This window comes from Pteropus medius, unplaced genomic scaffold (assembly GCF_902729225.1).
Source record: "Pteropus medius unplaced genomic scaffold, Ma_sr-lr_union100, whole genome shotgun sequence".
NCBI classification, from domain to species: domain Eukaryota; kingdom Metazoa; phylum Chordata; class Mammalia; order Chiroptera; family Pteropodidae; genus Pteropus; species Pteropus medius.
The window spans coordinates 2,450,552-2,701,858 of NW_024354360.1; the positions used below are offsets into that span (position 1 = coordinate 2,450,552).

The window sequence follows — 251,307 nt, forward strand, 5'->3', positions numbered from 1 at the left end:
AAAATGAGGGTAGTGGTTTTGGACTTCAAAGGAAAGAAGGCAATTCAAATGGAGATGGAAAAATACATATCTGGTAAATAAATGTTTGTTGGGCCATCTCTAACAATGGGACACAGAGTGGACTTTGATCAAAGGGCCTCACTAGGTCCCTCTCTGACTATCACACCTAGTTCATATTAAACTATAATTATCTGTGATGATAAAGCCCTTCCTGGAGCAGGTCCTCTATCTAAATTTTTTCATGCAGTCAGAAGGAAAGTCAAAGCTCCTTCCTGAGTCTTTTTTTTTTTCTTACAAATAACCAACTTAAAATAATCAATATCCCAAAGAGGAATATTTTACATTGGTAAATTCTGCCCCTTTTAATATATATGTGTCTGTAGCTTTGGTAGCTCAAATGCAGGGTTTGAGTGTTATTTTTTACGAATGTTATTTATTGATTTGAAGGCGTGGGCAGTCAAAATGGTAGAGTAAATAAACGCTGTGCATGCTTCCTCCCATGACCGCATTAAAATTGCAACTAAATTATTGAATACTCAACCTAGAGAACCATCTGAAGTCTAGCTGAACAGAACTCCTATAACTTGAGATATAAAGGGGAGGGCACATCGAGACTGGTAGGAGAGGCGGAGATGCTAAATGGGCTCATCCCACATCCATGTGTGGAGGCTGAGTATTGGGAAGTACATTTCAGCTTCAGAGGTCCCCCGAGAGGAAGGAGGGTCCCCAGCCCCACACAGGGGCTCCCCAGCCCCGGGGGCCCAGTGCCAGGAAGAGAAATCCCCACAAAATCTGGCTATGAAAATCAGCAGGGATTCCGGCTGTCCAAGTGAAATGGAAGACTGCTAGAAACCCAGATGTTCCCTTAAAGACTGGCTCACTTGCAGAGACTCACTCTGAGCTCCAGCAGAGGGACAGTAGCTCAGGATGTGCCAGAGATGTAAAGGGAAAGATTGAGTTGTGTGTCTTCAAGGTGAGGGCTAGATGGACAGCCACCATTGTCCCCTTTGTTAAGCTCTCTTCCTGTGCAGCCTATAGGTGAGCACCATCTTGAGTGTGTTGAGCCCTCCCACAACATGGCCAAAAATGAATCTGCATTGGCCTGGTGAGATCTGCTTGCTTCAGCCCAGTAATTCCCTGAGAACCCAGCCCACCCAACTTGCAAACTACCAGGTGGCAATTTTGTTTCTGAGCAACCAGCTCAACTTTATGCTCAGCAGGAGGCTCCTTCAGCAGCAATCAATAAGTCTTGGCTTGCACACCTCAGGAGACATTTTTGGTAGCAAGCAACGAGCCCCCTAGCCCAAGCTGCAGTATTTCTTGAACAAATCTTAGGGATCTGCAGGCCCGAGATGTGCCTCGGCTTGAACTGAGGCTTTTGAAAGTGGCCAACGGCTCAGCACTGGCAACAAATTTGAATCTGCGCTAACCTGGGGAACACTTGCCTCATTCTGGTGACTCCCTGACACCCAACCTCCTTCATCCAACTCATGTACTGCCCAAGGCTCTATCAGTTGCTGAGTCTTTGAGGCAGCTGACAGTCAGCCTCAAGCCTGGGATGCCCTGTGCCTTTTGGTGAGCCTCCCTAGGTCTAGTACTTGTAGAAGCTGGCCTTCATTCACTGCATGGCCTCTCCCACATGCCTCCAGGTCCAGCACAGGCAGCAGATAACTTTGTAGCTCCTACCAGGTAGCCCCAAGCCAGTCACAGGCAACAGCTGAACTTGGTCTACACAGAAACCCCTCCCAAAAGGCTCAAGAACCAAAACACCTGGAGGCTGGTGTTAGACCTCAACAGGGAACCACCTGATTAGCCCCACAAGTAGTACACCCAAATGGTGATCTCAACAAGCAAAAAAGCCTACTGGGGTGAATCTCACTCCATAGGGTCAGCCCTCACACGGTAGCTCATACACTCTGGGCACAGTCAGTCCTCACAGCCCATCAGACTAAGAGTCAACTCTACTCACTGATGATGTGTCAACAGCAATCAAGGCTCAACTACAACAGGAGGGCACACACGACCCACCCCAAAGACACTCCTGGAGCATCTGGAGCGGGTGATCAAGGTGACTGTGCTACTGGGCCACACAGGACACCTACTACATAAGGCCACCCAGCAAACACTGGGAAGTGTAGCAAATCAACCTAATACATAGAAATGAACACAGATAGGCAGTCAAAATGAGAAAACAAAGAAAAATGTCCCAAATAAAAGAATAGGACAATCTGGAAGAAATGGATACATTCCTAGAAACATACAATTTCCCAAGACTGAGTTAAGAAGAAACAAAATCTGAACCAATCGACTACCACCAATGAAATCAAATCAGTAATCAAAAACCTCCCAAAAAACAAAAGTCCTGGACCAGATGGCTTCATAGGTGAATTTTACCAAACATTAAAAGAATCAACACCTGTTCTTTTCAAACTATTCCAAAAAAAATTTCAAGATGAAGGAAGTCTCCCTAATTCTTTTTCTGAGGCCACCGTTGCCTTGATTCCAAAACCACACAAAGGCATCACAAAAAAAGAAAACTAGGCCAGTGTCCCTTATGAACATCTTGTAAAAATCCTCACAAAATATTAGCAAACCAAATTCAGCACTACATTAAAAACATCATATACAATGATTAAGTGGGATTTATTCCTAGAATGCAAATTTGCTACAATATCCACAAATCAATTAATGTGATACATCACATTAACAAATTGAAAGATAAAAATCATACGATCATATCAATAGATGCAGAAAAAGCATTCGACAATTTTCAGCATCTTTGATAAAACCTCTCAGCAAAGAGGGAATATACCACAACATAATAAAGGCCATATATGACAAACCAAAAGCTAACATCATATTCAATAGGGAAAAGCTAAAAGCATTTTCTTTAAGATCAGGAATGAGAAGAGAATGTCCATTTTCACCACTTTTATTCAACATAGTATTGGAAGTCCTAGCTACAGCAATCAGACCAAAAAATAAAGAAAGCAAAGGTATCCAAATTGGAAAGGAAGAAGTAAAACTGTCATTATTTGCAGATGACATGATACTATATAGAGAGAACCCTAAAGATTCCACCAAAAAAAAAAAACTGTTAGAACTGATGAACAAATTCAATAAAGTAGCAGGATAAAAAATTATTATTCAGAAATTGGTTGCATTTTTATACACCAAAATTATCAGAAAGATAAATTAAGGAAACAATCCCATTTACAATATTGTTTTATTGCATTAAAAACAATAAAATACCCAGGAATAAATTTAACCAAAGAGATAAAAGACCTATTCTTGGAAAATTATACATCATTGAAGAAAGAAATTGAAGAAGATACAAATACATGGAAGCATATATCTTGCACATGGATAGGAATAATTAACATTATTAAAATGTCCATACTACCCAAAACAATTTATGGATTCAATGCAATCTTTATCAAAATACAAATGGCATTTTTCACAGAACTAGAACAAATAATCCTAAAATTTGTATGGAACCATAAAAGACCCTGAAAACCCACAATAATCTTTAGAAAGAAGAAGAAAATTGGAGGTATCACACTACCTGATATCAAACTATACTACAAGCCTATAGTAAGAAAAACAGCGTACTAGCATAAAAACTGACACAGATCAGTGGAACAGAATAGAGAATCCAAAAATAAATCCATGCCTTTATGGTCATTTATTTTATGACAAAGGAGGCAAGAATATACAATAGGGTACAGACAGTCTATTCAGTGTTGGGAAAACTGAACAGATACAGGCAAATAAATGAAACCGAACCACCTTCTTATACCATATACAAGAATAAACTCAAAATGGATTAAACACTTAAATGTAAGAACCGAAACCATAAAACTCTTAGAATACAGTAGACAGTAAACTCTGATATTGCTCTCGGTAATATTTTTCTGATATATCTTCTCAGGCAAGGGGAGAAAATAAACACATACATGGGACTACATCAAACTAAAGGTTTTACACAGCAAAGGAAATTATCAACAAATCTAAAAGACAACCTACTGAATGGGAGAAGATATTCGCTTATGATACATCTGATAAGGGGTTAATATCCAAATATAAAGAACGCATATAACTCAACAATAATAACAACAAAAACAATCTAATTAAAAAATGGGTAGAAGACCTGAATAGATATTTCTCCAAAAAAGAAATACAAATGGCCAATAGACATACAAAAAGATGTTCACGATAACTAATCATCAGAGAAGTGCAAATTAAAAACACGATCAGATGTCACCTCACACCTGTCAGAATGACTATCATAAATAAATCAAAAAACAACAAGTGCTGGAGAAGATATAGAGAAAAGGGAACCCTCATGCACTGTTGGTGGGATTGCAAATTGGTACAGTTCCTCAAAAAATTAAAAATAGAACCACTTTATGACCCAACTATTCTACTTCTGGGTATTTATCCAAAGAAAACCAAAATGCTAATTTGAAAAGATATATGCAACCCTATGTTTACTTTAGTGCTATTTACAATAGCCAAGACATGGAAGCAACCTAAATGCTTATCAATAGACCACTGCATAAAGAAGGTATGGTACATATATACAACGGACTATCATTTTGCTATAAAAAAATAAAATCTTACTATTTCCAACGACATAGATGGACCTAGAGGGTATTATGGTAAGTGAAATAAGTCAGAGAAAGACAAATGCTTTATGATTTCACTTATACGTATAATCTAAAGAACAAAGCAAATGAACAAACAAAACAGAAACAGAGTCATAGATACAGAGAACAAACTGGTGATTGCCAGATGGAAGGGGATTGGGGGGCTGGGTGAAAAAGGTGAAGAGATTAAGAAGTATAATTGAAGAGGCCGCTGGCATGCAGAGCGATAGCCAGCAACCTCTCCGCCCCTCCCGCAACACTCAATCCGGGGATCTCTCTGGCTTGCCTGCCTGCCATGGCCGACAAGGAAGCAGCCTTTGATGATACAATAGAAGAATGTGTGATCAACGAAGAGTACAAAATATGGAAAAAGAACATCCTTTTTCTTTACAATTCAGTGATGACCCATGCTCTGGAGTAGCTCAGCCTAACAGTGGCTTCCAGATGTGACCAGACCAGAAGGGAAAGATTTCAGCATTCATCAACTCGTCCTAAGGACACACACATCGGATGAGCAAAACCACCTTGTGGTAATCAGTGTGCAGCTCCCTAATGAATACGCTCAGTTTGATGCTTCACACTATGACAGTGAGAAAGGAGAATTTGGAGGTTTTGGCTCTGTTAGTGGAAAGACTGAGATAGAAATGAAGATCAACCATGAAGGAGAAGTAAACAGTGCACACTATATACCCCAGAACACTTGTATCATTGCAACGAAGACTCCATCCAGTGATGTTCTTGTTTTTGACTATACAAAACATCCTTCTAAACCAGATCCTTCTGGAGAGTGCAACCCAGACTTGCATCTCCATGGACATCAGAAGGAAGGCTATGGGCTTTCTTGGAAACCATATCTGAGTGGGCACTTACTTAGTGCTTCAGATGACCACACTATCTGCCTATGGGACACCATTGCTGTTCCAAAGGAAGGAAAAGTTGTGGATATGAAGACTATCTTTACAGGACATTCAGCAGCAGTAGAAGATGTTTCCTAGCATCCACTCCATGAGTCTCTGTTTGGGTCAATGGATGATGATCAGAAACTTATGGTCTAGGGGACCTGATTCAACAAAGCTACAGACTTATATTTAAATTTTCTTCAGGAATTTTCTAGTAACAAAGATCTAAAGTAGCCACCAGAAGGGGATTATTGTGTGTGGTTATTTTATTTTTCTTCTTATGCTATATCCCCAAGTTTTTCAAACTCATTTAAGTAAAGGCTAGAAGTAACTAAGGAATAGAGCCAAGTGAGGTAAGTGTCTGAGCCATGAAGTATGCGTACTGCAAGATGTCATTTTTATTCAGGAAATAAGGGAGATTCGAGTCATATAAATTCCTACTCTAAAATCTTCACACCTGACTTTCCAGGATGCGCATTTTCCTATGTAGACCAGTCTCCTCTCAGTTTCTTGAGTTACTTCAGAACTACGTGTTCCTCTTTCTCCATATATTTTTGCTTGTTATTGTATTTCTTGAGCTGTTTTCATATTACTTCTTTCCTTTCTGTGAAATGATTTTTTAAAAGAACTTGGGACCACCAAGTTGTAAAGATGTATGTTTTTACCTGACAGTCATATCACAGGTAGACAGTCCAGTTAAGTTGAGAAGAGTGAATTGATAGCTTGTTTTGTTTTTAAAATTAAATTAATTCTGGATAAGAGTTGCTTTTTTTTAGGAGTTACTCCTTGACCATTAGTTTGATACCATCTCTGTTTTGGGTGACCTGTTTCACCACCAGGCCTGTTACTCTCTGATTAACTGTGTAAGTGCTTATAATGGAATAAATTGCTTTTCAACATAAAAAGAAAAAAAGATACAATTGGTAGTTACAAAACTATCAAGTCATGGGGATATGAAACACAGCATAAGGAATATAGTCAATAATATCATAATAACCATGTATAGTGCCAGGAGTGTAGTAGACAATTCAGGGGGATCCTTTCATAAATTATGTAAACGTCTAACCACTATGCCATACACCTGAAACTAATGTAAAATAATATTGAATGTCAACTCCGAAACTGAAAACAAAAATTTTAAAAAGAATGTTACTTATCAGATATTAAATTCTGTTGTGAGTTCTTTCTTCCCTTGACTATCAGGCCCAGCCATGCTTCAGATTCACATACTAGCAGGCAAATCAGTTTCCATGTTCATAAAGGGGGTTTGGTAATTTAACCAGAGGAAGTGCACGCTTGGTCTGAACTCAAAGGCTGACACGAGAATGCACAGACCAGGGCTCTGGGCAGAGCTACAGGTCAAGCACAAGCAGTTCCCCTCCTTTGCTGATAAGACCATGATACCTGCTAGAAAAGGCAACAATTAATGCTCACCTTGCTTCTAACATTTTGTTTTGCTTTAAGATTTTCTTGCTTCTCTTTCTTGATGGAGGTGTTATCTGCCCTGAGGCAATCCTTCTGCAAAGCTTTCTGGTAATGAACTTTGATAGTTCAGTTAAATGATGTCATGATCCCATAAGAGCTTTCTGAGCACAAATGGATAGGCTCCAAGTATTGTGTTGTGAATCTTCACGTTGCTTTCAAATTCTCAGGTGACCTGCATTTCCTCATACATTCTTCCCACATTTCTGAAATATCATTGGCCAAAGACCTCTGGAGCTCCAGAAAGATTGGGCAGCTAGTACAGACCTTTGCAAATGTGACAGCTCTAAAGTAACATCAAGAGCGAGTTGAGGGTGTACCCACTGTGCCCAAGCACAGACAAGACCAAGGACAGCTGAATCTCAGAAAGACTCCACTTAGAACAAGAATAAGAACAACACAGAGAATGAGGCAAAACACTCTCAGAAACAATGAGATTATTTTTACATTATGTATGTGTTTTTCATGTTTGTTCCTTTTTATCTTTACTTACATATCAATTGGAATAAAAGAAACCTGTATCAGAAATGGGTTAAAACAGGTCAGAGAGACAAACAAGTCACTCCCCACTAGAATTCAACGAGGTAGAGAAAACAGTGTTAGCCTGTGAGCTTGGCATTGTGTCTTAAGATTTCACAAATATTTGCTGCCTGGACACATTTTGCTTGTTTGCAGGAAATCAGAGATCTGAGCAGGAAGGGTTTAGGGGATGGAGTATACTGGAATTTACACCAAGATGGATGAATGTGGATGGATGGATGGATGGATGGATGGATGGATGGATGGATGGATGGAATGATAGATAGATGGATGGATTGACATATGATAAAACATATATAGAAAAATATTAATTGCATAATCTAGGTGGTAAGGATATTGGTGGTCCCTGTACAATTCTTTCAACTTTCCTGCTTGTTTGAAATTTTCCATAATAAAATGTCAGACATAAAACCATGGCTGAATGTCCCTCATGGCTTGGTTCTTGACAGGTTCAAGGAGCTTGTTAAAAAGTACGGCTCCTGAGCAGCACGTGGCCTACATCTGAGTTTCTGGGAGTGACGCCTGACAGGCTACATTTTCAAAGCTCACCTGGATTTCTTGTGAAGCTGGGTTTGAAAACACCATGGAGGAGTCACCTTGGGAAAGTTCATCAAAATCTCTGCCTTTTGCCCATGAACTTGCAACAACTGCATCAGAACAGTGGCTGCAGGACTGACACTCAGATTAACAGGCTAGAATCCAGATCGCCAGCCTCCAGAGCAGTGGAAATACTCGCCACAGATATTTGATGGTGGAATCATGAAAGCAAACCCAAGGTAGCCAGGTAGCCACACTGGATCAGTCGCCTCGGCCTCTCAGGCCTCAGTTTCCTCACTTTATAGGGTTAATAGGAAGAGGCAAGCAGAGAACACAAGCCTGTGTGCTTCCACATCAACATATACTGATCCATTTATTCATACAACAAATATGTACTGACGGCATTGAAGGCTGCCCACCCCACAAGGCCCCACCTCTGTCATGATAAGTATATTTTAGGGAAAAGTAGACATGCATTCACACCCCTCTTTCGGGAGGAGGGGGCAGTGGTCGAGGACCCTCATGAAGACAGGGGCAGTAGGAAGGGGCATCCACTACTCCAATATTTAATGACTTAAAGCAAGGATGATTTACTTATGACACCAATGATTGCTTTATTATTCTCTCCTGGTTCTAGAGGTTGACTGCATTTAGCTAGGCCATTCTCATGAGATTGCAGCCACTTGGTGTCCACAGCTGAACTCATATCCAAGGCTCCCTCAAACACATGTCTGTGGTTGAAGCTGGCTGTCAGCGAGTCCTCTCCTGAGGCTACTCCCCAAGCACTGTGCATGACCTTGCCGTGTCGTCCTGGGTTCCTTAGAGCATGGCCACTCGACTGCAGGAGCAAGTATTCAGGAGACAAGAAATTAAAGCTACATTACCTTTATGTTCTCACCTGGGCAGCAGCAGAAGTCATTTCCAATGTTTCTATTTGTTTGCAGTCATTAAGGTCAATCCAGATTCAAGGGAATAGACAGACCCCAACACTTGAGGAATGTCAACATCATATTATAAATAGAGCATTGGGACAGGTGTGATGTGATGGCCATTCTTGGAACATACATTTCCCATATCCCCACCAGAGAGAGTGGTGGATCGGGTATCCCCAGAAGATGATTTGCTCAGTGTTGGAAGGATGAGGGGGTGTCTCCATGGAGAGAGAGCCACATGAGCCGGGCAGAGTAAGCAGACAACAGGTGTGACTAGGAAGTTACGGGGCCCCACACTGATGGAACCCAGAAGGCTGGGAGCAAAGAGGTAGAAGTGTGTCACCCATGAACACTTTGCTAACCTAGGAAGGCCATGCTCACTGCACTGAGCACTTGTGTGGCTGTGTTCATCTTCCCGGGGACATGGAGGACTAGCAATGCCCGTCTCTGTGAAAGTGTACTCAGCCTCCATCCTTACACTGCCCATGTGCAGCCACCGGCCACGTGTGGCTCTGAGCCTTGGAAAGTGGCTGCTCATGCTGGGATGTGCTCTGAAGGTAAAACTTGGAGGACTTAGTTGGAAAAGAAAGACTTTTTTATATTGATGGGATGATGAAATAATCATAGTTTGTATATATCAAGTATATTATTAAAATTAATTTCACTTTTTTTTTTTAACATGGCTATTAAAAACTATAACGTTTATACATGGCTCATGTTGTATTTCTGTTGGGCAGCACTGCTCCAGTCATCAGAACACCAAGCTGTCCCTTCCCTGGGAGTATGCCACACTAGTTCCCCTGCCTGGCATCCTCTCCCACTCCCAGTCACTGCCAACCCTGCTGCCTTCCAGAAGTCCTGCCAGTCTGCTTCCCAGAGCCCAACTCTAGTCCTGCCAAGTTTTGTCTTCAGATCAGCTTGCTCCTGTTTGGGGCCTGACATAACTTGCTCCCTAGATGTGATCCTTGCCTCTGGTTTATAATAAGAACATCGTTTAATCGACTCAGATGAAGTTACGAACTCTTTGCCACTGGCCTCTTTCTCAGAAAAACTCAGATTCTGTGGCAATGAATAACACAGCAACAATAAGTACATGTCTTCGACAGAGTCTCCTGCACTTGTAAACGCTGGTGATCAAAGCCCTGGGAAACGATAAAGTGGCCTCACACAGTGTTCCTTTCCCAACGCCTCAGAAAACAAGAGAAAAACAGCTCAGAGAGGGCATCATCATGGCAGAGTAAGCAGACAGGTTCCTGACACGCAATCGGTGCCCTGTTTCCCTGAAGACACTTGAACCCTCCAGCCTCTTTTTTTTCCCTCTCTCTAGAATTGAATGGGTGCAGGCCTGAGCCATCACTGCTCTTCAAAATAAGCTGACCCTTGGACACAGGTTTCAACTGCACAGATCCACTTACATGCGAATTTTTTTTCAGTAAATACATACTGTGCTATAAGTGTATTTTCTCATTTTTATGATTTTCTTAATAATATTTTCTTTTATCTAGCTTACTTTATTGTAAGAATATAGTATATAATACATATAACATAAAAAAATATGTGTCAATCAACTGTTATCAGTAAGGCTTCCAGTCAACAATAGGCTATTAGTAGTTAAGTCTTAAGCGGGGTCCAAAAGTTACACGCAGATTTCCCACTGCACGGAGGTCAGTGCCTCTAACCCCTGAGTTGTTCAAGAGTCAGCTGTACGTACACAATCTCTAATTGTATTTATTTTCTTGGACTGGTTTTTACCTAGAGGACAAACGTCTCTAGCACTGGTAGAAAGGGTTAGTTTTCTGATCCTTTTCTTGGTCTGCATTGTTAACTTAGCCCTCTAATTAACATTTACACTGACATTTCTCCAGCTAGCTCTCAGCCCAGAAATTATTTATTTTCAGAAAGCTCAAAAAGATATTCATTGGGCCTATTTTTTTCCTCCTAGTAAGGAATGCAGTAGAGGAGAAAGACAATTGGATGTCCTTAGTTCACTCAAAAATTTTAAGAATTTAAACCATCTCCACCAGGCATGGAAAATGCTCACTGTTGAGGAACACAGTAAGCAAGAAAAGATCTAACTACACAAAACATGTCCACAGAGGGGCCAACCAGGCTACATGACGCATACATATAGATACTCAAATATAAACTTGAACATAAATAGATATTCTGTTTAAATACTGCTAGCCAATTGATATATGTGGAAGTATGACCATCACTATTTGAAACTCAGCCATCTTCTTTTTGCTTCCAATAGGCAGTTCATGTGAAGCCATGTGAGCCAGGGAAGGCCATTAGTGGTGATATGGAAGCTGCCGGTGGTTTTTACAGAGAATACACCACACCCTTGCTAAGTGACTAGCATTATCTCATTCAGCCCCCACAACCCCTGGAAGATGGATGTTAAGACAATTATATAAGTGGAAGTGGGAAGACACAAACAGGCCACGTAACTTGCCCAAGATCGGTAGCAGAGCTGGCATCTAGACAGGGCGTCATCCACCTCTGAGCACATGCTCTGACCACTGGGAATACCTCCTCTTGAGGAAAACAGAAAATTATTCATTCATTCATGTTTGTTTTCTTTGCAAATATTCAGATTGGTCCTTGATATATATCTCAAGTACCAATCTGAATATTTTCAAAGATACACACACACACACACACACACACACACACACATTACAAGACACACACACACATACATATATATGTGTGTAGAGAGAGAGAGAGAGAGAGAGAGAAAGAGATCTCTCAAGGAAAATTGGATATTCTTGGCTCACTCAAAAATTTTATATATATAAACTGTGGAGCCACTTGTGGCTAATGTCTTGAAATTCAATTTCACCTGGTACCACCCAGGATTTACCCCAGCTGGAGCCCTCTCTGCATCGTCTCCTTTCAAATTCTGCACCACCCTGGAAGGTCCATGACTTAGTAAGAGAAGAAAGGTTCCTGACACGCAATCGGTGCCCTGTTTCCCTGAAGATACTCGAACCCTCCAGCCTCTTTTTTTTTTCCTCTCTCTAGAATTGAAGAGCTGCCTACTCCAGGGGAAAATTATTCATTGTGTGGACAGCAGTGGAGCACTGAGGTAAAAGAGGATTTTAAGAAAGCACAGACTAACTTTTTCTGCAGAGAATAACACCAAAGCTCCAAACTTTGAGTAAAAAAGTTAAACATCAGTAGTAAAGAACTTACTAATAAATGACAATTTTTGAAGATTCACTTTTTCTCAAACTCTGGGCTGAGCACATTTCATTTTCAGAACTCTACTTGGTAGAGACTACCATTTTTCCCTGTGTTATGCTGAGGAAATTAGAGTTTTCAGAGCTATCAAAGTCTTTCACGTTCTGGTCCACTCCCGTCGTCAGGGCTACACACATGCTCCCGAAACCTGCAGCATCACACAGCGGTCCAGGGGTGATGACATTCGTGCAACTGGAATCTGGAATGGCTCCACTGGCTCCAGCTCACAGGCAAAGACCCACTTACATCAACACGTATTCAATGCCTGAAATGTTTAGCACAAAGTGCAAAACCTTCAGCCTACTGAGAGTTATCTTAACACTATAAATTCCATACAAACCAAACTCATTTATGTTGTTTTCATAGTAAGTATCATGCATTTTCTCCTGCCTGCCACTGCTTTCCAAGGTGTCCTAACAAAGGACTCTGTCTGGAGAGGGCAGGAGAGCACGGACACCTCAAAACCCCCCACCTCAGAAAACCGAAGAGTCACTTCCAGGGTCGTGCAGAATTTGAAAGGAGACAATGCAGAGGGGGCTCCAGCTGGGGTAAATCCTGGGTGGTACCAGGCGAAATTGAATTTCAAAACATTAACTGAAGGAAAGGTCCATGACTTAGGGGTGGAGGGTGCTGGTAGAAGCATCTTACACTTGGCAGTATCTACATGGATAAGTCAAGAGGATTATCTGCTCTGAAGTAAGGTAGACTGAGTAAAGCACTGAGGACAGAGACTGACAAGAAAGAGGAAAGGCTTAGCAGACACTGGCACCTGCAGAGTCCTTCAGTCCTCCATCAGAAATGTGCATTTCCTGCACTAGCCCAGCGGACCAGGCCCTGGGACATGAGTCTTGAAGGGCTTTGTAGATGTGCTAAGAGTATGTCAATTCCTGGAACTCTGCTTCCATGGGAACTTTCCTTAAGCAAAGCATTCACCTTGAGGCTGGACACCAGGCATGGAAAGGACCCAGCATATCTTTGCTCAGTCCTGGGTAGCCCTGCATTAAACCTCTTGTGTCTTTGGGGACCCTTAAGGATATCTGCAGCAGGCATCTGGGGGAGATGGTGTGGAGAAGTGGTCCCCAACCTTTTTGGCACCAGTGACAGGTACTCCTATGAGAATCTAATGCATGATGATCTGAGGTGGAGCTGAGGCGGTGATGCTAAGCACTGGGGAATGGCTGCAAGTACCGATGAAGCTTGCTCACTTGCCTGCCACTTGCCTCCTGTTGTGCGGACTGGTTCCTAACAGGCCACAGAGGTTGGGACTCCTAGTGTAGAGGGAATAAAGTGGTGGGAGTACAGCACAGGGCTCAGAGCCACCTTCTTCACCAGCAGCAGACACTAGACTACAGCAAAAGCCACAGAAGAGAATTAAAGTCTAGAAAGTTTGTTTTGTGCATCCTAACATCTCATTCTATGCTTCAAACCAGTTACTAATTTCTTCTCAGAAGACAGGAGGCAGTAAAGAAGAGAGGTGAAACCCATGAGCTCAGCATTTTTAAAGAGAGTTGGCCAGCATTTTCCAAAGCGTATAAGAGAAAGATGCTAACGCTATTGTTTGTGGTGAGACTGAGATGAAGAGAGAGATGTGTAATCTATTAAGTAAGCTCACTCAGAGCATGATGGAGCTATGGGCCTGGCAATGTGCCCCTGGCACCCATGGTGAGAGGTAGTTTTCCTCCTACCCGTGGGCTGAGGAGGGTGGAGACGGGAGCTGAGACACAGACCCAAATGCAGCAGAGTCTAGAGAGCCAACAGCCACTGCTGGCACACATCCTAGGCCAGGCGGAGGAGGCACCACCTTCCAGAGCACGGCAAGAGCTTGCCTTTTCCCCAGACAGCCCTTTGTTGGGGCCTCCCTCTGCCACTTGCCACTATGACATTGGCCACATGTGGAAATGGAGTCTTACGTTCCCCTACCAACAGGAGAGGTGACATTCTTCCATGGTGCAGCCATCTGGAATCTGTCATAAGGCCTCAGACCCAAGACGAGAAGGCAAATTTTCAGACACTCTCATTTTCCTGCATCCATTTCTTCCTATTTGGTGGCTGAAACAAAGGAAGTTTAGTTTAGCCATTGCACAGAAGATCTCTAAAGGACCCAAGTATTCTTCTCACTCTTCAAAAGATCTGGGGATGCTCACACCAACTGCAGTGACTGGACACCCTCTTTCCTATAAAACAGGCCAGTCTAAGTGGTGCGTGAAGGAGGAGGGCTCCTGCATTGCAAAACCATGCAGAAAATAAGGCCCTTCATAGGAGAGGGGGATCAAGACCCACTCTACCCAAAGCTGGCAGCCCTTGCACGGGCTGTTGCTTCTAATTTAAATTCTCATTTCTTATTCTATTTTGAGATCCTCTCTGGGATTTCAGGAATGTTGAGACGTGCCAATTGTAAAGCCCTGAGTACAGAATGCTCACACTGGCTGAAGGCAGCGCACATGGAAACACATCACTCATCAGGACTCGCCTTCAGGCCTTGGAACCAAGCTCTGAAGGTCCAGGAGAGACCCACAAGATGGCTGAATGCCAACTAGTGAGACAGAGGCTTTGAGGCACCCTGTAACTCCATAATGCAAGGGAAAATTAGCCTTTAAATGAGGTTAAGTTCCTAGGGAATGATGGTAAATAGAGCAGGCAGTTCTTTAAGTAGAAATAAAGTGGGTTTGGTTGCCATAAAACTACAATACACAGCTTAGCTGGGAGAAGTGGATTCCATTTGGAAGAGAGAGTAAATTAGAATACAGGCTCAAAGAAGCTTGAGAGGGTCCTTTGGACTAGGAAAGAAGGGAAGCAGGAGGGAGAGAAGTGGGGAGACTGAGTGATCTAGTCAGCTAGCTGAAGGAGAAAAATGTCACCTTGAGATTTCACAGCATTCCGCGTTTGCCTCCCGCCCATCTCCCCAGGTCTCTCCCCCACACAACCTCTCGCAGCTCGGTTTAGCAAACATCAATAAGAAACAGTGTGAACTTAGTGCCCATCTACTTCTAAGATTTTTCACACATTTAAAGATATTTCACATATTTTTTTTCTACCATACTCCCTCCAATGAGGCTCTGTAGTATGTGTCTGCATTGTTTTTAACCTCTTCGCTTGTGCAAAGAACATTTCAAACTCGAAGGACTCTGCCAGGAATTTCTTAGTTTGATTTGGGGGAGGGGAGGGTAGAATCATCAAATGAAAACTGAATTGAGCAACAAAGAAAATGCCATTTTGTGTTTTATTGGCTTAAAAACAAACAATAAAGGCTGACTTGATATGTTGACAATGTTCCAGGTCAAAAACCAAACCAAAGAGAAGAGGCATGCATTAATTGAAGTCCCAGTGTTCTCCTGCTGTGTGCTGTGTGAGGCACCAGGCTGGTCATTCATGTGTCTAATATACTATTTGCTCTGCAGCTCTTGACAGGATGGAGATGAGGGAAGAACTTCCACATCCACTAAGCTCACCAGAACTCCCTCGGGCGAGGAGAAAGATAGTTTCACTTCCAAAGCTTTGCATGTTGATGAGAGTATGAGTCAGGAAGTGAATGGATTTAACTTGCTTGAAGATAAAGCTGCTAGAGATTTTCAAATTGGAGTCTGGTCTCCTTTATATATAAAAAGTCACTGATTTGTGTCTATTCAGAGCTCTGATTTTCCATGTTACTGGAGTTCCTTTTTTTTTCTTAGAAAATGCTAAATATTTAAAGGCTTAAAGTGGCCAGGAAATTCATATTTCACATTCAAGAATAATTTCATTCCATTCTAAAATTAGAAATAGAGAAAGTCGAGAGAATCACAACAAGTTGTTGAAATGAGTATGTTGGATCAAGTCTTTTTGTTTGTTTCAAATTCATTTTACTGATTCTCGATAATCCCTAAGGGGGGATGAATATTATTCCCCTCAATTGTAGTGATAACGCCAGGCCCCAGAGGTAGGATGACTTTCCCAGAATCCACCTCACCACAGTGGAGAAGGGGCTGGGCCTGGGACCCTCTGCCTCCATCTGAATGCAAGCTGCCATTCTGGGAATGTCAGTTGTGTGATTGATTTCATGCATTTGCTGTTGGAAGAAGCATTCAGGAAATGAGCCTCAGGCATATTTATTTTGTTGAAAAACTAAAAATGTCACATACACGGTATGGCCACCTACTTGGCACTGGAAACAACATAACATTGTTATTTTTCTGTGGAACCAGAATGTTAAATTTGATAGCTAAATAGTTTTTGGGTGTGTTTCAGAAAGAAACATCTATATTCGATGCTGAACAGCTCTCTAAAGGATCAACAAAAGCAGAATAATTTTCATTTTCTTGAAGGCACAGAATTTTGGCAAGGGCACTTAAAAAAAAAACTATTAATAGATCTTCATGCCCAAGATCCAAGTAATACACTGGTGTCCTGAGCAAATTGTAAATGGCTCCGCGCCTCGCCCACCCCTCTGCCCTACTGGGCCTCAGTTCACAGCCGAGAGTGGTTGCACTGGGTGTTGGCTTTATACATAGTATCCTTCACACTTTCCTCACTTAGCCATGAGTCTTGAAGTTCACTACAAGTGTATACGTATCATTTTCCTTAAGTGGATGGAATACAGTCTAGTTAACTTCACCTGTTATGAACATTTAGAATATTTTCAATCCAACAGCTAAAAAATCAACAAATTTGAATTTGCAATTTTCTGAAGCTGAGCATTTTTATGTTTATTATCCACCTGTATTTCATTGTCTATGAGTCACCTATTTATTTTACCCATTTGTCTATTACCCATTTGTCAATTTTTTGCATTGTTCTTACGGTTTATAGGCACACTTTGTATATTCTGGAAGCTGTTCTTTGTTTGCTAAATATTTTTTTTCCTGTTACTCGTCTTCTCCAAATGTTTCAGAACAGTTATTCTTCTGCACTTTCTTTTGCATGTAAACTTAAGACTCAGCTTGCCAATTCTAACTGAAAAAAGTCTATTTCATTTTGATTGTGATTAAAATAAATTTATATTATTTGGAAAGAATTAAAATCTTTATAATATTAAGAAATTTCTTTCAGAGGAATGATATGTCTCTATTTATTCAAAAGTTTTTATATTTTTTGTTAAGGTTTAACTGTAGATTTCTGATAGATAGCCTCTATTAGGTTGAGGAAATGTTTTCTCTATTAAGTTAATTAGGAAAGAGTATTGAATATTTTTTTTAATTTATATTCACTGAGAAAACATGATTTTTCTTTTTGTTCACTAAGGGGATAAATTTATCAATAGATTTTCTGATATCTTACATTCCAGGTGTAAAACCTAATTGTTCATGATATTTTACTTCTTAAATACACAATTAGAATTCATGGGGCTAATATTTTATTTAGGATTTTCACAATTAGATTCATAAGTGATATAAATCTGGGATTTTTTTCCTTGTACTATCTCTATCTAGCATGGGATAAAGATTATACTAACTTTATACAATGAGTTGGGCCATATGTCTTATTCTCCATTTACTGGAAAAATATACATAAGATGGGGATTTTTTTTTTCTTACAAGTTTGATAAAACCCTCATGTACCATCTGGGTCTGGGTGGTTTTTTTGGGGGGGAGAGGGGTTTTGTTTTTGTTTTTGTTTGGGTTTTTTTGCAGCAGAAGGGTATTTCATCCATTTAGGCTGCTATACCAAAGTACAACAAATGGGATGGCTTATAACCAACAGAAATTTATTTCTCAGATTTCTAGAAGCTGGAAGTCTGAGACCAGAGTGCATAATGGGCAGGTAGGGGGTGCATTCCAGACTGCAGTCTTCTTGTTGTGTCCTCTAATGAGAGAACGGGTGAGAAAATGTGTTAGAGAACTCCGAAGGGTCTCTTTTATAAGGAATCCCATTCATAAGGCCCCACCCTCATGACTCCAACACCTCTGAAAGGTGATACCTTCTAACAGCATCATACTGGGTGTTAGAATACCAACATGTGACTTTTGGGGGACACAAACATTCAAATCGCAGCAGTGGGTGCTTTCGAAAGGATGATTACCACAATAAGCTGGGTACTCTAATAGGCCATTTGCTCTTTCTGTTTCCATGATTTAAAGTGAATACTTACCAAACACTAGTTATGTTTGTTCCCAAATCTGTTCATGACAAGTGTACCTGTTGTAATAATTTTATTTAATTTAATATTATATAAGCCAATGGAATAAACACCAAATTTATTTTTATGAAGATAAAATTGAAGCTTTAGGAGAACTAAATAGAATTCAGTCACTAAGAATAATGGCTTCATTTAAATGTGCTAATACAACTGGAAATGATAGCAGAGTAGAAGGTGAGAATCACAAATATTTATTTTCTGGCTATTCAGAGTAGACCTGTAGACCTGCTAGAAATCTCAGGCTTACTCCAGAACTTCTAAGTCACACTGCATTTGATCAAGATTTCCCAAGAAATGCACAGACACATTAAAGTCTGAGAAGCACTAATATGGAAGGATTCCACAGCCATATTACATTAATTGTGTTTACACTTTTTCTCTGTATTTAAAAATCAAAATCAAAATTGGAAATTACTGATGGTGAATTATAGGTATGGTTTATGTAAGATAGATGATGGAGACATCCATTCAGCAAACACATTTTCAAAGAAAAAGTCTTGATCCAAAATGAAAAGATCAGTGAGTATATATGATTGCACGTTTTCAATTAAAGTAAAATGTTTGAGGTCTATAATGACTATTTTTTATGATTTCTCCCTTTAACACACTTTTTCACTTAACCAACTGACTGCAAGTCTGGACTGTTTTGTATAAGAGATTTTACTATAATTTCATTTATTTTTGCTTATCATTACTTTCATACAGCATCCCAAAAATGCTGTCATAGAGTTGTATTCAATTATAATGTTTTTCATAACAGCAGTTCTGGGCACTTTTCCATTTCTAAGGTTTTTATGTGTCTCGTTTTTGCTGTTTTGAGTTTTTTATTTGTTTGTTTTTACTTGTTCAGGGTAGCCAGAGATTTATTTAAATAATTTTTTGTTTTCAAAGCACACTTTCGTTTTGTTTTTTTGTTTGTTTATTTGTTTGGTTGGATTTTTTTACTAATATTTAGCTTAGTTTTATTATTTTCTTACTCCTGCTACCTTTGGATTTTTTTTTTCTGTCTCTTCTATTTTCTAAAGCCAGGATTGAAAGCTACAAAATTTCCTCTGACAATTGCTTTGTCCATGTTCTTCATAATGTGGTACTCTCATGGGTATTCATTTCTAAATCCATAACTTACAAATGTAGTTTTTATTTTCTTTTTATTTTAAAGAGTATTTTTAAATCTTGAAATAGAATTACTTTGCCACCCTTTTGATGTCAATGTCTTTTTTTCTGCATCCTGTTCAGAGAATATTGCCTTTATAATTGCTGCATTCTGGAATTTACCAAAATATTCTTTATGTTCTGCTTTAGCAACAATTTTTGTGAATCTTCCATTTGTGTATGAAATGAAGGCATGGTCTCTGTTGGCATAAAAGAAATAGGTCTGAGTGCATAGATTTATATACATCTTGTTAAAAAATAAGACAAGCTCAAAATGGAGTCACTTATGTTAAGCCCCACATCACCAAACAGTGACTTAATTATAGTATTAGCTCTCCCAAAAATGAAATCTTAAACCAGTCAATTAGGAACCACCTGATCAGCACTATTAAGTAATCTGCCTGATAGACCCCAGCCATTCTTCTAAGAAAGGTAAACCTTGCAATAACCAACCAGCTTTTTTTGCCCAATATAACTTTCTTGTTCCCATTCCCTTCTGGCTATAAAAATCTTTCATTTTGTACAGCTCCTTGGATCTCCTTTCTATCTGCTAGAATGAATGCTGCCCTATTTAAGTTGATCTTTGCTAAAATAAACTCTTAAAAATTTAATATGCCTCAGCTTATCATTTAACAATATGTAATCATGCCTGTTAACCATTCTATTCCAATCTTCTATATCCTTCTTATTTTTGTCTGCTGTGGAAGATACAGTAAACTCCTTACCCAGCCATTTCACTCCGCTTCTACTTCATCAGACACCCTGATTTTTTTTAAGGGTAGCAATATGCCCAGGCTAGGAGATGAGTCACAATTAAGTGTAGGCCAGCATTTCTCAACAGAGGCTTTGCTGACATCTTTACTCCTACTTGGGATGCTAGTATAAGAAGATAAGCTCTAAAGTTATGGCAGCCATCTTGTGACCATTAGGCATCTTTACTCATTTACAAGTTCATTTGCTCATCACTCTTTGTATTGTCTTCATATTTCTCTTGTATCTATTTTATTTTGCTGGTATATGTTTCTTTTTAAAGAATCTCTCATAGATAGTTTATAGGTAATAATTTTCTGAGTCTTTGGTGCCTAACAAAGTCTGTCATTCACTCCTGTTTCACATTTCATTGACCTTGGGCCTGAACTCTCCAAACCCTTCTGCCTTCACAGTATCTTCTACATTTGGTTTTGCTCCAGTTTTCTTTTTTAATAGGATCTGATCTTGTCTGCCTACATTCTGTCTTTCCAGAATTGTTCATAAGCTTTCCCACCCTTGTGACACTCTTTTATTTTGCTACATTATTAAGAATAGATTTAAAGAATATATTTAAATAGATTTTTTAAATTTTTTTTTATTTTGTCACGTTATGAGAATTGAAGCTGAAATGAAGGCTGATGTGTGATGTCAGTTGGTCATTGTAACTCTATATAAAAATTTTTAACAGAAAAATCTATAATTCATTCTTTAGAAAGTTATACTGGTCTTCAAATGAGTCTATTTAGGCTCAGGAATATACTGATGGTGCTTCTGTGTTGTTTTTGCCCTCTGCTATGTTTTACATTCTTTATTCTGTGGACTCTCTTCTGGTACCTTCTAAAATATACTCTTTCTTTTAAGCAGATTCTCAGCCTAAACAACCAGGTAATGTACGAATACATCACACCTGAGACCAGGCCAGGCATGGTGTCCAAAACTCTGCAACTTAGACTTGCATGGCAGTCCATTGAACAACCTCATCCCAATTTCCAGTCAAAATTTGATCTCACAAGTACATCCCAGGAAACTCTTGTTTAAAGCAGAGAATATCTGGAAAGTAAATGACAGAGCCATGGAGGGTCAGGCCCCACCTGGGCTCTAAGCAGAAAGTCACAGACCCCAGGGTCAGGCACCTGAAGCGGCCTCACTAAGTGGGTCGGAGCCCACATCCACCATCCTGGTATGACCCAGGGCACGCATTGAACCTCTCCTGATCATGTGTCCTTAACAGTGAGATGATGAAGTAATAGGGTCTACTTCATGGGACTGCTGTGGTGACTACATCTCAGACATAGTACTGAGAGTGTGATTATTGCCCATCCTCATGACCAACCTCACAAACCTCACAGCTCTCATTCTCAGCATTCTCCAGGAACACCGCGAGCATTCTTGTAAACATAATCTTAAAGTGCAGCTGTCCACAGATCTGCAGGATACAAGCACACACTCTTCACACTACAAAATGGCATGTGTTCATGCCTTACATGTACATGGGCTTGTGTATGTGTGTTTGTGTGTGTGCAGGATATATGCCTGTGTGCATGATTGTGTGTATATGAGAGTGTATCTGTGTTTTGGGGATAGGGCATGGCATAGAGCATCTCAGTACTAAATCCCAATCTAAGTCTCTCAAAGTTTCTCAGTTTACAAAAATCACTAAAACTCTTTGTCAAGCACAGCTATGCTGATGCTCATTCGCACTTCCAAAGGGATGTTCTAGCTGTCTTTACAGAGCTTACATTAGCATAAATATTACATTAGTTGGACTGTTTAGAATGTGCTTATCTCTCAAGAGACACTGCAACATGATCTTGAAACACTTAAGTCTGACATATGTATATCACATTTAAATAAAATACCAAGACAACTCAGTTATGTGACTGACAGCAAGGAATGGGAGGCACAGACTATCATTTCTTCTTGAAGAAAAAATTTATTTCTAAAATATTTATGGATTGGTTTCTGAAATTGCTTTGTAATCTATAGAGGAAATTGTCCTTTAAACATTTTCCATGATATTAATGTCTTTCTAAAGCCATAATCAACTTTCTCTCCATCAATTTTCCAAGTTGACTCTCCCCTAAGCTCTTCTCTCTCCTGAAATTATTCTACAACTCAATTATGACCTAATATTCAGTACTTTCTGTAATTGGAGAAACTACCCATAGAAAGTCAGATAGAAATTTGAGTATTACATTCATCATCTGTGTAGTGACACAGGCTTCCTCGGCAAAGCGGACATATTTTAATTGTAAATGCAACCCAGATCTTCATAAAAAGTAGGCAGGTGTGTATGAGATGCCATTGTCTTCTCAGTATTTTAATGAAATCATGTACCAGGTATGCAGATTTATACCTTAATGCCAATAGAAGGTTTCGTCTTAGTCGGTTGGAGATGTTGTAACAAGATACCACAAACTAAGTGGCTTAAAAAGAATGGACATTTATTTCTCACAATTCTGGAGAATAGAAGTCCAAGATCAGGCAGAGGTGGGGAGCAAGCTCTCTTGGGACTCTTATAAGGGGATTAATCCCATCATGGGGGCTTCACCCACATGACCTCATCTAATCCTAATCATTTCCCAATACTATCACACTGTGGGGCTAACGTTTCAACATGTGACTTTGGGGGAAAATAAACATTCAGCCCATAACAGTTTCCAAGGTATCTGTGTTGCAAAGAGCAGAATTCGGTCAAGGCTTCTGATTCTGTCTCCATTGTTTCCGTTGTATGATCTCAGAGTAAACTGTTCCTCTGCTTACAGCATTCTGACATCAAATGTGTGGGTTTTCCACACCAAGTAATTCTCCAGTTTTCTGTGGACACTAACTAGGTGTCCAGTCACTGAGCACAATTCTGACAGTAACTGTCCAGAGTTAATGCAGACCCCATGGGAATGATTTCCACTTAATTCTCTAGATAAGGGAAATTCACTCATTTGGTTGTACTACAACTAGTTTTCTTTAAACTCTTGGATCCAGAACAATCTTGGAAGATTAATATTTCTGTTTCTAACTTACTACTAATCTACAGTAACCAAGAGAACACAGTACTGGCATAAGGATAGACATATAGTTAAATGAAATAGATTGAGAGTACAGAAATATGGTCACATTTGTGGTCATTTGGTTTTCAATAAGGTGTCAAAGCAACTAAATGGGGGAAAGAATAGTCTTTTCAACAAATGGTTCTGGGACAACTGGATAGCCACATGCAAAAGAATGAAGTTGGATCCCTACTTCATATCATATACAAAAAATAATAAATAGATTATGGATATAACTGTAACAACTAAAAGCAAAAAATTCTTTGAAGAAAATATAGGAGTAAATCTTCATGTCCTTGGGTTAGGCAAAAGTTTGTTAGATATGACTCCAAAAGTACAAGTGACAAAATGGAATATAAATTGAACTTTATCGAATCAAAAACTTTTCTGCTGCAAACAATACCATCAAGAAAGTGAGCAAACAACTCGTAGAATAAGATATTATAATATATCTGAGATATATATATAAATATTTAATATATAAATATGTATGTATTTATATATCTGATAAGGGCCTTGTATTCAGAATATATAAACAACTCTTGTAACTTAACAATAAAAGACAAACAATTCCATTGTAAAAAGAGCAAAGGATTTAAGTAAACATTTCTCCATAGAAGATATACAAACAGCCAATAAGCACATGAAAAGATGCTCAACATCATTAGTTATTAGGGAAATACAACACCAAATCAAAATGAGATACCACTTCATACCCACTAGGATGGTTGTAATCAAAGAGACAGACAATAACAAGTGTTGGGGAGGACATGGAGAAGTTGGAACATTTAAATATTGCTTGGAAGAATGTGAAATGGTGCGGCAACTTTGGGAAATAATTTGGCAGTTCCTCAAAATGTTAAGTGTAGGGTACTATATGACCCAGCAATTCTGCTCCCAGATATCTACTCAAGAGAAATGAAAACGTATATGAACATGAAAACTTGTAAGCAAGTGTTCATGGCAGCATTTTCATAATAGCCAAAAAGTAGAAACAGTCCAAAGTTCCATCAACTGATAAATTAATAAATAAAATGTGATATATCCATTCAATGAGATATTTGGCTATAAAAAGGAATGAAGTACTAATACATTTAAAACATGGGATGAATCTTAAGGGTATTTGGCTAATAACAAAAGAGTATATGATTTCATTTACATGAAATGTCTGGAATAAGCAAATCTATAGAGGTAGAAACTAAATTAGTGGCTGCCTAGGGCTTAAGGTAGGAGGGATGAGAAATGTCTGCTAACGGAAAGGATAAGGGGTTTCTTTGGGGGAGGACAAAAAAGTTGTAAGATTAGATTGTGGTGATAGTTGCACAAGACAGTGACTATATTAAAAAAGGATAGATTGTACACTTTAAACGAATGATTAGTAATAGATCAATAAGCTTGTTTAAAAATAATAGGATAAATAATAAAGGAAAACAAATAAAGCAAAATTTAACTTTGAGGTGCAAATTCTTCAGAATGTTTCACATTTACTAGGTCTCTCAGGAGTCCCTGGACAGAAGTTTCCCCATGTGCCTCCTCTGCTTTCTCTTTCTGTGGACATATGCTCAGGCAGTGTGCCCCACTTTGCTATTTACTCTTCTAGGGATTTTCTTTTCTGTTGTCATCTTTATCTCGTTTCTGTTACTACCATGTTCTGAGTATGCCAAGGACTCTGGAGCTAAAAGTGGTGTTTTTCTGCTCAAGTCTAACTTCTGACTGGAAGAGTCTAATAAAAACCTTGTTAGAAATGCACAGAATGGGCTAAAACCAACCCTGCAAGAAAGGATCAGAAGGACGTCTCCTCTGAATAAAATAAAAAAAAAAAAAATGCACAGACTTCAGAACATGGATTTTAGTGACTCTGATTCAGTGGTTCAAAAGGCCTTTTTAGATTCCTACTTGCTTTAGGAGAATTAATTTTATTTCTAAGTGAATCCTGGGTAGATAAATCATTTACTGTCTGCTTAAACAATACTGGCTCATGGCCACATCTTTGAAGTTCTAAAGTTGCTTGTAAAGTTTAGATTTACTCCTTTTTCAGTACAGCAGTTCTGGACCCTGCCAGCACTTTTCCAGATGGATATCTCTGTTGCGTTCAATTGTCAACAGGTCCCAGCTATTTTTTTCAAGGAATAATTTCTTTATTCACGTATTTACTTTCTTTTTTTCCTTTTTTCTTTTCTTTTTTTTTTTTTTAAGATTATCAAGCACTGGAAAATCACCTGGGGATAGAACATCAACATATTAACAATAATTTTAAGTTTTCATTTCTGAAATTTTCTAGATTAAAATTTTTTTAATGAACTTTATTTATATGATAGAAAAATTATAAAAACAAAGCTATAGGCATGGCTCCTGAGGTCTACTTTAATTTTGATTTCTGTTTTGTGTAAATTTTGTTTCTGTACCACTCCTCCACAATTTTTAGGCCCTCATTTATTCCAGACCACTAGAGAACTTGAAGACATGAGCCAGAGCTTGGCAGAAAGTAAGACAAGTTAATCAGCAGGATAGCCACCCAGAGAGATCAGCAAGCCAGCAAGCATTGAAGTGAGCTCCTATTCAGACAGACAGAAACACATGCACAGAGTTAACAGGAACCAATGTTTTTGAGATGTTGATTAGACATGCGCAAGCTGACATGTTTGAAGAGTAAAAGAGAATATATATTCAAAGTGCTTTTACAACAATTCGGTGCCCTTATTAAAGTAACTAACAATGAGCCTCTGACCAGATGCATATTGTAGCTGCCTTGAAAGGTGCTAAGAAAATGCTCAGATTGGAACTTACTTTCTTCTGAAATACTCCTGAGCTGAGCTAATGACCATGGTTTCCATTCCTAGTGTCATATGGCCAGTTATTTTTCTGTTGACTGTCAATCCATTTCTATCCTCTGTGTTCTTCTCTGTGGCTAAGGGGATGGAGGTCTGTAAAGTCCGTGTCCTGGGCACCCTCCCAGCTAGCTTCCTGATGGGCCCTGGATGGGAGGTCAGAAGAAAAAGGAAGAAAAAGGCCCTTTTGTTCTGCTCCTGGAAAGATATCTGTGCTGAGTCAGATAGTTGTCCCCCAAAACTAATGTCAGCCCAAAACCATGAATGTGACCTTATTTGGAAATCCAGTCTTCTGGGATGTGATTAAGTAAGTTGAGGTCACACTGGATTACAGTGGGCCTTAAATCCAATAGTTATAGTCCTTATGTGAAGAGGGAAATTTAGACAGGGAAATGCCATGTGAAATGGTAGGCAGAGATTAAAGTGATACCAAGGAATATCATGGAGTACCGGCAACCCTCAGCTAGAGGAAGCTAGAAGTATCCTTTCCCAGAGCCTTCAGAGGGAGCACGGCCCTGCTGACACTTTGATTTCTGACTTCTGCCCTCCAAAACCGTGGGGGAAGAAATTGTTGTTTTAAGCCACACTGTTTGTTGTACTTCGTAATGGCAGCTTCAGGAAACTCACACAGCCTCTCATGGCAGCATTTTCACAACCAACACCCTAGCTGCAACTATAGGTAGCTGCACCCAGCAGCACTGGGGAGGTTTCAACAGCAGCTGCTGGAGTGCAGGCTCCTGGGCTCCTAAGCAGCGGTGATGGCAGCTCAGGACAGCCTTCAGCCATCAGTGATCAGGCAGTAGAGGTGTCCTGGTCTTCAAACACCCCACCTTACAGGTGAAAACTGAAGTTCAAACAGCTAAGCAGCCATTAAGAGCCCCCAGAGAGAAGAAATGCATGTAAAGTCAGTGCTCTTTCCACCTCACCTCTTAAAAGACTGAATACAAATGAGGGCTCGCTATGGACTGCAAACAGTCACTTACATCCCAGAAACTCCTGGTGTAGCTAAGAGGTTAGCATACACTTGTTATCATGCTGTTATCCAACAACTAATGCAGCATTTATTGACAAAAATTTTGCTGGATACTTGGGCCACACAGATTAATTGTTTCAGTTTTTGCATTTTAGATGCTCATGATTAATTTAGCTAGTAATTGCAGGTACTGTGCTAATCTCTCAAATCAAACCAGGTACAGATTAATGCTCTTCACTGAGAACTGGTAACTCTTACCTTGGAGCACACAGTAGGGTGGTGCTTCCTTATCCTCCCTGATAGGTGGCCCACATGACTGCCTCAGGTTACTGGCTGTGTCTCACTTGAGGCCAGAGCATATTGTCTTCAGAGTGACCCTCCATAGACTCTTTCCTTCTCCTTGGCGATGGCAGTATTTGAAGCAGTAACTGTCCCCTCAGTTTAGGTGACTGACTGCTACTGTGACAAAAGTCCCCTTTAGCCCATGGTGGACATGCAGCATGAGCAAGAAAGAAGTGTTTTCTGCCTGAAGCTGCTAAGACTTTGGAGCTACTTATCACTATAGCACAACCAGCATATCTGACTGACCCAACAAGTAAGATCAATATCTCCTTTTTAGAAGCTTATGATTCTGTAAAGGAAAATGTTTGTGCAAATAAGGGGTCAGTAAACACTGAGGTCACTAGCAGTCTGGTAGAGAGAATGAGATAGCAATGCAGGATCAGTCAGAAAACTTCTAGAGAAAGATCCCACTCAGTAGAGCTAAGGAGGTAGACACCACCTAGATAGAGGTGACGGAGACCAGAAAACAAGCATAGGCAGAACATTGTACTGCCTATGTTCTGCCAGAGACTGTCCACAGGGCTGGGGAAAGTTTCCTGGGGATCAGCATTTGAATTGAAAGTGAGGCAAAGGGAAAAAGACATTGTCTTTTAACTTAAATACCTCCACTGTCCAGCATGGCACCCATAACGTAGAAACTGTCCCCCAAAGTTTTGCTTGTTGAATGCATGGATGGAGTGATAGGCAAATTCAAGAGCAGAGAGACACATATAATGGATTGGGGCCAAGAAAGTTGTGTGGGTGTTCAGGAGAAGAATGAGCTTCTTCTGGAGACCTCTCAAGTCAGATTGTTCTTTAGTGTATTCTGCATACCCCACCTCCTGAAGTCAGAAGGTGATGCTCATCCTATTGATTCTTTCTTTCCCCGATCAGTTGGGGTTCTCCAGAGAAACACAATAAGAGATATATACATATACATAAGCACACACGCATAAAGACACACACAGAATCAATAGGAGATATGTACACATACCTACATACATCCATACACACACACTCATATACTTCAAGAAATTGGTTCACATGCTCATGGGGGCTGGCAAGTCTGAAATCTGTAGAGCTGGCTAGAAACTCAGGCAGGAGTTGATACTGCTGTCTTAAAACAGAATTTCTTCTTCTTTGGGAAATCTCCATTTGGAAGGCCTTCAATAGATTGGGTGAGGCCTACTCATACAATCAAAGGTCATCTCCTTTGCTTAAAGTCAGCTGGTCATAGATGTTAACCACATCTACTCAATACCTCCACAGCAGTACCTAGATAAGTTTTTGATTGAGTAGATGGGTACTAGAGCCCAGGCAACACAGAAAACTACCCATCACAAATATTTCTTATCCTGGCTCCCTTCCCTCCTCTCTATCCTGGCTCTTGACATTATCCTTGGATGGGACACCATGGTGCTGGTCAGGTCACCCAGGTACCAGTTGAGTCAGCTATCCAGTCCACAGTTACTGTTTCTTGGCTCCGCCCCCAACCATGAGGGAGCCTGTGGAATTGGCCTCACTTCCTTGTTCCTGGGCCTACCGCTCAATGGTTGCCTTCAGAAAATTATCGGTGCACATGTATTGGATTCGGGTGGTGACCTAAGATATCCCAGAATCTCTCACCTGATCATCCCCACAAGCCTAACTCACACTTCAGAAGCAAGGTTTCTGAAGCCAAAGCAACAATAAAAACAGTCCTAAATTCAATGACTTTATTCTTGAGCCAAATAAACCCCAAAAGGGGAACTCTTGGGATATGTCTAAGCTTATGCTATTATGAAATTGTATTTAAGCGAAATAATTATCTTTGAGATTCTTAGTTTGTGTATTTGCCTCAGGGGTGAGACTAACCAGTCATGTCTGAATTCTGAATCCATCACAGAGTAACTATTTCTGGCAAAGAATTCAGAATTGATTTTCAGGCCCTTGGTCATTTGGAGGGCTGGGACACAAGTCAGTAGATAAAATATCCTCTCATATTATAAGAACCAAAATATCCAGTATTAATATACACAGCCATATATGGCTATATCTATATATATCCACTCATCCATCCATCAATCTATCCATCTATCCGTCCGTCCGTCTGTCCGTCCGTCCATCCATCTATCCTTGCATAGACATTTCCTTCTGCTCCAGTGCTGTCCTTCTTGCTTGCCAATAAAAAAGGTCTTAATATTTTACTTGTCTGGCTTGACAAATAAAAATTGTCTTCTACTCAGCAATACAAATAAAATCCCACAACTGCACCAAGCCTTAAGGCAATCTCAAACTCAGAAATGGTGAGAGGTATCTGAAAGCCTCTGTCATTCTCTCCAGTCCTGACTTGTTTTGCTTGGCTGATGGGAAGACCAGGGCCCTAAATGACTTCCAGAAGATACCAATGGCTCATCTCTTTCAACTTTAGGGGCTTTGGCAGCACCTGACTGCTGTCACAGCCTGCCCTGCTTTTCAGAATAACCAGGAATGCAGATTCTTGAATAACAAATTTCCCCAGACCACAGAAAAGTGCAAAATAATGTTTCATTCCTGCAGCAAGTATATTGAGCGCCTGCTGTAGAGTGAGCATGTATTGGGCACTGAGGACATGATATTTGCCCTCCAACAATTTCTAGTCTACTGAATCAAATGTCTAATATGTTCTGATAAGTAAATGCTTTGGGGGTAAATGTGAGGGGCCCCTCACGCAGCATAGGAGTATGACTAAAGCCAGAGAGAACAGCTCAGGCAAAGTTCTGGAAGAAACACCAGCAATGTGCTTACAGGACTGAGGGAAGGATTGAGCATGGCCAGCCTGAGGGCAGAGGGGCAAGAGGGGTGAGGCCAATCAGCAGGGCAGCCAGGCCTGGCCAGGGTGCAGGGTTAGAACTGACCCCAAGGTGTCCGAAGTTTTAAGGGCAGCAGAATTAGTTTTGCATTTTATCCCCCTCATGTTTTATTGTTATATAATTTCAAGTATACAAAAACATTGAAAAATAGTACAGTAAATACCCAAAAACTATATGAACCTAGATTTGGCAGCTGCTCACATTTTCCTGCCTCTGTTTTTGTGAGCATTTGGTCGGGGCAGGGGTGGTGGTTGTTTTCTGAGTCACTTAGGAATGAGCAGCAAAAGTGATGACCACTTGCTCCTAAACACTAAGCATGCACCACAAAAATAAGGACCTTCTCCCACTTTATCATACCTAACAAAATGGACAATAATCCCTACTAACATTCAGTGCCCAGTCCACTATCCCAGGAATTTGAAAATTTGAAAAACTGCAATTTGAAAAATTCAGATTTTCCAAAATATCCCCAGAATGTCTTTTAGAGTTAAGGGATGAGGGTGCTTCCAGGATGCCATCTAAGTTCACCCATTGCATGTGGAAGTCAGGTCTCTGCAGACCCTCATAACCTAGAATCAAGCTGTTTTTCCTAATACAGCTTCCTGAAGAGTGCAGATTACTGGGACATTGAAGAATGTACCGCATTCTGTCCCACATTCTGGATTTGTCTGATTGCTTCCTTGTAATGCTATTTGGTTTGTTTCTTTATTTCTTCTATTTTTTATAAACTGAAACTTAATCTGAAGCTCTCATGAGATTCAATTAACCATTTTTATAGAGACCACTTCATAGATGACACCATGGCCGTTGGGTCATGTCACTTCAGGAGCAAACAATGCTAGTGCTCAATCTCTGTGACACTAAGTTAAACACATGGACAAGATGGAGCCCCAAGACCCCTGCACCATACAGGATCACAGCCCACTAAGTTACAATCAGGGGTGTGATTCTTTGGTACTGAGTGACTATCCGATTCACGTCACTTTCACAAATTCTAGCACCCACTGACAATCTTGATCAGATTTGCACTGGGGACAAGCATTCTGCAGTGTGGCAAAGGGACAAGACAGGAGGAAAGGTCGTTGGTGTGGTAGCTCTGGCATTTTCCACCTGAGATGTGATATTGGTCCAAGCTGGGGCAGGGTTGGCAAAGAAAAGGGAGGATGGTATTGAGGGACATGAAAAAGATAGAAACAACCAAATCTTGTGAGGATTTAATGGAGATAAAGGAGTCTAGATTTGGGTGTGGACAGCTTGATGGATGGCAGGCCTCCTTGCAGAGCTAGAGAACAAAAGAGTGGAAGCAGGATGGCCAGAAAGAGGTGGCTCTCAGCTCGGCCCCTGTGAGTCATCCGAGGGGAGTGTCTGAGGCTGCTGGATGAGAAAACCCTGAGAGTGCTCAGCTCACTGGCCAGGATCACCAGGCAGAGCTAGAAAGGGGACGACAACTCAAGAAGGAACCCAAGAGCCCAGCATTGCAGGAGTAAGAAATCAAGACTTACTCATTTCAGGTACCAGGAGGAGGACACCTGAGAGAGAAGAGCTTCTCGGGGATTGCAAAGCATTAAGACCATGTCCTTTTGAAATATGTAATTTGATACATGCGTGATAAGTATAATAATAAAGTAGAAAAATTTTAAAACAAAAATACTTAGCATTATGCAGTTTATTTTTAAATTTATTCTATATTGTTTATTTTAAATGTTAGTCACAACCCACAAACTAATTTCATGGCCCATGAATGGACCCCAATCCACATTTTGAAAAATACCACTGTTAGAGATCCCCAAATCATCAGTAAAGCTTGCCCCCACCCAAAAGTCTCCCATGAGCCTTGTCCTCTGTACAGGGAAATCAGCAGAAATAGGTGTATCCTCTTGCTGGGTCAGGTGGGTACAGGGAGGGAAGGTGCAGAAAGTGAGAGGCATTAAGACAGGGTGCCCACAGGGGTGGGAATGGTGACGGAAAAGGATGGATGTCCAGCTCTTCATGCTGTTGCACCTGAGATTGCCAGGTTGTCCTATTTCTCATTGACTAGTGTCCCCCGCAGTGCACCTGTGCTTTTCAGGAGCCCCCTGCCCCAGCATCCTCGAGAGCCTGTCCTTACTCCAAAGCCTAGAGAGCAGGGCCCTTCCATAGGAAAGAACCTGACTCCCTTCTCTCCCTTGGCCAGGCTCCAACCATGAGAGGCAGCAGCTTGCCCTAAACTCCTGATACAAAAAAGCAAAAGCAGGAGCTTGTGAGCTCCCTAACCCTGGGAAAGTCACCCTCTTGCCAAACATTTCATAGCTATGATGAAGGAATAACTGCTCTTTTGTAGGACAAAGAGATCTATCTGCTCTTCTGAATATTTTTTAAGCTCAACATTGTTTCATAAGAAAGTTTTGGGGAAATCAAAGAGCAGCATGTAATTTAGATGCTGGCTTGATCCTCCTTTCTTCCTTTCATGTTTGGGCTCTCTCAGTAAGGAATAATTGATCTAAGAGAAACTAAGAAGGACTTCCTGGAGGAGAGAACATTCGGGCTGAAATTTGAAGAATCGCCTTCAAATGGGGGAAGTGTTTCCAGCTTGAAGTAAACAAGAGCAGGTAGGAGGGTTCAGGGCTCCTTTGGAAATAATGAAGAATCCACAGCCACGAGTAGTGGGCCCTGGGAGGGTGGGAGGGTGGAAAGTTGAGCAAAGCTGGAACATACGGAGGCTGCAGCACCAACCTCGGACGCAGCCTCAGTCTGTGGGCTGTGAGTAGTCGTCAGGGGTATATTCCAAAGCGGGCAACATGATCCAGTTTGTTATAAAAACAAGCACACTGATGGCAGGATAGGTGAAGCCTGTGAAATAGTTTAGGTGAGAGTTAGGGGGCTTTCCCCATCCCAAGGACTGGAGTTCCCCTAGGTACCTGGATACAAACTCTCAGTCTCATAAAAGCTACCCCATAGAGACATTTTCATCAATATGATAGCCCAGACACCTGAATAGAAGAGCTGAACCAGAAGAAGGCAGAACACCAGGCAAGGTCCATCTGGTCTCCAGCAAAATACGATGTCAGAGTGGCCCCAATACCACCTCTGAGAGTAACTGTCACATAGTGCTTCTATTTTCCGTATCCAAATACAAAAATCACCACCTAGAGGGAGCTAGCAAAGAAGACCAGTGTCCTCACCGCAAAATCCTGTGCACTAAGGTGCCTTCACTAATCTAGCAGCATAGCACTAACAGGAAATCATTGAGCCCTTGAGCTTTCACTCCAGTAACTCATAGTAAATTATATACACCGCAGTCCTGTACAATTTGTGTTCCTAAAAGTAGATTTTGTTTCTTGTTTTAAATATGAGGATTAAAATCAGACACCACGGTGGAACTTCGCCATACCTGCTGTGGGCATGTGTCCCCAGAGATGTTCAGGGACCCTGCCCCGCTGCCCTTGTCCCTAACCCTATATCTTGTTAGGGCTGAACCCCTAACCCACCTAGAAGGCCAAGCCTGATCAGAGTCCTAAGCCTTAAAAAGTCCTGGCAGCATCTGTTGTTATGTTCCTGGAGTCCTGGGCAACCACGTAAGAGAGGGTTCAGCCAACTCCGGCTCCTGAGCCTGTTTCTGAAGAAAAGTGTTGATTGTAGCACACTGTGCCCATTGGTATACACATTGTCTGTGGCTGCTTCCTCATTGGAACAGTAGAGCTGAGTACTCATGACAGAGGCCATGTGGCCACAAAGCCTAAAATATTTACTATCCGGCCCTTTACAGAAAAGTTTGCCAACCTGTGACTTAAGAAGTCCATCTACCGGCTGGAGAGATCACAGGGAGGAACTCCGAGGCCACAGGAGAGAGGCCCAGCTGCCCCACATCTCAGTCTCAGCACCAGGTGATTCAGCCATGTGACTACCAACAGAGTGGTCCCAAGGGAGGCGGCAGAAGAACCATCTCCTCATCCAGCAGAGCTGGGGTAATAGAAGGGTGACTTGAAGTCACTACATTTGGGGTGATTCGTTATACAGCAAATCCCCCTCCTATTGGGCTGTGACTGTGAAGATGGAACAAGAAGGCAGACCACCACCAAGATCAGACACGAAACCACGGCAGAACTCAATCCTGAAGGTGCCCAATAGCAAACGTAACTGATGGCAGAGTTTTTCTGGAGAAATACCATAACTCATCATGAAACCAGCTATTAAACCGCACACTTCTGTTTCCTTCACCTCAGACGTCAACCTCACTCTCTTCAACAGTTTGACCACATTTTAGTTTGTGAGGTTTTGCCCTTTAAATGAATCTCATCATTACAAACATAGTGAGTACTGACATGGTCCCCCAGGGCAGGAACTTCTCCCTCTAACACAGAATGTCCACTGTGTGTTCTTTCAGATGCACCAGCTCCTTTCACCGAATATTAGAATATCTTCTTAAAGAAACAAGCCTGTCATGTCAAAAGATCTAGAGCCTTAAAGAATGAGGTACACTGTGAGTCCAACCATGGTTTCCATGGCTTGCTCTCATCCTAAGTCCATCGTTTACGCTTATTCTTTCGGAAAGTGAAAATCAAGACACATTTATTTATCACATCTCAGCTGCATTTTGAGAGGTTTCTTCCCCCTGGTAGTAGAAGGGTTTCTCACTAAAGACAAGTGGCCTAGTCGCTGTGGGTGGTGCAGGATACCCCCTGTAGAAGCCACCATCAGTGGGGCTGTCCACCAGGCGAGCAGGTCCCTTCCCTAGACAGAGGCCATAGGCAGAAGATCCCAAGATATCTATGCCCTAATGTTAGAACCTGTAAATGTTGCATCACGTGGCCAAAGAGACTCTGCAGAGGTGACTGATGCTATAGACTTGAAAAAGGAAACTAGCCTGGACTATCCAGCTGGGCCCAATCTCACTCATCACATGCACCCTTAAAAGCCGAGGCCACAAAAATATGGCAAAACATGGTTTCAGAGAAAGGAGTTGGTTTGGATATGTAAGGACAACACGAAGGGGTGGGCTACAGGCCCTCAGGAGCCCAGTCGGGCTCCAGCTGACCATGGCAATGGACAAGGAAGACCTGGGCTAAGTTGAAGACTCCAGAAGCACAGTCTCCCAAACGAGGCTTGGTCATCCCTTCAGCTGGGAAAGTGAAGTCCTGGTACCCCTTCCTCGAGCTGAGGAAAAGCTGCAGTGTCTGTAGCCTTCTCCTTTTCTTCCAAGAAAACGCACCACATTGTTGTGGCTCTGCAAGCACCATTGTTCTCAGAAAGCTGTCTCTAAGAAATGAGTTCTTCCTCCAAAGAGAAAAAAGTGCCTGCCTCCCTTTCACTGTGGCGTTACCTGCCATGTTCACCTGTTCGCCAATATGTTCCCTATTTTACAAATTTCCATCCTACACTGAGTCGGCATTTAGTCAGCAGAATGGTGGCCGCACCATTGCTTTAGGGAGTCAGCCCTTTTCCGTGGCCCAGGGATGTTGTTGCAGAGGCAAACAAGAGGGACTTTGGAATGACTCGGGTCCTGTCTCCAAACACACTAAAGGGGTCCAGCTCCCTCCACACTTATCAACCTGTTGTCTCTGTCTCTCCCACCCCTGTCTGCCCATACGCCCAGCTGCCTGGCGCTGCCCCTCCCAGCTCCCACCAGGGCACCTATGCTCACAGGGCTTCTCCCTTTCCCTGTCATCCCCATGGAGCCAGGAACAGACAAGAGATGGAGTGAAGACAGCGAGAGTCTCAGGAAGCACACTATCCCAGGGGAAGTTTCCTCTGTGACAGAGACACTCTGTCCCCTAACTTGCATGCACAAAGAGGCACCCTGGCTGCCGTTTTTCTGTCTTATGTCTATTCGCTCAGGCCTGCACTGAGATCCAAGCTGTACGTGCATTATTTCTAATCCTTACCATGGTCCATCAAGGGAAACTGAGGCAGGAGGGTAAAAGAGGGCCCTGGAGGGCACGCACCTGACTGGTGCAGTTAACACTGGGTTTTACTGTTTTAAAAACTCTATTATTTTACTTAATGATACATGCTCGTGAAAAAAAAAATCAATTCATGCAATAATTAAATAACAAAGTACTGACAAGTAAAATAATTACCGCCTGAAATTGTATCACCTTAGAATGCATCCAGTCCTTGTCTCCAACCAAGGGCTCAGGTTTGTTCTAATGCTGTTTGTATCAAAACACCTTTGCACTGCTCCAGGCTCCTAGAGCTCCAGCCAGGGAGCATTCGGGTAGCTGAGGGGCAGAAGCTCACCAACCCCTGAACCGCAGGCTGTGGTATTCGCCTGGTACTGTTGACTCCTGCGTTCCTGCTGGGGTGCATTTTAAGTTGTGAAGGACTGCTCTGCTCCATGGTGGCTGTCAAAGAAGGTCTGTTTGGTAGGTGCCCTGCAGGGCTGTACGCCTGCCGGCCAAGGTCAGGGCACCGGGCAGACTCAGCTCTGATTTCCAGCCGCCACCCTGCCCTTCCCACTGAGGGAGCCAGAGCAGGGAAGAAGGGCCACTTGTTGCTGTGAGGCCCAGGGACATAGCTGCAGGAGTGCTCATCAAGAGCCTGGAAGGAGGAAGCATGGACACCTGAAGGGCCTCAGACCTCCCTGAGGCCAAGGCTGAGTGCCAAAGTGTTGAATGAGAACTAGGAGAGAATGGACCCAGGCCTGCCTAGACTTGGCCTTCTCACCCAGACAGACCTTAAACGATGCCAGTGATGTGGGAACGCTGATTACCAGTTGTACAGCACCTGATGCTCAACAAGATCCCCAGCCTCAGGGGTTTGCCCACTATGGCCACTTAAGGACTTAGTGAGATGGGGCACTCCTCTCAGCACAAGCCCCTTCTGTCTGCAGCAGAGAGAAGGATCAGGCCTGGCAGCTGGAGCCCACGTTGGGTGGGTCAGTCAGATTTCTCATCGCACCTTCTAGAAGCTTCACTAGAAGTACAGAGAATGAAGGGAGGGAACAGTGGGCTGTAAGCAGGGTGACTTGAGAATATATTACTGATGACTCTACCAGGCCATTTACCACATGGGTTCAGGGTTGTGAAGTTCAGAACAAAAAAATTTCAGAGAAAATTCAGAGACTGAGGTCCTCGTCCTCCACTGCACACTCATACCACATGGGGACTCCTCAAATTTCCATGCCCAGGCTTCACCCCAGACATTACAGCAAAGCTCTAGAGCAGGGACTGGGCATCAGAATTTTAAAACCTCCCCGGGTGATTTTGAGATGCACTGAAGCTTAAGAAAAACTGAAGAGCAATGAGTTTCAAATGCTCCAAGCCTGTGCCTCACTTGGGATCTTGTTAAATGCAGATCCTGACCCAGGGGATCTGGGCAATGAGATGCTACTGCTGCTGGTCTGTGGACCACACTTTGAGTAGCAGAAAAATAGACTGATGTTTCTCTGTCTTGTCTTTTCCTTTTATTTTTAAACTCTGTGCCTCCCAATGATTAACATAAAAATCGCATATCTTCCTTTAATGTTACTTGAAAACTGCACAGGAAGTAAAATATTACACCAAAACCAAGTGTCAGTACGTGAGGATGGAGCCCTGCTTTGTTTCACATTGCATTTCTGTGGCCACCAGGGCGGTCCACCCACACCCACGATCTGGGAAGACAGCCTGGCGAATGAACACCACCAAGGTTCACACTGCTCCTGCGCCCAGCAGCGGGGTGGCCCTCAGCCCACACCCGTCACCAAATGAGAGAGCAGCCAGGTGACCTTGAAAGGTCTTTCCAATGTGACTGGGACTTTTGATCTTAAATCGTCTTTTAATCTTTTCCATCACGTGGCCAGAGATCCTTTGGCTTCCAAGAAAGGGCAGGCTTCTGGCGGTACTTTGCACCACAGGCCCCCAGGTCAGGGGACTTTCCTGACAAGGGCAGGTGCAGGTCTGCTGGGCTCGAAGACCATGCCAGAGAACACCGGCAGGACCAAGGGCCCAGGCCAGGTTCAGAAACTCAACTGTAAAGGGCCAGATGTTAAGTAGTTTAGCCTTTGTGGGCTTAAAGCTCTCTATGACTACTCAGCCCCACCACTAGAACATGGAAATAGCCAGAGACAATGTGTAACAAGTGGGCATGGCCATATCCCAATAAAACTTAATTCTCAAAAACCAGTGCTAGCCTGATTTGGTTTGTCAATCCCTGGACTAGCACAGTGCTTCTCAAACTCTAAGAGCTACAGATCACCCAGCAATCTTACCAAAATGAAGATTTTGAGCAAAGATGTGTGATTGCAGTGCTGTTCAGTAGAAATACAGTGTGAGTCACATGTGTAATGAACATTTACTGATGGCAGCAGGTTTTTTAAAAGTTAAAAGAAACAGGTAAAATTTATGTTCATAGGATATTTTATGTAACTTGATATACCAAAATATTCTTATTTCATCATGTGGCACTAGCCAAATTTCAGAGTCCAACAGCTATGTGTGGCCAGTGGCTGGGGGAATGGCTAGCAGAGTTACGTGTGAGGCCTGAGAGTGCATTTATAACAGGCTCCCAGGTGATGCTGATGCTACTGGTCCAGGGACCACACTTTGGAGCAAGGGCTTAGAGAGTATCTCCTTTTATCTGGGTAGATGAGATGGCTGTGTAGATTTTACATAATTTTTGCAGAATATTTGGCAAATTGTGTAGCTATCCTAACATGATATAAATGTTTGAAGTCATATCTTAGTGAACATGCAGCTCCAAGTTTATGATGCCGTCATTGCAGGTTATTATCAAAGTAATATTTCTTAAGTTCTCTCGTCTATTAGTTTTACAAAGAGCCAACAGATAAGAAGAGACCCTGTCTCCTCTGCATCACATAAAGAAGAAGATGGGTGTGGATAAAGAATGGCAGAACACAAGGATCATAACTGTCTGAGTGGCAGACCCTGTACTGTGCCCTTCACATTGTTTATTAGACAGAGTTTTCCAAAGAAACAGAACCCATAGGAGGTAGATAGATAAATGATAGATTAGATAGATGATAGATAGATAGATAGATTAGATAGATAGATAGATAGATAGATATAGATAGATAGATAGATAGACAGATGATAGATGAATGAATAGATAGATAGATGACATAGATGATAGACAGATAGATAGATAGATGATAGATAGATAGATAGATAGATAGATAGATAGATAGATAGACAGATGAGATGATAGACAGATAGATAGATAGATAGATAGATAGATAGATAGATAGATAGATAGATAGACAGACAATAGATAAACGATTAAGCGATTGGTATACATGACTATGGAGGCTGGGGAAGGGGATGCCCTCATTCTTCTGTCTGCAAACCGGAGACCCAGGCAAGCTAGTGGTGTAGTTCTAAAAACCAGAGGGCTGATGGTAAAAGTCCCAGTGTGAAGGCAGTAAATTTATGTCCAGCTCAATAGTCAAGCAGAGGAACAGAATTTCCCTTCCTCCACCTTTGTTCTATTCAGGCTGTCACCAGGTTGGACAAGGACCACCCACGTTGGGGAGGACAGTCTGCTTTACTCAGTCCACTGATTCGAATGTTAATCTCTTCTAGAAACATCCTCACAGACACATCCAGAATCATGTTTAGCAAGTATCTGGGTGCCCCTCAGCCCAGTCAAGTAGATACATAAAATTAACCATCGCTCATGGTTATCTCCATGAAGTTCACAGCTCAGTGAATGAGGACTATGATCGCATTTTATAGAGGAGAAACCCAATGTTCAACCTTAAGAAGCCACAGCAGGAAATCAGCAAAGCTGTGCCTGAGACCCAAGTCTGTCCATTTCCCAAGGCCCAGGTCACACTCAAGGAGAGGGATTCATGAGATATTTTTATATGTGAGCGCACTATGTTTATTTCAATAATTTTAATAGCCTATCTCCAGCTTGGCTATCCTCAGCATAGAAAACTCGTGATATCCCAGAGATCAAATTACATAAAATAAGCTGAGGTTTATTTTAAGAGTCTATTTAAAAATTATTTTTAAAGAAAATATTAAGGGATATAACCCTTCAGCAAAATGCATGAAAACTATAATCAGAAGAAAGAAAGATCCACCAGAGGCTGGTGCCCCCAAACAACTGGTGAGTCTTTCTAGATTATTTCGGCCAAGACCCTTGCTCTGAAGACTACAGTCATGGTGACTGTAGTACATTGCATTGTGTGTTCACCACCCAAAGCTACATTTTCGGATGCAATGTACATATGACATATTATTGAAACCCATTTGATTTTATTAACAAATGTCACCCCAATAATTTTAATTTAAAAAAATGAAAAAATAAAGACAACATATCAATCCCTCCATAGTCATGTGCTCAATGTCCATGGACAGCCTCCCTGATTTTCACTTGGGCATCTCAAATTTGCCCGTCCCAAATTAACTCTAGGAGCACCCTCTCCTGTACTCTTGGTCTCAACAAATGGTCCCCCACCCAATCAGTTTCTCAAATAAGAAGCCGTTGGCCATCCTGAATCTCATCCCGCCTCAAGTCTGTTCTTTCTGCTTCTTCCAGGTAGCCCCCTCTGCTTGCCTGTCCCATCCCAGCCATCCTGGCCATCCCTGATGGGCTGTCTGCTTCCATGCCTGTCCCCCCATCCAGTTCTCAGAGACTTTCTTACAAAGGGATCTAAGTCATGTCGCTCCCTTGTGAACTGCCTGTTCATCGAACCCAATAAAAACAAGCATCTCACCTCCTGTATCCCTCACTGACATCACCTAGCAATGTGCCCCTTGACCCCCAGTCACTTTGCTCCCTGGTCATGCTCCTGGCTTCACCTTTGCACACCTGTTAGCTGTCTCTTTGCCCAGCAAAGTCCCACTTACTGTTGGTCTTATATTCTCCTCCTCGGAGAGGCCTCCTCACCCACAACTTATCTCCGCACCACCCCCTACCTCCTTCACTGCTTTTGCTCCTATCCTTTACCACCTGTCTTACAATCTGTAATCACCTACTTATTAATATATGTCATTCCTTTCTGTCTCCTACTGGAACATTAGTGTCAGGTGCAGGGACCACAGTGTCTTGCCCAGCTCAATGTCCAGCCCCCAAAAAAAGGTGAGCACTCCGTGATTTGTGAGACAAATCAGGGTATCAGGATAGGAGTGAATGAATGAAAGACCCAAAGCAGCAAGCAACAGTGAAGAATGAATTCATTCCATCCCAATCAACCTGCAAAGACAATTATCCTGCTTTGAGAGTTAGCAAAACACTTGGCAAGGTTTTATTCACAGTGATTCTATATTAAAAACACATATCTGACAGTCTCTGGCACCAGCCAAAGTTCCCACCTGAGGCAAGAGAACTGGGAAATGCCCTGGTGAGCATCTGCACATTCCACCATGCCCACTAGTGAAGTCCCCTGTGCCAGCCTCGGTCCCCTGTGCCTTGAATCTAATGAATTCCCCCACATCTTCCTCAGGGGGCCTATCTCCAGGGCTGGGTCATGCTCTGCCCACTCTCATCTCACCACACTCTCCACTCAAACTCACCCCATGCCCCACTCTGCATCTGATGACCCCCAGTACACACGCCCATCTCTGAGCCTCTCAGATCCTTTCCCCCTTAAGTGCCCTTCATCTTCTCTATCTCTCCAAGATACATTCAAGTCTTTGCTCAGACACCCTTCAATGGTTGGGAGCAGGGCTGCACGAGGTTCCCAGAAGCAGGTCCTGAGATGAGGGTCCATGTAAGTGGTTCATGAAGAAGGGCTCTCAGGTAAGACTGTGATGGCAGGCAAAGCAGGACAGATGGAGAAGAACCAAACAAGGGTCATGTTATCTCAGGCCAGTGCCCCGGTGTCAGGAATGGAGGTGCAGACTTACAGCCTGACCCTCAGGGACCTGAGCAGAAGTGACACCTTGGAGTTTGTATTCAGCTTTAGAACTCCCACACGATGAGTGCATGGGTGGGAGAGGAGACAGCAAGTCCTAGACCCTTTCTGCACCCTGTGCCTCCTCCAATAAAATAGCTCCAGCAACCCAAGGAGAGCTTAAGGGCAGCTCAGGATCAGTGTAAGTTCAGCCCAGTCATCACACATGGAAAGTGCTGGCCATGAAAGCAAAAGCTCACAGAAGCCCAGAGTGGGGAGCAGAAACTGTAGCCAGACCCAAGGGGCCCTGGTTGGAGCCTCCGTAGTCAGGAGTCTCCCAAGACCCTCAGCACAGCAGGTTGTTGACCATTTGATTGGGGAGACCAGACAAAGCTCACCTGTGCTTTATTGTGCACTTGATCCTGCAATGAGCCAATGCCGTGCCTCCTCTGACTGTTAGTCAGATGCCAGGATCAGGTGGCTCATTTACTTCCATGAATGTCACTCTATGAGGCACCAACACCCAAGCCAAGCTGTGTGCCCATTTTGTCACTCTCTCTGATGTCATGCTCCAGTGACCCTGGCTTCTTATCTTCAAACATCTCTTTATCTCAGCAGAGGAAATCAAAAACTCTCCCTCAGGCAAAAGTTTCCATGGAAAATATCGAAGTCGTTTTGTGATGTCACGTAGGTGGGTGACATGTAATAAGTGAGATGCAGTTAGTGCTGGTGGCTGGGTTGCTCCTGCCCAGTTCTCCTGCTCCATGGGGAACAGATCCGAGGCAGAAAAGCCACTCTCTTCCCATGGCTCAGAGGGCCTGGAATGTCCCCGAAGCCGGCCAGTGGCACCATGCATCTTGTATCTGCCCCACACACCTTCATGTTCAGCAGGAATTGGGAAGACGCACCCACCAAAAAAACTCTTTTTAAGAAATTGGGTTTATTGGCATACTCTTAATTGTGCCAATAAATGGCTTTGGAGAAAGGAAAGGGGGAGGAAGACCCAACTCGTGGCGTTCGCTCATTTCTTTGGGGGTGAATATTTTCCTCTTGACTGATCTCAAGCCCCCACTTGGAAAACTCCTGAATGGTCAACCGTGGCTCTCAGGAGCACGAGGACAACAGTCTGTGTGGTAGAAAAGATCTGGGTCATCTACGTTACTGATTCGTTCACACCTCATTTGGGACAACTCGTGTTTCACACACATTTACTGGATGTTAAAGAATTCTTTGAGGTGGAGTTTCTCAGTACGAGAAACTGACTTCTTTCAAAAGTGAACTTCACTTACCAATCTGCCTGAAGAAATCATCTCGGAATAAGAAGTTAATGTCACCCGTCACCCTGCATGGCCTGCAACACATTCATTACTCTTAGGCATAAAGAACTGTTCTCTCTTCCCTCTGCCCCTTAATTAATTCTCCGTTAATGGTCATCTGGCTTCCTGGCCATAGAGGATTCAGCTCCATGTCTTAAAGACAGTATGGTTCAGGGAAGAGCATCAAAATGGTGTTTATGGAACACAGGCCAAGAGGAGAGATGCTCGTCTCTGTTGAGTCTAAGGGACAGCAGGGCACCACCTCTACCTGCTGGGCTCATAGGAGGGTGAAACAGACTGACATGAGAAGAAGCGCCACTCAGTGGTAGCTAGTGATTATCTACTGTTAGGTAGAAATAAAGGGAGATTCACAACTATTTATTACAAAAGTCACAGAATAAAAAATACCATCTGCTATGTATTGAGCACTTATTCTATGTGCTATAGGCTTTATATTTAACATTACATATTTGACACTCATAAAGATCCCTGCAAGAAAAGTTTTAAAGTCCCGTTTTATAAATGAGACCAGAGGCTCTGCAAGAGGACAAATCTGGCTAAGGCAGCTTAGACCAGAGCCGCTGCAGCCCATGGCCTGGTTTCTGCTCTGCCCACGAGGCTTCCACACCTCTTGCTGGCAGAGGAGAGGGGCCGAGAAGATGTTCTGATTTGAATCCAACATTTCTTCTGCTCTTGTTGTCTATCCCCTCTCCACCAAAAAACAAAACGGAAGGAAAAAAAATAAACAAAAAAGAAACAAACAAACAAAACACATCTTTCTCCTTCGAGATTCCTAGAGTTTAGCCGGGGGGCTGCCCAAGCTCACCAATGGACCTGGGAGCTCTCTGGTTTCTTCAGAACTCCCTCCCCTCTCACCTTCCTAGTGCTTGAGGAAAACAAACATGCAATTTGATCTCCCCACCTTCTCCTCACTTGCCTCTCTTGCTCTTCTGCTTGGCTCTGTGTCTCTCTCTGCAAGGGTGGTGACAGGGGCCTCCTTGGCCACTTCCTGGAGCTTGGGCTCACCACCCACAGCAGCCTGTGGCATTGAGCCTCTGCTTCTGGAAGCCATGAGGTATGAGGGCAGGATTTTCCATTCTGACTGAATCATCTCCATGTCCTTCCTTTCGTCTGAGAGACCCGGCAGTGCAAGTACATCTTGGGTGACTCCAAAAAACATCTCAGCCTATAAAAGGGGGAAGATACTTAAACAAATGGGCTCTACCAGGCAGGGGGCACCAGACTTCCAGCAAGTCCTCCTCCTCGAGGCTAAGTCCTTTGCCAAAGACCCATCAGACCAAGTCCTGTCTATTTCAGTTCTCATGCCAGGAGATGGCCTGTGCTAGAAGAGAGACTGAGGTTGAGTGCCCACTCGCTCTCATAATGTGTGATGACCACAGAAGAGAGAACAGGACACAACATGCCAGTGTTCAGAAGGGAGGGCAGAACCCACACTCTGAAACCACAGCCCTGTCTTAGGAGCAGGGCAGTATATTTAGCAAAGCAGGATGTTTGCGGGTAAATCAACATTTTGCTGTAAATAAAATTCTGCCAACTAGGGAGCTTAAGCTGAGCATTGCAGAAACTTATTTTGCCTGCATGTTGACCAGACAGTTATTTCCTTAAAACAAACTCAATACGATCCTTGTTTCAAAGATGCCGTTCACACTGAGAGTGTGGATGCCTTTTGGTGAGGGGTCTGGTCAGGGGCTCGTGTCAGAGCACAAAGAGCTTGGAGAATTTCCTTCCTGGGTAAATCAGAAGGCCGACTCTGTTCCTCCTCAGGTCTGCTCCTCTGGCCCACCTGGGCCCTGGCATCCTTGCCGAAGTCTTTTTGTGACAAGCTGCCACTCCAAACAGTTCTGTTAATAGGGGCTCACGAGTTCCTTAAATCAAGAGCTGCTGCAGACAGCTGACCCCACACTCTAGGACAGACCAGTGAATGACTGCATTTACTTCAAGGCTTGTTACATGTACAATAAATACACATCATATGTAGCTCCTTCCGTGTATCTCCAATCTTGCTTTTCTCCCACTTTTGGTTAACTGTATTTTGACTCATTCTGTCAGTCAACAAATATGTGTGATCAGGTGCTGGTCCCTCTGTGTAGAGACAACCCTGTGGAAAGATGGCACCACCTCTCAGAGGAGATCCTCGGTGGAGAGACAGTTGTGATGGGGAGGACATGTGACTATGTGTGAGGAAGGAAACATAGCCACACATTCACTGTTGCTCCCACCACTGAGAGAGGAGTACTGAGTCCACTTCCCTCTAATCTGGGCTGGTTTGTGTGACCCACTTGACCAGTAGAAATGCAATGTATGGTAGTTCTAAACTAGGCAAAAGAAAGCTTTGAGGCTTCTGCCTATGTCTCTTAGAACACTGGCTCTCAAGACACCCCTGCTTGGAACCCAGGCACAATGTCACGAGGATGCCCCAGTTCTGGAGAGAGGCCAGCTGTAGCTCAGTCAAAGCCCCATCCAAGCTTCCAGCCAGCAGCCAGAATCACCAGCCGGCAGCATGAGGCCACCATCTTGGATGGCTGCTCAGTTGAGCCTTCAGATGACTGTAGCCACAAATGACATCTATTGCATCTACATGGGAGACCCCAATTGAAAGCACCCAGCCAGGCCCTCCCCAAATTCCAGAACCGAAGCTTTGGAAGCAAAATAAAATGGTTATTTTAAGCCACTAAATTTGGCCTGCTTTTGTACTGCAACAGATGACCAAAGTACCATGGAAGCAAATATCATGGGCACCTCACTGGGAAGCCAGGAGGGAAAATTCCAGCGAGGCTTCCTCAATGAAGTAGTATCTCAAGTGCTGAGATGGGAGGGGTTTCTAAGGAAGAGAAAGCAGTACAAATGAAGGGCCAGAGATGAGAGGGGGTTCCATTTCTCTGGGGATGTGTAGTCCATGGGAGGAGAGAGAGGAAAGATGGTGAAGATAGTAGCAGAGATAAACTTATACCGGAGACACGCCAGCAAGCAGCCCTCAGAATCCCATGCTGAGCTGACCGAAACACATAATTGAAGGAGCCTTACCCGGTATCTCTAAGACAACAGAAGAAAGAGCTCAATGGCCTTGGAGTAGTCATGACTGACTTGCAGAAACGACGGGCATCTGCAGCAGCAGCTGATGACTAGTCACACAAGCCACTCTCTTGTGCTATGATCCTTAGATACATATAACTGGGAGTGGGGGTACATTGAATTCCCCTGAGAAGGGGCAATGAGGGTAGCTGGAGCACACAGGTCCCACTCCAGCAAACAAGACATGGTTCCTCAAGGACACATGCTGGTTAGGTGTCATGTTTGAAGCATAGATTCTAGAGAAGGTTCAGAGCCAAGAGGAAAACCAACTAGAATAAAAGTTCTCTCATATAAGACCAGAAATTCAGGCCTTGCAGAAGGAGCAGCACCACCACAGGGGAAGAAGTTCTAGGTTTCAGACCCGGCCAACAAAGGTGATACTTTTGGGTTTATAATCCATAAGAGCCACACTACACCACTTTGGGGCAGCTTGAAGCACCACTTCTCAAAATGAGTATCGACTTACCTGGGGATTGAACTGAAATGTAGATTCTGCCTCAGAAGGCCTGAGATATGGCCAGGGATTCTGTTCAGAAGCCATACTTGGAAGAGCAAGAAATTAGAGGAAGTCTCACAAGAAGGTAGTCCATTATGTACCTGAACACTAGTAACAGCTGAGAAAATGGAGGCCTTGTGTACAATTTAAAAACAAAAACAAAAAACTAGTATCACATTCATTATTCCACGAAATGGCAATAAAACTGGAAACAAATCTAATGGTTTATTACTGCAATTGTATCAGAGCTGTGTGTTAGTGTTCTAGTACTGCATAACAAATAACCATAAACTTAGCAGCTTCTGACAACACCCATTTATTATCCCTCAGCTCTGTGGGTCAGAAGTCAGGTGGGCTGGGAGTTTCTCTGCTGAGAGCCTCAGGAAGGGTAAAGTCAAGGCTATTATCTGGAGATGCTGGAAGAATCACTGTCAGGCTAATTCATTCCTTAAATCTGCAAGACTGAACTCCCTGCTTTCTTGCCGGCTGTCAGCAGGATTGCTCTCAGCAACTGGAAGCTATTCTCGGGTCCTTGTCCCTTGTCCTGCCATCTCAAAGCCAGCAACAGTGAGCATTTTTGCTAAAAATCAATCGACTACCTATGTGTGGGTCTCTATTATATCCTATTGACCTATATGTCATCCTTGCAACACTATCACTCTGCTGAGTACTGCAGCTTTGTGGGAAGTCTGGAACTCAAGTGGTGTTTGCCCTTTAATTTTTTAAAAATTGCTTTGAATATTCTAGGTCCTTTGTATTTTCAAGTAAATTTTAGCATTAGCTTCTCAATTCGTAAACAAAACTCTGCTAGAATTTTGATTACATTGACTCTATAGATCAATTTAAAGAGAACTGATGTTTTGGTACTCTTGAGTCTTCCGATCCAGAAATATGATATATCTCTCCACATATTCAGGTCATTTTAAATGTCTTTCTCAGCAATGCTTTGTAGTTTTCTGTGAACAGAACTTGTGCACCTTCTGTTAAATGTATTTTTAAGAATTTTATTTGATGTTCTAAATGAAATTTTTAATGTCATTTTCCAATTGTTTGCTGCTAGTATATACATACGCAATTAATTTTTATATACTAACCTGCATCCTGCAACTTATTCTAGTGGTTTTTCAGATTGCTTGAAATTTCCTACGTAAATCATTATGCCATGTTCAAATAGATAGTTTTACTTCTTCCCCACCAATTTATGCCTGTTACCTCTTTTTCTGATTTTACTTTCATATCTAAATTCTCATTGCATGTTGACTGCAAATAATGAGAGAGAATACTTCCTTATCTTGTTCTTGATCTTAGAAAGTATCGATATTTCAAGAGTATATACAGTATTGGGTTAACTCTAGGTTTTACACAGATGCTCTTTATCAGATGAAATCAATTTCTTTACTTAATTTGCTGGAGACAAAAAAAAACAATTGCACAATTATAATAAAAGATTTTAACATTCTTCTCTTAGTAATTTATTGATCAATTAGAAAAAATATCAGTAAACACATACAGGAGCTGAACATCATCATTTACCTTAACCTAATTCTTATTTATATATCATTATGTATTCTTTTAAGTACACATAGAAAATTGCATATAATGCAAGAGAAAAATTTAAAAGATCTGGCATGAAGCAGATTCTCTGACTGCAACAGAATTAAATTAGAAATCGATAATAATATTATAGCCAGGAAAACCTCCAAAGTTTGGAAATTAAACTACACACTTCTAAATAATGCATGTTTCAAAAAGGAAATCGCAAATAATTTAGAAACTATTTCAAACTGAATGATAATGAAAATACAACATCAAAATCTATGGGACACAGCTAACACAGTGGTTAGAGGGAAATTTACAACTTCAAATGCTTTAGAAAAGAGGAAATGTCTAAGATCAATGAGCAAAGTTTCCATCTCTAGAGGCTAAAAAAAAAAAAAATAGAGTAAACCCAATGTAAGTAGAAAAAAAGAGTAAAGACCACCTTAAACCAATGACTGTTTTAATCTCCGATGTAATTAAACTTCATTCTATGATGCCTTTTAATAGCTTCCCGCACTTGGTAATACAGTACCCCTGCTCCCAGCTGTAGTTTCACTTTCTGCAGTTTTAGTTACCCTCAGTCAATCATGGTCCAAAAATATTAAGTGGAAAATTCAGAAATAAACAATTCTTAACTTTTACAACGCATGCCATTCTGAGTAGCATGATGAAATCTTGCACCTTCCTGCTCTGTCCTGCTGGGAACATGAATCATCTCTTTGTCCAGAGTCTCTATACCGCATACACTACTTGCCCATTAGTCACTTAGTAGCTGTTGGTTATCATATTTATTATCATGGTATCACAGTGCTTGTGTTCAAGTCACCCTTATTTTATTTAATAATGGCCCCAAACTGCAAGCATTGTGATGCTGGATATGCCAGAGAGAAGCCGCCAAGTGCTTCCTTCAGGTGAAAAGGTATAGAAAAAAAAAAAGAAAACAAAAAACATAGTATATGTAGGGTTCTGTCCTATCTGTAGTTCAAGCGTCCACTGAATGTCTTGGAGCATATCCCCCAGAAAAGGGAGAACTACTATAAGTGATTTTTTTAAAGAAAAAAAAAGGTAACTCTGCGCAAAAAGAAAAAGCAAACACAGAAAAACAAATTATTGGTTTAGCAGAAATCCAAATATAGTAACGAGGACCTTGGAAAACTGTGAGTGTTATAAAGTGATTTGTAGAAGAAGAACGTTATAGAAAACTCCAAGAGGAAATGGGCCCACATTCCTTTTTACTGACATATAGTACAGAATTTTATAAAGGTGTGAATGTGAATTCTTTGAAGAAAGCACTGTAGTTTCTATTTTGGAAAATGTGCTTATTGTGGTTTCCACTATGTAGCTAAATGACCTTCCTGCTCAGAAGATATGTGATAGTGAAATGAGAGCTTCTTTAACTAGTTATGAAGAACCAGCGTGTTACCTAGAAAATCAGACTCAGTTCAACAAATGACTGTGACCATGTATGTGAACATCCTCAGGAGCCTCCACAGAACAACTTCATAGAAGCCCCAGAAAGAGACACACAGTACAGTTAGAGAAAACCAATTGAAAATTTGAGATTCCTGGTCTGACACAGGATTCTGCAGCTGACAGACAGCAGCGGTTGTTTATAAGAACAATAAAACATTTGTTCATATTTGAAATAGAAACGTATATAGAGAATCTGGGGTGTGAAAGTGCCAGCCTAAATTTTTTCTATGAACTGCTCATCCTGCTCCCTGACAAGATGATTGAAAGCAAAGAGTTTTTAAAACAATTTGACATTACTGCAACATCAAATCATGTGCCCATTTTTTAGTAATTTCTATTTATTAATTTCTACAAAAGTATTAGTCCAAGAGAGATTAGGCAAAAACTAAAACCACTGGTCCTTCATCAAAGATTGCATAGGACACACAGTTCTAGAACAAGAGCACACAAGTATAGTTCTGGGGGAATCGCAGGTAATTAGCCACTGATGAAGGTAGTTCATGGTGACATTTATGGTGTCAAACATCACAGTGGACGTTTAAATTCAACTTTAATAAATGCAAAGTTGTCCCTCTGCCCACCTTGTTCACACCCTCACTTTCCCTTGTGTTTTTTGAGAGAAAAAGAAGGGCTGGCATTTCAGTTCCTGTGCCTAGAAATGCCAGGTCCAGGTCCTAGAAATACCTGGGCAGTGGGACCTGCGTGTGGATCATTCCTGGAGTGATGACAAATGGTAGAAGGATTGTGGCAGATAACAAAGAGAGAGGAGATCCTGCAAGACCCAGGCTGGGGTGGTGTTTGTTTCAGAGTCAGAAGCTCCTCACATACCCTGGTGTCCTCAGCGAGATATTGAGAGCACAGAGGCCGGCTCTGCTCAGATCTTACAGGGGCGCTTAAAAAGCCTTTGTTTTTCTGAGTCAGCCCAAGCTTCACTTGAATGTGGCTTCTCATGCAGATGCAGACTGGAAATGGGGAAGTTCCTCCTTCTTGTGCAACCTCTACAGTGAGCGCGTGTGAGTCCCCAGTCCTAGGATCACTGGCCCATTGACAATCGGTTTAATTTCCGGTATCCCAGAGGTTTTATTTTGCAGAGTTAACAGAATGCAACCTCCTTACACTGCTCTGAGACACATGGACCCCACTTTCCCTCATATTTTCAAGGACAATAAAAATCTCAGTGAACTTCAACGTAAGATTTGATTTCCTGATAAACCCATCTTGTGGCTAGTCAAGCCTGACTGCGGAAGGTGTAATCGCTAGGAAACAAGCTATGTATTATTTCTGCGGTTTGGCAGGGAAATTTCCAAGCTGGATGGATTTGGGAAAGAGAGAACAGAACTCAGGTTATGAGAGGATCCAACTGAATACGAACGATTGCCAAGGAGGGGTCCTGAGCTCAGAGAGGCAATACATCAGGCGGCAGAGGCATAGGCAACCGCTGGGGCCTGGCTGGAAGACTGGACAGCACAGGCATGTGGCTACTTGGGCCTAGGCTCTGGCTACATGGCTTTGCCCACAGTGCCCCCCCCATTCCCGTCAGCTCTGAAATAACACCCTGGAAAGGAAAGCCAAATTATTCAGGGTGTGAAGCAGACACAGGTGTGCAGGAGCCAGCCGACATTGCTTGTGTCCATGGGGACCCACACTTGCAACGTGCCCTGCCTGACACGAGATATTCCTATTACCCTGTCCTTACCCCAGTGGGTCTCTTGGACCTATCACAGATCTCAGAGTGGTGAATGACCATTCCATGGGGCCATTTCAAAAGAAGCAGGGGAGTTCCTGCTGCTCCCCAGGGGAGGGGGCCAGATGGCAAGTCAATCCATAGCAGACATGGTCTGTGATGGAGTTATTGGGCACAGCCCAAGGTTTACTGTTGTCTGAGAGCAGTCTGGGGTTGTGCCAGAGCTACCTTGAAATCAACATTATTTATGCAAAGTTATGCAGACAAATGAGCCACTGACTGGAGGGGTCACTCGTAGTCTATGGGGTACATCAGAGCTCCCCCAGCTCTGTCTCTCACCTTGACTCCCCAACCCAAGCTGGCCCATGTACCAGGGATGATAGAACAAGCCTTTAGCAAGAGGGGTGCGGGGTTCAAGGGAGCTGCAGGGATGGAGAGAGACATCAATTCATTTATATGTGGTTCTCAAAGAACTTAGAAGGGGAAATCAATCACTACAGGTGGTCTCAAAATGAGAAGGTAGTGAGAAGGGCCAAAATAGAGGACAGAGGGCATGGTCTGGGTTCCCACAGCTTGCTGAGGAGTCAACGTGGACCAGTTTCCAATGGACCCGGAGTCAGGCTGGTGATGTTTATCCTCCCAATGTCAGTCCTATTCAGTTATTCTTTTCTATTCATACTGCCATCCCCAAGTTCACCATTGCTCCAAGTCCTGAACTTCACACAGCATCTGCCATTCTGCCCACTCTGCATGATTATGTGGGAACTATCCCCCATAACACTCAAGGTCAAATTGTCCCACCACCCTCTACTGTAGCCTGCCATGCATCTCTCACTTCAGCCACCCTTGGGTGTTTGGGACACCTGTGACTTGGTTCCATGTTCCGGGGGAAACCCTCAGTGTGTGTGGAATTCCTTTCCTTCCTAAGCCACATTGTCCGGCTATAGGTGCCAGGTGTTCACATGACCCCACCAGTGATCAACTGGCCAATAACAAATGCTACCCACTTGGCCACAGCCACGTGAGTCAGAGGTAAGTGCCAAGGGCATAGGAGAGCCACCAAAATCCTTTCCTGGTGTATTTCAACTAGCTGCTGAGAGCACATGGCCAGCCCTGTCCAACTCGCCAACTTATGTCCCAGACAAGTTTAGGAGACGGCACATGGAGGTCCAGTGCAGGCTCAGGGCTAGTCCCCAAAGGTCTCCAGGCCCCTACTGGCCCAGCTTGCTCTTCTGCCCTTGCCAAACTCAACAAGCTAAAACATGCCTGCTGCATGCATACAGACTCAAACAAGAGTATGATGAGCAGGTATGCAGCCACATGGACCTCACATTACTAGTACTTTGGAGCTTCTTGGAAGGAAGGAAGGCTGGGTGGGTATGCATCCAGGAGCTGGACAAACCCTCTGGCCTTCATTTTTCTACCTGAGTAGAGAAGGCTCAGGTGCCTTGAGGCACCATGGGACCATACTGCTCTGTGGGGGACAGGGGCATTGGGAGGGTAAGCCCAATGGCTACAGCTCCCCACTCCCACCATCCCTAAATGTCTTCTGTCACAGCCCCAAGCAGGGGAAAACATGAAGCTAGTGTGCAGCTTCACCCAGGAGCGGCCACCTTCTGCTGTGTGATCACGATCTCGGTTCTCACTTAATTTAGGATAAATTCTACGCAGCAGGGTTTTTAAAAAATTGTTTACTGATGTAACCCAAAAGCCTAAAAAATATAATGATTCCCAAACAAGTGCTCAGTAACTAGATTTTTAATAAATGATTTAATGCTTAATTATTTGGTTTGCAGGATGAATACTTCAAAAATATTACAATTGGAAACAATATTAAGGTTTCAAATTTAGAACTCTTCTTTACCTAAATGTGCTAATTTGGCAAATTACAGGTTTGAGTAAGTTGAGATTGTCTATACATGGCTTTTTTTTGTAAAAAAAAGGGATCAGCTATAAAACAAACTGTAAAGGGCAATGGATGTATTGGCATTGTTCGCATTGGTGCTTGCGTGTGGCACAAAATAATGAAGTCGTCACACAAATAATAATTACAGAAATGCAAATCAAAACAAGGACAGCTCATTTCTCAATTACTAGGCAGGCAGAGTGCAGCCAGTCGTGGCCACTCCCATCAGGAGGCGAAAAAGAGGCCCCTTACTGTCAGTGAGAAAGCAGGTTGGCAAGAATCTTGGCAAACAATTTGTCAGTACAGAAAATTAAACTGTGGGAGCCCTGCAGCAGTCAGTGTGGCAACAAAACCTCAGAACAACTGAACATACCCCAGGAAAGGCACAGCTACCAGGAATGGCAGCGCTGCAAGGACACGGACGTCACCGGCTGAGAAAGATGTTCATGGTTATTGTGAGGTGAAAAAGAGCAAGCTGCGAGCCTGTGTAGGCCGTATGATGCTATTGTTTGCAGGGAAAGTATATGTGAGTTCACAGGTACCTGTTTGAGTGTGTGCCCATGCATGTGTGCATGAGTGTGCATATGAGTGTGTGGAAATATGCACGTGTGAGTTTGTGTGTGTGTGAGTTTGTGTGTGTGTGTGCACGCGCACACGTGTCTGCTTTTATAAGAACAGGGACCAGTCAGGAACTATCCGATAACAATCACAATTAATGGTGCTAAGCATGACCTTGCGCTAGGCACTTAGCATATATTCATGCATTTAATCCTCATAAAAAACACCTTTCCTTAGAGTAAGAAGGTGTGGTGAGATTTCTCCTCCTCCTGAGGTGATATCAGTGGGCTTGATGGAGAAACAGCAGGTAACGACAGGAGTTATGCAATCGGGTGTACATTTCACATGAATTACAACACACCTGGAGACACTGATGAAATCCTGGGTGCCTACAGCTGTCAAACACAGTTTTGAAAAATGAAAGGATTACACCCAGCCTACACCCTGATTTTACAACCTATAATTAATTAAGGAAAGAAAGAGATATGTGTCTGGTTTCGTGACTTCAACTTTCCACCTGAAATATAAAGTTCTAAGATACCATTTGTCCTCTCCTCACAGTGCCTTTTCTTCTCTCTCTTCTCACTCTCTCTAACTTTCAGGATTTTTTATTTCTATTTTTGGTAGGGCTACCCAAATGAGGATGCAAATATATTCTGCATAATCGATCAAATATACTATGAATGTTCAAGTGCTACTATGGGTGTCACAGTCACAAACGTAAGCACAATGAACACAGACAGCTGCTCTGTTTTGCTCCCAAGCCAGGCACTAGTGTCAGAAGTGAAACCGGGAACAACTTCATGTCCACCCTTCCAGGTGCAAACTCTACATTTACTTAATTAATTAGAGAAGTCTAAGCTGTTCACCTCATGTGCTGAATCAATGTCAACTGCTTTTCCAGGAAACCTGGCTTCTTTGCTGGTGTAAGACAGGACTCGCGGGCTCAGGGAGGCTCATGCTATGCCCCCACAACCCTTCCCACTCTCTGGGTGCCAGCACTTTTTTGTCAACAGTTAGAATACTCATTGGTTTTAATTCTCATTGATTGAATACTCATTGATTGAAATACAAATACACCAAATACACGTTCATTCACTAAATCAATGGCTGATCTATGGCTGCACCATGACAATAATTTGGGTCCCACCCCCAGAGACCTTGGTTTAATTAAGCAGCCTGGGTGGGCTCAGGCAGGGGGAGTTTTAAAACCCTTCCCCAGGAGACTTTGATATGCAATCAGGGTTGAGAGCTTCCTCTTGAGGAACTCCTAGAGCAAACCCCTGTGCCAGGAAGCTGGCCTCCACACAGCCAGTTCCTCTGCCTGAGCCCTGGCACCTGCTTCCTTCAGGCAGCCATCTGGCCTGCCTGGCTTGGGGTAGTAGCCCAATGACTCCCTCCCACCCACAGCACTTGGTTTTAGGATGAACAGTTTCTTGTGTTAACAGCAGCCACCTTGGGCCCTCAGAGGAGCTGCCTGTATTCCAGGCAGTGCTGAGGAAGGGCGTGATAGGTGACACGTCTTCAGGGAATAAAAAGGACAAACTATCCTGCCCAGAAAATGAGGCCTCTGAACCTTTAAGAACTAGGATGCCCACAGGTCTGCAGTCCTATGATATCAACTGCACTCCAGCTGCCCTGGGACCATTGAATTCTCTGGATGGCACCCCTATGTCCAGATGGACCAGAGACACAGTGTGAGTTGTATTCCTGCAGCTGCACAATGAGGTAATCCTGCCTCGACCTCAAGGCGCACGACTGAGCAAAGTCACACATGCACACCTGTGGGATGGGGTGGGGTGGGGCAAGAGGCAGGTGTCTTCCTAGAATTGTAGTCCATACAATTGTAGTCCATACAATTCTAGGGGACCACTTCAGGGGAATCAGGGCCTTAAACAATTTGTAGTCCATACAATTCTAGGGGACCACTTCAGGGGAATCAGGGCCTTAAACAATTTGTAGTCCATACAATTCTAGGGGAACCACTTCAGGGGAATCAGGGCCTTAAACAATTTGGGGAGTTTGCAGAACTTAAGGGCAGCATTTGTCTTTCTTCAGGGTGCGGGGTGTGGGCTACAGGTCACTGTTTCTAAATTTCAAGAGACAGAGAGGTGCCCCAGATGTCTGGCCATGCCCTACCAGCACACACTGCACACCATGGCTTGGCATTCTTTAGCACCCCACATGCAAACTCCCTAGGACAGGGTGGACAGAAGGGACCACCACAAGTATTAGCTGAGGACCAAAGGGGGTCACAGCAATGCAGACAGCCACTGTATAGGGAATATTGACTGAGTGTGGCATGTGTTATGCTCTGTCCAGACAAGACCTCACTGAATCCCTGCCTTGGCGCATGAGGTTTAGAGTCTACTTTTCTTCTCCTTCGAAATGAGACAGGCCTGGCTGTCACCTTGACCACAGACTGTGGTAAAAATGACCATCTGAGACTTGTGCCTAGTCTTTAAAAGGGTCTGTGTATCTACTTTCTCTCAAGTACAGTCCAACCCCAATGCTGCCAGGAAGTCCCAGCTGGACACGCAATCAATCAGAGGTTTGAGGAGAGGCCCTGGAGACAAGAGGCAATGCTGGACATTCTGGCCTGTCAGCTCTTGGCTGAACGCAGCCACTGGAGTGACCCCAGCTGGTGACCTATCCAAATTTTGATCCACAGAACTACAAGAAAAGAAAAGTGATGTTGTTATAAGCACCAAATTTGGGGATGATTTGTTGTTACACAGCAATAACTGAACCACCACCCAGGCTCTTCTGTACTACCAAGGTCCACTGACCCCGAGTGGCCAAAGAAACAGACATGCACATTCCTTGAAGAGGCTTGCAAGGTGGCAGCATTCCCAGTGATGTTCCTGAAAGCCTCTCAGGTGGGCAAGACACAACAGCCCAGGGATGACCTTCAAAGGGCCTGGCTACCTCACTTTCAACATTAAAGTATAGAAAACAAACTTTGACTCTTACTAGGACTGGCTGACTCAAACAAACAAACAAACAAATAAACAAACAAAAACACCAAACTCCTTAAACTCTGGGATGGAAAGAGAAAAATCCCAAATGCCTTTATTTTAGATAAGTCATTTTTTAAATCCCACAACAAAAATCAAGCCCAAAAAAGGGATTCATAAAACTATTTAAAATATGGAATTATTTGCTCTCATAAATGTATACAATAACATAAGTTCCATGACGTCAGCCTGTGCCAACACCAAGGACCCTTTCTGAGATCTCAAAATCGCACGAACCCAAGCTCACTTTCTATTTTCCAGGATCCTAGACACACTCAAAGCTGCTTTCCCATCACACTCACCCCTAACGGACTGCAGGGTTAGGCACTGACTCTGTCATTAACCTTCTCCTAAGGATGGAGAACTGGACTCAGGAAAGGGGTCACATCATAGGTGGGCCTAGGTCTGGCTTCTCCGCTGCCAGACAGGGCCACTTGCTCAGTAAGCCAGGAGGAATGGGTTCCCTGTCTCTGTGCCTCAAGTCTGCCCCTGGCCCAGCACATTTGTTTATATTTTTTAATGCCTATGAAGTGTGTCTCCCCCCAAAAAGTCATTTCTTCTCTTTGGAGGTAGGGCTTTCTATTAGTAAGAGTTTAAAACGAATTTATTAGCAGTCTTACAACCCTGCCTCAGACAAATCAAACTTTAAGGAATAGTTTTATTGATGAAGGGAAAAATGAGAAAACACGGTTTCTGGCAGAGAAGGTGACGGGGAAGGGGATCAGTGTCAGTGTCCATCCATGTTGTGACAAATGGCAGGATATCACATCTTCTTTATCCAATCATCTCTCAATGGACACATAGGCTGCTTCCATATCATGGCTATTATAAACACTGCCTATATCTTTTCAAATTAGTGTTTCATTTTCTTCTGATAAGTATTCAGAAGTGCAATAATTGGATCATATGGTAGTTCTAGACTTAATTTTTTGAGGAATCTCCATACTGTTTTTCACAGTGGCTGCATTAATTTACATTCCCACCAATAATATTCAAGGGTTCCCTTTCTCCACAATCTCTCCAACACTTGTTTCTTGTCTTTTTGTTGATAGCCATTCTAACAGGTGTTAGGTAATATCTCATTATGGTTTTGATTTGCATTTTCCTAATAATTAGTAATGTCGAACATCTTTTCAAGTCCTTGTTGGCCATTTGTATGCCTTCTTTGGAAAACTATTCATTCAGATCCTCTGCCCATTTTTGGTGGGGTGGTTGTGTGTTTTGTTGTTGAGATGTTTGAGTTCTTTGTATATTTTTAGATATTAACTAGTTATTGTATGTAAGATTTGCAAAGACCTTTTCCTATTTTGGTTGGGTGACTTCTCATTTTGTAGATGGTTTCCTTTGGAGTGCAAAAGCTTTTTAGTTTGATATAATTCTATTTGCTTATTTTTGCTTTTGTTTCCCTTGCTATTGAAGTTGAATCCACAAAAACATCGATAAGATCAACGTCAAAGAGCTTACTATTTATGTTTTCTTCTATGTATTTTATGATTTCAGGTCCTACGTTCAAGTCTATAATTCATTTGAGTTAATTTTTGTGTATGATGTAAGTTAGTAGTCTAGTTTCATTCTTTTGCATGTGACTGTCTAGTTTTCCCAACACTCTTTATTGAAGAGACTGTCCTTTCTTCTAAATTCTTGGCTCCTTCACCATAAATTAGTTGTTCATATATATGCAGGTTTATTTCTGGGCTCTCGATTCTGTCCCATTGATTTGTGTGTCTGTTTCTCCACCAATACCATACTGTTTTGATTACCATAGCTTTGTAGAATAGTTTGGAATAAGGAGTGTGATAACTTCGGCTTTGGTTGTTTTTTTTATTCTCAGGATTGCTTTGGCTATTTTGAGTGTTTTAGGGTTCCATACAAATTTGGGGATTTTTTCATTCTATTTATGTCAAAAATGTTGTTGGGATTTTGATAGAGATTGTACTGCATCTGTAGATTGATTTAGGTAATATGGCCATTTTAACAATGGTAATTCTTCCAATCCATAAGCATGAAATATCTTTCCATTTCCTTGTGTCTCCTTCAATTTTCTTTAACAATGTCTTATAGTTTTCAGTGTACAGGTTTTTCACCTCCTTAATCAAATTTATTCTTGGGTATTAGATTCTTATTTTTGCAATTGTAAATGGGATTGTGTTCTTAATTTTTTTATTGTTAGCGTATAGAAATGCAACAGATTTTTGTATGTTGACTTTGTACCCTGCAACTTTACTGTATCTGTTTATTATTTCTAAGTTTTTTTTTGGTGGAGTATTTAGGGTTCCTTGCATATAAAATCATGTCATCCTCAAACAGTGACAGCTTTACTTCTTCTTTTTCAATTTAGATGCCTTTATTTCTTTTTTTACCTGATTTCTCTAGCTAGAACTTCCAATAATATGTTGAATAAAAGTGGCAAGAGTGGGCATCCTTGTCTTGTTCCTGATCTAAGAGGAAAAGTTTTCAATATTTCATCATTGAATATAACACTAGCTGTGGGTTTGCCATATATGGTGTTTATTATATTGAAGTGCTTTCCTTCAATGCCCATTTTATTGAAAGTTTTTATCATAAATGAATGTTGAATCTTGTCAAATGATTTTTCTGCACGCATTGAGATAATCATATGACTTTATTTAAAATATTTTTTATTTTTCAATTATAATTGGCATACAATATTATATTAGTTTTAGGTGTACGACATAGTGATTAGACATCTATAAAACTCATGAAGTGCTCACCCCAATAAAACTAGTACGCGTCTGACACCATACGTAATTATTACAATATTATTGACTAGATTCCTTATACTTTACATCCCCATGATTATTTTGTAACTACCTATTCGTACTTCTTAAGCCCTTCCCCCCCTTTTTTTAATTAAGTTTATTGGGGTAACATTGGTTAATACAATTATATAATTTTCAGGTGTACATTATAATTAAACATCTATATATTCTATTGTGTGTTTACCACCCAAAGTCCAGGTTCCTTCAGCTTCCATATATTTGATCCCTTTTACCCACTTCACCCTCCCCCTACTCCCCTATATTTGACCCCCTTTACCCCATCTTCCTCCCCACTCCTCCCCCATCCCCTACCCTCTGGTAACCACTAGTCTATATCCATGTCCATGAGGCTCTGTTTGTCCTGTTCATTTGTTGCTTTCAGGTTTATATCCCACATATAAGTGATATCATGTGATTTTCAACTTTTTCCATCTGGCTTATTTCACTTAGCATGATTATCTCAAGTTCCATCCATGTTGTCACAAATGGCTGTATTTCATCTCTTCTTATGGCGGAGTAATATTCCATTGTATATATGTACCACAGCTTCTTTAGCCAATCAACTATCATAGGACACTTCGATTGCTTTCATGTCCTGGCCACTGTGAATAATGCTGCTATGAACATTGATGTGCAAATATCTTTATGGATATGATTTTTTAAGTCTTTTGAATAAATACCCAGTAGAGGGATTGCTGGGTCATATGATAGTTCAATTCTTAGTTTTTTCAGGAACCTCCATACTATTTTCCACATTATGTTGAAGTACTGTACCAATTTGCAGTCCCACCAGCAGTGTACGAGGGTTCCTTTTTCTCTGCATCCTCTCCAGCATTTGTCATTACTTGTTCTGTTGATTATAGCCGTTCTAACAGGTGCAAGATGGTATCCCATTGTGGTTTTTATTTGCATTTCTCTAATAGCTAGCAATGTTGAGCATTTTTTCATATGTTTGTTGGCCATTTGTATATCCTCTGGGGAGAAATGTCTGTTCAGGTCCTCTGCCCATTTTTCAATTGGATCATTTGGATTTTTGTTGTTATTGAGAAGTATCAGTTCTTTGTATATTTTGGATATTAGGCCCTTATCAGAGGCCTTGCTTGCAAATACATTTTCCCATTGAGATGGTTGTCTCTTTACCTTGGTGACGGTTTCTTTTGCTGAGCAGAAGCTTTTTATTTTGATGTAGTCTCATTCATTTATTTTTGCTTTTATTTCCCTTGCCTTTGAAGTCAAATTCATAAAATCCTCTTTAAGTCCAAAGTCCTTGAATTTAGTCCTTATGTTTTCTTCTATGAATTTTATCGTTGCAGGTCTTATATTCAGGTCCTTAATTCATTTTGAGTTAATTTTGGTATGTGGTGATAGACAACAGTCTAGTTTCATTCTTTTGCAGGTGGCCTTCCAGTTTTCCCAGCACCATTTATTGAAGAGGCTTTCCTTTCTCCACTGTATGTTTTTGGCTTTTTTTGTTGAAAATTATTTTCTGTATAAATATGGGTTTACTTCTGGACTCTCGATTCTGTTCCACTGGTCCGTGTGTCTATTTTGCTGCCAATATCATGCTGTTTCGATTACCATCACTTTGTAATATAATTTGAAGTCAGGCAGAGTGATGCCTCCAGCCTCGTTCTTTTTTCTCAGGATAAGTCCTTCTCCTTTTTACCCACTCCTCCAACCCCGCTCCCATCTGGCAACCCTCAAAATGTCCTCTGTATCTATGAGTTTGTTTCTGTTTTGTTTATTTTGTTGTTTAGATTCCACATGTAAGTGAAATCACATGTCATTTGTCTTTCTCTGCCTGACTCACTCCACTCAACACAATACCCTCTAGGTTCATCCATATTGTTGCGACTGGCAAGATTTCATTTATTTATTTATTTGTTTGTTTATTTATTTTTTTACTTACTTACTTATTTACTTACTTACTTACTTACTTACTTACTTACTTACTTACTTATTTATATGGCTGAGTAATATCCCATTGTATATATGTACCACTTCTTCCTTATTCATTCACCCATTGAAGGACACCCAGGTTACCTCCATATTTTGGCTATTGTAAATAATGCTGCAAAGAACATATGGATGCACATGTATGTCCCTTCGAAGTAGCATTTTGGGTTTCTTCAGATAAATACCCGGAAATGGGATTACTGGGTCCTTCTTCGTCTCTTGTTATAGCTTTCATTTTAAAGTCTATTTTGTCTGGTATAAGTATTACTACCCTAGATTTTTTTTTATTACCATTTTCATGAACTATCTTTTTTCATACCTTTACTTTCAGTCTGTGTGTTTCTTTTGATCTGAAGTGAGCATCTTGGAGGCAGGATGTGCAAGAATTTTGTTTTCTTAACCACTCAGCTATCCTATCTTTTGATCGGAGCATTTAATTCTTTTTCCTTTGAAGCACTTGTTGATAGATATGTAGTTATTGCCATTTTATTATTCATATTTTTGATACATATTTTTTCTTCTTCTTAAAGAAATCCCTCCAACATTTCCTGTAATTAACTGGTTTGGTGATGATGAACTCCTTTAACCTTTTCTTGTCTTGGAAGCTCTTTGTCTGTCTTTTGATTCTAAATGATAACTTTGCTGGGTAGAGTAATCTTGGTTGTAGATTCTTGCTTTTCATCACTTTAAATATTTTGTGCCACGCCTTTCTGGCCTGAAAGTTTCTATTGAGAAATCTGCTGAGTTTTATGGGAACTCCCTTGTAGGCAACTAATTGCTTTTCTCTTGCTGCTATTAATTATGATGTGTGTCTTGGTGTGGGCCTCTTTGGGTTCATCTTGTTTGAGACTTCTGAACTTCCTAGGGTTGTATGTCTATTTCCATCACCACATTGGGGAAGTTTTCAGTCATTATTTCTTCAAATAGATTTTTAATTTATTGCTTTCTGTAGTCTCCTTCTGGTACCCCTATGATGCAAATGTTGTTATGTTTTGATGCTGTCCCAGAGACCCCGTAAATGATCCTCATTTTGGGAAGGATTCTTTTTTGTTGTTGTTGTTCTAATTGAGTGTCCTCCACTACCCCATCCTCTAAATCGCTGATTTGATCCTCTGCTTCTTCCAATCTGTTGATTCCCTCTAATGTGCTCTTCATCTCAGAAATTGTATTCTTCATTTCTGAATGTTTTCAATCTCTATTTTTATGTTTTCTATCACTTTGTTAAAGTTCTCACTGAGTTCATCTACTCTTCCTCTAAGTTCATTAAGCATCCTTATAACCAGTGCTTTGAATTCTGCATCTGGTAGATTGTTTCTATTTTCTTTAGTTCTTTTTCTGGAGCTTTGTTCTGTTCTTTCATTTGGGCCATGCTTCCTTGTCTCCCCATTTTGGCTGCCCCTCTATGTTTGTTTCTATGTATTAGGTAGGGTTCCAAAGTCTCCTGGTCTTAACAGAGTGGCTTTATGTAGTAGGTGTTCTGTGGGGCCCAGTGGCACAGTCTTCCCTGGTCACATGAGCAAGGTGCTCAAGGTATGTCCCTTGTATGGGTTGTGTGTGCCCTCCTATTGTAGTTGAGGCTTGGTTGATGTTTGCATGGCGATGGAAGAAATTGACCCTTGGGCTGATAGGTTGTGAGGATTGGCTGGTGAGGGGTTGACCCTATGCAGTAGGATTCACTTTAGCAGGGCTCTGGTGCCTGTCCAGTCTGCCCTTCAGGTGTGTATTCTTCTGATGCAGCTCTGGGTAATGCTCCAGCTCTGGCACCAGTCGAAGCGACCCACTGGGTATGCTGACCCCAAGGCATTCTGGGAGGGGTCCAGCTGCAGGCCACGTTCAGCCACAGCCTGTGCACTTCCAGGGCCACCTGGTAAGAGTCATCAAGCAATTAGCAGATGGCTGTCACCTGGTTAGGCTTATAGGTGCCAGAAGAGGCCAATCCAGGAATTGAGGCTGGCAGCCACTAGTGCCGGGCTTGGCGCTGCTCAGCAAGAGGTACAGGGCACACTGAAGCCAGATGCTGCTTCTTTGGGTTTTGTGAGCCTTTGAGAGATTTTATGAAAGTTCGCAGCAGGAGCCAAGACAGCCCGTTTGTATGGAATAAATCACTGGAAGTGACTTAGGTGGGTCCACAAGTTGGGAGAGGTGGAGTTTCAGGGAATATTCTGAGCGGAGCGTCCTGTGCTATCCAGCTCGATGGCAGCTCAGATACGGTAGTGCCTGTGTCCCCAGGCTCAACAAAGGAACAATAGATACTGCCAGCACCTCTATCCAGGAGAAAGCCACTTCTCCAGCATTCGCCCCGAAGCCCAAAAGCTCAGTATCTCCCTATATGTCCCTGGCACTCCTTGTGCAGCTGCCTCAGTGCTGGGGCTCAGAGTAAGTGAGTCCATCACCAACTAAGTCCAGGCCATTTAAGAGGAACATCTGCGACTCCCACAGCCCACCATCTCACTAAACCACATTCTCTGCTGATTTTCACAACCAGAGGTTATGGGGACTTATCTTCTGGCACTGGAATCCTGGGCTGGGGAGACCAGTGTAGATCTGGGAAGCCTTGCTCCTTCAGGCAGTGGGAAGGGGTCTCTGCAGCCAAGAAAACCCTCCTGATTCTCACCCACCAAACACATTAGTGGGACTGACCCATTTCATATTTCCGCCCCTCCTACCAGTTAAGAGATGACCTCTTATGTTTGTTACCAGTTGTAGGACTTCTGTTCAGCCAGACTTCAGGGGACTCCCAGTGACAACTGCTCTGTAGTTTCATTTAATTTTGGTGTGGTCATGAGATGAGGCTTGCACAGCATTTACCTTCTATGCCATCTTGACCGGTGATCCTTATATGACTTTCATTCTTCATTTTGTTAATATGGTTGTTACATTGATTGATTTGCAATTGCTGAGTTTTCCTTACACCCTTGGAATAAATCCCAGTTGATTGTGGTGTATGATCCTTTTAATGTATTGCTGTATTTGATTTGTTAATATTTTGTTGAGAATTTTTGCATCAATGTGCATCAGAGATGTTGACCTGCATTTTAATTTTTTGTGTTGTCCTTGTCTAGCTTTGGTATGAGGGTAAGACTGGCCTCATAAAATGAATTAGGAAGCACTCCCTCTTTTTTAATTTTTTTGGAAAAGATTGAGAAGGATAGGTATTAAATCTTTGAATATTAGGTAGAATTCACCAGTGAAACCATCTAAAAAAAGTTCTGGACTTTTGTTTTGGGGGAGGTTTTTGAATACTGATTTAATCTCCTCACCAGTGATCAGTCTATTCAGATTTTCTCTTTCTTCATAATTTAGTCTTGGAAGGTTGTATGATTCTAAGAATATATCCATTTCCTCTAGGTTTCTTAATTTGTTGGCATATAGCTGTTTATAGTAGTCTCCTATGATCCTTTGTATTTCTGTGGTATTCATTGTAACAGTCCCTTTTTCATTTCTGGTTTAGTTATTTGAGCCTTTTCTCTTTTTCTTTGAGTGAGTCTACCTGAGGCTTGTCAATTTTGTTTAACTTCTCAAAGAACCAGCTCTTAGTTTCATGGATATTTTTTATATTCTTTTTAGTCTCTATTTCATTCATTTCAGCTCTGATTTTTATTATTTATTTTTTTTCTACTGACTTTGGGCTTCTAGTTCCTTTAGGTGTAAAGTTTTGTTGATTGTTTGAGATTTTTCTTATTTCTTGAGGTAGTCCTGTATCACTATAAACTTTCCACTTAATACTGTTTTTGCTGCATTCAATAGATTTTGGTATGTCATTTTCATTTGTCTTCATTTTTTAAATTTTCTCTTGATTTTCTTATGGACTCAATCAGTAGTTGTTCTTAACATGTTGTTTAATCTCCATAGTTTTGATTTTTCAAACTTTTCTTAGTGTAGTGAGTTCTAGTTTCATACCATTGTAGTTGGAAAAGATACTTGATATGATTTCAATCTTTTTAAATTTGTTGAGACTTGTTGTGTCCCACATATGGTCAATTCTCAAATGTTCCATATGCAATTGAGGAGAATGTATATTGTGTTGCTTTTAGATGGAATGTTCTGTATATACCTATTAGGTTCTTCTAATATAATATTTAAGATCACTGTTTATTGACTTTCCGTCTCAATGATCTATCTACTGATGTAAGCAGAGTGTTGAAATCTCCTACTATTATGTGTTGCTGTCAATGTCTCCCTTTAGACCTGTTAATAGTTGCTTTAAATATTCTGTTACTTTTATGTCGCATGCATATATATTGATAGATGTTTTATCTTCTTCATATATATTGATACATGTTATTGGATTGTCCCCTTTACCATTATATAATATCCATATTTATCTTTTGTTACTTTTGACTTGAAATCTGTTTTGTCTGCTATAAGGAGGGCTACACCCACTTTATTGTTTATCGTGGCTACTATTTGCTTGGAGTATCATCTTCCATCCCTTTATTTTGAGCCTGTGTTTGTCTTCAGAACAGAGATGAATCTCCTGTAGACAGCATATATTTGGGTCTTGTTTTCCACTTTGTGTCTTTTGATTGGTGAGTTCATTCCATTTACATTTAGGGTAATTATTGACATATGAGGGTTTACTATTACTATCTTATCTTTTGTTTTTTGTTTGCTCCAAATTTCTAGTTTCTTTTCTCTTGTGTTTCTGTCTCACATTTTAGTTTGGTGGTTTCTATGATTTTTTTTCAGTTTCCTCTTTTTTTATGCTTTGTGTCTCTTCTCTAGATTTTTGTTTTGTGGTTACCATGTGGTTTGTATAAAACATCATAAATAAAAAATCCTTTTTTTTGCTAATAGTGTCTTATCTTTATTTGCCTATACTAGTTTCATCTTCTTCTTCCATTCTTTTTATGTTTTTGTTGTCACAAATTGTCCCCGTTTTATGTTGTAAATTCATTAACAAGTTGAAGTAGCTATAGTTATTTTTAATGTTTTGTCTTTTAACCCTTATGCTAAACTTTGGTGATTATACCTTATTCTGAAACAGCTTCGCAATTCTCTGATTCTGCCTATTAATCACATTACTTGAAGTTTTGTATACATTTGTTTTTTGTTTCAGGGAGAAGAGTTCCTTTCCACACTTCTTATAAGGTCAGTCCAGTATTGGTAAACGCCTTCAGCTTTTGTTTGTCAAGGAATGTCTTTCTTTCTCTTTCATAACTGAAGGATATCTTTGTAGGATAGAGTATTCTTGGCTGGTAGTTTTATCTTTTGATATTTTTAATATGTCATTCTACTCTCTTCTGGCTTACAGAGTTTCTTCTGAGGAATCTGCTACTTGCCTAATGGGGATATCTTTGTAGATTACTGTCTTTTTTTTTTTTTTCCTTGCTGCCTTTAAAATTCTTTAAAGGCTCTGACTTTTGACAGTTTTTATACATCTTGGAGAAGGTATTTTTGCATTGAGATAATTAGATGTTCTATTAGCTTAATAAATTTGTATTTCCAGTTCTTTCCCCAGGTTTGGGAAGTTCTCAGTTATTAGTTCTTTAAATAAACTCTCTGCTCTCTAAAGGACCCTTCTACCACAGAAAAGTCATGTCTGGGCTAAATCCCTCGTGGCTCCTCTGTCTTTCTCCCCTCAGCCTGGGAAGGGAGTGGAAGTAGTGAGAGTAGCCCAGAAACCCACTGAGGGCTGGGTAGCTCCCAGGAGGGGAGGTCTGATATTACCCTGAAATAGATGCACAATTAGAATTCCTAAACCTAGGTAGCAGTCTGATTGGGTGTAGAGAAGGGATTTCTAAGAATGCAACTGTATTCATCTTCTAGTGCAACACTCTGAGGGGCTTATAATAAAAAAAAGTCTCTACAGCACTCTTGTGGTTGTGGTGGTGGGGAAGAAATCATAGACCTCTTACCAGCAGTAGTTAATGTCTCCAAGACTTTATACTTACAGCCTCAAAGATGATACAAGAGGAAAAAAAATGTTCCTAGAAATTTTAGACTCAGTTAAGTCACCACTCCAGTCAAAGGCAATAGGCACATATTTCAAATGTGCCCAGATTCAAGAACTGTAAAAACTTTTAGGAAAACAAAAATAAAATAAAACTACCTAATCAATCAAAACATAGAAATGGAAAAGCCGTGCTATGAAAATAAATGATGAGATTGTATTAATGTAAATTCAGAACTAAAGCTGAGAATTATAGGAATTAGAATTACAGAAATGAAAGTGAATCTTTAAAACTGAAATGAAAACCAGTACGAAGTTACTGAAGCTTTCTGGTTTTTCAGGCTTTTCTTGACTCATTACAATAAAGTACATGTATCTTGTGGTGAGCAGAATACTGGCCCTCCCCCTAAAGATGTCTATGTCTTAACCCCTGGAATCTGTAAACATGTTATATTACGTGACAAAGGAGAATTAGGGTAGCAAGTGAAATTAAGGAACTTAAGATGAAATTAATGTTGCTAATGAGCTAACCTTAAAATAGGGTTGTTATCCTGAATGCCTGAGTATGTTCGTCGTGGTCATAGGGCCTAGCTGTAGGTGAGGACAGGAGAGATAAAAAGAACGTGAGAAGAACTCAACCTGTTCTCATAACTTACAAATGGAGGTGAGGATATGAGCCAGGGACTCAGGTGGCCTCCAGCATCTAGAAGGGCAATGAAAAGATTCTCCCTTGGAGCCTCAGGAAGAATCAAGCCCTACAAACACATAAGAGATCCATGTCAGCCTTCTGAACTACAGAACTGTAAGATAATAGACGTGTGCTGTTTAAAGCCACCAAGTTTGTGGCAATTTCTTACAGCAGTAATAGAAAACTCATATAATTATAGAAAAATTAGGAAAGGTATGTGTATTATACATATATTACATGAAAATAGATTATATCATGCCTACTGAGTTGTAACTGGCTTTTCTGATATCGCACAGAGTAAACATTTTCCCATGACAATCACACACACTTCTACCACGCGATTTCCAGTTGCTGCATCACATGTACGTACTTTGATGCATTGTTTGTTTTAGAGATTAACATTCTGTGTGCTCGTGAATATCCTTGATTACTTTCTCAGGATGAATTATTAGAATTTAAATTGCCTTGTCAAAGGACAGAAGTGTCTTTTTTTAATGCATGGATTTTGATATCTAACACCATTGCTACGACCCCTCCCATGGCCCTGGACCTTCCCCAACACAGGGTCATGAGCCTGTCTTCAAGACATTCTAGGGGACTCCGCAAAATGGTTTCTTCTGAGAGGTCCTCTTCCTGTGCCTCCTGTCTTCACTGCCAGACACTTTCTTCTGGGAATCACATCGCCAGGGACACAGCAGGATTAGCTGGGATGCAGAACTCTCTGGACACAGGCCCAAGAACAAGCCCGCCAAGACAGCCATTCTTCCGAGGGTTCAAAGACCATCAAGGCTTCGTTGGTCTGTTCCATTTAGTTCTTGAAGCACTGGCCTTTCTAAAACTCCATTTCTTTTAGAGACAATATATTTGGCACCTTGACTCGTTGATGGTATTTTCTCAAAGTATTTTAAATCTTTTTAAAACTCTTATTCTTTGATGTACTCTCAGTCAGAAGAAAGGGCTGTAAGAATTGTCACGAAGGTTCAGAGACACGTGCAGGAGTTCACCATGGTCTTTCTTAGTGTCACTCACTAAGCTGGGAGAGCACAGAGCACTCTTTAGTTTCCTCAGGAACCTAGAAACTTGGAATGGCAAGATCTAGTGACCTCTCCTTCTTAGAAAGTCTGTACACAAGGTGGAATTGGGAACAGATGTGCAAGCTTCCATCCCAGCTCAGCCTTTGAAAAAAGTCCTAGTGGTGAACCTAACCTCCTGCCCTGGCACACACACATTAAATTAATTCACTGACTAATGAGAACTTCTGATGGTTGAACAGTTTCCCGGAGTCTCCAACCTCTGTCTGTTGTCTAGGCCACTTTGATGGCTTCCTAGAGTCAGGCTAGTGGTCATTAGAGGCCCAGGCACACTGACTTAGCCCAGCCTTGCTCTTCTCCATGGCTTTAGCCCCTAGGCATCTTCCTCATCTTCCTTATTGTCCTCAGATATACCACAATCCCTATCCCAGGATGTCACTCTTCTCCTTGTCACATTTTGTGCGTGTGTGTGTGTGATGTATATGGTGTGGTGTCTGTATGTGCATGTATTGTGTGTGCAGGGTGTGGGGCATGTGTACATGCATGGTGTGTGATATGTGGTTTATGTATGATGTAATGTATGTGTATAGAGTGAGGGTGGTATATGGTATATGTGTGTGGTGTGTGTTTTGTTTATGTTGTGTGTGTGTGATGTGGTGTGTGTATGATGTGGTATGTTTGTGGTATGTGAAGGTATGTGATATATGTATTTTTGTTGTGTTTGTTTGGTGTATGTGATATATATAGTCTGTATGCATGTGTGGTGTGTATATGATGTGATATGAGTGTTGCATGCGTGTGTGTGAGATGGGATGTGTTTGTGTGAGTATGGGTGGTATGTGTGTTTGTGTGAGTATGGGTGGTATGTGTGTGGTGTGTGATATGTATGCAATGTGCGTGATGTTTTTTGTGTGCATGTGTGGTGTGTGGTGCGAAGGATATGTGTGTATGTGTTATATGTGACGCGTGTGTGAGATACATATATATGAAGTGAGGTGTGTGTATATGTGGTGTGTGTGTATATAAGGTGTCTGTATGTAAGGTTTGTGGTATCTGAGGTATGTGTGTGTGATGTATGTATTGAAGTGTGAGTGTGGTATGTGTAGTGTATGTGTGTGTGGTTTGTGATGTGTGCATATGTGTGAGATATGTGGTGTGTATGGTATGTGGGGTGTGCATGCATGTGTGTGTGTGTGTGTGTGAGGTGTGAGGGTGATATGTGTAGTGTTTGCGGTATGTGAGATGTGTGTGATATGTGAGGTGTGTGTATGTAAGTGTGGTGTGAGCATGTGTATGGGTGGTATGTATGAGGTGTGAGGAGTGACTGTATGTGTAACGTGTGTATATGTGAGGTATGAAATGTATATGTTGTATGTGAAGCGTATGTGTATATTTAGATGTGATGTGTGTGTGAAGTGTGTGGTGCGTGTGTACATGTGCATACCTGCGTGTGAGAGGGTGTGAAGTGGGAACTGGGTGCTGTTTCCATTGTTCTGAGAAAGCATGTGGTTAGGCTGAAGTCCAGAGAAGACTGAACAGAGGAAGTTTCTAAGCAGCAGACTGCAAATCCCACTGGCGAGCCCTATGGATGTGGGGCAAGCAGTGTAAAGAGCCATGAGGAGCTGGGGAGGCAGCTCGGCAAGCAGACTCTGGGACAGTGTTGGCAGGCTGGCCTGCGGGCACCTGCTCCCCTCTGCACCCTGGGCCAGGGCGTAGCCAGTGGGGTATGTTTGTGGTATGTGAAGGTATGTGGTATATGTATTGCAGACAAAGGTCAGAGCTCCATTCGAGCAGGCCAGACAGCACCAGGTACTTTGCAAAACACAGCACTCTTGCCACCACCTCTGCTACCCAGGTCACAGCAGGTATCAGACCTGACCCAGGCTGGACCTCATCCCACCCCATCTCCAAGCCCCCTATCTAGCTACATGGGATCTGGGCTGACTTCCAAGACCCTATGACCAGATCTGAGCCAACAGTGCTGTTGCTCCTGGGCTAAGCGCTGATCCAGATTCTCAGGCCAACTGCCCAGAGAGGCGACACAGTAAGCCCTAAGTAGGGGGCAGTCGCATCAGTTTGAGAGTCTCTAGAACAACAGATGGTAATTTGTTGACACTGAGAGATTTAAGGGGAGCAATTACAGTCCTACTGAAAAAGCTTTCTCTAAAATAGGAAAGCACACAGATTCCTCAACTCACAGAAATTGCTGACAGTTTTGTTTTCAACCCAGCAGGAGTAAAAAGAAGCTGACAACTTATTTTTGCAGGTTATGCTCATTCAAGTCTATTTTTAGATCTTTTTCCTAAGTAAGTGCACCAGAATAGCATTCGATTTGAAAATCACCATCTGTTCCAAGCAGTAAGCCCATCTCTCGGGCCTAGGGTGAGCTTGCCAGGCAGATCACGGCTGCCCCCACCGACAATAAAGGGCGTTTTCTGTGTCCACGTTGGTGTGGGTGTTTTCTGTGTCCACAGTGCTCCAGCAACAGTCACTGTCGGCATTTTAAATGTCTGTCAAACAACTATTAATGTGCTTTATTTATAAATTGAGCACCACCAAAAAAATGCCCTTAACTTTTAAAAGAAACTTCAAATAACCCCTTGTATTTAAATAGATTTCTTATAAAAAGGCCATCCAACCTTATCTTCATTATTAGATGAATAGTAACCCGTGGGAAAGGACCAAAGCAGAGCCCAATAAAGGCCCGTCCCTTCGGTTTCCGGGTTATGATAGCACCCCTTCCCTCCACAGCAGAGAGGGCCCCTCGGTAATGACTCACGCTCTTCTATGGAAATGCAGTTGGGGCGTGAAATACATCGTGACAGTGGGAATCTGACATGAGTAACAGGCTGCCAAGCACCTCCTAGACCTGGTATCTGCATATGGCCCCTGGGAGGGCCAGGTGACAGCAGGCGGACGCTGTCTGGCGTCCGTAGGCCTGACCCATCCCACAGGCTTGGCTCAGGTTATTTTTAGCCACCACTAAACTTAGTTCACTCCACCCTGTTGAATAACCTAGATTTAAATGCCATTTTTCTCCTACAGGTCAAAAGAACTCTGCAAGGAAGACTAGATGTAGGTAGTCAGTGACAGGCATTGCAGGTGTTATAATCAAGATAATAAACCCATCCCAGTGAGCTCCTCTGCAGCAGGGAAGGACCTGGAGGGGTTCAGGGAATCAGTGGCCACCATGTGGTGGCCTTCACTGTTTCTCAGAACTGCCCATGTGCCCAGCCCTGGAGTGGTATTTGTCTACAAAGAGATCCTGTGACCTGAATGGGTCACAGCAAGGAAGCTCCCTTGTTCTTCATTATTTCTGGCTTCTCTGAATGTTTTCCAAAATAATTACCAAAATAAAATCTCACACACACACACACACACACACACACACACACACACACACACACAATAGAAAGCCTAGAAACCAATACTAAAAAAAAAAATCTAAGTGAAGTTATGACACAGGGTTTTGTAACCCACTGTGGAGTTCATCTGAAACTTGAGCACAACAAGCCACCTCTTATCTGAGCCCTGTTCCAGGAAGCAGTTCTGCACTTTGTCCCCACCCTTTCCAGAGCCGCCCTACACGTAGGCAGCAGCCCGCAGCCTGGGGACCTGCTTCCTGTGCCTCTGCACAGCTTCAGGAGGGCCCCGAGGTCAGTGTTTCCCTACACTGGCATTCAGTGAAGCGGAGAATGGGGAGTGAGCAAGGATGAGGACCTTCCCAAAGAGAGCTCAATTTGCGAACGCTTCCCCTGAGCATGAAGCTCAGATGAGAATGTGCCAGGTTTTCCTTTGAAAGGGAAAGGAAGTCTCATCAGAGTGTGGCTGTAGCCTGAATTTCACACAGGCACCAGTCACCTCTCCATCAACACGTCCTGCCTGCAACTGCTGTCATGTGAAGCAATTTAGTACAAAGAGAACAGGGTATTGTGAAGTCTGCTCTTTGGAAAAAAGGGGTCAAGGGCTTTGGGAGAGGTAGTTGGACTTCCCCTCCTTCCTTTCCTTTTCTCATTTTTCTCTCAAGAACCTGTGGCTGTACTTAAGTTAACTGGTCTTACATCACTTCAAAGTGTCTCATTAAACATACAGGTATAATGTTATGTAAATTGTTCAGAAGAAAGAAAACCAATAGTCCCCACCTTTAGAACTTTTATTTAGGAAACAGATACTATTTAGGAAAAGTCCACAGGCAAGTGGTGGACATACAAAGAGGAAATGCGTTTTTTCGCTTTGTTTCTCTATTTTTTTTTTTTTTTATTCTCATCATCCACTTACCTCCCCTTTGGCAACCATCAGTTTGTTCTCTATATCTATCTGTTCTTTTCACTTGTTTTGTTTTTTTTTTTAGATTCCACATGTAAGTTAGATCATACAGTATTTGTCTTTCTCTGACTTATTTCACTTAGCATAAATTCCTCTAGGTTCATCATGTTGTCACAAATGGCAAGATTTCATTCTTTTTTATTGTTAAGTAACATTCCATGATATGTATGTATGTATCTATATCTACATATAGAAAGATGATAGATTAGATAGATGAGAGATAGATATAAATACAAACATATATACATACAAACCATAGACTCCTCTTTATTCATTCATCTATTGATGGATATCTGCATTGTTTCTATATCTTGGCTATTACTAGTAATGCTGTAATAGGAGTGCATATATCTCTTCAAATTAGTGTTTTTGTTTTCTTTGGAGAAGCACCCAGAAGTAGAATTGTTAGATCATATGGTAGTTCTATACTAATTTTTTGAGGAAGCTGCACACTATTTTCCACAGCGGCTGCACTGATTTATATTCCTACCAACAATGTATGAGGGCTCCCTTTTATCTACATCCTTACCAACACTTGTTGTTGATTGATTTATTGACAATAGCCATTCTAATAGGTGTGAGGTGATAACTCACTGTGGTTTTAATTTGCACTTCCCTGATGATTAGTGATGTTGAGCATCTTTTCATAAGTCTGTTTGCCATTTGTATGTCCAAGGAGGAGATGCTTTAAGGCAAAGGGGGCATCCTGGGGAAAACATAGCTTGTTGAGTCAAGGTTAACCCTCGGTGGCTGCTGTGATTTTCAAGCCAGAACAGCAGCCCTCCCTTTTGTTGAAGAGGTTCACCTCCTTCAACCGTAGTACCCACTTCCGTGCCACAGGGAAGACATGTGATCTAGCTAGGCCCAGCAGAGTCTTCTCCTGAAAGGTTTTGAGTTGTAGCTGTGAAGGAGAGCTCCCCTTCCTCCCTGGCAGTGAGGCAGGAAGCTAGAAGCTGCCATCAGTGAAGTCAGTCTATAGGACCAGGCCCAGAGGATGAAACCCATGCCAGAGAACATGTGACAAGAAATAGAGTGTTTCCTACAGCCCTGGGACACTGGCTCCAGTGCTCCCTGAGGATGCTACTCCGCTGTTCTCCCAGAGTTTGTGCTGAGAGTCATAAAACTCCCCATTGCCTAAGCTACTTTTGTTGATTTCCTGCCACTCACAACAAAGACTTGGTCCTAATACACCAAGAATTTCAGACTACACTCAACTGATAAGGTTTGAAAATCTTCAATAAAATAAAGAATTTTAGTTTACCTCTTTAGTCATGCGAAATCAGTAACAACCATCACAGTGACTCTCCATCATGCATGGGGATCTGAGACACATATCTCTATAGCTCAAAAATTGTTTAATACAAGCAACTGTCTATTATATACTTAGTTTACAAATGGAGAACTGTACAATAGATCTGACATTTTTCACAGCAAATTAGAATACATAAACGGAAAATAAAAGTATGGTAGAAGAGTGTTCAATCTCATGAAACTCTCACTCCTAAAAAGAACCCTAAATAGTTTTCTCGATATCACTCAGTGGCTTTAAAACAGTTGTTAATCATTCACACATTGAAAAGCCAAAACACATTTGGTTATTTCTGAAGCACATTTTTGAGCGCATATCTTAGCTCTGTTTGATTCTTCCATATTTCTGTGATGACAGTTATGTCACAAAGTTAATCATTCCCAGGATCCTTGCATGAAAACCTTGTTGTGCAAACAGCCATTAATCAGTGAGTGTAACATTGCATAATATGTTCTGCAGCACGTGTCAGGGGATCAGGGCCCATGGCTACACAATGCAGGCCAGGGTCTGTGCCTCACGTTGACCTGTTTTGAAGCAGAACTGGAAGCAAATGACGCATGGTTCCTGCCAACAGTCACTTATTGCCAATAATTAAGTTGGATGATATGGGGAACTAGAAATTTCAGTTCTTTCAGTTCCTTCACAGTCCTAAAAAGAAGACTCTTTGAAGTCCCTGGTTTCTGGCACAGTGTTGTAGCTGGCTCGGCTGTGTTACTCTTGATCATTATAAAAACGAGCCATTAAAACTGAAGTAAAATATTTTGCTCAAGTGGTTCCTGGCATTTGTATTAGAAACAATAGACATAGTCCCACAATAAGATTATTTTACACATAAGAAAAGAAAAAGAAAAGGTCAAAGACATTGGGAGCTAAAGACATACACATAATACATCAACTCTCAATTCATCATGTTTGATGTTCTTGAGCAATAATGTTAGCGAGAAACTATTACTTAACCTTGCCAGTATTATCCAAAGAGAACACTTGCGAAATACTCGAGACAAATATGCTGTAATTATTACATGAATAAAGAGCCTGTGTAGCATAAACTGTTTTTGTAACATCAACATAGACTCTAGTGGAGCAGACCAGTAATTAGCCAAGGTAACAACAATGGCCACTGTATCTGAGGCACCCTAACAGTTTACAGTGCCAGTGGAAGCGTGATGACTCCCAAGGAACTTCTTCCTGTTTTCAATGAAACAACCTTAACAGAAAAATGCTTCTGAAACTTAATCAAGGGTCAATCATACATGCCAGTAATCAACTAGAATATATCTGGTTCCCTACCATATATTAGAAAAAATAAGTCATCAAATTTCATCTTGATTCTTTTTATTTTACTTTTTCAGAAAAGGACTCTTTGATTGCATTACTAGCAAACTCTTATTGTACTTGAACTCCTATCCAAGATCTGAAAAGTTCAAATTAATAAACTGTTTTGTCATCATAGTCTTAATGTCCAACATTAAGTGGAACGTGAAGTTAACAGCATGGAAGAAAAGCTTATACTTTTCCTAAAACATAAAACACTTGTAAAAGCTAGGATTTCATTATTTAACTTGATTCTTACTATTTGAATTCTGTGTTTATGGATTGATTTACTTTGACTTATGGCTATTAGCTTAGCCACTGGAGGTCAAGTGAATACAAATCTTCTAAGTACTAAACCAACCTTATGACTAGACAGAGACAACCTGAGCTAGGATAGCAAATTTCCTTTTCTGGGTGCTGTCCTCAGAGAACATATTTAAAAAACACAGCGGTAAAGCCTATCCTTCTTCGACTACAAATAACCTTTACATTTAAGAAGTAAGGTATATCAAACATATGGAGATGTACTCATAATAAATATAACATTATTATTAATATTAATAATTAACAATTAATATATTTTTATGGTTATATTATTTTTCAATAACATCAGTTTTGATGTACCAGAAGTGGTAAAGCTATTCTGAATACCTTATTGATCAATAACATCCTATTGCATTACAATCAGCTAGGTGGGTAATCGCACTGGAAATAATGCAGTGAGAATCTCCAAAAATCTGCTCCTCTATATAAGCAATGAGAAATCTGCTCCTCTATATAAGCAATGAGAATATTGGCAATAATTGTCAAAATCAACTTTCACAGAACCTTGGAAACCAACCAAAAGCACGCGACAATCTGAGGAGCATTTATTTAAGAAAAACAGCTGAATCTCAATAAGAACATGGAGCTCTGTGACACTGTAAATCGCCATGTATCCAGCCTCCTTTTCCAGCTCCTTGTAGGGCTTGAAAACCAACCATCTCAGAGTCAGGATAGCTATGACCTAACTACCACTGCATCTGTACCTTCACCAAATCTCTATTCCCAGGAATTTGTCATTATCTAACCTGTCTGGCAGATCCCTGGAGAATCAATTAGTGGGAAAAACCCCCACTCACAGAGCTTGTCTTTATCTGACCTGACTTAGAGTTCTCTCACTGGGAACACCCTTTTCCACAGGGTATTATTGGAAAATATCCAGAGACAATCATTTAGCCTCACGGTTGCCTAAGGCAGTGATAACTGTTGGTGCAAACAAGAATGTGACCAAAAACTTACGAGGAGAAACTGGGGAATGAGATGTCCATAGGGAGCTATAAAAAGCTCTGACATATTTCAAAGTCTAGAAGGCAATGTGCATGTGCATGGTTGCATGCACACTTAGAAAAGATCTGAGAAGGCCCTAATGCTCACCTCTGGCTGACCTTGAGGCTCTGCACACGCATGCACACACACACACACACACACACACACACACACACACACTGCATCTACCACTGCATCTGTACCTTCACCAAATCTCTATTCCCAGGAATTTGTCATTATCTAACCTGTCTGGCAGATCCCTGGAGAATCAATTAGTGGGAAAAACCCACACAAAATGAAGACTAAGGCAAGGTTGTCAATTGCCTGACAAAGCATTGAAGGCATATCTCTAATATGCATGAAGAGCCCTCCAGCTTACAGGAGGAATTTAAGAAAATCTCAGTCCAATTATTAGCAGACCACTAAACTAACCAAGCAGTGACTACACACAATAAAGAATACAAAATTAGTTCAAGCAAGTCAATAAATAAACAAAGAGCAACAATAACAAACAGCAACCACAAATGTGGGTGAGGGGACACAAGAATCTGATTTTCAGAGTTGCCATATTATATTATTTAACATATCCATTATTCAGCAAAATGTTATAAGTAATGCAAAGAAACAAGAAAGTGTGACCCATACAAGGAAAAGTATCAACCAAGAGAAAATGTACCTAAAAAGGGCAAGACGTTGAACTTATTAAAAAGATTTTAAATATGTTCAAAGAACTAATGAAAAGTATGAGAACAATGTATCACCTAACAGGAAATATTAATAAAGAGAAATTGTGAAAAAGAACCAAAGAATAATTTTAAAGTTGAAAATATAACTGAAATAAAAATTCACTAGATGGTCTCAAGAGCAGATCTAAGATGTCGGAAGAATCAGTAAACTTGAAGATACAGCAACAGAAATCATCAAATCTGAAGAGTAAACAGAAAAAAGATCAAAGGAAAATGAACAGAGCCTCAGAGACCTGTGAGGTACTTTCGAGTATACTAACAAATGCATAATGGAAGTTCCAGAGGGAAAGGAAAGAAAGGGGTAGAAAGAATATTTAAAGAGATAATGGCCAAAAACTTCTCAAATTGGACAGAAGACATAGATCTACACATCCAAAAAGTGCCATGAAATCTAAGCAAGATCAACTCAAAGAGTTCCACACCAAGACATGTTATAGCCCAATTGACAAAAGCCAAAGCCAGAGGGTCTTGAAAGCAACAAGAGAGAAGTGACTTCAGAAGGGGTTGCCAATAAAATTAACAGCTAATTTCTCATCAGAACCAATACAGACCAGAAGGCAATAAGATGATATATTCAAAGTGCTGAAAGAAAAAGACTGTCAACCAAGAACTCTATGTCTAACAAAATTGTTCTTCAAAAATGAAGGACAAATTAAGACATTTTGAGATAAATGAAAACTGAGAGAATCTGTCACCAGCAGAACTTCCCTACAAGAAATACAGTAAAGGGAGTCCTGCAGGCTGAAATGACATTAAAGAGTAACTCAAATCCACATGAAAAGAATAAAGTGTACTGGAAAAGGTAACTACATATATAAAAGACAGTATAAGTGTATTTTTTATTTGTAACTTCTTTCCTCCAATCAGAATTAAAAGATAACTGCGTAAGCAATCATTATAAAGCTGTCTATGGACTTATAATGAATGAAGATTTAATTTATAAGACAATAATAGCACAGAGAAAGGGTAAGGTTATGAAGCTACATAGGATGCTTTTAATTCCTTCAGTAACAAATTATGACAAGACATGTTAAGTGTTGCCAATATTTTGTTAGAGTCTCAAGAGTCCAGGGTTTTTTACTGGAGGCCAGCCATGTAGTCATACCCTGCATGACCAATACCCAAATTCTATATTCCAAAAAGGACAGCAAGTGCTCAGCATAAACCATATTGTTTGTACAAATAGTTGAAGCATAACTCTTATCAGTTCTAGAAATGGTGGGAATCTCCCCAAATTCAAATTCTCAAATGCAGACCAAGAGCCAGCACTGCAATCAGTCTTTCCCAAGGACAACAGTTCAGACTTGCTGTGCTCTTTTCCACAAACTGTATATCAAAACGTACGGGATGCTATTAAAGTATGCGTACAGAGACATGGATAGCTGCATATGATCTCAAATTACAAAGATTTCAAATAAATAACCTAACATTCCATCCTAAGGATGTAGAAAAATTAGAGCAAACTAAACCCAAAGCAAGCAGAAGGAAGGATATAATACAAATTAGAATAGAAATGAAGTAGAGAACAGAAAAACAATAGAGAAAAATCAACAAAACAAAAAGTTGGCTGGAAAAAATCAACGAAATTGACAAACCTAGCTAGACTGACCTTGAAGAAAAAGAGAGAAGACGGGAATGAAAGAGGGGAACATTGCTACTGACCTTACAGAAATAAAAAGGATTATAAAGGAATACTATGAACGATTGTATGTGAACTAAAAGGACACAAACTAGAGAAACCAACTCAAGAAGAAATAGAAAATCTGTGTAGAGCTATAAGGACAGACTGAATTAGCAATCAAAACATATAACAGAGAAAAGTCCAGGTCCACATGATTTCACTGGTAAATTCTACCAAATGATCACAGTGGAGTTAGCACCAATCCTAAATGAACACTTTTTTAAAAAGAAGAGATGGAGGAACACTTCCTAAATCATTCTATGAAGTCAGTGTTACCCTAATATTCAAACCAGACAAGGATATCTCAAGAAAACTCAAAAACAATATTCCTTATAAACGCAGAACCAAAAATCCTGAACAAAATACTAGCAAACCACATCCAGTAACATTAAAAAAAAAAAAGTGTACACCACAACCAAGCAATTTATCACAGGAATGCAAGGTTGGTTTAATATTTGAAAATCAATCAATGTGATAACTATATTAATAGAGTAAAAAAACAACCACATGATCAAATCAATATCATTGGCATAAGGATAGAAAATGAAGTAGAATTGAAAGTTCAGAAATAAACACATTATGGTTAACTGATTTTTGACAAGGTTATCGAGACAATACAATGGAAGAAAGAATAGTCTTTTCAAAAAATGGTGCTGGAACAACTGGATATCAACATGAAAAAGAAGGAAGTTGGACCATACCTCACACAATGTATAAAAAGAAAAACAGATCAAAATTTTAAATGTAAAAGCAAAAATTATAAAACTCTTAGACAAACCCAAACCCATAAATTTCTATCACCTTAGATTACGCAATGGTTTCTTAGATATGACACCAAAAGCCCAATCAACAAAAGAAAAATAGATAAACTCGACTTCATCAAAATTTAAAACTTTTGTGCTTCAAAGAACACTATCAAAAAAGTGAAAAGATAACCCACAGGAGAAAAGATGTGCAAATCATGAATCCGATAAGGGATTTGTATCTGAATACAAATCCAGAATATATAAAGAACACTTATAACTCAATAATAAATGATAAATAATCCAATTAAAAATGGGCAAAGAGTTTGAACAGACATTTCTCCAACGAAGATATATAAATGGCCAACAAGCACTTGAGAAGATGTTCAACATCACTAGTCATTAGGGAAATACAAATCAAAACCACAACGAGATGCCACTTTACGCCCACTAGAATGGCTATAATCAAGAAGAGGGTCCATAACAGGTGTTGGTGAGGATGCAAAGTTGGAACCCTCATATATTGCTGGTGGGAATGTAAAATGCTGTGGCCACTTTAGAAACCAGTTCTACAGTTCCTTAAAAAAGTTGAATCCAAAGTTGTCATATGACTCAGTAATTCCACTTCTAGGTATATACCCAAGAAAAATGATAACATATATCCACACAAATACTTGTACACACGTTTATAGTAGCATTATTTATAATAGCCAAAACTAGAAGCAACCTAAGCATTCATCCACTGACGAATGGACAAAGTGATATGTACATACAGTGGAATATTTTTAGCCATAAAAAGGAGTGAGGTACTAATACATGCTATGCCATGAACTGAAACATGATGCTGAATGAAAAAAGCTATATATTATGTGATCCTGTTTATAAGAAATTTCTAAGGTAGGCACATCTAGAGACAGAAAGTAGATTAGTGGTTGTCAGGGATGGGGAGAGGGACAATAGGGAGTGACTGCCAATAAGTACAGGGCTTCTTTTCGGGGTGATGAAAATATTCTGGAATTAGATAGTGATCATGATTGTATACCCCTATGAATACACTAAAACTCTTGAATTGCGCACCTCAAAATGCATCCTGAAGGTACCATTTCCAGTTGCCAGCATGTTGGGAATCTCTGTTCTCAGTTTTGATGAATGGAAAGGTGAGGTTTTCTTACAGATGTGGCCTCCATTCTCCTTTGCTGAAGGTTACAGAGCAAGAGAGATAGTGCCTGGCTCAGGCAAAGACGTGGCTTCTTTTCCTGGTTCCTTGAACCATGACACTCCTTGCATTCACTTTCTAAGACTAGCTTATCCCTGAAGGAAATTGGATACAATTTAAAATGTCAAGTCTGTAGAGTTTTTCAGGAAATTCAACATACATTTTCATATCTACACATGCAAACATTTTTTAGTATGCATGTACTGTATGAGAGATCGTGTACCATACCTGAACTCTGGAGTACCAGGACAGTAAATGGTAAGGATAAACACAGTCAGTCTTTTTAGAAAAATGGCTTAACAATCACAAGTCACACATACAGCTCCACTAAGACCAGAGGTAAAGAAAGTGCCTTTTTATGTTATATGCAGACCAGTAGAGCTACTGATGGCTATTAAAAATAGATATACCAATCACGCCCCTCCAAGAATTAGAATTTCTTTTCACCAAGTCGGATGTAGGCTGGTATTTCCTCTCTTTTATGGCATGTCACACATTTCTCGTATTTTTAAAGTGCCCAAATTTTGACCACTTGTGAGCAAGTTCTAGGCTTCATAAAAAGCGTGTTCCAGAAAAGTGTTAATAGACACTTCAAAATAAATGTTAGTCAATAAAGGAGAGGCTACGAAGAATATGAACTTCTGTTGCTTGCCAAACCTCTCTTCACTTTCTGTAAACTACACAAAGGATTCATTCAACATGGTTTAGAGGTTGAAAGTGAAAGTGACTCAGACTATTCTCAAAAAGGTCAAGAAAGTGCACTTGCCTTGTTTTCAAATTCTTCTGAATCCTTTGCCTGTGAATATTACCACTAGAGAAATGTGGCCCCCGAACTGTAACTTGATGCCATGGTTTTATCTCACCTCTCATAAGTGTTCAGGTCCCGCCCTGTGAAATGGGTTCACGAGACTTGCCTTTAGAGGACATTGCACACGGCAATCTTCAAAATGCACTAAAGACTATACCTTGGCAGTGAGATGTGGGGCATGATCCATGCAGGAAGGCTGCTGTTTCTGCTCTGGCCATGGCAGGCCCACCACAGGGACCGAGTCCTCCAGCATCTCCTCTGTGACCAAGGAAGCAGCCAGGCAGCCATGTAAAACCAACAAGGTGATGAGAAAATGGGCTGCTTTTCTCAGGGCAATCCACCCACCCTGCCCTCAAAATCGTCACTGTAAACATGGCCCTCAGCCGTGATCATTTTTCTTAAAATATTATAAGAACTACTGCTTAAACTATAGATTAACCCAAGGGCCAAGATAGTAATGAACCAGGTCTGTTTTAGGTAGATATGTTTTCCGTGCCTCTTATGACCTGACCTGCAGTGAGCAGCATTTGCAGCAACGTGGTTGGCATCTACTCAGCCTGTGTTGCAGCTAAAGGGGTGCCATCTGTATGACTTCAGGGCCAGAGTGGCCAAGTTAGCAGATCTGTCCTCTGCCACCCCATGCATTCCTGCAGTCCTGGGGGAGTCTAAGCAGTGTCTCCTTTTGACTTCAGCCCTCATCTGTGTCTGGACAAATGCAGAGTGGCCAGCCTGAGTGCTGTGGTGGCACAGCCCTTGTGGCTTCCCCTGGCCTGTGGCAGCCTCAACAGTCCTGGTGCCACACTGCAGTTCTACTGAAGATCAGGTTTCTCTCAACTTCTCTTTCCAGGCTTCTGAACAGGCCCCGGAACTGATAGGTCTGAGACCCACTTCCTTGTTCCAAAAGGTCTCTTTTGAAACATTAAGCAAAACATCGCCACCACATCCACAGATGACTTCACTGATTATAAAGTCCTTAGCCTGGACATATCTGGTCTATCTGTGCAGTGATCAAGAACAACTACTGAATCCTTTACAGGTGAAGAAACGGGCTCGAAGACTGAGATACTTTGCTGAAGGTCTCACCAGCTGGTTTCAGAGCTGAAACTTGACCAGAGCTCCTGTGTGCTTTCCAGTGAATCTGTAACCACCTGAAACTGTGATGTTGAGAACTGAGTACAATACTGAGTCTGATCAGTGTAGACTAGAACAAGATGCCTGTCACACTTTCCCAGAAAAGTATGACTACTGAACCATGGCTCCTTAAACTCTTTCTCTGGGAGGTGGTTTAGGGGATGTAACGCAGGCTCCCGACTGCCAAGATTGGCTCTGCATACTTTGGCATGTAGCTCTGAAAACAGAACTCCTGCCACAGATCCAGCTCTTGTCTGAGTTTCCTAAACTATCAATTGACAAACCAATTTCCTAAGGTTTTTGAGTGCTGGATATGAATATGTAGGTGAAGTGCTCAGTTAGAGAAGGCGCTGAGCGGGCATTGCTGTTAACTGTCACACTGCCTGCCCCTGTCATCAGATCACTTGATATTCATACTTTCGGTATCTTTCCAAGTCACGAGAAAACTGTCAAACCCATCAGGACAAAGGCTGACACACACAGTGTCAACGGCCTGTGTGAATGTTGCTGGGCTGTTTACAGGCTGAAGAGTGATCACAGGGTAACGGCCCCAGGTTCACCTCCTGACTCCACCACCCACCTGAAATCAGGCCAAGCTCTGGCCTCCTGCTCTTGACCCCAGGATAATCAGTGTCTCTCCTTCTGGGATGCTGTGAAAAGTAAATACGACAGTGCATGTAAACACCTGTAGGCATTTAGGGCTTCATAAATGGTAATCATAATCATTATTAACAATACCCAGCCTTAATTCTCTCATCTTATTCACATTAATATCTTCAGTGATCTTGTGTTTCCTTGAATCAAAACATACCTCATAATAATGCTGCTTTCTGTACTTTAAGAAGGGATTGATGCATTGGTGGCTGAGCTCACTTTGCTGCTCCGAGGGAACTGTCAGCTTACCGAGGAAGGGCATCTTCCTACCTTTAAGCTGGCTCTGCACAGACAGGTCACGAGGGCTGGCCCTGGCCACACCAGAGGTGTCTCTCGGTCTGTTCTTGACATCTTTTTTTCTCCCCATCAAGTGCCCAGTTCTCTCAGGCTGCTCTGAGAATTAGCTGAAAAGCAAACACTGTACCATGTTGGTTGAAGATTAGGAGCTATCCTTCTAAGGGACAGCTGAATTTGGGGAGGTTCCCAAAGCAAAAGATGATGAAAATTCAAAAGAAAGCATTTGAAACAGTGGGTTTTTAGGGCCAGAGACCCACAGATATTTTGAGCAGAGTTCACTGCCCCTAACCCCCAGTCACAATCTTTAGCCTGTTTCATCTATGCAGAAAAATGGTTCTCATTTTACCAAAATATTACCAAGTCACTTTAAAATGCTTTTTTCCCTTTATGACACATATACGCAGTTGTTATTTAATAGTATAAGAAAATAATTTCTATTGTTCTGTAAATGCTGACATCCACACAGGTTACAATTTAACTCAGTGGGTAAATTAAGAAAGGCATGATTAAATAATAAAAACGTCCACTTGCCAGGAATTTCGGGACCAAATCAAAGCAATGTAGGGCCTATCATCACAAGAGGGGGTTAAGGTCCAGAAAGGAAAAGGGTTAATGGCCAACCAGCTACCAGTCTGGTCCGAATGGAATGACACCCACTACTCTAGTCCACATACACTCTTCTAAGCACTGTCAGAAAAGTAAAAGTTGGAGATGAGCCAATTTTTTGACACCTAGGAAAAAGAAAAAAAGGACTCAACTGACAGGAAAGCCAGATCATTTCTTATTGAAAACACAAATTTGAAATCATCCTTTAAATCACGAGTCACAGGAAATCTGAGTCTTATTTACCATGAATACAATTCTTCTTTTGTCTCAGAACCTCTTTAAGTTAGAGACCTCTTTTTTCTTTTAAAGGTGTGAAAAATTAACCAGCACTAAATTACTTCAAGGCTAGTAGGTCTCGTGCTCTGAGATAACTGCAATGTTTTTCCCCTGAATTTCAACTGTACTCGGTTCATCATCCTCCCTCTCAGTTTTAATTTAAATTGAAAGTTAGATACATCCACTGCCATTTCAGCTTGAAGGGGTTTTGGTGTAAGGATGTGCACTCTGTGAATGCAGGAGGAAAACAAAAGGGGATGCTCACCAGCCACCCCAGGAACTGGGCCCCTTCCTGCAAGGAGCAGGACTCTCCCTGCCTAGTACCCAGCTGCTGGAACTGGACCCCTTGCCAAGGCCACTCTGCTTAAGAGAAAACCAAGTGAAAGGCAAATGGCTATACAGACACTCTTTTCTTGCTACGTGTCTGTAGTATTTGAAGTCACTACAGGATGATGTCTTTGCTTTCAGGTACACTCCACTGACTTAATTAGAACATGTTAAGAAATTTAATGGCACTTGATCAACATCAGACTATGACTCCAAGTCGGGAGAGATGAGTCATTCAGCACACGCTTAATGTTTTTTCATTATAATTATTTCCTACTCAGTTAAAATGAGAGTGGCATTTGAACATGTCACAGAACAAAATGGCCCTGACGCCTTTAAAGGACTATGACAAGGACCAGCATTTTATTTGCAAATTATCCTGCGTGAAATGAACAGTGAAGTATACATACCACCAGATATAATCACCAGAGAGCTGAATTTGAATTTTAATAACCCCTTTCATATGACGATTGGCTGAACAGTCATCACAAATCTCCATAGAGTCAGCAGGGCAGGTGATAACATAGTGCTTGCCTGAGGACAGTCTCCTGGCAGAGTAGACATCAGCTAATGGCAAATCCATGTTCGCCTCTTTCAGGTTTTTAGAGTTAAATTTCCCAAATTCAAAAATAAGTTTCAGTGACTTAAAAAGTTTGAAAATCTACATACTTACCAAGAGCAAGGAAACCATAGTGCCGAATGTGGGAATGCACAGAACAGGCAGTTCCCCACATGCCAAATTAGACTCCACTGCAAGGAAGCACAGCTGCCATGTTTGGGGACACTGGGGCACTCCAGGGCCTGCAAATAATGAGGTGCACATCCCGGAAAAGTGGGGCTTCTCCAGCACTGCTGGACCCAGCCCCGGACACAGTCAGAAGGCAGACTGATGTGATAAAATGAATATAAAACAAAGGTGCTCAAGTTCATTAGAGAGCTCTCGTGTTCTCCACCCTGCCCACACTCAATTCTGCAGTTCACTATTCTCCACACACTTCACTCACATCTGCCCCAGGCAAGGCTGTATCAACTCTGACCTGCCCAAGGTTCCTCCATGTGTGAAAGCATGGAGTCTGTCAGAAGAGGATAAAAGGGTTGTTGTGGTCACCTCTTTATTAGCGAAATCAGAGGCAAGTAAGGGGAGTGGGAGCAGAGAGCAGGCTCCACTTCACTCTTAATCAGCAACCTCAACCCATTTCCGTGGGCCGACTCTGGCTGCACTGCTTCCTTTCTGGGTTAAGCCAGAGGGCCAGGCTACATGCTAGGAGCTCTTACAAAGACCATGGTTCCAGGCCTTTGGCCTCAGTCTCTTCCTGGATTAATATGCCACCATCCACACTATATGCTAAGACTGACCATGTAAAGAGGTCACTTGATAAAACCAGAATGGAAAGGTGGTTTCTTCTCAAATCAACATGCAATGCTTTACTCGATTCGAAAATGGGGTAAGAGAAAAATTCTCAAGTTTTCTTTTTACTAATTTTATTTATATTTGGTAAATTTCATTCAGAATCTGTCAATTCCTTTTTCAGTTTGAGATATATGTGTGTGCATGTGTATATAATTCCTTAGAAACTTTATTTGGTATAACTTCACATTTTTGGTATATAGAAATAATTTTATTTTTGTATTGCAGCACAGTAGACATACGATCAACATTATTTCCTAGGTTGTGCAATATATAAATTATTCACATTAAAAAATTAACAACAGAAAGCCTCATATGCAGGAAATATTTTTAAATGTCTACCTAATTTTGAATCTATGTTTTGACAGTATACATTACTAGCTTTACAAATCTGAGTGAATATGACAGGATACATGTTGGAACAAACTACACATAGGGTCAGACTCAAGATGATTTAATTCAATGTACAGCTAACTCACTCTTTACTTTGGTCACTGGGATTCCAGGTGCTGAGGCATACATGGATCTAAAAGATATTTCCAGAAGTACGTTTATTACACTGCCATTTTGAAGATTGCTGTCTCTTTTATTCCCCTTTATAGCGAGGGGACCTCTTCTCCTTAAAAGCCAGAAGACCTTCAAGTCTGTCTTTCGTGGAAATAGTCTAAGAGAAACAAAACATGTTATCTGTAAAAGCAACTGTAAAAGATTAACAACTTTTATCTAAGAAAACTGATTAGAATACAATCGAAAAATCTAAAATCTTTTAGTCATCTGAATAATTCTATGGCCCAATTTATCATTCTAATTCCAAAATGCTTTTTTTCCCCATTTCAAATATACTTTAAAAATTAACAGGTTTTATTTTTAAGACAATTTTAGGTTTATAAAAAGTTGAGCAAAAGTTCAGAGTTCCCACAGACATTCTCAAGACTCTCACCATTTCCCATAATATAAACATCTTGCATGAGTGTGGTACATCTGTTACATCTGATGAACCAATATCAATATATTAACTAAAGTCCCTAATTTACATTAGGGTTCACTGTTGTATATTTCATAAATTTTGACAAATATATAATGTCATGTATCTATCATTACAGTGTCATACAGAATAGTTTCACTGTCCTAAACATCCCTTATGCTCCACCTATTCGTCCCTGCCCTGCTCCTAGTGCCTCTTCCGGAATGTCATACAGTTGAAATCACAGAGTACACGGCCTTTTTAGATCGAAATCCTTCACTTAGCAATATATATTTAAGGTCTCTTCATGTTTTTTTTTGGTTTTTTGTTTTTTTTTGGTGGCAGGATAATTCATTTCCTTTTATTGTGGAATAGTACTCCACTGTATGACATACCAGAGTTAATGTAGTCACCTACTGAAGGATATCTGGGTTGCTTCAAAGTTCAGCAATTATGAATAAAGCTGTTATAAACACTGGTATGCAGGCTTTTGTGTGGACATAAGTCTTCAACTCATTTGGGTAAATACGTAATAGCATGTTTGCTGGAGCATGTGGTAAGACTGCATTTAGCTTTGTAAGAAATGGACAAATTGTGGTATCTTGTTTGTATTTGCATTTCTTAATGACATATGATGTGAAGCACCTTTCCTATGCTTATTTGCCATTTGTACAGCTACTCTGGTGAGGGGTTTTAATGGGTTATTTTCATATTGTTGAGTTTTAAAAAGTTCTTTGTGTGTTTTAGAAATGAGTGCTTCATCAGACATGTGTTTTGCAAAGATTTTTCCCCAGTTTGGAGCTTGTCTTTTCATTCTCTTCATAGTCTTTTGCAAAGTAGTTGTTCATTTTAATAAAGTCAAACATTAATATTTTTCTGTCGTAGATTATACTTCTGTTGGTACATCTAAAAAGTCATTGCCAAACCCAAGGTCTCCTAGATTTTCCATTATCTTCCAAAAGTTTCATAGTTTTTGTGAAGGGTGTAAGCTCTATGTCTAGATTTTTTTTTTTGTAGCTGAATGTCCAAATGCTTTATTACTATTTGTTTTCAAGATTATCTTTTTTCTGTTGAATTGCCTTTGCTCATTTGTCAAAGATGAGTTGACTATACTTGTATGAGTCTATTTCTGGGCTCCCTGGTCCCACTGATCTGTTTGTCTGTTCTTTTGCCAGCACCATACTGTCTTGATTACTGTAGCTTTAAAATTAGCTTGAAGTTGGGTAGTGTCAGTCCTCCGACTTTGTTCTTCAATCTTGTGTTGGCTAGCCTGGGTCTCTGAATTTTTCATATAAACTTTAGAAACAGTTTGCTGATATAAACATAGTAACTTGCTAAGATTTTTACTGGGATTCGCTAAATCTATAGATCAAATTGGGAAGAAGTGACAACTTAATATATTGAGTCTTACTATCCATAAACATGGGACATCTCCATTTATTCAGATCTTGACTTCTTTCATCAGTTTTGAAGTTTTCTTCCTATACATCTTATATATATTTTTAGATTTATACCTAAGTATTTTAATTCTTTTTGCACTAATATAAATGGCATTATGCTTTTAATTTAAAATTCCAATTCTTCATTGTTGGTATATAAACAACTGACTTTTGGATATTAACCTTGTATCATATAATCTTATTCAAATTGCTTATAAGTTTGTGTGAGTTTTTGTTATTGTTGATTCGCTGGGATTTTCTACATACAGTCATATCATCTATGAACAGTTTTATTCCCTCCTTCCCAATCTGTATACCTTTTATTTCTTTTTGTTGTATTATACTAGCTAGGACTTCTAGTAGATGTTGAAAGGGTGTGGGGTAAGAGGGGATATCCTTGTCTGGTTCCCGATCTTAAGTATGATGGGTTTTTTTGTAGAAGTTCTTACCAAGATGAGAAAGTACCTCTCTAATCATAGTCTGGGAGTTTTTAATCATAAATGGGTGCTGGATTTTGTCAAATGCTTTTTCTGCATCTCTTAATTGAATGATTTTTCCTTCTCAGCCTATTGATGTGGGAGATTACACTAATTGATTTTCAAGTGTTGAACCATTGACTATCTAGAAAAAAATCCTATTTGGTTGTGGCATATAATTCTTTTTATATATTCTTGGATTTGATTTGCTAATACTTTGTTGAATGTAATACTTTTACATCTATGTTCATGAGAGATAACAGACTGCAGTTTTCCTTTCTTGCAATTTCTTTGGTTTGGTATCAAGGCAATACTGGCCTCATAGAATGAGTTTTAGAAAGTATCCCTTCTGCTTCTATTTTCTGGAAAAGACTGTAGAGAACTGGTATAATTTCTTCTTAAATGTTTGGTAGAATTCACCAGTGAAACTACCTGGGCCTGGTGCTTCCTAGTCTGGAAATTTATTATTTATTAATTTCTTTAACAAACGTAGGACAATTCAGATACCTATTTCTCCTTGTGTGAATTTTAGTATATTGCTTCTTTCAAGAAATTTTTCCATTTTTATCTAAGTTGTCAAATTTGTGGGCAAAGAGTTGTTCATAGTATTCCTTTATTATTCTTTCAATGTCCATGGGATCAGTTAGTGATGGTCTTTCTTGCATTTCTGAGATTGGTAACTTTTTATCTTCTCTCTTTCACCTTGGCTAGCCTGGCTAAAAGTTTGTCAATATTACAGACCTTTACAAAGAACCAACTTTTGGTTTTGTTGACTTTTTCCTATTTTTTTTTTAATCTCCAATTTCATTGATTTCTACTCTAAAATTTATTATTTTCTTCTGCTTACTTTGAATTTAATTTGCTCTTTATAATTAAGTAGAAACTTATTATTTAGATATTTCTTTTCTAATATATGCATTCAATGTTATAAATTCTAAGATTGCTTTCAATGTATTCCCACAAGTTTTGATAAATTTCATTTTCATTTTTATTTAGTTCAAACATGTTTTTTAGTTCTTGAGACTTCTTTGACACATGTGTCATGTAGAAGTGAGTTGTTTAACTTTCATTAAAAAGATTAATAGGTGGGATTTTCCACCTTTCTTTCTGTTACTGATTTCTAATTTAATTCCACTGTGGTCTGACAGAATACTTCATATGATTTCTGTTCCTTTACACTTGATAAGGTGTGATTTAGGGCAAATATGCTTTTAAAATTTTTCTTCCGACTCTGAGGCTATTTGTGAGAAGTTTGTAATTTATTTCATTCATGGCATGTGCTCATCAATGACACATGGTGGTTTATATATACACACCAGGCAGAGTAACACTCTAGCTATCACTCCTAATTCATAACAAGGTTTAAATGTGAGCTGGTACAGTTTCTAACTCTCAGGAAAGGCAAAACAAATCCTTTTGCTACTTTAGGTGCCCTAAAACAAAGTTACAATTTTCAGAAAAATAGAAGGAAGGGGAGGAGGTAAAGGAAAGGGGAGTGAAAGGGACAGATGGATTATTTCTTCCTCTACAAAAAGCCCTACTAATTTGTGTACAAATAAATAAACAGTATAATTGAATTAGTAAACTTTCAGTGGGCAGGAGGGAAGGATGAGAAAGCCAGGAAAAGCACACGAGTCCCCAACACCTATGTTCCACAGCAGGCACATGCTCACTGCTGCCCTTTTCCGACCTCTCTACACTACAGCGAGGATTCAAGTCACACCTGCAAAGCAGTACACGAGCCAGAGAAATAGCAACAGCATGAACGACACTAATTTAATTATTCTAAGAGTTTTCTAAATTATGTAGACGAGAGTCACTAGTACGTGGAACAAAATTAATCATAAGAGCTGGTCACAGTCAAACAGCAGAAACAACAAATTTCAACCCATCTGGCATGATTCTGGAATAGGTATGAGTGCAGTCTTGGTCAGTGATATATAATTCATTTGACTTATACAGAAGATAAGCATATTTTTTAAGGGGTATCCTCTTTGAATGTGATTGTATTACATACCTGAGCATAACAAGCTTCTTCTATGGCTAACCCTGTTACTAAATCGACCTGAGGATAAAAACATATTTCATTTCAGCAGGAATTACTTTTTAAAATATAGTATACGCAATGTAAATTCAAATTTAATAACCCTATTCCAAAAGAACAGAATGTTTTGAAGTAATACAGCAAATCAGAAGACCAGCAGGAGAACTAGGCCACCTGGGTTCAAATTCTGACTCCACCATGTGGGAGTTGTGTAACCTTGGGTAAGTTATTCAACCACTCTGTGCCTCAGAGAGGCAGATCTGAACAAGGACCTAACGGCAGTACCTAGCAACTGAAGGTTCTGTGAGGATTAAATCAGTTAATCTAGGTGAAGACTCTATAAGGTATCTAAAATATACAGGCATATCTTGGAGATATTGTGGGTTTAGTTCCAGACTACTGCAATATCACATAAAAATCACAAATTTTTTGATTTTCCAGTGCATATAAAAGTTATGTTTATTCTGTACTGTAGTTTATTAAGTGTACAATAGGATTATGTCTAAAATAACAATGCACATACCTTAATTAAAAAACACTTTATTGCTAAAAAATGCTAACTATCATCTGGGCCTTCAGTGAGTGATAATCTTTTTGCTGGTAGAAGATCTTGCCTGGATGTTCATGAAAACACAGTATCTGCGAGGCACGATAAAGTGAAATACAATAAAATGAGGGGTGTGTGTGTGTGTGTGTGTGTGTGTGTGTGTGTGTGTGTATGTGTGTGTGTGGCCTGGTACATAGTAAGGATCATATAAAGTGTTTGCTAGTAAGTATTTTAATATTCTACAAAGATTTTAAAAACCAAATACTTTGTAAATGTTTAAAACTGCATTTATTGCTAACAAATTCAATCTTTTTATTGTTATGAAGCCCAGGATAATACAGTGGGCTTTGCATGTGCAAGGAATAAGCATCTTTCTTCAAAATTCCCATAATTTCACAAAAACATAAGTGCTGTAATTAAAAGCCCAATGTCACTGGCTACTTGCACTGCTTTCTTGCCCTGCCTATCCCTCCCTGGTCTGACGCTCCATTCCTTTGGAGCCACCTCCCTAAGGTAATCCCAGGACACCCTACAGACCTGCCTTGTTTTATGTGTGTCTCCCTGTAGAAAGCACATTGATTGAGAAGTTAAAGGTGGAGAGAGTCAGGAAGTTCTGTTCAGAATTTCTTTTAATAATATAATACTAGTATTGAGAATATACAGAAGGCCTTTTTCTTTTGGCTTTCTATGAACTACAAGCCAATAAATCTATTAACTCAGTGGCAAAACTAACAAGCATGTCATTAAGTTATAGGGCATCAGTGAAATTACCAAATTCTGTGACTATAATACCGAATTAACAATAGCTATAAGCAGAATGAAATCAATGATGTAGCTAAAAATAACCTCAGCAGCTTTCAGTCATGGTAGCATTGAAACGGCTATATTTAGACCATTAAAATATAATGTAGAGGTGTAAACATGGTTCATTTAAGTCTCCACTACCTACTCCAACAACCAACTCAAGCATTAAGGAACTTACCTCCATCCCTTGATTAATCGCTAATTTTGCCACTCGCAATGCAACAGGTCCCTAAAATTCAAATTAGAAAAAAGGGATTCTAATTATCATTTATGCAAATTACATTGTACATCTCAGCAAAATTCAGAAATTCCTATTGCTGGATCCATGGCATAGAAATAACAATGGTTATAAGATGCAGTTGATAGGAAACTTTTTTTTAAATTTTACAATTAAAGTTGACGTTCAATATTATTTTATATTAATTTCAAGTAGATGAGAAATTTCTTTCAGGGGCCTTGCAAAGTCTTAAAGAGCAATCGTAGCAACTCTATTGAATAAGCAAGTTAGGTAGATTCCACAGAACACTGGCACGGCAAACTGTATGCTTGGAGGTCAGCGGGTGGTGTGTGTCTAGCATGGGACTTCTGCAAATCTCCCTAGAAGTAGGAAAAAGAAAAGGAGACAAAGTGTTTGGCATGACACCACACCAGTCAGTAGTATGACAGGAGCTTGGGCTGGAGATGAGGCTGATGCTAGAGGTTAACATGGCATTCAAACATCATCGTCATCATGGGGTTTAACATCAGTGTTTCAGTTGCTGGCTCTGTCTTTCCTCCCTAGGCATCAATAACTAACCACGACGATGATGTATAGTAAAGACGTGTCCTCCGGGCAGTGTTCCCATATCACACAAAAGTTAAAAGTCCAAATAAGTCCTTTTGGATGTGTGAGGGTCATAGAGGAAGGAAGCGGGTGTTCTCTGAGAAGGAAAACATTACTTTTGTCTTAGAAAACCACAATCTTCCAGATGGAATTTAGTCATTTGTTCACATTCTAAATTCCTAAAAATTGTTTTTGTGTGACAATAGAATTCAAAGGTATATTTTAAAATGTCTTTTGAATTAAAATGCAAGGTAGGCTCTGGTAGGGTCTAGATAACAGGCACAGAAAAGGACTCCAATAAGTGAAAGATAAATGCATAACAGCATGAAAAATGCCATTTTCTCCTATCTAGCGCTTTTGATTACCAATTTTAACCTAAGTTCTCTTCCTAAGTCATATGCTTAAAAATGTTTTTCAGAAACCACAATCTTCCAAGGCTTAGACAAGTATCTTCGTTAGAATTCTTCCAAGTGTGATTTGCATGTCTGGAACACATACGAGTATCATTTTTTTAAGATAATCAATTCTTTTTTTTTTTTTTTTTAAACACAGTGCTCCACTCGGTGAGAACCTTTTCCATTCACTTTTGTCATCAGGTGACCCTTGTCTTGGTGCTAGTCAAATTCCATATTATACGGATCCCTAAGCCCTCTGTTACAATGTAGATGAAGATTTCAGGGTCTGGGACAGGCCTGGGATTCTGCTTGTCTAACAGGTGCCCAGGGGACACCCAGGCTGCTAGCCTGCAAACCATACTTTGGCCAGCAAGTTCAGAAAACTGGAAAAATAGAAAAATGAGAATACTCTCAGATATAATGCTTAATCAACTTCTCTTACAAAATATAAAACCAGTGCCTTCTTCCATATAAAACTTTTTTCTCAGACAGAAATATAGAAGTAACATATAATACAGAAATCACATAGAAATACTCATTTTATAGAAGCTTTTAAATTACTTGGAAGAGTAATTATTTAGTGACGAAGACTATAAAAATAAAGATTATTCCACTTCAAATTGTGTTTTAACTTTTGCATAGTTTCACAGTTACACACTTTCTGATGTCATTCAACATCTCCCTTGACCTGGAGAAAAATTAATTTTAGCAATTAACGTTCTCAGAGGCATGTCCTTCAGACAAAAGAGACAATAATGACAGCCTGGTTTACCACTGGATGGAATGAAGCTGGATGTAGACTGGAGGTGAGAAGGGGAGGCTCTCAGGCAGGGTGAGCTGTGGGCAGAGATGGCATTAACCTCACTAAGCATCACAGAAAAAAGAGCAAGTTTCCAGGAGTGAGAGAAGGAATCGGAACCACATGGATGCCAAGGAGCTAAGGAGCCTCCTGGGTGCAGCTCTGGGGCAGGGAGCTGAACACTCACGTCCAGAGTCAGGAGAGGCTATAAATATCAGAACTGGAATCATGCCATAATTTTGCTTAAATACACCCCTTTATTTCAACTGAGACATGTTGGTCACAAAGTTTTAAGCTAAAGGGAGTCATTAAACCAATATTTAAACTATTACTTCTGTATTATTTGGGGGAAATATTAATATCAAAGTTACCATGAAAGCCATTTTTTCCCCTAAAAGCAAAAAAAAAAAAAAAAATCTTTTCTATTTGTTCTCTCTCCATCAATTCAGAATTTAAGGCTCTGTGTTACCTTACATGGGAAATAAACTGCAGAAAGGCCCTGCCTGAAAGAGCTTATGGCTCATTGGTTAACTGAGAAAGACTGAAGTATCAACACCAGGCAGCATAGTTTCAGAAACCAACTCAACTGTGAGGCCCCACCTGACAGCTCTCGAGACAGGTGTGCCACAGCAGGCCTGACCTTTGACAACAAAGAACTCCAAGAACATCTTCTGAAACTGGATGCAAAACTAGATGCGCAACAAATATGGAGGGTATATGCCTCTTTGTAAAAAGGGAGTTCATGAGATTCTTGGGAGGATCTATGGCCCCAACACAGATGACGAATCCTGTTTGAGTTAAATGACTCCGCAAATGGTCAGAGGGGGTTAAAGGTTAAAACTCTACTAAGGATAAAAATAAAACACTAACTGTTTACATAGCAAAAATCCTTTAATCTATGATTTCAGAAGAAAGGAATATTTGAAAAATATACCAAAAAGAGTGTGAGGACAAAGAAATCCTAAAAACAGGACCCTCAGTGCACAGTTATTAATATCATACACGACAACTGTTGTCTATGAGTAAAAGTACAGTGAATTCCAGGTTTAAAAGTGTAATTGTAAGGAAGTACATTGTTCCCAAAGGAGTTAGAGTAATGCCTACATCATCGCAAAAACTAACACAGTAAGATGAACATATCTCAAGTTAACCTATCACAGTGAAAGCCCACTTTAGCATAAAGAATTCTTGCTCTCCTTACTTATTCATTTCACTGTTCTTCAGCTTGTGGGTGATCTAGTTTGACAGCCTATCCATTGCTATTCTTCTCAATATGTACGGCTCAGGTCAGAGATTCACTTGGTGAACTTAAGGTGCTAAGAAGTTCTGACACCTGACAAACATGCTTGTGATATTATAAACGTACAGCTATAGTATGGGCCTCAGACCATCATCAAATCTTAATTTTAATTCTGAAGGCTTTTAATACTAGGCTTTTCATCTAGTATACTATTTCTAGTTTTGCAACTACCATGTACTTTTCTACCTGAAAAGCAAGCCAAAGGCATCATGAATATGTCAGATGATTGCTGTTTTTGTCAATTTGCTATAGAAGTTGCCTAAAGAGAAAAATAGAAACGTAATTAGAAATACCTGAGGTAAAAACTCTCTCGCTAGGTCCAAGGCCTTTTTGTAGGCAGCATCGCCCTCCTGGTTCTGCTCTAAAACGTGGCTAATCAAGCCCACTGCTTTGGCTTCTTGGCCATCGAGCACACGTGCAGAGAAGATGAGCTCTTTGGCCAAGGACATCCCAATGGCGCGAGGCAGTCGTTGCGTTCCCCCTGCAGAATAGGAGAGAGAAAACGCAGGCAATAATTTGATTTAGTTTCAATATTTCAATATTTTATTTCTTCATTTATAAAAATAAACCAGGGCCAGAAGTTTATATGTCAAAATTAGTAACCTGAAAACTACTTCAAAAAAGAATCTAATTTTTTAATTAGTTTATAAAATTAATAATACCAAAAAGCACTTGAGAATCTTCTATCATTATTAAGTTATTCTGGCACTAATACTTTCAACATAGCTGAACTAAATCCACAATCTTTATATAAAGAATCGTAAGATGCACAGCAATGGGCAAGCAATACTGTCCCTTAGCCCATTTGCCAGAGAAATGACAGGTCTATCAAGCTTGGCACTTTTCTTTCAGTTTAGTTAAAACTTACCAAATTCTGAGAAATTAAACTCATGTGCTTTAAAAGAATCATTTATAACAAATGGCTTGTAAACTAACTTTAATTTAATAAAAATAAAAGTAGAGAATTGCTCATGAAAACAGGCTTAGTCCTGGTAATGTTTACTTTTTCGGTGTAATTACTAATCTTCTCGAGACACTGCTCCATTAGATCCATCTATATAGTCACTCCAATATCTTCTAGTGATGAGGCTGGGATTTCATTAAATAGAAAGCTGAACAAAAGCAGGTAAAATTCTCATTAGCAGCCTCAATTTCTACCAATGAGAATATGAAAATAGCTACAACATTAGGATTCCTATAAATTTTACCCTTAAAAAGGCTGCTGGGCTGCCCAGGCCACTGGTAGCCAGAGACAAGAGCGGCTGATTGCCAAATTTCAGAGGAAAAAAAAGACAAACTAATGGCTTGCCATCCAAAAGAAGTTCACTGTATTTTCTTTGGCTCACAAAGTTTACACCTTTTTTTCCCCTGTATTAGCTACTAACAACAATTAAAAGCTGGGTGGATGATTCCATACAAAAACCAATTTCTACCTGGAAGTTATCAGCAGCTGCCCCTTTAAGGCTCAATGCACTCTGGTTTGCCCATCTCTAACACTCTCTATTATAGTGCTGTTCCAACACTTTAGATAGAGAAGTTTTGCTTTACTTTAAACTTTAAAAGCAAAATTTTTTTCTTTTGCACATCTCAATCAAAAGTGGGAAAATGAAAAATGAATACCACAAATTTAAAGAAAGCATATTTTCCTTCAGTAATTAAGTATAATCCTACATGTTTCACCAACAAAGCATGCCCACATTAGAAGAACACAACTTCAGATGTTATTATTAAGCAACTATATAAAGAATCATGACCAGTATTTATAAAATATGGGTGATTAAAAAAGAAAAAGAAAAAAAATCCTCAATAAATGGGAAAAGGACTAATGATTTCAACAGGGATTGTTTTTGAACATAAATGAGTACTACTTCTATAAAACAGTTATTTCTTAAGTGTTTAAGACTGCCCAAGCAGTTAGAAATGGTGAGTTTATAAGTGTTTTACTCAATATAGCAGAAAGTACGAATTTGAAAAAATGAAGCACTGACAAATTTAAATCTAACTGTAAACAATGCTGTTGCTCAGTGCAGTAAAGATACATGTGGAAAACACAAGTTATTTATGGCATTTCCAATGGCAGCTGATTAGAACAAATATAAATAATACAACCCAGATAGCTATATTTACTCATGGAGCTGATGAGAATTTTCATAAGACTAAAGAACTTACGGATATAATGTTCACAATAAGCACAACATTAGGAAATTATTTTTTGTGTTCTGTGAAAGGTTTAATGTAGATTGATCAAAATTAATAAACGTGACCCTTATGGTCATTGTTAATGTTGCACTTTTTATTCAGCTGAAAACTCAATATTTTGCAAGTCCATGAAGCTTAAGCCCATTTATCATATCATTTCACTTACAGTATCATCTCCAGGAATGAAGATTTTGTAAAAATTTAACAAAAGAACAGTCATGAAACTAACACCATGAAACAGACCTACTCCCTTGAGCTGAACAATATATAACTCAATGCTTTGCTCAGTGAACTAAATGCTAGGGGACATGATGTGAGGGTGAGAGGTACTATGCTGAAGAGAGCTGTTTGTTCTGTTGAAAATAATGCATCACAGGATCCAAGAAAAAAAATCCTCAACTTGGCTCACCAATTAACACTGCAACCAAGACTTGGACTTTTTGGTTGACATCATAAGCCATCTACTTTAGGTACTTCATATAGTAGAATCATACAGTACTTGTCCATTTATTTCATCTAGCTTAATGTCTTCAAGGTTCATCCATATTGTATAGCATGTGTCAGGACTTTTTTATTTTTTAAAACTAAATAATATTATATTGTATGGATATACTATGTTTTGTTGTTCACTCATCTCTTGATGGACACTTGGGTTGCTTCCAACATCTGGCTATTAGAAATAATGCTGCTATAAATATGTGTGTACAATTTTTCGAGACCCTGCTTTCAATTCCTTGGGGTAAATACCCAGAAATGAAACTGCCGGATAATGTAATAATGTTTAATTTTTGGGGGAAACAGCTATACTGTTTTCCATAGCAGCTGCACCACTATACAGTCCAACCAAAAGGGCACAAGAATTCCAATTTCTCCATATTCTCACCAATATATATTTTTTAATAGTAGCCATCCTAATGGGTATAAAGTGGTATTTCATTTGTGGTTTTTGATTTGCATTTCCCTAACAACTCGTGATGATGTCATGTGCTTACTGGCCATTTCCATCATCTTTGAAGAAAAGTCTATTTAAGTCTTTTGTACATTTTTTAAAATTGGGTTTTGTTGTTGAGGTGTAGGAGTTCTTTATATATTCTGAATATAAATCCCTCATGAGATAAATGATCAGCAAATATTTTCCCCCATTTCATGGGTTGCCTTTTCACTCTGCTGATAGTGTCCGATGCATATAAGTTTTTAATTTTGATAAAATCCATTTATCCGCTTTTTCTTTTGTTTCCTGTGCTTTTGGTGTCATATCCAAGAAATCACTGCCAAACCCAATAGCACTAGTTTTCCCATTGTTTTCCTCGATAAGAATTTTGGAGTTTCCACTCTCACGTTAAGGCCTTTGATCCATTTGGAAGTAAGTTTCGTATACGGTATATGGTAAAGGTCCAACTTCATTCTTTTGCAAGTGGAAATCCAGTTTTAGCAATACCATTTTTTGAAAGGGCTATCTTAAATATTACACAAATACATAATTTAATTCTCTGATTCCTACTGAAATTTTATCATTAGGAAACCTGTTCGGTAAGAAATTACCTGGCCCACTTTCCTATGCTGCAATCAGTTTGCAGAAATCAAAGACGGATTATCTGAACTATATTTTTACATTTGTGCAATTGAAGATAACTGCCCCCTACCATTTCTAGGAATATAAAATTTGTAATTCAGTTTGTTTTTCTCAATTAATATTTAATATTATCAGTGTAAACAAAGAGCTGTACAAATGGAAGTAACTGAACTGCAGTGCAATATGACAATAAACTAAACATGATTAATGCGGAATCTCAGATTTCTACAGATATCTCAGGAATAGTTACCCTAAATAGAAACTTTTTATGCCAACATTCTGTTCCGATTTGGAAGTACTTGTACTTATGAACAGCTATTTTCTATTATGAAATTAAACAAAACACTACTGCTTGTTAGGAAGTCAAGGCTCAATGTAGTACACAACACCTTGTAACCTGAGAGAGAAGACGTGCCACTGAGACCTGACGTGTAAGGAAAGACATCAGATTTTAAGTCTAAATGCAAACAGGCATACTAGAGAGAATTTATTTCATCTTTTTATTAATTCTGAATATTAAATTCTAATCTTAGCTTAGAGTTAGGCAAAAAGAAGACAGAGTGTCATATCCCTGTTTATTTTCTTGTGCCATGCTTACTTCACTAGATTAAATAGCCTGCTCAGTTCTCATAGCCATTTGAGTTCAGCATCACTAAAGTGCCATCCCTCCTAGGGATTGATGAAATTAAACAGTGGAATTAAAAACAGGGTTGTCACAGTGGAAATAAAGTTGTTTCATTCTAACAGCAGCCCTACTGCATTCAAGATCACAGAGCTCTACAAGACTCTATTCAAACTCCACTGTCCATCCCAACAGCTTCCAGAACAGAGCCCTAACTCCCAGCTGGGCCTGCTCTGAGGCTCAGAGACTCTTCATAACTTGTCCCTAGTCATTAAGTTAGGTTGCAAAACCAGGCTTCAAACCCACCTCTGCCTGATTCTTATCCACTGTGTAATAAAAGCAAATTATGAAATGAATACATGGCTTGGCTTATTTTATAAAAAATGGTATGTGTGGTGTATACATAAGCAGGTACATAATATAAGCAAGTATATACATATATCAAATATGCCCAAACAGTTGTCTCTCTAAGGTTACCTGATAGGTAACCGTTTTTTGGTGTTTTTTTTTTCATTTTGCCTTGCTATATTTCCAAAATGTTCTGCATTGTGTAGGTAATAAGACACTGGAGCAGAAATAAAAGTGCTATAACATTCTGGAAGACCACAGAGAGACAAAGAGCCAGCCACTAAGTATAAGTATCACAGCCACTTCCTGCCTATGTTCCCAGGAAGCTTTTCAGGTTTCAGAAAGCTGAGGCTTCCCTGGGCTAGCTGTAGTACTCAAGGATCATGGTATCTGCAAGTAATACACTCCCAGGATATTCCCATAGGTAATCCGTGGTACTATGAAACCAAGGAGAAATGCAATGTAAGCTCAGAATTTCCACAACAGCTCATAAGGCCTCAGCTAAAAAACAAGTACCTCAACCGATCTTAGTGGCAGTAGATTTAGAGTACGTTTTGCTTACAAAATAACTATTCCTGAGTCACTTCATCACCTACCAGAAAAGGGCATTCTGTGGTGTTCCATGAATCTGCATGAGGGTACATCAGAGTAACAGGCAGAAAATGAGATCCAAAGCCGCATTAGTGTTATGGAAAAAAGGAAGCATCTTGGCCGCTAATCGTGCCCCTTCTAATGTGAGAATGCTAGGAAAAAGCCAGCTGATATTTAAGGCTTTTTGCCTTGGCTCTGTCAGCAAGAAGATTCTAATTCAATGGGTCTGAGGTGGGCCCTAAGGTTCTGCATTTCTAACAGGATCCAATACTCAGACGAAGAGACAGTGGGATCTACTAACACACTACTATAAAATGTGAGGTGGCAGGTGATTTGTTAATAAAGTAAAAGAATTTACATAACCAAATGAGCATTTGCCTTTTCAGAGTAGTCGTCACTACTTTGGAAGTCCTCTTTTGTGACTAATTTCCAAGATGACAACGCATTTGTTCACTCATTCAGCAGCTTCTTGTTTAGGCGCATGGATATAGCTATGAACTAAAAAAAGCCCCTGCCTCCTGGAGCTTACATTCCTGTGGGGAAGCCCACAATTAGCAAACAATACTGTCAGTAGGAGAGTAGAGTGTCGGGATAGACAGGACGGCCAGGAGGTGACACTGGAGCTAGGAGCACAGGGAGGCCAGAGTGGCTGGAGCTCAGGGCAGGGAGGTGCACGAGAGGCAGCAAGAGTAGCTTGAGAGGAGCAGGGACAGATCCTGTGGATCCCCTGGGCCTGGAAGGAAACAGAATTTACTTTGAGGGTGATAGGAAGCCATCGAGCATCTCAGAGCATCTTCTGAAAACACTGTTGTGAGAATGTCATTTGCCAGTGAAAATTTGGGTTTGAGGATAAGCTATGGTCATTGTGAGCCAAGAGCAGATGTTCACATTACTTATGGTAGGAAATCAACAGGCTCAGAAATTTCAAACAAGCTCCCAACAGCTTTTAATGTCTGTCATGTTTTGACTGCCCAACATCCACTGCCTCCATTAAAATTCTGGTCTTTCCTTTTGAGAACTCCCAACTTACATGCAGCCTGGGACAGTAGAAGATACCACCAATGGAGGCTGAGGAGACCAGATCACCTTTTCGACTCTGGCACAGCTGGGCAGGCATGCAAGTCAGGTCTGGCCTACTGAATATTATTTCTCAGGACTGGGAGTCATGAATGGGTGACCTTATAAGATGAAGACTTCTCAAGCTTACAGGCAATGCAGGGGCAATGATGTTCAAACCTGATGATTCTTGTATTACGAGTCCTGCCACCATGTAAACTGGCTAGATCCAGGGCTTCTAGGTTTCATTTTGTGCTCTCGGCATCATCGTCTAGCCACCTATTGCTTCTGGGAACCTTACAATAAATTTCCTTTCCATTTAGGGGTAGCCAGAGTCAATTTCTGTGGCATGCTTTCCCACATCATGAATGATACACATAACTAGTAGTTTTGTTTTGCTTTCTTTTGAAAACAGAGAAAGCTGAACAGGAACTTTTTTACTTTGTTCAATTACTAATTTATTGGTTAAGTGACCTAATATGTGCAAGGCACTGTCCCAGGTGCTGAACAAACAGTGGTGACCTAGAAAGACCATCCCTATTTTATGAAGCTTACATCTTAAAGGCAGAAAGAAAAGGGGCAATAAACAAGCACTTTGACAGGAAAGAATTGAGTGTTATGGAGAGAATTTTTTAAAAAGTTTCAAGATAATCACTAGATGGCTAATTTAGATTGGGTAGTGGTGGAGGACCTGTTGGATAAATGTGAGGCCCATGTCTGAATGCTAACAAGGCAGCCACAAGATCAGATAGAAGAACACCCAATGATGAGATCAGCTGTGCAAAGGCCCTAAGGAGGAGCCAAGTTCAGCATGTTCAAGGGAGAAGGAGGGGAGTGGTAAAAGTGAGGTTGGACAGGCGAGGTTTAGATCACACAGATGCCGCATAGGTTAACATCTCATTCGACCTATGACACAGACACTGGAGGGTTTTGAGTGGGAAGTAACATAAATTGATCTGCATATTAGAAGATCCTTTGTAAGCTTGGCAGAGAAGAGATTAAATATTATTAGATCAAATCAGAGTACCCAGTAGGAAGCTACTGCTCTTGTCCAAGTGCAATATGATGGCAGCTTGGACTGGGGAGAAAGGGAAATCAATCTAATGTCTCAATTTCTGGCTTAGGTGAATAAGTAGAAGGTGGTGCTATTTACTGACACTGGAGAGGCAGGTGATGACGGACATGCACCCTGGCCATGTTAAATATGAGATATCTTTTATGTATGTAAGTGGAGCAGTGAAGCATGTGATTGGATATGCAGTCTAATGTTTATTAATGATCACTGTTACATAGATGGGCATTCAAAGGCAGGGGCCTGGCTGAGATCACACAGGGAGACTGTTCACAGAGAAAAGAGCAGAATAGTAGTCAGCAAGACCCTGAGGAGTACCCGCTAAAGTGGAGTGAGATGGGATAAGTGCAGGAAGGTGGTGGTGTTCAGCTGTAGCTACTTTTGGACATCTACCCCACAACCATTTATGCCAGCCTTCTTCCAATACAGTTAAGTCTGCAGGGGTCTTCTCTTCTAGGAAAAATTTCCTCACTGAAATAAAGATACCCAGGAAAACGAGCTTTTTCCAGGATGCTATCATGTCTACATGTGACAGCTGCAGCAATGGCAGCCACCTTGTGACCATGATGGAAGCCAGCAAGGGCTGAATCCTCAAACTAAAGAAGGCACAATAGAAAGACATCACTAAGCTGCTGAAATTACCAATCCTGAAGTTGCCTTACTTTGTAACTTCCTGGGGTGTTACACAGTATTTTCTTATTGTTTAAGCTACCTGAAATAGGATTTCTTGTTATTTGTTCCAAAAATGTCTGGAAGTATAGATGGATTGAGGAAAAAGATTTGAACACATATTTTGGAGAGTGAAAGCAAACATACTGGGGAAATATGGTAGGATTTCTAGGCAGAATTAATTACACATTTGAGATTTGTTTTCATGAGATGAATTAGCATAGTTACCCTTTTTTTCCCCCCAATACCTTCTAACCATTTGGGGATGGGCACAGAATAGGCAAATAAGCTGGAATTTTCCTAGACAAGCAGAAGAAAAGGGAGAAGCCAAGTAACAGGAATAGTTATTTATTGAGCAGACATAAATAACCCTCTGTAAACTGTCCTAAGTACGTCTACATATTAATTAGCTCATTTAATCCTTACTATTCCCTTATGATATTGGTGTGAAGATAGTTAAGGTCATTTGTAAGGAAGTCATTATCACAAAGGACTATGAAATCTAAACTGGGTGGGTCTGAGAGGAGGGATGTGGCTTAGAGTGAAAGTATCCAGGGATCTGATGACTTAATTAGGTCCAAAGAGCACTGGAAGTTTATAATGTTGCAGAGTGAAGTGCAGGAAATCTATATTCAGAATGACGCCATTACTGATGATGTTGAAGTCTGGGTATAACTGTGGGGTACTAGGTTAAGATGTGAAGGAGGAAAAGACTTCTGTAGGTGCAATCAGAGAGAGCTGAAACTCAGTCCTGTGGACAGTAAGAGAGAACATACATCCAAGTGCTTATTACAGTTCCTGTTTTAAAACTTATTGAATAGAAAACATTAGGATATTGGGAATCTTTAATTCTAATGAGAAAAATAATACATTCTTAGCCAATCCAAAAGCTCTATCAATTTCTCCAAATGCCAATAAAATAGCTCGGAAAAAAGCTCTTAAAATTCTACGTAGCGGCCAATCAAGATTTCTACATAATATTTAGCATTTTAAACATCAATTACCTAATTCTTCAACAATTTATGAATTCATTAGGGAGTATGTTTGTGTGCAGAAAACGAATCTATCAAGTATGAATTATGTTTCCTTCTATGTGGCATTAAACATAATATAATGAAAATAAAGAATCTTAAAACTGTTCACTGATCAAATGAAAAGTTTGGTGGTGAGTGGGGAGAGCAGCAAGAGTCCTGATGAAGGGTGGAGGTCAGCAACAGTGTGCTGGTTTCTGAAGTAGGGAGCAGAACTACAAATACTCAAGGCTTGTTCATGTCCACATCTAATTCTCTTCTTGGCACTGAAATTCTAGAAGTAGGTAGCTTTGAACTATTATCTGAAGCTGTAGACAAACTAACAGGATGAAAAACTCAAAATGGGTGTTTTCTTTTGCTTGTCATCTACTGATAATACAAAAATTAGTTTGTAAATTAATTTTTAAATGGTTGAGTCTTTTCCTTTATTTACCAATTTTCAAAATAACAAGGTGGTTCGCTAGCATCATCCAAAGATGACCAGCATTTTTTTTTTTTGTTAAAAACCATCGTAAACTTACAGATTTTAACATAACTGATGCATCAGAATCCATGACAGTTATTATCTCTATTAATGCTCAAACTACCCCATCTTTGGCCAGTAAGAAAGTCCTTAGATTGGTTTTAGAGTCCTTCTGACATGACCTTAATAGTCTTTGATAATCTCTTATCTGGTATCACAAATGTTCTGTGCTCATCTTATACATCACTCTCCCAAACCTTGAATCAGCCACTTCTCCAGAACCTGGTTTCTTTCAGTGGAACTGTACTTTAAAATTTAACACTTCTGCTCGTATCAGGACCAGTTTACTCACAATAGCCATGATGCCATATGCATGTTCTGCATGTTCTTTGCAACAAATGATGAGCATCAAGGATGAGCATTAACAAACAAGCATAAAGATAGTTCTTTGGCAGTCAGTCAGTACTTCGCCACGTGATGCTACCAGATCTTCAACTTTTTCACTGCTCAATTTATTAAAGCCAGTCTCTTTAACAAGATCTACAGTTTCATTGCTTTAATTTAACCACTTCCTTGACACCTCAGAAGTCAATCACAAAATTCTGGAACCAGTTTTCTCAAGGCTGCATAAAGATCACAAATGGCTATCCTATAAAGCCAGAACCCAGGTTCGTTCTATGTTTTCTCCTTTGCTATCCTCAGCCCATATCTTCTATTCCCCAGGTCACCTCATAGTCCAAAAAGGTTGTTAAAGGCTTGCCATCATGTTTGCAGACCAGGTAGCAAGAAGAAGGAAAAGGGGAAAGGCAAGAGGGTGCTGTTTTCGGAACCACCGATTAAGTCCTAGCCCACAACTTCTGTTCCCACTGCATTGGTTAGAACTTGGACACATGTAGTTGTGGGGGATGGGAAAGGTCGTCTTCTTGCTGAGTGTTTTGCCATAGCATAGGGAACAAAACTGGAACTCCTATTACTATGGGAAAATGAAAACAGGTAAAACTTTTAATCATGTAACAACATCTTTCCATGTTTATGTATTATTTGGATAGAATTAAAATATATTTTAAATGTCATATTCTTATTCAAATTTTTCCATCATTTAATCTATTATTTTGAGAAGGATCAAGAACCCACCTCCCACCCCCTGCAAGATAACGGTGTTTTAGGATTACACCATTTAAAACAAATTTAAAGTAGCAACCTCTACATCAACAGCGGCTTAAACATAGCAACCTTGCTTTTGCCAGAGAAGGCAAAAAAGCAAATTCTGCAGTCCCCTCCTGTTCCTCTGATTCCCTGCTGCCTTGGAATTGGAGGCATACAGGCCTCCAATGCCATGGAAGGTACCAGCAGCAATCTGGGACTGCCACGTTTCTCCTTCCAGACCAAAGTCCTACACTTAAAGTCTAACATAAACCAAATACGAATGCTACTTTCCTTTCATTATATATACATGTATTAAAAAAAAAAACATAAAATAAGCTTTAGACATTTCATGATCAATTAAAAGTAACATGTAAATAACTGAACTTAACTTTATGGTTTTGAATTATAAATTATGTTTTCATAATATTTATGAGAGGAGATGTCAAGTTTTTTGGGTTTTTTTGGTTTCTTTCTTAGCTTTTATCTTTTCCCTTCTCTTATGACTTCAAGAAGAAGCCATACTAATAAAGGGGGACGTTTATAACAAATACTTTGTTAAAAGCACCACATAAAGGGCATCTGCTGATATAATTAGAACTGACCTTTGACTTCTACAAGTAAATAACCCAATAACCCCTTTGAATTACTTCTAAATCCCCTCTCATAAATAGAATGCCCCACTTAAGGTTATTTTTCCCTTGAATTGTGGTGAAAAAACTGCAGTAAAATTTTAGCTTTGGATTACAATGCCCATTGCAGCTGATTACTGTGGAAGTCTATCAGAGGGCTTTCAGCAAGCATTTTCTGGGTAGAGTTGGGCTAGATGTTTATAAAACTGACTTCCTCACGCGTTTATAATAAAACATCATGATCAAAGAGGAGTGCGCTATGTGAACAAACATGGCATGTTTACTGGTCTCTTAATAGGTCGTGTCACAACCATGCAAAAACCATAAAAATATCCTTCAATTTGTGACCAATGTTTAAAGTGTTATAATATTTTCTATTCCCTGAGGCTTTGTAGTATATTGTAAAGCAAGGAGAAAACACACACACACACACACACACACACAGAGCAGAGACAGAGACACAGAGAGAGACAAGAATAAGTGAGGAGAAAAAACTAACTGGCTAAACCCCAGCAACGACCACCTGAAATTTATGAGCTTGACCTCTATGCAGCTTACGTTAAAGGTGCATTCAGCAAAAGCTTTAAAACGTTTAAGAACTTAGGCAGGGGGAAGAAAGACTGGACATAAAAATTTTTTTGCCAGAGTGAATTAAGCTGACTGGAAAGAAATTAAAACCTTTGTGATACAGCTTTCATTAATATTTATTACAGAAAGCTTTCTTGACTATTATTCTATTCAATGTTAGAGAAACAGATATGTCAAAGTTTTATTCATTATAAACAAAATTATATTTATTTTAAAATGTTTACATGAACTTTTCACAACAAATATTTGAAGAACTATTATATCTTTTTTTAACTTTTGAAAAATATAGTTATATACCAGATGAAACACAAAATCTTACTTTCTAAAACTATTTTAAAGACTGCCATGGTGCACATCTGCCCATTTTGGGCCACCCAGCATCCACCACCAGCACTACAAGCTCCTCTGCCACACTGACTTGGTTGCTCCAATGGGTCACTAGAGGCTTCTCTGCCCAGAATCTCTCTCTCACTCTGCTACAGCCAAGGGTAGGCAAGTGACTTAAGCCATAAGTTCTCTCTTGCAATTTGGATCTTGAATGGAGCAATAAAAAAGGAAGGAAATGATTGAGTTCACCAATTCAAGGGAAGGCTTCCAGGCAAGCCTATCTAAAGTTGTGCTGTCAGACAGACCTTTCTGTGATGGTGGAAATGGTCTGTGTCCAAGTTGTCCAATATGAGAGTCACTAGCCACATGTGGCTGCCAAAAACTTGCTAATGTGGCTGAAGTTTTCATTTTAGTTCATTTGAATCAATTTAAATTTAAAGAGTACATGTGGTCAGCAGCCTCTGGTACTGGATGGTCTTAAGTCCAGAATTTCCTGTCCCGACAGCTTCCCATGAACTCTTTTTTGTTCACAATATTTATTTCTGTTACAAAACCAAAGAAACTTTGATAAGATCTACAGCTCATTTCAAAAGACAGAGCATTTTAGTCAGTGATGCAGCTGTGGTACATGGTCTGCACAACTTCCCCATAGCTCACCTGTCTGGCAGGAGGACGCTGCTTAGCACAAAGCAGGAAAAGGGGCTGCACAACCCTAGTGACAGACGTGTGTTCTGTAGTCTAGATAATCTCGATCATACCAAAATGAGAAGGGAGATATCCAGAAACCAAATGATTCATCTGTTCTTATAATACAGCTGCACTATATGCTAGAAAAGTGATTATCTGCAAACTGAGTCAAAACAGAGATCTTTCTTACACAATTGCATCCCAGGTTGGCTTGAAGTTAAATACAGTAATTGCCCAGAGAAAATAAATCTAATAGAAAGACGCGATCCAATGGACTCTTCTGTATTCTGATTTCCATCTAGTGGCATACATTTACAAATTACTATTACTGCCTTGTGATTACTTATAAAAATATATGTAATTATGGCATCAAATGAATATGAAGACATATACATATATGTATATTCATGACAGCCTTAAAGAAAGAAAATTTTTGATTAATTATGTTTAATATAGTGAAACTTATAATGTTTCATGTTGACCTTACTGGATAAATCATATAAATACTGAAGTGAGTTAACAAATTTAATAGCTTGATAGCTATAGATATCGAAAGATTCTACCTTGTTATGAGTTGCATTTGCCATTAAAATTTTTTAATTTTGCCATTAAAAAAATCTCTTAAGCATTGAAAACAATTATGTAATAATATCCACTAACCCAAATGAATGGTAAATAAGATACCACATAAACCATGTAGTCTGTCCTTTAGGAAGAAATTGTTTCATCATCTCTAATAATTAAATAAGAAGGGTTGTATTAGTTATTTAATGAGCATTGCAAGCCACCCCAAAACTCAGTGGCTTAAAACAACAAATATTTATTCTTTCAGTTTCTATGGGTCCAGAATCCAGGAGTGGTTTGTCTGGATCTTCTAGCTCTGGGTCTCTCATGACACCACAGTCCTCTGTTTCCAGCTCACTCATTTGGTTGTTGGCAGATCCTCTCAGTATCTCCCCACATGAGCCACCCTACTATGGGGTTGCCTCTTGACAGGGCAGGTGGCTCACCCCAAGGTGAGCAATTCAAAAGAAAGAAGACGGACACCATAGTCTTCTAATAACCTGAAGTGATTTCCATTACCTCTGCCATCTAATAGAAGTGAGTCAATATGATAGCCTTCACAAGGCGAGGGATCACAGCCTTGTAGAGGCTGCCTACTGCAAGGACTAAGGCTGATTAAGCAACACACAGCCTAAAGGTCACCTTTAATCTGTACACCTGTCCTTTACCAAAAAGCAGTTTTTTCCCCCAGATCACATTCAGAGACTATTTTCCAAAACTTCAAAATCATCTTTCATTATTTCAAAATCTAGAAGGAGATGAATAGAACATGTTAACTATTGATATTTTGAAAATAATACAGGAAAAAGAGTGGAAAGAATTTAATATGGAAGATGTTTCTTCTGAAAAGCTAATCCCATAAAAAACACAGGCTTTGCCAAACACAATCAGAAGTAGAGAAGGTAACACCAATACAACAACAGTGTTTCTATTCTTTCTAAAATGTTCATTTAACTGTATCAACAAAAAGAGGGGACAGGCTGACTGTATTTCATAAAAATTGGACCATGATGTTTTTATTAAATGAGGGGTCTAATAAAGGGGTTAATATATAAGTAAAAAATACTCAATATCCACATGTTTTCTCTCTAGATCACATAAACCATCTGGATATGTAAGAACACAATAAAAATGTATTATTAAAAACAATATAAATATTTGTTATTACCTAAGAATGACTCAACAATGGAGTGAACATGAAGATCTGAATATATTTTCTTTATAAAAAGCAGGTCACATTATAAAAATTTGAAGATTCTGGCACAGCAGCACCATGATTAATAAATAACAACCACCATTTATTGAGAATTTATTATGTACTGTGTAATTTAACACATCTTATAATTTTTGTAGGAATCCTATGAGGACACTACTATTATTATCCTTATTTAAAAAACCAGAAAGTCATAGGGTTAAAAAGTTGAAATAAGCAGCCCATGCCCACTATAAACCAGTGGGTGAATCAGGCATGTCTGATTCTACAGCCCACCTGCTTTTCCTAATGGCGAGCTACTTCGCCATAGAAGAGACCAGATGCATGGCTCCTTGAATAGTTATCCTTTAGTAAGGCAAAGGGTTGGCTGGAGTTAGCATAAGAATATAACTGGATAACTGGAACAAAAGGAAAGAGGAATTATTATCCACAGGGTCTGGTATCAGAGGTAGTGAACAATGACAGAAAGCTTCAACACAGTGGTCGATTCTCACTGGGAAGGTGGTGCTAGAGAAAAAGAATTACAACGCAAGGTCTACAAGACTTCCAGTCGAGAAGGTCAAGTAGGTAAACACTCTTCTTGCCTCCACCCAGACCACATCAAAATTACAATGAAATCACAGAACCACCTGAAGACTAGCTGAACAAAATTCCTGTAACTAAAGATATAAAGAAAAAGCCGTGTTGACACTAGTAGTAGGGGCAGACATGGGAAACTGGCTACTCCCATACCCATGCATGGCAATTAAGAATCAGGAGGGCTATCTCAGCTGCGGAGGTACCCCAAGTAGCAAGGAGTCCCGGACTCACACCGGGCTACCCAATCTGGAGGACAACTGCTGTGAAGAGGAGTTCCCATAACATCTGGCTGTGAACATCAGTGGGGACTCAGTACAGGTTAAACAAAGGGTTGCTATAGACCCAGGCATCCCCTTAAAAGGCCTGTCTACAAACTCACTCACTCACAAGCACTTACCCTAAGCTCCAGCAAAGGGAAAGCAGCTTGAAAGGTGCCAAGGACATATGGGGAGGAACTGGCTTCACAGTGAGGGCAGGAGGGGGAGCTCTCTCAGGAACTGAAATACTGGCAGGCACCATTGTTGTTCCTTTGATGAGCCCTCCCACCACACAGCCAGCAGGCACACATAGGCACCAAAATTGTGTCTCCATTAACAGAGCTCCAGTGTGGTAATTCCCTGAGATACTGCCCCACCCAACTTACACGCCCAGCTAGAAACTTTCAGTGGCTATTCCATAAAGGAGGCTAGCCTTGGCCTCTGCTATGGACTTTCCTAAAATCTCTTAAAGGTCCACAAACACCGAACAAGCAGTGTCTGGCCTTGGTGTGCCCTGCACCTCTTGGTAAGCAATGCCAGACCGTGCACTAGTGGCAGCTGGCCTCGTTTTGCAGCTTATCCTCTTGGGCGCCTCTAAGCCCAGCACAGGTGACAACCATCTGCAGATCACTTTGTAGCTCCTACTAGGTGGCCCTGGGCTGGACACAGGCAGTGGCTGATCTTGGCCTGCACTGGAGCCCCTCCCAAAAGGCAGCAGAAACACTGCATCTGGTGGCTGGCTTGAGACCACACCAGAGCACCACTCAACCAGCTCTACAAATGATACACCCAAAGGGTGAACTCGGCAGGCATGAGAGCCCACTAAAGTATATCCCACTCTATGGGGTCAGCTCCCACAGCACAGCACCTCTGCTGTAGTCATAACAATTCCTGACAGCCAGTCAGCCTGAGGGTCAATCCCTCCCACTGATATCATAATCAAGGCAACAACAGGAGGCTTCACAGAATCCACACGAGGGACACCCCTGAGCACCTGGCTCAGGTGAATAGGGAGACTGTGCCACTGGGCCCCACAAAAGACTTACTACATAAGGCTACTCTACCCATATCAGGAAACATAGCATCTCTACCTAATATACAGAAACAAAACAGAGAGGCAGCCAAAATGAGAAGACAAGGAAACATGTACCAAAGAACAGGACAAAACTCTGGAAAAAGAACTAAGCAAAATGGAGACAAGCAATCTATCAGATATAGAGTTTAAAACACTGGTTTTAAGGATGCTCAATGAACTCAGGGGAAGAATAAATGAACTTAGTAACAATTTACTCACAGAGATAGAAACCATAGAAAAGAACCACTAAGAAATGAAGAACAAAAAAAATGAAATGAAGAATAATTAGATAGAATGAATAGCAGATTAGACGGAGCAGAGAATCGATTGAATCAAGCATAAAAGCATTCGTATCATAAGAGTATCAGAAGATGAAGAGAGCGAGCAGGGGACTGAAAACCTATATGAATAAACAATAATGAAAAAATTCCAGGAAGTGCAGCAAGTTCAAAACAAGATAAACCCAAAGAGGCCCACACAAGACACATAATTAAGATGCCAAAGGTTAAAGACAAAGAGAGAATGTTACAAGCAGCAAGAAAAGCAGTTAGTTACCTACAAAGGATCTCCCATAAGACTGTCAGCTGATTTCTCAACAAAAACATTGCAGGCCAGAAGAGACTAGCACAAAGTTTTCAAAGTAATGAAAAGCTAGGACCTAAAACCAAGATTACTATACATAGGAAGGCTATCATTTAGAATCGAAGTAGAGAGTTTCCCAGACAAGAAAAAGCCAAAGGAGTTTATCACCACCAACCAGTACTACAAGAAATGTTAAAGAGACTAACTTAAAAAGAAGAAAATAATTAAAAATATGAATAAGAAAACATAGCAAAGAAAAAAAAAACTCTCACTGATAAAGGCAAACACATAATAAAAGCAGTGGATCAACTAACTATAAAGTTAGTACAAAGGTTAAAAGGCAGAACTAGGAAGACCATGTGTAATTACAATAGTAAATTAAGGTATACACAGTACACAAAAAAGAAGCAAAAAATAATGACAAAAAACAGAAACATAAAGGGGATGAGTAAAAATTGTAGTGATGTTGGGATATGTTTGAACTTAAACAACCATGAACTTAAAAAAGACTGCTATAAACAAAGCTTGGTATATATGAAGCATATGGTAACCAGAACCACAAATCCACAAGACATACACAAGAAGTAAAAAAAAAAGAAATCCAAACACAACACTACAGAAAGGAATTAACATACAAAAGAGAGCAAGAGGATAAAAAAAGAGTGAACTAAGAAAACAATCAGAAAACACTGAACTCCATATCTATCAATAATTACTTTAAATGCAAATGGATTAAATGCTCTAATCAAAAGACACAGGGAAGCTGAATGGGTAAGAAAATAAAACTCATACATATACTGCCTACAAGAGCCCCATTTCAGATCAAAAGACACACAGACTGAAAGTAATGGAAAAAGATATTTCATGAAAATACAAATTTAAAAAAAGCTGGGGTAGCAATACTTATATCAGACAAAATAGAATTTAAAACTAAGACTATAACAAAGGAAAGACCCAGCAATTGCACTTCTGGGTATTTATCCAAAGAAACCCAAAACACTAATTCAAAAAGACATATGCATCTCCATGTACACTGCAGCATTTCTACAATGTTAAAATAATTAAATGTTCATATGCAAAAAACTTAAGTTAGACCCTTACTTCATACCATATACTAAAATTAACTGAATGTAAGAGCAGAAACTATAAAACTTCTAGAAAAAAGCCTAGGAGAAAATCTTTATGATCCTGGGTTAGGCAAAAATTTATTAGTTATGCGATCAAAAGCACAATTCAAAACATGGGAAAAAACTTTCATTGGAATTTATCAAAATTGTAATGTTTGCTCTTCAAAAGATATTATTAAGAAAATGAAAACACAAGCTATGGATAGGAAGAAAGTAGCTGTGCATTGTGTATATGATAAAGGATTGTATTCAGAATTTATAAAAAACACTTATAATTCAGTGATAAGGAAAAACAACCCAATAAAGATTTGAATAGAATTTTTATCAAAGATTTGAATAGAAGCTTTACCAAAGATAATATATCCTAATAAAGGCTGGGAAAATACTCAACATCATTAATCATTAGGGAAATACACGTTAAAACTACAACAATATTCTATGGTATGTCTACTACAAGGATTGTGATTTTAAGAACAATATATAGTATAGATGTGGAAAACTGGGACCGTCACACACTGATGGTGAGAATGTGAAACGATGCATTGCGGCTCCTTTGCAAAACATTTTGTCAGCTTCTTAAAAGACTAAACATAAACTTACCGTGTACTAGGTCATTCCATTCCTAGATACTGACACTAAAGAAGTGAAAACGTGTGTCTACGCAAAGATTTGTACCTGAATTTCATAGCAGCATTACTCAAAATAGTGGCAAACTAGAAAAATCTAAATGTCCATTAACTGGTAAATGCATTAACAATGTGGTATTCAACAGAATACTCTCCAATAAGGAAAAGAACAGCCAATACATATAATAATATGAGTGAACCTCAAAAATATTATGCTAAATAAAAGCCAGCTACAAAAGACCATATATGATCTCATTTATATGAAATTTCTAGAAAAGGCATAAAAATACACAAAAATCAATGGAACAGAATAGGGAGCCCAGAAATAAACTCACACCTATATGGTCAATTAATCTAGCAGGAATATGCAATGAGCTGAAGAATGTCTCTTCAATAAATGGTACTGGGAATACTGAACAGATAAATGCAAACGAATGAAAATGGATCACTTTCTTACACCATATACAATAATAAACTCAAAATGGATTAAAGATTTAACTGTAAGACCCGAAACCATGAAACCTAGAAGAAAACAAGCACTAAACTCTGACATTGCTCTTCATAATATTTTTTGGATGTCTCCATGGGCAAGAGAAACAAAAGAAAAATAAACAAATGAAACTACATCAAACTAAAAAGTTTTGCAAAGCAAAAGAAATCATGGACAAAACAGACAATGTACTGAATGGGAGAAGATATTCACAATGGTATGTATATCTGATAAGGGGTTAATATCTAAAATATATAAGGAACTCATACAAATGAGAAGTTATAAAATAGTCCCAGGGATGTAAAATGCAGCATCGGGAATATAGACAACAATACTGTAATACTGGATACTAGACTAATTGGGAGGATCACTTCGCAAATTATAATAGTGTCTCACCACTATGCTGTATGCCTGAAACTGATACGGAATTGTAATTGCAAAATTAAAAAATTAAAGAATGAAATCAACACAAAGTCCGTCACAGGCATGCACATTTCTGCCATCCTTCCATTTCGGCAGCAGATCTTCCTTCCCCCTTACTCCGGGCTCTCTGATACTGACTCACTTCTACTGTATCCTATGGTTTTACTGTACTAGGGCTTGTGCTGTAGGAAAAGGCCGGAGGCATAAAAGATGTGGAGATGACCACAAGGCACAAACCTGAGAGGAGGAGGCCTGGGCCAGTGTGGACATGTCTCCACCATGACACTTTTTGAGGTCTCCTTTGTAGAATAACCCACTTTAAAAAAAAAATCCTTGAACAGAAAAATGAGCAAAATAAAACAGGCATAATATTTTGCAGTGGCTGAAACTACAAAGATTAATTTTATAAAAATATAAGCATTACTCATTATTGGGAGAACCACCAAACATTTTGTGAAATGACCAGATAGTAATTTCCTCCTTATCCGCAAGGATATGTTCCAAGACCTCCACTGGATGCCTGAAACTCTGGAAAGTACCAAATCCCATATATACTATGTTTCTCCTATACATGCACACTGATAATAAAGTTTAATTTGTAAATTAAGCACAATAAGAGATTAGTAAAAATAAAATAGAACAATTATAACAATATACGATAATAAAAGTTATGTGAATGTGGCATTAAGGAGTAAAATAAGGGTGACTTAAACACAAGCACTGCGATACCCTGACAGCAGATCTGACAAGTGAGATGACCATACTAAAGTGACTAAAAGGCAGGTAGCCTACACAGTGTTGACACCCTGGACAAAGGGATGATTCCCAACCAGAATGAGATGGAGCGGGACAGCACAAGATTTTATCAAGCTACTCAGTATTTATCTCTGGTATTTTCAGACCTCCCATGGTTGACTGCAGGTAACTGAAACTGCAAAAAGTGAAACCATCAGGGGGGACTAATGTATAAGAAGATTTTATTTAGGGAACTAGTTAACAGTGTTTCATAGCAGGAAAGGGGGAATAGACATTCTTTAGAAAATATCCAAGCAAGATGAAGGAACTCTAACTTATTGGAAACAATTTACTTTTGTAAGGTATATCCAACATCCAATTAATCTTTCATAATTCTAAGCCACATCACAAGAAAAATAGAAAACCTGTCAAAAACAAATAATCTTCTTCTCATGCCTGAAACAAAATTTAAACATATACTATAAAACAACTAAAATCTCTTTCTAAACCAGCAAAAAGTACTACCCACAACATATTATGACAACACACACATAGTTTCCCATATCTATTGCTTTTTCATGTTCAATGGGCCAATGTAAAAAAATTATCTGATATGTATTTTTAAAATGTTCACACTATAGTATTAATAGAATAGCAATTAAAATAACAAAACTTTCATAATGAAATACTGGAGAAAAACCCCAAGCATTGGCCATCTGTAGACTTCCTAGTTACTCTTGTTCCTAGTTACTAAACTTGCTCATAAAAAAAAATAGATAGTCCAGCTACAGATTTAATGAGCATGTTTTTATATATTTGTTAGTTTTATATTTAAAACTATAAGACACAGGTGAACATAAAATATATGTGAAATTAACTTATCTAAATGCTGACACTCTTTTGCTTCTCATACACATCTCACAACTAACTTCTTACACACACCACTGAGTGTGTGGGCAAATGACCAGGACAAGACCAGTTAGCCAATGTCCTTTACTCCTTCTCCCAGGGTCCTGCTGATCACATGGGAGGCTCCCAAGAGACAATCCCTATTCTCAACCTGTTCCATGGACACGACAGGTATTCATGACTGCCAACCTAACAAGAACAAGAACAATGGTTGTCACCATTAGTACACAAAACATGGCTTGGACTGACAAATCCAATGGATTGACGGAAGTGTTTCCCTGGAAAAATTAGATGCAAGTTTTAAGATTAAGCCACATTGTCAGTATTTTAAGTGGAAAACTCTTTAAACACTGAAAACATAATATGCACTGATTATAAATTTAAAATGTGTATTTCTGATTTTTCTAGAGTAGATATTTGGCTAGCTCACAGATAATTCCTAGACTCTCTTTTAAAAAGCAACAAAAATTAGTTGAAAACCCAATGGGGGAAGGAAGGAGAGGAGGGGATAAAAAGAGCAATGGGAAAGAGGAAGTGGCACAATTTTATAGCATATTCATTGAAAAGCAGAGGCCAGGGAATGTACAGGATAGGTTTCAAGTACGGGGCCAGCATGGTAGAACTCTGAACCACACATCTCACTCTCAGAAGCCTCATGGGGCAAGGATGGCCAATGGGCAAAACCTGGTATCAATCCTACCATGACCCCTTTCCCATGTGAAGAAAAGGAATGTGAAGGCAGGGGTGTAAAAACTGAAATACTCTGAGAGACAGGGACTCTCTTATCAGACTGTCCTATAGAATGTGGATTTAGCCATTTTGGTTTTTATCCGTTAAGAAAAAGCTAGAGAAAGAAGTTAAAAATTATCATGATCATATAATCACTAATCACCCTCAACATTTAGCAAAGATTTAATAGAAAGTAAGGCATAAGTGAAAATAAAGGAAACAAGATCACCAGGACCAGGATAACTGAGTAGAAAGAGGGTCTGACTGAGAGGTCTACAAAATATCACTTAATTGGAGCTGACACCTGCTGAGGTTAGCCAACGAAGACACCAAGTGACTTATAGGTATAACCTTGTTTAATCCTTCCAACCTTATCATTATCCTCCATGCACAAGAGGAAAACAGAGGCTCAAAGTCCGGGCTAGTAAACAGAGCCAGAATGCAAACCTGGACAGATGCTCCATCTGCTGTCTTTTGTTATCAGGGAGACACCATTGATCCCAAGCCTTGCCCCCAAAGACACATGCGTGCAAAAATGTGGATTTCACCCGTCCTTTTTATCTCAAGCTAACAATGAGTGCACACAGGGGCTGAAGAGGTTTGACGGGGACAGGAGCAGAGCCTGTGAACACCAGGAACCCACTGACCCTCCCATTCCTTTAGCCTCGTCATACTTTTATTCCCTTCTATGCAACCTGCTAGTACTTCCCACTGCCAGAACACTGCAGCCACATTCTTGCCAGGATCCTTAGCCTGAAACCTTCTTAATCTTGCCATTTCCTTAATCTTTCATTGCACCCAACTGGCAACTCTCATTTGTGCAATAAACCACCCTTTTATCTCCTCTGATTCTACATCTGGATAGTACAACGCTGCTGCAGGAAATCATGGAATCTATGAAATAGTACTATTCGGAATTCTTTCCCCAATGCCAAGGAACAATCCTGGTCAAGGGAAGCCCTGGTGGCCAGCTAACTCTCTCACTCTCTATACAGGTGGACCCACATGGCCCTACTCCTTTAACCCCTCTTAGCACATGAGTGTCTCTCATTTCTTATCTCCCAGTCACTCACTCACACACACACAGCAGAATTTCTCCCATCTCCTCCCCCCTCTCTTGGTCTCTTTGTCTAGCTCTCACACATGCACGTGTGCAATACCCAATTTCCAGCTTCCTTATCTCCACTGATCCTACCTGCTCCAGCCCCTTTCCTCGTCTCCCCACACCACTAGTTTCAGAAAGAAGCAGCACCCCCATCTTCAGTTTAAAAGCAATCCCTCTCTCTCTTCCAAGACTTAAGATCTTGAGTCACCATACTGTTATTATTCTCTCTGTATTACTGACCCCTCCTGCTTACTGGGTCTTCCTTTACCTGTAAGCATGCTCCCTTCACTTCCACAGACAAAAGATTCACTGAACACTGTTCTTCAGTTACAGGAAACCTGACAAACACTTAAAATACAATAGTACAAATCACCACTTCAAGAATGACTTTTGCTTGTCTACCTGAAAGCCACATCACACATTTCCATTTAAAAGAGAAGATTTCATAAAAAAATAACTTGTGTTTTATTATTTTGATTTTAGTAAATGATCTGTCATAACAAGACACGTGAAATACTTGAGGTTGAAAAAGCATCTATTTTAGGGAAATTAAAATATTGTCTATAAAATTGCTAGTGTTTTTTTTTAACCTTACATTTCTCAAATAATTCTGAAATGTCTTCCCTGGCACCCCAAAAGAAATATGAGTCATTTATGGATTAAAACCAAGAATGGTGTAACAAATTTTTCAATAATGGGTATCCAAGTAAACAGACTTTGGCCCTCCTGTCTGGCTGAGTCCAGGTGCCACACTCCTAAGTGACTCCAGGCAGGTGCAGTCATGTGATTGGGTCAGCCAATGGTACAGAAAGCAGGGGCTTCGCCAGCACCTGCAGGTCTCTGCTTACCCTGAGAACATGCCAAAACCAGTCAGTGGGGATATAGGCTGAGTTACCTTAGTTAACAAGGGGGTCCATTCTGGGCCAGCCAGTGGGATTGTGAGCGGGCCCAGCAGGTCCAGACTTGCCAGAGGGGCCCAGACTAACTCACTCATGCATAGGCACGTGTGCTAAATAAGGGTTACCGTTTTAAGCCATTGACTTTCAGAGTGGATTGTTACACAGCATTATTGTCACAACAGACAGCTGGAACACAGATAAAATCTCTCAGAGGGAACATCACTATAAATAAAAAGGGGCATGTCTGTATTTAATTCTTCCTGAAACATGTCCTGAGAATACAGAGAGCAAATTCACAGTAAGCAAGGGAGGTTTAGATCCACTTTATCAGAAGCCAACAGAGAAAACAGATGAAATTCTGGTGAGAACAAAGACAGAGGCCTAATACGCCCTGTTGCCAGCTTGTTATATGAAGTCCTAATGGGACGTAGCCATGATGAGCAGTTGGGAGAGAGACCACATGGCCAGCAAGGCCTGAGGATTTCAACATCTGGTCCTTTATATCCTTCTAAAATGCATCTATAAATTTAATTTTAAAAAACAAATTCAAAAGTCTAACAGGTTGAGTACAGTTTCAAGATAGGGATTAGATTATTTGGATCAGACAATTCTCCCACTGAAGACAGACAAACAAAAATGTTGGGTTTCAGGATTTTAAATAAAAAGATATCAAGTTAACAGCACTGGAGATCCAAAAAAACAAGAAGGAACTCTCAAGCCATATTAAGGATGAAGAACCTAGAATCACAAAAGCAAGAAGAATTTGGGAGCTGTAAGTCATGTATATTCCAGGATGACTTATAACTTGCGCTCCTATTCCAAGGTTCCAGAGTCACAGGAATGGAGAACAGAAGTCAGGGCCAAGCCTGATTAAGGCAGAACAGACCTACCTACTCAGCAGGTAGGACTTCAGAGGGCTCTGTTCCAAGGGGAAGGTAAACCAGACCTCCATCCTCAAAACCACAAATGACTGTGCAAAGGCTGGACTAGAGTTCTGTAAGAGAGAACTCTGGTGACTCGGAAAACTAAAGCCACAGTGGCTCTGTGACACAACTAAGGAAACAGTCAGTATCTCACAAACCATCATGTCAATCCCCTTTTTCCTGTTACCTCAGCCATTTAGCTGTTCTTTCAGCTGATTACACAAAAGTCTTTGGCAGATTATTTTTTTTCCTAGCAGTAACATAAAATAGCAATGTAAGAGATATACTAATATATATTTCATGGTCAAATATCTTTTAAGCCTTTGTTCATGATCATGAATTAAAATTTAAGGGTTCCTCAGAAGTTATAGTCTCCACTACCATCTTTCTTTAGAAAGAAGAAAAAACTGGGTTAATAAAAAGTTGTCTCCAGGCCGTGTGGAAGGGCAGAGAAGCTGTAAAGGGACTGGCCTCTACCTAAGAAAACTGGCAGTGCGTAGCCACCCCATCACAGGTGACCAAGGGCATCCTGTGAAATTCAACGTCCCCAATAACCTTCCCCACACGCTCCTCAGGACTCGCCCAACCCAGCCTGTCATGGTGTTCAGGTTTTTCTCAGTCCTCTGAAAAATTATTTTAATACCACGATCATATCAAACCATTCTGCAAAAGGCTATAAAAGGCCATTGCTATCACTTAGCAAACATTTACTACTTTTCAAAAATTCTTATTCTCTGCCAGGTCTGATGTAAGGATCAAGAATAAGAGGAGAACTTCACTCTCATCGTTTCTATACACAGATGCAGCTAAATCTCCTATACCCATGAAGCTGCAAGACATGTAACTTGCTACCTGAAGTCACATGTTTTCTACATTATTTGATTCTAAATCACTAATTAAAAACCTAAAAAAAAGTTTAGGGCATATTCATTATGTTTTCTTTTCTGTGGAAAAACAGTACCCATAACTTTAATTTCATTGAATAGGAGAAAATTTCAAGTTTCCATATCTAATGAATCACTGATATTCCTCTTGATGGCAGGCACCCCTGAGACAAGACTTCCAGCAGACTGTGGATTGCTGAGATGTGCTGCCTCACTACCCAAGAACTCTTTATCTTTCAACTCAGAAAGGGAAATAGATTTTGGTCTTAGAGGACTCCTAATAGCACACATCAACACATTCCTCTGGGTGTTGTGAAGGTAAATAAGTGACTAATAAAGAGAAAAAAATCACTCATGAACAAACTGACGAATTCCCCCAGTAAAGGGGGAAGCTGTGCGCCCATCAAGGTGTCTGCTATGGCCTAAGAGAAAGAGCACTGTCCCAGGAGCCCAGGGACCTGGGGTTATGGGGTCCCTGTAGGAATGCCACTTCATCTTTGGGAATCTCAGTTTCATCATCAATTAGGGGAGGAAGATGACAACCCTGCCATGCCAAATATTCTGTAGGATCAACTGCCTTGACTCCTGGCCAATCGCTTTAAGTGTGGCGACGGTACTCCAAGGCCCCGCAGTGAAAGGAAAGACCTCCCACAACTTGGGGTGCACCAACACACATCTAAGTGCTGGGCTCTTGGCCAAAACGTGAAACTGAATTCTTCCCTTCTAATTCCATCTCCAGTACAGAACTTTCTCCTCCTCTCATAGGTCCTTCCACAATGCAGAGGCTGCCAAGGTGTTGTGTTTCGGAAGTGTGAATACTCATAGGTTTTCTCATGTTCAGTCTTCACTACTTAAAAAGTAGTTGGGTTTCTGAGAAGAGTCACTGGAGAATGGGAAATACAAGTCAGTCACTGGCTGATCGTGTGTATTCACTACAAAAGTCAGCAGCTGTGGTTTCCACTGATATAAGCTCTCAATGAGCCTGTAAAAGAAAAAGGAAAAGGGAGCCAAATGTCGAGTGCAGGCCAGGAGAGAGAACTTTCCCTTTACTCCTGCTCATCCTCCACATTCTATTCCATTCCCTGACACTCCTACAGCTCATGTACATTCCATTAAGCAAATCTCGTAAATTCTTACATGAAGCGAGCAAAGAATAACTGACCCATGCTAAGTGCTGTGATTATGTAATTATAACATGTAAGGGGTTACATAAATATTTTCCCTCTTCCAGTTCCTTCAAAGTCCTCTCTGCCCTTAAATGGTTCTCAATGTCTAGCTGAACTACAGAAGCTGTTGAGGAAATCCATCAATCTACTAATCAATCTCTTTTCTTCTCCACCCCCGCCTCCACCCATCACTGCGCCGCCCCCCGACCCCGCTCTCTCAGGGGTGGTAGGAAACAGAAGTCTTTTTATTTTCACTCGCACATATGATCAAGGAACTGCTACATGATGGTGCCTTGGGGAAAAAAGGCACAAAAAGACAGCAGGGGACGTTTATCTAGTGCTTATTATGTACAAGGCCCTGTTCTAAGTACTTCATAAACTCATTTAATTCTCACGCCAACTCTTCGGGATGGTTCCAAACCCCCACTTTAGGCAGAGCTAGGTGTTCAGGCACAGGTATCACTACACTGCATTACTATCTTTTGTGCCTCTCTGAGCCACGAAGACTGTGTGGCTGTCCTCGCTGAATCTCAACTCCAACAGCTGCAGGAGCACAAAGGGAAGGGGATACTTGGGTTGCCAAGGAGGTTACATACTGGAAATAAGAAGCAAAAAAATTCTTGAAGTCAACACTATTAAGAGTAAGATACCACTGGATATGGATATAATACACGTTTTGACTAAATCGGAACAAAGGTATCATGAAACTCTAAAGGCAAAGAAATAAAGCCATTAAAATTGATCTTTTAATATGGAGGGAGCAAAACAATCTTTTAATTTTCACATTTTCACTACTAGATTATAATTTAATCATATGTGGTATAGATGAATGTTTAATGAAAATAGGCAAACTTTTTGTTTCTATATAAGCTGTTTGTACTAGTGTTTTTACTCTTCTTTTAAATCCAATGTATGATTTATAATTTTTAAAAGTAAACTACAGACTATTACTCTTCATAATTCATTATACAGTTCCCAAAACAAGGTCCGTTTATTGCTTGAAATGATTAAGTTTACGCAGATTCTACAATAGTCCTTCAACACAGATGAATAGAAAGTCTGAACCGAATAAAGATTTCAACCTCAGATTGCATGTAAGTGACTCCTTATTCAAGAGAAATTTGGAAACATTAATTTGGCAGTCACCATTCTCATGTTTAACAGAATGCACAGGTTAGGGCTCTCTAAACATTACAATATGAAGTGAGCAAACAACTGTCCAGATTTATCAATTATACTGATTTCAGATATCTATAGTTATCAATAAATCATGTCATATCCTAAAAACTAAACTCATGAATAATATCTTCCTCTAAATTATGTTAAATTTATAAACACATTCCACAGAATCTCTGAAAGCAGAAAATAAATTATGGGGTCTGAATAAAGACTCAAAAAAAGAGAAACTTGTGAGATAATTAACAGGAGGTGGCCCTGTATGCCTCATCACAACAGCCTCTTTGCCCAGTACAGGCATCTCCGCTGCAACTGAACCAGATTCCTATTAAGTATAGTGAGGAGCTGGCTTTCACAGATTTGTGGCTCTTCTGTTACCCCAAATGTTGTTGTCTGGAAAGCCAAGGAGGACTGTAAGGTAGCAGTAGCTTTGCAAACTGCTCATTGAAGCAGTTTCCTTATGCCTGCGCTCCGCTTCTCATGAATCTACACTAAGAATCACTTTTCACACTAATCCACCAGGTTATCTAAATATATCATTATGGATATCTTGTGGATAATTTTTCCATTCCTTAAAATAAGTATTAGACAAGTAATTCTCCTGCATATAAATCACATATTATGGTATTAAATATGGCAATAATTAAAAAAAAAACGATAACTATATAAGAAATTAGCAAAAGAAAGTCAAGCAAGCTAAGAGTGAAAAGAATTATACTTCAAATTAATTAAAATAGAAATAAAACTAATGTCCTTTTTGGCATACTTGAACATTCATATACAAACAAATTCATAGAAAAAATGTAACAAAATAAGCATAGATTATCTTGAGTGCTTGGACTTATATCAGAAACCAGATATAAGAAAAACTGCAAAAGTGTGAAGGTAACCTCTGGATGATGTGCACAAATTTATTGTTTAATTTCCTAGATTTTGTGGTTCGATGCTAAAACTAATAGGTATGGTAAGAGATATAAAAAAATGCTATGCTGGAAAGCTAGAAAAGTCTTCCTGAGGGAGGGGCAAGGGACTGTGCGGAGCTGGGGAGGAGGGAGAGGTCATCCACCTGTAATTATGTTCAAGGTCCTCCCAATAACAGAAGGGGTCTCAAATGGCTGAGACAGGGCACAGATATGGTATGAGAAGGGCAAAGCTGGGGAGCAAAATTCAAGTCTTCAATGTCAGGATGAGTTTACACTTTCTTCAGCAAGCAACGTTAGCTTGTTTTTTTAGAATAAAATTAATTTGGCAATCATCATATGAACATAAACATGTGGAAGAGAGGACATAATTCCAGAGACTAATTACAAAATACTAGATTAGCTCGGGTGGCAGGTATTGAGAGTCTGAACTATGGCAGTTGAAACAAAAATTAATTCTAACGTAATAAATGGCTAATCTAAAATAACAGATTGTCCAAGCATCTCTTTTCAGTTAATAAGGAAAGAACCGTCTATATTGGCAACCATTTAATAATGTGCTGTCAATGTATATGTTTACACTGTGAAGATCGTCTTCTTAGTACTACAGCACTTCTCTTAAACAACAATACTGAACGGTAGAGTGGGGCAATCAATACCTCTACTAGGATCAAATATCCTTAATCAACTATGTGACCCTGAGGAAGTTCTAATACTCAGTTTCCACATCTATAATATGGAAGAAATCTACTTCCTAGGCTTGATGGTGAAATAGGAGACAATGAGCATAATCAATTTCCCAGAACCTAGCATACAGCATAAACTCAAAGGTCAATTGGATCTTATGTTTACAGCATTTTTAAACTGTCACACAAAAGTTACAGTAAGGTTTAAATTTAGGTTTATAAAAGTTTCTATATTCCAAAGTTCCCATTTGGGTCACAGGTTTGGAATTTTAGACTTCTGACAGTCTTATAAATTCACTAAATGTATACACTAATATGTATACATTTCTCAGCATCAGAGCAAACTAATTGAATGTTGGCATGTTTTTAACCCTATAGTCAGTTAAAACCAACACAAGAAGTTTCATGTTCAAAAAAACCTGATAATCTATATCACTGATTCTATCTTTTGTTATGATTAAAAAAATATTAATACTTTCACTTTAAATTGTCCTGAAAGAGTAGTTTTTCCAAGATGGTATTATGACATATCGTGACATCATGTATTTCATCTAGTTTATAGTTTAATTGCTTTTAATTTGATGCCCAAATGTGTAATATGTGAGTGATGGCAGCACTACAAAAGAATGTAATTTTAAAGAAAAAAGCTTTGCACAGCTGCTTGTAATAAAATAACCAAACCTCACAGCAAGGGCTGATTAGATAAAGATAAATATAGTAACACATGCATAAGTCTGAAATAGATCTGAGAAAAACTGTTGCAGAGGACATTTCCATGACTGTCCTGACAAGCAATTTTTAATGAATAAATGTGCCTATGCATGTATATGCACATTTTTTATATAAAAGCTATTTATAATGCCCCTTTATAATTTCACAGAATCATAAAATTGATTTTTTTTATTTTAAACTATCGAATGCTAATTTGGTACACAGTAAAGCTATCATTTAGAAATGACCTTTATTATTTAAAATCAAAAGTATAATGTGAATTAACTTAGAAATGTCTTTTCTTTAATTTTTGAAAACAAGCTAGCTGCTCATGAATTAAAGAACTATAAATTACGCAGCTCTGTTCAGAAAATAGATAAAGGACAAGTTCTCAGTTCTGGCATTTTATCTTCTATTTCCAGGAATTAAGGACAATTACATTTAAATAATGTCATGTAAACATTTCAATTCAGTTTCATATGATTTTAGAAACAACAGACTGATCATTTGTAATAAATGGAAGTATTTGAAATTGCTTTTGGCTAGTCTATTAAATCAGTTACTGAGGCTTAAACTGTAAAACAAATATACATCTATCCAGATTGCAGCAACAAGCTTATGGTTGACAGAGCGGCATAAAATAACACTTCATAAAATTTGTCCTAAAATATCATTTGTTAAAACTATGACCAAGATTATTCTGAAATTCTGATGCTTCTTGTAATAAGATGACAAGTGGAGCTTCCATTGCGTCCCTCTTCACTTCTGTTGTTTGACCACATACGTGAGAGTCTATTTCTGGAATTTCTAATCTGTCTGTTCTCACACCAGTATCATTCTGTCTTGATGGTTTTAACTTTATAGTAAGTCTTGAAATCAGGCAGTGTAATTCAGCCAACTTTGTTCTTTGCATTTCCACGTAACCTTTAGAATCGCCTTGCTATTTTATATAAAAAATGCTGCTGGGATTTTAACTTAGATTGTACTGAATCCATAGATCAATTTGGAGAGAAATGACATATTCATAAAATTGCGTCTTCTGATATGTGAACATGTAGTCTCTCCGTTTAAGTCTTCTTTCATTTCTTTCCATCATGTTTGATAGTTTTGAGTGTATAGATCTTGCATGTATTGTTAAATTTATTCCTAAATATTTCGTTTTTAGATGTTACTGTAAAGAGCAATAATTTTTAAATTTCATTTTGTAATTGTTCACTGCTAGTATACAGAAGTATAAATGATTTTATATTCAGAGATTGTTCAATTCATTTAGTAGTTCTAACAGTATTTTTGGTAAACTCCTTAAGATTGTTTCTGAACATTACCATGGAACCTGTGAATTGAGAATGTTAATTCTTCTTTCCAATCTGTTTATTTCTTCTTGTATTAACTGCACTGGCTAGAACCTATAGTACAATGCTGAATAGAAGAGATGAGAATGGACATTCTTGCCTTGTTTCCATTTTAGGGAGAAAGGGTTCAGTTTTTCATCATTGGGTGGGTTCTGTAAGTAGTTTAGAAAGGTCTTTGGTCGGACTGAGGAAGTACTTCACTATTTTAATTTACTAAGAGTTCATTTTTTTTTTTTTAAATCATGAATGAATGTTGAATTCCATCCAATGCTTTTTCTGTAAATATTGAGATGTTCACACAATTTTTCTTTTATTCTGTTAATATGGTGAATTATATTGACTTACAAATGAGATAAATCCTGCTTAGTTTTGATATATTCTGATTACAAAAATGTTTATAAATGTTACTGATTGTTGACTGAGCACTGGTTCAATGGTACCTAGACCAGGCCTTATCACTTAATTAAATATACTGTTATACAATTTAATCAGGGTGGGTAAGTGTCAGAGCTAGAGTAAATATAACAAGGAAGTGGCAGAGTAGGGCTGGCAGAAGAACTTCAAGCTCCAAGCATGCAACACTACATCAGAGTTGCCCAAGAGCCAAAGTCATAATCCCCCACTCTCTCACCGCCACCCCCAGTATCTTGGCATTTCAGACACAAGCAAAATGCAGAAGAAAAAATACAGCCCTAGACTCCTGACTCATAGAGGTCAACCCCAAGAACACTATGGTCTTTCTTCCCAGCATTCACAGTGACGTTCCTGAATGGAACATCCATCAGGGGCTTCTGTAACAGGTCAGTTTACCTCCCGCACCCAGTTTATTTTTTATATATCATTGGGTACGATGTATTAAAATTTGGTTAATAATTTTTACATTTACTTTTGAGGGATAATTCTCTGTATATTTATTTCCATTTAATACCTTTGTTCGGTTTGGCAGTAAAGAAATAAGGGCCTCATGAAATGAGTTGGGATCTGTTCCCTCCTCCTCTATTTTCCGAAAACAACGTAGGTAGGATTGGTAATAGTCCTTAAATGGTTGATAAATTTCACCAGTGAAGCCATCTGGGCCTGGAGTTTTCTTTGTAGGAAAAAATAAACTTTTTTTAATTACAAATTCAATTTCTTAAAAAAGAATAAAGATATGTAGATTTTCTATTTCTAGTACATTTTGATAATTACATATCTTTCAAGTTGGTGTATTTCTTGGCATAAAGTTGTTCATAATAGCCTCTTATTATCCTTTAACGTCTGTAGGATTAGTAGTGATGGCCTTGCTTTTAATCCAGATATTGGTAATTTGTCTTTTTTTTTTTCTTTTTGATTTGTTTCTTGATGATTATTTTAGCTAGCAGGTGTTTTTCAAAGAATCGACTTTTGGTTTCACTGATTTTTCTCTATTGCTTGTGCACAGTCTTTTTCACTAATTTCCACTATTAAAAGTAGAGGTTTAGCTCACTGATTCTGTATCTTTCTTTTCCTAACTTAAGCTTTTAAAGCTCTAACTTCTAAGCATTGCTTTAGCTACATTCCACAAAAAAATTTAACATGCTGTTTTCATTTTCATTAGGTCCAAAATATTTTCTAATTTCTCTCGTGATTTCTTCTTTGACCCATGGATGTTACTGATTCTAATTTAATTCTGTTGGCGTCAAAAAATACAGTCTGTATTACTGCAATCTTTCTAACTTTACTGATATTTATTTTATGGTCCATCTTCTGTCTGTTTCAATGAATATTCTATGGACAACTTCAAAAGAATGTGAATTCCATTGCTATTGGGTGGATTGTTCTGAAAAATTCAATTAGGTCAAGTTACTTCATAGTGTAGTTGAAATTTTCTATATCCTCACTGATTTTCTTTCCATTTGCTCTATCAACTATTTACTCTCCAAGAAAAATAGGTTTCTTTCTTTCTCTTTTCAGTCCTGAGAATTTTTACTTCCTGTGTTTTGAAGTTCTGTTATTATAGTTGCATGCACATTTGGGATTGTTAAGTCTTCTTGGTGAATTCACTCTTTTGTTATTATAGAATGTCCCTCTTTATCACTACTAAGATTCCTTGTCCTGAAACCCAGTGTTCTGGTATTAACACAGCTATTCCAGCTTTCTTATCTATTGTAAGCATGATATATCATCTATTCTTTTAGTTATAACCTATCTGTATGTTTATAATTAAAGTGTGTCTCTTACAAACAGCATATAACTGAATCTTACTTTTTTAACCAGTCTGACAATCTGCTCTTTAATCACCTTGTATAGAACAATTTATGTTTAATTATCAATATGGTTAGGTTTAAATTCACCATCTTGACATTTGTTGACCTTTATTGTTTCTCTTTTCTTGTCTCTGTGATTGACTATTTTTTCAGTTTTCCATTCTATCTTCACTACTTGCTTATTAGCTGTATTTTTCTTTAGTGGTTAATCTAAAGCAGGCTTTCTCAAGTAGAGTTCTGTGAGAATAAAGCTAACAGGAAATTATATAAATGAGTATTTTAAAATCTATTAATGATAGTACATAGCTCTTAGATGTACAGAATGAAAGTTAATTATGTACAATAGATGTCTTAAGGCTTTAGGGCTTAATTTAGTATTTGCCAAATTTGGAAATTTTATCTGGCCTTATAGTTTTACCCTATGTAAGTATATTTGAGTATTCAGCAACAAACTCAACATAACCCCCGTGCCTCTGCTTTAAGTGTGTGTGTGTGTGAGCATGCGTGTGTACTGTGCATCAGGAGAGTAGGGTGGGAGGATTGATCTGTACTACAATTTTATAAACAGCCCTTAAATTGTACCCTGTTGTTGAAATCCTCTATCTAAATTGATAAACTCTAAAACAGCTACTGACTCTGAGCCCCTCCATGATTCTCCTAGAAAGACTACTTTCCCTTCTTTCAGAGGCACCCATGCAGTACACATCTAGGCTACAACCTGTCAACCTGTCTCATCTTCTATGTCCCAAAAAAGTTGTTGCTATCTCGTTTGTTAATAACTCCTCTCTCTTTGCTTTGGTACTTACTGGTTGATGACTATACCTTTTATTTTCCTTTTATAGTCTGTTTCATTTTGGTGAGACCTTAAAATGAGAAAATGACAAATGACAGTGCTCAGTGCCTAGTTTACCTTCTTGACCAGAAATCTTAAAGATTTTTAAGCTTCTAGTGGAAAGTTCATAATCACATACAGAGTAGAGAGAACAGCATAATGAAATGTCATGTACTGATGACTACCTTCCAAAAGTAATTTAAGCAAATAAAATTTAGTAATTTGTAGCCTCTACAATAATAAACTCTGTTAAGCAATGTTCTCTGTGACTGGCCTATATGGATAAGAATTACACAATATCTAGAAACCACTTTGTAAGAATAAGTGTGTCATATAATTTGATTTTGTAATCAGGTCAACAGTTCTCTGCAATATCCGTTACACAAAATTTCACAGAATTATTGCCCAAAAGGGGACACAGGCCCCACCGTCAATCCTCGTCTTGTGTACCCAAGAGTTGGGTGTATATGCTCCCATGTCTAGGAGCACGTGAAGTCCACCAATTAACTGAACAGGCAGGATCTCCTCCCTGCCTTTAATATCTTATTTATAGGTACCTTAAAAAGGATGTGTAATTTATTATAAATCTTGTACAGGCTAGATTGCAAACTTTGCATAAAATTGTAAAATAGAATGAGATTTTAAAGAACTAAGAGCACGTTATGTGGCAGACTGCTTGAGCATCCTGTGTGTATGTGTGTTCCGTTTTAGATGTGCTTTGATGGAAGTGTGAGAAGCACAAAACTAGTTAGGGAGCAAAATCATATCTCCAGTCCTTTGATAATCAGTCCAGATAGCAGAAAAGAAAGTGTTAGCTTAATCCACTGATGCATCTCTAAGACATAGATTTAGTAATGCTTGCAACAGAAAGGTACTCTAGTTTACAAATGTAAAACTCCATAGAATAACTAGCATTTATATGGTACTTTACAGTTCACAAACTGTTTTTAAAAGGTAGCAAATACAATAAACCTTACAACAGGTCTGCAATATAGATATTATCATTCTCATTTTAGAAATAAAGAAAAAGCTCCAGAGACCTATGTAACCTGCCATAATTTATAACCTGCCACACAATTAAATGAGTTGAACTCAGTCTCACAACCCAAAACTTCACAATGAGGATGAGGCCTGTCTTTCCCTTTGACTATTTACCTGCTCCCTTCTCGAAGTGTCTGGTTCTTGTTTAATAGCTATAATAGCCAAACAGAATAATCCAAGGTTCCCAGATGGACATTTTCAGTTACCTGCATTTTCCGATTCCTTTGGGTCTCACTTACTGTTGTCCTCCACAAGTGGAAAGCAGACATGAAGCTAGCGCATACCCTCCTCCCTTGGTGATGGCTGCAAATGAAGAGATTAGAACATTCAACCGCCAGGTCCCATCCTTGCTGTCAGTGGTTCAGGGAGCCTGGGTCCTGAATTGGTGATATTCACTTGTCTTTTCTCTGGTGTGCTGGGCATCTTAGGCAGGCAGGGCAGAGGGGTGATGAAGGGAAATCGTCTCCCCCTTCCTATTCAATTTTCCCTACTCTCTAAATGCTATCCTTCCCCTATGGCTACGACTACCTTTTCCAAACTAGTTCTTGGTTTGGCTGGTTCCAGCCCCTCCATCCAGATATCATATTCCTGCCCATAACCCCAACTCCTGGACTTACAGATCTGTCCTACTAACTCCCAGCTTCAGCTACATGCTGCTTTGATCTTCAAACATCAACTCCAGGTGACTCTGAGGATGCCCTCTGGAAAGGTAAAATGAAGACCAGACTAAAAACCCATTCCTCTCAACAACATTACCATTAAAATTTACTCACACAGAACAGTTTCATTTTATATGTGAAAGCAAAAAGTATGTCATCTAAATTTGGATTAAATTAGGCTTTAGCATTATCCCATGAGCCTCCTCATCCTATATAACATTTCTATGATAAGAACATCTTCTAGGTTAAACTCATTCCAACATAACTCACTCCTATATTGGGAAAGGCAAAAATTTAAAGTGTTTGCAAACCCTATGAATGTGCAAAGAACACACAAATGTACACTTACACTGAGAAAAATATGACACCTCATATACATATTTTTTAAACCCCAAGCTTCTATTTTTTATGCTAATATACCAGTGGCAATTTCACAGTCTTCTTTTAAAGCTGGGGTATCTACTTCTAGCACATGCATTGCTAAATCTATGTCTTTAGGGGTGAATCCATACATAATTGTGATGAGTGTAACTACATTCAAAGATATTGTGCATAATACATCTAAGCACAAAGAATAGAAAAGAAACATATATTTAATAGACAAGAATATAAAACAAGAGGCTGGTCGGAATACTCTCGCACCAGGTTTATTCTATTGAAGTGATACGATTCACATAATTAACCCTTTCAAAATGTCTGAGAAACTGTTCTGAACTCCCTCATAAGAGATGGATTAGCTACGGAAATGCTTAACTGTCCAGAAGGTGGAATGCAAAAAGATATAATAATGAGTCAGAGAGTGATCTAATACAAAAACCATGCAGTGACAGATCTAAATATAACTGCTCAAATTTTCCATTTCACTGGTTCATAATGATTGAAAATAATTATTTAATTTATTTTCAATACATGATTCTTCCAGTAATATTTTAATTTTAATGGGAAACAAAAGCCTTCAAAGATAAAAGTATATTTTATTCTATATGAGTTGTTTTAAAATGTAATGCTTCAAATTTAGTCATCTTATAATTCTAACCCTAAAACTCATTTTAAAATTACAAGAAGATAAATGAAGTACTTATTTTGCTTATTAAAAACAAACTAAATGATATAAAAATTCAGTTGAAGAAATACTTTATTTCGGCTTTTCTTTTACAACACATACCATCTAGTAACTAGCTTTAAACACTGAGGCACTGAGAAATATTTCTAAAATTTTATATACAATTCAGCAAACAAAAAAATACTCTCAAATCTCTATTGCCTGCTATCTAGACCTGTATAAACCATGTCTTCAAAAGCTAACTACGAAGAGAAAGTGACTGCCTAGAAGGGTCCACAGGGCAAGGACAAAGACTGTCTTTAGCAATGGAGTGTGAGTCTGCCACCAACTGTACAAGGCAGGAGGACACTTTGACTAAAATTAAAATTTCACTTTAGATTTGAAAAAAGATATGTTTCTTCAGCCAATTAAAGTTCTTATGAAAGTGATAAGCAACTAAAACTGGCTCTGATTAGCATAAGAAAAAGGAGGATTTCTAGAAGGCTCTCAGAGTCAAGAGAGGCTCTGGAAGTCAACAGGCAGACAGCAGGCAAGACCTGTCAGGGTCACGCTGTGGGAGCTCCACCAGGCTCCTGGACAGGTCTGTGGAAGAGTCCCCACCTGGGGGAGCTCGAGGTTCCATGGCCAAGGGAGGTGAGGGGGCTCTGGTTCCCTCCTTAGTGGGAACAGGCCCAGTGGTCTCCTCATGAAAACGGGTGTTTTCAGGTAGGGAATAGATGCTAGGGAGCCAAAAAGCAACAAATGTCTACTGTAGATCATCAACAGTCTAGCAACACTTTAATATTTTTTGGTGTGAGTAATTCAATGATGTTAAGCCATATTCAGTTATAGCTCTCAGAGGACTCAAAGTAGGGCAATAAAGGAATAAACACCTTCTGTTCAGGTTCTACCTAAAATTTTTGTTCAATTCAGACTGTCATCAATATAAATAAAGAATTGATCTCTGACAGACTCTGGTGTGACCTATCTGGTGCAATATGTGGTACAGTCAAATAAAACAACATAGTTATTCACCTAAGAAAATTACACTTGTACACAATCCAAATACATTTGCAAACTGGTTATTTATCACTTTGATACAGAGGTATGTCTCAACACTTTTTAAAAGACCTAAATTTTATAAAGATGTTCGAAAGGGTAGGTATATAAATCCTTATTAACAACATTTCAAAATACATCTTTAAGATAATATTATTTATAAGTCCCCCTCCTCCAAAAATCCAGTATTACAAAATGTGGAAATGTCACTTACATAGAGATACTCAAGATTTAACTGAAAGGACTTTTGTTTGTTTGCTGGAAATAATACAAAAATAAATCCGAACTTACCGTGGCATTATTCCAAACCCAATAATAAAATACTTTACAACAAATTAAATACAAAAGAGCCTGCTTCTAAGTGGGGGCTGCGGTATGTGCATTTGCTCAAGTAGACAATTAATGCGTGCAGCTGGTGTAACCTTCAGTAAGTTTCAATCAAAGCCTGACAGCTACCAGTTATATTTCACACAGGGTAATTATAGCAAATGGCTTCCAGGCTTAATGTTCTGCCATTTCTTTTTCTTTCTGGAATGTAATCAACAAGATATTAAGATTGCTTCTGCTTAGCTTTTCTTTAATCTTCACATTTATAAAAATAAATATTCAATCATAAGACATTTAGTGAAAAGTATAGGTAAGGAAAGATTTGTCATTTAGTTGAATTTTTCTTAAAATAATTACTTCAACAAATGATATATTTATAGCTTTTTCATAATGAAATACAAAATCTTCATTATGCTTCTTTTTATAATTCCTAGACTTTTCGTGTCTGAGTGTCAGTGTGAAACTCTTCTGTATATGTTCAATTAGCAAAAAAAAAAAAAAAATCACAGCAGCTCCCTGGAGGTCATGTTATTCTAAAACCTGATGCTCATACATGCACATTCTTTGTGAGTGCGACAACTAAAATAGACATTAGGATAATGAGCAGATGGTTCAGAGTTAAGAGATTGTGAGTAAATTTTTACACTAAAGTATTTAAAATGTTAACTCTTATATCCTAATATACTTTTTAAACTACATTCTACAACAATTGTATATGCCTTTAATCGCATTACACCTATACTAGGCTGAAGTGAATTTAGGCTGCTCTTTTAAAATGCTGCCTCTAATTATCTGCTTTCACTATCCTGGCCCAACCAGCACATCTTCAGAATCGAAGGAGTTCCGGAAGCTGTGAGTGCTCTGAGTGAGCCTTGCTCCCTCCTGGGCCTCTGAATTATCACAAAGAAATGGAGCTGAAGCACAAGCACTCACCCCACCTCTGTCATGAGACCACAGGACTTCTCATCATATCCTCCATGACACCCGTGACCCCCATTCTAATGGCCTTTCGGTTCAGTACTCCTCCGTTGCTTAATTTTGTCATCACCACCTAACATATATATGTATATTATTTATCAGTCCACTTCCTTAAGTGGAAGCTCCATCAAAGCAGAGGTTTGGGCTCTTTTGTTTACTGCTATGTTATTCTAGCCACTACAGTGCCTGGTACATAACAAATACTCAGTAAAATATTCCATAAACAGATGAATACATCTCACAGACCTATAAACCAAAAACAATACTTCATTTATGTTGAAAAATACTTTATTATGTTGGAAAATCAGATTAGGCATACTAGGCATACAATATACTCTAAAAAACAAGGAAAACAAAATTCTGAGTATAACAACAGTTGGATACAACATCAACTATATCTCACTGATGTAAATGAAGGTAGATGGACAGCATAATGGTTAGCTCCATCTGTCAGACTTCTTAGCTGTTGGGAATGGAAATCAACTTTGGCTGATTTACACAAAAAAGGAATTTACTGAAAGGTTTCTGGACAATTCCAAGGATTACCAGGAATGCTGCTGACAAGAGAAAAATTCTAAAATATCCTAAATTAAACTACATCAGGCCAGAGAGTGAGAAAAAGAGACAGGAGTAATTAACCATAAATAGCTGGGGGCCAACTAACAAAAGACTCCTCACATTTATATGTTGGTGTTCCTAATCAACTTTCAGACAGCTATCTAAAAAGCAGCAGCCAACCACCAGATACCACTGCACCCTGCTTATGCAGGAATTTTCAGGACCGTTGCCCACAACCTATCGAAAGTAGTAAATATTTCTTCTTATGCACTGTGTACCTATCCTAGAACTGCCCCCACCTCACCTTTTCCCACCTTTATCTGTAGCCAGTGTAAATTCTTTCAAAACAATTTACATCTCTCTTTCTCAAAACATAATGCATATATAACAGAGGCTGTCATTTCCAGTACAATGGACATGTTTGCCTTTTCCATCTACTCTGCTGCTGGTGGTTCAGACTACATGTCCCAGGACCTGGTCTTTCTCCTGGCTAACATATGGCCCAATAAACTCCTTCTTTCAGAAAAACTTTTGGTCAAGAAAGTTTTTTTTAAACATTGATGAACTATGTTAAAAAAACAGACAGGAGCCAAGAGTCACCATGAACCAAGGTGGCAGAGCCCCAGACCACACCAGAGAGGTGGTAGGACCATGCTGCCCGGGACTCAAAGCCCTCACCACCACCAGAAGGAAAACTCCACTGACCCTACCTCTGAAGAACAAGCTTCAAACTCAAAATCCTGGGCAGAAACTTCAGCTAGTAGCCACCCACCTAACCTATATAGCAGGGCCCCACAGAGGTGTTCATTTGCCGGGAATGCCAAAAACGGGAGAAAAGGTTCATCACAACGGTGGTGTAAAACACACACTGCTTGGTATGAATGCAGGAGAAAGCTCTTCCCTGGAAATGCATGTCTCTTAATACCTACATTACAAAGGATCCTACTATGCTTGACTAGCATGAAAGTGTTAGTGAAGTGGCTGTTCATGAGCACTATGTGTGAGAACAGTTTGAAATTAATATGCTAAACTTCACATATTTGAACAGCAATTTAGATTTCTGCCACATCAACTGGCATTAGAAATGTTACACTTATCTAAGGTTGCACAAAATAAGGGTAGCAAATGAAGTATTTTAAACTTCCGTATCTTCGTAACTCAACTGAAATGTTTTTTAAGGCATCAAAAATAAATACATTCATCAGGCAAATTAGCAAAAAATAATTAAAGTGACCCAAATAACAGGGATTGGGAGAGGGTGACCTCTCTGGTTACAGAGCAATCACTGACATGAAAATTCACTTGTTTGCATTTAAAAAGGATCTGAGCTCTTTGGCTAACAAGCTGGTTCTTTTTGCAGCTTTAATTTTGTGCAGACACAAAATACAAATAACTCCTGAATCTTAATCTACTTTCTTTTCTCTCAGAGGTGTGAAAAGGCTGGCCAGGTATGCCTGAGTTCAAGAAAGACAATCTGTCCCTTTCTTCTTCATTCAGCCTCATTAGGCTCAAGTGATGGGTACAAGAAGTCCTCTCAAAGTCTGTTACTCAGAGCAGGAAAATAGTTTTTATAAGCTCTCTGGAATCTGAAGAATCCGTCCACAAAGGGCACTGAAACATACCTCGTTAAAAACAAACTACAACAATGACAGTAACAGAAATATACAAATATGCTAAACACACTATTATCCAGCATAAACTAATCCAAAGAAGATGTAAACATATTTTCTACGTGTGATGCCTAAAAGTCCTAGAAAATACACCATTTGAAGAAAATCAATTCGTTTAATTCAAGGAACATTTACTAATAAGTATCTATCATTTCACAAACACTGGGCTAGGTGCTGCTGACACAAGAGTCAACGAAACAGACCACCAGCTCCTTGCCTGGAAATATAGTGCTAAGGACACGTAGAGGATATAATCACAGCAACAAAGAGATGTAATTTGTTAAATTACTTAAAGAAGTATGCCATTAGACTGAGGTGGTTTTAATGCCATGGTGACCTATGTAACCAAACCAACTCTAAGCCTGTAAAGGCAGCAAAGTTACAAAATCAAAACACTAAATACAACCAGTCACAAACAGCCAACTAGGGCGTGAAGCTATGGACAACGATAATTTCATTACTTTGCTTCCACCTTTTCTCTATAAAAGTCCTGCTGGTGAAGCGCTCCTAACCACTTCTGGCATAGTACTTGCCTGACTCAAATAATTTCTGTTCAAATAAATATTTAAAAATTTTAATACACCTCACTTTATCTTTTAATAAATTGCAAAAGAGAAGACAACAGAATGTTATAAAGTTCTAATTTCAACACCAAACGACATGATCTTAATAAATAAAAAAATTCAAATCCTTTCAGATTTTGTAATACTTTTCACAAAATTCTCAATAGTTGTGGAACTTACAAATAAAAAGTTAACAAAAATTTTATAATTGCAAGGTCAAATGTATGAAAACCAAGGGAGAATGAAGTAAATATTAGACTGGCAACTCAATTTATATTTCTGAAAAATAAAATACTTAATTCATATTAAATCTCTATGTAACAATAATGATAAGATGAAAGTGGGCTTTAGATAATGCAGAGAAGAAAAACATTTAGTAAACAGACAAATATATGAAACTAAAGTACAGAAAAAAATCCAAAGCCACAAAATTGCCTTATCAAGCTTTATCCTTTAATTCTACAATTTTTAAAACCTGTTCAATTAGGCTAGGCTATATGGCCAGTCTTAACAGAATACACTTCCTGAGCAGGTCAAAATGATGCTATTTCCAAGACTTGACCTCTTGGAGGAATTAAACGGAAGCAGATTATCCCTAACCACACAGAATAGAGTGACAATTTGGCAAGGAAGAGGCAGGGCAGTAAAAGAGAAAAAAGGACATTCATAAACACAGACACGTTAGGTAATGATACTGATGACGACAAACTATATCACTATACATACTGCGTGCTTATTATCTACCAGAATCCTTTTAAAGTGCATGGCCATTTACTCTTTTCATCCTCACAATGCTATTATAGAATACTAATGACTATTACCACCCTTTACGGATTAGGAGACAGAAGCATAGAGAGAGGTAAGTCACTTTCCCAGGGCCACAGAGCGAGGATTTGGCCTGCCACAGGGCCCACACTCATGAGATTAGTGGTTTTATAATAGCTCATATTTTCTCAATCTCTTTCTGAAACGCTGAACTGATACATGACTGATTTCAAAGTAGCAGGTATTTTAGAACTTACAGCTATTTAATTTTAGATGAGTCCTATGGTTATTCCTTATTTTTCAACTACTTACTTCTGGCTGGTGAATAGAACAAGGAACTTGCCTGATCATGCTTAAAGTTGGCCAGAGTAAAACGGAATTTAAAAACACATGTATTCAATGAGTATTCTTAACCACCTGAGCCAGTGAATTCTATCATGGCATCAAGAGAGAAGACTGCTTAATAAAGAGCTCCTTGGCTTTCATAAGATATCAACTACTTCAACAGGACAAACATCCAAACTGAACAAAAACCCCATAACTTATCATCTAACAGAGTTGACTATGACCATTTCTAGACACTTCCTCTGCCTCTGAAATGTTCGTGAAAAAAGTGTAACTATTAACAGGTCAAGGAATAAATTAATTCCAGGGCACTGGAAATTATGTTCATGAAATGAAAAGTAGCCTTGCTGACATTGCATCACTATTTCTAGACAGCGTACTTGAACATCAAATAAATCTCACATCATGGAGATATGCCAAGAGCCAGTGACCTAGTTTTATTAGGATGGGAAAGAAATAGCAATCTGTCCTTTGAGACTAGTACCAAAATAGCTTCCTAAAGCACAGCTTCATGCTTTTAAAAAAACTTAAATAATTTTTCCATGCAAAGCAAAATAACAGCCAGAGCCAATATCAAATATGAAATTTTCTTTATGTACCCTCATAAGTTAATACTGGTTCTCAAAATGTTATCTGTATTTTTGAAATTTGGAAAAAACTAAGGATTAGTAGAATTAAGAAATTATTTTCAACATCTAATAATTGCCTAATGTAGGCAATTATACCACACCAGTAGATCAAGATTATTTTGAGAAACTCCATAAAGATAACTGGCTGATTCTGCCAATGTCACATCCAAAGAAAAATGCAAGTAATAAAACTTTTCTTTAAGTATCTTTATATTACATGTACATAAAAATATAAAGAAATACTGAACCTATATACAGTACCACCGAAACAAAATCTGGCACAGTATACACTGGCAAGAATCAAGAACAATTACTTTTACAAGAGAAAGAGTAAGACACAAGTCTAGAAGACACTGGGACTAGGAAACATATTTATTATGGGATTTTCTTCTTGAAATAAATAATATGAAAAATAGGATAAAATTACCTCTTAGAAGAATTCATTGTATAATATCCATAAACTGTATAATGTCTACAAGACACACACCCATAATAACTCAAAGGTATAAAATAAAAGGCTGGGTAAGATACCTAAGATAAATGATCCTCAAATGAAGTAGGAGTTCACAGTCGACAGAATTCAAGGTAAAAACATTTACTAGGAAAATAAAGGTATGTCATACTGACAAAGTGGTATAAACCATAATGAAGATATGCATGATCTCTGTAAAACCAAAACACATGGAAATGAAATATATACAAGAAAATCTGATAGAAAAACAACTTGACAGAAGTGTAATAGCAGTGGATAGTTTGACATACTTCTAATTTGAAAGATCAAAAAGAACATAATAAAGTATATAAAACTATGTATAACCCCTACGAATGAAAAGGATACTTTCTTGTTAAAGGCCACAAAATATATTTATAAAACCTGGCCAATGCAAGTATTATACAAAATGAAACTACAATCACTTTCTAAAAGTAGCACTACAGAAAAATTATCTGAACATACGATAATAAAACTAGAAATTAACAGATAACACCAAAAATAACTTAGAAATGTAAGAAAGAAAAAAAAAAACCCACTATGAGTAATTCTTAGGTTAAAATTAAATAATAAAAATGCAAATCTAGAAAATAATAAAAGTGCTATATGAGAATAAATGGCAAGTGGCTAAAATTAGCTTAAAGATACGATCAAACTCCATCACTAAGAATGAAGATGAACTAATCAAATATTTGAACTGTTAAGTTAAAAAAATGACAGCAATGAGACAAACAAAAGGTAGAATTAATGGTCATAAAAGCAGGAAGTCATACATTAGAAGAGGAAAACAGTGAGAAAAAAAAAAAATCCAAGAGCTGGTTCTGTGAAAAAGCAAATCAGGAGAAAAGAATAGAAAAATGCAAATTATAGAGAAACACCCAAATATTACAAGAAATTAAAAGGATTATAAGAAAATAAGATTTTATAAGCCTATGTTATACATCTGAAAATCTAGGTAAATATATTTCCTAAGAAATGTTCATTATTAAAGGGGAATTTTAAAATATCAAAATATATCGAGACCCACAAGTAAGATTAATACAAAATTTCAAGTAAGTGTTAATTCCAGTATTATTTCAAGTACTCAAGAAATGAGATAAATAATAAGACTTCCTAATATTTTCTAAAGTGCTAATATTTAACTGCTACCAAAATCTCAAAAGATAACATATGGAATAAAACTTCAAACTAATCTCGTCTACAAAAATGGACACAAAAAATACAACTGCCATGTAAGCATATAGAATCCAAAAGTACCATTAAGCATGAAAGAATGATATATCATTACCAGAGTAGTTCATTCCAAGAAATCCAGAATCCTGTATAAAAGAAAACCTATCTAAATTATTCAAATACCAAAAAAATCAACATTATCAATATGTCGAGATAATTCCTTCATGGAATTATAGATGTATATCTAAAAGTAGAGGCTAAGAGAATGCTTTAATATTTAAATACCATAAGTGTTTCCACTAGTTATAAATCACACAAGAATATCTAAAATATATGATTAAATCAAAAATAGCAAGTTGCAGAAGAAAATGTATAATGATCATATTTTTAGGAAAAAATCTCTATATCTAGATTAATACATGGGTAGATGCATTTTAAAATCTGAAATGATAGGCATTAAACCATTAACAACAATTATCTACTGGGACTAATATTTCCATATTGTCTGAATCAAAATCAAGTGATATGAGACAACATAAACTACTACTTTTAAGTAACTTGTGGAGCCACGACAAAATGACGTAGATGATAGAGGCTTTGTTCATCTCCTCTTGTGACCAAATCAAAGTCGTGACAGAAACATGGAGTAAACAGCAAGCAGAGTCGTCTGGGGTCTAGATGAACAGAAGCCTTACAACTAAGGGAGAACTAAGAAATTACCCTACAACAGTATGAGGTAGGAGGGGATGAAAATGTGAGGATACCTGGTCCCAATGGGCTAAGTGGGACAGAGGCCATAGCAGCGGCAGCTGGTAGCGGCAGACGTCTCTTAAAGGGGCCGTGTCCACAACTGGACTTTCACAGTAATGGACTTGCCAGCTCTGAGCACCAGTGCCAAGTCAGCTGCTCAGGGGGCACCAGGGAAGTCTAAGGGGACACTGAGATTTTGGAGCAAGGGCCGGAAGCAAGGCTTCCTCCAAGACAGAAGTGCCGGCAGTATCCATTGTTCCTTTATTGAGCTATTCCCCCTTCCCAGTGTGCAGACTCAGCACAGCCATAGCTGAGAAGTCATCAAACTGGATAACAGAAGTCCGTCTGCCCAGAGGATTCCCTGAAACTCCACCACCCCCAACTCATGGCCCATCAAGCCACATCCAGCTGAGTCCTCAACGAGTCTGGCGCTTTTTGCTGAGCAGCACAAGACCCACACTGGTAGCAGCTGACCTCGGTTTCTGGCATGATCTTTTGTGACAACTATAAGCATAGCGTTTGTGGACTGCTTGCTGAATCTTAACAGGTGGACCCGGAAGGGCACAGGGGGGATGGAGCTAAACTTGGCCTGCAGCTGAACCCCTGTCAGAACTGCACCACTGGACACCTACTTCACAAAATCAGACTAAGACTAGAAGACTTAGGAGTTTTACTTAGTACGTAGAAACAGACACAGAAAGGCAGCCAAAATGGGAAGATAAAGAAGCAGAAACCATATGAGAAATCAGAACAGAGATCCAGGAATAATGGAGGCAAAGCAATCTAACAAATATAGAATTCAAAACACTGGTTATAAAGATGCTCAATGAACTTAGGGGAAGTGTAGATGAACTCAGTGAGAACTTTAAGAGAGAGATAAAAAACATAAAAATGGAAATGGAAATTATAAAAGAGAACCAGTCAGAAATGAAGAACACATGTGAGATGAAGGGTATATCAGAGAGAATCAACAGAGTGAACGAAGAAGAGGATCAAACCACTGATATAGAGGATGGGGAAGCCAAGGACAACCAACCAGAATGGCAAAAAAAAAAATAAGCCAAGACTATAATAATAATTTAAGGAGCCTATGGGACACTATTAAATGTAAAAATGTGTCATTGGGGTACCTGAAGGAAAACAAGAAGTTGAAAAGCTATTTGAAGAAACAATACTGAAAAACTTCCCTATCCTGGTGATGGAAATAGACATACAACCCCAGGAAGCTCAGAGTCTCAAAAAGGATGAACCCAAAGAGGCCCACACCAAGACACATCATAATTAAAGTGCCAAAGGTTAAATACAAAGAGAGAATCTTAAAAGCAGTTAGTTATCTACAAGAGATCACCCATAAGACTGGCAGCTGCTTTCTCAAGAGAAACTTTGCAGAACAGAAGGGCTTGGCACAAAATATTCCAAGTGATGAAAACCCAGGATCTACAACCAAGAATACTTTATCCAGCAAAGCTGTCATTTAGAGTTGAAGGACACATAAAGAGCTTCCCAGACAAAAATATGCTAAGGGAATTTATCAACACCATACCAGTATTACAGGAAATGCTGGAGGGACTTCTTTAAGAAGAAAAAACATGTACCAAAAACAAGACTAAAGAATGGTAATAATTACATACCTATCGACAAGTACTTCGAATAGAAAAGAATTAAGTACTCCAACCAAAAGATAGGGTTGCTGAATGGATAAGAAAACAGGACCCCTACATACGCTGCCTACAAGAGATTTACTTCAGATTAAAAGACACATGCAGACTAAAAGGAAGGCGATGAAAAAAGATATTGCCTTGATAGACCTAGAGGGTATTATGCTGAATGAAGTAAGTCAGATAGAGAAAGACAAATACCACATGATTTTATGTACATGTAGAATCTAAAGAACAAAATAAACAACAACAAAAAAAATGGAAACAAATTCATACATACAGAGAATAGTTTTTGAGGGCTACTAAATGGAAGCGGGGTTGGGAGGATGGCAAAAAAAGGGCAAAGGAATTAAGAAGTACGAATGGATAGTTACAAAACACATGGAGATATAAAATGTTACATAAGGAAAATAGTTAACAATGTGGTATTAAATATGTAAGGGAGAAAGAGGCGTACTAGATTTAGTGGGGTAATCACTTTGCAAGTTATGTGAAACTCTGATCGCTATGCTATACAACTGAAATAGGTATATTATTGTATGCCAACTATAACTGGAAAAAAACTCATTGAATTGTACAATGTAAGTACAAGCAACTAATTGTCTATTATATTTCAATAAAGCCGGAAAAAAAAAAAACTTGTTAATTACTAAACAAGTAATTCAATTTTAAAATTTCTCAAAGCTGTCTCCCATTATTATTTGTACTTCTAATCATGCATTAGTGATGTTTTCCTTTTTTAAAAAAAATAGCAATATCACACTTGTGTTTGAATGCTCTGTGAAGTAAATTTAAACTGATACCCTTATTTTCTTACTAACTGTGGTTACAATAGCTCTCACAGAAGATTTCCTCAAGGGACACAGACTCTGGGGGTAGGGTGCTCAAGACTTCCCCACTGGGGGAGGTGTGGTGGAGGAAACAGGTGATTTTCTAATGGTGATGTATTAGGAAAGGGACAGCAAAAGGAAGAAGACAAGAAGAAAGTGTAGGAAAAGGACAAAACTGGCTGCTGGCAGCTGGCTACACACAAATTGGATCACACAAAAGTGCTGCCAAATGAAGATTTCCTTGATTAGGAGTCACAAGGGTCCAAATATATATGCACAAAATGCTAGTATAAAATGAAAATCAAAAGGAAAGGTGAGACATGTGACTATAAACACAAATTCTATTGTAGCAGTATAATCCTATATGCAGGAAAAGCTTATTTAATAAAAGCCATTTTTACATACAAAGACAAGAAATCTAGATATTAATATGATGTTTTTCAGCACTATCACAATCATGACAGATGGTGCTCACTTCTGAGGAGCAAAAAACTGTAAAAACTGTTGAATCTGTTTCAAAAGAAATACTCATGCCAAATGCCTTTTAAGATTGGTACTCTTAAGATTGGTATTCATCTTTGTGGGTAACAGACCCTAGAAGCAGTTTAGTGAGTTTTCAGTGAATGAAAAAATAGCAACAATCAGTCTGGATGTGAATTAAGAGAACTTTTCTGATTAAGCTATCAATGATTTAACAAGAATAATGCAACTGAGTTCCGGTTCAAGATGGCAACATAAAAAAAAAATCCTGAACTCACCTCCTCCCGTGGACACACCAAACCTACCAGCCAGAACAATTTCCTCTCAAAGAAACCTGATAATTAGCTGAGCAACTTCTACACATTGAGTGAACGAGAATAAAACCACATCAAAATGGGTAGAAGCTGACACACAATCTCATCACAAACCTCACCCACAGTGCCACAACATTCAATCAGGAAAGAACTCACAACTCCAACCTTCTCCCCTTGAAGGAAAGAGTTTAAACCCCACCTCAAGTACTCCAACTTTCAAGCCGTGCACCTGGGAGATAAAAATTCAAAACGTATAGTTTTGAAAGTCAGCTGGGTTCATGTACACAAGACCCACATGGGTATAGTGACCAGAGAAACAGTTCTTAAAGGACTTGTACAGATTTATCTGCCTATCTCCAGGGCCCAGTGCATAAGGAGCAGACTGAAAAGCTCCCAGTCTTTCTGTGAAAGAGGCTGATTTGCTTATCTTAAAGCTTCAGCCTAAGGGGCTAGCATCTAATTCAACAAATATCTAGGGACCTACTGAAATACTCTCCAAAGACTGCTGAGGCCAAATTGTGCCATCTATGTGCTGCTACTATACCTTGCCCAGGTCACCAGTGTCTCCTAGAAATGAGATTGTGTACATGTTTGGCACCCCGATTTTTGTGGCTGCTGCCCAGGAGACACCCTTTGATCACCTGACTCTAGTGGCCAGCAGGGCTTATGTTTACAAGTCCTACAGGGTTATAACAAACAGAAGAGTTCTTAACCAGTTACACCCCATGACACAGTAGAGAGGCAATAGACAGAAAGGCCCAACATTTCTGTGAAAGAGGTCTATTAACCTATCACCATTGCTATAGCCTGCGGGGTAGCTTCTAATTAAACATACATCAAGGGGCTGACTACAATCTTCTCCAGAGACAGGGAGGCCAGGGGAGGCCAGGCTGACTGCAATCCTCTCCAGAGACAGGGAGACCATCTTCACGCTCTCCATGTGCCCTGCTCCAGGTCATTGGTGTCTCCTAAAAGGACCTTGTGCACATGTCTGGTGCTTTAGTTTTTGTGGCTGCTGACCAGAGAACACTACCCTGATAGGCTGGCTCTGTTGCCAAGCAGGGCTTGTGTTAAAAGGCTCAGCAAGGTTCAACAAGACAGCAGCAAACAAAGAAACAGTTGTTAACTGCCTATCACCCCAGGACTCATGGAGAGGGAGCAAACAGAAATGCCCACATCCCTATCTTCCCCTGAAAGAGGTATATCTGCACACTTTAAAAGCTGATGCTTGAGGGTTGGGCTGGAATCTACAAGCTGACTAAGACTCTCCCCTTTGGGCCACCAACAGATCTTGGCACGTCTTCAAGTACTAGGAACCCCTAAGAATAAAGCAGGCTTCTTGGACAAAAACAAAGGTATGGGAGACAACTAAGAGCTATGGCTGAGTTGAAAAATAAGGTTCATCTCCAAGACTGGGAGAGATGCCTGTTTTATCTAATACATAAAACATAATATAGAGGGTCAAGAAAAATGAATATAGGAATATATTCTAAACAAAATAAGATAAAACTTCAGAAAAACATCTAGTGAAATGAAGATAAATGATTTACCTGATAAAGAAATCAAAATAACAGTCATAACAATGCTCACTGAGGACAGAAGAATGCATGAACGAAGTGACGATTTCAACAAAGAAACTGAAACTATAAGAAGGTACCAAATAGAAGCCACGGAGTTGAAGAATACAATAACTGCATTGAAAAATACAATAAAGGGGTTCAACAACAGACTACATTAAGAGAAGGATCAGTGAACTCAAAGACAGGGCAGTGGAACTCATCCAATCAGAGCAACAAAAAAACATGAAAAAGAGTGAACAAAGATAAAGAGACTTATGGGACAACATCAAGCAGAGAGACATTTGCATTACTGAGGACCCAGAAAAAAAAAAATGGAAAGGGGCAGAACACTTATTTGGAAAAATAATGGCTGAAAATGTTTCTAACCTGGGAGATTAAGAAAAAAAAAAAAAGAACTAAGTAAGTTGCCAAGGTCACAAAGTTTGGAAATGGTTAAAAAGGAGATTTTTCTTTTTTAAAGGGCATCTTGACTCTAAAGTCCATACTGTTGAGCACCACTGACAGATTATTAATATGAAGCTCCTACTAGATTAAATGAACCCAATATCGAAAAACAAAATGATAAAAAAAAATAATGCTGAATAAATGATGACATCTTAAAAAAAAAGCACAAATTAGTAATACTGAAAAATGAAAGTTTAAATCTTACTGGTAAATGTAAATATATAGGAAAATTCAAAGCAATCTAATGCTGTGTAGGTGGTAGATTTAAAAATCACTTACAAAGCTAACATAAAGGTTAAAAGACAAAAGTATTAAAAATAACTACAAAATTTGTTAATACACAAGATAAAAAGATGTAAACTGTGACATTAAAAGCATAAAATGTGAGAGGATTAAAAATGTAGAGCTCTAGAATGCATTTGAACTTAAATTGTTATAAACTTAAAAAAGGCTGTTAGTTGTTGTATGTACGCCTAATGGTAACCAAAAAAGCAAAAATCTATAGTAGATACACTAAAGAGGAAGAGAAAAAAAATTTTAAACATACCACTACAGAAAAATCATCAAAACACAAAGAGACCAATGGAAGAAAAAAAGGAATTATAAAACAGCTAGAAAACAATTAAGAAAATGGAAGTAAGTACACAACTATCAATAATTACTCTAAACATACATGGATTAAATCTCCAAAGACAAAGACTCCCAGAAATAGAAAAAACAATCCTAAAATATGAATGAAACCACAAAAGACCCCAAATAGCCAATGCAATCCTGAGAAAGAAGAACAAAGCTGGAGGCATTACAATTATATTACAAATTACATTTCAAATTACATTACAAAGCTATAGCAATTAAAACAGTATAGTATTAGCTTAAAAACAGACATATAGACCAATGGAATACAATAAAAAGCCCAGAAATAAACCTACATCTATATGGTCAATTAATTTAAGATAAATATGCCAAGAATATACAATGGGGAAAGGAGAGTTTCTTTAGTAAATGGTATTGAGAAAACTGGACAGCCACATGCAAAAGAATAAAACTGGACCACTATCTTACACCATACACAAAAATCAATCCAAAATGGATTAAAGACTTGAAAATGAAATCTGAAAACAAAACTCTTAGAAGAAAATAAGTGGTAAGCTCCTTGACACTGATCTTGGTAATGATTTTTTTGGATTTAACATCAAAAACAAAAGCAAAAAAGCAAAAGTAAACCAGTGGGGCTACATCAAACTACACAGCTTCTGCACAGCAAAGGAAGCCATCAATGAAATGAAAAGTCAACCTACAGAATAAAATATTTGCAAAACGTAAATCTGATAAGGGTTAAATCCATAAGATAGAAAGAACTCATACAACTCAATAGCCAAAAAAAAAAAAAAATTTCAATTAAAAAATGGGCAGAGGATCTAAACTGACATTTTTCCAAAGACATATAGATGGTCAACAAGAACATGTAAAGGTGCTCAATGCCACTAATCCGGGAAATGCAAATGAAAACCACAGTATTTTCCCCAGTTTAGTGCATTATTTACAATAGCCAAGATATGAAAACAACCTAAGTGTCCACTGATGGATAAATAAAGAAAATGTGTGTGTAATGAAATATTATTAAGCCATAAGATGAACCTTGTAGGCATTTTACTAAGTGAAATAGACACAAAGTCAAATACTGTATGATCTCACTTACATGTGTAATCCTAAAAAAGAAAAATACAGTATGGTGACTAGAGTTAATAATACTGTATATGTATATATGAAAGTTGCTAAGAGAATAAATTATAAAAGCTACCACCAGAAGAAAACATATTCTAACTATATGTGGTGATGGATTAACTACACACACACACACGCGCACACACACACACACGTACTTCATTATGAAACTAATATGTCAACTGTTTCTCAATAAAAAATAATGCAACTGAAAGACAGATGTATCTGTAGTCATTTAAGAAAGCACAATAAGCACTTCTTCTTCCAGTCAAGGTAAGAAAGTAAAGACTGGATTTTCTTTCTGCCTGAAACACCCAAAAGATGTTTTCCTGACACTGGACATGAGTCACCAAGAACAGTGATGAGAGAATGGAGGAGCCCTGCATATGCCCAAGTTTATGGTCCATAAAGAGGCGGAACCAAGCCAAGCCCAGTGCACCCTCTCAGCTGAAGTCCAGAAAGAACCAGGTAACTACTGTGCGGGACAGAGATAAGACTCCAGAAATCTAAAGAGGGTCCCTCTTAAGTATTCAGCAGAGTACTAGATACTATGTGTGTAAGGAAACTCTGGAGTCCAAGAACTACCTGAAAGAAGAAATTCAAATTCAATAAACACCAAGTAAAAGGATCATGAAGAAAACTACACCAAGACACATCATAATTCAAACTGCTCAAAACCAATTATAAAGAGAAAATTTTAAAGCAGCTATAGAAAAAAAACAGGTTTTATACAAAGAACAAAGATAAGGATGACAACAGATTCCCTGTCACACACACAAAAATGCAACTAAGAAGTCAGTGGAATAACATCTTTAATGTACTAAAAGATAAATAAATGCCAACTTAGCGTTCTAGACCTAGCAAAAATATTTTCAAAATGTCTGATCAGTGTATTGTATATCTGAAATTAACATAATACTGTATGGCAACTATAATTAAAAAAATAAAAATATAAAAATTAAATAAAACACAAAATATTTTCAAATATAGAGATAAAATATAGACTTTTCCAAATATTCAAAAGCTGAAGGAGTTCAGCAGGAGATATGCTTCAGTTTTACAGAAATGTTGAAGAAAGTCCACCTAGAGAAGGGAACTTCAACAGATGGAAGTAAAGGTCTATACAAAAAATAAAACAACTAGAAATAACTACACAGGTATATATATATAAGATATTTTTCTAATTACTGAAATCTCTTTATAGACTAACTGATGATTTAATAAAAGTAATTAACCATGCAATATGGGTTTATAGCATATATAAAGTGCATAACAATTGGATGAAGGTCAGAGAAAAACAATAAAAGTACTTTCTATAAATTCTTGTATGTGCAATAATTTATCACATGATGGTAGACTGTCATAATGAAAGATATTATATGCCCTCGAGCACATAATAACAAAGAATAGCGAATAAGTCAATAAAGGAGATAAAATAGAATCGTAAAAAATACTCAATCCAAAAATTGGCTCAAAAAAAGGAAAGGGGAACAAAAACAAACAGAAATAGAAAAAAAAAATAAAATGAAAGATTTATATGTAACAATATCATCACAGTAAACATAAAGAGTCTGAACACTCCAATTAAAGAAAGCAACTGTAAGGTAGGATTAAAAAGAAAGACCCAACAAGTAGCTGCTTACTAGAAACATACTTTAAAAAGACAGAAATAGGTAAGAATAAAAGAATAGGAAAGTATGTATCAGGCTAACATTAGTCAAAAGAAAGTTGAAGTAGCTACATAAAAATCAGGCACAGATTTCACAGCAAAGAATATTACCAGGGATTAAAAAAAAAAAAGATTATTTTAAAATGATATATAGAGTTCAATCCATCATAAGACATGACAAAACTAAATATTTCTGCAATTAATAACACAGCCTGGAAATACATGAAGCAAATATCAACAGAATTGAAAAGAAATGGCAAAATTCACAATTATTTTTGAAGATTTAAATTCCTCTCAATAATTGATAGAAGTAGAGAAAAAAAACAGTAAAGATACAGAAGAACTGAACAACACTATCAGCCAACTTAATTTAACTCGTATTTATAGAACATTCTGCCAAACAACAGAATATTTAAAAACTGCCAAGAAATTAAAGACCTAACAAAATGAAGAGACATACTGTGTTCATGGGTCTGAAGAGTCAATACCAAGATATCAAATCTCCACAAATTAATCTAGATTGAATGTAATCTCACTCAAAATCCCAGCAAGACTTTTTTTTGTGTGTAGAAACTAACACACTAATTCATATGAAAATGCAAAGGATCTAGATTAGACAAAAAGATTTTGACCAACAAGTAAAAAACTAACACTACCTGAGTTTGAGATTTATTTTAATGCTATAGTAATCAAGACAGTATGGTATTGGTATCATGATAAAGACATAGATTAAGGAAATATAAAGACATAGATTAAGGAAACAGGAAAAAACTGATGAATGGAACAGCAAACAGTAACAACACGAATAATAATAAAGTATCTGCCCTGCCAAAGTACCAAAGTAAGTACAAGTACTATCCTCCTCAAGTCTCACTAAGGCCCTGTGGTACAGACATTATTACCTTCACTTTACAAAAGAAGAAATCTTGATATAAAGTACAGAAATAACCTGCCTGATGAAATACAGTTTAGAGAGGGAGACAGGATTCAAGCACAGAGAAACTCAGCCCAGAGCTCTTCCATGAACCAGGACTTTGCCCACAGACAGAGTTGGTTGCTCACCAGCCACTCAATCACAAATACTGCTGAGTGGATAAGTGTTTAGTGTATAGAAGTGAAAAAAATGTAATCTTAATTCTACTGCTCTAAATGAGCTTTCTGGTTATCATTAGACTGGACAGGTAGGCTGTAAGATAAAATGCTCAGGGGCATGTACTGAGGGGGGAGGGGGGGTCTGAACAGGTTCACACTCTGTTTTGCACATTATAGTCATTAGATATTCAATAATCAGTCACCAAAATGGGTGCTTTGTGAAAAGCAAATTCAGTTTTATTTTTAAAAGACAGCAGAAAGGAATTGCCAATCCTAATTTACATAGGAAGAATTTGTTTTCCTTTATGAACTTTTTATATATTTCCTTTACTTGCTCTCAGAATCTGCTTTCTGCACTGCTTCAAGTGCAGAAATTAAAACTAGTCCTTTAATTTGATATATAAGATAAACACTGTAGAATATTCAAATGCAAATAAGTCTATCTTGATCATAGCAGGACAACAGGAAAGTAATATGCTACTCACAAAATGATCTGTTTCTTAAAATACCAAGTTACTAGTTACTAAAAAAAAAAAAATGAGGACGAGACACTAATATCAATCTGAGATCATAAGGAAATGAGAAACAAAATCACAGATTAATTCGACTCCACTACTTTATAGATATATAAAGCAATAAAGCAAATTTTAATAAAAAATAAAACATACAGTTGAAGAAAAAACATATTCCTGTAATAGTAATTATCCAATTTACTTTGTGTAACAACTCTTTGAAGTTAATTTCATTCTATCTCCTCCAGGAACAATAATTCACACATTTAGTTAACATTTCTTGAAGGCCTATCAGCCCTGTGGTCTCAAACTCTCGGAATTGGATGGTCTCTGGCTTCAAAAATGAAGCTTCAAAGATTTATATAGTTTTACATTTCATATTTAAATATATAATATTTTGACTTAATTTCTGTACAAAGTGTGAGATTTCACTTGAATTTCTTCACTTTATTTTTTGCATATGGATGTCCAACTTTTCCAACACCATACTTTTTCCACTGAATTGCCAGTGTAGCTTTGTCAAGTATCAACTGGTCATATTTGTATGGGTCTATTGGGATTCTGTTGCGTTCACTGGCCTATCCTTTCACCAACACCACTCTGGGTCTGCAGGTAATAAATTCTCTTGGTTTTCCTTAATCTGAGAATATCCTTATTTCACTTTCATTTCTAAAGGACATTTTTCTCCTGATACAGAATTCCAGGTTGACAGTTCTTTCCTTTCAGCACTTTAGAAATGTGATTCAACTTTAAAAATGTCATTCCACTTATTTTTGGACTCCAATTGTTTCTAATGAGGAATCTAGTCATTCGAATCAGTTTCCCTATAAATAATGTGTTATTTCACTCTGATTTTCAAGAATTTTTTAAGGGGGAGTCTTTAGTTTTAAGTAGTTTGGCTATGATGTGTTAGTCATGGATATCTTTGGGCTTAGCTTGTTTGGGTTAACTCAGCTTCTTAAATTCTTATGTTTATGTCTTTTACCAAATTTGCAGAGTCTTCAGCCTTTACTTCTTCAAATATATATATTTTTTTCTGAACCACACTCTTTCTCTTTTCCTTCTGGGACACATAAATGTTCAACATTTCAGGACTGTCCCATAGGTCCCTGAGATTCAGTTCATTTATTCACAGCCTTTTTTGTTTCTCTCTGTTATTCTAATTTCTACTGACCTATCTTCAAGTTAACTCAATTTCTTTTGTAATCTCTATTCTGCAATTCAATCTACCCAATGTGTTTTTGACTATTGTATTTTTCAGTCCTAAAATTTCTGTGGGTATTATATCTTTTATTTACTTTTTAAACTTTCTATATTTCCATTTATTCATGTGGTATAAGGCCTAAAACTAAGGCTCAGTATTATGTACTACCTAATATCCAAGGAAACCAGGGGAACCACAAATGACCTGGCCACAAGTTCCCTTCCCCGCTTTGCTCCCGTGGATAAGTCCCCTAGACAAACAAACTTAAGTAGGGATGGTTCCTACTTATCCCTGGGGAATGAATTCCAATTTCTTGCCAGACTATGGAATTATTCAAACAAACCAATCACATCCTTCCATGGGAACCAAAGGGCACCCCAACCTCTTATCACTAAGCCTGCCATCCAAAGCCTGTTTTTTCACTCTGTTCCCAAGTGCAACTTGTGTGTGGCCCTGTAGGACTTGTGGTGTCTTCCTACCCCGGACTGTGAGTATTTGTGGCTGAATAACTGCTACAAATCACATCTGTCCACTGTCAGGCGTCATGTATCTGTCCATCTCCCAAAACCTAGGAAAGGAATCCCTCCCTCCCCAACAAGGTGAAGAGGGAGTAATGGAATAGTTTATCTTTACTTCTTGGAGCATTTTTGTAATAACTGCCTTAAAATCTTTCTCAGATAATTCCAACACCTGTCATCTTGGATGGCATCTGTTGATCTTCTTCTCCCATGCAATTTTTGTTTTAGCATTCAATCAGCTTGGTTATATTCAGGCTGCACCTTCCAATCAGTCTTCTGTGGATTATAGTTTCAGTGTTAGCTATGTTTTCAAGGGTTTCAGCCGGTTTCAGATCTGGGCAGTAGTCCACCACTTGGTTCAAATTCTCAAAGTGTCTGGTGTGCTGTTTAGCATCAGAGAACACACGCTACCCCAGGAATGGTCCAGGAGTTCACAATCGATTTTATGGGGCTCTCTTCCTGTGCTCTTCACTCTTTACCATCTTCCTGGTACTTGCTGGTTCCCTGGGGCTCCCTGTCTTTCTGGTCCTCTGGCTAGAACAATGGGGTTGTGTTTACCTTGCTGTGTTCTGCACTCCAACACCCACGTCTAAGGTAGATGGATTGAGAAAAGAGAAGGAATGGGCACTTGTTCTCACCCTCTTGACACAACAGATCCTCTGACTGAAGAGACGGTTCTCCTCCTTCAGAATTTTTGGTATTTTGAGTCCTGGCTGCTGTCGCTACCAGGAAATTCATTTCCCAGTTTCTTGAACCTGAACGAGAGAGATTCTCCTGGAGTCCTCTCTGTGCCAATGTCCATTTCTCGGTTATTTCAGACCTGGCCAGTAGATGCTAGGAAAAAAATAAATTCCACATTTTTATTTTCAGCCCAGACCACTCTCCTAAACTCCACATTTACAAAATCATATACTTGATAAATGCTGCACTTAAATGTTTAACTTGGATTTTTAACCAAACATGTCCAAAACAATATTCCTTATTGTCTCTTCCAAACCTGCTCTTTTCATAGCTCTCTGCATCTTCAGTTACTCCAGCCAGAAGCCTTGGGTTCATTCTTTATATCCCTCTTTTACATTACTCATCCAATCTGTCAAGAGATTCTCCAGAGCCAACCACATCCCACTACATCCACCACCACTGTCCAGTCCAGGCCCTATCACACTCCACTAGAATTACAGCCACAAGATCCTGACAGGAAAAAGCTCCTGCCTCTAACCTGGACCTACTGATGTTTACCCGGCATGGTAACCAGACAAATCTTTAGAAGCCTAAGATAACACTGCATCTCTGCTGACAACTTGTGGACCCTTCTCGGTCAGGGTAAAAGCTATAATCCCTTTATGCTGACTCCACTGCTGCTTCTCTGACAGTGTCTCCTAACATTCTCCTCCTCCTGTCTGTTATGGTTGCAGTGGTAGGGTTAATGTTCTAGGCATGCTCCCATCTTAGCCCTTTATCCTAGGTGTTCCTTTACCTAAAATGCTCTTCCTCCTATCTGTGTGACTAAGTTCCTCGATCCCTACTAGTCTTAACTCCAATGTTACCTTCTCAACTTCCTGTCTTAGAGTAGAAATCCCACCCCTCCTCAGAACCCTTGCCCTATTTCTTTTTCTACAGCACTGTGCACTTCCACCATAACTCACAACTTATTATTTGCCATGTGTACTGCCCCTGCACTGGAATGTCAGCTTTTTGGCAACAGAACAGCGATCTTTCCTTGTTTGTTCACAGCCGTATGCCTAGTGTCTACACTGGTGCATGGCTCAAAAAACATTTGCTAAGTGAATAAATATGCCTGGAACACAGTATGTAAGCAAAAGGAGCAGCAGTAGGAGAGAAAGTTAGAAAAGTGCTGGGGAACTTACAGGCGTTGTAAACTGAGGCTGATAGCTGACAGAATTTACACCTTTTCCAAACTCATGATTCCCAGTTGAAAACTGCCTTATTTCTGTTGAATTCCAACAACTTTATAATGATAGAGTGGTTATGATACTTGTACACATTTAATTTCTCCTACAAGATTTAAATGGGCAATTCCAAGGAAGCACTGAGTCATATGTACATACATATATGTATATGCATGTGCATACATGTTTACATGTATGTCACACATGTGTGTACATGCATGCATGTGTGCATATGAGTATATTTGTGTGTACGTGTATGCATGTGTGATATAGGTGTGTATACATGTGTATGTATATGTTTGTGTGTACATGTATGTGTTCGTACATGTTTCTTCCACAGTAACTTACAAAATGGCCTGTCAACAGTGGGAAGCCAACAACTAACATCTAAAAAACCCTCATTAGACAAAAAGAAAAGGTGAAGTGGTCACTGAATCACATTTTAAAGTACAAAGAAATGAGGTATGTTAATAAATGTACAAGACCTCAGAGAGCTGAATGCGTGCTGGACTTTAGAGAGATCATTTAGGAAGCAGTCCGTTAAATCTAATGGTGCTGTCCATTGTTCATAATACGGGTAACTATTTGACATTTTATAAGCCTCTTTAAAAAAGCAGTCTTATTTTTGTTGTTATACTTTTCTTCTTCCTGAAATATTAATCAGATTTGGCACAGAAAGGTCTTTTGCTATTTATGAAAATCAAATTCACCCTCACAGGATGATGAGTCACTCTTGAGGATATTCAAAGGAATAAGCTCAGTTTCTGATATAAATTCTAAGAGGATTTCAATAAAGGTTATAAACAAAACTTTCCAAAATGAATACTGTGTTCAGGATAAGACACACAGGATTTAAAAATTTATCATTACTTCATAGACACATCTTAAAATAGAGTTCCCAGACACCCTGCCAAGAGACTGTCTTATTGCTAAACACAACCAATGGTGAGACAGACAGTGATGCCCCATCTCTCACCCTGGAGGGAAGAAAACAGACAAAATTGGGGACTCTTGTCCTGGTTTGTGAAACCTGATTGCTCTAATTTTCTCCTTTTCCTTTTAAATTTGGGAAATAGTCAATGACAATAATAATTATCGAAGATGCTTTTCCTGAAAAGTTTCCAGGAAGAGAATGCTAAAAGTGTACACACAGTTAGTCACCACCTGAATTAAGAGATTAAAGTTGTTGTCACTCAAAGTGAGACAACCTAAAATTAAGTGCCATCAAATCAAATTAAAATGAACACAGAACATGACCCATTTAGAATTCTTCGCAAAATATTTTAACCTAAACCTGAACATGAAGAAATAACTGTTAAACTCACAATGTGCAAACCTCAGTATTGGAAAAGCAAAATAAAAACAACTACAAACAACATTTTGAAACAAAATGTTAATATTGTTCAGTGTGATAATACTGTTGTGGTTATGTAAGAGTCTGTTCTTATACTTAGGGAAAGCATGCTGAAATATTTAAAGGTACCCCTTGTTATTTTGAAATGATTCAGCAAAAAAAAAAATGGAAGTGCATGTGAGAGTAGAAGATGGAGGGTGGAAGAAGAGGAGACATAGAAAGGAAAGATCTTTCTGAAGAATATAAACAGGTTCATTTTACTGCCTTTCAAATTTCCTAAAGTGTGAATATATACAAAGTGAAAAGCTGGAGAGAATAAAAGAGAACCACAGAGCAGTGGAAATACTAGACATCTTGTCCAGTATAGTATATATACCCAAGCAAGAAGTCCTAACATTATCTTAGTTATAATAAAGCTTCTTGACACAACCCCAAATCCTCCAGTAGAATAGAAGAAGCAATAAACAAAAGCAAGGAATGAGGGAACCTGCCAACATTTTGTGTGCAAAGAAATTTTTAAACTGTCCAATAAAAATAGCTTAATCCTCTGAACTTGTTTTATTCGATTCTTATAAATATGTGAAAGGGTGGCACTGTTTGAGGAGCTATTTATAAAAGAGAATTTTATGTTATACTACTGGAGCATTCTCCCAGTTGGAAAGGAGAAAGTTTAGCTCTTTCTTGAAGGTGAAAATATTTGAGAAAAGAGTAGGGCTACGTAGTGTACAAAAATACCCAATATAACTTAAAATATTGTAGGAAGGTCCTAAAGTAACAATTTTAATTATTTTTAAATTTGCTAGTAATTGAAATAACACTGTATTTTGTATTTTATAATATTCATCTTTAATCAAAAATATATACATATATTGCAAATAAAAGTACTCGTTTAAGTATATGATAGTCAATTACATTCCATTTTTAAATTACATCTGATATAATACCATTTTTAAAAGTTCATTTGGTTTTAATATTTCTACACTCTGATGGCAGATGATTTCCTTATAGAAAAATCTAAAATTTAAAATACCAATCTAAAAACTGCATTATAATGGTCTGTTAATATTCATATTCACTAGGAATATTACTATCTCTTCAAAATAATCATTTTCTAATTTAACTTGTTTTAAGGAAAACTATAAAATATGCCTTAAAAATAATCACATTGTTAGTCAGGTTCAAGTTCAAGTAAACAAACAAACAAAAAACCTAAATGCTAGGTTTTAATCAATTGTTTCCCAGTAAACTGTTATCACAATGGGCAGAAGTGATAATAATATGACAACCAGGATCATCAGGTTAACTCTTTTATGTTTATCAAATACACAGTAAATCCAAATAGGGAGGTGCAGTTTCATTTAGATTAATGGTAAAGCATTCTAAATTTTATGATAAATTTAATAAAAAATTTAAAAATAACGTAATTATGAGAATATGTAGTCCAAATTCAATCAAATTTACAAAAGCTGGGTTCCAACTAATAGATCCACTATCAAGGAGGACCCTAAAGAACTTAAGTACATTGGGAAGAATATGCTAGTTTCTAGACCTCTTATGGTACACAGATAGCTCATAAGAGAAAACGGAAGGAGCTAAAGCTATCACCTTCATTCCTATAGTGTCATCATCAATTAAGCTTTTTCATCTAGTCACACACAACAATACTCTCATACAACTGTTTTACTTTCTGGTGCTTTTAATATAAAACATTTCACATTCAAGGCATGGAAAACATCCCAATTTTCAAGTTCATCTTCCTTCCATCCCCCATTTCTACCACATACTAAGTCCGTGTCCAAAAAAAAAAACAAAAACAAAAAACCACTGTAGTAGTTCTCTAGAGCTGCTATAATATATTATCAAAAACTCAGTGGCTTAAAACAATGAAATTTAATTCTCATAGTTCTGGAGGACAGAAGTCCAAAATCAATATGTTGCTGGAATGGTTCCTTCTGGAGGCTCCAAGGAAGAATCTCCTAACTTCTGGTAACTACCAACAATTCTTGGCCTCCCCTGACTTGTCAACACATCTCCCCAATCTCTTTGTCTTTACATGCCCTTCTCCTCTCTGTTTCTCTTTTGTCTGAGTCTTCACCTCTTCTTATAAGGCCATTTGTCACTTGTTTTAAGGTTCTTTCAGATAGTCTCATCTTAAGAATCTTAACTTAATTACATCTGTAAAGATACCTTTTCCAAATAAGGTCAAACTTACAGGTTCCAGACTGATGTCTTCTGGAGGACCATCATTCAATTATAGTCCCTATCTTTCTAAGATTAGTTATATCCTAATTATTAATAAATGCTTACTTTGTAAAAGAATTTCTAAAACATATTATCCTTTTTCTAAACCTTGTTTTTATTTCACATATTCGCTATTTAATAATACTTTTCAATTGGACACATTTTCTTATAAATATTTCTTTTAACAGTTTAGTCACGTGAAAAAAGTTGGCATGATAGAACAGGTAGATAGTAAATGTTTTCACCCACCAGAACAGCATTTTCAGGGATTATCAATGTTGAAAACTTAGTGAGTCTTACACATTGATCTGGGTAGTCTTCAGTTTCACTGAATTATGTTTTAGTTTCTACCTCTACACCCTAATCAGGATAAATACTCTTATTATAAAGTTACACATACAATTTAACCTGTTCAAATACAAACATGCCTGAAGTGTTCAATACTGCCTTTAATTTTTTACATTGTTACTGTTATTTCATTCATATACTGTTATCAATGTGCGCATCCTCAAATGAAGTCCCCTTTTTGAATGAACAACTTTACAAAATGTGCATATCTCCAAATTTTCTGTATCAAACAAAAGAACAAAAAATTCAGATTTATTGGGTTATGCAAGATTTCATTATCAATGCTAGAAAAGGGCTTTCTTAAGTGAGTTTTCCAAAAGAAGCAGCTGGTCTACCATTTTTTTAACAGAATAAGCAGCTCCTCTTCAGCTCTAAATTTACTACCCCCAACCTTTGTCTTGCTGTACAGACACAAGAAAGCTGGCACAAAGCCTGGGCAGCCCTGTCCCTCCTCCACTGGGATATGACTATGCATGTGATGCTCTCGGAGGGCGCGCACATTTATAGACCCACATAAAAGTTACAAAATAGCAGTGTCACCCTGCAAGAATAATGTGACCAGTACGATAATTTTTAAAGTTAAGAAATCATACAGAAAAGCACAGGAGAAAGCTCAAAAAGAGAGTAACAGCCAGCGTACCTGCCATCTTCACACCTACATAAGTTAAATGAGTGCATTTTGAATAAAAGAGTGCATTTACTACTGAAGCAAACAATACAGCATTAATCTCTTTACCCAAAATGTTACCTCTTCAATTAACACGTTTTTGCCTTATGCCCTGTTTTTAGGAACAAATAGGCATGAACAATTCATACCTCCACCAGGAATAATTGCCATCTTTGTTTCAACCAGGCCCATTTTTGCAGAGGAAGCTAAAAAGGAAGGAAAAAAATTAAGTAATATTCATATCATTTAAGTCAAATGTAATTACTTGAAAAAGTCAGTAAAATAAGCTATAAATACAGTAGTCCCACCCTTATCCACGGAGTATTTTACTGTCCACAGTTTCAGTTACCTGAGGACGAAAGCTGTCCAAAAATATTAAATGGGAAATTCCAGAACTAAACAATTTGTAAGTTTTAAATTGCATGCTATCTGAGTAGTGTGATGAAATCTCCATCCCTCTCTGTCCTAACCAGGGTGTGAGGTATCCCTTTGTCCAGCATTTCCACGCTGTAGACGCTACCTGCCCTTAGTCACTTAGTAGCTGTCTTAGCTATCAGGTCAATTGCTGCAGTTATCGCAGTGCTTATATTCGAATCACTCTTATTTTACTTAATTGCCTCAAAGCACAAGAGTAGTGATGTTTGCAATTTTGATATGCCAAAGAGAAGCCATAAAGAGGAAAAAAAAAAAAATACCCGGTCTAAATAGGGTTCAGTATTATATGAGGCTTCAGGCATCCACTGGGGCTCTTGAAATGTATACCCTCGGATAAGGGGGAACAACTGTATTCTGTTTACAAATTAAATTTGTGTCAAAGATCTTTTTCAAAATCACTTCAGAAAGCATTTAGCTATGAAAATAAGTAACACTCTAAATTATATATATTAAGAGATTCACAAATTTTCTGTAAAATAATTACTTGGCAGTGAATTAATTTCTGATGCAGAAAGACCAGGGTTGTAACTACATAATCTGACCTGATACTGCCAAGTCATGTTTGAAGGATTAGATCCCATTAATTATCCAGGATGCGGAGGGAGGCTATGTCTGACAAGTATGAATTCTTTAGCTGCCTGAATAGTCCTCCAGATCAAACGGCTTAATATATATCAGATATGGCAACTTTTCAAAACCAAATCTCTGGATATTTTTGACAAATGGTTTTACTGTTCTGAGAGCCAGACAGGGCTCCTTTTTTCATGTTTGTTTTAGGGCTACTTTAAAATATCTTAATTCTTTATTTGCATATCCAAAAGTACTTGGACGACCTTCCCATAACCTAATTCCCAGAATCTGCATTCTTTCAGAAATGAGTTACATGTACCTTGGCTTTTCAATTTAAAAACCAATGATTTCACACAAGAAAACAGAGATCCAAAATAAAATGAAAAGAGGAAAAAGTACACATGGACTAGCAACTGCAAATCCCAAGAAAGTCACCCTTTTAACAGGCAGCTCCATCAGAAGTAATAGTGGGAATGAGAGGAAGAACAGTGCAAATATTTGCTGCATGCTTCATCTAGTCCTTGGTCCTGGAGCCCCTTTATGTGACTACAATGAGGAAACAAGGACACAGACAGCACTGTTACCATACAGAAGATAATATGGAGGACAGTAGTGGCAAGATGCAGTGAAGTAAGGGGCTGTGATGCCAGATGGCCTGGGTTCACATCCCAGCTCACTGATTTGGGGTTTGTTATTTCACCTCCCTCGAACTTCCTCAAGCACCACAAAGTGCCTATCTCACAAGGCTGTTAGAAAGAGTGAGTTAATACATGTCAAGTGCTTAGATTCGCACTGGACACCAAGTGAACATAGAGCACAGAGTGCTAATTGTTTTCATTACTATTTTTACAATCACCTCATCCAATCCTCAAAAAACCATCCAAGAAGAAAATGAACCACGAAGAGATTAAGTTATTATTATTATAGCTAAAATAATTAAATACTTGGACATAGACATAGATTAACTCATTTAACTTGCACAAAAGCAAATGTCATTTTCCCTAATTTAGAGAAGGAAAATGGTCTACAAAGGATAGGACCTAAGGTTCAAACTCAGTTCTGTCTGACCCAATTCCTGTTCTTCTTTCTTATTGCCAAGACTGAAGAAAGACTATAAAAGACTATTTTAACTGGAAATTTTAAATACTTCATTAAGCCCAAGAGGTGACTTTTTCTAAATGTTCTCAACAGGAAAAGAACAAAATATTTGGAATTTTCTGAAGAGTAAGAACAAACCTCGTTTTAAAAATGTTTAGTTTTTTCTAAAATTAACTCTTACCTGCTACTCTTATATCACACGCTAACGCCAGTTCAAGACCACCACCTAAAGCGAATCCATCTATTGCTGCAATCGTTGGCACTGGTAGATTAGCTGAAATAGAAAGATTTTATGCTTCTTTAGTAAATTAACTTCCTGTGTAATTTATTTTAGGTTTTTTTCCTGTGACTATGTTTTTTAAATGGGATATTATATACAGAATTGTGTATCCCTTTTGCCTTTAACAAAATAAGCATTTCCTTCAGTGTTATTTTTCAAAAACATGAAATGACTATATGTGCAATCTCTCCATATTACTGAAATACTTTCATAAATATTTTTTGTTGAAATTAAGAGAATCATAGATCTGACTTCATAATTTTAGAGCCTAAAGTCTTATATGAGATGTTGGTTCAGACAAATTTCAAGTTGAAATGATTTAGTTCACAATCCTTTATGGTTACCTTGGTGCTCAGAATGATAATCTCATTCGAAGAAGTAATAAATACATCTACTCAAACAAGACAGAAGCAGTTCAAGTGCTGCTGGGACACTGACACACTAGTTCTATCAGTAAGTAATGAGTACAACGAACAGTAGCTAGAAAATTATCAGGCTCCACCTAATACCACACTTTCAGTGGAAGAGGCTCAGAACGCCAGAGAACCTACCCAGAAGCATGACTGGGAAAGGTCAGCCAGTTAACCAGACCTTACTGAGTCCAGAAACAGAATATTATTGTAATGAAACTTTTGTGAATTAAAATATAGATTTTATTTTTATAACTGGTTCAAAAACTAGTTATTCTGTGAAGCAGAATCCTTCCTATTTTTTTTTTTGACTACAGTCAACCTTAATATATAAATAGAATGTGAAGCTAAGCTGGTCAACCTTAATATATAAATAGAATGTGGATATTAAAAAGGTACCATCTCTTAATTGTTCTCAATTTAAAAAGAGAATAGTTACATAATAGAGGTGTTAGCTAATGCTATGGTGGTAATCAAAGTACAATATATATCAAATCAACATGCTGTACTCCTTAAACATATAAAATGTTATGTCAATTATAACTCAATTTAAAAAATAAATTAAATAAAAATGAACCATCCCAAAAAATCTCTTTTACAAGTTATTCTGATATGTGAAATTCTGCAGACAAAGAGATTCATTCCTTGACCCCTTTGAAAATATACAAAAGTACACTTTTATTCATACGTGAAAGAATTCTTCAGATTTATTCTAAGAGCAAAGTCTGAAAAGGCTGGAATGGAGCACATATACATGCTGCGACCTGAAGAAAAAGCACTCCCGAGAGAGCAGGGATGGACAGGGCATTGGAACAGTGCATATTTCACTATCTGTACCTGTCTAAACATTTCAAGGGAAGATAAGAGTTTGAGAGGACAGGTCAAATTCAAAGGTGCTCCATGTAATGTGCTTTAGAGCAGCAGTCCTCAACCTTTTTGGCACCAGGGACCAGTGCTCCTATGAGATGAAGAAGCTTTGCTGGCTGGTCCACTGCTCACCCCCTGCTGTGCCACAGACTGGTACTTGTCAGCGGCCTCAGTGGTTGGGGACACCTGCTTTAGAGCACACTTGGTGACAAAATGAACAGAAGGCTAAGTCGGTGTTTATAATCATGATATGAGTTTAATGAGGAAAAAAAAAGAATATCTAGTTAATTTTATATGACAATAAGGAAGAAAAATCAATAAAGGAACATAATGGCAAGTTAATATTGAGTGGTTTCCAAGATCATCTCCAGCCACTACAAGTAAAAATATGGAATTGCTTCATTACCTAATTCTCAATACACCTTCCTTTCTAGGAACCCAGCTATAGCAACTATTCTATTTCCAGACTCCAATCTACTACCTACCTAATCTGAAGTTTCTCCCATTAAAAAACAAAAAACAAAAAACACCTTTCTCTAGGCCTAGCTAAGGCCTTGGCTCACCTCCCTCTAAGACAAGCTTCTGGAAGCTTATTACCCATGCCGGCTCACCTCCGCCACACAGCTGTAGTCCTACTCCACCTCATCACCTCACTGAAACTGTTCTTGCTCTGGTTACCAGTGACCTTGACATTGTCCAATAACCAATGGGCACTACCTGGTCCCTATTAAAGGTGTTGCCTCTGAGGATCAGAGGCATTCATCCTGGACACTCCCTCTCCTTGAATTCTTCTCTTCATTTGCCTGCTGGGTATCTCCCTCATCTTTCCCACCTTTCCATTTACCTCTGGTTAGTCTCGGCCTTCTCTCCCTCTCAAAAGCTCATTCCTACCATAACTTTTACCACCTATTTAAACCACTATTTAAATACCAATGATGTCTAAATCTCTATCTCAAACCCAAACTTATCTCTAAACTGACTCTCTTTAGCTACCTGTTGTAGGATGTATCTACTTAAATGCTTTATCATGTTCAAATTAACGTCTTATCAATCCTCTAGATTCTGTTTCACTTTTGGTAGCACCTCCAACCACCAAGCTACCCAAGACGGACATCCTGAAGTCATCCCAGATTCCTCCTCTACGGGCAGAGTTCTGCGTCCCCTCGTTTCTCACCATAGAAGGTCTCTAACTGACCTTCTTCACCTGTACTTGGCCCTTTCCAATTCATCTTCCATATTTCTTAGATGATAATCTTTAAAAATGAAAACACAGTCATGTTATTCCCTTATTTAAAACTGTATAATGACTTATTCTACATTCAGGATAAAAATGGAGAAAACTTTTAGTACAGCATGGGAGGCGCCTGATAAACTAAGGTCTGTCTACCTACTCAACCTCTCCAACGTAGACACCTAGTGTGTTTCTGCCTGAAACTACTTAAAGCACCTACAGAAGTCATTCCCATCCATTCCTGAGTACAAGCTGTCCTCTTCCTGGAATGCCTAGCTAGCCCCTAATTGTCTCTCAAGGCATTGTTCCCAAAGTCTTTTCCTTTATGTTTCCATGGCACTCGGTACACACTTTTCTATCAGCATTCACCATCATACTGCCCATTCTGAAACAAAGATCAATAACATCACACACACTAATGCTGGTCAATAACATCCTTCTTACCACTCTGAGACAACCCTTAAGATTTTTCATTGCCTACTCTGTCTCTACTACATTAAACCTGGCATTCTTTCTACTTTTCTGTTTATTATTAACTTATTTTACTTAATATTTTTTAAAAAATGACATGAATATATACAGCCCTATAGAGCTACAGAGAATTAAAACTGCAGAGTTCCTACACTAGAGAGCGCATCAGAAGAGTGTGAGGGTATTCTCTCCTTACTGTGTGAAAATGCTGGTCAACAGTGAATGCTAAAAGCACTCAAATATCTGCTGCAAACTGACTTCAGAAAGAGAAATAACAAAAGTGAGTTTTAAAGGGCCTCCAAAATCAAACCCAGGCCTGAAATACATGTACCACTGAGTTACAGTTTCTGAAAATTCCAACCCATAGTAAGCAGGTGTTGTCTCATATTCCTTATATTTGTCCCTAAACACAAGAACAAATTGATGTGATGTATATGGGAAGAGGAATTTTTCTTCACATCAAATTGTGCACTGAAAATGATGACTAAAGAGAAAGGTTGAAGGAAAATTTTGGGCTGTAAATCATGAAAGTAATATTCTATAATTTCATAAGCCCTGAAGCATAACAGAAAGAACACAGGAAGATTACAATTCCTGGTCCTCTATAATGTTGATACTGAAACCAACACAAAGGGGACAACTGCCTCAAAAAGAGCCAACAAGGCTTTGCTCTACATTGTTTAATTAATATTCTCAAATATCATACTTAAAAAATCACACTTAGCCAATAGAATATTAAAAAGTACCATTTTTTAGAAGTATAAAATACCATTTAAAAAATTTATTGCACATAAAAAAATGCAAAGAAAATTAGTTAATAAATATGTCCTTCCTCTTCATTGTGAGAGGTACTATAAACTAATACGTTGATAAAATAAAATGATGAGGGAGAGGGCATGTTCAACAGACAGGTTTCAGGTTCCACATGACTTGCAGTGGTCTCCAGCCTTTTTGGCACCAGGGACCAGTACTCTCATAAGAATCTCATGCCTGACGATCTGAAGTGGAGCTGAAGTGGTGATGCTAGCGGTAGGTAGCAGCTGCAAATACAGATGAGCTCGCTTGCTTGCCTGCCACTCACCTCCTACTGTGTGGCCAAGTTCTTAACAGGCCACAGATGGTACCCGTCAGCAATCCCAGGGGTGGGGGACCTCTGACTTAAGAGTATGAGGTTTACATAATGCACTGGTGGGAAACAAAGAAAGAAATGCCAATGTGCTGACCTGGGAGGTGAGGGGGCAGGAAGAGGGGATGAAACAAATCTTTCATGTTCAGGTTTTCTTAATTCTGAAGGTAGGGAATATAACAGTTTTCCCCTGTATTTTTATACTTTTTGGAAGTAATGAAAATTATTTTTAAATTTGATAGTTAAGAGCTTAAGAGATTTTCTCAAAAAGATGAGTTTTTTAATATTGCAACTTATATCAAATATATAACACAAAATGACAAGAAATGCAGGATCCTTATAAAAGAACAAGGAAAACAGGAAATTAACACATGAATCATTAAATAAGTAAACTACTTGGTATTTTCAAATATTAATTAACAAAAATTAGCATTATATAAAGCACTGTATAAATTTTTCCTACTGAAGAATAGAACAGTTTAACTAGTACTCAATGAGTAATTAAATTACAATTCAAATCCTGAAATTCTACATAACATAATTTTTTTCTGAAAGATTGTTTTTCTTTCTTTTTTAAATTTATTTTTTAATTACAGTTGAAAGATGTTTTTCTTAGTAAATTTTTTCAGGAAAATATGAGTCATCTCAAAGCACATGCTTGTTTCATAGTTACCTAATATGCTAGGTTTTACATCAAGTATTTCTTCTACTTGGGAGCCCTTAATAATCTTAGAGAAAACTCAATAAAGCACACCTTTAGAAAGGAAGATTATCTGTTTCAAAGAACTGAAATATCAAAATGGCAATTGTATAAGAGTGTGACCAAATTAAATAGGACCTGGCACAATCAAGGGCTATTCCCAACAGCAACAGCAAGAAATTATGACTCAATCAGTTATGCAACCAACAGGGTCAGATACTATTTTGACTTTTGTACCAGGAAACAAGCTAGGTATGACAAAGAAGATAATAATCCTTTGAAATGCTCCTAAAAATATAATTAAAGCTTTGCTATTTTAAGAAAAACTAAAAGAGCTGCAAGGGAAGGCTCTGATCTACTTCAGTGATCTGCAGGAGGACCCCACTGCAAGGATAACTGGAGTCAGAAAGCCATGTATGTGGGGAAAAGGGAAGTGAAGGGCTCCTTTCAACTCTGAGATAGATACAATACATAATGTAGGTTTCAAATAGTTCTAGAAAATAAAAACAATCTATTATGAAAAAATGTTAGTGTCAGTCATAATTTGTAAATTTGGTTTTGCTTAAAGAATAGTATTCCTATACAAAACAGAGAAATCAAATATTTCAAAAGAAATGCCCATATAGTATACTGGAAATCTAACTTTATTGAAATCATTCGAGAATGGAAATAAAATCAACATACAATGCAAGTTATAAGGAATTCCTAATTAACCCCACCTTCAGCTTAATGTACTCTCTCCTTCATTCTCATTATCAAGTTTCAAAGGAATGACAACAACAATAAAACCACTCCTGCCCAAAGCCAGCAAGCTGGCTGCCGTTCCTCTCTCCTGGATGCCCAGCCAGGACACTGAGAAAGGAGTTAGTCTGGACACCACCAAACACCATTTCATCACACAGAGGGGCTGGAAGCCTACAAATGGGAGCCACCATTCCCAGGAGTCAGAAGAGTGACCTTAATTTGAGAAAAGCTGCTTGATTTTTCTAAGTGAATATCACTTATTCACAACCTGCCTTTCTGTATGGCTGGCTACCTACAGATCTAGAAATTACTAAAAAGTACTTACTATGTGTGGCCACTGTCATAAGTACCTTACCAATATTATTTAAACTCCTGCCAGCCTTATGACATCAGAACTATTATGGAGACACTTTACTTTACCGATGGAGACACTGGTCAGAGGAGTTCCTGTTACATGCCTGATATGGCCACGGTTTGAGCCCAGTTGGTCTGGGCCCATGTCTTTGTAACCATTGCTGCCTAACACCAGTTCTCATCTCCTGAATCCAGAGCTTCTGAGAAAGGACTCGGCATTGTAAGTCATACTTTCGTCCTTCCCCAAGGACCCACAACTGTATCTGAGGACAGGGATACACTGTGTCCTCGGGAAGTCTGATGCACACATTAACTCCATGCTCTGCTAATTCACAGAGACTCAGAGTGACAGCACAGCCCACTGAGTTCAAACAGCAGACCCTAGGGAACCGGGTGCAAGGCACCAGTCAGTTGACTGATTATAATACAGTTCTGATTTGACTGTCAACCCAGACTGTCCTCAGTATACAACAGTATAGGTTATTAAAGTTGAAAGGGCCAAAACCAGAGCATCCTTTTCCTACCAAAATTCCAAATCAAAAAAAGCCTCCCTGAGGGAAATGCTGGTGAGGCAGTCCCCACGTACACCCACTCGACAGCCGTGTCTGGAAGATTAACATACATAACTGAGTAATGACTTCCACTGTCAACTGCTACTCCAGAGGTAATAAAGCTCTTGGCACTTCAAATGTTCCTTGACATGGCATATGTAGTTATTTTTGTTTCTGATAAAAATATGACACTGGAAGTAGTTCACTTTTACCTGGTAGAAAAAATATATGCTCTTAAGCTCTATATCTTGCTATTCGAAGTACAGTTTGTGCAGCAGCAACATTAGAGTCCCCAAAGCTTATTAAAATGTAGACTTCCAGGCCTACTGAACCAAGATCTGCATTTTAACAAGATCCCCAAGAAAAGGTCTGGTTACCTCAGGGAAGTCACAGGGAAGCTGACAATCTCACCTTCCTAGAGAATAACATGCTGATCTACTACACTGAGAGAGGAAGCAGTAAGAGCCTTAACTCTTTGGGCTATAAATGTAAAGATAAAGATTTACACACAAATATTTATGGCAGCTTTATGTGTAGCTGCCCCAAACTGGGCAGAACCCAAATGTCACCATGTAGTACATTCATACAATGGAACACTACTCAGCAATAAAAAAGAACCAACTACTGATACATGCTAAACATCAACAAATCTCAAAAAAGAGGTTGCTGACTGAAAGATGACATACAAAATTAATACATATTGTGTTCCATTTCTTAAAAAATTCTTAAAATGGAAACTAGTCTCTATTGATAGAAAGCAGTTCAGCAGTTGTCTGGGGACAGGTCAGGGATTAGGAGGGACAGGAGAAAGGAATTACCAAGGGCCAAGAGGAAACTTCTGTGGGTGATAAATATGTTCACCATCTTGATTGTGGTCATGTTTTCACAAGTCAAAGTTACCACATTGCACACTATACTATGTGCAATTTAATGCACGTCAATTATATCTCAATAAATGTTTTTAAAAATTATATGACTTGATTAATATGAAAATGATAAATCAAACAAAAGAAAGTACACTTATTTCCTGATCTTTTATAAATAGGAGTCGACTGAGAGATGTAATATAAAATTTAAAAATTAAGTAATACATGTATGAGTCAATTGAAAATTATAAAGAAAAAATGATGGGATAAGGTGGAAGGGAAGAATTTGAAACTGGAAATATATCAATTCTGTCACTGCTCATAGTAAGAAGTCAATAGAGCTTTCTAAAGAAACAGAGAATCAAGTACACTATGTAAAGTTGTAATAACTTTAGAAAGATAAGAAAGATAACCCGGTGATACAAAAATAAAACCGCTTCCCATTATCAGAATAAACCTACAAATGGGGGGGGCAGAAAATATATAGCATATTTACGGTAATTTTTAAAATGTAAAATCACCAAAATCAGAAGGCATGGCACATCATAATGACAGACCTAACACCAGAAATATCTATACATTGAAAGAAACTATTCATCTGGTAAGAAAAAGGCGCCAAGTGGATCACAAAGCAAAACCCAAATACACTACAAGCAGAACATTAGAGAAACATCTAAAACCAAAAATACAATTTTAAAAATCTGAAGGATGGATATGGTACTTCAGAGTCAATACAAAGAAAACATCTCATAGTCTTAATATAAAAGAGCAACACTGGGGTAAAAGCATTAAATGGGCCAAAGAAAGGCACTTTATAATGCTTAATAAAGAAGAAATCCACAATAAAGATCCAGCAGTGATAAAATATCTATGCACTAAAAAACATTAGAAGCAGCATCTACAAAGCAAAAACACAATAAACAATAAATTCAAAACAGTACAAATATCACAGCCATTCTCTGACCAATATGCAATCAGTAAACCAGAAAATAACAACAAAAACACTATCTAATTGGGACAGACAATTTAGATGGCCTGGATGCACATTTTCTTCCCCATTTTAGTCGCTTAGCAATGAGCTGGCTCAGTGAGATCAGTTTGGTGCAAGTGCAGACTCTAGCCACCTGCCTCCGGGATGCTTTTTAAAAGGCCACGTTCCTAAAGAGAAAGTGTCCAATGCACATAGTTACACAGATGTCCTCTTCTTCCCTAAAATGCTAAATATATATACAGCATTACAGAGGTAGGTCCCACTCTCCTATAACTTTGGCCCCCAAATTTCTTCTACCCAAATTATTTATCAAAATGGCTAATATAAAAAAATTAATAAATAAGCATATCTTTGGTTATACTATACCCTCTTTCTTTCTTCTTTCAGAAATAGGCCTACCTCCAAGAACACAATGTTTCCTTCGTGCCTAGGTGAAAAGTGCCCTGCGAATTATGCACTGCTGGCTCTGGGCCAACTGCTGAGGGAGTAGCCAGCACAAATCCAGTATACCTGTGACTGGGGTAAGCTGACCTAACAGGCTGGAGAGCCAAATGAGTAAATGTTATCAGCATATCTAAAGCCACAACCTTCAACTTAGCTAATATCACTAATAAAGGTAATATTTTGCCTTTTTGTCCACTTTTATTTTATTTTCAATTTACTGCAAACTTTAAAGAGGATTTCTATTTATTAAAGCCCCCTCGGATACTCTAATAATATATAATGATAATTTCTACATCGTTTATAACGGTAAAATCTTAATGTCTATTAAAGGAATAACTATATACATTATAGTATGCCCATAGAAATATTAGAAAATCATTTTTTAATTCAGTGGTGAAAAAATTAATAATAATAATCCCACAGCAGAGAAAACTAGACTCCAAATTATTCCCAGGAATACTTTTTCAAATACAATGTCTTATCACACAGCCAAAGGATAACCAAAAAAACAAGATATAGTATGAACCAGTAGAAAAAGCAATAAGATAAAGATCCATATAAAACATAATCACCAAATACTTGACTCTCAAAGACATAAAGTCAAGCAGGAAAGTGAAAACTGTAAAAAGTGACAATCGATTTTCAAAAGCATCAAAAAATATTTTAAAATTAAATTAAAAACAATGATTATAAAAAAATCAGGTGTAGCTTATGAGAAAATTAGTGAACTGGTAGGTGACAAGAAACTTCAGAGAGAGGTAAGGAGAAACAAAGAAAATACAGAAAAGAGGTAGAGATATAAGGGATACCGTAAGAAGGTCTAATATATATCTAATTGGCAGAAAATAAATGAAACAAAAATCCATCTTAATGAGTTTAAAATAAAGCAGCAAATTAAACCTGAAGAAAATAAAAAGGAATTAATAAAAATCAGGATTTTAAAACAAAAATAACAGAGGATAACTAAAGCCCAAAACAGATTTTTTAAAACGTATAACATAACTGATAAGCCTTGGAGAGCCTGATCAAAGAAAAAAAGAGAGAGGTGACACCAATAAACAATATCAGGAATAAAAAGAGGAAACTACTGCTGATTTTTCAGACATTAAATAGATGAGAATATTATGAATGACTTTATATCAATGCATTTGAAAATCTAAATGAAATGCATACATTCCTAGAAAATTATAAATTTCCAAAAATGAAACAATAAAAACTTGTTTATGTGGTTATCCTCACAGATGTTTGTACATAATCTCTAATGTATATACAAATATATATTCATGTAAAAGCCAAGAGAAGGTATAAAAATATACATATTAAATTAGCATATTAGCAATAATTACTTATGTGGGAAAAAAGAGAACGGAGAAAAGCTGCTAAAAAGAGTTTTAAATGTTTACATAAAACACATACTCATATATTTCCTGTGGAACAAAAAGCTAACAAACATGAAAAATACAAAAAAGAATTCCTTTCTTGGTTTTTTTCAAATTCTAGAATATTCCAGAATAATATTTTGTAATGACAGAGCTAAGCCGATAAGCCTGCTTATTTAGCAAAATTGTATAATTTTCACAAAACTGTCCAAAGTCATTATGTGATTAACACCCAATGAAAGTCAGCAAAAGCAATAAAATTCCAAAAAGAAAAAGAGAGAGATCATAAATTGCAAACTGGGATGTTTAACTCTATTCGAAACTATGATTCAATAGGCGAAGGATGTTAACAACTCATACAGGAAAACAATAGGCTTCTAGATAATTGTCAGTTTTCCATCATTCTTGGCAAGAGGTTAAGAAAACTAAAAGTGAGATCTGGAAGTTACTGCTTGGAAAACAGTTAACTGGAGTATTTTATCAATTGAATTACATACTGTAATTCAGTGCTTCCAATTTCTTGTTATTACATCAAATTAGAAGGGGAGAAAGTAAAATATATGCTAAATTGCATTCAATTTAACTAAATTAATTATTTTAAAAACCTCCTTTACCTTCAAAAAACAAAAACAAAAAAGGTACAGTGAATATAAACATCTCAGGCCAATTCTGCAAACTTTGAAAATGTTATTTACGAAACAATTCTTAACACAACACATCTAAAATAAAAGTCAAATAATCATGGAGGTAACAGTGAAGGAGGTAATATTACAAATGCATAAGCTATCAAGTTGTATTATAATAGTCATTGTAATCTAAGTATTTTCAGAATAAGCTTTACTTCAGATAAAGTAAAACAAAAGTGAAATATCTGAAAGAGCTTCAAACTGTATAATGGTGATAACCTATTAAACTCTAAAAGATCAATCATCTCTGAATTTTTTTGTGAATAATTATCAGAAGCCTCTAAATCAATTGGGAAACTTCAAGGACTATACCTGGAGTTTATGCAGGCTCTTTTTTATTCATTATTCAAGAATCTCTAAATTCTAAAATGAGATACTAGATGAATTTACTTTTACAAGCACATTTCTTAGTTTACTATTTTATGTAATTAAAAAGAATATAACGACTAAATGCATGAAGTGACAAATACAACACTTTAAAAAATCATTCATACCTTATTCATATTCAAAAATTCTGAATCTTACACAGACTATTATTAAGCCATAAATCAGATGTTATGCTTTATAGAAAGGTATATGCATATTTTTAAGGAAAAACTTTCAAAATATTCTCATTTATAGTTTATTTATAAGAAATCAAATTATAGTAAGTATTCATCCATAACCAGGGTAAATTTCGAAAACTAGTTTTTTCTAAATAGACATAAACCAAAAAGCCGACAGTCAGAGTAGGAGGCCTCCCGAAATTTCCCAAGTAATAGAGCGTTTTCATCAACTGCCAGCCAAGGAAGCAGCTGCCCAATGCCCCAACACTCTTCTCCAAAAGGGTACTTGTTAATGTCACCAGGACCGACCATTTTACAAAATCCAGTAATCAATTCTTTAGCTTTCATATTACTTGGCCTGTCAGCAACCTTTGATCAAACCCTCCCTTCTTTATGAAAGACCTTCTTCACTTGGCTTTGAGAATAGTGTTCCCTTCCTACCTACCCTGGCTGAACTTGCACATTCTCCTTTTTGGTTCTTAATTTTCATTCCAGCCTTGAAACATTATAATGCCTCAAGGTCATCAGATTTTTTTCTGTCTTTTCTTTACAGTGTAAAGGTTTCATACACCATCAACATTCTGATGACTCCCAAATTTCCATTTCGAGCCTGGACTACTTGCCTACACTCCCAACTCATTCCTAGTTGCCTGCCTGACATCTCCACGCAAGATACCCACTAGGCATCAACTATCTTCACATATCTTCACATCTTGAACTTTTGAGCTGTTATCTCCCACTCAGATCTAGCAAATACCTAGTAAACATCCTAATCTACTAATCTCAAATAATCAAACTGCTCAATCCATGATCATTCTATCATTTTCACATCCTGGGAGCAATATGAATTGGGTGTAAGAGAGAAGATCAAATTCAGGCCACTACAGTATGATTCTGGAATTTTAGGTAGAGGCACACAGAAAGGGATTCCAGGAAAGGATACATCTGAAGATGAGAGGAAAGCAGTACAAACTTGCTCACTTGTCTACACCAATAGGATCCTAGTCAATTTAGCCTTTCAATCAGGGACCTACTATATGCCAGTTACTATGCTAGATATTAGGTACAAGTGGAGGGAAAAACCCACCGTATTGTCACAACAGAGAGGAAAAGTACCAGAAGGTAAAGACTAGAATTCCACATTTTCTGAGACCTCCAAATCAAGATTTCAAATGGTATGGCTCAATAAACATCTATCAAAACAATTCACAGAAGTTCACCACATTTTGGTAATACATAAAATGTTAACTTTTCTACAATAAAACAAAACATCTTGTGACGGTCTTTAAGAAATGTTAAGCTGAGCCGATGTTCTGAAATTAAAACAACTTTATACTATGAAAAATAATGTAACTTCCAGCTTGAGATAAAGATAACAGAAAGATCATGTGGTCACCAAAATATTTAAGAATATTCTCTTGTGCAAAGTCAGCTAGGCTAGAGCAGGAAAAAGAGTTAAGATTCCAATAGCAAACCTCTGCAGAAAGGCAGCCAAGATAAAAGTTTGATGTGAGTTTGCTTCTACTACTACTATATTGTGATAGGTTTTGCTTTCTTTCTTTCTTTAATTATCAGTGACTTATTCTGTATTGCTTTGAGTCTTTCAATTCTAAAATTCAAGTATGTCTCAATTCGAAAATTCTAAAACGTGTTAAAGAATGAAAATAAATGAGAAGCATAGACTACTCAAGAGGTTTACCCCATTAAGATTTTTCATAGAGTATTTTCACTCTGTGTACAAAAATATTTCCTATGTATTTGACAGAGAGAGACAGCTTCTTCTGATAGAAAAATGCATATGAACAGTAAATTTTCAATCACATAAGAGAAAACTAATCAGAGAATTTGAAAACTTTCAAAATGAAATTATTTCCTTTTATAAAACTTTATAGTATAACAAAATCTTAAGAAAAAGATGTTTGTTAAATAGATGAATTTTGTAATCTGTCCCTTTTAACATAATTACCTGTATTTCAATGCAAATTAAGCTCTGCATTTACATAGCTAAATTAAAGCTTTTGCAATTTATATTTCATCAGAAAAAAGAAAAAGGAAGCTGGAAATGCCAGGCATTTTAAAGAATTAACTGTGGAAGATCACTTACAAAAATATTCATATCACACTTGATTCCACAATTTAAAATCCTAGTGAAATCCTATTTTAAATATTTCTCTATAATTAGGTAGCAATTCTTTGAAGCCTCAACTTGAGACAACTGGGCCTGCCCTCCTCCCCCAAACCCCCATTTCTAGTTGAGAATTCTAAAAATGTTTTCTAGTTCTTCATGAAATATCATCTAATTAGATGAAACTGGCCATCAGTAGGTAATTAACACCTCTGCTCTCCATATTCTACATTCCTAATTTGCACAATAGTGGTCCCAGTAGTGATGTGCCCACTGCTGCATGTTAAAAACCGGAAAGTGTGCCTCATGCAGCTGGAGAAGGGGTGGTAAGTTAAGGAACAATAGCTGTTATTAGATCGGGATAATTTCATGTCTGTGCATCAGTGCTGACTTGCCTAATAAATAATCATTACTGCTGTCAACCTAGACATTCCATACTTAAAGGAGGAGGGGGAGGGCATGGGGGAAACTTGTAACAATGATGAACCTTTTAGAAATCAGAGAATTCACCATTTCTTTAGAATGAAACATATCAAAAAGAGCCAAAGAACTAAAAATGGTTCTAGGATTTTGGAGTTATTTTTTTAAGAAGAGGCTTTCTAAGAAGCTATGAACAGTAAAGAATCCTTAGTGACTCTGAACAAAATATAGAACTTCTTTCTGATCTCTATTTTAATAAAGTAGAGTAGCTTTCAAATGCATCCAGTACTTTTAAGGTCCTTACAGACTTTCTTTCATTAAAAACAAGCAGAACACAGCCAAGAAGAAAGTCCATTCGCTCTTCAGATCCCAGAGAAATCCTCCAGTTGTAGAAAATGAAAATGTAACAGCAGGCAAGAGGAAAAAGTGTTATCAAACAGACAGAACATACCCTGATTTGTACTATTACAGATACTGCTACAATGGCCAATTTAAAAATATCTATGGTTGTTGACAACCAGTTCACAAAATTCCTGAAAATTTAACTATTGTCTTGAGTTCATACAAACACACCTATATATGAAACAGCCCCATGAGTACAATGCAGGAACCTCTTCCACTAGCATTCATTAATATCCAAAAGACAAGCCATTTCTCTAACCCAGGAAGCCCTTCTCTAGTGAAAATGAACTGTGTGAGGAGAACTAGTGGATAAGAACCAAGAAGAAAGCTGGAGATTTGAGTGCAGAATCCGATCCATAAACCAATTCTGTTCTCTCCTTTAAAAATAAAAAGAAAAGAAAAGAAAAAGAAAACATTAAATTATGAGATATTTTCTAAAAATCTAGAATTCTTGCTTCCCTTGGAAATAAGAAAAAAAATATAAGAAAAAAGAGAAAATTGTTCAAGAAATAACACTAGAAATGTTTGCAGAACTCAAGATATAAAAATCTTTCTAAAAACTATTTGATCTCATTTGGCAAATATAAAGAAAAGATGTAGCATATACATGTAATGAAGCATAATAACAACAAACTCCTTTAAATCACCAAACTAAGAACTAAGTCAGAATACCCTATCCACCCATGTGTTCTTCCTGTTCTTCCACCTGCCTTCCCAAACCCAAAGAATCACCACCATGAAGTCTGGTTATCATTCTTATATTTTTCCTGAGTGTGTATGTGATTTAATTACCTAACTCTAAACTACATACTGCTTTGTATGCTTTTAGTTCTATAAAAAATTATATCACATTGTTTTAATTCAACATATTTCAAAGATTTAGCTATGTTGTTACATGTGTAAGTTATTCATTTATTTCGAACTCTACAAATATATTCAAATCATTTATTCATTCTCTCGTCATTGAAATTTGGCTGTCTTCACCTTTGTAATATTAACAATATTGCTACTATAAAATCTTTTTCTTATATCTTGGTATAAGTTTCCTTAGGACACATGTGCAAAATATCTATAGAACAGTTTCAAACTCCAAGTAGCAATCCATCCATTAGAAATTTTTAAAAATAAGATAGTATCAAAAGGCAGTATACAAAGAAAGGTTATTATTTCATCAAATTTTGGTACCCACCCACTTCTATGTGTTTATTGGGCCAAATTGTAGATGTTTCTTACTATGGGTCTACTAAAAAGTTTTAAAGTCCCTCTAGGTAAATAACCCCTAAAAAAGTGAGCTATTGCATCTTATGAAATGTGGATATTCAACTTTGTAGGACACTTGTTCTTCTATGCAGTTACATCAGTTTAAACTCTCATTAGAAGTGTATGAAATTTCCTGGTGATCCACTTCCTCACTGTTGGTAATATCAGCCATAAGAATTTTTGGCCGATCTGGTAGATGTTAAATAGCATCCCACTGTGTTCTCAATTTGCATTTCTATGATTACTAAAAAGGTTGATCACCTTTTCACATGTTTACTTCCTATTTCTTTTTCTCTTGTATAAAGCATGTTTTTCTATCGTGTTGTCTTACTGACTTCAAGGCTGCATGTATGATTGTATGTGTTGATTCATGTATGCATGTGTATATACATGAATCCTTTGGCAGCTCTGTGTTTCAACTACTTTCTCTCATTTGTGGCTTTTCTTTCTACTTTCTTTACAGTATTTTTTAATGAACAAATGTTCTCAAATTTAAATTGGTAGCATTTTTCAAGCTTTCCTTTTAAGTGTTCTATTCTGTATTTAAGAAATTTTTCACTCTGTCAATATCATAAAAGTTTACTTCAAAAACAAAGTCAAGTTTTTGCTGTCCCCCAGCTATGTGTAATACATCCTCTGTCCTCTATCAGCTCCCCTACTTATTTAGGTCTGTTTTGGGTTCTGTATTCCATTCTACTGGTCTATTTGTCTATCCAAAAGCCAATAATATACCATCTTAATTTTCATATCTTTAAAATAAGTCTTAAGTGCTGATAAGGTAAGATTCCTCGGTTTCTTCTCTAGGCAGGCTTGGTTATTCTGGGGCCTCTTTATGCTCAAATTTTTTACAAAATTAATGCTGAGAATTCAAATGTAATTAAATGGAATCTGTACATTGAATCATTTGTGAGAATCCTCTTTTTGATACTGAATCTTCCTATTCAAGAAATAATGTCTCCATTTAATTCTTTAATGTCTTAAAATGAAATTTCAAAATTTTTCCCATATAGCTTGCACATATTTCTAAATCTATTTTTGTTCCTACTGTAAATGGTATCTTTTTGACTGCTATCTGTCTGGTGCTGGTATAAAGATAGCCAATTGATTAATTTTAAATATGAATCTTATATTCAGCTATCTTGTGACACTCATTTCCAGTCATTTGTTGATCCTCATATTTTCAATGGAGACAATCATATCACTTGAGAAGGACAGTGTTATATTCTTTTTCAATCATTACTTTATTTCTATTTCTTGTCTTCTGATACAGGGCAGGACTTTTACATTTTACTACTAAGAAACATATCTTTCACCATGCTAAGGAAGTTCCCTTCTATTCCCAATTTGCCTTGAGCTTTTTCTATGACTAGATTTGACATCTCTCAAATTCTTTGTATCAATTTACTGCAAAAACATATGTTCTTATTTTAATTGGCTAATGTCGTGAATTAAATTTAATATTTTTAAGTGGAAATCTCACTCTCCTCCTTATATTCCTTGGAAAATCCAATTTGGTCCTTTTTTAAAACCAACTGGATTTCATCTATATTCACAAGTGAAACTGGCTCCTTTTATTTATTTCTTCATTGTTTTTGTCATGTTTATATATGAAAGTTATACTGATCTGAAATAGTAAGTTTAGGAATGAACTCTCACTCTAACGCTCTGTAGTAAGTTTGTACAAGATTATAATAATCTGTTCCTTACAGGCTAGGAAAAGCAACAGAAATGTTAATCATTTGACATGTAAAAACGGCCTGGTACTTTTCTTTCTGTCAAAAAAACTTTTAACTACTGATTCAATTTCTTCAGTAGTTAAATGACTATTCTAGATTATGTTCTTGAAACAGAAATTTCACATTCATTGCCATAATGATTTTCACAGTATTTTCAGCAGATGCCTGAAACCACAAGTACGTACCAAACCCTACATATACTATAATTTTCCTATATGTACAAACCTATAATGAAGTTTAATTTATAAGTTACACACAGTAAGACATTAAACAGAATAATAAAATAAAGCAATTATAATATACTACAATAAAAGTTATATGAATGTGATCTCTTAAAATATCATCTGTATTCTACTCACCCTTGTTCTTGTGATGTGAGATGATACAATCAATGCCTATGTGATTAGATAAAGTGAGGTGAATAAGATAGCAACTTAGCCTTAGACTACTAAAAGGATTAAATGAATATCAAACACTGCAGTACCATGATATAACCAAGACAGCCACTAAGTAACGAATAAGTAGACATCCTATATAACATGGATATACTGAACAAAGGGATGATTCACATCCCAGGTAGGACGGAGTGAGATGGCACAAGATTTCATCATACTATTCAGAATGGTACAATTTAAATTTATTAATCGCTTATTTTTGGAATTTTCCATTAAATATTTTTAGACCCTGATTGACCACAGGTAACTGAAACCACAAAAAGAGAAACTGCAGATAAGGAGGAAACTACTGTGTAACACCAAAGACATGATCCATGAAAGAAAAAATGAATATGCTAAACTTCATTAATATGAAAAACTTCTGCTCTGCAAAAGATAATGTCAAGAGAATGAGAAGATAAGCCACAGACTTTGAGAAAATATTTGCAAGACACAACTGATAAAGGGCTGTTATCCAAAATATACAAAGAACTCTTAAAACGCAACAATAAGAAAACAAGTAACTCAAAAACTGGGCCAAAGGCCTTAACAGACACCTCACCAAAGAAGATATGGCAAGTAAACAAATTAAAAAATGCTCCCCATCATATGTGATCAGAGAAATGCAAATTAAGAGACACAACTACACACCCATAAGAATGGCCAAATCGGTAACCGACACCACCAAATGCTGACAAGGATTCAGAGCAACAGAAACTCTCATTCATTGCTGGTGGGAATGCAAAATGGTATGTTTACCTGAAGACAGGCAGATTTTTTACAAAACTAAACAGACTCTTGCCATATGATCCAACAACTGTGTTCCTTGGTATTTACCCAAAGGAAATGAAAACTTATATCCACAAAGCAACCTACACACAGATGTTTACAGCAGTTTTATTCATAACTGCCAATACTTGTAAGTAACCGAGATGTCCTCTGGTAACTGAATGGATAAATTGTGGTACATCCAAACAATGGAATATAATTCAGCACTAAAAATAAGGTATCAAGGCATAAAAAGACATGGACAAAGTTTTAATGCATGTTATTAAGTGAAAGAAGCCAATTTGAAAAGGCTACATACAAACTGTATGATTCCAATTACATGACATTCTACAAATGTAAAATTATGGAGACAGTAAAGAGCGGTTGCCAGAGGGGAAGTAGGGATGACTAGGCCAAGCACAGGAGATTTATTTTTAGGGCAGTAAAAATACTCTGTATGATACTATAATGATAGATACATGTCATTTTACATTTATTCAAACCTACAGAGTGTCCAATACCAAGAGTGAATCCCACAGTAAACTATGGACTTTGGATGATTATAATGTATCAAAGTCGGTTCATCAGTTGTAACAAATGTATCCCTCTGGTACAGAATGTCGATAATGGGAGAGGCTATGTATATCACATGTGGAGGCAGGGAGTACATGAGAAATCTTTGTACCTTCCCCTCAACATTGATGTGAACTGGAACTGCTCTAGAAAAATAACTGATGGGAATACAAATTATTACAATCTATCTGGACTATAATCTAGTAGAGTTTATTAAAATGTAAAATGAACACATATTTAGAACTGTAATTCTATGTTTTTGAATTTATCCAATAAATACACATCCTAATGTTCTGAAAGACTTCGTACAAAGACATTCACTGCTTGTTTATAAATAACAAAAACAAAAACAAAAACAAAACAAATGTTCACTAATATAGAAAGAACTTCTAAAAAGAAAAAATAATTTAAAATTTTGAATAAGAGTATTTTGTGGATTACCATTCAGCAATACATTAAAAAATATTTATAATAAATTACTGATATGTACTATAATACAAATATTACATGTAAGTCTGTAATTCTAAGAAAACATTATGACCCTATTTATGTAAAAAACAAAAAAATTCCAAATCTATAAATATGTTTGTATACACAATTATTTAAGAGATATACTTTAAGTTAAAGGCTTATGCCAAATTATTCTCTTTGTTTTCTAATAACTATCTTCATAGGCCATAGGAGGCCTCTTTATTCTTCACAAATATCAAATCAAATATATTACATCTATTTTACAACAACCAGCTATAGGTCACGATTATCTAAGTATCTTGGCCAAATTTTAAAAGTTGACAGTGTGCGACTTTTTAAATCTGACATTTAATGTCATCTTCAGCATGCTAAAATGAGAATTTAATTGTGCTTACCGATTTCATTTATCACTGCCCTTATTTTCGATACAAAAGGACCAACTTCACTGGAATTCATTTTGACTCTTTCCTTAAGGTCAGCACCTGCAAAGTATTTTATTTACAGGTATAATCTAGTTATAAACAAAATTTTAACACGATAAATTGAAAATTTATTTAAAATTCATATAACATGAAAGATGACTGAATTTATCAGTTAAAGAAATTATATTACCTAAGTTTTCCTTCTCCATGACCAGCATCAGGGAGAATAACATATCTGTTCATACATCTACTAAGAGCTTAAAGTAGTGGTTCTCAAATTTTGTGGTATCAAGACCCCTTTGAACTCTTAAGAGTAAGAGACTTTGTTTAGAGTAAATGTTTTTATATTCTAATAGAAATTGAAACTACAAATTTTTTTACTATTTATTCATTTAATAATACAAACAAACCCATATGTGTTAACATAAATAACTACAGATTGATGCCACTTCCTTGGTTCTTGCAAAGATGTTGGTAGTTTTACCCATCATTGCTTTTTGTCCCATCAGTGCAAATGTCAACCCAGTGAAAAGGGCAAATCACATATTACTGCTGTGAAAATCATTTCATGGATGCCTGCCTTGATAACTGCAGATCACATTTGAGAATCACTGGCTTTAAAAGTATGAGCAAACTGACAATTTTGTAATTATCACTTTATCACAGAATCATAACTTTGGAATAGAGAAAAATAAATATAAAGAATTCTTTAAGAGATCATTTACTCTGTGGCTCAACGTTCTTTTTAACAGAATTAAACTATCTGTGGAGGGTAGGTCCCCATTTAAAGAAACAGAAAACGAAGTAAAATTACAGCATAGAAGGCATATACTCAGCTACTTACTCTATTATTAGTCCATTATAAGTTAATCATGACTAGACATAATATCAAGTACCAGCTGAGGTTGGGACATTTAGAGCCCACATACTTCCTGTGGAGTGAGAACTGTAGTTGACAAAGCACAAACCCTAGAATCCATCAGTTCTTAAGTATATGTACAGACACACACATAAACACACACACACACACCCCATAGAAAATCTCTCAAAGACATGTCCAAAGGAAATATGAACAATAACATTCAATGAACATACATAAAACAGCAAAAAACTGAAATAACCTAAATAGCGATCGAAAGATTCTTAATAAAACTGGGACATATTATACAATGAAATGTTACATGTGCCGCATGAAAATGATAGAAGAGTATGAATATGGGTAAATCTAAAAATGTGGAAGGATATATAATTATATAAAATTACAGAAAGAACACAGGCTAATAACCATTTACATTAAGTTTTTACAAAAGAATGCTTTTTGGGGATATAAAACATACATGGAAATGATAAATATCAGATTCAACTGGTAGTGACTTCTAGGTGAGGGAGTAAGATGTGGGTGAGGGAGTAAGATGTGACTGCCAATGGGCACAGAGGACTTCAATCTTATTTGTAATATTGTACTGCTTAAGTTAGGTGGTAGGTACTCAATATGTTAGTCTTAGATACCTAACATATGTTCATAATTAATTTTTCCAAGAATTATTAAAACTTAGCATGAAAGAAAAATGTTACTAGGGTCAAATTTTCTAAACTAGTAGGATGTATTTGTTAAAAAAAAAAAAATAATGGTTCAACTCACTGCCATTTAACATTGAGAATATAATTTTAAATTGAGAATATAAAATGTTGTTAGTATATATTGGCTAATACGTATTAGTTAATAAAAGCAGATAAAGCAGTACAATGTGAGAAAGGGAATTAGATGAAAGAGGAACCAAAGTAATGAAGAGAAGACAGACAGGGACTCCAGAAGAGCTGGTCCAGAAAAAGCCCCTGTAAGTACATCATGGGATCCATCAAGTCCTCTGGCCATGAGGGTGCCCTTTAACACAGCAACTAATGCTGCAAAGGGGGCTTTCACCAATATTCTGACTCTGTGACCACACAGCATGCTTTCAAAACCATGCTCAGGTTAGAGACTTAGAAGCTAAAGGAAATCAAGGTTTGGATTCCTGACACATGTGGCCCATTCACTGCCCACCAGTCCCAGTGGAGAGCTTTGGAAGATATAAGTGCAGCCTTATGTGCACATTGGTGTGGGACTTCTTTGGGATTCAAGGTTTATTTTAGAAATAATTACCTTTATCCAAGGAATGTTACACATTTGTACTGAGACCCTGACAAGACTTTTGAAAATTTTTAACATTCCTTTCCATTTTTACCTTGGAAACACACCCTGCAACCACATTAAGAACCTAAAAATACAGTTTCACTCCTTATCCCTTCTGGGACCATAAATTTTTTATATAACAGTGTCCAAAGTTTTATTTGAAGCCAAATATTTTTAGTTTTTACTTTTCAAATTAACTTTTCAAAATGTTTAAAAGCATTTACTTTTTACATTTGAAATCCTCTAAGTCCATGACTACTCACTCACCTCAGGTGAGCCCTTAGGCTGCCTAGCAATCCTAGTATATTCCCCTACTCCATTTGCTCTCCTATTCATCTACAGACCATTTTGTAACTTCCATCTCTCCTCAAACCTCAAAACCTCCTACTCAATCCCAATACAATTTACTAAGAAAACAAAAGCATTCAGAAGAGAAATTTCACTAGCTCCCACCACCAAATCTATCCACCAACCAGGATTTGAACCCACATACTCTGCCTTCCCTCCTGTTAGTTACTATGGGTGGATTAATTTATAATGGAGGTCAACTGTGCCCTTATGCACTAGATTACACCTCTTTCAGAAACATCATTTCAGCAATTATCCTCTTACTGGCTCCCATCATTAACAGTATCCCTCTTTAAAGAATCATTCCCATGAGCAACAATAATTCTGTAACATTGTTCATCTTAAAAATAAAAAAAAAAGTGCATGGACTTTCATCACCAGCTCTGACGCTCTGACAGCATAGCTTATTATCAGATCAATTCTTCCAGGAGACACTGGATAAAATATTTAAGATAGCTGTGTGAAAGCAATGGTGAAATACTAAGCCAGCTGGTCTGTGAAAGGGCTTCAAAGAAAATTTAAGTTTCTAAACAATGGGAGACAAAATTAGAGCCCAGGGCTTGCCAAGGAGGAACACTCTAGGCTTTCAGCTGAGATCTCTAAAGGTTAAATATAAAACAGGATAAACAAAATCATACCAAGATTAACTGCTAAAAGCCAAAATCAAAAAGAAAATCTTAGAAGCTGCCAAAACACAATTAAGACATCAAACTAATTTCTGAACAGAAAATGAATGGTATCTTTAAAGTAGGGAAAGAAAGTAAGTACCAATCTAGAATCCTAGACTAAGCAAGCCCATACTTCAAAAAATAATGGTGAAGTAAAGGCATTTTACACACACATACACAGACTAAAGGCCCACACCAAAAAAAGAAAAAAAAAAATGGAAATCTTCAGGAAGATTATGACAGTAGAGTTTAAAATCTTATTATCCACTGCTTGAGACATACCTTAAAATATAAGGGCTACAGTAAAAGGGTGAAAAACAAGCAAACATTCACCAAAAGAAAACTTGTACAGTCATCAAATCTCTGACAAAAGAGACTTAAGGCAAGAAGCATCACTAAACCTAGCGGGTCATTTATAATAATAAATATGATGATCTAAAAAATTCATAAGAATTCTAAATTGGAATACATAAAATAAGACACGAAATTATATAAACCAAAAATGGACAGAACCAAAAAGAAAAACTGACACATCTACAATCACAGTAGATTATAACAGACCCCTCAAAGTAACTGATAAAGCAAGCAAGCTAATATCCTTATCAGACAATATCATTTCAAGAAGTAGGAAGTAGGAGATAGGAAAAAATCTCAAACCAGAAGAAATAGCAAAATAAAGCAAACTTTTTAAAATACAAAGCAAATGTGCAAGAGAGAAAAATCAAAGCCGATTCTTTGAAAATAAATAAATGATAGACCTTTTAGTACAACTTGTCATGGACAATCAGAGAAGTCACAAATCCCAAAATCAAGAATGAAAAGGAGAAATAATACCAAGGACTTTACAGACATTAAAATATTAAGAGAATATTATTAACAACCTTGACCCAATAAATTTGAAAAAGCACATGAAGTGGACAAATTCCTAGAATAACACAACTTATTAAAACTAAGAAAATAGAAAATCTGAAAACACAAATACATAATAAAGAAATTGAATATGTAATTAAAAACTTTCTTACAAAGAAAACTGCTTGCCCATATGGCTCCAACAATCAATTTTTCCAAACATTTAATGAAAAAAAAAATATTTAACATTAACCTTACAAACACTTATATGAAGAACAGAAAAACAAAAACTTGATAAGAACATTGTAAGGAAAAAAAAAATGTGACAGGCCAACCTTTCTCAAACACTCTTAAAGAAAATATCGGTAAATCATACCTGCTAGTAAAATAAATAAAATACATTAAGACCAAGTTATATTCAGTCCAATATTCAAGACTGGTTTAATAATAAATTTTTTAATTTATGAAATTAATGGAAAAAAGGTGAAAATCATAGAAATTTTCAGTAGGTATAGAAATAGTTTGATAAAATTCAACACATTCCTTAACATCTTCATTGAGGTATAATTTACATAAAATAAAATTCAGTCATTTTAAGCATGCAATTCAATTACTTTTAGTAAATATACAGAGTTTTACAAATATCATCCCAATTCAGTTTTAAAATATTTCCATTATTACAAAAAGATCCCTTATACCCATTTGTAATCATTCCCTCTTCCTGTCTCTAGCCCCAGGCAACCACCAATCCATTTTCCAATAACTTTGCCTTTTCTGGACTTTTATATAAATAAATTCAAACAACATAGTAATGCACCACATAAGGATGTTTTGCTCAACAATGAACCAGATGATGGTCTCATAAGATTATAATGAAGCTGAAAAATTCCTATAGCCTAGTGACATCTTAGCACAACACACTAGTCATGTGTGGTGATGGTGGTATAAACAATCCTACTGCACTGTCAGTCCTATAAAAGTATAGCACATACAATTACAGTAGTAGGCTATACCATCTAGGTTTGTGTAAGTACACTCTACGGTATTCACGTGACGACAAAATCACCTAATGTAGCATTTCTCAAAATGTGTTCCGGTCAATAAGAAGCATATGACTGCATATGGTCTTCTGTGTCTTTCTTCTGTGTTTTTCAGATTCGTCCATATTACAAGAATTATTCAGCACTTTTTATTTTTTATTACCAAATAGCATTCCATTGTAAAGACAATGAATATTTGGGTTGTTTCTATTTGGAAAGTAGAAAGTAATATTATGAAAAATACTCTAAGAACATTTGCATACAAGTCTTTGTGAAGATAAATGTTTTCATTTGTCCCTCAGATAGACACACAGAAGTAGAATTGCTAGGTCATATTGTAAATTCCTATTTAACTTACATTTTTAATAAAACTGCCCGTTTTTTGCAGTGGCTGCACAGGTTTACATTCCTATCAGCAATACCTAAGGGTCTCTGTTGTTCTACATAATCACCAATATTAGTCTGTATTTTTGATTATAGCCATTTAACTGAGTAGGAAGTGGTACTATAATGGTTTTAAATTTGAATTTCCCTAATGACTAATGAAGTTAAGCATCTTTTCAGGTGCTTATTAGCCATTCACACAGCTTCTTTGCAGAAATGTCTATTTTACTCATTTTTTTACTGGATAATTTTTCTTCTTACTGAGTTTAAGAGTTGTATATTGAATAAAAGTCCTTTCTCAGAAATATGGTTTACAAATATTTTCTCCCTGCCTGTGGCTTATTGTTTCACTTTCTTGTTGGATTTTTAAGTTTTGATTTTAATTAAGTCCAATTTATCAATTTTTTTCTTTTATCACTTTTGTTTTTTGTGTCATAATCAACACTTATTCTTAATTAAAAATTCATAGCAAACTAGAAAAAGAGAATATTTTTTTAATCTCATAAAGAATAACTATAAAACACTTATAGCTAACATCACCTTTAATGGTCAATTATAGAAAACTTCCTCTCAGAGATCAAGAATGAGACATGAGTGTTCTTTATCACTTCTAGAGATAGTACTCATTCATGTAATGAGAAATATTTTAAAATTACAAGGATCAGAAGGGAAAAAAATAAAGCTGCCATTATTAGCAGACTTAATTATACGTGAATAGCCAAAATAATTCACAAATCATGAGAATAAGTGATTTCACTTATTCCATTTAAATACTGCTCACTAAAATGGCCCTCTCCTAAAATTCCTGTTTTTTTTAATAAACTATTTTAAATATGCTTTAGGATTATTTTGCATTAAATTTCTACTTATTTATATTTGCAGTGGACCAGTCCAGTGGGACCTTAGAAAAGTTATGGGAAACAATAATATTCTTTGTTGTACACTACAGGATGTTTAGCTTCCTTGGTTCCTAATTAATCAAATGACAAGAAAACCCCTCAATCACTGTGACAACCAAAAATGACCCCCAAATTCCAATGCCCCCCAACGAATTTTACCATCCCCCTGAGGTCTAACACTTTAAGCAAATGGTGTTCAACCTTATGTTCCTACTGCTGCTAAAAAGAATTTTAAAAAACAATGTCCCCCCTTAAATATTTTTATACTGACATCTAAAATTTTTCATCATTTAAGTTTAAACAGTTGCAAGGGTTGCAGTGCACTGTAAACACTGGCATCTTAAATACAATTATATGTATGTATCACTGTAAAAGTATCCAGTGGAATCTACATATCACAGTGATATGATTCTCTAAATCACCCATGTTTAAAACATACAAATAATCCTTGCTTTACAATAAGAAATATTACATCATTTCTTTCCTGTATGAACTGTTATTTCAATTCCACTTTCCTATATTTCTTTTCCTCTGATGTATCAGTGTTTATGCTTAAAAATCTTTTGATTATTGTCACATTTCTTTGCAACAAAATATGCATGTAAATTATTTTTATTAAATTTCCTACAACTATAAAGCACTAAGCTTAAAAGTTTTCCTCTGGACTGACTTTTCATTACAAGTATTATTAGCACACAACTGACTGAAGCATAACTATATTGCAAATCTGATAACTGTTAGATATTAAAAGTAAATGTTTATTGGAAATGTATTTAAATGAGACGGATGGAACTATTTCCTCTCATTCTATTATTTCACATATCTACACATGAAAATAATTTATTGCTAGAATGAGGTGAAGTTTATTATTAATTTTACTCATGCTGAGAAAACTTTATCACATAAACAAAGGAGTTTTAGTTCATCAATGTCAACCAATTCTTTTAACTCCTTTAGAGCCAATGCCTCCCAAAAATCACATAGCAGTCAAGAAGCATTTAACAATTCCATAACAATTCCATGTTGTTGTCTTTAAATTATGCTAAAAGCAAAGAACTAGAAACTACCAGATAAAGAACAAGATCCCAGCTGAAATTCTCAACATTAGTATTTTAAAAGACCCCTCTTTTTGGCAATTCAGAAGCTTTATTCCCCTCCCAAAGTAAGATCAGGACTGACTGTTGTAAAATGAAAAGGCAACTATGAAAGGGAAGATGATAAAGACGATAAAGAGATCAGCATGAAAAGTTTTATAAAGGACTACATATGTTGTGTATTAGCTAGATCCCTTTAAAATTATCTGTACAACCTGAATGCCTCGAAATAGTCCAGCCTCAGTCTGGAGGATCATTGCTTTAAGTCATTTTCCTTGGAGTGTGTAGTCCTGGGTCATATAAAATGCAAACGACAATCTTTAAAAGTTATTACCAAATTGTTTTCAAAAGTGTTTCTACCCCCATACATTGCCATCTGTGTACTGCTCCGCATTATCACCAGGGCCCAGTATTATCACACTTAGTAAGTTTTGCTCATCTAATTGAATGAGAAATGGTAGCTTTAAGTTGCATTCTCAGTAGTAAAAGATGAAATGCTTCACAAATTTGTAGAGCATTATTGTGCAGTAATCAAAGTCATCATTTCTGAATCTTTCCAAATAATATACATGTGCCGGCATCCATATACCCTCGTCTTCCTTGCGCCCAACTCCAAACAGGCTTTTATTTTCTCCATTCAATCCAAACATCAGGTCAAGATAACCAAAGATTTCCAGGGGGCTCAATCTATATCTTAATCTCTAAGCACCACCATGGAGATGCTGCTGCTCCCTGTGACCTGCGGAGGTGTCAACCTAAAACCGGAGACCAATCTGTTGTTTCCCTTCCCTGCACTGCTCTTTCATGGTGGCTGTATCAAGGTTATCCTGGCCTCACAAAAGCAGCTGGGAAAGAACCTTTTTTCTTATTTTCTCAAAGAACATATATAAGATTGGAATTATCCATTCCATAAATGTTTGGGAAGAATGTTCCTCTGCAGTCACTGTGGCCAGGTGTTGTCACTGTTCTGGATTAGTCAAATTTTCTATTTCTTAAATCAGTTCTGGTTAAGCTTTATTTTCCAATTATTTATCTATTCTACCTAAAATTTCAAATTTATTGGCATCAGTTAGTCTTAATATTATCTTACCAGTTTAATCTCTGTGGAATTTATACCTATAACTTCCTTTTCCAATATGAAAATTATTTATTTGTTCTCTCATCCTTGACTAATCTTTCCAAAAGATTTGACTATCTGACTTTTCAAAGAAGCAGCTTTGGGCTTTATTATCCTTACTACTTACTGTGTGTTTTCCATATAAGAAGTTTGTGCTCATCTTCATTTCTTTTCTTCTACCCTATTTGTGTTTATTTGTCATTTCTTAAGTTGGATTCTTAGTTTATTGAGTCTTTACTTTTTCCTAAAAAACAATCTTAACTATATTACACAACCTTTAAAGTATTTTGTTAGAATTCTAAGTATGTTCTAATTTCCATAAAGATTCTTTTGTTGAGCTGTAAGTTATTTAGAAGTTATTTTAAATTTCCCAGTGTAGAGGACTTTTTCTAATTACCTTATTCTAAATGACTTCTATCTTAACTGCCTGTAGTCAGAGAACACAGCCATTGAAATCTGTACAGGTTTTAAAGCCAAGCAGATGGTTAATTTTCATAGATATTCCACGTGTGCTTAAAAGTAATGCACAGTCATCAACCACTGAGGGCAATGATCTACAGATGTACATTATATCAACCCTCAGTAAACCAGGAAAAATAATCAACACCCTTTATCAGCTGGGGCCAAAAGACTCTGAATTTTATACTTAGGTCACTTTATAAATAACTTACAGAAAAAAGAAAGACAGTGAAAAAGCAAAAGTATTAGAAATTTTAGTCAAAATGTCAACATAACAAATCCATATTTTTATTTTTCTTGGTATGTGCATAAATACATACACACCTACAAATACATACATACATCTATGTGTATTCACATACATACGCATACCACACACATACACACAAACACACATGCGAAAAGGGCTATATCATTTGAATAAAACTGTTCAATTGACATGTAACATATAGTTTTATAAAAACTGATTTCTAGATTTCAACTATATCTCTAATAGAGAATCGTTACTTCTGGTTCTTCTTGTACTTACATTGTAGAAATTCAGTTCTTTTAAAATTTCTGATGGCTCATAATTTCATTGAGAAGAGGATAGCCATATTCTTCCCAGACTGTAAACTATTTTCATTTTTAAATTTATAAACATCAGTCAGAATGATCGAGCCAATTATTTGTTTCCACTTCTGTCACCTATTCCCTTCCTATCACCTTTGTATAAATATCTGCCTTCAACACTTTTCACTTAGAAGCTACATCAAGTATATATACATACACAAACTTTTTATGAAATGCAAGAGTACTGTCATTCATCCTTTCAGCAAAATGGGATGGTCCAAGTTCTTGTCACAAAACACTGCATGATAAAATTCTCCCTACTAAATGACTAACTGGATACAAATTCCGTATTTTCTTTATATAAACCACAGAAATATATTATTCACTCATCAATTCTTGGGTGTGAGGAAATTCATCTAAGATACTACCATCTGATTATTCAGACTAAGATTTCACTCATATGATCAACTTCATCATGATTAGGGCTTGGAGTCCTGTTGTCTCTTTTAGCAATATTTTACCCTTATAATAGCTATGAAATGTCTTCCTCTATCAACTTTTCTACTCTTAGCCATAAAGAATAGAAAATAAAAAATTTTATATTCTCAACTGTGTTCAATGAAAGGTAAAAGAAAAACCACAGAGATTGTGCCTCCAGACTCCATATACGGTTTCTTAAAAGATGATACAATTCATGAGCCAATGAAATAAAAAAACAAAGATAATCCAATAGAAAGGATTTGACTATTGCATCTTCTAGGCAATCCCATTCATTCTTCTATTTTCTTATTTTAATATTTCTTAACATAGTTGAGAATAATTGATGAGTAATGATAAAATCATTCTTAGGATGACAAAATTACTAATATAAAGACATAGTGACATAGGAACCCATAAAGCATCTGAGATTCAGAAAAAAGTCCAATTACCCACATAGTAACTGCAAAAAAGTAATAGTTTTAAGCTTTTTTATAGTAAAGTTTCTGTTCTTCAGAAGACCTCTAAGAAAGAATGAAAGTCACGAAACATCAATTCATACAAGTAGAATTGTTCAAAAAAGAAACTCAAAAACTAAATTTGGGTCTAGGGGACTCTGACGATATAAAGGTGAAGCTTGTTAACTGACCTATTCAAATCTTCTATAGAGGTACTGACTTTTATCCTGTTTAATTACTGAGAAAGGTGGTAAAAATTCCCATTATGATGGTGGATTTATCCATTTTTCCTTATAGCAATATCAATTTTTATGCTATATATTTTGAGGCTGTTTTTAACAATGTAAAAGTTGAGAATTATTATACCTACCTGGGGAATTGATCCTTTTACTATTACCCAGTGACTCTCTTTACCTCTAATAATTACTATCCCTAATAAAAATTTGTTTGAAAGTCTATTTTATTTGATATCAACATAGTTATACTAGCTTTTAGTATTATACTGGCATATCTTTTTCTAGTCTTTGACTTTCAACCTATGTCCTTATGTTTTAGGTGTTTCTTAAAAGCAACAACTTCTTTTAACCCAGCTATTTGTCTTCTGATTAAAGAATTTAGCACACTTACACTGACCCTCCCTGCTTTTTAACCATCTTCTGGATTGACTGTTTTTATTTTATTTACTCAGAAGTTTAAATACTACCTGTATACCAATGATTGTCCAGATTTTTATCCTGAACTACACACTCCTAAACTCAGCTGCCTACTAGGCATGTCTGGTTGTATGTCTAATATGCATCCTAAACTCAGTAAACCCTTCCTTCCCCCAACTATTAAATTTCCTCCCCCAGAACACATTCTTCCTGCATTCTTCTACTCCTCAGTTAAATGTAACTCCATCCTTCCAATGTTCAGATCAACACAGAGTGAACCTTGACTCCTCTTCCCCATACCCTCCTTTTCTTCAATAAATCCTGTTGTCTCCACCTTCAAAATACAATATATGTAGACTCCAACAATTTTTTACCATCTCTACCACTACTACATTGGTCCAAGTATGATCTTAACTGTAGAGGATCAAAGACAGATATTCTGGAACAGTCTATTCTCAACACACGGCCAGAGCAAGCCTTTTAAAACTTAAATCATATTAGGTCATTCCTTAGCTTAAAACACCCCCAATTTTCATCTCACCCAGAGTAAAAACCAAAATTCTATGTGACTTTGATTCCTACTACTTCTATGACATCACCTCCTAGTACCTTTCTTCTTATCTACTCTGCTCCAGGGACAATAACCTTCCTGTTCTTCCATTATCTTGCAAAGTATGATGCTGCCTCCAGGCTCTGTACTTGGCTTACCTCTGCCTGAAACATTCTTCCCCAGGTAACCCCAAGGCTCACTCACTCACTTCTTTCAGGACTCTCTCTTTTATCTCTTTCTCAGAGAGGGGTTCCTTCTTTACCATATATAGAACAGCAACTGTCTATGTCAGCTGAGAACTCCTTATTCCTCTTACCCAGTTTTATTTGCATTCAGAGCACTCATATGACACAGTACACATTTACATTATTTGCTTTCTCAGCACCACTCCCACTCCACCCACGCCTATGGAGGCTCCACAAGAGCAGGTGATTTCTGTCTTATTTACTGCAGTATTCCCAGATCCTAGAACAGTACCAGGTATGTGACAGCCTCCCCTCCAAATCAACCGATGAAGGTCCCATCAGGGAAGGGAAGGAAGAAAGAAAGAGAAGGTGGGGGAGGGGAGAGAGAGGGAAAGAAATCCATGTGTTTTTTTTTTTTTTTTACAGTTCAGCCCTAAAGAAGACAGTATAGTAGGTATTTTTAAAATAAATGAAATTGGCCATCTACTAACCATCTATTGCCCTCCTCCATTCCCCAATGGTACCCTTATTTTTGTCCTGGCCCCTGCCCTCTATCCCGCTCCCTCCCCATATTCCATGTACTTTGAAAGAAGTTAATCCACTCCCACGTAGAGGGGTGAGACCTGGTTGGTCTAATCACCATAGGCCCTGAGCAGTCAAATCAAGACCAATCTGAGGGTTCTAGCTGCTGAACAAACTGAATCAAAAACTCGTCTAGAATCTGAAAGAGAGGTGAGGGCACAGGGAAAATTGCTGCCCCCAAGACTGAAAAGACAGGCAGATTCCAAGATTCAGAACATACCAGAGCACAGACACTGGAACAGTGGGAGGGAACCAGCCATGGGGGAGAGAAAATCTAATCTATAATCAATGATGGCTGGAGACCCAGGAGAAACAATTCTGAGGGTTAAAAATTCGAGGGGGATCCAACAATTTCGTGAGATTTACCTCTAGGAGCCTATTCGGCTTCTCAAAGTAAATAGTGGAGAAAAATCCCTCCTGCTTCTGGCCAGGGGAGGGGAAAAGGAACTATTTTGAAATACCAGAGCACTCAGTTCTTAACAAGGCCTGCCTTCAGGAGAAACTAGTTAACCAAAGCCTAACCTGGTTGGGGTATTATCAGAGCCTAACTAAGATGGGGGAAGGGAGATACCCAAATCCGGCCCACTCAGTCATCCAGTCTCACTTAAAGGGAAAGAAAAAACTGAGAAGCACTTGTGAAGTTCACAGCTCAGAATTCAGAAGCATAGGCTCCTGTAAGCCTGAGATCTAATCATAGGACTATAGAACATTTCCCCTCCTACCACATCATACCTTCACATTACTAAAGCCCTATTTACAGCAGGTCTTTGACCCAGTATATCACTTCTGGCCATCAAGAAAATATTATGAGGCATTCCAAAACACAGAAACACAATTTGAAGAGATAGACCAAGCATCAGACCAAGGATCAGAAACATGTAGCAGAGATGCTAGAATTATCAGATTTGAAACAACAATGATTAATATGCTAAGGGCTCTAATGGGTAAAGTAGACAGAATGCAAGGACAGGCAATGCAAGCAGAGACACAGATACGCTAAGAAAGAACCAAAAAGTATTGTTAGAGATCAAAAACATTATAACAGAAATGAACAAGGCCTTTAATGAGCTTCTTAGTAGACAGGACAGATCTGAGGAAAGAATCTTAAGGCTACCACAACAGAAACTTCTAAAACTTCCCAAAAGCAAAGGGAACAAAGACTGAAAAAAAGAAATACCTAAGGACCAAGAGAAAACTACAAAAGGTATAGTATGCGCAAAATGAGAATACCAAAAGAAGGAACAGAAGAAATATTTGAAGCAATAATGATAGAATTTCCCCCAATTAATGTCAGACACCAAACCACAGATCCAGTAAGCTCAAAGAACATTAAGCAGAAAACACCAAGAACACCAATGCCAAAAAAAAAAAAACCCTAGGCATATCATTTTCAAACTACAGATAATCAAAGATAAAGAAAAAATTCTGAAAGAAGCCAAAGGGGAAAAAAATATCTTACTTATCCACATTTGTGGTATACAGAAAAAACACTGCTTAAAGGAAAATTTACACCATTAAATGCATATATCATAAAAGAAAAAAAAATCTAAAATCAAAAATCTAGGTTTCCACTGAACTAGAAAACAAATAAAGTCCAAAGTGAGCAGAAGAAATAAAGGATAAATTAATGAAATTGAAAACAAGAAATCAGCAGAGAAAATTAACAAAAAAAGCTGGTTCTCTAAGATCAATAAAATAGATAAGCCTCTATCCATGCTAAGAAAAAACTAAGAGGACACAAAAAAAGTATTAGAAATGGAAGAGAGTACCTCACAACAGATCCCATGAACATTAAAAGTATAATAAAGGAATACTATGAACAACTCCTTGCCCACAAATTTAACAATCTATATGAAAGGGACCAATTCCTTGAAAGATGTAAACTGTCCAAATTCACACAAGAAAAAACACAGACAATGTAAATATACCTATGTCTATTAAAGAAATCCAATCAATAATTAACCTTCAAAAACAGAAAACACCGCGCCTAGATGAGTCCACTGGTAAATTCTGCCAAACATTTTAGGAAGAAATTATTCCAATTCTCTACAATTTCTTTCAGAGGACAGAAGCACAGGGACTACGTCCAAATTCATTGTATGAGGCCAGCAATACCTTAATACCAAAATCAGACAAAGACATCACTAGAAAACTACAAGCCAATCTCTCTGATAAACATAGATGCAAAGATCCTCAACAAAATATTAGCAAATCCAATCCAACAATATATAAAAAAATTATACACCACAACTAAGTGGGATTTATCCCAGGTGTATAAGGCAATTTAGCATTTGAAAATCAATTAAAATAATCCACCACAACAGCAAGCTAAAAAAAATATATCATATGATCATCTCAATAGATGCAGAAAAAACACTGACAAATACTCATTCGTAATATACACCCTAAATAAATTAGAAAGAGGGGAACTTCCTCAACTTGATAAAGAGTATCTATAAAATGCCTATAGCTAACATTATAATAATGGTGAGAAACTTGGAAGTTTTCCCACTATGATCAGGTAAAAGGCAAGGACGTCCCCTCCCTCTCACAACTCTTTTGCACTATTGTACTGGAAGTCCTTACAGGCATACCTTGGAGATACTGCAGGTTCAGTTCCAGACCATGGCAACGAAGCAAATATAATAAAGTGAGTCACATGAATCTTTTTATATGTAAACATAGAAAAGTTCTGTTTATACTACAATGTAGTCTGTTAAGTATGCAATAGCATTATGTCTAAAAACAACAATGTACATGCCTTAATTTAAAAATACTTTATTGCTAAAAAATGCTAACCATCATCTGGGACTTCAGTGAGTCACAATCTTTTTGCCAGTAAAGGGTCTTGCCTCGATGGTGATGAAAACACATTATCTGTGAAGTGCAATAAAGCAAAACACAATAAAACAAGGTATGCCTGTATTAATGTAATAATGCAAGTAAAGAAAATAGAAGGTAATACAGACTGGAAGGAAGACATAAAACTATCATTGTTCACAGATGATATGATCATCTACTATGTAGAAAATCCAAAAGAACTGACAAAAACATTCCTGGAACTAATAAGTGATTATGCCAAGGTTGCAGAATATAGGGTTAATATATAAAAGTCAATCACTTTTCTATACACTAGCAATGAACAAGTGGAATTTGAAATTGAAAATAATTCTACTTACGTAAGCACCCCATATGTGAAACATTTAGGTAAAAATTTAACAAAATATGTATAAGATCTATATGAGGAAAACCACAAAACTGATGAAGAAAATCAAACTGATGAAGAAAACCATGTTCTATCTAGATAGATAGAAAGACTCAATATTGTCAAGATGTCAGTTCTTCCCAATTCGATCTATAGACACAAAATCAAAGGCATAACCCATGAAAGAAATAATGGATATACTGAACTTCATTAAAATGAAAAAACTTCTGCTCTGCAAAAGATAAGTCAAGAAAATGAGAAGATAAGCCACAGACTAGGAAAAAATATCTCCAAAACACACACCTTTTGCTAAAGTAGGGGTCCCCAACCTTTTTGGCACCAGGAACCTGTGCTCCTATGAGAATCTAATCCCTGATGATCTGAGGTAGAGCTGAGGCAGTGATGCTAGCACTGGGGAATGGTTGCAAATACAGAAGTTTCGCTTGCTCACCAGCCACTCACTCACCTTATGCTATGCAGCTGGGGTCCTAACAGGCCACAGACTGATACCAGTCCGCAGCCCAGAGGTTGGGACCCCTGTGCTAAAGGATTACAATCTAACATATACAGGAACTCTTAAAACTCAACAATAAGAAAACAAGCAACTCAATTAAAAACTGGGCCAAAGACCTTAACACACACCTCATCAAAGAAGATATGCAGATGGCAAATAAGCATATGAAAAAATGCTCCACATCCTATGTTATCAGGGAAATGCAAATTAAAGCACAATGAGATATTACTACACACTATGAGAATGGCCAAAATCTGGAACACTGACACCACCAAATGCTGACAAAGATTCAGAGCAACAGAAACTCTCTTTCATTGCTGGTGGGAATAAAAACTGGTACAGTCTTTTTGGAAGAGAGTTTGGTGGATTTTTATAAAACTAAATATACTCTTACCATATGATCCCACAATCATGTTCCTTGCTATTTATACAAAGGAGCTGAAAACTTATGACCACTCAAAAATCTGCATATAGATATTTATAGCAGTTTTATTCATAACTGTCAATACTTGGAAGCAACCATGATGTCTTTCGGCAGATGAATGAATAAACAAATTGTGATACATCTATACAGTGGAATATTATTCAGCAACTATAAGAAATGAGCTATCAAAGCATGAAAAGACATGGAGGAAACTTAAATGCATATTACTAAATGAAAGAACTCAATTTTAAAAGGCTGCATACTGTATGATTCCATCAAGTATATGACATTCTGGAAAAGGTAAAACTATGGAAACAGTAAAAAGATCAATAATGGTATCAGGGTGGGGGCAGGAACAGGCAAGGCACGGAGGATTTTTTAGGGGAGTGAGATGTTCTATATGGTATTATAACGGTGGGTACATGACTTTATGCCTTTGTCCAAAGCCATAGAAGACACAACACCAAGAGTGAACCCTAATGCAAACTATGGACTTTGGGTAATTATGGTGTGTCAATGTAGGTTAATCAGTTGTAACAAACGTGCTGCTCTGGTGAGAGATATTGATAAGGGGGAAAGCTGTACCTGTGTGCGGACAGCGGTATATGAGAAATCTCTGTACCTTCCCCTCAAATTTGCTATGAATGTAAAACTGCTCTAAAAAAATTACATTTTTTAAATTACATATAAATTTTCCTCTAAGTCACTTATAGTAACTCTATTTAATGAAAAGGACTTCTCTGCCATAGGATTTTATCAGAATTCAAGGCTCTAATAAACATGGCTTCATTTTTCCTCAAAGCGAAGTGTCTTTTTGAGACAAGACAGAGAGTGCAGGGACAGCCCCTCCCCATCCAGGATAAGGCTCCGCAAGTTTTTCCTTTATTCAGATCTCCCTGTTTTAGCCCTGGCAAGGGGAGATAAGCCAAAACCGGTCTTTTCCAGCTTATACACCATCTTTGGCTGAGTCATGACCTTTACTAATTATATCATTATGATCTCATCCACAATGCAAATATTGCAGCTTCCATCATGCACCTGATGACATGACAATTCCAGAAACACCATTTGAGGAAGAGAAAGAGGGAAACCAAGCTCTCTGTCTACTGGGAGGACAAAACTAGGCTACCTCAGTAGCACGTTTCTCCAGACTCTGCCTCCAGGGAGAACAAAAAGTTCATAACCAGCCATCTTGAGCAAGGCAACTCCCTTGCTTGCTCTCTCGCTCTCTCTCTCCCACTCGCGCTCTCTCTTATCCGCTCTTTCTCGCTTGAGTGTGTACTTTTGTTTTAATAAACCTTGTGCTTTCCTGCTTGCTGTTCATCTTGCCTTTGAATTTCCTCATGGAATAAGATAAGAACCTGGTCACTGGAGCCCCAAGCTCTCCAGATGTTCATCTTACCCTGGTTAGAAAGTGTGTTCATTACAGTGGTATGGACCACAATTCTGAAACTACTTTGTGCGTATTACAGGACTGAGCAAATGAGTAAACATATTACAATTACTAAAATAGAATATAAGATGAGAATGAATTCTATGCTGATGAACAGGAAATGGAGTTTTCAGTATGAACTTGTGTTACTGAACTCAAAGAGTTCATTCCATCTGCAATGTCAAACCCAAAAGAGACAGACAAGTATTTCCAGCAAATAAAAGAGAGGTTTACTTAAGGAAATGGCGCCAAGCCTGGTGACACAGGTGAGCTAGCACTCAAGACCTGGCTCCTGGATGGCCTGTAGGGGATAAGTTAAACAGGGGAAAACTCATTAGTCATGGTAGCTAAGGGAGTTGGGGTCATGGGTTCTACTGATTGGTTGAGGCTAGAGTAGGAGGTAGTTGATCACTGCATCAAGTCTTGATATCAGTTATGGTGTTGTCCTGTCTGGTTTCAAGGGGATGCTGGTAGTGTTGTTCTCCATTCGAGAGTGTGGAGCTGCAAGATGTTATCTTTAGTTTGAAGGAAACTGTTTCTTTGGTCAACAGACCTGAGGCTTTGTTCCTAAGACTGTTCCATGCTGACTTAACGGCTTAATGAGTAAGGGAGTGGTTGTGCAGTATGCAGAAGGATAAGGAAAGAAAAGAAGTGAGCTCAAGGCCAGTTTGTATCAAGGAGAAAGAAAAGAAGTCATTTTAAAGAAGTGAAGATTTGCTCAGTTACACTTGTGATTTTCAAAATACAAATACAGACATTAATGTAAATATGTGTGTATATATATGTAATATATTTATTTATCAAAGATACCCAAGTAACAACAAGAACAGTTAGCATCCAGATCTTAGTTCTTAAATACCATTCCTCACTAAGTGCAACTGGAAACTTCCACCTGTGACTATGATGGAGTAAGTGGTATTGAACTAGTCTTCCCTCAAAATATATGAAATATCTTTCAGATGTTGATCAACAGGTAGTTGAGAGACTGAACTGAGAGTCCACTGACTTGCAACTTTCTTTCTGAAAGCACTTTACAGGTTGGGATGCAAGGCAGGGGGATATATAGAGAGCAAACATCATAGTCTTAATGATATACAGAGATGAGAGAGCATGGGTGGCTGGAATCTGCAGGACAAGGAACTAGAGAGAAGAGAGTCTCTCAGAGAAAGTGCTCCAAAAATCTGCACGGGGTTCCCTTAAGTTTTAAGCCAAAATTGCCAATTCCTAGGCAATTATCAGAGAAAGAACATCACAGGGAACTGTGTGGTCTGAAAAACTCCTGGTGTTCATGTTATGACCAGCAGAGATCAAGATAAAGTAGGGAACACCCCGGGCATTCAGTAAAAATACCAGAAACTTTAAAAAAAAGCCTCAAAAGGGTCAGGCAGATAATCTAGGAGGGTAACCACCTGCTGCAATAAAACAACACTTTAAAAAAGACACCTAGTAGAGGCTATCCTGTCTGTCACAAAACAAAACCAATTCATAAATATTGCATATAATTCAAGAGAAGAAAATCACCAAAAGTTTATAGTTAGGAAGAGATAATAAGTGAAAGTATATAACAGTATTATAAATGTTTTAAATGAGTAAATTATATTGGTATTTAATGTATTAATCATGCTGCCTTTCCTTTTATTTTAGAGAATAGGAAAATACTACCCCCACCTCTCAAAACTTAGTTTATCCCCAAAAAGTCCTAAGTAATTCAAATGGAAATTCTAATCAGAAGGTTTTCAGGAACCCTAAACCTCAAGATTATCCAACTAGTAGTAAGTAGCCTTCTAACCTTGCACTCACCAAAATGACGCTATCACTGAATCTCTCCTTTATTTCTTTTATCTTTTCATGTCCCAAATTCCACATGGTTGCAGCCTTTCTTATGGTGGCCTTTACATTCTTTCAATGAATCTTTTCTAAATCTCAAAAAAAAAAGTCACTGTTAGGGACGATTTGAACTTCAGTGTCGCCCCATGGGGAAGTGGGGAATAATGGTACAGAAGTGTAATTAGCATTTTTCCTGGTTCTTCCTCATTGACACAGGAAAGAATCACAGGTCAGTGAGAGTTAGAAAAGATTTGTTAAAAGCATATTTTAGAAAGACAGAATAGGCTCCAAGGAAGAACATGATTTCAGTGAAGAGAGCTTTAACAACCCAGAAATAGGGATGTCTGAATTATATTAGGGCTGGGATAGGTAGTTCCGAAGGCACTCCTAGGTGACTGGCTGTGAGCTCATTTTGACTGACACGTGGCTGCTATATAACACTTTGTCTAGTGCCTATGCATTTACCCAGAATTCAGTCTGTTATAATTAGTTTCACGAACTTCCAGGCATAAACATAGTATTATAATGACAGCATAATGAGGCTTAGACTATGGGCAGATTAGGGTAGTACCATCTGCACAGGCATCTGTAGCCAGATTAAACCAGCTATAGATTATGACCCCCTCCTGTCCTTTGTCTCTGGGGATGCAGAAGGGATTCTCCAACTACCAATAGGGTCTTCTTTGAGAGGTCTCTAGGCTGAGCCTCCTTTCCTTTGTTCCCCTGTCGCTCATGTCTGACTAGCTACCTAACACTTCCATCTTTGTTACTGGGTTGCTAACGTCACGGGAGGACCCCGTGACCAGAGGTACAGCTCCATGAAGCACAACAGACTCCGGAACATTCCCATCAAGTAGCCCCTGGAATAATGCCCAGATTTTTCCTTAAATATCCTAAGCCGGGCTGAGAAGGCAAGACAGTTTTTGAAGGTGTATAACCTGCTGCCTTTTCAGATTACAGGTGCTCTGACAATAAACGCTTACTCTAGATATCATAACTCCTGTGTCAGTCTATTGGCTGAGCGGCACAGGCAGCACGAGCCCCGGACTCGGTTGCCCTCTGGTTACAAATTGGGCTGCTTTACAGGGAATGTGCTATATATAGTGGGACAAGAGTGGAAGCAAAGGGATGAATCAGCAGGTTATTACTAATATATACTTCCTATTTCTTAAAAAGCAAGTAATATCTACAGAGCATAAAATATTATTTAGGTAGTTTTAAAAATGGAAATATAGTCAAAAATTAATTAGCAACAGCCTCAGAAAGGCCATGAGTATTCTGAGTCATTTTTGATGGCATCTCTAGCATGTTCAAATGAAGAGGTTTGAGAAATAGGGCTAAAAATTCTAACCCTCTAATCTAATGGTTGATTTTTCTTATAACCAGCCCCCCATCATAAAGCTATCTAGGGGCCTCTGCCTTGAGTCATCTCATTAGCATACTAAAGGCACTCTTATCACTCAGGAAGTTCCCAGGGTTTTAGGAGCTCTGTGCTAGGAATCCAGGGCAAAGACCAAATACATATTTTACTATACCACAATTTTTAACTCCACATTTCGCAACATATACAAAAATTAAAAGAATGCTTCATAAATCTAAATGTAAAACATAAAAACTAAAAAACTTCTAGTTTAAGAAAGTGTGACTTTAGAGTAGAATGACATCTCTTAGTTCACAAAATAAGTACAAATCATAAAAAAAACTAATTGATAAATCAGACTTCAACTGAAAAACTTCTGTTCTTCAAAACAAAATATTAAGAAAAAAGCAAGCTACAGAATGGGTGAAAATATTTGCAAAACACATAAAGGACTTGTATCAGTTTAAAAAGAACTGCACAACTCTACTGACATTTTAATAAAAACATGGGCAAAAGATCTGAATAAACACTCAACAAAAAAAGATATACACATAACAAAAAACCACCTGAAAAGATGCTCAAAATCATTATTCATTAGAGAAATGCAAACTAAAACCAACATGACATGCAGCTACGTACCCATTAGAATGCCCGAAATTAAAAAAGACTGACAATATCAAGTGTTGACGAGAATGTGGAGCACCTGGAACTCTCATGCACAGCTGGAGGGAATGCAAAATGGCACAGTCACTCTATAAAACAGATGTCAGTTTCTTATAAAATAAAACATAGTTATAATAAAACCTAGTAATTACAATCCTAAGTATCCAAGAGAAACAAAAACATGTTCACAAAAAGACTTGTATGTGAATGCTCACAGAAGCAGTATTTATAAAAATCAAAATATCAGAAAAACTCTTCTAGATAAACTGTCATATATCCATACAACTATTCAGCATACAAAATGAATACTTAGCAATAAAATAAAAATCATATTCAGCAACAAAATTACTGAAACATATAACATGGGTGAACCTCTAAGCATTATGCTAAATGAAAAACCATATACAAAAGACCACCTACAGTAGGATTTGATTACATTTATAAGAGATTCTAGAAGAGGCAAACTAGGTAAGAGCAAGGAGATCAGTAGTTCAAGGGATCAGAGTAGGGGAAGAAATTGACTATAAATGGGCACAAGGAAGCTTTTTAAGTAATGAACGTGTTCTTTATCACAATTGTGACCATGGTTTAAATATCTGTCAAAACTCATCAATTATATATCTAAAACTGGTACATAGTATTATTGCAAGGAATGCAGACCTCAAAAAAAAAACAAAACTTTTTTTTTTAATTCAAAAAACTAACATCCAACAAAAGAACCCTATGTTTAGCTAATATAAATTTGTAGGTATCTACATTTTCACTCTAATTATCAAACTATCTAAGGGACTAACATTCGAATACAGAAATATAACTTAACCTGAGATTCTGAAACAATACTGAATAGGTAACTCCCATTAGTCAGAGGTCCTCACATATCTAACCACATCATGACATCTGTATGCATTTGAACAATACACACAATATTCAATAAAGTATGTTGACAATTTTAGTGAGAAGTTTTCAGTCAGAACACAATTTACTAGAATTCAAAAGCAGAAGCAAAACTACTTTAACTTTAAAAAAAAAAAACCCACACTGGTATAATTCAGTGAAACACTCAATTTGTAGTTCTATATACAGGAATCAATTACCAAGAACTGTTTATAGTCTATTTTAGGAATTTCAAAGGAAAAAATCCTCCGTCTCAGTAATTTCTCATAAAATTTCACTTTATAAATATTATAGTAAAAACAATCCACATGTACTTTGCTACTTAGTTTTAGAACACTGAAAGAACAAGAATAAACAGATGACTAGGGTTATACATTTACAACCAATAAAGTAGCCTAGCCAAAAGGACTTTACTTAATTTCATTACAGATAATATATTAAAAATGTGACTACCTAAACATTTTGAAATAGAATTACTTTGGCTTTCCTTGGTGTGTGTGCATGAGTGTGTTTGTGTGTAAGAAAAAGATAAAAATTTTAAATGAATAATTTCTAGAATATGCAGGAGAGATAACATACATTCAAATCAATCTCTTATACAAACTACGTAGCCAGTGCTTCACAATAAGCTTTGACTATCAAAATGACATGTCTCAGTATTATACAAAAAGTACAAGCAAGCCATGAACCCGGAAATGGTGTTCTAACATACAAAAAGAGTACACAACAGTGATTCCAGACTTGGAGTCATGCCTAGGGTATGGCATGGTATTTGAAAATATATAGGAAACATTGTCTAAAGCCATGACAACTATGATATATTTTTTTTCTGTACCTAGATATTATCGTAGTTAGTAACAGAGTACTCATTTAAATACGTTACTATAACCAGAGTGGTATTTTGACATTACACATCTTCTCAATCAACACAGGACCAGTACGATGTGTAAGTACATGAAATTTTAAGAACTTAAAAAGGAGACTTCATATTCCAAAAGATTAGAAATCACTGGTAAAGAAAACCCTGCTCTAGGAGTCAGAAGTAGTTTCAGCTGAGCCATTCCTTTAATCAGGTACTTAACCTTACAAGAATTCTATAAAATGAAAGCATGTGAATTGTTCTGTAAGACCTTTTTATTCTAAAATTTATTCCTCTCAAATGTTGTAACAAGTAATTCATAAACTCGGTTAATGTCACAATTTTACTTACCCAAACTGAAAAATATACTATCACACTTGGTAATTTTTTCAAAATTATTTACTTTGTATACAGTCACTTAATATAATTTATTACTATAACATTTATTACAGAAAGTTTAAAGATGGAGAAAAGAAAACATCACTTCTCCACAATCTTATTTGTAGACATATTTTACACAACTGTAGTCATAATGGGTGTAACATTTTATATACAGTTCTTACAACACATATCCCACACTATATATAATATTGTCATGTTAAACAGTTCTTTAACATTCTACTGAGTTCATTTGCATATCTGCATATATTTGTATGCATCTGTATAATGAAATACTAGAAAGATAAAGAAAATAAGAAAAATTGCTATTTATATTAGGGAAAGAATGAAATAGAGAGAGTGGGAAGAGCGGAACTTCTCTCTTTGTATACTTTTTCATACACTTTGTACACATTTCATAATTTTGACTTACGACCCATTTAAAAACTAAAATTTGATTTTAAAAATGTTGGTAAAACATGGTTATTGATTCTAAATGGGAAGTCAGAAATCACTCAGTCCAACCTGCAATGCATATAGGGATCTCTTCAATAATGCTTAATTATATGTTTTTCTAGCATATTAGAAAAATGATGTCCAAAAAAAGGTACCAAAGTCAGGAGCCAGAAATACCATCAGTGAATCTTAGAGTGGTCTAAGACAATTCAGATAAACTGCTAAACATATTCCAACAGTCTCTGAAAAGAGCATCAGTAAATCACATCAGTTTACGGCTAATTAACTTCAGCAAATACATGCTTAGTCTCTATTGTATGCTATGTTCAGAGAACACAAAAGATGATTTTCAAAGAAGAAAAAGAGAAGTTTCCATTCTTCAAGAAATTTGAGGCAACACTAGTTTAAGTTTTTGGAAATCAACAAGATGCCAATGGAATACAGAGAAGAGAAACTTTGGTGGGGGCAGAAAGGGAAGAGGGAAAATGAGTAACTTTAGGGGGCTGCAAGGGCCAAAAGAATAATTAATAAATGAGTACACTGTTTTTGAGAATTTTGTTCTGGAACATTATTACTTCAGAATAAAAATTAAAATTATATGACTGTACTCTTCAACAATAATGAATGAATGAGACTTTATTAAAAAGCCATGAGCTTAAATTTATCTGGACTTACAACTTACTCTGTACATACTAATAAAGACAAACCTACTAAACTGCCTGCTTAAAATATATGAAAGCAAAGAAAACCTTTCAGAGAAATCTGAAAGAATGGTTCCATTATACACACTGAGTTACTAAAATAAATGATTTGCCCCAATCTTTCTAGAATTCAAACAGACTATTTTTGACAAAATACAGTAACAGTTCTTATGATTTAAAATATAGATTATCCTAATATGGGAAGGTTTAAAAGCACATAACAGCAAAAAAAAAAAAAAATAGATTTGATTAACTCAGAAAAAAGTATTCAAAGCTAACTTGTTAATCTGGTAGAAAGCATTTGGTATATAACTTCCTAAGTCCTCAAAAAGGCAACCTATAAAAGATATCTGTAAACTGTACTAAAACCATTAAAACCTTTTTCAAAGAATATAAATAATATGGAGATGTAAAACATATGGGCAGCAAAGGAATGGGTAAAATAAAAAGAATTCTACTAGTAATTACAGTGTAAAAATTACAAAACCTATTACCAATTAAAAGACGGTAATGCTTACATGATCAATAATGCTTATTTCTGAAGTATTGCTCTACCTTCCCAGCATCACTATCACTCCTCATAGATTCACATCACTGGGCCTTCTTTAAAGGCTTCCTAACTGCTTGATGTCCTCCCAGTTAAGTCCCACAACGGGCCTCAGAGGAAATGAGTGCTGTGACCTCATAGCCACCAGTCATGGCATTCAACTCAGTCCCCTAGAGACATACTCAACTAGTCCTAAAATCACAGATACAAGAATTTGATTCTCTCAATATAAGTTTTTCATATTGTTTAAGGAATAAAACTGAAATATATGTAAAGGCCACATAAAAACTACGAACAGCCATCACTTACTGACTACTGACCCGTGCTTTACATACACTGTCACATGGAAGTCTCAGACCACCTACTAGGCGGATGGATGGTGTTACTTGTGTTTGACAGATGTAAAAGCAGAACTCTGCAATGCAAAACCTCATCATCCGGGCAGTTGAAGAGCATAATTTTACTGTCTTTGATTATAAAACTGAAGTTAAAACTAACCCTTCTGGTATGCTACATTACATCAAAAGCCAAAATATAACTAACTCAGTTACACTAAATGTTTCTACATATGGTAACTTTCTACAATATTGTAAGGTGAAAGCCACAGTTTGAAACTTAAAAAACCTGAGAACTCTCAAGAATGAAACTGAAGAATATCATTTTCACAATTAAGATATTTCTAAAAATGTTCTGTCTAGAAATATTTCCCCATGTTCCCAGCATCGTTCTAGGCATACTCTAAATGCTCAATAAATACTTGTTTAATGAATAAAATACTGTATGTCATTCCCTCAAATGTCCAATTACCTCAAGGGGATTATCCCATCTATATTTTTAGTGAAAAAGAAATTTTTATACTTCAATCAAGTTGTACTTTCATTTGCTTATTAGTAAATTACAATGATACTACATGTTATCAGCATTTTTTTTAATCTTAATCTACATTTCTTACTAGTTGAAAGATTCACTCAATCTCATGGTTTAGAAATAAACATGGGAAATGCAAAACAACTTAAATCTTTAGCTTTTGGTAATGCAGTACAAATGGGAAAAAAACATTTATCTTTCACTGCCAGAGTGGACATGCATTCCATGGATACTACGAAAGTGGGCACTACGAAACACTAACCTTCAAAGCGAACGTCTATACTTAACACTGTACTGGGGCAGCTACTGCTAGTCAATTAAAATATTTTTTGAGTCACTAATAAATACAAAGCATTCTGTTGTGGGTAGGAAACCCAATTTTTCCTTCCCAGCTGATCTTTCATAAATATTATTCATGTACTACAAACAAATATTTTCATGACTCAAATTATTTTTTCAACTTCTAAAACAATCTACCTGTTGCAAAAGTTTCTAATACTGACAAAGCATCTTTTTTCTTGTAAACCAGTAAAAAAAAAAAGACAAAGAGGAATTCTCAGAAATGGAATTCATACCACAGAACACTTTACAATGGAAAATATGCTGTTTTTAGGAAAAATTAGACTACTGTTTTATTTCATAATAAAATGTATTTACATACCAGCACAGAATATCCCTGGGACTTCACTCCTGACTATAACGGTCCGTACTTTCTTATCAGATTTTAAAGCATCCACAGCTTTTGAGAACTAAACAGAAACAGGGAGGGTAAAAAGAAAAAAGGCGGAAAATTTTCAGATTGATGTCAACACTGTAGCTTAATATTAGAAACAAACAGTTTTATCTTTACACTCACCATTTTTACAAGATTTTTACTGAATGAATTTTTGGCATAAGCTCTGTTTATTCCAAGCACCACAATTCCTAGTTAAGGAAAAAAAAAAAAAGCACAAGTACTTGAGTTAGTGAGTTTTCAGAGTAGAGACTCCACACATACAGCTAGTTAACTTGGCATTTAGGAAATCTACCACCTCATTGAGGTTCACTCTAAGAGTTTTATCTTTATTTTTATGTTTATCTTCCTTTTCAAAATAAGCATATTTTAAAGAATGTGGTATATGTAACATATTTATAAAATCGATCTGCTTTATTCAGCACTTCAGACTGTTAAAGAACTTTATAACATCATGTCCCCTTCAATTTATCTCTCCTTAAGCACCATCAAGATATTCTGACATATTTCACTAAATTTTACATCACTAAGTCAGACTAACTAGAAGGAAGGCCATGAAAATTCTCAATTACAGCATGCTATTTAAAATGTGGTTTCATCACCTTCATGCATATACAGAAGTAACAGCTAACAAAATCCTTGACCCAGGCAAGTACTGTAGGATGTTTTTTCACTAGTATACCACGTGTTAATATCTGTTACTCTTGTTGTCATACTAAATAGTTTCCAATATTTCCATCCAGTTTCTCTCCTGACTCTGTTGCACATACTTAACCTGACGGCACTTCCATTTAGAAGTCCAACAAGCAATTCAACCTCAGTATATAGAAATAAAGTTCATTCTGTCTTCCACAAAGCCCAGCTCTCCCTCCTAACTTCCCTAATTTTATCAGAATCCATCATCTAAATCCAGCCTTCCATTCCAACTGCTGCAGTCAATTTTCCAAAAACAATTCTATGCATAGAATTCACCTCCTGCTTAACACCCTTTATTTATTTTCAAAACATCTGTTCAAAGACTTTAATTTGATACTCAAAGCCCTATACAATCTGTACTCGGTCTTCTAGTCCCCTGAGTAAACACAAGTTTTCCGTGTGTAACAGAAATGCCTCCCACCTGGTTGGGGTTACGAACATATGTTTTCATTGGACATTCTTTTTACCCCTCCATCCACACCTCTGTCTGTTTTTAATGGTTCTGTCTCATTGAGTGTCATTTCCTTGCATCCAACTACTGAAGCCAAACACCTAGTAAACATTCCTAACACCTTCTTCCAATGCAGTCAATCACTAACTTAAATTTTTACCTCTTGAAAAGCTCTTTATTCCCTTCACTTCCTTCTATTTTTTAAAGATTTTTATTAAAACATAGCTAACATACAATGATCTTTATTTGTAACTGAGTTAAACTGAAGACAACAAGATGTACACATGCCTTCTCTATGCAAAAAGCTGTGCAAATCTAGTTTTCAAAGAAAATACAAAGATGAACTTTGGCTCAGAATAGAATAAATTTACAAGAATTCCAAATGATCTCAGTTTGGGGAAAATCATGAAGGAAAACTGGTATTTAGGGCAGTTGAATGACCTTGGGTAGGTCCCAATACTAATGACAATAGCTACCACTAATTGACATTCTAATAAGTGCTGGACACTATTCACAGTGCTTTATATTTATTATCTCATGTAATCCCCACAACAACCCATGTAGTAAGTACAAATTTTATCCTTACTGAACAAATAAAGAAACTGGGACTTGGAGAGGTTAATTAACTGCCTTCAGCTAGTAAGTGGCAACCTAATGGCACACTTGAATGAATGAAAGGACTATACTACACTGCTGAAGCTTCAGTTTCCTCATAAAGAAAATCAAGTGGATAATACCAGATGTGTTCGTTCATTCAAATATATTGACTACACATTGTGGTGCTCAGCTCTCAAGGAACTAGAGTCTAAGAAGGAAAGACATTAATAAAATAATCTTAGAATGTACAATTTAAAATATTTTACATTCTCTAAATAGTACTACAGTACTGTAACCAGAACTGATATGGTCTGGGGGCAATTGGCAAGCTTATCCAAGACACTGCTATTGAGTTGAGATTAGAAGGATGAGTGGGATTGGGGGGAGGGGGAGGCTGAATTCCAATCACAGGAGAAAACATAGTCATGTCCCCATTAATGGGGAGAGGAGAAGTCAGCATAGGCCAGATACTGTCCTTCCAGACCCCCGCTAAAAAATAAAGAATAACCACTGAAAGAGTTTTGGGTAGAATGAACACATATACAACTGGGGGTGGGGAGATATAGTTGCTATATTTGGAGATCATACCAAAAGCATATATAGAAGCTTCGAGGCATAAGCTACAATACAGTCAAGAGATAAGTTTGGCCGAGGTTAGTAGAATTAGAAATGGAAGTAAAGAAATAACTATGGTGTACACCTGAAACTAATATAATATTGTATGTTAGCTATGTTTTAATAAAAATCTTTAAAAAATAGAAGGAAGTGAAGGGAATAAAGATCTTTTCAAGAGATAAAATTTTAAGTTCACAATTGACTGCATTGGAAGAAGATATTCGGAACGTCTACTAGGTCTGGCTTCAGCAACTGGATACAAGGAAAGGACACTCAATGAGACATAACCATTAAAAAAAAAACAGACAGAGGTGAGGGTGGAAGGGCATAAAGTTCATAAATTTGGTTCTAAATTAAAGTGAATCTGAAGCGCCTTTGAGACATCCAAATTGATATCAACTCACAGTGCAGAAGCTAATAATGTTGGCCCTGAGGTCCGATTCCTTGGGTTGAAATCCCAGTCTGCAACTTACTACCTATGAGACCTTGAGTAAGTTACTTAACCTTTCTGATTCTCAATTTCTTATACTGTGAGTGAAGAAGATACTAGTAGTTCCAAATTCCGTGGGACTGTTGTGAGGATCAAATGATGAGATATATAAAGCTTACACTATAAGCACTCAATTATTATTGCTCCTTCTAGCACAAAGACTTTGATGCAACAAGTGTTACTATAATGCATGGTAGATATAATACTGTTAACATCATTACTAAAGTGTAAAATGCCATCAAAATGTTTCTACCATAATTAATTCTAGTGGTTTCAATTCCATGTTTGAGGCCTGATGTTTTGGGCACATCCACCTCAAAGAGTTGGAAATTAGCTCTGTAATTTAAAATGAATCATCCAGTGTCTAACATATGTACCATCAAATGAATCAGTGGGCTACTGATTACCAAAATGGAATAAAACCTTAGCTTTATTCAACAGAGCCTGTAGTCTTAGTTTTGTAATTGTCCCACTTTATTCCACAACTAAGAGCTTCTCAAGAACTCAATGATCAGGCATCCTCCTCACATGACCTAGGCAAAACAAGTTATCCAAACTCAGAAAAGATTACACTTGCATATGCTAATCTTAAATTCTTGTTTTAGACTTTTCCTGCCTTTTCAGGAAACACAGAGGTCTTTGGTGAATCTGTACGTTCATATTACAACATCAACCCTGCTCTATATAGAGCTTATATAACTGAAAGATGAACATAGAATCTCGGCTGGGATTTTTTTTTTTTAAAAAAAGTACATGAATACATTTGGTTTGTACAAAATTAAAATAATACACCCAAAGTGAAAGTCCTTCTTTCCTGGACCCCTGCCATGTCCTTAGTAGCCATAGTGATTTGTTGATATGTAATGCTACAGAGGATATACTTGCATACAGCAATAAAGAGTTGTATACACGAAACACTTTTTGTATAATACAGTTTGGGTTGTTCACAGGAGTATTTTCTGTTAGTACTGTTGTACATAAATAGGTTTATACATATTTCTTTTACTTGCATAATATGGTCTTAAAGATCTTTCTATATCAAGACATTCCTTTAATTCTTAATATTCTGTAAAATGGATTTCCATTATTGTCTCCTTTTGATGAGTATTTTAAACTGTTCCTAAATTCTCCTAAATACTATAATGCTGCAGTAAACATTCTTAAAGATTTCTATACATGCACGAGTATTTCTCACAGATATCAAGAAGTGGAATTTCTATATCTGGGCATTCTTAATTTTAACAGACACTCCTCAAAAATATTGTTTCTATTTACTGCCCAAACACCAATCCCTGTTTGTTTATGATAGCAGACCTCAATGGAATGAAACATTTCTTAGGACACATTTGGAAAATGTAAAAGGAACATCTTGGACTGTCACCAGGGTTTGCAGGGTCTGAAGCTTATAAAATTTAGGGAGCCCTCTGTATGTAAAAGAATACAAAATTACATAGATCAAATTAGGGACAAATGTCAATATTAAAACCTTAAAATTTTTATAACCTAATACTACATTTTCTCTCCAATTATGTGTATAATCTGCACAAGGACACTTCTTTCCCCACATATTTGAATTTGTATGTTATCAATAATTCTGAAAAATATATACAAAATTAACCTGATATAAGATCAATTCAAACATATTTTTAAATTACCTCAACACTGTACTGAGACAACTGTGCCAACAAATTATTCTTACATTACACACATTAACTTATTTATAAAGATGTACAGGAGTTAGGTCACTGGAACTCAGCTTCTTCAGGTCATTTAGATATATCTGTGGCACTTTTGTGTGCCGCTTTGTACGCAACCACCAGATTTTGTTAGACAAGATGTGTGACATACACTAGCACAGGATCTAATTTATTGGGATGTATAAAACTCAAAACTCTACAAACAAAACACGTGCTCTTTGAGTACAAGTCTCCTGCCCTAAAATCTGAGGAATTCTGATAAATTCTGTTTCACATGCTAACCGTCAAAAAAGAAAAAGAAAAAAAAAAAAGGTAGGGCAAGTCTAACTACAATCACTGCGTTTTCAAATACATTACCAAAAAGAGAGAACTTCCTCTTCAATTCAGGCTACTGTCTCAGTCTCTTATATGCAGGTAAGTTTGGTCTGTCATTACTTACCAAATATTACTTTTTTTACCATCTGTTTTTATTTTCCTCTATTTCTCACGTAGAATGGTTTCTTATTACTTTTCTTAAATCCTAAATTCTTTATATTTTAATAATCACAGTAGAAAACTTACATATTGAAATAGACTATTTTACCATAAATTGCCTTTCTTTTGTTTTCAACATCATATTTAGGAATTTTTTTTAATTATGTAGATAAGCAGCTTACATTATCTGTACATTTCATTTCAGGTTAGTAGAAGGGGTCTCATAAAATGTTACTAAGAATCACTGGTCTACCATTCAACATTAAATATATAAATCTCTGATAATACATGGAAAAATAAGGTCATTTTATATCAGGTTCCACCCAATTTTCTGAACTAAAGTTAACCAAGTTTAATAACCATTTGTCACTTCTTTTGTGAATTAACTGTTCTTATTGTTTGCCTATCTTGTCACTGAGTTGTTTTCTGCATTTTGATTAATAATTTTTTAATTAAAAATATTAATTCATTATTTATATTACAGGCCTTTTTCCTACCACTCTTAAAATTCAACTTGTTTATAATATTTTGTTGCACCAAAGTTTTAACTTTTTATACAGTACACCTTTGCCTTTGTAACTTTTAGGCCTGGTATCTTCCTTAAAAAGGAGGTCCAATGAAAACATATGTCTACATGAAAACTTGTACCAGAATGATCAAAGAAGCATTATTCAAAATATTCAAAAGGTTATAACAACCCAAATGTCCATCAGCTGATGAACGGATCAACAAAATGTAATATATCCATGCAATATAGTATTTGGTAATAAGAAATAAAATACTGATACATGTACACTCTGGATGAAACCTGAAAACATTATGCTGAGTGACAGAAGCCAGTCACAAAGGAACACATATTTCATACATATGAAATGTCAGGAACAGGTAAATCAAAAGGGTCATCTAGGACTGACAGCGATAGAGGGACTGAGCACTGACAGCTAAAAAGTGTGGAGTTTCCTTTGGGGGCAATGAAAGTATTCTATAATTAATTATGGTGATAGCCGCATCTCTGAATATACTAAAAACCATCAAACTGTACATTTTAAATAGGAAAATTCTGTAGTTTATGAATTGAATCTCAATAAAGCTATTTTTTTTTAAAAAAAAAAAAGTGGCAATATTCACTTAGACCCAGAGATATAGCTAAATCACAGGGCCATGGAGTGAAGATGGGAGCAAAAGAGAAGGTTTACGAGTGTGGCAGAGTGTGGGCTGAGTGAAAGGGGGCCAAATCTTCATTCTCCATAACAAAAATAAAAGTCAAGAGATAAATAATACCTAGATTTGAAAATTCCGTAAGTAGAAATACATGTATATAATTTAAAATGTGGTGATAATGTGCCCAAAATAATCAGCCAAAAGGGTTTTAAATGGTTGCTTGTGGAGTATGGAAAATGGGATGAAGAAAAGGCACTACTGGTTCTCAAAGCAAATCTTATTAAACACTTGTCACAATACTAATTGCATAGGTAATTAAGAAAGGTAAAACTAACAAATTCGAATACAAAATTTTCTACCCCAATGATTACAGACAAATTTCTAATACTTTCTCCTAATATTGAATACTCTCAATTTCTGCTGTTCTCTACTCTGGACTCTCACAACTTCATTTTACCTAAAATGTATAAATATTTTGGCCAGCACCACTTATTAAATAGCCCACTATTTTTCTTCTGATTTCAAATACCAAACAATTGTATACTAAATACCTATAATAATTACTATCTGAGTCTACGCCCATGCCATCCTGAAAAAGCCCAATCCCGTCTGATCTCGGAAGCAGGGTCAGGCCTGGTTACCAGTACTTGGATGGGAGACCACCTAGGAAGACCAGGTGCTGTAGGCGTAAAAAAGTAAAAAATAAGGGATTGTAAACTGACAAGGTCCTTGTAATCTGTGAGGTCAAACAAGGGTTGACTTGCCTAAAAATCAATCGATCAATCACTCAATCACTATCTGGATTCTTTTCTGGAAAGTTCTTAGTCTACTCCTGTTCTAACGCTCTGCTGCTTTAATTATCATAACAGTATTTTGTTTTGTTATCTAAGGTAAGCACCACTCCCCCCAGTTATTATTTTTCAAAATGTCTTAACTATTCTAAAAATTACCTCTTTCAGATTAAATTTATAATAAACCTGTTAGGATATTCAATAACACTGCATCAAATTTGTTGTTTAATATTTAGAAAACTGGCAATATTAAAATAGTCTTTCCCTTTAGAACATGGGATAATGCTCTATATTTCTGTAACCATGCAAATCTTTGCTTCTTTAAAATGACTTTTTCTCTTCTCTTTCTCCTTGATTCAAACTGGCCTTAAGCCCACTTGCTTCTTTTCTTATCCTTCTACACCACTCCCTTACTCATGAAGCCCTTAGGCGAACATCAAAATGTCTTAGCAACAAAGCCTCAGGTCTATTGACCAAAGAAACAGTTTCCTTCAAACTAAAGATAACATCTTGCAGCTCCACACTCTCGAATGGGGAAAACCCTCCTAGCATCCCCTTGAATCCAGACAGGACAAAGCCATGACTGACATCAGGACCTGATGCAATGATCAACTACCTCCTACTCTAGCCCCACCCAATCAGTAGAACCCACAACCCCAACTCCCTTAGCTACCATGACTTAATGAACTTCCCCTATATAACTTATCCCCTAGAGGCCATAGAGGAGCCAGGTCTTTGAGTGCTAGCTCACCTGTCTCCAGGCTTGGTGCCATTTCCTTAAATAACCCTCTATTTCCTTTGCCACAAACTCCTGTCTGTGTCTTTTTTGGCTATTGACACATGTAGGCAAAACGAACCCACTGAGTTCGGTAACATTTTTAGGTCATGGTTTTTTCATCAATAAGACTTAGAAGCTTTTTCATATAGCTCTTGCACATGTCTTCAAATCTATTTCTTGCTCTTGTGAACACTTTTATTTCTATATGTTATATTCTCTAATCACAATGATAGCATGTGGAAAACTTAGGGATATTTTATATAATCTTTTTTCTGGCAAATTTATAAAATGTTAATAGGTGTAATCAGTATTTCTCTTCAATTTTCTAAGGAGGTGACCAATCATTATCCAGAAATACTGGCAATTATATTTTCTACTCCACTGTTAACTTCCCATTTCCTTCTCCTGCTGTTTTACTTTAGCTAGGACTTCAAGTCCAATATTAGCAAGGAAAACAAGTTCCCTTATTTTGTCAATGCCTGTAATGAAAATGTTTTAGGATTTCACCATTCAGTATAATGTTTGCTATACATTTCCAATAGCTTTTTCTCAAATTGGGGAAATTTATCTCTATGTTCAAATTTGTTTTTTTTAAAGGATCACTCAGGACAGTGTAGAGAATAGCTTAGAAGAAAACAAGAATATACTAGGGAACTATAATCCAAAACCCTTTATGAATACAAAGGTAAAAATCTTCAAGAAAATACTAGCAAGCCAAATCCAGCAGCATATTTAAAGGTTTATGCACCATAACCAAGTGGGATTTACCCCAGAAATGCAAGGTTGGTTGAGCATACAAAAATCTATCAAATACACCACATTAACAGAATAAAGAAAAATCTTCTTTAAATCACGTGATCATCTCAAATGATGCAGAAAAAGCAATTAACAAAATCCAACATGCTTTAATGAGTTAAAAAAAAGTCAACAAATCAGTAATTGAAGGGAATTTCTTCAACCTAATAAAAAGCATTTATAAAAAACTCACAACTAACATCACACTCAATGATGAAAGACCGAAAGTCTTCCCCTTAAGAAACAAGACAAGGATCTCTGTTTTTACTACTTCTATTCAATGTTGTACTATAAATTCTAGGCAAAGTAATTAGGCAAGAAAAAGAAAGAAAGGCATCCAGATGGGTGGGGGTAAGGGGAGAGTAACACTATTTCTATTCACGATAACATGACCTTATATAAAGGAAATTCCAAAGAATTCACCAAAAAGCTATTAGAGTTAATACAGGGACACAACAAAGTTACATGATACAAAATCAATATGCAAAAATCACTTTTATTTCTATACATTATCAATAAACATTCCGAAAATGAGATTAAGGAAACAATTTAATTAGTAATAGTATCAAAAAGAATACACTATTTAGGAATAAACTCAATCAAGAAAGTTCAAGACTGTGCACTGAAATCTATAAAACATCACTGAAAGAAATTAAGAAAAACTTTAAAAAATAAAAAGATATCCCATGTTCATGGAAGATTTAATATTGTTAAGATGGCAATACCTCCCAAACTGATCTACACATCTCTATTAAAATTCTAACTATCTTTTTTGCTGAAAGACTAACACTAAAATTCAAAAAGAATTGCAAGGAACCCCAAAAGGCCAAAAACAATCTCAAAAAAAATGAACTACATTGTGAGACTTATTTGGAGGACTTAACTGGACAATTCCTGATTTCAAAACTTACTACAAAGCTACAGTAATCAAATAGTGTGATACTGGCATAAGGACAGACATACAGATCATTGGAATTGAATTAAGAGTTCAGAAATAAACACATTTATGGTCATTGGTTTTAGAAAAGGATACCAAGACCATTTAACGGTAAAAAAACAGTCTTTTCAACAAATAGTGGTGGAACACCAGATATTCATCCACAAAAGAATGGAGTTGGCCTTTTTCCTCAACCATATACAAAGGTTATCTCAAAACTGATCGAAGATACAACTGTAAGAGCTATAACACTCTTAGAAGGAAACATAGGTATAAATCTTCATAACCTTGAATTAGGCCAACAGTGTCTTAAACATCATAACAAAAGTACAAGTAACAAAAGAAAAAAAATAAATAAATCAGACTTCATCAAAATTATTGAGTGAAAAAACAACCCACAGAACAGAAAATATTTGCAAATCATATATCTGACATGGAGTTAATATCCAGATTATATAAAGAATTCTTACCATTCACAACAAAAAGACAAGCAACTGAAAAATGGGCAAAAGGTTTAAATAGGTATTTTTCCAAAAGAAATATACAAATGGCTAATAAGCATATGAAATGATGCTCAACATCATTTGTTATTAAGGAAATGCAAACTAAAACCACAATGAGGTATCACTTCACGACCAGTAGAATGGTTTTAACAAAACAAAACAAAAAAAAGGTGAAAACAAATGTTGGTGAGTATGTGGAAAAAGAACCCTTGTAGGTTGGTAAAAATGTAAAATGGTGCGGCTGTTGTGGAAAAGTTAGGTGGTTCCTCCAAAAACTAAACAAAATTACCAAAAGAACCAATTATTTTACTTCTACATATCTACCCAAAAGAATTAAAAACATATGTTTTAACGAATGATTGTAGAGTGTTCAGCAGCATTATTCATATTAAAAAATTAGAAACAAAATGTTGTACATATACACAATGAAATATTATTCAGCCATTAAAAAAGGAATGAAGTACTGATACATGCTATAACATAGATAAACTCTGAAAACATTAGGCTGAAAGATGCCAGACACCCAAAGCCTCATAGTGTTTAATTCTATTTCTTTGAAATACCTAGTACAAGCAAATCCATAAAGACAAAAAGGAGATTAGTGGTTTCTGGAAACTGGGAGGAGAGGGGAATGAGGAGTGACTGACTAAGGGATACGGATTTGCTTTGGAGATAATGAAAGTATTCTGAAATTAGATAGTTGTGATGGTTGTAAGACATGGTGGATAAACTAGAAACCACTGAACTGTATACTTAAAAAGGTTAAAATGGTAAATTTTCTATTATGTGAATTTCATCTCAATTTCCAAAAAAGGAAAAAAAGTATACTGGGGAGACCAACGAAGAGGCCATTTCTGAGGTCCACATAAGAGATAACAGTACACAAGCTTCAGGCGATGGAGTGGAAATGGGAAGTAAACTGCTTCTGAAGACATGTTGAAGGTAGTATCAACATAACTATTATCAATAATATTATAAATCCTGTTTATAGTCAATCTATAGATAAAGCATTGAACAATTATGAGTCAAAATATAACTATCATTAACTCTGATGATGTAAAGTTACAAATAGTGGAAGATGAAAGAAATTTAACAGCAAACATTTTCTCATCTTACATCAAAAGGAGTTCAGATACTATCTATTAAAATAATTATATAGATAACACTAATAAGAAAGACAATGAATAAAATTATCATTCACAGCAAGGACTCAAGAGATGTTTAAAGTCTTTACTTTTGATGAAAGAGCCTGAAAGTGAAAGTGTGGCACCCTTCTACAGTGCTTTTTTTTTTTTAATTTTACCATGAGTGCACACATGTGCGCACGCGTTTGTATACAAAAACTAAACACACACATATACAATTTTTACTTTAGAAGTTTTGTAAACTTCAGTAATTTAATGATTACTATGAACAAATCACATGTAATACACAAAGTACTGGAAACCACTGACAGAATACTTTTGAAAAACTGCATATATAATTCAGGCTCATTAAAATGCTACTTTTTTTTTTTTACACTAAAAATACACTGAAATTATCCAGAACTTGACATGAGCACAAGGAGATATGCATAAGGATTGCAGCAATTCTTATAATAGTCAAATCTTAGAAACAATTTGGAAATTCATTAATAGGTAATGACTGTAAACCTATAAAACCCAAAAGAATCAAATAGGAATAGGAAACTACTGCAAACAAAGAGCATTCTTTAAAAGGCACGAAATTAATATATCCAGAAATAACAGACTTCATGAAGAAAGAAGAAAAAAGAGAAAAGAAAAAAGAAAGAAAAGACAGACAACCACTTAGAAGATATATCGAGAGAAAGTACCTCATTTGTATGAACCACCCCAAAGGAGGCAGGGAGGATGAAGTGGGGCACACTTAACATAAATGTGCAAATCCTACTGACCGGCACTTTTAAAATTCTCTTTAAAAAAGTAGAATTGAACAAAGAGAAATGCATACCATGTGTTTAGATGGAAAAAAAAAAAAAACAGTAGCAAATATTTCCCTAATATATAAATCAAACACAGTCCCAATAAAAATATCAACAAGCCTTTTTCTGAAGTAGACATGAAGATTCTAAAATTCATGTAAAAAAATAACCATGCAGAAAGAGCCAAGCAAAGAAAGAAAACAGAAGAGTAAAGGCAAAATAGGGAGTACATAACCCTACCATATATTAAAACACAACACAGAGCTTCAATCGTAAAATAACATAGAAGTGCAACATCTATGTACATTTCAAGTATTACTATGGCCTCATGGATTCTTTATTCAAGATGCTATAATCCATTATCATCATCATGCTTTTTCACGTGCAAATTATCCTATCTATAGCCAGTGGGAACCCTTGTAAGCCTATATCCTTTTGACATGTTCCTTTTAGTATTTGAGCACTTTCTTGCTTTTTGACCAATGAAGACATTCTAAGCTCACTTTTTACATTCTCTGCTCTAGATCTGAAATCAGTCATTTCTCCTAAGAGCCCTGGCTTCTTTTAATGGGATGGTAGTATTCAAAAACCAAGAACTGGGCAATGGACACAGCTAAGATACACACACACATACACGACAATATACTTTGGTTTTTAGATTTATCAGAAATCATGTGTGTCTTCAAAATTCCAATTAAAATCCAACATAAAAGGAGTCTTCTTCACCTTCCTCTATCTCATATTTGTACTTTCCCTCTTCTACCATAATGAAAGTCTTGTTCTCAAGAACAATATATTTTTTCATTTGCTCTAGTTTACAAAAACAAAATATAGTCAGGATTATTATACCCAATCACTGCTAAACAGAACTACAAAATAAATTTTAAGATTCTTTTTGACTTATACTTCTTAATCCATCTAAATGATAACAATTTATTCAAAATAACAATAGAAATGATGTATTGGGTGCTTGTAGCTTATGGAAATGGGAAATGAATGACAGCAATATTATAAAGGATGGGAGGGAGGAAATGGGAATACTAATTATTATACTTTTATTACCATGAAGTGGCACAGTGTTATCTGAAAGTAGACTTGGATTAGTTATAAATATATATTGCAAACCAGGGCAACCAATAAAAATAAATTTTTTTAAGAAGTATAACTGATATGATAAAAAGAGGAGAAAATAGGCAGAAAAAGACTAGAAGGCAAAAATAAAAGAAACTAAGAACAAGGGCAATGAATAGAAAACAATTACAAATATGGTTCATAATAATCCAACTATTACAATAATCACTTAAAGGATAAATGTCTAGGGAATTTTGATGCCTATGTGAATTCCCCATGCACATGTATTGAAACTGGTTTTCTCCTATTAATCTGTCTCTATTAATCTGATTTTCAGTACAGCTAGAAGAACTTAGAAGATGAGAGAAAAAGCGTTAAATTTTTAGCTGCCACAGTTTGGGGCAGGCCAGCCAGGAGAATTAATGGCTGGGAAATTGCTAACTCCCCGGACTTTGGCAGCTAGGAGATCATGGACATCTAACTATAGCCAGCAGAGAGGGACACAAATTGGAAATTGGCATTATTACCATGCCTTTGACTGGAATGTCATGTTTGAGAGAGACAGGCATAGACTCTAGATGTCACCAGAAAGCTCTAAGGAATTAAGATTGACTTTGGAGGCCAATACAAGCCCCTTGGAAAAACAGCCTGTACCTTGTTTACATGATTCACAGCAGTCTTTCCAGGGAGCCCATCTGAATCACTGCCTCTTGAAATGAGACTCAACAGTTTAACTGAACTTATTCTCCAGACTGAATGACTGAATCAATGATATATGGGGCAATCTGCCAACTTAGCTTCTGAAGGGAACCAAAATTTTGCCCCACTGAAGCTGCCTTTTGGGATATTGATTTTAAGCTGTTTATTAAGCAACAAAAGAGTCAAACCTTCCACCCTCCCCCTTTCCTGCCCAAGAATTCAGACAGAAAAAACCTGCCTTAGGAAGGAAGCCCTGGCTTAATCACCTTAAGGATCTTCACCCTAGCATTTGTCAGAAAGACTTCCAGCCTGTTAGCTAGTTACCCACTGTGTCTCATTGTTTCTGAATTGCCTAGCAAGAATTTTCCTGCCTTGTATGTTCCCCTCTTCTTCGATTATTTGTAAATTGGTCATTCTCATTTCTGAATTCTAATACACACCCCCCTTTTCTCCTTTGTCAAAAATGTCTTATTATACTCACTGTCTTTGGAATATTTACGTCTATGTGAATTCCCCATGCACATGTATTAAAACTTTGACTTTCTCCTATTTAAAAAAAAGGTATAAATGACCTAAAGACACTAAAAAAGATAGAGACTGCCAGAGTGGATAAAATACAAGAACCAACTATATGTTCTGTATGAGAAATCCACATTAAACATAAAGACACAGACTAGTTAAAAGTAAAGACATGGAAAAAGATAAACCATGCTAACACTAATAAAAGAAAACCTGGAATAGGTACATTAATTTCAAAGAAAGCAGATATCAGAACAAGGAACAGTCTCAGAGACAAAAAGAGGCATTAAATAATGCTAGAGAAATCATTTCTCCAACAAGATATAATAATCCATAATGTAAATATATCTAACAGAGCATCAAATTACATAAATCCAACACTGATAGAACTGCAAGGAGAAAGAGAAGAATCCACTTTCATAGTTTCAGATTTCAACATACCTCTATCAGTAATAGATCCAGTAATCAGAAAATGAGTTGAGGGTATAGCTGAACTGAACAGCACCAGCAATCAACTAGATCCAACTGAATAACAGACCTAACTAAATATAGAATATTTCATCACAACATTCCTCCCAAGCTTATGTGGAATATTCACCAAGGTAGACTACATTCTGGGCAAAAAAAACACTAACAAATTTAAAACAACAGAAATCATATTGAAATATGCTCTTACATCACAACGGAAATAAACTAGAAATCAGTAATAGAAAAAGAGCTGGAAAATACCAAAATATTTGAAGATTAAATAACATACTTCTAAATAACACATAGGTTAAAAAAAATAAATCTCAAGAGAAATTCAAGTATTTCTAACTAAATGGAAATACAACTTACCAAAATTTGTGAGATACAGCAAAAAAGTGCTTAGAGGAAATTTTACAGCACTGAATGCACATATTAAGAAATGTCTACAACTGATAATCTAAGCTTCCACCTAATTTCTTCCACAAGAAATTAGAACAAAAGCAAAATAAATCTAAACTAACTGAAAAAAGTAAAAATCAGCAGAAAACAATAAATTGAAATCAGTAGGAGAAAAAAAAAAAAGCCGGTTCTTTAAAAAGATCAGTAAATTCTTAAGCCTCTAGCTAGCCTAACAATGAAAAAAGAGAACACGAATTACTTTTATCAGAAATAAAAGAAGAGTCATCACTATTGAATCTCACTGATATCATATGCATAATAAAGGAATATTATAAACAATTCTATGCCCAAATTTGATAACTTAGATGAAATGGGCCAATTCTTTTAAAGACACAATCTACTAAAAACAGATAACCCAAATAGGCCCAAATATCAAAAGAAATTCTACATCAGATGCTTTTACAGTTGAATTCTACCTAAACACTCAAAAATAAAGTGATATAATTTCTCTACAATCTCCTCCAGGAAAGAGAAGCAGAAGGAGTACTTGTGTGTAGCTCATACTAAAACCAGACAAAGACATCACAAGAATGGAAAATTAAAGGCCATTATCTCTCATGAACATGGATGGCAAAAATCCTCAACAAAATATTAGCAAATCAAATCTAGCAATGTATAAAAAGAACTATATATCACCACCAAGTAGGATTTATTCCAGGAATGCAAGACTGGTTCAATACTTGAAAATCAATTAATATAATCCACCACATCAACAGGCTAAAAAACAAACAAACAAAAAAAATCATATGATCATCTCAATAAAAAATGCAAAACAAGCATTTGACAAAATTCAAAATAAAACACTTAGACTATGAATAGATGGAAGCTTCTGCAATGAGCAAAGAGCATCTACAAAACACTCAGAGCTAACACCATACTTGATATGAAAGACTGAATGCTTTCCCACAAGATCAGGAACCAGACAAGGATGTCTACTCTTGATACTTTTATTAGACACTGTAATGGAGGCTCCAACCAGGGAAATAGACAAAAGAAAGAAATAGAAGACAGCCAGATTGGAAAAGAAGTAAAATTACCTCTATTTGCAGATGACATGATCTGTATATAGTAAATATTAAGAAATACATTAAAAAACTATGACAACAAATAAGTTCAGCAAAGTTGCATGATACAAGATCAACATACAAAAATAATTGTATTACTATACATTAGCAATGAACAATCTGAGATCGAAACTAAGAAAACAATTCCATTTACAATAGCATCCAAAAAGAATAAAATAAGAGTAAATTTAACAAAAGTGCAAGCCTTGTACACTGAAAACTATAGAACACTGTTGAATGTAAAAATAGTCCATGTTCATGGACAGAAAAACTTAACATTGTTAAAAAAGCAATATTCCTCAAATTGATGTACCTATTCAATGCAATCTCTATTGAAATCCAGGTTGACTTTCTTGCAGAAATTTACAAGCTTATCTTATAACTCATGTGGTAATGCAAGTGTCCAGGATAGAGAAAACAACCTTAAGAACAAAAGTTGGAGGACTCACACTATCCAAACCAATTGTTACTACGAAGCTACAGTAACCAAACAGTATGGTACTGGCATATAGACAGACATGTCAATAAATGAGACAGACCTGAAAGTCCAGAAATAAACTCTTATTTATGGTCAATTAATTTTCAACAAGGTTGCCAACACAATTCGGTGGTGAAAGATCAGGCTTTTCAAGAAATAAAGCTGGGATACTGGGTATCCACAAGCAAAAGAATGAAGTTAACCTCTTATCTCACACCATATACAAAAACTAACTCGAAATGGATCATAGAAATAAATATAAGAACTAAAACCATAAAACGCTTAGAATAAACCTTTGTGGCCTTGAGTTAGTCAACTTTCTTATATGTGATCCAAAAAGCACAGCAACGAAATAAGTAGATAAACTGAACTACATCAAAATTAAACAGTTTCTTCAAAATACACCATTAAGTAAAAAGAGCAACTGCAATTGAAAAAAAATAATTTAAAAAAAGTAAAAAGACAACCCAAAAATAGGAGAAAATATTTGCCAATCAAGTATCTGATATGGGACTTGTATCCAGAATATACAAAGAATTCTTACAATTCAACAATAAAAAGACAAGCAACCCAATTAAAAAATGCGCAAAGGATTTAAGAACACTTCACAAGCACCAGGATGACTATAATAAAAAACACAAACAATAACAAGTATGGTCAGGACATGAAGAAACTGGAGCCCTCATACTTACTGGTGGGAATGTAAATTGTTGCAGCCACTTTAGAAAAGTTCAGTAGGTTCTCAAAATGTTAGAAATACCATATGACCCAGCAACTCCATGCCTAAGTAAAAATGAAAGCTGAGGTTCACAAAAATTTATACATAAATATCCTAGGCAACATTATCCAAAAAGGGCAAGGAACCACATTTACATCAATGATGAATAGAGAAAATGTGGTATATCCAAACAATATTATTCAGCCATAAAAAGAAATGAAGTACTGTACACACTAACACATGGATGAACCTTGAAAACACTATGCTAAGTGAAAGAAGCCACAAAAGACCATATATTATATGATTTCTTTATGAGAAATGTCCAGACAAATCTATTAAGACAGAAAGTAGATAAATAGGCCTTATTTGGGGGAATGGGGGGAGCAGGACTATGAGAATGAGAAGTCATCACTGCTATAGAGAACAGGGTTTCTTTTTGCATTGATAAAAATGTTCTAGAATTAGATTGTGGTGATGGTTGCACAACTCTGTAAATACACTTAAAAACTGTATATTTTTAATTTTATGGTATGCAAATTGTATCTCAATAAAAATTTAAAAACATAATTATCAAGATGTAATTCACATACCATAAACTGTATGAAAATATATTTTAAAATCATTTTAATAAATCATCCTGTTAAAGAAAAGCAAGTATGTGTAAGAAAATCAGCTAGGAGACCCCGCAACAGTCCACCTGAGAGACAATGTTGGCTTGGACAAGAGGTACTAGTAAAAAAGAATACAGAGAAACGTGAAAAGATTTCAAAGACTCTTGGGAAGACTTGATGATAATGCAGATGTGAACAAAGAAGAAGGAGCAGGTATTAAGAATGACTTTCATTATACATTTACTTGTTTGCTTTATTTCTGCCAGCAGTTGTTCCAACAAAGTTCATAAAGATGATCTTTGAAATGGGTCACAATTATGAGTAGAAGCTTGTCAGATTGGGAAGAGGTCGATAAGGAGAAGGGAGAGAGAGGTCATTCCAGCTTCATGCAAAGCAGGAAAAGTCACAGCTTATGTGCAGCTAAAGGGAGACAAATGGAGTGTGGAGGCCTGCCAGTTGTGAGGGACTACAAACAGGGAGCCGCTAGAAATTTTCAGTTGCGCAGAGAAGTGATTCTTGGCCTTGAAAAAAGGTAACCTCAGCACCAATGTGAAGAATAAATTATGAAGGAGAATGTCTAGAAACCAGTTGACTCATAAAGGAGGTCCAAGACCAAGAGAAACCTTTGTAAACCAAGACCAGGACTGCTGACCAGGACTAAGTAGGTTGGACAACGATGCAAGAAAAAAAAAAAAAAAAAACTAAAGAAACCTGGTTATATACCTGTGCTTCCATAACAAATTACAAATATGAACCCAGACAACAGATGAGGGTAAATGTATTCTGTACTCAGAGGAGCAGTTTGAGGTTCTGCTGGCCAAGAGAATTCTCATTTTCCTTATAGGCTTCTGAGAGCACATTTTGAACTCATCTCTATGAGAAGCGAAGACACCAGGGAGATTCCTTCACCTGCAGTATCCTTGACCTCATGTTTTTCTTTGCACTGCTTATTGATGGTTCAATTGTAGAGCAAAACAAAGCATACTTAGTTAGCTAAGCCTGAGTCGGCATTCTAGCTGACCCTCAAAGGAAGCTGGGTCAATTTTCTTACGAAATCATGATGTCCTAATACCTGATTTTTACCTGTTATTTCAGGTAACTGAAAACATCTGAATTTATTACATTAATAATTTCTAATTTCTTCTCTTTGATCCATGTGGATCCTAACTTAAGGAATTTCCAAGTATTTTATGAAAATTTACTTTCAATTTGCATTCATTTAAATCATAAAGACAAAAAAATACAGAACATGGTGCATATGACTAACTGTACTTGTAATCTCCTTGTATCTAATGTACTGTTTGTACACCTAATGTAATTGAAATTCCAGCAAGACTAAGCTTACCCAAAAGAGGGTGGCATTCATGGCTCTACTCACTTCACTGCCAATCTACTTTCCAGCTATCTCAATATTCTGCCTGTCATGCCACACTACAGCCACACTTTCCTTATATTCCCAAAAATGCCACACATGTTCACATTCCATGCCTTGTCTTTGTCTGAAATAATAAACAAACAACAAATGAAATAACTCATCATACTCCAGAGCACCCACTATTAGATACTTAGTGGGCAATTTACATTACCATCTAATCTTCACATCTGCCATACAAAGTTGGTATTATTTTTCCTATTTTACACATGAGAAAGCTGAGGCACAGAGAAGCTTGCCTAAGAACCCTCACTAATGTCAAATTCTACTGCCTTATAGTAAGGAAAGCCATGGAATCTGTTTCATCTGGCAAAACCCTAACCTAATCCTCAGAACCTCCCCTCTCAAGTCTTCCAATCTTCCCAAAAAACTGATTATATGCTCCTTGGGGGTATTACAGCCCTTTGCTCTCACCAAAACTTTTAAGTTAGCATAGACTTATAATCACCAGTATCTTCCTCACTATACTAGGAGCTCTTTAAAGACAGCAATCATGACAATTCGTTTTGCCCTTGTGCTTAACAGACTGTAGGTGCTGAATGACTGCATGTCAAAATTAAATGACTGGTCCTCTGACAAACTGCTATTACACTTATCATGACCCTGTTAGCTTTTCCCCATACAGCAAGTGAAAAGAATATCCATAGCTTCAACTGTAATCCCCCAAAATGACACGCACCCTCTTTCACAACCCTTCCTCCCACTGTACTGTATTGCTAGTGCATCTGTCTCCTCCCACTGTAAGAGGTTCAAAGGCAAGATCAACATCATCCACAATTGTGTTCCCAGAGCTCAGCACGGTAACCGGGATCCAAAAAAATTCTCAAAATCGTTTAACTAGAATGGAATAGCCCCCCAAAATCAACTTTCTAAAATAAAATAGACAAGTCAAAATTGTTCCAGCTGAACAGCTCTGAACGTAAGATTCTTCAGAATAATACAGTGCATTCTTACTGAAGCTTCCAAAACTCTCCCCCAGACATCTGAGTTAACAGAAAACAATTATACAGCAATAACAAAACCTGGAAGCAAGTATCACACATCGGGTTTTTTGACCTTAGCTCGTCTAGAGATGTGGGCGTAAGCTGCATTTCTGTATTCGGCGCTGAGTAGAGGCACTTTTACAGGTAAGCTGCTCCGTTGCACACCTTTAGGCACTGAAAGCGCTAACTAGGTGCGATGCAGGAATGGGGGCAGGGAGGAGCCTCACCCGGGCCGCTCAGCCGACACTGACGTCAGCCCGGACACTCTACCTTGCGACCCCTTCCTAACACTGGCAGCCGCCAGCGCCGCACCACTAACCTCGGTTCTCCTCTTCCAGGTAGCGCACCCGCAACTCGTCCTCTGTCTTCACCTCAGAGCTGTAGCCCCGCCGCAAGGCCGCCTCTCCAGCTGCGAGCGCCCAGCCCCGGGCCCGGATCGCCGGGCCGACCCGTGAGCCTGCCGAGGAACGCGGCATTCTCCACCCAGGGCCTAGCGATGCACAGCAAGCGGCCACCAAGCGGGTGCGGCTGGCTTGCAAGGCGCTCAAGGCCCCAACTGCCGCAGCGACCGCCATGTCGTCTGTTTACGGAGTGAGCCTGCGGCTGCCGCCCCACCCCCGCCGCTCTCACGCCGTCCTCACACCGCCCCCACGCCGCCAGGCACGCCCATGCCCCGCCCCGGCCCCGCCCCGGAGCCTCGCTCCTGCTGCAAAGGTGAATCAGACTGTGTGTCTCAGGTTTGGCTGTTTAGCAGTTCTGCGTGGGACCTTGGTTTACTCATGTACTCAGAGCCACGGGTTACTGGTTAAACGTGCATATAAACATATGCAATGCTTACTATATGAAGTTCAGGAAGGGGCGAGAAGAGCCAATAACAACAGGAGTCCTCAAGCTGGTGAGATGGCCCTTCCTGGAATCAAGAGTCCCGATAAGACGCCATCATTTCAACAGTTGTTGTTCAGCCAAACCATATGCGGAGGTGGGATTTAGAGCAGATGGCTCTTTCCTCGACCAGAAACGCAGAATATCAACTTAGTGTGTAGGTGTTTATCAAAGCACGTTGTTCAAATTTTCTCCTACCTAGCTTTTATCAAATCTCAATCTAGAAAATGTGTGTTTAGGAATATTGTTTGAAAAATATGCTGATTTGAGTATACTCCCACTGCCACACAAATTCCTGCTATTGCACACTAACTACACTTTTGAGTCCTAAGCAAAACTCCCTTCCATGTTATAACTTAAGCTTTATCCAAAGTGGAAAGAAAAAGCCAAGCGGGCTCCATGACTGCATTTGCTGTAGGAATGTTACTGAGGGCACCTTTTATTCTATCTTTTGTAAAATGCCACTTGTGAAATTTCTCTCGAAGTTTAGGACAAGGAAAAACTTTGCTTTCTCTTGTACCTTTTCATTTTTCTGATACTATGTTCACTTTAACTGCTAGGAAACTCAATTTTACTTACAGCTCGACTATTGCAATATTGCAACTAATTAGTGTCCACTTGTATTAGTTGCTAATTGTTTTGATATTGTTATGTTGACACATTAATAGATTGTAAATTCAAATAAAGAAGAAACAACACTTGATACAGTGCTATTTAAAATAAGATAAGCTCAGAAAATACTTGTGATTGGTTAGGACAACTGTAGAATGATAATCATTGGTTGTTCGGGTTATATTAGAAATCAGAGTAAGGGCAGCCCATGGTTTTGATGGGTATAGAGCCTGATGGGAAAATACAACATAGAGACACTAGTCCCTTCCCTAAGAGTTGTGACTCTGGTCCTCATTGAAAGCAATCATGAGGATATCCTAGTATATGAAGAAAATAGATTCTTAAGGTAAATAACAAACATCACCATGACCATAACAACCCACCAGGAGTAACGACTAATAGAGAATTGCCAAACATCAGGTCAGACGGACATGGCTTTGGATTCCACCTCCATAACTGCTTCACTTTGAGATATCCATAAATTACTTAAGTACTCTGTGCTTCCATTTCTTCATTTGCAAAATAGCTGGTATGCTATCTGTTTCACCTCACAAATTCTTTAACTTCAATTTCTTCATCTGTAAGACAGGAAGGATTATGCCCATGTTATAGGATTGATTAGATCAGCACCTGGCACCAGGAAATGAGAACAGAATAGATAATAGTATATATCATTTATCAATTGACTTCTTAATCTGTTCCAAACATTAGAGTATGTTATTTTATTTAATGTTCAAAAAACTTTGAAATTGGTATTATTATCCAGTTTCGCAAATGAGGACACCGATACTAAGTTACTTACTAAACTCTGCAGATAATAAGTCATGAAGCTGGAATTTGAACACTGATATACCTGATTCCAATACCCATGTTCTTAATCACTGTTTTGCACAGCCTCTCAATAAATGTTAAGGTGTCCAATAAAATTTAACTCCCTTTAGTTTCTTTCTACTTTTCAATAAAAGAGTGTAAGTCAGAAACAGTGAATATTAGTTTGGCAGAGGAAGGTAGGGCTGGTGTTTGAGTATTCAACACCATTTCTATTACTACCATCTGTTTACAGGATTTGGGACCCTTGCCTCTAGCCAGCTCTGAGTTAGAAGTCTTTTGGTTTGCCACACATTTGATGTTTTTCTAATGCTTACTTCTATGTAATATTAAACATGTACAATACAGGATGGCCAACACTGAGCTACTGGAATACAGCCAGCCTGAAATGGCAGAAGCCACTCCTCCTAGAACACAGCTCTATGCAAAGAACACAGCTCTATGCAAAGAACACATACTAAGGCATAGGTGTTACCAGTAAAATAAAACACCAACATATTACCAAACACAGGCGGAGAAACAAAATAGCTTAGCAAATATGATGTGAAGAATAAAGCTCAGGACTCTTGGAAAGTTGGAGTATATTTTAAAACTATCTTGCCCAAAACAGTAATCGAGAAAGTAGTATATTAGTATAACGGCTGGGATGCTGGATCAGAGACACCCATGAATGTGATGGCTTGAACAAGAGAAAATTTTAACAGTCCAAGCATGGTAAGATGGCTGGCTTTGCTATCTTAAACATGGGGCTTCCATCTCTGGGTCTAAAGGAGCTGCACCCTGCCACCCTCAAGTCAGAAAAGATGAGCAGAGTACCCAGTTTTTTCAAAGCAAAGACCTAGAAGTGGCACATGTTCTTTTGACTACTTTTAACCAGCAGCAAAAGAAAATTAAAAATGTAACTTCATACTGGACGATCATATACCCAGCTACCATTCTATGACTATATAAAAAGGGATTACAGATTTGGGGGAACACAATCTGCCACACACTCTTGATTTTTTACTTTTTTTCCCCTAGGGATTTTTTTACTGTTAAATGAAAACTTTTATGAATCCTAAGATAAAAGTTCACAGCCTTAAAGTGTGATAGGTTTCACAAGAAATAGCTAGACTACAAACGAAAGGCTGTCTTTCCATGTGAGCTATCTGGGAGTCATTACTAATTATACCTGTGGAATTGAAGGATAATGTAAAAGATAAGTATAAGAAATTGTGTGTACAATTACAAACATGTTAAATCTATGTGTCACAGTACATATACTGTGACACATAGGGACACTTGTGATCTATGATTTAAAAAAACTATGAAAAACTATTTCAAAACTACATGTGCACATAATGATCAGATGACAGATATATATGTATATATGTGTGTGTGTGTATATATATACATATACATATATATATATACACACACACTGTATTCAAGGTAAGATAGTTGCCTGTGTAATTCTCTGCAAAAGTCTTAAGTATTAAAAAGGCATTTTAAATATTTGTAACTTTAAGGTACAAAGAATGGGCACAGTACATTCTAGAGGGATGCAAAGTGTTACTCATATTTTAGTCCCAAAATAAAAATTAAAGCAGCAGCCCCCTGAATTTCTTTGGGTCTCTTGTTAATGCTTTTATATATCTTCTTTTTCAAGTATTCTCTAAGGCTCTGTCATGGATTTCCTTTCCAGAAGGTCTCCTTTCCCAGCTAAACTCAGTGTTCATCTCTGAGAGGGAAGGATTGAATGGCAAACCCAGAATACCCCAACACCAGAGTCTTAGAGGATCCCAGTACGCTGCACCTGAAGGCATTGTCCCCAGAGAAGAAGTATGGTGGAGGATATCCTCTTTCCCTTTGCCCTGAAGAGGCGTCCTTTATCTGACACTACACTCTACCCACCCCCCAAGACTATGTAGGTCCCTTTAATTGGTATTGACCACGACCACCATGACCTCGACTTGTGCCTTGAGTTCCTGCAATTTCTGAGAGTAGGTGTTGCATAGACAAGGAAACTGAGGCTATAAATTACTGAGAATTACACAGCTCTATGTTACAGAGCTGAGAGTCAAACACCTGACTCCAGGATCTGTGGTCCTACTTGCTACCTTGTCTCTATCATCTGCTATTCTCAAATGACCAGCAGGGCTTCGCCCTACCATCTCCACCCCCACTCTCAGGTGTCACCAATCCTCTATTATACCTTTGTTCGCAAACTCTGCCTTCCACATTAGATCCTCTGTGGTCATAATTTCCCAGATACAGCCTCTTCTCCCAGCCAACCCTGCAGTTGAAAATTGTATGTGTACACACACACACACACACACACACACACACACACACACACACACACACATTACACATGCTGTCATTGTCTAGGGATAAGATAGGTGGGGAAAATGGAGAATGATAGTTAAAAGATACATGGCTTCTTTTCAGGGTGATGAAGATGTTCTAAAATCGATTGTGGTGATGGTTGCATAAGTCTGAGAATATACTAAACACCATTTAATTGTACATTTAATTAAATTTATTTATTTATTTATTTATTTTATTATTTTTTAGGTGAGGTAATCCTTGGTTGACCTCATAGATTGCAAGGACCTTGTCATCTTACAATCCCTTATTTTTTAATTTTTATTTATTTTTTACATTTACAGCACCTGGTCTTCCTAGTTGGTCTCCCATCCAAGTACTAACCAGGACCAACCCTGCTTAGCTTCCGAGATCAGATGGGATTGGGCTTGTTCAGGGTAGCATGGCCATAGACCTAATTATACATTTTATATAGGTGAATTGTATGGTATGTGAATTATACCTCAATAAAGAGAGAGAATTAGGGCTCCTTAAAGATGGCTGATTGCATATCTGAGACAGAGAAAATGCAAGGATAGTCCAGAATATGTTCATGCCGGAAAACAATGAGGTGTTCAAAAACTGGCGGATTTGAAAGGATACAGTTTGAAAGGGATCCCACTGGCCAAATCTGAGATGATTAGAGCATCAAAAGGAATAATGTCAGTAATGGATACTAACATTTAGAATTTTTTTTAACTCAATAAACAATTAAGTAAATGGATGGCAGATGGTGGGAGTCAGTTTTTCACTGTTGGAGTGGGAGAATACAGATAAGCCAAGGAGGTAATAGAATTATCCATATGATAAGGGAATAGAGTTGGTAACATCAATATAAATTCACATTTAGTTTAGTGTAGATACAGATGTTTACATAATAAAAAACATGTATGTCTATATATATATATATAGCTTAGTATACACATATATATTTCTTTGCTCTCTCAGTTGAGATGATCTAGAAAGAATGATACGGCAGTAACAAGGAAGCACTTAATGCCCAGATCTTGGTTTTCTAATACCATTCTTCAGTAAAAGCACTCCTTGGAGAAATGGCTGATCCTAAGACTGGGACAATATAGGAAATAAACAAGATGAGCCTGAAGGATGTTATAGTGCCAGAAGGTAAGAAAGTGCTCAGAATAACCCCACATGGTGAGAATGTGTCAAAGGGTCACAGAAACCAATGAAAGAGCTCTCAATGGCGAAATATAGAATAAGTACAACAATAAATAAATAATAAAGTAATATAAGATTATTACCCAAAGCAGAAGATAAATGTTCATGAATCCACACTGATGTAAATGATTGAATAAATAAATGGGAAAGAAGAGACAAATCTCTCAAGCAGAAGAATTCTAAGTAATTTATATAGACACTTTGCTCTCAAAAAGGGGGGCATGATTCTCCATGGCTGCATGTAACGAATTCCTTCCAAAGAGTACAGGAAAGGGAGATAGAAAGGGAGGTAGAAACCTGGCAGACACCACCTCAGTCAGGCGATCAATGTTGAAATCTACAGTGTTAAGCCATGTTGATAGTATGTACCCTTAATATGATATGGTGAGAATGACACTTTCCCTCTGTGGTCTTCCTCCCAAAAACACATAACCACAGTTTAATCATGAATATATATACTTCTTAAACTTCGAAGGTGATCAAAAACGAGTCTGAGAAACTATCACAGCCAAGAGGAGCCTAGAGAGATATGACAACTAAATGTTATATGGGGTCCTGGCCGGGGTCCTGCAACAGAGAACAAACATAGATAAAAATTAAGGAACTCCAAATAATATATGGACTTTAGTTAGTAATAATGTGTTAGTATAGGTTCATTAATTTGTAACAGAGTTACCATACTAACGTAGGATGATAACAATAGGGGAAGCTGGAGGTAAGGTTTATGGAAACTCTGTACTATCTTCTCAATTTACCTATGTCTAAAACTGCACTAAAATAAATGAAAAAATCTGAAACAAAGTAAAAGATAGTTGCCACAGTCCACCTGGACCCTATTTCTAAGCCAGTGAGTTTGAGCTGCACCAAAAGCAATGCCACTGCCCCAGACTGAGTAAGCTTGCCCTGGTCAACTGCTCTTGCTGATGCTTCTGGAAGTCCTCCATGCCTCTGACCCAGCCTCCTCCTCTGGGTCACTCATTTGCCCTTCCCTCCTCCTCAGATTCTTTGAAGTTTCCTTTATGCATCAAGTTTCCCCAAACAGACTCAGAAAGCTTGAACGGCGCCTTTCCCCACTAGGGAAAGGCACTGTTCTCAGTTGTAAGCTGGTCTAGAATGAGAATTGGCCACAAAATTATAAGATTTGGAGGCCAATCCCATTGCTCTTTACCTCTCTTAGTTCTCAAAGTTATAGAAATATCTTCCTCCTACCTCTCAGACAGGTTGAAAGAGTCCCTGCACCATCCGCTATTATTTTATTTTAGCCCCTTCTGTTCCCAGTTTTGGGGTTCTTGAGCCTTGCGCCTTATACATTTTTCAAGTGGGTGGGAATTTTATTCTGTGCTCTAGATCAGTAATGGAGTCTAAAGAGGATATATTAGTCATCTCAGGCTGCCATAAATACCACAGACTGAGCTGGAAGTCCAAGATCAAGGTGTAGGCAGGTGTGGTCTCTCCTAAGGCATTTTCTTGGCTTACAGATAGCCACTTTCTAACTGTGTCCTCACGTAGCCTCTCTGTGTGCATCCTTCCTTGGCGTCTCTGTCTCTTCTTCTAAGGACACCTAATCCTATTGGATTAGTGCCCCACCTTTATGATGTCATTACTTCTTGAAAGGACCTACATCTAAATACAGTTACAGAAGGAGTTAAGGCTTCAACATATGAATTTGGGAAGACATTATTGAGTTCATAAGAGCAACTCTTCTTTCTCAGTTCTCTATAACCAGCAATGCTGACCTATACCCCTCTCTCCCCTGCCAAACTCCAGACTCACACTAGCCTCCCTATATAATTATAACACTGTGAGGACCCACTGGGAACCCCAGAGTTGATATGAAGATTATTTTAAGCTGAATATATTTGAGAATCAGATGCATAAAGATGCCTCCTCAGAGCTTCTCTTATCTGACTAAAAGCAGAAACTTCTGAGAAATGAAGCTGCCATGAGTCCCTCTTCAGCATAGGTCTACTCCCAGGAGAGGAACCAAATAAAATACGTCATAAATCCGCTCTCCAGGGAGTTTTATGAAGACCACTCACATCTGCTTAAACAAACATTATTACAAACTTTCTTATCTCCTGCTTGTTCAATCTTTAAAACCTATTTCTCTTTCCTAAATAAGCCTATTTGTCCTTCCCACAGAAGCTCTTTTTCCCTGCTAAGTTAGATCTATAAGCCTCTATCTGCTTTTAACTATTTAGAGAGCTAGGTACTTCTTTTCTTAGCTCCCATACATATAAGTAAACCTTTTATTCTCCTATTAATATGTCTTTTTTAAGTTTAATTTCCAGGATCCCAGTCACTGAAGTAAGAGGATAAAAGAAAAATTCTTCCCCAACAGTACAAATAGCCCATGCCTCCTCTCGTCCTCAGAGCAAGCACAGAGGAGGACACTGACACTCACCAAGGAGGACATAAGCCAGTTTTCCAAAGGTCAAAACACTAGTAAGCTACAGAATCCTATGCAAGTCAGCACAACGTATTTGTCATAATCTCCTACCTCCGTATTCAAGTTCTCTGTTTTCCCCAGGACACCTAGTTATTCTCATTAAAAGTTTTTGTCATAGTGAGGCACTGACAGTGGAGGCTCTGATAGCTTAAGCTTTTCAAAGAATAGGCATTTACTAAGCATGACCTTTAGTGATCTCAGCAGCTTCAGAGAAAAACAACAGATGAGAGTGCAATTCATTCATCTCTTTGATCAGTGACTATCCCGAAATCAAAAGAAGTTTTAAAGCAGCAAAATAGATTCTACTTCTCAAGACTTTGTGGTGCTATTTTCTTGGTATTCTTGTAACAGGGTCATACTTTTTTCTTCCCGGAGGTAGAAGCTGTAAGGCAAGTGGTATTCAGAACACTGTCCAGTGACTTCAGCATATCCTAACATCTGTGAGGGAAGACTTTCCAGAGGCCAAGTCCCCAGTATGTTAGAAGCAGATTTTTCTACCATCGGAAGATGGGCCCAAATCACATTTGTGATTATACTAGTAACATCTGAATACAAGCTTGTTGTAAGAAGTGATCAAACCAAATACAGATTTGTAGTAACAAAGTCATAACTGACATATGTGTTTTGTTTTTTTAACCTGTTACTTTCATGAGTTATGTAAGTTTATTGAAAGTATCAGTATGCCTTATTTTATAACTTTTAAAATATTCATATTTCCTCTTCTGTAAAGTGGAGATAGAAGAGCCCACCTTTCGGGTTATAAAGAATACATGAGATAACATCCGTAAAGATTTGAGTCATAGTCATCCAACAGTGCCTTTTTACTTCTTTGACTTATAGTTTCCCCGCAAAGATGCTTGTCACATGCCAATGTATAGACAGAGGTTGGGGGTGGGGGATCCTTAAATAGTTTCAAAGGACAAAAAAGTTACTTTGCTCTTGTGTCTCATTTCTCATACCTGTCATGCCAAAACTATTCCTTAGATTTAAGAGATTAGATGTTAGAATCAGATACACCAAGTTAAAATCCTGTTTTAACACTTAAACTGTAAATATATAACTGTGTGTGTGGTGAAGGGGAGAGACTTTCTCTGATTGAGAAATGTTAACAATAACATCTACCTGTAAAGTTCTTGAGGTGGATTAAATGATGGCACCTGTGAAATGTCGTACATGGTCCTTCTTTAAGCATTCAGTAAATAATAGTTACTATGATGAAGGCACTGGCTGCCCTTGTTATAGCGATGTCATGGAATACTAATATGCTGTTAGTGAATAACACTTTAATGAATTATTTTATCTAATTATGTACTTGACAGATACCTGGGCCTGGAAGGACTGGAACAGAGGGAAGCATGGAGCATAGACTGCGTTAAGTCAGGAGGCAAAACACTGGAAGTGGGCTTTTGGTTGGCTTCGGGGTCAGGGAGCACTTAAACGGATGAACAGATGTCACAAGTAAACCACGCTATCCCTGCGTTTGTCAGGATTTCACTGCAGAAGGGAGTTATTTTTCTGCCCATGTTAGAAAGTGAATTATACCTTCAAACATTATAGACAAAGACATACTAAAAGCATCTTTTGGAGACAGTGAATAGTTGAGTTCTGCCTTTTAAAAATATACTGTAACAATCCCTGACATAGAGTAGAATGTTTGCTCCATTTACATTTATTGAACTATTGATATGGTTTAATTTAGGCTTCTATTTTGCTACTTGTTTTCTGTTTGCTGCATTAGATTTTGTTCCTCTTGTCTTCCTTTCTTGTCTTTTTTGGCTAATTGAGTTTTTTTTTGTGTGTGTGTGTGTTTTTTTTTTTAGAATTCCATTTAATTTCTTTATTGGCTTTTTAACTGTACCTCTTCCCCAACCAAAAGGTTGATCTATTGATTACAATATATATTCTTATCTTCAAACAGTCTATTTAGAATGTTGTGCTGCTTCATATAAAATGTTAAAAACTTGCAACTATGTAGGTTTCTTTATACCCTCACTCATCTTTTACACTATAGTTGTTGTATATATTATATATACAACAAAACCACAATACATTGTTATAATTTTTGCTTTATATAGTAACATGTATTTTAAAGAAATCAAGAGGAAAATCGCTTTTTAAAAAATATTTTCACATATTATTTCTGGTACTCTTCCTTCCTTACTGCAAATCAGAATTTCCACTTGGTATCATTTACATTTGGTTTAAAGAACTTACTTTAACATTTCTTAAACTTTGTATCTGCTGGCTGTGAATTCTTCCGGTTTTCCTTTATCTTTATTTTACCTTAATTGTTCAAGGACATTTTCATTGGATATAGAATTCTGGGTTGAAACTTTTTTTTCCTTCAGCCTATTAGAGATGTAATTCTTCTACTTCCTGGTCTCATGTTTCCGATGAGAAACAAATTGTTATTTGTTATTTTTCCCTGTGTATGGTGTGTCATTTCTCTAACTGTCTTTAAGATTTTTGTCTTTATCTATGGCTTTTTGCAGTTTGACTATTATGTGCCTTGGTGTGGCTTTCTTTATATTTGTACTTGGAGTTCTTCGAGTGACTTGAATTTATAAAGTTATGTCTTTCCCTAATCTTTGGACTTTTTTCCCCCAAATACTTATCTCTGCACCCTTCTATTTCTCTTTTTCTTAGATTCCAGTTACAAGTATGTTAAACCTTTTGATAATTTTTCCTAGTTCTAGAGTCTGTGGCTCTGTTCATCTTTTAAAATCTTTTTATCTCTGTGTTTTAGAATTGATTGTTTCTAAGAATTAATCGACAATTACCAACTTTTTCTTCTTTCCTTTCCAATCTGCTGTTCCAATCTGCAGTGACTTTTTAAAATTTCAGAGTTGTATTTTTCAGTTCCATAATTTTCTGTTTGGTTCTTTGAGTAGTTTCTATTACTGAAATTTCTTATTTGAGCATTCATTTTGACTATATTTCCTCTTAAAATTGTGAGCCTGCTTATAATAGCTGCTTTAAACTACTTTTCTGCTAATAAAACATCTGAGTTATCTTGAGGTCAGTCTCTACTGTTTACATTTTCTCTTGTGCAGCAATTCTCAAAGTGTAGTTTGATGACTCCAGAGGTTCCCCAAGATGCTTTCTGGTGAAAATAATTTTCATAATAATAGGATGTTATTTGCTTTCTAAAATATAATAACATTTGCAGTGGTGATACAAAAGCAATTGTCAGTAAAACTGCTGGCATGTTAGCACAAATCAAGGCAGTGTTACCAAGCTATACAAGTAGCTAGCTATTTAAGAATTTCCTTGACGAAGACAAAGAAACAATTACTTTCTTTAAATCTCAACATTTAAATACACATCTTTTTAATAGTCTATGTAACAAGATGTGAATCATCCACAAATCATTTTTGCTGCATAATGAAGCAGATAGGAAAACTACTGTGTGGTTGGTTGAGCTGAGAGCAGAACTAGCTGATTCTTTCAAGAAATACCGTTTTTAATTGAAAGAACAATGGGTAGACACACTGGTTATTCAGAATTTAGTATTTGGTAGACATTTTCTCAAAAAATGAATAATATAATATGAGTTTGTTACTTCAAGGAAAATGACAATATTTGTTGTCCATAATAAAATATGAAATTTCGAGTCAAAATTAGAGTTTTGAAAAACTTGTATCCACCATCAAGATATAATATGCATAATAAAAACCTGTTGGGGTCCTCAATAATTTTTAAAGGTATAAAGAGGTTCTCAGACCAACAGGTTTGAGAGCACTGTTTTTAGTATGGGCCATATTTTCCTGTTTCTTCATATGTCTAATAATTTTGGATTATATTCGGGACATTGTGATGATAGATTGTTGAGACTGGTTTCTGCTGTCCCTCTGAATAGTATTGATTTTTTTGTTTTAGCAGTTGGTTAACTTATCTGAACACAAACTCTGTCTCTCTCATAGTGAGCAGTAGCTGAGAGCTCTTGCTAGTTCTTTTAACCTTACTTGTCTATATTGCTGGGAGTTTGCCATGCTCGTGCATCAGAGGCAACTCAGAGATTTGGGCAGCATTTACACACATAATTTGGGGCACCTGCTCTATTGTCCCCTCTTTTATGTGATTTCTCTACTTATTTTCCAGCTTTGGTGATTATCCCAAATTTTCTCCTCTGATTTTTCAACCAGTACGTGTGAAGTTTTCTCAGTTTTAGCCACCATGAATAGCACAAACAAAGGCTTGCCCTCAGGCAAAAAAAACAAAAACAAAAACACACACACACAAAAGCAGGAGAATGACCCAGTATCATATCTTTTCTCTGAGTGTCAACTACCCTCCAATTTCTTCCTGTTCTTCCCTCTTCAGTGCCTTCAGGTAGTTGTGTGAAGGGTGGGGGGTGCTGTTTGTTTTTTATCCAGAGGTTACAATTGTCATCTGCAGGAGGTTTGGTCCAATATGAGCTACTCTGCCCTTACCAGAAGCAGAACTCCAAACAAGAGGCAAAAATAACTCAATATTTATGAGAAAAAAAAAATACTTCCTATATTTGCTCTCATACCACCTAAGATCTTTTGGTAAGTTACTTACAAAATAGAGTTAGATGGGAAGGAAGACCTTTTCTATTTCTTTTCTATATTTTTTAGCATTTTGGTTTTTTTAAACCATATTAATTGATTTAATGATTTTTAAATGTAAAGGAAGAAAAAGGAAGTGAAGTTAAAAATATATTGCAGAAACGAAGGTCGCTTTTGCAGGTAATAGCATGGTGATTAAGATCATGGCCTCTGGATTCAAACCATATAAATTTCAATCTCAATGATGCCTTTTATTAGCAGTGTGTCCTTTGGCTATGGACTTTAATCTATAAAATGGAGAAAAACGTACTATTTTCTCTATATAGTTATTTGAGGATTAAATGAGATGATATATGTAGAACACGTAATACAGTATAGCATATTATAAACAGCCTATAACTATTGGCTGATATTATTATTACTTTTAAGACACAATAACTTTAGCATTGAGTGATGTGTTTAAGACAATCTACATATGGGTAGGAAAAAAATATTAGGACTTCTGCTTATATTTTTACCTCTTCCTATAACTTTTATTTGTGTGTATTTATATGCATGCATATACATATATATACATATACATATATATGGATGTTTGTATATACACATATGGAATTCTGTGTTTCATTTTTTACCCATTTCTGATGATATGAGTAATTTTTTTAAAATTGGAGACTGTTGGCTCAGAGATGTAATCAAAATTCAGAAGCATATTTTTATAGCATTTTCCTTCTCAAAATAGTTTCTTTCATGTAGACAATAAAACATTTCCAAATCATTAATTAACTGTTCAAAGTTTGTCAACCTTTAGTAAGAAATGAAAATAACCCCAATTTTGACAGGGGCCAAGGAAGCCAGTATACTGCATTTATCCTCAACTCCTTCACTCAATGGAAGTTCTTTTGTCAAAACAGTAGACCAAGACCAGTGTGTTGCTTGACATGCTTGGTTCATATTAAACATTGAATTTATCAATAATTCAGATAATGAGACAGACATTGCTATAGATGTGTCCTATAGAAAAATTATATGTCATTTCATCTGAAGTCACTTGAAAATGATGTATCTTCAAATTAGAAAACCTAGTTAAATTAAACAAGGACATGGGAGACACAGTAGGAAGAACCCTTGACTTTCAATCTCAGGTAATCAGCAAGAGTGTGGGACCCTCTGTTTTTCCCATGTTTGTAGTATATTACATTTGTGAATAGCTACCACTCAAGAAGTTGACATAGACTACCCACCATGGCGGAGCCTCTGACTTTTTTCTAAGAAAAAGGTAGTTGTTGTAGTTCAGGAGAAAAGAGAAACAATGTCAAAGTTTTACTGGAAATTATAAGTTAATCACATTGAAAGAAAAAGAGGAGAAAACCCAAGAATATTGTAAAAATCAAACAAATTATTTTTTCAAAAAATAGGCGTCTGTTTCAGATGTTTTGGAGTGTAGAGCCCCAGGAAGGGGGAGCACAGTCTGTGATTTATGTCATCCTCATAACAGTCAATCTACCATAACCTGGCAAATGCTCTGGAATCTTCTTGCCTTTGGAGTCAAAAGGCATTTTCAACCCCAAAGAGAAAGCTGACTTCATTTCCTCTTAAATATGAGAGTAAGAACATTTTTAACAAGCACAGCACTAAGGTGCTACTGGTACAGAAGTTTAATTAGGGAAAATCTAATCTAGAGCCACATGTCAGATTTTGACATTTGAGGCTGAGTGCTCTTCATTTTCAAGTCTGTAGGCCAGTACTAATGCCTAAATTATGTTATATTTTCAGTATCAACACCTACTTACTGATGATACAGATGAACAGACCCTTGTGCATCTTACTGGCCATGGTACCTCAAGGTCCATTGCAATGCCTGACACAAATCAGATGCTCAGTAATATTTGTTCTTGCTGAACAAATAAAAATAAGGTCTGTGAAGTCACTCATGACTAGGACCAATCCCTCCCTCGAAAATTACTACTTAATTTTAGAATCCCGACTATTCTAGTATCTCAAGACTCAGCAATTAGTTTTTAAATTAGAATTGTAGAGCGGGTGGTGTTAATCTGTTACTGTTGTAGTAATTCTCAGGATAAATAATTAAATCCTCATTCTTTAGTAACGTTTTTTTAAAACACTTCATTCTTCAGTGGGGTCTATGAATTAAATGACAATATTCAAAGTCAAGGGACTCCTATGGGTATCATTTAGATAAACTTCAAGCAAGAAAGTATGGGCAAACTTCCCCTTTTAAGTTATTTTTCAGTTAAAAGATTATTTTAATTTTTAGTTTTAATATCACAGACTTTTATACCTATATCTGATAAACTTAAATTCTACGATGTATATATTCTCCTGAATTAGGTAAATTAATTTAATAATGTGATCTTTCATAATAAGATTGAGTTGCTCAGAAAGTTCTACTAGAAGTTTGTTGCTAGAAAATACATCAACTCATCATCTCAACATTGTATATGTCAGCAGTGTACAAGGCTCCTGTCCCCAGGTGCAGATGAGCCCTACATTCAGGAGCTTCAAGAAGATGAGAACACCATTTATATCATTAATATTAATAATTGTTTTCCACTTTCAAGTATTGGGTGACTTTGTAAAACTGATGGGCAATTCATACCTTGCGTCAGTGATTCTCAGCCCTAGCCAAACATTGGAATTACCTAGAAAGCATAAATGACATGTCAATGGAGTCATCTCTTTCTAGATAGAGTCCTGGGAATCCTAATTTTGTCCCTTGGGAAGTCTGTTTGGTGTCTGGTACCATTTTTTATTGAGCATCTCCCCACCTCCTTTTTTTTATTTTCTCCACTTCTAGAAAACTCAATTTCTGATCTGTAGTTTATGAAACCACCTGTGGGCGATAAGACTGAATAGCTCTGATTACTCAATGGTATTGAATCAGATTGGAGGAGAGTGGAATTCTTTATTTGTGTATAATAGCCAATCCAGAGAGAAATTTATGATCAGTGAGAATATTGACAAATGCCCAAGACCTTTGATTTCTTTCTAGTCAACCTGAAAAGTAAATAGTTATTGAAACACATTGATAACATTTTATCACTACATAATTAATCTAGTTTCTCTCTTTTGGTCTACCAGTTTCGTTTTAACTGTGGATCTAGATTAGACAAAGGACTTCAAAAATTAAGCAGTAATTTTTGCGGCGAGGGGAGTCCTAGTTCTGAGTGACTTCATGGCAAGCCACAGACCTTGTTTTTATTTGTTCAACAAGAAAAACAAAAGAGAAGTGTCAAACATTTAATCACACCAGAATGTGAACATATGTCATAGTTTTCTAACCAGAAGAAATTATTAAAGCCAGGAAAACAAAGTTTAAATTAAGCATGGTAATAAGTAAAGTCAGCTTTTTAGAAATGAGACTTATGTTTAAAATGATTAAAGAATTCAGTGCAAAGCAGCAAATAGAGAACCCCTCAGAAATTTGCCTCTTCTGGAGATAAGAGTTAACTGTAGAATTCTGTCCTCCACAGAAGACAAAGAACAAAATTGTTTCCTTTTATTTTTAAAAAGCAGACTGGATATTCAAAGAGCAAAATAATTTTTATCTGAACTACTTGCTTTCCTCTTTATTATTCATAAGCTTATTCAGTTTAACATATTTTTACATGAATTTTTGTTTAAATACATACAAATACATACATGTAATTAGATAAAAATTTAAAGTTTTAACTTCAGCCTTTTAAAATAAAATAACCTTATCAATGTAGTATAAAAAGCAATATATCTCACATAAATTTACAATCTTAATTGGAACTTTGCGAAAAGCAAATATATATTATAGTGTGATTGATAATTTTGTAATCTGTCTTTATTAATGCATTTTAACCACCAAAGATTTCAAGTGACGATGTTATTCATCAACTTAATTTAATATTAGTAATAGGTCTTAGTCAAAGATCTCAAAAATTATATTTACAGTGCAATATATAATCATCGTTTTCAAAAATCAAAAGGATGATGTTTAAACATCACATTCAGACAGCACAACTAAAATTTTAAAGCAAGCTAAAATGATTTGCATTATTATGTGGAGTTTACAAGAACAAGTCCTATTATAAAACAGCAATTACTCTTTAATTTAATTAAACACATGTATACATATTTTCAGGCCTTAGAATATTTTGTGTAAAGAATGATAATTTATCCGACCCATAAATGTAACAGAGGAAATTTAGAAAGTTTTAAAAAATGAGATTTGAGAAAAGGCACATATAAAAGACACTATTTTTGAATCCAGAGTTACCAAAGTAATATAATTTGTCCAAGCATTCATATAAAACAGGAATATTACTTATTTATAAACCTCTGCATTTACCAACCAAATTTTAGAGCTTATTCAACTTATATTTAATAGTATTGACTTTGTAAAAAAATATTTTTCCTGCATTTTCGTTTAGCTATTTATGGAGCTCTTGAGTCATTGTTATGGGCCTTTTAGAAGAGAAGGGCTTATTTTAGTTTTTGTTTTTGTCCTCTGGGCTATTTTAAATTAGTACTTCTTAAATCTGTATGGGCCAGATGAATCAGAGGAAACTCCTGAAACCTCCTACCCCTTGAAGAAGTCCCCCAACCCCTACACTAGCCACGGCCCCTACCCCTTCCAATGCACTTGATATCTTCACTGTGTGGTGTATCTCTGTCACTTTATGTACATGAGCGTGTGCCATTCGTTACTGGAGAGAGGTGGCTGCCCACCTGCATGAGTAGCCCTGTCGTTGCAGATCTGGTGGAATAGCAACTGATAACCATGGTGTTTAGACAGTACTACATTACTCTGTGTATCTGCCTGTAACCTGTCTGCCATCTCGGGCTCAGTTTATCTCCTCTGATATTTCCATTTTTCCCTTTATGGTGGAAAGGCTTACTTCATCAGATAGCTGTTAAAACAACTTCACTGCTTAAAGAAATGTGTCTTTGTTCCACCCTTTTATCAAAGCATTTGTTCCAGAGTGTCCTAAGATTTCTGGAACCCCATTTGCGTTTTCTATGAGAAAATGTGTTCTTGTCTGATGAGTGTATTTACTTTCTGAGTTACTTTGTCTATTATTTCCTGTTATATGGCTCCAGATATTTTCTTTAAAATGTGAATTGGGCCACATCCTATCGTTATTTGGAAATGCGATTTTTTACTTATATTTCTCTATCTTATTGCCACCAGCTTCTCAGTTTATAGTCTGCCAGTTAGACCAAATAGTCATAGTACTTGGGGTTGTTAAGGAATCAGTGTCTTCAATTATAACTTATAATTGAGCAAACTTGATACATTCCGGGAACCTTCGATTGTGGTCTTGCAGTAGCAGGTGGGCA

The 251,307-nt window shown here is 37.6% G+C and overlaps 1 protein-coding gene, 1 long non-coding RNA gene and 2 pseudogenes across 6 annotated transcripts; 1 reads left to right on the top strand and 3 right to left on the bottom strand.

Annotated features, from left to right (window-relative positions):
* Positions 1–4,930: 4,930 nt before the first annotated feature.
* On the top strand, positions 4,931–5,704 carry LOC120594122 (histone-binding protein RBBP4-like; annotated as a pseudogene).
* Positions 5,705–87,693: 81,989 nt separating this feature from the next.
* On the bottom strand, positions 87,694–233,770 carry AUH (AU RNA binding methylglutaconyl-CoA hydratase). 5 transcript variants are annotated; one of them, XM_039852170.1, is made up of 10 exons: positions 233,468–233,769; positions 212,843–212,910; positions 212,648–212,735; positions 185,345–185,431; positions 165,297–165,389; positions 163,162–163,218; positions 97,522–97,709; positions 94,090–94,140; positions 92,534–92,581; positions 87,694–88,301 (listed from the first exon to the last, which is right to left on the bottom strand). In XM_039852170.1, exons 1-10 carry the CDS (start codon positions 233,721–233,723, stop codon positions 88,224–88,226), a joined length of 1,014 nt encoding a protein of 337 aa, XP_039708104.1. In that variant the 5' UTR covers positions 233,724–233,769; the 3' UTR covers positions 87,694–88,223. The 5 variants fall into 5 exon arrangements, with proteins under 5 accessions (XP_039708104.1, XP_039708108.1, XP_039708105.1 ...); XM_039852174.1 differs by lacking the exon at positions 233,468–233,769 and adding an exon at positions 227,377–227,469; XM_039852171.1 differs by lacking the exon at positions 92,534–92,581 and having other exon boundaries at positions 233,468–233,770.
* On the bottom strand, positions 130,621–135,063 carry LOC120594147 (uncharacterized). Its single transcript, XR_005650501.1, has 2 exons — positions 134,076–135,063; positions 130,621–133,761 (listed from the first exon to the last, which is right to left on the bottom strand). It is a non-coding gene; the product is annotated as an uncharacterized LOC120594147 (long non-coding RNA).
* A 4,342-nt stretch (positions 233,771–238,112) lies between the features above and the next one.
* On the bottom strand, positions 238,113–238,231 carry LOC120594153 (uncharacterized; annotated as a pseudogene).
* Between the last annotated feature and the right edge of the window lie 13,076 nt (positions 238,232–251,307).

What these genes read in the sequence shown, in the direction of transcription:
- AUH (XM_039852170.1), bottom strand. Translation starts at nt 233,723, where the DNA reads ATGGCGGTCGCTGCGGCAGTTGGGGCCTTGAGCGCCTTGCAAGCCAGC. An exon ending in GTGTGATATAAGAGTAGCAG is followed by an intron (nt 163,219 to 165,296) that starts GTAAGAGTTAAT and finishes CTTCCTTTTTAG; the next exon opens with CTTCCTCTGCAAAAATGGGC. An exon ending in AAGAAGCTTGTTATGCTCAG is followed by an intron (nt 88,302 to 92,533) that starts GTATGTAATACA and finishes TGTTTCTCTTAG; the next exon opens with ACTATTTCCACGAAAGACAG.